General features: G+C 42.7%; 1 protein-coding gene across 1 annotated transcript; it reads left to right on the forward strand.

The window, feature by feature from the left end:
• The first annotated feature begins 10,996 nt into the window (after positions 1–10,996).
• On the forward strand, positions 10,997–118,347 carry adgrb1a (adhesion G protein-coupled receptor B1a). The gene is made up of 31 exons (XM_060922358.1): positions 10,997–11,714; positions 38,684–38,842; positions 43,403–43,477; positions 44,072–44,176; positions 45,669–45,833; positions 46,442–46,621; positions 46,858–47,187; positions 47,290–47,391; positions 49,206–49,312; positions 49,404–49,598; positions 49,711–49,779; positions 53,533–53,641; positions 54,347–54,490; positions 57,254–57,329; positions 57,973–58,075; positions 59,851–59,894; positions 70,949–71,075; positions 85,302–85,411; positions 87,020–87,122; positions 87,220–87,370; positions 88,496–88,565; positions 88,831–88,897; positions 89,291–89,376; positions 96,496–96,594; positions 106,961–107,132; positions 107,265–107,360; positions 107,460–107,499; positions 110,388–111,013; positions 113,604–113,639; positions 113,758–113,916; positions 116,518–118,347. The coding sequence occupies exons 1-31, from the start codon at positions 10,997–10,999 to the stop codon at positions 116,710–116,712; spliced, it is 4,818 nt and encodes a 1,605-aa protein (XP_060778341.1). The 3' UTR covers positions 116,713–118,347.
• The last annotated feature ends 170,011 nt before the right edge of the window (positions 118,348–288,358 follow it).

Here is a 288,358-nt window from a genome sequence, read left to right on the forward strand (position 1 = left end):
GTTAGTAAAGCTTTCCTCCCCCTTGAGCGCCTCTACAATTTTCTCTTTGGGCATTCCTGTCACCTCCACAAGGGAGAATTTAACTTACTTCAGCATTAATATTAGGTGAGGGAGGCCGTTTGTAATTTAACAGGGTAGATGAAAAAGCTTTGCTAAGCAGAGCATGATTTTTTTTTTGTTTGCTTAATTTTTTTTAATCTCTTAATTACTAGTCTCGTAAGTCTTCTGTGATTTCTGTTGCACCTCTTGGCAGTGTGCTTTTATCCATCTCCACATAACACACAAGCCTAAGAAATATTACTGAGTTTCTTAGATGCGAGGGACACAAATCCAGATAAATGGTGACTCTCTGACCCTTGGAGAAACATAGCATTAGTTGAACCACAGTGAATTCAGGATATCCTCTTTCTGATCCATAAATCTACTACCTTCTATTAAATTCAGCATCACTGGCAATCACAGTACACCAGAATCCTTAAAAAATATACAGCTTGTCAAAAGGTTTTTTTTTAATTATTATTATTTATACACCTTGTCCTTTTTATGAAATTCTCCAAGTAATGTTTCATTTGTAAACCATAACACACCTCAGAGCTATATAAGAGGTATATGGAGAGAAAGCAGACAGTGCTGCATGTAATAGACAGCCTGACCCCATCACAGTCGTAGGAGTTGAACTGAAAAAAATGTATCCAACCACAAACCTGTAGAAAATTCTGCAAGTGGCATATCAGAGCATTACTGAGGGACACCTATCCTTCCAATGAACATGTTAGTCCAATGTACATTCAGTTTTGTTGTGATTTTCTTTTTTTCTTTTTTTTTAAGAAATGGGTTTGAAAATACCTAAATTCAGTGTGTGTGTGGGGGGGGATTAGAGCTAACTAACTCAAACCTCATGCTGAGGTAATTCTGGATTGTGCACGTTCAAAATGTGTTTTACAAGTACACTCATCAGTCAAGTCATGAAATTCTGATCGACTATAGCTCACAGCAAAGAAAAATTGTGTGTAATTTTTTCAGCAGCAGAACAAGATGGAGTGTTTTCATATAAAGACAATTGTCAGATACTGTATGTACCTCACTCAATCTCACTTTTATGAACCACTTATCCTGGTCAGGGTTGTGGTCTAACAAAGACTTTTTAATTACATTGATGAATAAATTAATGAATTGAATAAAATAATTTAAAAAAGAATTTGGCAATACCAGCAAAAAAGGAGATTTCAACAAGATTTAATGCTTACAATTTTAATGTTCTGTATAGAGGCTTTGCACCATCACGTGACCCCACAGCAATGGTAACTACGCCGCCATGACAGGGGGCATGCTTTTAGTGCTTCATTCAGATGTTAGTTGTTATTGATCAGTATGGGAAGGTTTTGCTGTGTTTTTGGATGTGCAAATCATTTTGAATGAAACAAAGACATCAGATTTTTTTAATTTACCAAAAGTAATTCATCATCAGAGGGAAAAAACTAGAGTGATTTCTCAATGTGGAAGGGAAAAATGGGGGGGGGGGGGGGAATCATTCAGTGGGACTCTGTGTCAAACAGAGAGGTCAAAAACCCTACGATATGCTCACTTCATTCCCACGAAGGTAAGAATTCCAAAAAATAATAATTTCACAACTGCAGCGCAGTGCTCATTCTTATACAGTGAAATGGACATGAGCAACACAGCTGCTTGGCAGAGCCTAACCTTCACCAAAACTTAAAGTGCATATACATTCAGGGATCCTTTGGAGTGCGTTGTGGACGCACTTGGGACCCAGTCATTATGGGAAACACCTGATGCTAATTTGAGCGCAATCAGCACACACATAAGGACACAGAGGCTTTGTGAAGTATTATCAACATCACAGTCACGTTTGTTTGTAACCATGTTTATGCCTCTGCTTTTGGTTTTGTTTTTGTAAATATCACACCTGCTAATACACTCTTCCTGCACTTAGATCCATCTACTGCCGCATACCTGACAGATTACTTCACAAAGTCTCTGTGAAAACGGTATCCTTATTTGCGTGTGCTGATTGTGCTTAAATCAGCATCAGGTGTTTCCCATAATGACTGGATCCTAAGCATGAGCACAACGCGCTCCAAAGGATCCCCGAATGTAAATGCAATTTTTATGTCTCGGTGAAGGTTAAGCTCTGCCGAGCCGCAGTATTATTCATGTTCACTTCAGTGTATAGGAATAAGCACCTTGCTGTAGTTGTGATTTTTTTTTTTTAATTCTTACATTTGTGGAAATTAAGTAAGCTTACCATTGGGTTATTGACCTCTCTGTTTGATATGGAGTCCCACTGAATGTTTTTTTTTTTCATTTTCCCCTTGTACATTTAGAAATCTCTCTAGTTTTTTTTCCCTCTGATGATGAATTACTTTTGGTAAATTAAAAAAATCTGATGTCTTTGTTTCATTAAAAATGATTTGCACATCCAAAAACACAGCAAAACCTTCCCATACCGATCAATAACAACTAACTTGGCTGAATGAAGCACTCAAAGTGTGCCTCCTGTCATGGTGGCAGAGTTACCATTGCTATGGGGTTACGTGATGGTGCAAAGCCTCTATACAACATTTAGTTCTGGTCCACTAATTTGATTGGTTGAGCGGTGTTCTAAGAGTGCTTAGATTTTGCAGAATGGCACTGGGATGTTTCATTGTGTGTATCACACCACTTGTTTGTGTCCTGCAAATAAAATTCCACTTCCTAGTTCAAAACAATTACTACAGTAGTATTAGCAACATAATGAGCGGACATGTCAAATGGTAATTTTTAGGAATATAACTTTTGACTAAAAATATGACAGCTCATCAGATAAGGTTGAAAAGGAAGAAGGGACACCAATTTTACTGGAAGCACCTTTAATGAGAATGTACAAATCAGTGTAAGCTCACTAGTGAGCTACATGTTGTGCTATAAAGTGAGTGTGGCTTCTTCGGGGTCTATTTCCCTTAACGGAGCAAAAATATACACATTAACCACATTGTGTCCAAAATGTAAATTACTTAGTATTAATTTCTTGTTGGTAGAACTGGTGTATAAAAGCAGTAACACACTCGAGGTTGTGCTGTTTTACTGAATATCAGCATGGCTGTGATGAGCTATGGCACTCAGCTGTGGCTACTATGTCCGAATCACAGCTGTGCTGATATTCAGTACAACAGCACTCCCTGTTATGTGATATTGCTGAAGTAACTGTTTATCTTGCATTTCATATATAGATTTGATAAATCTAAGAAGTTTTTAATTTGCCCTGCGGTTCTTCATTTCCTTTTGTTAATACAGGTGTAACTCCACAGGTATGAAATGCACTTGCTAATGAATTAAAGAGGAATGCATTAATTCAGACAGGTAGGCTTTGCTTAATAGCTTGTTTTCTGATCAATAATCAAAGCAAGGACCATGTGTAATGAGATAAAATGGTAAATAATGGCTAATTATGACTGAATAAAAGTTGGGAAAACAACTAAAATGTGCAAAACCATGTGAATGCACTTATGCATATCTTAGATATACACTCTAGGGCCCCAGCATAGACTGTAAAACAATCTGTGAAAATATGGTAGAAAACAGTCAAGTATCCAGTACAGAGCACATATTACTTTTTAGCATTCTAGACATGAAATAATTATTTTTAAAATAACTATTTTTCACCACATATGAGTTATGTTGATAAGACATTGAATAAAAGTGTACAAAGTTTTTGATACTGATTAACCTATTCTTACAGTCTCCACCCTAATTATCTAATTACTGCAGGTGAAGAGGTCAGATTAAACTCTTCTTAACCTGTCATTTTACAAGTTAGTTTCAGAGCACAATTTGCTTGGGTAACTGCTTTTGAGCTCATCTAATCCTTATGGGATGGAAAAGTCAAATTTTCACACATCTCGCCATGCGTTATCAGGCTAACTCACAAACTCTGCTTTCTGAAATGGACCCCTGATTAATGTTTACAATGTTAATGAAAACTGAGGTGAGAGTTATCAAATCAAGTACAATCTGTTGAACCTAGCCTAATGGGAACGGGGGGAGTACAAACACAAGTAGAAGAACATTTTGTTCTATTTTATGGCAAGGAATTCAAGAAACTGTACAAATACTAATACACCTTCCCTAGGCTTAAACTTTATAACCTTTCATGTGTATTAAGTCTTGCAAATCATTCTGAATTTGTTAGTGTGAGACGATGGTAATGTGTCATGGGGATACATTCGATATACTGGGTGACTATTATAATTAAATTGATAATGAAACTTTTCCAAGTGCTTATGCAGTTTTGTTTATTCGTTTAATTATATTTCATAGTCAGCACACCTCCTCATCTTTTGCTTCTTAGCTGAGACAATGCTTGTTGAAATGGTTTCAAGTTAAATTATATGCAGAATCCTTTCTGGCACATGTTACTGGTACATGTTAGTCTGGTGCACATGTAACACTTTATTTATATAGTGCATATATAACTATTTATAGCTCTGCAACTCTCAGTCTCAACAGTGGCACACTTAATTGCCTTTTGACCCATAGATAGATTTTAAATTCAATAAATATTACTGCTCAATATATCATTTGCTATGCTATAATCAGCAGATCAGAGATCATACATTAGTATGATCTCTGACATCAGCCAATATTGGCTGTATGTACTTTGTTCTATGAGATGGAAAGAAAAAGATATATAAAATAAATGAATGTTGAATTTTTATCTAATCGTTTTTATTCTCCACAACAGCCATTAAAGTATTGAACTCTGTGATGTTAAATTATGAATCATGTCTTGAAAGGTGAAAGTAGCCGCTCAGAGTTCATGACCCTTAAAAATTGAGGATCACGTATATGAAGTGCTGTGTATGGCAGCATATCATAATGTATCTTGCAGTCGTTTGCCTCAGAGCGAGAGGAGTTTCTGAGTTGATGAAAAAGCCCGGCATTTAGCACAGTAAACACATTCATCATCATAGACAGATAATTATCTCTTTAATTCCAGAGCCGTGTGAGGCCTCCCGTGCTGGTTTTCATAGACATTAGAGTGTAGACAGAGGAGAATGTGAATAGGTTTGAATGAGGATGCGCTGCTTGTTGCTTTCTGTTTACTCAAATAACCTTGTTCACTGGAGTCGTCATTGGTGCTTTTTATTTGGTGAGGCAAAAAAAGAAGAGCATCAACTACAGTAACAACTATAATAAATGAGGGGGTGTACACCCAAGACAAGCAGCAGTAACATGTGCTATGTAGTTTCTCTCTCCCTCTTACCTATGATCTTGATAGTGCTCCTTCTGTCTCTCTCTGACTCTCTGGGTTAGGGCTCTGATTGCTGTTCTTTCTGACATAAAAGCTAAAAGCAACCACCATTAGGGAAGCAGCAAGCTGAAGAAACTAAGCACTGAAAATCTAGATAAAATAACAACTGAATCCTGTCTCTCAGATCTGCAGATTCCATAAGCATGGCTTCCACCATATCACACTTGCTTATTGAAGAAAAACAGGCCCAACATTAACTCCTGTAATTATGATATTCATAAAGTGTTTGTAAAATCCCCTGTATTTTCACCCTCACCTCACATTTGGTAATAATTGTGAGCACAGAGACAGGTTAGGAGCATCATCCCATTACAGTGACTGTGCTATTGGTAAGGCATCCACAGAACACTGTGTTGACTAACATTCTGGGAATGCGTGTGACTCAACATGCCACCTGCCTCCTGATCCCACCATGTTACAGCTTAAATTATTCACAGCCTTTGTATATGTAACTGCAGAGTCATTGAGAGGCATACTCACCAAACAAAATATGACTCCATGGAAATGGACAGTTTTAAATATGAAGGTATTAACTTATATATGTCATGTAACTTCTATCTATTAGTTTTATTGTAATTTTTGAATATTTCATAGTATTTACAGAATAATATGATACCCTGTTGAAAGATAAGTGTACTTCTTCAGCTTATTTAAGTTTCTTCCGTATCTGTACTATAGTCATACTGAAACAAAAGTTTTGGGTGATAAGTTTGTTTGTTTGTTTGTTTGTTTGTTTTTAAATGCAATACCAAATAAGGGTAAAATAAAGTACACTAAATAGATACAATTAATCATTTAATCATATCATCTCTGTAAAGTCCACAGGAAGGGTTTTTTTTTGTTTGTTTGTTTTTTTAACACATAGAGGAGATTGGAAACTCATGTCAATGATTATTGTTTTATAAATATAAAAATAATAGGATGTGCTGGATCAAATGTAATTTTATTAACTGCCAAATAATAAGGGTGGAAGCCATATTGTTAAACTTGGACACATGAATTGCATATTGGTGATTTGAAGTATTGAACCTAAGACCCTGACTCTGAATATGTCACTCTGTTAGTTAAGAAATATGCTTTTAGAAATGCAAGTAGCATTGGATGTGCTTGCTTAGAATCAGAACACATTTTTTCACCAGTACATTATGTGATCAGTGATGCGTAGACATGTATCAGAATTTCTGTAGGTGTGATGGTGCCATGGATATCTAACATACATCATAAGTGGCATAAACTGACATACACACATTTAACAGTGCCACAGATGAACATCATAGGCAATAGCACATATACATATCATGTGCATAGAATGAACTGTAATCATACGAGGTACATATTTTGAGGTAGTGTGCAAATAGCATGTAATGTGCATTTGGTTCAAGCATGAGTTATTGTATTCCAGATAGATTGTTATATCTGGTAATATGTAAAATGTTGTATCTAATAAATATAGAATCATTAACATTATTAACATCAAGTGTGTCTCACTGGAAAAGCTCTTCCTTTAAATAGTGTACTTATCAGTCAGCATAACATGGACGCTGAGTTTTGTTGAATTATAGGAGTTCAGCACCATGGAGAGCAACTGGCTATCCTGACTGACGTTAAGACTTGCATTTCATGATCACACATTTCCATATAAATACCTATAGTCAGTTAATAAAAGTTTCATTTTTTATTCATTCTTGACCTAATTGGCACACCATTGGCCCTTTTCCACTACCCTTTTTCAGCTCACTTCAGCTCACTTCAGCCCGACACGGCTCGCGTTTCGACTACCTCAGAACAGCACGACTCAGCTCGCTTCAGCCCTACTCAGCTCCCAAAACTCGCACGGTTTTGGAGTGGGGCTGAAGCGAGCCAAACCGAGCCGAGTGGGGCTAGGGGCGTGAGGAGACACTCCCCTGTGCACTGATTGGTGAGGAGGAGTGTCCTCACACGCCCACACATGCCCCGCGAGCACGCTGGGATCTGTAAACACTGTAAACCCGGAAGAAGAAGAATTACGAATTACGAGAATTTCTGAAGCCTTATGCGCCTCGCCTCATCTATACACTCTTGCCAGTATCTGTTGGCGTTGTCGGTGACAACAAGCCACAGCACCAAGACCAGCAACACTAACGACTCCATGTCCTCCATGTTTATTGTTTACGATCCGGGTCGTGAGACTACCGCTTAAAAGGTCACTGATGTCACTGTTTGCGCCGCCTAACGACATCACGTGACGTCCACCCACTTTCGCTAACTCCACCCAATGTGTCCACCCACTTCCAGCCAGCACAGTTCAGTGCAGTTGTAGTCGAAATGCAACTCCAACAGCCCCACTCAGCTCGACTCAGCCCAACTCAGCACGGCACGGCTCAGCCCAACTCAGCCGCGTTGGTAGTGGAAAAGCGGCACATATTATTATAATCATTATTCTCAAAGGCTTTTAAGGTTTTAATATTTCATCCATCCATCCATTATCTGTAGCCGCTTATCCTGTCCTACAGGGTCACAGGCAAGCTGGAGCCTGTCCCAGCTGACTATGGGAGAGAGGCGAGATACACCCTGGACAAGTCGCCAGGTCATCGCAGGGCTAACACATAGACACAGACAACCATTCACGCTCACATTCATACCTACAGTCAATTCAGAGCCATCAGTTAGCCTAACCTGCATGTCTTTGGACTGTGGGGGAAACCGGAGCACCCGGAGGAAACCCACGTGGACATGGGGAGAGCATGCAAACTCCACACAGAAAGGCCCTCGCCAGCCGCTGGGTTCAAACCCAGGACCTTCTTGCTGTGAGGCAACAGTGCTAACCACTACACCACCATGCCACCCGGTTTTAATATTTTAACTTTATAATTTGGTCTTGTCATGAAACAGTGTGATATTTAGTGATACTATAAGCCACTTTCATTAAAATGTGCTGTAGAGAATATTACTTAGAACTGAGTTTTTTTTACAGTTTAAAGGGCAAACAGAAATCAAATTATTTTATACTGTGTTAATAAATTATTAAATAAATGTTGGATGATAGTAGGGCGGCACGGTGGTGTAGTGGTTAGCACTGTCGCCTCACAGCAAGAAGGTCCTGGGTTCGAGCCCAGCGGCCGGCGAGGGCCTTTCTGTGTGGAGTTTGCATGTTCTCCCCGTGTCCGCGTGGGTTTCCTCCCGGTGCTCCGGTTTCCCCCACAGTCCAAAGACATGCAGGTTAGGTTAACTGGTGACTCTAAATTGACCGTAGGTGTGAATGTGAGCGTGAATGGTTGTCTGTGTCTATGTGTTAGGCCTGCGATGACCTGGCGACTTGTCCAGGGTGTACCCAGCCTCTCGCTCATAGTCAGCTGGGATAGGCTCCAGCTTGCCTGCGACCCTGTAGGACAGGATAAGCGGCTACAGATAATGGATGGATGATAGCTTAATCACATCCAAAATATCAGAATCATGACAGGCCAAATCCATTGAATTGAAATTTTCCATTCAACAGCCATGCAATTATTTTTCTTTTGCATGTCCCATGGCTGTACCTTTAGTATTTAATTAGAAAATTGTTTTTAAAAATGTGGGCTCGCTGGGTTTTCTCAAGGACTGCCCTCAAGAACCTTGGAATGGAAATCTAATAAGGCTCTTAACACATAAAGTGGCATTCTCTGTCCACATTACTGCCAGGCATAATATTTTGCATCCCAAACAGGCATAATACTTTGCATCCCATAATTTCCCCAACCTGATGTCGCCCATTAATCAAGCAGTAACCAAGCTTTGAGATCATCTACCCACTTCCACGGTTTGATGCAAAGCATGGAGAAGTGGCCTAATTGAGTAGATGTACTCTGTCTGCTGTTAGCAAGCCACTCCTGATTGATAAATATCCTGATGTCATGAGATTCAAGCATCATACAATAGCAAGAGCCTACGTAGTGCATTATATGATAGCAGCATCCACAGGGCTGGAGAGGCTAAATAAGTAGATTCAACCATAAGCCAAGTATCACATTAATTGCAGTTAGTTGTTTTGACAGAGTTAAGTGATGCCAAGGGGTTGGGTCTACTCCTGTGGATTCTTGGTGCTGGAGTTAATGCTATGTTATACCCAAGATTCAAAAGAGTAGTTACAGCTATACTGTTGAGATGTCATTGTTTCTTATATTGTGTTGTACATGAAAAGCACAAGGTAGTGTTCTTTCACCCACTCATTTACCATGAAGCCTCCACAGTGCATTCACAGAACACAGAGAAGTGCAGAGCAGTGTGGGAGCATTCATGTGACACTGAGTGCTGGAAGTCATGCTTTCATGCCAGATCTTTGCCTCCTGGGAAACATGGCTTCTCAGGAAATGAGACAAGCCAAACAGCTATGTTGATGCTCAGCCCAACACCCCCTTTCCTAATGCTGGGTGCATGCCACTGGACATTTGCCTCTGTTTCCAGGGGAATCATGGCCTGGTATCAGCAGTAAAACAGTGTCCATGAATGAGTGGATTCGGTACTGCTTAGCTTACTCAGTGCTTGTTTGGTTCATCTTTATACTCAAATAACGCAAAGAAAACCATGCCTTTGTGCATATTCCATCAGGTATGTTCTAAAGCTCACCTTCTTAATGACCACCAGCTAATTTTACTCATTACTGAGTCATTTTACTTCTGAGACAATCATGTTGAAAAACAGTGAGAACTCTTTCTTATTCTCATAATACATTGTTCCTTTCTCCTTAACTAAATACACAGCTAGATAATGCAGATGTGTTCTACTCATTTCAACACATACTGGGGGAAAAAGAGGAGGAAAATAGAGCTTTTAGCAAACACTGGTTAATCCAGAATAGAATCCCACATGGTGTGTGATTGCAGTGGCTCCTCGGTCCTTACAGTTGTTTTGGCAGCATGCTTCTGTGTGCTCAAATGCCTTCTGTTTGGCCATTCTTTATACACACTGCTAGAATAACCTTCATTATTTGTACCATAATTTAACAATTGTTCCCAGTATATGATGCTGAAATTATTGAATTGTCAGTGGGACTGGTGACACACAGGCATTAAGAGCCAGTACATTTGCCTTTTGTTTAATGATTCACTAAGATTAAGGCTATTGATCATTTTGCCAAGCGGCAAATGCAGTGCACTCATGATTGACTGCAGGTATTCAAATTTCTTTTAATTAATTGCTCTATAATTGGATAAAATATCAGACTTATGGATGAAAAATGGGAACGTGACATTTTGTGAAAATTAGCTCCCTCAGTTGAAGAAGAATTGAAATGGGTTTTTTTTGTCATAAGCAACAAAGATGTTGTAAAATTCTATTGATAATCCATGCCATAGTGTCTGTCAAATTTATACCTTATTACAACACAGAGTATTTATTTATGTCTATGCCCATATTTATTTGAAGCTACTACATTTCAGGTTTTGTCTTTTTTCTGAATGAAATTTTTATGACTTGCATTTCATATTATTTCATATGGCTTTTCTTGTGTGCTCTGATACTACAGATCTGTCAAGGCCTGAGGCATCATCAACATCAATCTGGATCAGCGAGTCAAAGCTGATTCTCATCCTGAGCAAGAAGCACAGCAGGCTTTGGCCCATATCAGAAGATCTTTATCATCCAGAAGAGGCAGTTGACTTCAAGACAGGGGCACAAGAGAAACTGAGCTTGCTCTTTAGCCCTTAATTCAATTGGACAGTGTTTATGACCATGATATCCAAAGTCTTGAGGACCTGTCCATTTTCACTCCCGCTCCTCCCTCTCCTAATGCTGTTGTGGCTGGGTGGTCTCAGCGCTGCACCCTCTGGCCCAGAATCAGACACCTGCTCCACACTAGTCCAGAACCGGTTCTTTGGCTTCTTCTTTTCCTCGTTTGCCTTTCCCAATGCTCCTTGCTCCTGGACACTGCAGAATCCAGACCCAAGGCGCTACACCATTTTCATCAAAGTCACCAAGCCTACAGAAGACTGTGTGCCCCAGCAGCACCGCACCTTCCAATATGACTCCTTCCTGGAGACCACACGTACCTACCTGGGCATGGAAAGCTTTGATGAAGTAATGAAACTGTGTGATGCCTCCACCCAAATGGCCTTTTTGGAAGCAGGGAAACAATTCTTGCAGATTCGGAAAGCACCAGCAAGAGGAGGTTCAGGTCAAGAAGAGGGGAATGGGGAGTTTAAGGTGGAGTACTTGGTTGTAGGCAAGCGGAACCCCACCATGGCAGCCTGCCAGATGCTGTGCCAGTGGTTGGAGGACTGCTTGACTTACAGCACTTCCAAACGGCCTTGTGGCATCATGCAGATTCCTTGCCAGTGTGGGAATGCTCGACTGCATGATAAAGAGGGTAATGGATGCTACAGAGATGGAGTCTACCTAGAGAACTGTTTTCCCACTGCAAAAGGAACACCATCTGACACAGATACCACTGGTGAGTTGGTAACTAATAGCTGCAGTTCATTTTCATTAACATGACATTGTTGTCATTAAAATATAGCTGCACATTAATTTCACTTATTCTATGCCTCATTTTTCCTCTTGGAAGATGTTCACAAATGAAGAGTGTGTGAGTTTGCTTAATAAACTCTCAGAACTTTTAAGCAATTCAAATTGTATGTCTCATGCAACTGTCTACCTATTAGTTGTATTGTAAATTTTGAACATTTCATAGTATTTACTGAATAGTACGCTTTATGACAAAAATCTGAACACTGTAATAACCTAGTACTTTAAAGCCTGAAGTTGGTTTAGATATTCCAGTGCTGAATGTGGCCTGACATTACAAAGCTGTCTTTTTTTCTGAGCATAAATGGTGAATATATTATACACATTATCAGTTATTACTCTCTTCCTTTCCAGTACAATGAACAAAAGTGCCAATGTTGAATACTAATGACGCATCTTGTGAATATTCCATTGATGCATGACCATGTTCTCCTACACCAAATCTATTCTTAACCAGAAGTATAAAACTACTCAATGATGAGTGTAAAATGAAGGTTCACAGAATAGCTACTCCCAGTAGAATGGTTTTGATGATGCCATATACCAAATACAAGAAAGTTATTTGGCCAAAAATAGAATATTGCTATAAAGTGTATCCTTCTCATTTTAAAACCTTCCAAAGATGTTATGTGTCATGGTTTAATACTATCCTGCAATAACATGGTCAAAGTTAATTAATTAGTGCTTTTGGTTCATGACAAATTGACAATTTATCCAAACACCCACAGAAATCCCAGCTTATTTGGAACCTCAGAAATCTGTCAAGATGCTCACAGAAAACATTAAAAACAGGATTTCTCTTCATGCTCATTTTCAAATTACAGGCTTCCATGATATTTTTTCTGCAAAAGGTTATTAGTGGCATAATTAGCAAACTGTATTTTCTAGCTCGATCACCTAAGCAAAGCAAGATTTGGTACAGTCACTCACTAAATAGTCACTTTGCCAGTTAATTTAATGCATCTAGGTCCATTGCAAAAGCCGACATTTTGCTACAATTTTTTGGTCAATACAGAGTGGAGTCTATCGAAAATCTTGGAATTTTATAATTTCTGTTTAAAATGGATATAAACTGAATGTTTTAGAATTAAAAAAAGAAAAGAAAGGTTCAGTATCTTGAATATTCACAACTTTAATTAGTTATGATATTAATCATGTTAACATTAAAATAAGTCCTTGAGTATAGAGTGTCAAATGAAACACACTCTGTGGATAAAATGTACTGTATAGTATTGTCTTCTGCTCTTTGCTAAAAGTGTCTACACTGAGTGATGTACTGTAAGTTAGAGAAGGAGAGCTAAGGAGAGAGAAAGAGAGGGGGCAGAAATAGTGGTTTTACATTTCGGCTGATGTGTCATGGCTGGATGACCTTGGCTACTTGGCGCCACATGCTGCCTGTGGAGGGCTCAGCTGGGGATATCAGGTGGACTTGTGGGAGCATCTTTTTGGCAGCCAGCCTCCCAGACTGATATAGGATAGGGATGGTGTTGCACGAAGAGATTTGAGGATGGAAGGGAAGGCTGGTTACTGAATCTTTTGTATGCTCTGATTTCTCCTAAGGGAGTGGATGCAGGTTGGAAACTCAATCCTTTATTGATACTGCTGCCAGAATCAAAGAGTATTGCTGCCCTCTGTGACCTCATGAAATGGCCTGTCATCTAATCCCACTCCTCTTTTTCTTACTTCTTTGTCTGTGTAGCTTATTTAAAAAGATTATTTTCATAGGTAAAACTTCTGAGGTAAAATTTCTCTCCTCTGTTGTGTGTAAGGAAGATAAATTGTATGTATTTGACAAGTAGAAGGTCACTTAGATGGTTAGATAGATGGATGGATGGATGGATGTCATCTGAGATAGATAGACAGATACAGAGAGAGAGAAAGAGAGAATAAATAATTGATTAATGCGGCATGAAGGTCCATTTTTTTGGAAACGAGAGCCGAGAGAGAACGAAGCAAGAGAGGAAATAACAAATGACTTATGGCAGACAGGTGGTTTATCAGTACAGTGCAACCCCCTCAGCTCTGTCTCTCTGTGCTCGCCCACAAGAGAATTAATGGAAAGCTGTCTGTCTCACGCTGGCCCAATCAACCGAGCCTGGACTAAACCCTGAAGGAAAAATGCTTGGCTCAAGAAAGAGGGAAGAAAAAAGATTCGACTAGGGTGTGAGCAAGCACTTTCCTCGTTAAAATGCTAAAGGCGTGTCTGTTGTTTGAGTGTGACCCATTGCTCAGAGGCGTCATAGAGGACGAGGAGAGTCATTACACACTCAATAGCTCAGAGCAGAAACAGATTATTGCCTGTGCTGGAAAGACTGATTGCAGAAAAAGTGAGTTTGCAGAGTTGAGGGTGGTTACGGAGGAATAAAGTGCATTTCAAGGAGGCAGTGATGATAGACCTTCTTCTGTATACTGGTCAAATGTTTTGCGGAGGTTTTAGTAAAGTAAGATAAATGTGCATTGTGTTAATGTCTTTGCCAGGCAGTGAACCTGGCTCAACTTGAGACTGCTGAGCTCTGCAAGAGGATTTTTAAAAGAACTGTCCCTAAAGAACTAAGCGTCTGGAATGCTAAGCTACGAATCCTCAAGCTATTGTACACTTTGCCATCTCTCTCTCTCTCTCTCTCTCTCTCTCTCTCTCTCTCTCTCTCACACACACACGTGTGCGCGCGCGCACACACACACGAATCTGGACAGATATAGTGTAGTAGTCTGAAAATGGTTGTGAGGGCACCACTCAGTGTGGAGGTGTGTTGTGGGACCACTTCACCACCTGGGGCATTCTTCTTTAGTGTAGACAGCGCAACTGCCCATCCTCAACAAGTGATGAACACAGTGCTTATCTCAGCTAGATTAACAGCCTCTCTCTCTCTCTCTCTCTCTCTCTCTCTCTCTCTCTTCATCTCATTTGGTCCTTCCCTCTGTGGGATGATGCCTTAATGCTTACTTTCTGTTTCCCTAGCCTTCCTCACAACCCCAAGGGCTCATTAAAAATTCATGTTTTAATTAAGCAATTTTACTCTTGCTTCTTTACATCTGATAATAAAGGACTGCCCCAGTCGTGTGTCAGAACATGTGCATGAGTAACTGAGCATGTCTTGGTTTTGTGTGTATTATTAAGGAAGCTATTGATTTTCAGCTATAAATAGTCATCAGATGAGCAAATGGAAACTTTTTGTGTTGTCTCTCTTGCTTTTGAAGCACATTGCTCATCAGTGAATCGAGGATAATATGCTTGAAAAGCACGCTGAGCTCAGCTCAGGAATGCGGCAAGAATTTCAGCAGTTTCTTGATGGGGGGTCATCTCTTTTCCTGGTTTACCCTCTATCTCTCTGGCTCTGTTTCATGCTTTCATCCTCAGTCTCATATTTTTCCAATCTATCAGTTAATGTTTTTCATAAAGCCATAAGTCTGCCATGCTCTTCCATATTTTTTTTCCAGAGCATCCAGTTGTGTTTTTTCAATGCACTTGTCCTCTTCAGACTCTGCATTATCAACAGAAAGACATTTGGAGTGCAGATTTATCTAAATAAGCATAGCATTTGAAGAGGTCACCTTGTACTTCCAACAGCATCTTCTAGTGCCAGCTTAAAGCCAATTTCACTACTAAGCTCAACCAGTTTTGGTCAGCAGTCCCATGAAAAAGCACAGGTAATAAATATGGCCCTTCCAAGATTATTTATTTATTTATTTATTTATTTATTTATTTAACAGGCTGAATAGGCACAACACTACAAGACTCTCTTAGTAAATGCAATGTAAATGCATAATTCGGGTCACTAGTATTCCGTCATTTCACTGCTCCCTAAATCCTATCCAGTTATCCAAGTTATTTTGTCTGTGGCGCATACATGTCAACCTTTAGTTACCCATGCCCTTACAAAATCTGTACTTTTCCCTTACATATACCCATGAGCCCTTATACACGAGAAAACATTCCAATATATAATCCAAAACACCGATTGTTTTATTCCACATTATACACCCCTATTGTAATAGGCATATTTATCACACTGCATCAAGTTAAAGGGATCAAATAAGCATGTACTGAATAAAAAGAAATTTTAGATCTCAGAGAAAACAACTGAATTAAAAAGGACTATATGTACAGTCAAGTAAACAATTATCTACTAAAGAGAATGACTGAACGATAAACTTAATTATTGAATATACATTGTATCAGTAATACCAGAATTATTGATGTAAATTTTGCAAATAAAATGTATTAATATTAAACAGTTCATAAAAATTACACAAAGTTCTATTTGAAAAGTGTTGACATCACCTACAATATTAGATTCCACCAAAGAAAATTACTTGAAATATAACAGCAGTACTAAGTAGGTATGTTAATTAAAATAGTATTACATGTAATAAATTATATATAATCATGTCAAACAGTAAATGAAGGTTAGTAAAAGTTCCATTTGAGAAAAAAGTGTTGACACCGCAAGCAGTGTTAGATCCAACTAAAGATGACTGAACCACATCAAGTATATTATGTAAACAAGGATAATTGAAAATATTAATAAATTATGAAGTTAAACTGAAAATCTTCCCAGTAATTTATAACAATAATTCAAATCTTATTCCTTTTTGGAGTGTTCTTTGTTGTACAAAGATGTTGCAGATTTCGCACTAACTATAATATCACTGCTTGGGTAGCAGTTGTAGCTCTCCTCATCACAGTTTATTTTAATTTGCAGATATGCAGTTAATGTGTCTGCAGCCATATTTTTTCTGTACTCAGTATGAATTTTCCTAACCAATGAAAAAGCCCTCTCACCACGGGCGCAGATAGAGGGGGGGACGGGTGGGATTCGTCCCACCCAGATTTAAATTCACCTCGTTCGGTCCCCCCCACTTATAGGGAGGAAAAAATGTCTGTGCTGTCTTTCTTTGCATAAGGCAAACCTCACGGAAAAATCAAAAGACTAATTACCATTTGGTTTATTGAGGTGCACAGCAGTACATACATAGTTGCAACTGCGCAGACTGCACGGGTTGCGAGCTCGAGCTTGGTTGCTATGGTTACCCACAAGTTTGACAGGCATATCGGGGACAGCGCCTCCTAGTTCAGGACCCCAACACGGCATGATGAAGGGTGCCAAAAGGCAGAAAACGATTGCATCGTTTTTTTTCAAAAAAAAAAAAAAAGACTGTAAGTAAACTGTGCCTTACTTTATCATATCACCTTGCAATTTTTTGATAGTCTGTTCAAAGTAATGTCGTAGTGAAAGTAAAATCGTACGGAGTGATGCCTTTCTGGTAGCCTCCTTCTTTCGGTGGTAGCCTGTAGATACAGTGCTCAGAAGGCAGTTTTAATGTTTAATCTGGCGTTCCCTGCCATAATTTCAGCGAGCATATTGTTTCATAAGGAAACTTTGCGAAGAGTTGTTGACTGACTGCCGCTCACGCAACACAGGCATAGTTAGAAAGTCAGGATGCACTGGTTTACACTTTACACACACACACGTAGCCCAGCCTCTCGCTATGTTGAACAGTTGGAACTTAGCGGTTTTAAAACTAGTTTTGCAGTTTTGCAATTTCTGTGCGTGATGATAATGTGCAAACTTTGGATTTCCATAGGCTATGTTAAAATGTTATGTCACACTTTTATTTACCACCATAAGTTGTAAAATGAATAGAAAATATAGTCAAGACATTTTTCTGGCCATTTTGAGCATTTAATCGACCCCACAAATGTGATGCTCCAGAAACTCAATCTGCTCAAAGGAAGGTCAGTTTTATAGCTTCTCTAAAGAGCTAAACTGTTTTCAGCTGTGCTAACATGATTGTACAAGGGTTTTCTAATCATCCATTAGCCTTCTGAGGCAATGAGCAAACACATTGTACCATTAGAACACTGGAGTGATAGTTGCTGGAAATGGGCCTCTATACACCTATGCAGATATTGCACCAAAAACCAGACATTTGCAGCTAGAATAGTCATTTACCACATTAGCAATGTATAGAGTGTATTTCTGATTAGTTTAAAGTGATCTTCATTGAAAAGAACAGTGCTTTTCTTTCAAAAATAAGGACATTTCAAAGTGACCCCAAACTTTTGAACGGTAGTGTGTGTGTGTGTGTGTGTGTGTATGTGTGTGTATATATATATATATATATATATATATATATATATATATATATATATATATATATATATACACACACACAAAATGGAATCATTTGCTGACAGCTCAGTCCCCCCCAGTTCAAAATTCCTATCTGCACCCCTGCCTCTCACTATCTGCATTGCTATGTGGGAGGCACAGCAAAGCAGTAAAAAGTTGTTTCAGCATTGGAAACCTGGCAACACCCAGAGCAGTTTTTACATCGAAGACCTTTCCCCAATATACATCTATTATTTTCCTGGTCAATAAAAGAAAATCAGAGCACGGCAAATATGTAGATGGTGTTAAATTGCTTCCATCACCTAATACACATTTTAGAGACAGGTTACCAACGGTCGTTACCACCATTACTCTTCATTCAATACTTTTCCAGTTTACTGATGACTGATGGTAGTAATGGGTGTTGGTCATCTGTGTCTACATATAATGTCTATCAGCAATTAAAATGTTTAGGGAAGCGAAACCAGAAATTGCTGGGTAACTATAGTTGCCGTTGTATAAACGGCGACTCCCAGTATCGCCTCCCTAAATTATCATGATAATAGAGGAAGCTTTCGTACATGCAAACAGTAAAAACTTTTTAAAAAAGCCCACAAATGCTTACCTGTGCAGTGTTTGAATCGGGAAACATTTTTTTCGCTAGCTGCAAAAAATGGTCTGCCACAGTCGGGGGGATGTTGTGTTCCACGAGAAATTGGCAGAACATAACTTCTGCAGCCGTCACAGAAGTCTGGGCAGTCCGAGCCGATGTACGTAAATGACCAAGAAAATCACATGCAACTATAAAACCACATAAATCGAAAATAGTTCCGTTTCATTGGGCAGGCGTGTTTGAAAAAATAAATGGTGGATGCTAAGAAAATTCTCAGAGTAACGGAAAAAATCTCTGATACAAAACATAATTTTCCCATATGAAAATCAGTGTGCACCGTATTAGCCAATAAATTGCATTTTCCTGTACAAAATATGGGGAAACCGTATAACTTGACATGTATGGTGGAACCTGATTTCATGAGAAATATATATGAATTGAAACAGGTACACCCATCCATCATCTATACCAGGGGTTCTCAACCTTTTCTACTTTAAAGGAGATAGGCAGAACCTTTATTTTTAAATACATTTCTGAGTGGATAGTATCTCCATCCTTGACTCTTGAATCCTGCATAATTGGAAATAAAAAACATATTTTTGAGAGTTAAAATCGACCGCAAAGTTGGCATTCGAGCTGCTCCGCTGAGCCAGCCAGCCCTGAGTGAGTGACATCACTGTGGTAACCAGTTTTAAGGCCGAGGCCTTTGACAGCTATAGACCAAAGCCAGACTCGGCAGATGAGAGTGGTTGCAACGGCCTCTTCGTTCGAATTTATTGGAGATTCTTCGGATTCCTCAGATAGTAATACATCTGACTGTGATAGTCCTGAAATTGGAGTGTGTGTACATGCTACTGCTATACGTGTAGAACCATATCAGTTCAAACCATCGGAAAGTGAATCCAGTAGTAACACATCAGCCACGGAGGCCCCCACCTTACGAAATAAAACCAGAGAACAAAGCTGTCTCGAGAATTGGATGGAATTGATCTGACAGTCTCATGTGACTCATATTAAAACAGGATTAGCATTATAACTTATGCAACATACATGTACATGCATGCATTTTCACTGATAAAACATAAAAGGCTAATTAAATAATCAGATGAACTGAGACAATCACATTCTGAAGCAAATTAAATAATCTTATACCGGTAACTTAAATACACAATACAAGTTACATGTATTAATCTAAATGCAGGTAAACAACGAGTGTTGTTGTTGTTGTTGTTGTTGTGATGTAACCAAATGAGAGTCGTATCGTACCCGTCTGTGTTCTTGCTTCTTGAAGGCTGATCTTGTGGCCAATTGTTTTGAAACAATCTGACTTTCAGTTCTTCGTTCAGTTCTTCGTTCATTCGCTTCTTCCACGTAAGGGCGAGATACTGCTGCTGATGCGAGCATATCCATCAGAGAAATCTGATGACTGGTCCACTCATTCTCCATTTTCTCCATACTGAGTACTCTGCCATTACTGCTCAGCTCACACTCCAGGAGAACTGGTGCAACTGAACTTACTTTCCTTTTCTTGTAGTTTTCTTTTCCTTTAATTGTTGGTACTGCACCCTCTTTCAATACGGGCTTATAGCCAATGCTCCTCAACAGATGAGAGGTTTCATACGAGTCATCAGTAAAATGTGCAGAGCAGAGGACAGATGCATCCAAATCTTTGCAGTTTGAACATTCTTGGGCCATGAATGCAACATAAATCCACCTTCTGTTGTGTTGCTGCACCCACCAGCAGCACATCTACGTGGCATGGCGATAAATTAGCTCAAAATGGAAGATCAAAGTTCCAGTTAGCTCTGTGTTTTAGTATAGCAAAAATGGCAATGAGACCGATAGCCTTACCGCGGTGACGTCACAGATGTCAAGGTCATTCACTCAGACCGCTACCTATATGAATCATTTTAATCGTAAAAATTACTATATTAGATTTATTGTTAATGCTTAAAACCATTCCTATGCCATTCTTGAGGTCTCAAGGCATTTATAAACAGAAAGTGAGGCCATGGTTCTGCGTATCTCCTTTGAAGCCCACCTATTTATACTTGTAACAAGTATTAAAAAAGATCACCAATTATTTTGGCTCATCTATTCTATTAGAATCTAATAATCTATTGTAAAGTGTATTAATGGAATGCAGCATCACTCCCTGTTACAAATGGAAGCCCAGGAATTAAATAAAAGCAATAAAATAAACTGCTTTTAATTGTATTTAAAACTATATGGATGTGCCAGAAGCCAACATAAAACATACAGGGGATTCTCAGTCAAAAGAAGAAGAAACTTTTATTTGTCACAAGCACACTTCAGGCACAGTGAAATTCATCTGAAGCAGTGAACACACGCACACGCACCCAGAGCAGTGGGCAGCCACACCAGAATGCCCGGGGAGCAGTCAGGAGTAGGTACCTTGCTCAAGGGCACCTCAGCCCAAGGCCACCCCACGTCAACCTAACTGCTTGTCTTTGGATTGTGGGGGAAACCAGAGCACCCAGAGGAAACCCACGCAGACATGGGGAGAACATGCAAACTCCACACAGAAAGGCCCTCGCCGGCCGCTGGGTTCAAACCCGGAACCTTCTTGCTGTGAGGTGACCGTGCTAACCACTACACCACCGTGCTGCCCACAAAAGGGGTTAATAATCCAAAAGTGAAGTCTGGCCGATTAACACAAGAACTTATTGCCATGTTTGTGTACAGCAAACAAGCAAGTTATTAAAACCAAGCAGTACACTCAAAAGAAGTGGAAATAGAAACCACTCAATGGGATAGATCCTTATACGATAATAAAGAAAGATTTTTCCTATGAGTTGAAAAATTATCCCTCCGTTGAGTTCCCCGACATCTCAAACTACCTGGTGCTGCAGACATCGTTCTACATGGACACACAGATGAAAACCTGGAAGAGCATAGAGGCGTACAACTTTTTATATGCGGCTGGGTTAAAGATCTGGGGATCAGGACACTACAAGATAGACAGCAGTAGACGGATCGAAGTGCAGGAAGAGTGTTTATTAGCAGGCATGATATTTACAAAAACAAAACACAAACAAAAGTAGAATCATGGAGCAGAGTATTTAAACAGTGTTATAAACATGGCTAGAAACAAACGTGACAGTGATAAATGATAATACTTCACAAAGCCTCTGTTAAAACAGTGTCTGTATCTGCTTGTACTGATCGTGCTCAAATCAGCAGCAGGTGCTCCGTGAGCTCATGCGGTCACTCAAGCTGTGCCAGGCTCAAGTGTGTAAAGGTGTAACAGTCAGGTTTTCACCTGCTGTGTGACCACAACTTTTAGGTCACGTGTACATTACTATGCATCGCCATCTAAATGCCTCATTTTCATCAATAACCTATCGCAAAACATCGCGAGCTGTAGTGTGACTGTAGCTTAATGAGGTGGATGTGACATTGGATGCAACCCATTTGTACCCCACGATGAGTAAAAATTAGCTTCAACTTGAAAAAAAAAATTGCGGCCCACTAGATGGTGCTTCACGGCTCACTAATGGGCTGTGGCTCAGTAGTTGAGAAACACTGATCTATATTTCTTAAGCTGCTTTTACACTGGCATTTGCACTGGAATAAGTTGTTCCTGGAGCAAGTTACCTTGGTGCAACTGCCCATTTGAACATGATTTGCTCTGGAACAATTTGACACCGGTGGGCGCAACTTGCAACTTGTTCCAGAACATCTGGTTGTAGGCGCAACTTGTTCCCGCTTACCATCTAAACACAATCATTGGCAACTAGGAAGGCTTAGGTGGTGTTTACATTAGACTAGGGTTGGGCGGTATTACGGTAAGAAGGTATCCCGAGGTATCCAAAAGTACCAACGGTATCGGTCTCATTACCGTCATTTAAAAAAAAATATATAATATCTAAATAAATATGGAGTACATGAGGTCATAATATAAAATAATAAATTGAAGATCATCCCGAATAACTGTGTGATCGTATTTTCACTAATTCTATCAATTTCCTAAAGAAGTTTTCATCGCGTGCAGGGTTGTTTATGTCGTTACCATGGCAACCCTGCGTGACATTTTGGAGTCTGACAGAAAGCTTCGCAAGAGACTGAGAGCGGGGGTGTCATGGCTCAGATGGCTAAGGCACCGTACCATAAATCCGGGGACCCGGGTTCGATTCCGACCCGAGGTTATTTCCCGATCCCGTCTCTCTCTCCCCTGCTCATTTCCTGTCTCTCTATACTGTCCTATCTAAAAAAAAAAAAAAGAGACTGAGACCACGGTTGAAAGATGGCAAGTCAAGATAACGAGTTAGTGGCAAAAAAAAAAAACAACAGTGGCAGTATTTTGGTTTCAAACCAAACGAAAAATCTAATATGTCCCCTAAGGCACACCATAGCCTGGGGTACTCCACTTCCACGAGATCTCTCCAATGAGTTGTGTTTTGAGTAGGTTACATGAGTAACAACAAGGTAAAATAATATAACGTATGACATTTGGGATGTGGGTAATAAACGTTTGAAATGTCATCTACTGAAGAAACGGAAGAAAACATCGTAGCGTAAACTGTTAGGTTTCTGGTGGGAATTAGCAATGCGCTTGCTATCTTTGTTGGGTGTGTTAAACCGTATGGATTTAAGTGGAATAATTGTAAGGAGTTATGTGATCAAGACAACGTTTTAAGCAAGGTAAGGCCATTTGATTATTAATTTCCCCGCCATGGCATGACGTGGGCCCATATGATTTTGCCTTGTGCAGCTACCGCGCATTTGAATTAGGTTCGCCTCATTTGCGCTGAAGAATATGGTTTATCGCGCAGTCTAAACGGACTTGGGTGTTGGTTGATTCTTTTTCTTTTTTTTATTTCCCATGCTTGAAAGGGTATGATCCTGCTCATCATGTACTTTTTTTTGATGGAGTAGGTGAAATAGTGCTGCAAATGGCGTTTCAACGCAGACGTGTAAACGACAGTTGAATGCTATTTTCAAGATGAAGGAAGAGTTGCGTGATGCTTTGAAATATCTCTTAATCCATTCATCAATGCACAAAATTCGCTTTGCTGCTTAATCCATACCACAATGCACACAATTCGCTATGCTGCTTTTAAATAGTACATTTGAGGCATAGGCGCACGTTACACAGTAGGCCGAAACAAAATATTATTTTTTTCTCGGTAATACCGTATACCCCGGGAAAACACAGAGACGGTTTAAAGGTATCAAAATTTGGATACCGCCCAACCCTACATTAGACCGTATCAGCGGATCATCAGATTAACGTTTTTAAAACGATTCGCATGCACACAGCAATGCCAATACACTATTCGCATGCACACAGCAACGCCAATACACGGATACGCTAATCACATGACTAATTAGACGGCACGTCACATGATCCCAGTGCATATTGGGCATGCGCAAGTCACTCACCACTTGCAAGTGGAAGGATGGCAAGTGAACACCTTCTCCAGCAGATAAACACACCTGGATGTGATGTTCATGTTCTCACTGAGTTTAAGCGCCTGAAGGAGGTAAATAAGTTGAAATGTGTAAATAAACCTCAGTGCGGCTCAGCGCTTCCTCCTGCGCTCCAAATCACTCCGCCCTGAACAGCGAGTGCCCTCTGGAGGGTGCGCACTCCGGCCCTGCGCAGCTCACAGAGCGCGCGAGTGAAGCGCACGAGCAGTGATTCGGGACTGAGCCGCTGTGTGTTGTTTCCTGTAGTCCGCGCCGTTTTTCAGCAGTCGCGTCACATGACCAACGTGGCATGACCAACGCCAGCGAATCAGGAAGGTGGATGTCACAGTGACGTTGTCCAATGACGACGTCAGCTAGAGCTCAGCACTGCGTTTCCTCGTTCCTCAATGTTTACACAACACCGGATCAGATACGAACTGGGTTGAATACGTGGGCCCTGGCGGATTCAAGTTGTTCCGCCTGTGGAGTCATTTCCCAGCGTTTTAATGTGCACGGACAGTGCATCCGCGATGAAAACGAGACGGATACGGTCTAATGTAAATACCACCTTACTCATACACGGTAGCATTTATCCGGGTCATTTAGTATCCGGACAAGACCACTTCACGGCAAATTCAGTGGTCAGTTCTTCTCAAGCACTTTTCCTTGCCAAACATTTCCGCCTTTAAACGATGGAGTCAAGCGATTCCCAAGTCAATCGCAGTGATAACTTGACTAAAGAAGTTCTTACCCTCATCCAGTTGTGGGGAGATGCAGATCATTGTTTGCTTTATCAATTTAAAATTCATCTACAAGAGCCGACTCAAAGAGTCAGTTCGTTCCCTGAACGACACATCACTCAGGGTGAATACGTTTTCCAAAAGTGAAAGTTGGATTTACTGCCAAATCACAGAACGTTTAAACAGAAACGAGCAGCGAGAGGATAATAAATCAAGTTAAAAACAAGCTTCTCATCATTGATTTGTACATGCACACTTTTGTGTTTACCTGTCTAACCTCCGGTTTGCCATCGATAGAGAGTGAGCATGTAAACATGAAGGAAAGTGGGCACAACTTGTTCCAGGCTCAACTTGTTCCCACTGCCCGTGTAAAAAGCACGTTATACATCAGGGTCACAGCGGAAGCTGGAGCCAATTCCAGATGATTTGGGATGAGAGGTGAGATGCATTCTGGGCAGGTCATCAGTCTGTTGCAGGGCTAACACAGAGACAAACAACCATTCACTTTCACACCTATGGGCAATGTAGAGTAGCCCATTGACCTAATCTGCATGTCTTTGGACTGTGAGAGGAAACCTGGGACCTGGAGGAAACACACAAACAGGAATAAAGAGCACCCAGAACCTTCTAGCTGTGAGGCGACAGTGCTAACCACTGCACAAATGTGCTGCCCATCCAAACCAGGACAATGTGATTGAATTTCATTCAATGTCCTTTGAAATGAAGTCACAAGTACAAAAATTATCATTGATATTTTGTGACTCAATTTGTATTATGCAAATTGTTACACATTTGCACATGTGAGATAATATTGGCTTTGTGAGTATTTCCCCCCGTTGTTGTTTTGACTAGTTAACATACAACCCCAATTCTAAAAAAAAGTTGGGATGCTGTGTAAAACATAAATAAAAACAGAATACAGTAATTTTCAAATCCTTTTCAACCTATAGAGGGCTCCGAGATGATGCTAAAAATAGTAACACTGCGCGTGCGCGGCCATCTTGGAAGTCACTCGCGCCAGAGCGCTCATAGAGTACACATCATAGAGTACACATTCACCGATTCGTTTCCACGTCAGAGGGCTTAAAAGCTTGGATTTTTTAAAAGAATTTAGACATCTGAAGTGATGGAGCACTACTGTGATAGTTTGGATAAGCAGGCACGGGAGCGTTATGCTGAGAAGGTACGTTTCATTGGGAATGTAGATCCATACACTGTTAGTGAGAAGGAATGGAAAGCTGACCCCAGCTTGTTGCTGCATTTAACATACATAGATCTTGTGAACTATCTAGTGGTTCACCCAAGTCCATTTTCTGAACTAAAGGATTTCCAGAACTACAAGAGTATGGAAGCATACGATAGATTTGTGTCCGGTTGGGTCCACGATGTGTCGGTGTTTACTGCTGAAGACGGAGAGACAAAAGTGATCAGAGGGAAAGTGTTACACTCGCAGAGACTATCCCAGCCTAGTCTACACCCCTGGATAATAGTTGACAAGAGACATGCTATTTTGTGTGCACATTGCAACTGCATTGCTGGACTTGGGGAATGTTGCTCCCATGTTGCTTCCCTGTTGTTTTATGTTGAAGCGGCCACGAGACTGAGGGAAAGAACGACGGTCACACAACAGCCGGCATATTGGATGCTACCGGTAACTATGAAATTAAAATAACTATTTTAGTAACTATGAAATTCAAGACAATATTAACCTACCTGTCACAAAGTGATCAGAACAAATCCGGATACAGTCAAGTTGTCCTAAATTTGATCGGTTAATGGCAGCCAGCCACTGTCGTCTCCTCCGCTCGCTTTTCTCCTCTGCTGCAATTCCCTGGTTAGTCACGACTTTAGGGAGTCTGTGGAAGCTTTTGCCACCCTTTTCCCCTCGGTTACTACAGCCAACAATGACGCACGTATTCGGCATTGTCACCCCTTTTTGCTTCGCTGAACAACAACAATGCACTGACACAGCGCGCTTTGACTTCCAATATGGCCGCCGCTGGGTTCGCGCTGACCTCGAAGCACTCTATATTCAATTGAATACAAAGACAAGATATGTAATCTTCAAACTGATAAACTTTATTGTTGTTTGTTTGTTTGTTTGTTTGTTTGTTTGTTTGTTTGTTTTTTTAATATACACTTATTCTGAATTTGATGCCTGTAATATGTTCCAAAAAAAGTGCGGAGATAGATATGTTTACATTTGTGATACATCATCTTTTCTTTTAACAACGTTCAGTCAATGTTTGGGAACTGAGGACACTAGTTAATGTTTTGCAAGTGAAATTATTTCCCATTTTTGCTTGATATACAGCTTCATTTGCTCAACAGTCCAGGGTCTCCATTGACATATTTTGTGCTTCATAATGAACCACATGGGGTTGTGTGTGCACTCAAAATCAGGGTTGACATTGTGTACTCAGGTGGCATGGACTCCACAATTTTATGCAAAACCCTAAGATCCATTTTAGATCAAATCCTAAAGATCATTGTCTGAATACATGCTCAAATAGAAGACATTCGGCATGAGGAAAATCTGCCCTTTTGTACAAAGCAGTTAATGTGTTCAATATCACAAATTTGTTAAGTTGAATAGGGACTGAGAAATAGTGCAGAATCTTGAATATTAAACATTTAAGATATTGAAGATTCACTTTTTTGTTTTAAATATTTCAAAATTCTAAATAAAAAAAATCTAGATTTTCGATCTCACTGTCTAGAATGATAAATTTGCCAAAATTTTTGTGAGATAAGTGACTGAAAATGTGTTTGATGTAGTCTAGTGTCTGAAAGAATATATGTGTACTGTTTATAAACCACATTTTGTTTTGTACAACAAAGTGAGACAAGTGACAAAGAATGACACACAAACTTTATAAATACAATATTGTTTTTACAATGAACTTATTTTATTTTTAAGGACAGTAAAAGGTAGATCATAGTGTATATGCAAGCAACCTGTGTATGTACAATTGGTTTGGACAATACATTTAAATATTAAACCAGCACGGCCATGTAGTCACTGTCGCCTCACAGCAAGAAGGTTCTGGGTTCGAGCCCAGTGGTTGATGGGGCCTTTCTGTGTGGAGTTTGCATGTTCTCCCCATGTCTGTGTGGGTTTCCTCCAGGTGTGCCAGTTTTCCCCACAGTCCAAACTCATGTGGTTAGGTTAACATGGGGCAGCCATGACCTGAGGTTAGGCTGAAGTGCCCTTGAGGAAGGCACCTAACTCCGAACTGCTCCCCAGAAGCTGCCCACTGCTCTGGGTATGTGTGTGTGCTCATTACTCACTTGTGTGTGCATGTGTGTGTTCACTGCTTCAGATGGGTTAAATGTCTGTGCTTGAGTGTACATGTGATAAATAAAGGCTTCTTGTCCTATCCAGAATTAATTTCTCATGCACCATTACATCCTCAGTTCCAGAGAAAGAATAACTGAATGAAGACAAATTGTCTTTGTATTTATCAGGGTGTACATTACAGCCACAGTAAACATGCTTTCCCCTTCTGAGGACTGACAATGAGGTTTGAATCCAGTCAGAGGGGCCACCTGATCCCCTCCACACACACACAGACACACATTTTAGCCTGGCTGAGCTCCACCAAAGAGGTCCTGGAGAACATTCCTTAATGAACAGGTCCCCTCCCTTTTTCTTGACAGACCTGCAGCAGAGCCCTGTGGTGTTTCTGTTTCCCTTTTGTGTGTGTGTGTGCGCGCGCGCGTGCGTGCATGCATGTGTGTGTGGAGGTGGGCTCTCAGCCTGCCTCTCTGTGTGAGTCATAGCTCTGGAGGTGGAGACATGTTCCACACACACATGAACCCACACAGACACACTTGCACAAACATCCTGATACCACTGAAGAGCTTTGAGATAGAGGCAGGCAGAGAAAATTTAATAAAAAGTGAGTGAGATAAAAATAAAGAACATGATAAGGGGAGTGAGAAATGCAAACTGTTCGGGGGCGGGTACAGGGTGATTTGTGTGTTTAAATTTTCCATTTAAACAAAGAGGTCATACAGATGACCATGTAGGATGTCATATACTCCAACTCACAAACATATGAACAGAGCCTGAGTGGTTTCCATAGGAACTCTTCCTTTACTGTTAACACAGAAAATACGCACTAGTTTATAATTTGGACTCCAGGGCAACAGATCATGTGATTCTTCTATTTTTTATCCAGAACCTTTATTTTTAAATACATTTCTGAGTGGATAGTATCTCCATCCTTGACTCTTGTATGCTGCATAATTGGGAATATAAAATATATATTTTAACTCTCATATATATATATGTATATATATTTGAGAGTTAAAATTAACCGTTAAGTTGGCATTCGAGCTGCCCCGCTGAGCCAGCCAGCCCTGGGTGGGTGACATCACAGTGGTAACCGGTGCTATAGACCAAAGCCAGACTTGGCAGGTGAGAGTGGTTGCAACAGCCTCTTCGTTCGGATTTATTGGAGATTCTTCGGATTCCTCAGACAGTAATACATTTGACTGTGATAGTCCTGAACTTGGAGTGTGTGTACATTAGGGTGGTCCCCAAAAACAAACTTCAACTTTTTAAAGGTGCTACTTCATTTTCTTGTTCCACTTGGGGAAAAATAAATTGGGTAAAATTTCAAGTGATTTGAATAATATTAACCACTGCCACATGAGCCCTGTTTTTTGCATGCCAGGTGGATGGCACATGTCATCTATGCAATCAAGATGTTTTTGTTTAGAAACCAGTTTCAGTTATCTACTGAGGAACTCTCTGGCCTGAAACGCTTCACAGCTTTCACTGGAGCACTGTATGTCAAGGCCTGGTTCAGTGCTCCATCTGCAATCGCTGCTCCAGCTGGTGATTTGTCATTCCTGAAGGGACTGGTCTCCTATCCTGATTCTGATATTGCGAAAGCCACCAGCAAGAAGTTTGCCAGACACCTCTGGTATCTGAGTGAGGACCTAGCCGGACTTGCCCTATTTGGCAGCAGCATCACAGATAATGAAAAGCGTGGGATCGTGGCTGCTCCGAAAGACGAAGCGGATGATGATCATCAGCCACGTGCAACAGTCGACACAGAGGCAAAGGAAGCCATTGCAAACAAAACTGTGGCAGATTTTGTTACATCTGCCTCGGGTCACATTTTTGAGGCATTCAACATTGACACCGACTTCCTCGTCAAGGACCCTTCAGAGTGGGAGGAGGACCCATCATTCCAGTCATCAAAGAAGGCCCTGAATGGTATTGCTGTGGTCAGTGACTTTGCTGAGAGAGGAGTGGCACTAATCCAGGACTATAATCAAATCCTGACAAAAGATGAGCAGCAGCGGCAATACCTGTTGCAAGTAGTAGAATGGCATCGGCATCAGTTCCCAGAAGCCAAGAAATCGTAACAAAACACCACCCGTTATGACTGTTTGATCTGAACAAATATGTGAACAGTGGTACATAATATTGTTTTTATTTGTCTTGGACTCCTGTTTGTCATTTTTCAATATGTATTGCTTAGGTGAACATGCAGATTGCTTTTTGTTGGTTTTCGCAAATATGCTCAAATAGTACAAATTTCAACCCGTGCATGGCAGTGGTTAGAATGGTCGTATCAAAATAAAATTTTGCACAAAATATTTTCTCAGCAAGCCGAACAACTTAGTAAGGAAGCACCTTAAGAAAGTCTCATCTCATCTCATCTCATTATCTCTAGCCGCTTTATCCTTCTACAGGGTCGCAGGCAAGCTGGAGCCTATCCCAGCTGACTATGGGCGAAAGGCAGGGTACACCCTGGACAAGTCGCCAGGTCATCACAGGGCTGACACATAGACACAGACAACCATTCACACTCACATTCACACCTACGGTCAATTTAGAGTCACCAGTTAACCTAACCTGCATGTCTTTGGACTGTGGGGGAAACCAGAGCACCCGGAGGAAACCCACGCGGACACGGGGAGAACATGCAAACTCCACACAGAAAGGCCCTCGCCGGCCCCGGGGCTCGAACCCAGGACCTTCTTGCTGTGAGGCGACAGCGCTAACCACTACACCACCGTGCCGCCCCCCTTAAGAAAGTCAATTTTTTATTTTTGGCATATATTTGAGGATCACCCTAGTGTACATGTAGAACTGTATCATTTCAAACCATCGGAAAGTGAATCCGATAGTAACGCGTCAGCCACAGAGGCCCCCACCTTATGGAATAAAGCCAGAGAACAAAGCAATCTAGAGAATTGGATGGAATTGAACTGACAGTCTCATGTGACTGTCATTAAAACAGGATAGGTGTTATAACTTGTGCAACATACATGTACATGCATGCATTTTCACTGATAAAACATAAAAGGCTGATTAAATAATCAGATGAAATGAGAAAATCACATTCTGAAGCAAATTAAATAATCTTATACCGGTAACTTAAATACACAATACAAGTTACATATATTAATCTATATGCAGGTAAACAACGAGTGTTGTGGTTTTTGTTGTTATGTAACCAAATGAGAGTCGCATCTTACCCGTCTGTGTTCTCGCTTCCTGAAGGCTGAGCTTGTGGCCGATTGTTTTGAAACAATATGACTTTCAGTTCTTCGTTCATTTGCTTCTTCCACATAAGGGCGAGATATTGCTGTTGAGGCAAGCATATCCAGCAAGGGGGGGGAGCATATCCATCAGAGAAATCTGACTACTGGTTCGCTCATTCTACATTTTCTTCATACTGAGTACTCCGGCATTACTGCTCAGCTCACACTCCAGGAGAATTGGTGCAACTGAACTTACTTTCCTTTTCTTGTCGTTTTCTTTTCCTTTAATTGTTGGTACTGCACCCTCTTTCAGTACGGACTTGTAGCCAATGCTCCTCAGCAGATCAGAGGTTTCATATGAGTCCTCAGTAAAATGTACAGAGCAGAGGAAAGACCACTTCGTAGGCACCCAATCCGTAAATTTCTCGCAAAATGCGTCCAAATCTTTGCAGTTTGAACATTCTTGGGCCATGAATGCAACATAAATCTACCTTCTGTCATGTTGCTGCACCCGCCAGCAACACATCTATGTGGCACAGCAATAAATTAGCTCAAAATGGAGGATCGAAGTTGCAGTTAGCTCTGTGTTTTAGTATAGCAGAAATGGCGATGAGACCAGTAGTCTTCCTGCTGTGACGTCACAGATGTCAAGGTCATTTACTCAGACCACTACCTATATAAATCACTTTAATTGTAAAAATCACTATTTTAGATTCATTGGTAACACTTAAAACTATTCCTATGCCATTCTTTAGGTCTCAAGGCATTTATAAACAAAAAGTGAGGCCATGGTTCTGCGTATCTCCTTTAATGTCCAGATATATGGCTGTTATTTTGCACACACACACCGTACAAACAAAAACATGTGCACACACACATTAACATTGTCCAAACAATTTTTTCTTCCACAAATTCTACGAGAATTTTTTAGAATGGGACACTGAATAAATTAATCATATATTGCTTTTCTTTTAAAATATAACAAAATACCTGTGAATGATGTGTCCTAAAACTAAGATTATGCCTAAATCTTTCTCAGAAGCAATTCTTATGGTCATTATTTTCTGTGGGTGATTCTCAAATAACATGTAGTGCTATATAGTGCACTAAAAATATTTTACAGTGCCATGATATTATATAATATTTAGTGATCATTCTGTTTATATGGGAAGTCTTGTGGCTTCACTGGGTGTTGGACAGATACCAAACAGAGAAGCATGGAACTTCAATAATAATCAATTACAATGATCCATTACCAAGACTTTTTGATGATACATTGACACAACAGGGAATACATCTCATCTCATCTCATTATCTCTAGCCGCTTTATCCTTCTACAGGGTCGCAGGCAAGCTGGAGCCTATCCCAGCTGACTACGGGCGAGAGGCGGGGTACACCCTGGACAAGTCGCCAGGTCATCACAGGGCTGACACATAGACACAGACAACCATTCACACTCACATTCACACCTACGGTCAATTTAGAGTCACCAGTTAACCTAACCTGCATGTCTTTGGACTGTGGGGGAAACCGGAGCACCCGGAGGAAACCCACGCGGACACGGGGAGAACATGCAAACTCCACACAGAAAGGCCCTCGCCGGCCCCGGGGCTCGAACCCAGGACCTTCTTGCTGTGAGGCGACAGTGCTAACCACTACACCACCGTGCCGCCCAACAGGGAATACATATACAAACTAATCAAGGACTAACATGGAACAGGTGAACACAAATGATTAACAAACCTATGAGGGGACAGAGACAGAGACTTGAACAAAGCCTGTGACAAATGTTGAATTTTTATAAATATTATGATATTGCTGGGTTGGGAATGTTCTTCTTTTTGTGACAACCTTTCCCATCTGTGGTTTATGTAATTTGAATGCATAATGTAGCACTATTAATAATGTCCATGCTGTCTGTGACAGTATAAAATTATAGTGCATTTGAATTTTTAAAAGGAATGACAGACTGACAGATTGTAGATGTTCAGTGATCAAACTCTTTAGTCCCTGTGTAGTAATTTAGATTCCAGCTGTCCTGACTGCCATGTCGATGCCTGAATTAGAAACAGTTTCAGTATGAAATTAAATGGAGCAAGTCTGATTGTCTGTGCACACTGCGTGGAACAAATCAGAAACATAAAAAGATTCAGTGTAGTGAATTTCACCTCATTGCATGCTGCTGTTTGTCCAGTTGATATTGTCACCAGAAAATTGAGATGACTTCACTGATAAATGATTCTGCTTTTATTATGTGGACAGGTCGCGTGTGAATGTGTATATTTGTCCCTCATTGCACATACTGTATATACTGTATGTAGTAACAAAAATAACTAATGATGACCAAGTAGTTCCCTGATGAAGATCGAGCCATGTGATGAAAATAAGAAAGCCCTGTTATTTTGTTGCTCATCTCTGCCCTGTCTCATCTGATCCCTTTAGTGAAGGTGCATTTGATTTTTAGCTGATTTTTTCCTTTTCATTTCTGCTGAGGAGAGGCATCCATCTTCGAAATTGAAACGTCGACTTGCCTGACCCACAGCTGCAACCAAAGAACGCTCTACCAAATACATGTTTTTATTGCCATCACATTCTTTATCCGTTTGACTTCATTCTTATTTTTATTCATCATCACTGCTCTCGTTAATGTGTTTCTTGATATGCATCATAATCTATTCTCTCTCTCTCTCTCTCTCTCTCTCTCTCTCAGGATGTGAACGAAATACATTTTTCATTTGTGAAGAAAAAGCAAATTAACTTATTTCTTTTAAGTTTACCCATGAGAGTAATGTGGAAAATCAAGAAAATAAGCAATTAAGGCAATCATGTGCATCATAAATGATCTAAAATATATCTGATCTTGTTGACTTGTTTAGCAAGCCAAGTATTTCGGTAACAGATCGGCAAGTGTGGCATTATGGTGGATCCACAATGGCACAACTATATAAGCTACACAATGACACTATCTATTTAGTGCTCCAAATATCTATATAATAAATAATCTATATGATTTCTTGTTTATTTCTTTGTCGTTTCATTAAATATGAATCATAGTTACCCTGGAAACACTGGAGTTCATTTGAGTTCATAATTCTGCTCATGTTATTTTTGTTTGTACCTGTTTGCGATATTTTGTAATCAATTTACTTGGTTCTATTTCTAAAAATATAAACAACTCATAGCTTATTATAAACCACTGCAACCTTGATTGGGGTGACCAGTAGTACTAAGGACCGATGCACATTCCTGTTTATATTTTTCCCTTGAGTTTCATATCTGACTGCTTGCTCGCTTATGACTGAAAGTAAAAACCTTTCACTCATGTACAGTTTTTGTTACATCCTACAGGATCTGAGTCCTGATAGAGACCTTTAAGATCTTTATACATACAGTGTGATGCGGATAAACAATGTGAAAGCATGAAAAAAAATCATTGAAGAATTTAATGCAACATTAATATTCCCAGGTGGCACGGTGGTGTAGTGGTTAGCGCTGTCGCCTCACAGCAAGAAGGTCCTGGGTTCGAGCCCCGGGGCCGGCGAGGGCCTTTCTGTGTGGAGTTTGCATGTTCTCCCCGTGTCCGCGTGGGTTTCCTCCGGGTGCTCCGGTTTCCCCCACAGTCCAAAGACATGCAGGTTAGGTTAACTGGTGACTCTAAATTGACCGTAGGTGTGAATGTGAGTGTGAATGGTTGTCTGTGTCTATGTGTCAGCCCTGTGATGACCTGGCGACTTGTCCAGGGTGTACCCCGCCTTTCGCCCGTAGTCAGCTGGGATAGGCTCCAGCTTGCCTGCGACCCTGTAGAAGGATAAAGCGGCTAGAGATAATGAGATGAGATGAGATTAATATTCCCATTAAACCCAACACGGTTATGTGAGCATTCCAGAAAAACAATGGCATGACGATGGAGTTGGCAAGTGATGATGAGCAGGTGTTTATTCTTTTATTTAAAAAAAAGGGGGTTGGGCACATCCTAACCTGGGAAGAAGGCAAGAACACAAGGAGTTTCACTTGGTTCATGAGTTGCTGAGACTGATAGCAAGCTTCACCACATCACAAAGGAGGTTATGGACCATGGACTGTCCACCCACCATTTTCATTACTGAGCTTCTCTACTATTTTTTTTCCAGACATTGGCCTTAAATGTCTTTATGTTTATAATTTTTATTGCCCTTGTCAAACAGTGCTGTGTTTTGAGCCACAAACTGAATGAGAGACTCCGCCAAGCCTGCAGCAGTCTGATGATGTTTCCACAACCTGTGCACTGATTGTTTGAATACGTTCCTTTCACAGACGAAATAATTGAAAAGTTAAACCTGCTGTAAAAAAAAAAATTGCTTTTTTTTTGTTTGTTTGTTTTGCATACAAACATTCACCCTTGGTGTGAAAGTGTTCATTGACAGGATTGTCATTCAAAAATGTATATTTTTGGATGAAAAAAATCATAACAAATCGTGCTGTATGTGTAAAGACCTTTAGTCTTGACCAGATAAACCATTCTTGCAAACTTAACAACAAAAACAATGGTGTGCCTCCTATTCATGTCTATATTTGTATTTGTTTAGGACACATTATCTGTTCATTCCAAATAATATATTCATATTCAGTTATATCCCGAATGTAAGCATTTGTTCTGTCATCTGGAGATTCATCTGTAACTTCTAATCCTGACAATTTCACAGCCATCCATGTCCAAGACGTGAAGCCTCGAAGTACTGTCTCCATTGTCAAACAGAATGACATTCATATGGAAGAAGTCAGTTTGTGTTTTCTCCAACTGCTTTCAAATGCATATGATGATCTGTGAGCAGAATGAAAAAAAAAAAAATCATGTGTTTCAGAGGGAGCACATGTTCATCTTCGCCTTCCTGGGTTCTGCAATATAGTATGATAGGAAAGAACTTGCTGTTTGCTAGAAAATGGCAATTATGTGCACATGGAGTTTACAAGATTTGCAGTGGAAGGCAGAGGGCAAGAAATAGACTTGTAGACATGGGAGCAGCACTGAGATTTGCTTCCTCCCCCTGGAGTGAGATTAATCGACAACATACGATTGTGTGGGTACAAGTGTTCAAATATTTATACTGAGCAGGATAGAGACATACAGGAAAAAAAAACAGTGGATTAAACCTGTGAGATTTTTCCAGTAAAGGAGAGAGATCTTCTCACCACTTGAAGGAATCTACTTGTGGTTTATTTATCTACTTCTGCAGAGAGAGGAAAAAACAAAACAACATGATATTTCCTTATCTATTTTTATAGCAAAGGATAAAATCACTCATATAACAATGTAATGCAAAGGATGATGTGTTTTCCATTTACTTTGTGTTTCATCTAGCGTAGGCATCTGTGATTCACTCTGTTCTCTTCTTTTTCCATCATAGCACTTCTTGCTCCCACTTCTCCGCCTTCTCCTTTCTCTCCTTCAGCCACTTGTGTGCTGTCTCTTTCAAAGTTGATGGTGTGGTTCGTGTGTGCGTGTGTGTGCAGTAGACTGTGACTGTCCTCTGGGTGTCAGCAGTAGCCGTGTGTTGGAAAATCTGCTACTGTTCCCTGTGCTTTTCACTCCTCAACTCACAAATATTTTGTGAATGTATAAATGTTACATCTTATTATGTAGCACATCTAAGGCAGAATCATTCAGTAATTTCAGAGTGATATGGGAATGAGGATGGAAGATACTAGAACAATACGTAACCAGATCCTCTGCTTAGTTTCTGCCAGACGCCATACGGGAAGCAAAGGTGACTTTGAGGCTCATTTGAGCAGGACGGACACACACACGCGCACACACACACACACGCACAAAAGGACACAAGTGCCAAAATGATGAGCAGCATGACCCACATGGTCCCTGCAACATGGTGTGGATAAACAAGGAGAAGGATGGACAATGGACAAATGCACAAAGAGAGAGAAACACAGGAGAAAGCGAGTTTAAAGATGATAAAAAACAACTACCTGAATTTACGGGAGGTACCATTGGGCAAGAGAAGCACAGTGAATCATTGAAGACGTAATAAAATGTCCTTGGGGTGAGAAAAAGAAAACATTACATTATTCTTCCTCCCTTTTCATGCCGGGCCTGTGATTACTGAGCCGAAAAAGTTCATATTCGCAGAGCATTTTTCACCGGAGGAGAGAATCTTATCTCTAAATGGAGTTTGTTTTTTTTCCCTTCTCATTTCTCCTGAGAGCTTTCATTTGACAGAAAGCCTTCCCCTCCTCATCCCTGCTGTATTAGGCAAGTCTCTCTTGCTATTCATAAGACCCATTTGTTTTAAATAAGCCTGAAATCATTTTGAAGGGTGGCTGAAGGTTATTTCACTCAGGTTTTACTTCATTTGTATCCCCCGTGAAGAAGTGACAGGCCTCAAAGTGATTCCCATAATCCACAAGTGATTGGCCAAGCTTGCTGTTTATTCTGTTTACTTTTGACATTGTTCCCTCAACTGATAATCTCATTGTCGGTGCAGCTCGTGGATGAGGTTAAGCAGTCTGCAGCTGGAAGTCTTCAGGGTTCACTTTTGGCTCATAATTGTCACTGGCTGTATGGATTAGATGTTTTGTTTTGTGCATTCGAAGCTGGTCATTTATGGATATGGGATCAATTATGTTGTTTGGCAGGTGAATTTGCCTGCAGCAAAACCAATTCCAGCATCATGGGTAAACAGTGTGCTTTAATCGCTCAATTCTGCACAAACAAATAGATATTGATGCTGCTTGTCAGTGCATGTTTAACAGTAATAGGCCAGATTTCCTAAAGCATCAGAGCACGAGGATCATTTATGTAATGTGACAGAATATTCTCTCCAATTGTAAAACTGTTCATATTACCATATTTTGCTGTTTTTTGCCCCACATTTATGTCCAGGAGCCAGTAACAACAGCTCAGTATGTAAAATCACACTTGTACACCTCCTGTGGTTTATACTAAAATATTTAAATTTGCCCCTTATATTACAAAAACGTTCATTTCAACCCCCCCCCGTCTCTCTCTCTCTCTCTCTCTCTCTCTATCTCTCTCTCTCTTTCTCATCATTGAGGGTGCATGATATCAGCTCCTGTCCTCCCACATAGTTGATTTGTGAGTAATTAAAATGGTCTGTGCCAGAACATGGGCCGGCTTCATGTTCTATTCATACAGATTAATACATATTTGTTGGAGCCTGTGGGAGCAGACAGGCGGCACTGTCTGCTATTAAACATTCATGAGAGCACAGGACACAGAGAGACATATTCTACTGGTATTTATGGGCTCATTCTCATGTACTTATACTATCATAATGGGATTGCAGAATGGGAGACATCATTGCTGGACAGGGACTTTTAAATGACACTGCAATTTAATTCATATAAATTAGGAGGGAAAAAATTGCATTTGCTCCAGGAAGACAGTCAGTAGCCAGCTAATTGTGTGTGTGTGTGTGTGTGTGTGTGTGTGTGTGTGTGTGTGTGTGTGTGTGTGTGTGTGTGTGTGTGATCTCAGGAGGCTGGAGTAGCTGGGGGAACTGGAGAGAATGTAGCAGTGAGTGTGGGGGTGGTGTTCAGACACGCACACGTGTGTGTCAGTCACCTCCGGAGGTGGCGTACCTGTGTGCTGGAGTGCTGGAAGAGGGCCGTCCTTGTAACCCTCAACCCTGCATTGGTGAGTTCTGCTCTCTCTGTGTGTGTGTGTGTGTGTGTGTGTGTGTGTGTGTGTGTGTGTGTGTGTGTGTGTGTGTGTGTGTGTGTAGAAATGCTACTTCACAGTTCTTTTCCATGTCCTATCTCTCTCTCTGTCTCTCTCTCAACCTGGCATACACTGTTGTTTTATATACATTGCTTTAAATTAAAAAATATATATATGTATACAAACAAACAAAAAAAACTATTTGGTCATGAGCTGAGAATGGTCATCTTACAAAAAAAAAGTTGGGACGCTGCGTAAACTGTAAATAAAAGCAGTATGTAATAATTTGCAAATCATGGAAACCCTATATTTCATTAAAAAATTTACAAAAAGACAACATATCAAATGTCAGATGTTGAAACTGAGAAATTTTATTTAATTTAATTTTTTTTTTAAATATATATGCTCATTTTGAATTTGAGCTCATTTTGAACCTCTACTTTTAACAACACTGTAAACGTTTGGGAACTGAGAAGACCAATTGCTGTAGTTTTGAAAGCGAACTGTTGTCCCATTCTTGCCTGATATACAATTTCAGTTGCTCAACAGTTCGGGGTCTCCTTTATCATATTTTGCACTTCATAATGCACCAAATGTTTTAATGGGAGACAGGTTTGGAATGCAGGCAGGCCACTTTAGCACCCGGACTCTTTTACTATGGAGCCATGCAGTTTTAGTATGTGCAGAAAGTGGTTTGGCATTGTCTTGCTGAAATAAGGAAGGCCATCCCTGAAAAAGATTTTGTCTGGATGGCAGCATATTGCTCTGAAACATGTATATATTACAACCCCAATTCCAAGAAAGTCGGATGCTGTGTAAAACATAAATAAAAAAATAATATGAAGATTTGCAAATCATGGAAACCCTATATTTCATTGAAAATAGTACAAAGACAACATACCAAATGTTGAAACTGAGAAATGTTATTGTTTTTTTTTAATTATATGCTGATTTTGAATTTGATGTCAGGAACACATTTTAAAAAAGTTGGGACAGGGCAACAAAAGACTGAAAAAGTTGTGTAATGCTAAAAAATAATAATTTGGTTCATTGTCAACAGATCAGTAACATGATTGGGTATAAAAAGAGCATCCCAGAGAGGCGGAGTCTCTCAGAAGTAAAGATGGGGAGGGGTTCACTGCTCTGTGAAAGACTGCATGGGCAAACAGTGCAGCAATTTAAGAATAACATTCCTCAATGTAAAACGGCAAAGAATTTGGGGATCTCATCATCTATGGTACATAATATTATTAAAACGGTTCAGAGAATCTGGAGAAATCTCTGTATGCAAGAGACAAGGCTGAAAACTGACATTAGAGGCCTGTGATCTTCAGGCCCTCAGGCAACACTGCATTAAAAGCAGACACGTGTCTGTAGTGGAAATCACTGTATGGGCTCAGGAACACTTCAGAAAACCATCATGTATGAAAACAGTTCATTACTGCATCCACAAATGCAAGTTAAAACCAGATATAAACAATATCCAGAAACACCGCCACCTTCTCTGGGCCTGAGCTCTTTTACGATGGACTGAAGTGAAGTGGAAAATTGTCCTGAGGTCTGACGAATCAAAATTAAAAATTCTTTTTAGAAGTCATGGACACCACGTCCTCCAGGCTAAAGAGGAGAGGGACCATCCGGTTTGTTATCAGTGCACAGTTCAAAAGCCAGCATCTGTGATGGTATGAGGGTGCATTAGTGCACATGACATGGGTAGCTTGTAAATCTGGGAAGGCATCATTAGTGCTGAATGATATATACATGTTTTAGATCAATATGCTGCCATCCAGACAAAATCTTTTTCAGGGAAGGCCTTCCTTCTTTCAGCAAGACAATGACAAACTGCTTTCTGCACATATTAAAACTGCATGGCTCTGTAGTAAAAGAGTCCATGTGCTAAACTGGCCTGCCTGCAGTCCAGACCTGCCTCCCATTTAAAACATTTGGTGCATTATGAAGCAGAAAATACGACAAAGGAGACCCTGAACTGTTGAGCAACTGAAATTGTACAGTATATCAGGCAAGAATGGGACAACATTTCTCTTTCAAAGCTATAGCAATTGGTCTCATCAGTTCTCAAACATTTACAGAATGTTGTTAAAAGTAGAGGTGATGCAACACAGTGGTAAACCTGCCCCTGTCCCAACTTTTTTGAAATGTGTTGCTGACATCAAATTCATAATGAGCATATATTTTTCAACAAACAATACAATTTCTCAGTTTCTACATTTGATATGTTGTCTTTGTACTATTTTCAATGAAATATGGGGTTTCCATGATTTGCAAATTATCGCATTCTGTTTTTTATTTACAGTTTCCACAGCGTCCCAACCTTTTAGGAATTGGGGTTGTATTCAGCATTAATGATGTCATGTGCACTAATGCACTCTCATACCATCACAGATGCTGGCTTTTGAACTGTGCACTGATATCAAGCCAGATTTTCCCTTGCCTCTTTGACCTGGAGGACATGGTGTCCATGATTTCTAAAAAGAATTTTTAATTTAGATTCATCAGTCCTCGCGACAATTTTCCACTTCGCCTCAGTCCATTGTAAAAGAGTTGGGGCCCAGAGAAGGTGTCAGTGTTTCTGGATATTGTTTATATATGGTTTTAACTTGCAATTGTGGATGCGGTAATGAACTGTTTTCACAGACGACGGTTTTCTGAAGTGTTCCTGAGCTTATACAGTGATTTCCACTGCAGACACGTGTCTGTTTTTAATGCCATGTTGCCTGAGGGCCTGAAGATCACAGGCATCCAATGTCAGTTTTCAGCCTTGTTTCTTGCATACAGAGATTTCTCCAGATTCTCTGAATCCTTTAATGGTATTATGTACCATAGATGATGTGATCTGCAAATTCATTGCAATTTTACATTGAGGAATGTTATTCTTAAATTGTTGCATTGTTTGCCCACACAGTTTTTCACAGAGCAGTGAACCCCTCCCCATCTTTACTTCTGAGAGACTCTGCCTTTCTGGAATGCTCTTTTTATACCCAATCATGTTACTAACCTGTTGCCAATTAACCAAATTAGTTTTTTTTTTTTTAGCATTACACAACTTTTTCAGTCTTTTGTTGCCCCGTCCCAACTTTTCTGAAATGTGTTGCTGACATTAAATTCAAAATCAGCATATATTTTTCTAAACCAATAAAATTTCTCAGTTTCAACATTTGATATGTTGCCTTTGTATTATTTCCAATGAGATATCGGGTTTCCATGATTTGAAAATCTTCACATTGTTTTTTTTATTTATGCTTTACACAATGTCCCAACTTTTTTGGAATTGGGGTTGTCAAAGGTATAATGTGACACATTTACTGGCACCCACTTTAGTGCAACTATGACCAAAGACAGCTGATGTCAAATTTTGATAACACTTTCAGACAATACCACTGCTGCAGCAACACTCATCTAAAAGCCACCAGTTGGAGGATGGCATAGGATGATACAGAACTCAATATGCAAAATGAAGCATTTACATTTCAGCAAGTGATCACTGAAAATACTGACTTGCTCACAATAAGTATGATAATGTTACTTGCCGGGGTGGCATGGTGGTGTACTGGTTAGCACTGTCACCTCACAGCAAGAAGGCCCTGGGTTTGAGCCCAGCGGCCGGCGAGGGCCTTTCTATGTGGAGTTTGCATGTTCTCCCCGTGTCTGCGTGGGTTTCCTCCGGGTGCTCCTGTTTCCCCCACAGTCCAAAGACATGCAGGTTCGGTTAATTGGTGGCTCTAAATTGACCGTATGTGTGAATATGAGTGTGAATGGTTGTTTGTCTCTGTGTCAGCCCTGCGATAACTTGGCGATTTGTCCAGGGTGTACCCAGCCTCTCGCCCATAGTCAGCTGGGATAGGCTCCAGCTTGCCTGCGACCCTGTAGAACAGGATAAGCAGCTACAGATAATGGATGGATGGATGTTACTTGCCAATATATCATGACTTTATTAGTGCAGTGAGTTGCAAAGTTACCACATGTGCCAATTGATGTGCATGTATAAATAAATATACATACATACATATAGACATATTACCTCAATCTCACTTTCAAGAATGGACATTCCACACTGTGCTCTTCTACTCATCCTCGAATGGCTCCAAACTACCCTTCTCTGATCATAGAACAAACACTTGTTTCTGGTTCTGGAGACCCCCATTTTGTACACAAACCCAGATCAGACTGATGGATGACATAAGCCTAACAAATTTTCTTTAACCGCATATTTATCGTTAGAGGATCTTCATTGTATAATCTGACCTAGAGATCACATCACACAGTCTGTTATCAACTTTGGCCAAGACTTTATTGGGATCAGCTCCTACAGTGTGACAAGTGAAAATCTTAAAAGACCGCCATAACTGCACAGTCTATAACTGGCTACACATCCTCTCTTTTTGATACATATCTTCTTCTTCTTCTTAAGTTCTTCACACTTTAAAGCAAATGAGGTATTTGAGTTTTCCTGCTGTGAGCTTTGATAGAATGATAAACTGATTTTTTTTCTCTCTCTGTGCCTGTTGTTTAACTTAGGCTACAGCCAGTACTCATCTAAAGCAAAGGTTTTAAGCACACTGAAATATACTGGGCTGGAGGATGCAAAACTGGGTAAGGAGAGTTCTGACTGTGGCAGTGTGAATGGGGCTCACACAATTCACTGTGAAGAAAAACTCATGAGTTATTTGACAGATCCATGTTCAGGGTCATCAGCTGTAAATGTCTTCATTTATATATGTGTTCCATTCATGCCTAATCCACATTGCGTTCATCCTACATCCACTGCTCACTCCATCTCACCCTTTCAGCCTTCCAACACACCAGCATGCTAAAACTACCCAATGCAATTCCCTCTGTCATTCTCAAACAATTATACTAAGATTCTTTATCATTTAGACTCTACTGATCTCTCTCTCTCTCACACACACACACACACACACACACACACACACACACACACACACACACACACACACACACAGAGAATATCTGCTCAATACCTCTGTGCCATTTTAAACCAACAGGGGAAAAAATCCCACAGGCACACATCAAATGCACACTTCTTTTTGGAGTGAACATAGCCCTAGTAATCAGCATTGCTATTTTGCCGTATCTCCCAAGCATGGCAGATGCTGTTGAACAGTCAGTCACAGCTCTGTCCAATAGGAAATCCAGTCTAGTCGCTAACCCCACCCCATCCTGCAGGCAAAGGCCGATACAGCTCTCGTAGCCAATCTCTGCGATCGGCAGACAGCCGCAAACGAGACGATGTGGACAAGGGCCGTGCTGGACAGCAGTCTCCTCAGACAGGTAAGAATACAGGCATCAGGCTCCTTTACAGCTTGAGCACACACACAAACACACAAATTTAATTCTCTTAGACTGTAGTAGTGTAGTGTTATTAAGACTGATGCTGAAGAAACAGTTCACCAACTTTCATGTAAGAAAAGTTATCAAAAGATTAAATTGATCAAATGGAAACTTTAAAATCAAATCAAAAACTCAAATCTAAGTCAAGTACCAAGTCAAATCCAAGTCAACTGAGTCCTAGTCATGGCAATCATTAAGTCACACTGAACATGTCTAACATGAAACATGTACACACAACCAGATTAACACACTTATTTGTGGCCACTAATCACACACAGGGGTGTAGATTGGATGTGCATGTGGCTATGGCCTCATCTCTTCTGAATATGAGTGGGATGTGTGTGTCCCGTGATGTGTCTTGGCATGGTTCACAGTGAAACAGCAGTTTGTTTATGAATCATGGATTCAATATGTAAAAAATATTTTTTGAATATCTGAGAGCCTGTTGAGCCAACAACTCCACTTCATAACCATTACAGGCAATACATGACTTGGGTTTAGTCACGCTGTCTTTTGCCTTTGCATGACTGTTTATTTTGTACCGAGTTTAGGCTTGACACATCATGTTTGAGATTGAGTCACAGTGAAAAATAAGTGGCTGCATGGGGTTATGGTAAATCTTGCATGTACTACTCATGTTCTTAATTATGTCCAGGACAGCCAGGGTAGGTGTATTGCATCAACTATGTTTTAGGTTACATCATAATAAAAATGCTCTCTCAGTGTCTTTCAGTACTTTTATTTTATTTCATTTTTAAACTTCCCTGACTCTTTTATAATTTAAGACAGATATTTTCATATTTTCCCCCTTGCTTCTTCTGCTGAATACCTTTCACTAGATTTGATATAGAAATTAGATTTGCCTTTATATTAAGTGAGGCTTTCTAGCTAGTACGTTCTGATTCCTTGCTCTGACAGCTCATATCATCTTACTGGATAGTCATGACAGCTCAACACATCCTCCTGAACTCTCATGAAAGCTAATAATTCTGCTCTTCATGCACATCATCTACATCTGCTTATTGGACAATGATGAAAGTCTTCTACTATTTTATTGAAGAATTAAGACAGGCTTCTCCTTTGCATGACTACCGTGTTTTCCCTGCTCCATCAGCTGTGCTTTGTCAGACCTCTGTCACTTGCTCTGCTTCCCTATTGGCTGCAAATCACAGGTGTCTAAATCATTTGCTGAATAGCCATTTCAAAATATCACTTGACATATCCTGAAAAGAAGCATTCACTTTGGACAAAGACGGATGCTCTGGATATGTCAAGAGGCCTGAGGGTGTTGATGCCTCTCGCTGTTAGCATAGGAAGCCACTCCTGCATGTTGAATTCCTGAATTCTTTTCAGCCCTTTCTTCCTGCCCCTTATGAACCTGCCTCTTCCTGCCTCCTACTCCCCTTCCTCTACCCCCACCCTGCCCCGGTAGACTCTCCTGTGGGTGAGGAGTGGTCCCCGTGGAGTGTATGCTCAGCTACGTGTGGTGAAGGCTGGCAGAGTCGCACACGCTTCTGTGTTTCAGCCTCGTACAGCACACAGTGCAGTGGGCCGCTGCGTGAGCAGAGACCCTGCAACAACACCGCCGTGTGCCCAGGTAAGAGAAGCCCGCCTCGCCCACTCCAATACCATCAGCCTCTCTCTTCCTGAAGCTCCAATGCCAAGTATCCACACACCAACTATCCAGCTGAGGCCCCCTCTCCCTGAGCTCCAGTGCTCAGCAAGATAGTAATGAGTTTAAATAAAGCATAGCATGATATGTACCGCTATGGCATGATGGGCGATGTCTCCCTCTCCATCCCTTCCTCTTTCTCCCTCTGCCCCTTAATACTCCCTCTCTCTCACTCGCTATGTCTCAGCTTTTTAAAAGAAGTGCACATCAGAGCATACCCACATCTTAACACCTCTGGGATATACATAAATATGCAAAGCGATCCTCGAACAGCCACCCCCATATGAAAACCACAGAATAGCTCCCAACACACACACACGCACAGTCATGCCTCATATTACTAAAACATTCAAGACCTCAGATTGCATCATATGTGGTGGTTTGCATGCCTCAGAGTTTTAACAAATAGACCTGCAGTGACGTTAATTTTTTTATTTATATGCACTTTTTTGTCCTAGTAGGTAGTTTGCTGGTGTGTGCCGGTGTGTTTTGTGTGTGGACTGGTGTTTTTCTCTCTATAAATCATCCCCTAGCCGCTCTGATTGCAGTGCACGGTGCGTGGGATGAGTGGTCTCCATGGAGCCTGTGTTCTTCTACCTGTGGCCGTGGATATAGGGAACGCACACGTACTTGCAAGCCACCACAGTTTGGAGGTGATGAGTGCGTGGGCCCAGAGAAACAGACCAAATTCTGCAACATCGCTGTCTGCCCAGGTGAAGATTTTTAAATAAAGAGCAGCTCATTTAGCTTTAATGACTTCCATCAAGTGTCACAATTAAAAGCAGATGAGAGGCTGTGTAGGAGGGGAGATATTGAAAGGTGGCTTTGTCAGCCTCATTCACAGAAATGGTGACTAAGGGAGCTTTTAAACCACTCTAGAATGGACCAAAGTCTGGGAAACAAAAAGCTCTCTCTCTCTCTCTCTCCAATTCTTTCTTTCTCCTCCCAGTGGACGGCGTGTGGAATGAGTGGTCCAGTTGGAGCTCTTGCTCAGTTTCATGCTCGAATGGGACCATGCAACGCACTCGTGAGTGTAATGGCCCATCATACGGTGGCTCAGAATGCCAGGGTGAGTGGTTGCAGATGCGTGACTGCTTCCTGAGGGAGTGCCCTGTGGATGGACAGTGGCAACCTTGGAGTTCCTGGTCGAGTTGTACCAAGACTTGTGGTGGGGGGAGTCAGCAGAGGCAGAGAGTGTGCTATGGGCCCTTCTTTGCTGGAGAGCCGTGCCCAGGAGAGCGTGTGGAAATACAACATTGCAGTGAGAAGCGATGCCCAGGTGCAATGCTAGTAATGCAGCAGTGCTTTACTTGTATAACATTATCAATGTTTTAATTGCATAATATTTTTCATAAAATTAAACTTTTTTTATTTAACACAGAACCTCATGAGATTTGTGATGAGGAGAACTTCTCAAATGTAGTGTGGAAGAGAACTCCTGCTGGAGATACAGCAGCTGTACGTTGCCCACCAAATGCTGCTGGTAAGAGACCAAGCTTAAGCCACTCAAATATGAGCACACACCTGTGTGGCTCATCACTATTCTCAGCATCATTCAGATTCAGATTCAGTTCTATCAACTTCAGTAAACTTAATTGTAACACAAACATTAACCAACACGATTTACTTCAATAGATAACATTAACAAACTACAAGCTTCAGCATTAAAACCATACATAATTTTAACAATAATTCACAACAAAACACATGAATGTACAGTTTAATCATTAACTAAAAATAAATGCACATAAAATTACAAGAAGTTACAAAATGTTTGTAGCCAAATAATTAATTGCAAATTACCTGCTGAAAGTATAGTAATTAAGGCTTTGTTTCATATTGGTTTTTGTGGATTTATTTTTACTCATGAATACAATAAGAAAGGAATAAAACATGAAAGAGTGGTGTGATGCAACCTGATGCAAAAGGAAGCTATTACTACCATCCAAAAATTCAATATGTTCCTATGACTGCATATCCTAAAGTATTTTGTTCCTATTATACCACAGTAACCTTTATGATTTTTAATTAATTAATTGTTTATTCTTTACCATTTATCTTACATTTAATGTTGTGGAACATCCATGAAACAAGGTACTTACTGTTATCACTTGGGTTACAGCAAGCATAAACAGTCATTTTCACACCAGTCTCTCTTTCATCTTTCTCTTGAAGTTAATTTTTTTTTTTAAAGGCAGTTATCATGTTACCAAGATATCAGAAAGTACTCTCTCCTGAAAACTTGGCAATCCTTAGAAAGTGCTGAACCTGGCAACTTCTTTCATAATGTTAAAAAAAAAATGTATCCTTACAGATCTTATATACAGTACCAGCCAAAAGTGTGGAGACACTTAATTCAATTGTGTGTTTTTGTTGTTGTTGTTGTTGTTGTTGTTGTTGTTGTTGTTGTTGTTTGGGTTTTTTTCATTAAAAGACTTCATGTCTTAAAGTATTGGACTGTCATTTCTCTTCACTTAGTTGAGAGGTTCTTGATATAATATGGATTACTATAGTTGTGGAATAGGGCCATTTACTGTATTTTTATTATATGCTATTTACTGCTTGATCTCAAACGCATTAAGAAGGCAAGAAATTGCACTATTTAACTTTGTTAATTGAAAAGCATTCCAGGTGACTACCTCATGAAGCTGGTTAAGATAATGCCAATAGTGTGCAAAGCGACATCAAGGTAAACGGTAGCTACTTTGAAGAATCTAAAATATGAAACATTGTTGTTGTTTTTTTTAACACTTGTTTACCACATAATTCCATACATGTTCCATATGTTATTTCATAGTTTTGATGTCTTCAGTATTGTTCAATGTAAAAAATAGTCAAAATACAGACTTTTGACTGGTACTGTTTCTCTTCACCATCTTATATTTTTCTTTGTTACATAACACTTTTTTTTGTTTGTTTATTGTTAGGCTTAGATTAAGTGATATCTGCCATACAAGTCTCTGTGAATGAGTTGTTACTACATAAATAATAGAGTATTAGTCCCTCAAGCAAGAAGCGAGAAATATTAAAGGAGTTCCAAAGAACCAACATTTGCCTCACACTTGGAAATTCACAAGTATTCACATGACTCAAGTTATATAAAAATATATATCAAAGTCAGGGTAAGGTGTGGGGGTCAGTCTCATGTTTGTACCTTTTTATACGCAGTTATTTCAGATTAAATTAAATTAAATCCAAGGATTTTTGTTGTTGTTGTTGTTGTTCATGCTATTTCACACATGAGCATATGGTATTAACAGGCTGCATTTATAACCACTTTGTGTGTTACTGCTTCAGGCACCATATTCCGGCGTTGTTCTCTGGATGAAGAGGGACTTGCCTACTGGGAAAGCCCCTCTTATATGAAGTGCATCTCAAATGACTACCGCAGCATCCAAACACTGGTGAGCATTCCAATGATGGCACACTGGCCAAAACCTAGTGCACATTATTGTGGAAAATGGAGAACATTTTAAATAATAATCATTTCTTTAGACCCGTGACCACCTGTCAAAGGCACAGAGAGGGCTTGTGGGAGATGGAGTTTCAGAGGTTATGAACAAACTGAGAGTGACTTCCAGTGAGGGAACCAGTTACAGTGGAGACTTGCTGGCTATAATCGATATTCTGAAGAACATGACAGAGATATTTAGGAGGTCCTACTACAGCCCCAGCAGTGCTGACATGAGGGTTAGTGCAGCACAGTATTTCACTCAGAGAAAGACAGTGAGAAACATAATGGAGACCTGTTCTATACTGTTCCACTACATGAAACCTTATTGTGCACTTGTTTGGTCTGCAGAACTTTGTTCAGTCAGTTAGTAATCTGCTGATGGAAGAAAACAGAGAGAGATGGGAAGAAGCACAACTGGTGAGTTCTGCTGCCTACATTTTAGTACATACCTATCTGTCAGATAGATAGATAGATAGATAGATAGATAGATAGATAGATAGATAGATAGATAGATAGATAGATAGATAGATAGATAGATAGATAATTCATGATTAATTTGCCATATTTTCCAAGCATTTAATTTACAACCCCAATTCCAAAAAAGTTGTAATGCTGTATAAACTGTAAATAAAAACAGAATGCAATAATTTGCAAATCATGGAAACCCGATATTTCATTGCAAATAGTACAAAGACAACATATCAAATGTCGAAACTGAGATTTTATTGTTTTTTTGAAAAATATGGTCATTTTGAATTTGAAGTCAGCAACACATTTAGAAAAAGTTGGGACAGGGGCATGTTTACCACTGTGTTGCATCACCTCTACTTTTAACAACACTCTGTAAACGTTTGGGAACTAAGGAGACCAATTGCTGTAGTTTTGAAAGAAAAATGTTGTCCCATTCTTGCCTGATATACCATTTCAGTTGTTCAACAGTTCGGGGTCTCCTTTCTCGTATTTTGTGCTTTATAATGCACCAAATGTTTTAAAGGAGACAGGTTTGGCCTGCAGGCAGGCCAGTTTAGCACCCGGACTCTTTTACTACAGAGCCATGTAGTTTTAATATGTGCAGAAAGTGTTTTGGCATTGTCTTGCTGAAATAAGGAAGGCCTTCCCTGAAAAAGATTTTGTCTGGATGGCAACATATTGCTCTGAAATGTGTATATACATCATTCAGCATTAATAATGTCTTCCCAGATGTACAAGCTACCCATGTCATGTGCACTAATGCACTCTCATACCATCACAGATGCTGGCTTTTGAACTGTGTGCTGATAACAAGCCGGATGGTTCCTCTCCTCTTTAGCCTGAAGGATGTGGTGTCCATGATTTTGAAAAAGAATTTCTACTTTTGATTCATCAGACCTCGGGACAATTTTCCACTTTGCCTCCGTCCATCATAAAAGAGCTCGGGCCCAGAGAAGGTGGCAGTGTTTCTGGATATTTTTTATATAAGGTTTCAGCTTGCATTTGTGGATGCAGTAATTAACTGTTTTCTCAGACAATGGTTTTCTGAAATGTTCCTGAGCCCATACAGTGATTTCCACTACAGACACATGTCTGCTTTCAATGCAGTGTCACCTGAGGGCCTGAAGATCACAGGCAACTAATGTCAGTTTTCAGCCTTGTCTCTTGCATACAAAGATTTCTACAGATTCTCTGAAACTTTTAATGATATTATGTACCACTGATGATGTGATCCCCAAATTCATTGCAATTTTACATTGAGGAATGTTATTCTTAAATTGTTGCACTGTTTGCCAATGCAGTCTTTCACAGAGCAGTGAATCTTTACTTCTGAGAGACTCCGCCTCTCTGAGATGCTCTTTTTATACCCAATCATTTTACTGACCTGGTGCCAATTAACCAAATTGGTTTCTTTAACATTACACAACTTTTTCAGTATTTTGTTGTCCCTGTTCCAACTTTTCTGAAACGTGTTGCTGACATCAAATTCAAAATGAGCATATATTTTTCAGAAAACAATAACATTTCTCAGTTTCAACATTATATGTTGTCTTTGTATTATTTTCAATGAAATATAGGGTTTCCATGATTTGAAAATCTTCATATTCTGTTTTTGTTTGTTTTACAGTGTCCCAACTTTTTTGGAATTGGGGTTATAAAAGGAATACCCACAGATAAATAAGGAAATAATGACAAAAGTGAAAAGGAGCTGGACAAAAAGCAGAGGAGTCTTTGCTCTTCCAGATTTGTTAGCTTCTTATCAGGACACTTTGATATTAACTTGCTTAGACTATGGTCATACTTTGCAAATTTACAAATGAATAAGACTGATTCACATCATAACTTTATAGGGCTACTGCACACAAATGTACTCTTTGTGCTGTAAACCAAATATGACTGTACTGTGATGAAACACATCAGTGTTGGTGTTAATATTGACAATACCATTTGTATAAAAATCTATATTTTATGGGTTGAATATGACATTTACTGGTTAAAATCATACTGAAGCTTGCAAGGCCAGTGTTGACATAGAGGCAGCCATTTGGTATTTATGTAGATCATGAAATTTACATTTAAAAAATAATGTTAACACCCTCTAACCAGAGGTAGGTGCGCCGCGCCCCCCCCCCCCCCCCACACACACACACACACTTCTCCATGCCCCCTCTTAGCCTCTTGCCCACTTTTTAGTATTTTTCAAACTTATATAGTGAGTGGAGTTAGGCTTAGGCTGGAGGGGCGATATTACACTTTAATAAATGTATTAGGCTACCATTTTAATCCTCCACACCCACAGGCTAAAAGTTTGAAAGTTGTATTGGCCTTTTCATGTTCTCTAGCTGTTTCTCATGCCTCCAAAGTTTGATGCTCATCTCATCTCATCTCATCTCATCTCATCTCATCTCATCTCAACTCATCTCATCTCATCTCATCTCATTATCTCTAGCCGCTTTATCCTTCTACAGGGTCGCAGGCAAGCTGGAGCCTATCCCAGCTGACTACGGGCGAAAGGCGGGGTACACCCTGGACAAGTCGCCAGGTCATCGCAGGCCTAACACATAGACACAGACAACCATTCACGCTCACATTCACACCTACGGTCAATTTAGAGTCACCAGTTAACCTAACCTGCATGTCTTTGGACTGTGGGGGAAACCGGAGCACCCGGAGGAAACCCACGCGGACACGGGGAGAACATGCAAACTCCACACAGAAAGGCCCTCGCCGGCCCTGGGGCTCGAACCCAGGACCTTCTTGCTGTGAGGCGACAGCGCTAACCACTACACCACCGTGCCGCCCAAGTTTGATGCTCTTGAAACAAATTAAAACTAATGTTAAATTCAATGTCATGTTAGTTTAGCAATAAAAAAGCAAAGGTGACATTTATGCTACACTGTAACCCATTATACATGATTGTTAGTTTCCAAAATACTTACACAGTTGAAATCAGGAGCTTTTTTTTTTAATTAATTTATTTATTTATTTTTAAAACCATATCCACTTTAGAAATATCCCATTCACACCCGCTAGTCAATAGAAGTGTGTATTTAATGTAACCATCATTGAGTTTCCTAGTTTTAATATAAAGTTTTCTCTGACTTGGATTTTAACCATGAAAGATTGGCCTTTACGGAACCCATTATTTAGCTTGGACTATATGACTAATGCATTATTACATTTGGTTTCTGAAGGTGTTCTTATCACTTATTAAACTTTTGTTCTGGTACACATTTGTAAATGTCAGAGAGAGAGAGAGAGAGAGAGAGAGAGAGAAATATGGGAGTGCAGCAGATATGACTCAGTGAGATGTGAGTCTGAAGTAGGATTGCATACTGTAGGAGCATTACAGAGAAATGAATTTCCTCTCTCTTCTTTTAGTCCTTAAGCATTCAGTGTGCATCACCATCATTAATCAGCTGTAGATTAGGACCACATCCATATGCTTAGAACACTAGGTAACAAACACACTGATGCATACTTTTGTTCTCTGTTAACATTTATGATTATTAAGGGTAGGCATTTGAAGGATCACATATTTATTGTGCATCTTTAAACTAATTCTCTGCAATTATATTAACAATCCTGCCATCACTAGCCCATAAACATTCCTCCAAAGTTGTCATCTTCCATTGACAACACATGCCATTTTAAATTCTTGGATTATTTCAACCTTTTCTTGGCATCTTTATCTTTCAGCTAGGTCCTAACATTAAGGAGCTCTTTCGTCTGGTGGAGGATTTTGTTGACGTCATCAGCCTCCGAATGAAAGACTTTCAAGATAACTATGAAGTCACAGACAACATTGGTTAGTCATATTATGCTCTACTGTTTCTAAGATATGTTGTATCACTGTGACATTCAAAAAATGTTTATATACCTATATAGATAATTCATTTAGAATGCTTCCTGTACCGAGTTGATATTTTTGGCACATTAGTTTCTGTAGATGGAAATGTTGTGAACAATGTTTCAGAAATTCCTCACTGTGAAGGAATTATTCCCCTGAGATGTTTATGCTTCTTCTGGGAAAAGCAGGTGTATGTACATTTACCCAGATCCTGTAGCTCTGGGCATTCGCAGGGCATTCATAACCCACTGTGATCCACCCACAATTCCACAGCACAGGGCTCACATGGGAGATGTGCTTTACTCACACACAGAAACTGGCAGAGACAGGCAAGAAATGAGCTGTTTCTCACTAAGACATTCAGGGGGACCAAAAATGGCAGATTGGAGAGAAGCAGGTGGGAGCTTGTGGGCTGAGAGCCATCACCTGTCAGAAATGCATGTCCAGCTATAGAACTGTCATCTGTCCCTGAGCAAATGGTTTCTTACTCCCACACCTAATTATATGCATGCAAACATGGACAGTAAATAAGCATTTTTAAATGTATTCTGTCAAGCTAATAAACTTTCAGAATTATCTCTATAGACTGCACAAGGACAGGTTTGTTGAAGCACTGTGCCTGTTTATTTTAGTTCTAATGGTGGTCTCTGTGTTTTCACACAGTGTTGAGCCTTCACAAGCGACCTGTTGCAGGCAACGCTGATATCAGCTTTCCAAAAAAAGGCTGGATGGGCATGGAAGATTGGGCTCGCAATTCTGAGGACAAGGTCACCATCTCCAAAAGCATTGTCTCCTCTGGTAACCCAGGTGACTAATCCTATTTAGGCATTTTATACAATACACACAAGACACACTTATGTTTACATGGCTACTACTTTGAGATCTTTAAGGGTGTTTTCACACTTGGTCTGCATCCTTCAGTCAACACCCAGGACCAATTCTTGGCTTATTTTAGTGAGGATCTACAAATCAGAGGTTTTTTTCATATTAAAGAATTCCTTCTGAACTGGGGATTGATGCACTGTTCCATACCTCACTTTTGAGTGTACAGGTTTGCACAATTGGAGACACTAGGTTTGTCCATTTAGTGTTTTGTATTATTTTCCTTTGGTACAAACACTTAGAGAAGAAAAGCACTTTTCTTGGATGCATGGAATATGCATTCATGGTGCAGGAATATTTAGACGTGCAGAGCCGTTTTTAGCCATGGTTTGTTTGCAGTGTTCTCAGTAGAAGGATTGCACCACAAAGATGAACTAATTACAGTGCTCCATTCCTATTAAAGTCTGGTTTTATACATCAGTAAGGCATTCTGTCTCCTATTGTGCCCTTTCCCTGCTATCATGAAACTTGAAACAGGAAGTAACCCAATCAATCAGAGGGTTAGAGATAGAGGTAGCTTCTACATCTGACGTGGACTGTACCACTTTTTGTTAGAAGTGAGCCCCAGACAATCATTATCATGGGAACCAAAGATTGGTCCTTTGGTCTGCTCCCAGACTTGAAAACAGAGCTCATGTGGAAAGTGGCTCCAGAAAGAGTCCAGAATACAGCGCAAGTGTACAAATGACCTCAGACTTTGCAAAGAAAAACATCAAACAAACATACTCACCAAACACAGTACTTACCAGTGTCCACAAGTAGTATTCATAGTCTTATGGCCAATTTATACTGACAACCCAGTCCTCGCAGATGGCCTCGCAGATAGTGTCTGCGAAGCCTTCCCCCCTTCGCAGACGCTCTGCGCGCACCCTACGCGTACCTCCCAAAAATTGTGACCACCGCAGACAGTGTCGCAGACAAGAGGGCTCTGATTGGTCCACTCTACATCCGCTGTACACGCACTTCCGCTTCCTTACTTTCCCGGTTTGGTTTGTTTTCACGACCGCCATTTTTAAAAACACGAGCGAAGACGGAGCAGCACGAAGAGCGGTTGATCAAGGAAGTGAGGAAGTATGTACATCTATACGACTCCAGTTCTAGTCATTATAAGCATAAGTAACCGGAGGATAAACACTCCACTAACCACACCCACCAACTACGCCTAGCGATTTCGCGACTTCGCGTCCCCTTGCGTTGTTGTGGTGAATAACATTGCGCACGCCTATTACTCCCCACTCAACGATAAATTACAACTGTCTGCGAAAAGCTATCTGCGAAAGCCTTGTCGCAGAAGCATGCAGAGGCCTTTATACAGAGTGAGGTCCGTTGAAAAGAAAAAACTTTGTTTTACTTTTGTTTTAGAGGAGCAGTGGGCTGACATTTGTTTGTCCTGATGTGTTTGAAACAAACACATCATTAGAGAAGTTCCCTCCCCTGTGACTATGCTAATAGGGCAGTTGCTGCTTAATCAGGAGTCAACAGGAGCCAATCAAGAGCAATTAGGCCTAATTTCCACTCCCATTGGGGGCTCTATTTGCATGACACTTGGAGCAGATTGATAACGAGTCAAGTTTGAGGCTTGCTGAGAGTGGTGCTTATATGAAATAAACTTTGAGATCTTTGGGAGCTCAAAGAAAAACACCAGAGGGTATTTTCTCCATCGCTCTATATTTTGCTCCCATAGCGTCTGTAGCTGTTTTGTACTGACAGCTAGAGTGAGTGGAGGCAGACAGGAATAAAACTATCCCCAAGGATCGGAAGAAAGTAGCTCAGCCTCTTTCTGCTCCCCACCCCTCCTTACCCATGTAGGCTCAGCTGCAACCCCAGAGGTGTAGTCTGTGCACACACTGACTGGCTGCCAGTCTTTCTCTCCCTCTCCCCTAACTTAGCCCTAACTCACTTTCTCTGTGTCTGCCAGCCACACACTGTGTGTGTGTGTTTGAATGTATTCAAACCCTGGCCTCTGTCCAGTTCTACTTCTTCCTTTCCAGCTGTGAAGTGTGTCTCCACCATGGCACGTGTTTTCCCACGCTTCATCTGTCTGCTTTTTCATCAGAGGTTTGATATAGCCTTAACATTTCAAGATTCAAGACAGCATTATTGTCAATACGTCCATATACAAGTATACGGTACTTTGAAATACCATTTCCCTCAAGCTCCCCATGGTGCATTTTCAGACCTAATATGCTAATATGTGCCATCACTATGGAAGTGTTCTTGTGTGAATTACGAGTCACTGTGTATGACAAGCATTATGTGAGTGTGTGTGCATATGTTTTGTTTGCATGCTAATTGCATGTATAGGCTGCATGACATGAATGCTCCCTCTGACAGAAAAATACAATAAGTTTGAATGGAGCAATTAGAGCAATATTTTTCAGCTTGCTTTTATTTAATATCATGTGTTACATTCTTTTAGTTTGAGTAATGATTTATTCTGGTCTGGGTCACGGTGGATCTGGAGCCCATCCTGAGAACACTGAGTGCAGGGTGGGAATACACCTTGCCAGCATGTCGCAGGGCACCATGCACACACTTTGAATACAGCCAGTCCCATCGATTAGCATGTCTTTGGGAGGTGGGAGGAAACTGGAAAACCTGGAGGAAAACCACATAGACAAAATATGAAACTCCACACAGACAGTAACCTGTGTGTGTGTGTGTGTGTGTGTGTGTGTGTGTGTGCAGCAGAAGATGATGCTTCAGCATTTGTAACTGGCATTGTCCTCTACCGAAACCTTGGCAGTATCCTGTCTCTTCAGAGGTAAAGAGTTATGTCACTCTATCTTCTCCTCTCAATTTACACAACTTTACTTGGTCTTTTCATGCTTATCCTAATCCAGGTTGAAATGCAATGAGGAGGAACTGATTGTAGTCTGTGGGTTATTAATTCATCCATTCATTATGCTTCTTATAATAAAAAGTAATTCACTACTACAAGAAACATACTTCAATGTTAATAGCTGGGGAAGTAGAAATATGTCTGATATTTTCTCATTTTGTTAATCGGTAGTAGTAATTTTTTTATATTAATTTCATTTTCATACTGTCTTCTTCGTGCCCTTGAGCATTGGTTTTTTTTCTTACTTGTTATCCCTTTTTTTTATCATCCTGAATGTGATCATGTGGGTTTCTGGGAAAGACACCAGCTGACAGGAACACTCATCCTGACTGATTATGTACTTGTACAGGTGTGTGTGTGTGTGTGTGGCTGGATGTGTGTAGGCATATTAATGTGGTATGAGTTTGGATATTTTGCATAGTCGTGTTGCACATTTTTATATATGAAGTTGCAGTACTAATCTGATTGAAATCTGGATAGCGTTGCTCAGGCTGAAGCTCAAGGTCAGCTTCTCCTTTCTCTCCTTCCCCCTTTCTCTCACTTTCTTTTTTCTTTGTCCTCACAGAAACAGCACTGTGTTGAACTCCAAGGTGATATCTGTGACGATCAAACCCACTCCCATTTCTCTCTCAGCCCCAGTGGAGATTGAGTTCTCACACCTTTACAACGTAAGCCACTCTGACCTCCGAACTCAATCAGATGAAATGCACACAGAATCAAAGAAAGTGAATAATGTTTCAACAAGTTGTCTTTTAAAAGCCTTATTGGTAAAATACTACTACTACTACTACTACTAATAATAATAATAATAATAATAATAATAGATAAGTTTTATCTAATCTAATCTAATAATATAATACATGTTATTTGTGTAGAAACTATACAGCGAAAAAAAGGAAACCAAATTAAAAAGGTTGGTCAATAATTTCATGCACAAGTACAAGGAAAGGAAAGAAGCATTTTGTAGTTTAGTTTTAATAGCTTTCTCTGCCTGGCCGGTTTCCGGGAGCGTACATGCAAAATGTGTTATATCATTAATTTCTTTTAAAACAAGTAAAGTGTAGCCTAAAAGGACAGAGAAACAAAGAAGCAATATATTTTTGCTTCTGAATTTGTGTAAGTCTGAGAAACAAGCCTTCCTACTGTTCTTAGTAATTTTCTCTTTCTTTGTTTGAACTAATGAAAATATCTTTTTTTTTGTATTCAATATGCTTGAATGATACTAAATAATACATATTTTTACTTAAATTGAACTCCTCAGACTTTTATTACCTTTTGAATGCTAAAGTGTGTTCCTGAGTCAAGTTTCCACTTTATTTTGTCATATATCATATTTATACTGATTTATGCAGCAATTAGTTGATTGATTGAGTGGCATTCCAAGAGTGCCTATATTTCCTATTAAACACAGTGGGATGTTTTACTGTTTATATCACTCCGCTCATTTGTGTTCACCATGTAAAATTCCACTTCCTATTTCAAAACAGTTAGTACTACAGTAGTGTTAGTGACATCATCAGTGAGCATGGCAAATGATACTTCATCTCATCATCTCTAGCCGCTTTATCCTTCTACAGGGTCGCAGGCAAGCTGGAGCCTATCCCAGCTGACTACGGGCGAAAGGCGGGGTACACCCTGGACAAGTCGCCAGGTCATCACAGGGCTGACACATAGACACAGACAACCATTCACACTCACATTCACACCTACAGTCAATTTAGAGTCACCAGTTAACCTAACCTGCATGTCTTTGGACTGTGGGGGAAACCGGAGCACCCAGAGGAAACCCACGCAGACACAGGGAGAACATGCAAACTCCACACAGAAAGGCCCTCGCCAGCCCCGGGGCTCGAACCCAGGACCTTCTTGCTGTGAGGCGACAGCGCTAACCACTACACCACCGTGCCGCCCGCAAATGATACTTTTCAGTAATATAACATTTGGCTGAAAATATAAAGGCTTGTCAGTTGAAGACTGAAAGGAAGAAGGCACACCAATGTAACTGGAAGCACCTTTAAGGGGAATGGTGAAATCAGTGTGAGCTAGCTAGCCTGCTATTTGATGTGCTATAAAATGAGTGTGATTTATTGTGTCCAAAATGTCACTCAATATTAATTTCTTGTGAATAAAACTGTTGTATAAAAGCAATATTTCAGTGTCCCTGCAGGCTCATGCCTCGTGCTGATATTCAGTAGAACCACACTCTTCCATGTGGGATATTGCTTATAATAGCCACTACTATTGCATTGACAGTTTAGCTGAAACAGGTTTATTTATTTGCAGCTAATATTTATGATGTAGTGTCATGTATAAGATGGTTGATTTCTTGTGCTGATATTACACAAGAATAAGAGACATACAGAACTAGAAATAATATCTAAGCTGCTTCATGTGGTTCAGTGACACAAAGTAAAAGCTGTCTCTCTCTCTTTTGTTCATGCAGGGCACAACCAACCAAACATGCATTTCCTGGGATGAGAGTGACAGGTAAGAGGCTTGCTCTCATTGATCCGCTCTCACAAACCTTTATTTTCTCTCTTGCCCTGTCTGCTCACTCAAATGGGAGACAAGAGCGAGTGATTTTAAGAGGCTTGTTTCTGAGGACACTGAAGTGTCACAGTGGAAAAGTTCACTCGGCATTGCCTCTCTCCTGCTAGTGATCAGACAAAGAGAACACGATCTATTACTCTTACTGTCGTCCTTCTGGCATACTTACACATCCAATCAGAATTAGGAGAGCATGTCTATCACATAGAGAAAAAAGAGCCAGATAGAAAGAGTAGGACAAAAGAAAAAAAAAAGAGAAAAAAATGACAGAGTGAAACTAAATGAGAAGGACAACGGAAATTAAGCTGAGAAATGGTAGCATCATTTGGTGTCATCCTGTGGCCCGTGTAGCCCTTTCTCAGTCCCGTTTTCACTTCATGCCCTGCACTTTCATCCCAGTGCTTTCTGTTTTATCTTTTGATTGAAACAGAAAGAGTGCATATTTTGCATTGGCTGGAACATTTGCATTTAAATTAATAAAGTGCACAAAACATACAAGTAAAATGCTTTCTACATTGTTCCTAAATGAGTGAAGTAAGAGACAGTGCAGGGTGACAAGACAGTGAAAGACAAGAGAAAGAGTGAGGGGGGACGAGAAAAGTCACAGTGTGATGAAAATACTAAAATGCAATCAAGGTGTGTCATGAAGAGAAGGGCAGTGGGATAGGGAGTGGGTTTGGTGCAAAATTAAAATCTAACTTGGACAGCTGCTGTGATTAATGAGTTAATATTTGGGAAAGAAATTGGAATGTGAAGAGGCGCACTTGTCACTGCGTGTTTTCTTGATAACAGCTTGAAGGCGTGTGGTCCTTGTGGTGCCTCACACTCTTCAATCTGACGTTCACTGGCACATACATTATACAACACACATTTATACATGCTAAATGTCTAGTCTGTTGATTCAAATATAAGCTAACAATCAGGTATTTGTAGGGTGTATTATATTATTTTTGCATGCAAATGAACTTTTCACTGTAAATGTGCTCTCTCTGTATTAACCGGACTTGTGATATAAGGTCACCTGGGTGGCAAAGCATATTTCTCTTTGTGTGTGTCTCTCTTACCCTCTGGTCAGACTAGCAAGTCACTTGTGTCACTTGTCATTTTTCTCTTATAGGTATGTCGCAATCACTACTGTTGTTTCTGGCATACAGTACATTTAACAGTTATTCCATGAAATTGAGTCGTATATGAGCTGATAGCTGATGTGGCATAGTGCCGAGTTGGCTATAAGCCATGTACGATGAGATTGAGTGGAATAACTATTTTATTCTATTCACATTCACCAGATTTTCAGAAACAGAACATTTTTATTTTTATTTAAAGAACTAGAGACCAGATGTTTAAGTTGTGATACGTGGAAAGTGGGGTGAACACGTCGCATGGTGAGTGGTAATGCCAGTCTGATGGAACATGGATTGATTACCTTGCTGATGAGGAAGGGTCCTAGGTATCTGGGGGCCAGCTTGCGGGAGACGGTTCTGAGTGGCAGATGGTGCGTGGAGAGCATGGCTCGCTGCCCCACCCGATAGGTGGGTGCCTTAGAGCGGCGTTTGTCGGCCTGCCTCTTGGATGCTAGGGCGGAGCAAATGAGTCTTCTCCAGACCAATGCCCACATCCTCCTGCAGCGGCGTATGAAGGTCTGGGCTGAGGGTACGGCGACCTTTTCCTTTTGGTTGGGGAAGAGTGGTGGTTGGTAACCTAGGGAGCACTGGAAGGGCAAGAGACTTGTGGCAGATGAAGGGAGAGTGTTGTGAGCATACTCGACCCAAGGTAAGTACTTACTCCAAGAACCAGCATCCCTGGACGCCATGCACCTGAGTGCCACCTCCAAATCTTGATTCGCCCATTCCACCTGGCCGTTGGTTTGAAGATGGAACCCTAAGGAGAGACTACAGGAGGCCCCAATGAGTTTGCAGAAGGCCCTCCAGAACTGTGCAGTGAACTGAGGACCCCAGTTGGAGACGATATCAGTGGGGAGTCTATGTAGGTGGAAAATGTGAAGGATGAGTAATTCAGCGGTTTCTTTAGCTGTGGGAAGCTTGGGCAGAGGGATGAAATGGACTGTCTTGGAGAAACGGTCAATAACTGTGAGGATGCATGTGTTGCCACCTGAGTTGGGAAGTCCTGTGACGAAGTCCAGGGTGATGTGAGACCAGGGTCAATGAGGAATCTGGAGGGGTCTTAGCAGGCCGGCAGGGGGTCGATTGGCTGTCTTGTTCTGGGCACATGTGTCGCAGGCTGCCATGAACTCCTGGATGTCTTCCTTGATGGATGGCCACCAGAAGCGCTGTTGGATGAGTGCCAGGGTTCGAGCAGCTCCTGGGTGACAAGCCAACTTGGAGCCATGACCCCACTGCAGCACCTGGGTTCACACAGAACAGGGAACAAACAGATGGTTAGGTGGTATGTTGCTTGTATTACCTTCTCCAGGGTCCTGCTTCAGGGCCTTCTGCACCAATGCTTCTACCTCAAGTAGGACGGCCCCCACCAGACAGCATGGAGGGAGGATGTTTTCGGGCATACTAGACTCCTCCTGGCGGGCAGAGAATATCCTGGACAGGGTGTCGGATTTACCGTTCTTGGAGCCTGGGCAGTAGGAGAGCATGAATCAGAAATGGGAGAAGAAGAGAGACCATCGGGCTTGTCGTGAGTTAAGGCGTTTGGCGGATTTGAGGTATTCTAGGTTTTTGTGGTTGGTCCAGACAAGGAAGGGGAGATCTGACCCCTCAGGCCAGTGCCTCCACTCCTCCAGGGCTAGCTTGACGGCCAATAGCTCTCTGTCGCCGATGTCGTAATTTCATTCAGCAGGGGACAGCCGGTGAGAGAAGAAGGAGCAGGGGTGGACCTTGTTATCATTGGCCCTCTGGGAGAGAATGGCTCCAACCCCTGACTCGGAAGTGTCGACCTCCACAATGAACTGTTTGGTCAGATCGGGTATGGTGAGAATGGGTGCTGTGGTGAACTTGCACTTGAGCATGGAGAAGGCTTTCTCTGCTTCCTCCCCCCACTTGAACGAGGTCTTAATCGAGGTCAAGGCAGTGAGAGGTCCGGCCACCATGCTGAAGTCACAGATGAAGCGTCTGTAGAAAATGGCGAATCCCAGGAAACACTGGAGCTCTCGTCGCGAGGATGGGGTGGGCCAGTCAGCAACTGCCTCAAGTTTGAGGGGGTCCATCTGGATCCTAGCCAGGGAGATGGTGAACCCCAGAAACGAGACAGAGCTCTGGTGGAATTTGCTCTTTTCCACCTTGACAAGCAGCTTATTTTCTAGCAGGCGCTGGAGGACCTGCCAGACATGGCCCCAATGTTCCTCCAGGGAGTGAGAGATCAGGATGTCATCCAGGTACATGAAAATGAATATGTCAAAAAAGTCCTTAGGATGGGGTGGCACGGTGGTGTAGTGGTTAGCGCTGTCGCCTCACAGCAAGAAGGTCTGGGTTCGAGCCCCGTGGCCGGCGAGGGCCTTTCTGTGCGGAGTTTGCATGTTCTCCCCGTGTCCACTTGGGTTTCCTCCGGGTGCTCTGGTTTCCCCCACAGTCCAAAGACATGCAGGTTAGGTTAACTGGTGACTCTAAATTGACCGTAGGTGTGAGTGTGAATGGTTGTCTGTGTCTATGTGTCAGCCCTGTGATGACCTGGCAACTTGTCCAGGGTGTACCCCGCCTTTCGCCCGTAGTCAGCTGGGATAGGCTCCAGCTTGCCTGCAACCCTGTAGAAGGATAAAGCGGCTAGAGATAATGAGATGAGATGAAGTCCCTTAGGACGTCTTTGACGAGTGCCTGGAAGACTGCAGGCGCTTTGGTCAGGCCGAAAGGGACCACAAAGTACTCGTAGTGGCCAGTGGTAGTGTTAAAGGCCTTCTTCCACTCGTCCCCCTCCCTGATCCTGATGAGATGGTAGGCATTGCGTAAGTCCAACTTGGTAAATATCTTGGCTCCCTGGAGTAGTTCAAAGGCCGTGGTCATAAGCGGTAGTGGGTAGCGGTTCTTGACCGTGATGGCATTGAGACCTCGATAGTCAATGCAGGGGTGGAATGACTTATCCTTCTTCTCCACGAAGAAGAATCCCGCCCCTGCTGGGAAGGAGGAAGGGGAGATGATCCCAGCTGCCAGAGACTCGGAGATGTACTTCTCCATAGCTTGCCTTTCGACGGGAGAGAGAGAGTAGAGTCGCACTTTGGGTGGCGCTGTCCTGGGCAGGAGGTAGATTCCACAGTCATAGGGTCTGTGAGGAGGGAGGGACACTGCTTGGGTCTTGCTGAAGACGAGTCTTACGTCCAAGTATTCCGGAGGCACGTGAGAGAGGTTGGGAAACTCACTGCCTGAAGGCTGTGGTGGTTCAGTGGGAGGCAGAGCGGAGTTCAGGCAGGAAGCTAGGCAGGAATGGCTCCAGCCTAGGATGGTGTTATTGGCCCAGTTTAGGTGGGGGTTGTGCTGCATTAACCAGGGTAATCCTAGGATGATGGGTACGTGGGGGTTGTTCATGACGTGGAGTTGGATGATTTCAGAGTGGTTGCCGGAAATCCTCAGGGTGAGCGGAGTGGTAAGGTGGTGGTCAAGCCGGTGCCATTGAGTGTCAGGACTGTGAGAGGGACATCGAGGGCGAGTAGCGGGATTCCCAGACGCTTGGCGGTGGCGGGGGGCTGGTTCTGAGCTTGCCCACCAGGGCCCCTCGATTCGCTGGTGGTCTTGTTCCCTTTAGTGGGCAGGCTTGGCAGATGTGTCTTCGCTGACTGCAGTAGAAACAGGCCCCTGTGCTCCGCTGGTGCTGTCGTTCCTCCGCTGACACCCGTACCCGGTCTACCTGCATGGGTTCGATGGACAAGGCGGGAAGTGGAGAGCAGGTGAAGCTGGGGCGGGTCTTCTCTCTCCTCCGTTGCTGGAACCGGGTGTCAATATGGTTGGCGAGGTCCATGAGACTGGAAAGGTCCGACGGCAGTTCCCGCGATACCAGTTCATCCTTAATGGTGTCGGACAAGCCATGCATGAACACGTCGACCTGGGCGCTCTCGTTCCAACCGCACGCCACCGCCAATGTCCAGAAATCGATGGTGTAGTCCGAGGTAGACCGGGACCCCTGCCGCAGCCCCATGAGTTCCCTAGCCGCCTCCCGGCCGGACAGAGAGTAGTCGAAAGTTCGCCCCATCTCCTCGGAAGAATCTTTGAAACTGGAGCAACAGGGAGCATCGGCGTCCCAGACCGCTGTTCCCCACTCCCTGGCCTTGCCGGTGAGGAGTGTGATGATATATGCCACCCGGGTGCATTCTGTGGGGAAGGTCAGAGGTTGCAGCTCCATGATCAATGAGCATTGAGATAGGAACGATCTGCAAGTACCTGGCTCTCCATCATAGGGCTGAGGCACTGGGAGTCTTGGTTCGCGGAGAAAGGCAGTGGCAGGAGCTGAAGTTGGAGATGGCTGGGCAGGGGTAGGCACGGCTTGATACCGCTGCACCTATGTGGTGAGGAGGTTGAGTGAGTTGGACAGGGTGGCGAGGTTCTGGGTGATCTGCTGGAGGTCTTGTTGATGGGTCCCGAGGAGAGTCCCTTGCTGCTGGATGGCCGTTTTCAGACAGGTGAGTTCCGCTGGATCCATTTTTGGCCAGAACGTACTGTTAGGGGTGGTGGAGGTGTGGTGAGATAGGATTCAAAGGCAGAACACAGTTATCCAATAAATAAGGTGATTTAATCCAGGGGGAAAGGGCGTGGCAAAATGGTAAACAAACAGGACAAAAAAACAAATGGCAAAAATAGTCCGGGGAAAAAAGAGACAAAAAAATTGACAAAGACACGAGACAGGTAAGGGCAAAAACGCTAGTACAAAAAACCATGAACAAGAAAAAAACCTTCGTGCAAAAAAACATGAACCAGAAAAACAGCTAGAGCAAAGTCCATGAGACGCAAAAAGGCACAGAAATGGCTAGAGTAGCAAACGAGACGATCTGGCGAAGTCAGAGTCTGAGAACGGCGTATTTATAGGCAGCAGTGAAAACCAGGAGGTGAATACAGGTGAGGTGGAATTCCCATCCCAGATCGGCACTGGCGTGAGAGATCCATAATCTCCGGAGTGGATGTCCGGGGTGGAGCATGACAGGTTGTATGTGACAGAATAATATGCAACCATGGTTATATGGCTTTCTTCCATTTTTGAAAGTAAATATGTAAATGGAATTAATTGCAGGTAGGAAATAATTTTTTTTTTTTTTTTGCTCGAAAAAATATGGTAACGCTTCACGATTTTGCGTGTCATCCTTGCGCAGGGGAAATAAATTTGTGAATAGGGAAAATGTTGGACTACACAAGCCATAGGAGTGGTTTGATGAATCAGTGGCTCAAACCAATCTTTGTGATTTGCCACTTCATAGCATCATTATCTAATTTGCATAGAAAAGAGAAAATCTCAGTTAAAATGATGAAATCAGAGTCATGCACATACACAGAAAATAAATGGTTGCCTGTCTCATTGTTGCTTGCTAGTCTGAATGTACACACATTTATACACTATGTACACAATAGCACTGTTAGCCCAGTGATCCAAATATCCAGTGGTGTTGGACTGAGTGTAAATATCTGTGTGATCGACAGAGTTAATCGCATCATCCACATAGACTCAGCTGGGGGTAATAATATATTGGATTTCAGAGAAAATGCTGTTAACATTAAGCCTTCCCCTGGAGCTACAGGCATGACCCTTATTGCCATTCCATTTGCCCCTGGCTGTTCTCTAAACCTCACTGCACCATGGGTAATGTGGGCTCATGTTATTTGAAGTTACTATTTGTAACCCTGTTTGGAGCTGTGTGGTATCCCAGGCTCTTTGCTGCCCATACATGATGTCAGATTTATATTATTGAGTTGTTACACTGTTGTAACACATGATTTCCTCTTATGATTTCAGGACTCGATATTCTCCTTTTTTTTTTAATCAGAGCCAATTCACATCTGTTAGATAAGTTTTTTGTGTTACACATTTACCATCAACTTGAAAAGGTAAGCGGTAAGATGTACTTCACTGTAGACAGGTAATCAAAACATTGCTTCTTTTAAACATCATAAGGCAGATGGACATGTTGGAGAAAATCCCTAACTTTTGAATGTATTTTCAATTGGCTAGTATGGCTCTGACACTAGGGACAAGTGTGTGTCCCTCCCACCCATAAAGCAGCCCCAATAATTCCCAAGGTACATCAAGGTCAAGTCAAAGTCCCTCCCGCACCAGGAACTGGTCTTCCCAGGCAGTCTCCTATCCCAATACTAACCAACTCTTGAGGCGTGGCACCGATCTCCATTTCTATAGCCCTCGGCCTCTCATACAGCTTGAGTTACAGTGGGGGGTTAGTTCACTAGTAGCCATGAGAGTTTGACTCCTGTTACGACCCCATATTTTTCTTGTTTGATTTGTTTTGTGTTTTACTCTTGCAGATCCCGTGGGTGGCTGATGGGCCCAAATTACCACCACCTGGAGTCTGGTGAGAGCAGCACAGGATTGGCTGGTATTTGGTGCTCAGCCTTTAAAAGCCACCGGCGGTGATGTCACCCGTGGGGGGGAGAGCTTTAGCTTGTTTGTTTGTGTTTCGGGGTTTTTTTTGTATTCATTTCTTTATTTTCTTTTATGTAAATAAACCTCCCCTTAAACATTCTGTGGGAAGTCTGTCGCTTATTTTTACCACTTTTGTCTATGTCCTCATTTTTTTTCCCCTAGACAATTTGGGGACATAACAATCCCTACTCGTATCTTTCTTGCAGTGTGCCTTGCCAAATGGCAGGAGGTACCATTTTTATGAGGGTCTTTGGTATGACCTGACAAGAGTAGATCTCGTGATCTCCTAGTCGAGAGTCAGACAGACTAACCACTAGGTCAGCTCGTGGTTTCCCAAAGTGCATGCAAAAAAAAAGTTTTCTTGATCAGGTTATTTTCATAATTAGGTTCTTAATTCAGCTTCTTATCAAGATGATCATGTTCAAGAGTAAGCAAAATGCAATTGATGTGTTCATGAATTTATATCTGGACTAAGTGGATGTGAAACCACTGCCGTAAGAAACATTACGCTGGATTATGATTCAGGAAATAACCTGTGAAGCTGTTACTTTCAATCTGTTACAAATGCCTAAGGCCAAATGAGAAAACCTGGCACATTAAGTTGGCGCTAATTTTGCTTGGCAAAAACACCAACCAGGCCAAGCAGACTAAAGTGAGCCACTGGTATTAGTTGTTATCCAAATCATAATCTAGATAACTAGATCTCAATTTCTGAGGCAAAAATAAGTGTAACAGTATCACTAATGAACGTTAAGGAATACTTTAACTCCCAACTCTGACCTCAAATCACGTTTGTAAATACTTCTACACAATTCATGAGGATTTAATAAAGTGCATGTACCTCAAATTGATTTTAATCATCAGTGTAGGGATTTTGAGTAAATCACCCTGAATATGTTGAAGTACTGAGCAACTTTCATGTGGAAATACAACTTTGTTCTATACATGAGTCACTCCATGTCAAAAAACCTTGACATGCCACTGAGTTGTAGAGTTCTGAGATTTTTTTTAACCTAAAATTGATTAAACACTAATACGCATTTGTACATAATGCATTCATTCATTCATTTTCTATACTGCTTATCCATTGAGAGTTGTCAATGGGAGAAAGGCAGGGTACACCCTGGACAGGCCACCAATCTATCGCAGGGCTAACACAGAGAGACGGACACCCATTCACTCTCACATTCATGGGCAATGGGCAATTTATAGTCCTTTTCCAATGCATGGCACCTGCACAACTCAACTCATTTTTTTTTGGTTTTCCATCGAGCAAAGGTTGTGAATAGTACCTGGTATCTGGTACTTTTTTTAGTATCGCCTCCGCTGAGGTTCCAAGTGAGCTGAGGTGATACCAAAAGGTGACGTGAAAATACTGCAGACTACTGATCAGTCCGAGAGAATCACCATCACTGCATCATCATTGTGGGAGATGAGAGATTCTGAACAAGCTAATGGTTGTATTCTGATAGCAAGGGTCCCTCAGCTGTATCTCCTGCTCCCTATGCACTGCACAGAGGATAGAATCTAAGGAATCTTCACAGGGAACTTAATCACTAAAATGGTTTCATTTGGACCATAATGCAAGACTGCATCAGGGTCGCGCCTTCATTACATTTGTTGTGTTCTACAAAAAGCAGTTGGATGTAATTAGCATGGAAATGCCAACAACATTGTTCAAAGTAATTCTGCATTCTGTCGACACTTTTGAAATAAATGTATTGAAACTTGTGTGGACTGTGGGCAATGCATTGTAACTTTTTTATGCATTTGTTGGTTGTTGTTAAGCTCCTTGTGAACTTCAGTGCTTTGATCTCTTGTGCTGAATAGTCTCCCTATAGTTAGCATCTCCTAGCTCATTAGCTAACATAAACAATACTAAACATTACTAAAGATTTCAAGGAACAATGGAAAACAAATTTAGCTTTGTTTAGATTGTTTTTTTTACACCAACTGAATGGGCAGCAGAGACGACAAAGGTGATGGATCAAAGGTGAAATTTGTCTCCTTGCTGTGACAAAATGGCCACATACTGAGAATCAGCATCCCTTCGATATCCTCCATTGTTCATGTTTGTGTCATGTCCAAATGATGTCATGACATTTTTGTGTGGCGTCACCATGCAGTGGAAAAAGGCCATTATAGTCGCCAGTTGAACTAATCCACATGTCTTTAGGCTGTGGAAAGAAACTGGAGTACTCAGTGAAAACACACAGGCACGAAGAGAACATGCAAACTCAATACAGAAAGGGTCCAATTGACTGGCAGGTTCTAACCTAGAACCTTCTTGCTTTGAGGTGACAGTGGTAACTACTGCACCACTCTGCCACCCATAGCATGTATTATTATTATTATTATTATTATTATTATTATTATCTCATCTCATTATCTCTAGCTGCTTTATCCTGTTCTACAGGGTCACAGGCAAGCTGGAGCCTATCCCAGCTGACTACGGGCGAGAGGCGGGGTACACCCTGGACAAGTCGCCAGGTCATCACAGGGCTGACACATAGACACAGACAACCATTCACACTCACATTCACGGTCAATTTAGAGTCACCAGTTAACCTAGCCTGCATGTCTTTGGACTGTGGGGGAAACCGGAGCACCCGGAGGAAACCCACGCGGACACGGGGAGAACATGCAAATTCCGCACAGAAAGGCCCTCGTCGGCCACGGAGCTCGAACCCGGACCTTCTTGCTGTGAGGCGACAGCGCTAACCACTACACCACCATGCCGCCCTATTATTATTATTAATTAATTAATTCATCCATCCATCCATTATCCATAACCGCTTATCCTGTACAGGGTCGAAGGCAAGCTGGAGCCTATCCCAGCTGACTATGGGCGAGAGGTGGGGTACACCATGGACAGGTCTCCAGATCATCACAGGGCTGACACATAGAGACAAAACCATTCACACCTACAGTCAGTTTAGAGCCACCAATTAGCCTAAGCTGCATGTCTTTGGACTGTGGGGGAAACCGGAGCACCCGGAGGAAACCCACGCAGACACGGGGAGAACATGCAAACTCCGCACAGAAAGGCCCTCGCCGGCCACGGGGCTCGAACCCAAGAACCTTCTTGCTGTGAACCACTACACCACCATGCCGCCCCTATTATTATTATTATTATTATTATTGTAAGATAAATTATATCCAGTTTACCCATTAAACAAATGCATTTCCCTCATGTTTATCATCCCCATATCTAACCTATCCATGCAGAAGTACAGAAGAGCATCACAATGTTCGTTCATTTTCTGCTTTCGTTCTCTCTCTCTCTCTCTCTCTCTCTCTGATTCTCTTTTGTTCTCTGCTCGGCAGCGTTGAAGAGAGCGGATGGAATTGGAGTAGCTGAGGGTTTTTCAGATTTAGTCCTTTTTGTGTGATTGTGTTGATTGTCGTCTCTCCCCCCTCCTCTCCCCCTCCCTCTCTCTCTCTCTCTGGCTCAGCTCGTCGCCGCTGGGCTCGTGGTCGGCGCGCGCCTGCAGAGCTGTGCCCGTGCACGCCTTCAGGACCAAGTGCGTGTGCGAGCGCCTCTCCGCCTTCGCCATTTTGGCCCGCCTGAGTCCCGACGCGGTAAGTGCATCTCATCTTCTTGTCTCTTCGACGACACAGGACGTGTTTGTGTGAATGTTGTCGGTGGTTGTTTTGGCTGTTTTAGGCGCCCTCGTTACGTATCCACACGTTCCTGTGACAGTTCTCCCACCCCTTCCCTTCCACCTCCTCCCCTTCTGTATTAAGCGCACTCTCCAGTGCCTGAGAATTCTTGGCGTCTTTCTGTAACATGTAGCCGTATATATATAAAACTCTTAAGTGCCATAAAATGCAGATTTGAATGTAGCCATAGTCTGTGGTTAAAGGAAATGACTAGTTTCCATGTATGAAGAGGACATATTTTGTTCTGAAGGGTTTGATGAACATACTGTACAGTAGGTGCTAGACAGAAAGAAAATGTGGATGTTTCAATGAAGTATGCATTAAATATGGCTGCTGCAACATTCTACCTGCATTATGTAGCCTGATGTGAAAATACTCACAGCTGGACACTGACTATAAGGCTATAGACAGCTACATTTATTTTTACAGCATGCTTGTATTTGTTATTTTCATAAGCGATATGATCGAAGAACACATCACTTCTGATTACCCCCTTTATGTAAAATGAAAGATTCACAGTAAATATCCATCCAGATGTGGCCTTTGATAGGCAGTCTTACATAAACATACAGTACCTGAACCCTAAAATCATTGATTATTTGATTTAAACACATCAGATGTACATTTAGTTTGATGAACAGTATCTTTTGGGTGAAATTTTCATTCATTGCGATTAGTTATTATTAGACTGGAAACTGCCTCTAAAGCAGTTTGTTCACCAGTTGCCCTGGTAACAGCATGGCCCGCCAAGGCTCTTAAAGCTATAGAAGGCACAGTAATGTTCCCTTTATAATGCTTGGCCCACATAGCCGGTAGGCCACACAGCCCCGATGGGAAAAGAAAACCTACACATCAATCCCCAAAACACTTCCCCTGTATTTCATTAAGCAAAGGGGTGGGGTTTTTTTTGTTTGTTTTTTTTTCTTAATTGTCAGCATGAAAAGGTTTCTGCATCAATAACAACACATCTGTTGACACACCAGTGTGGAAGCACTAGTCATTTCATTCTGCGCATTGAAAATGAAGCCTCAACTAGGTTTTACTGCAGCAGTTAGGGGTTTGGACTGAATTCATTCTGCAGTGCTTCAGTATATGGTACAGTATATCTAGACATGTGCTGGTATTAAATTTTTAGCTCATGATAGACATGGAACCTTTTACGGTTTACCATATTCTACACACCGTTATGTTACATACAGTGTCCTCAACTATTATTGGCCCCTTTTGTAAAGATTACTAAAAATGGATCGAAAAAATCCACCTTTTGGTGAAGTAGCTTCATTTCACACTGAAAAAGTTAGAAAAATCCAACCTTTAATTGAAATAAATTTATTCAGAGAAAAACAAATCCCTCATCAAGAAATTATTATAAAAAAAAAAACACATGTGCCACAATTATTGGCACCCCTGCATTTAATACTTTGTACAACCTCCCTTTGCCAGTAAAACAGCACTGAGTCGTCTGCTATAACATTTTATAAGGTTGGAGATACAGAGCAGGACATCTGTGACCATTCCTTTTTACACAATCTCTCCACATCATCCAGGGTCCGAGGCCCTCTCTTGTCCACTCTTCTCTTCAGCTCACCCCACAGGTTTTCATTGGGGTTCAGGTCAGGGGACAGAGATGGCCATGGCAGAAGGCTGATTCTGTAGTCAGCTAATCATGTTAGCATTGATTTTGACATATGCTTCAGATCATTGTCCTGCTGGAAGATCCAGTGATGACTCAGTTTTAGTTTCCTGGCAGAGGCAGCCAGATTTTGATTTAAAATGTCCTGGTATTTCATGGAATCCATGATGCCATGTATCCTAACAAGGTTTCCAGGGCCTTTGGAGGAAAAACAGTTCCACAGTATTACAGAACTTCCACCATATTTTACAGTTGGGATCAGGTTCTTTTTCTTATAGCTGTCCTTCTTTTTACGCCAACCCACCTTGATTGTTTATTGCCAAAAAGCTCAATTTTTATGACATCAGACCATAGAACATGGTTCCAGTCAAAGTTGTAGTACTGTTTTGCAAAATTCAGGCACTTACATTTGTGAATTGTAATCTGTAATTGACCAACAGTGATCCTTGTGGGTCCCCCCCATTACCAGCCTCCTCATTGTATGAGGGACAAAATAAGCTTGGGTCCTCTTCCAGGAAAGTTTGTAACAGTTCCAGTTGGTGTTCCATTTTTTTTTTTTTTTTAATTATAGCCCTAATAGTAGAAATGAACATTTTCAGGCAAGTAGCTGTTTTCTTATAACCATTCCCTGACTTATGAAGATCAATACACTTCTTGTTCATTTGATTTGTGTGTTCTCTTATCTTTCCCATGTTGATGGATGAGTAAGGGAATTTGGCTTCTGTGTCACCTTATATTTGTACCCCAGTTAAACAGGAAGTCATGGATTACAGCTTGAAAGTTCCTACACACTCCAATCAACTCAAAACTGTACAATGGGAAACATGCTTCACTTACATTTGGTTCACTATTAATTTCCAGGGGTTCCAATAATAGTGGCACATCTTTTTGTTGAAAATAATTATTTCTTGATGAGAGATTTGTTTTTCTCTGAATAAATTTATTTTAATTAAAGGTTGGATTTTTCTCATTTTCTCAGTGTGAGATGAGGCTACTTCACCAAAACGTGGATTTTTTTCTTACCCTTTTTATTAATCTTTACAAGGGGTGCCAATAATTGTGGAGGGCACTGTATTACTGAACAGCTAGAAATAAACAAATAGTATTGTTCTGAATGTTTAAATCTTTATACACTGCCTGACCAAAAAAAAAAAGCCACCGTTTGGATTTAAATAAGCAAATATTTTAGAGCCTTTGATTGGCAACAATTCTTTTAACCCTAACTGATGCAGTGAGTAGCTTCTCATTTCTTAAACAGCCATGTTGGAATACGTATCCCGTGGTTGTGGAAAAGATTTTACTGTGTTTCAGACGGGTCAAATTATTGGCCTACATCAAGCAAACAAAACACCTAAGGAGATTGCTTGAAATTACTGGAATTGGGTTAAGAACTGTCCGACACATTACCACATTACTAAAACCTGGAAGGATAGTGGTGAACTGTCAACTTCACGGAAGAAATATTGTTGGGGGAAAAAAAAACTTGACTGACTGGAGTTCACTTAAATGTTTGGTGAAGCTGAATTGTAAAAAAAAATAGATAATAGAACTCATAGCTGTGTTTGATAATGAAAATGAGAGCATTTTCTTATAGACAATGCGACAAGAACACCAAGGATTGGGACTAAATGGCTGTGTGGCCAGAAGAAAAGCACTTCTTAGTGAGGCTAATCAGAAGAAATGGCTTCAGTGTGCGAGGGAGCATAAAGATTAGACTCTGGAGCAATGGAAAAAGGTCATATGGTCTGATGAGTCCAGATTTACCCTAATCCTGAGTGATGGGTGTGTCAGGGTAAGAAGGGAAGCATATCAAGCAGTGCACCCATCAGGCATAGTGGCCACTGTACAAGCCTCTGGAGGCATTGTTATGATCTGTGGTTGCTTCAGTTCGTCAGGCCGAGGCTCAGCAATGTTATGTGGCAATAAAATGAAGTCAGCTGACAACCTGAATATATTGAATGACCAGGTAATCACATCAATGGATTGTTTTTTTTTTTTTTTTTTCCTGCCCCAGTGGCACAGGTATATTCCAAGATGACAATGTCAGGAATGGTCGGGCTCAAACTGTCAAAGAGTGGTTCAGGGAGCATGAGGAATCATTTTCACATATGAATTGGCCACCACAGAGTCCTGACCTTAACCCAACTAAAAGTTTTTGGGATGTGCTGGAGAAGACTTTACAGAGTGTTTTGAGTTCCCTGTCATCAAGACATGATCTCAGTGAAAAATTAATGCAAATCTGGATGGAAACAAATGTTGTGACATTGCATAAGATTGTCAGAACAATGCCACAGTGAATGCATGCTGCAATCAAATCGATATTTAACCAAATCAATTGTCAAAAAAGTCATATGTCTTTTTGAGATATTAAAATGCAAAGTTTCCAATGAAAATGCTAACTATGATGTATCACAGTTGAGCAAATTACAACTCATCTCATTATCTCTAGCCGCTTTATCCTTCTACAGGGTCGCAGGCAAGCTGGAGCCTATCCCAGCTGACTACGGGCAAAAGGCGGGGTACACCCTGGACAAGTCGCCAGATCATCACAGGGCTGACACATAGACACAGACAACCATTCACACTCACATTCACACCTACGGTCAATTTAGAGTCACCAGTTAACCTAACCTGCATGTCTTTGGATTGTGGGGGAAACCGGAGCACCCGGAGGAAACCCACACGGACACGGGGAGAACATGCAAACTCCGCACAGAAAGGCCCTCGCCGGCCACGGGGCTCGAACCTGGACCTTCTTGCTGTGAGGCGACAGCGCTAACCACTACACCACCGTGCCGCCCCAAATTACAACTATAAAAGCAAAAAAATTGAATACAATAAAATATTGTGAGTGTTAAATATTATAGTGTGTTGTATAATTTGTTGTTTCCCAGCAATCACCTTATCTACATACATCATGTGTTTCAGAATTAGATGTGTATGATGTCCCTAGCCTCACCCCAAGCACAGATTTACAGTATGTAAAAACAAGCAGAACTTGTGCTGTGTATTAAAGTCAGACTCTTAATGCATTGCTAAAGCAGGATGGCTTTTTAAGTCTGTGTTAATTGATTTGTAACTTCCAGTGGGCTGTTGAAGTTTTAGTTTTGCATCCCAGATTTGAGTTTATATTCTTTTCTCTTTCACCATGTCCTGTATGTGTGCATTAAGCTTGATCCAAATGTAAAGCCTGTTCAGTGCTGGAACGTTTTCATTGCCCTCTGTAGGCATCTTGGCCTACCTGGGCAGATGGCAGCAGACTCAGGGAGGGTGGCACTTAGCTTGTTACATTCCTCACGGTGAAGCATATTGGGCCGTTTTGATCGGTCATGCCACGTGCCAGCAAAGGAGCTTGTCCTCATTCCCTGCCCTCTCTCCTTTCTGGCTCGCTGTCCTGCCCCCCACCACTGCACTGCTAATTATTCCTGCCACTACACTAACCACGTCCTGAAAGCTCCAAATGATGTTCCCTCTGTCTGCAACTAACCTCCTACAGCTTCAGAATGAAAATGAGCCAGAGGAAATGGCCCATAGACCTTTTTAATTCATGTCTTTCTTATGTCTATCTCTTATTACTCCCATCATGTATGTGTGATGTGAAAATTACACAGCAAAATCAGATTTTGGTGCAGTTGGTTATATACTGTGTAACCACTGGCTGTCTTGTGTGTGTTTGCTTTTTTGCAAGATCTAATTGAGTTTAATAAGTTATTTTGCCCTGTAGCCTCGCCTTCATAATTGCAGCTGCAGGGGTGGACAAATGATAAATCCATTAACAAACCTACCGGGTAAGTGTGAGCTCCAATGTACTTGATCATTCCTGTGTTTTGGGAGGCCCTGTGTAGCCCTAGTCCTTAGGCTATCCTGATGAAGTTTTTATTGTAGCGCATCATATTTGTGCCTTCAACAAAAAGCACCACAGTGCTTTCTTCTGTCCTTGTTTATCAAGGAAAAGATATTATGCAAACATGGTTAGTGTCTTTGTTTTTCTTGATATGTATGAACGCAAGGTACAATGTAGTAAATAGGATGTGCTGCTCTTTATTTTGCTCAGTTTCATTATACCTGCATGTTCTGGATTGTGAAATAACCTCCCGTCATTTGTATATTTGAAGTAATCTGCCTAATAAAAAAACATTTTCACCCATCAGCCAGATTACTTTTCAGCTGTTGTCTAGTGCAGCACTGAGGTACACCGCACCACTGTGAAAGTTAAATATACACACCAAATGAATTTTTTTTTGCAAACTCTTTTTGTCAATTGTCAGTAGGAAGTAGGGTTGCTTTTCTTTCCCTGACTGCTGAACCTACTTGTCCTCTAGACAACTACGAGTAAAAAACTAATCGCCCAGACACCAAATCTACTTGTCCAAGGTGCCCAGGCTAGTGATTTTCCCGCCACTGAACTGTGTCACATGAGGCAGGGCTCCAGAATGTGACTATTTAGTCACATTTTGCAACCATTTTTGGAGACAGTGTGACTGTTTTATAAATAGGCACGTCAGTGCAACATGTAAATACGCCCCATTTTTAATTTTTTTTTTAATCATCATTGTTTATCACGTGAATTACCAAGAGGGAACAATAATTTGTGTGTGTGTGTGTGTGTGTGTGTGTGTGTGTGTGTGTGTGTGTGTGTGTGAGAGTGAGATAGTGATTAGAGTGGATAGCTAACAGTACGTTTCCATTGCAGTGAATTTTGCTTTGCTCTCATTCAGGTTGTATGGGGTGAAATTCATCTGGTTGATGAATATCCAGAAGTGGCGTTGCATGATAGCATTTCAAGGCAACTCAGTGAAAACAAACCGCTGTCAAAAGCAGAGCCCAAAAAAGTACCATGTTTTCTGCTACATTTACATGGGAATGACACGAGAGAGACAAGCAGGTTGCTAGAGCCTGGATGCTGTTCATTCTCCATGATTATGGCAACAAAAGTCAAGTGACTGAGCAGGATTGCTATAGCGAAAAAAGCCAAATATTGAATGATGTTGGACGGTGATTACAAGCGGGAGTGAAGACAATGTGACCATAACAAGACTTTGAGCTCATTACCACTAACACGCTAGTCATCTAACATGAAGCTAGTTAACTAGTGAGCTACTTAACTAATTACCTAATGTGAACAAACTCTCTAAATAACACAAAAAATGACAAATGTGCTGCATTACAGGGTGGTGTCAGTTTGAGGATTGTCTTTGATATGTTTAACCAGATTAATATTTATAATTTGATTTGGTTAATTTAAATTTACTGGACTTATTTTCACCCAGGAAATTAGTGTGAATATAGTGTGGTTTAAGAGTAATGAATGGTTGAATCAGATGAAAATATAGCTTAACATGTATTAAGTTTGCCAAGCATTCATTCCACACTCTTGTTTTACTTATACTTTCACTGTATTACATGCTCATTCAAGGAATTATCAAATCAGCAAGTCATGTGGCAGCAGCACAATGCATAACATCATACATGAAGCAGGTCAAAAGCTTCAGGTAATGTTTACATCAACCTGGAGAAAGTGTGATCTTAGTGACTTTGACTGTAGCATGTAGACAGGCTGCTTTGAGTATTTCAAGTGCTAGTCTAACGAAAATTACATCATAAAATCCTGGGTTTTCTGTGTGTGATATGCTCAAATAGGTTGTAAAGTTCACCGATAAATAAAAAATTGGTTCGAAAAATAATTATTTTGCATCTGAATTCTGTTCCAAAAATCACTAAAAGCTTGTCCGCCATTATTAGATCGCAGTGATTTACAGATCAGCGGTGCTGCATGTGTGACGTCATATGCGCCACTGCCTTCTTTTGTGTCCACTCTGACTCTATACTATTCTCTGCAATGGCGTGTGTTCTTGATGCAGATTGTTTTGAAAAAGACGAGGAAAGCTCTTTAAATTTGTCCTCAATCTTTGGTTGGTTGTCTGAGGACGATTTAGAACCTATTGAGGTATTTCACTCACGTGACCAAGTCATGTGATGCTGCCATTTTGGACGGCACGGCTCGAATCAGTTTGAATGCGAGGAAGGCGACAAACGAAAAACATAAAAGAAAAAGGAGCGAGATGCAGAAAACACCTTCACTATCCAGCGACGTAGGGCATTTACAGGGCGAGCAGAGGGAGAGGTATTTGCAAAAATTGAGGTTAGCAGGCTTAGAGAATGACGTTTACCTGCTTCCACCAGGATTGTTCACTGACGTACGGAAGTACACGAAGCCCTCATCTTTACCTGACTTCGGCCCACATGATCTGTATACCTATGTTGTTAAGAACCCATCGCCATACACAGGTATTGATCTGAAAGCGTATAAGAGTTTGGATGCCTACAAATATTTTGTGTCAGGCTGGGTAACATGCCTACATCAGCGGGTCGTCCCTGGAGCCGGTGGTCGCCATCTGATTACAGCTAAGGTTTGTTCACATTTTCATTTACTTTCGGTCCTCAGGATAAACAAAATGTTATTAAATGTCATTGAAATAACTTCTTAGTCTGTTGAGACATGGCCCGTTATAAATTTGCTGTTACCAGGCAATGACTACGAACTGTATTATTAGGGTCGGTGTAGTTGTAGCAGTGTATTAGCAACTAGCTGTTAGCACTAGCTAATGTCAACAACATCATAGCTGGTATGTTACTGTAGCAATGTTTACGTTCAGTCATTTGGATGACTGTTAAAACCTTCCAGCCTCAAGTTTTTCCTTTACTGGATTTACTAGTTTACTGAGCCAGCGCGCGCTAGCCGGCAAGCCGGGAGCCAGCGCGCGCTAGCCGGCCGGCCGGCCGGCGCGCACTAGCTCAGTAAACTAGTAAATCCAGTAAAGGAAAAACTTGAGACTGAAAGGTTTTAACAGTCATCCAAATGACTGAACGTAAACATTGCTACAGTAACATACCAGCTACTGTTGTTGACATTAGCTAGCTTGCCGTCCAAAATGGCGGACACCGGGGCGTCACGTGACCCTGTGACGTCAGGTGAAATACCTCAATAGCCACGGAGAAAGAGGTGGACAAATATGCAAGCCAAGTCACTCATGAAGAAGAAGAGCAACAACTACACAAGTGGTTTTCTGGAACCCAGGAAGTTAATACATGGTACAAATCATAATTTGCTTATTCTTTTTTTTTCTGATTTGGTGTTCAACTTTCACAGTTATGATAAAGCAGTGTCTGTTTGTAATTGTCATCTTTGTAACCTCACTTGGTAGGCACAAGGCTAAATAATGTCAGTAATTAGGTACTTTCACTTTCACTGGAGTTGGCAAGAGCGGGTGCCATGTGCATTGTGCACAGCGAGCATGCAGCAGCCAGGAAATTGTTAGGGTTCACCTCCAAAACTAAGTTGCTCATAAAACTACCAACCTTTTCTGGTTCTAACAGTACCAATTAGGACCATGTAGACCCTTTCTATTTTGTGCTACAATGTTAAGTAGAGGTGGGTGTGTGTGTGGGTGTGTGTGGGGGTAATCCAGTGCGCAGTTAAATTTATTTATTCCTAAAATTACCGTATCTCTGCAACCTTAATATCTCATCTCATTATCTCTAGCCGCTTTATCCTGTTCTACAGGGTCGCAGGCAAGCTGGAGCCTATCCCAGCTGACTACAGGCGAGAGGCAGGGTACACCCTGGACAAGTCGCCAGGTCATCACAGGGCTGACACATATGCCGCTTTTCCACTACCAACGCGGCTGAGTTGGGCTGAGCCGTGCCGTGCTGAGTTGGGCTGAGTCGAGCTGAGTGGGGCTGTTGGAGTTGCATTTCGACTACAACTGCGCTGAACCGTGCTGGCTGGAAGTGGGTGGACACATTGGGTGGAGTTAGCAAAAGTGGGTGGACGTCACGTGATGTCGTTAGGCGGCGCAAACAGTGACATCAGTGACCTTTTAAGCGGTAGTCTCACGACCCGGATAGTAAACAATAAACATGGAGGACATGGAGTCGTTAGTGTTGCTGGTCTTGGTGCTGTGGCTTGTTGTCACCGACAACGCCAACAGATACTGGCAAGAGTGTATAGATGAGGCGAGGCGCATAAGGCTTCAGAAATTCTCGTAATTCGTAATTCTTCTTCTTCCGGGTTTACGGTGTTTACAGATCCCAGCGTGCTCGCAGGGCGTGTGTGGGCATGTGAGGACACTCCTCCTCACCAATCAGTGCACAGGGGAGTGTCTCCTCACGCCCCTAGCCCCACTCGGCTCGATTTGGCTCACTTCAGCCCTACTCCAAAACCGTGCGAGTTTTGGGTGCTGAGTAGGGCTGAAGCGAGCTGAGTCATGCTGTTCTGAGGTAGTCGAAACGCGAGCCGTGTCAGGCTGAAGTGAGCTGAAAAAGGGTAGTGGAAAAGGGCCAATAGACACAGACAACCATTCACACTCACATTCACACCTACGGTCAATTTAGAGTGACCAGTTAACCTAACCTGCATGTCTTTGGACTGTGGGGGAAACTGGAGCACTCAGAGGAAACCCACGCGGACACGGGGAGAACATGCAAACTCCACACAGAAAGGCCCTCGCCGGCCATGGGGCTCGAACCCGGACCTTCTTGCTGTGAGGCGACAGCGCTAACCACTACACCACCATGCCGCCCGCAACCATAATATATTTTTCCAAAATTCCAAAACTTATGATCTTACGGTGTCCCCCCGGATTTTGCCCCCCCCCCCATCAAAAAAAAAAAGTTTTAGTACATGGCCACTTGGAATTGTGACTTCATTGTATTGCAGATACCGAGATACCCACCATTTTCAATTAATAAGGTTGACAAAATAAACAAAATAAATAATTATGAGGGCTTCTTGTGACACAAATTCAGTGAAAAGCAAGCTGGGCAAGTCCTGTTGGATTTGAACAGGGCGCTGGGACTTTGTGCATCTACATAATAACATTGTATTCCCGAACTGCACTGTAGACTACATGTAAATTGTGTGCGCCATCCTTTTATGTTACTGTTTGAACCAGAAAATGGTATAGTTTTATGAGCAACTTAGTTTTGGAGTTGAACCCTAACAAATTCCTGGCTGTTGCGCGCTCGCTGTGCACAATGCATATGCCACAAAGCGCCAGCCTCCTGCCGGCTGCAGTGAAAGTACCTAATTACTGCCATTATTTAGCCTCGTATAAAACTTCAGAACTGCTATCAGTGAAAAGGATAAAAGACTGAGGACAACTCATAAATTCAAGCAACAGGCTAAACACTTGAAGTTACCTCTCTTTGTCCATACAAATCGAACCCATTAATTCCATAAGTGTCCTGCCGATTTTGGCCTACAATGGATCAAAATTCCGCTTTTTTATCAGCTACACTTGAACAGCCTTGAATGACACACCTCTTAGGAGGCATGCTTTGGTTTTAGTTTTGTTTAGTTTTATTAATTGAATTTAAATTGACACTTGCGTTTCTGACTTCCGTTTTTTTAAATATCATTCCGACCACTAAGATGTCAATATTTTTTTAACAAAACAACTACAGTTACATTCTAAAATAGTTATTTATTTACATGAATCAGTTTGATTTGAAAAAAAAGTCAGTAAAGCTATGAAAACTCACTTCAAAGTCTCCTATGAAGCATAACATCAAAACTACCTGAATACTTCATCAGAAACAGTGAGGGTGAGAGAACATCCATATAAAAGTTATCTGATTGATATTCATGAGTAAGCCAGTCGGAAACTGATCAGAAGAGAGCCTGACCGCTTTCCCGTTACTCAAAAAGCACCGGCAGTTTCCTGACGTCACGCGAGCCGAAAGTGTACTCTGTTGTACCAACTTCAACCTGCTGTTACTCCCAAAGTACTGAACAGATCTTAACGAGATTAATTTCTTTGGAAAGCAGAAATTATAAGCTTTTTAATGATAGTATGCACAATAGAAAATATTCAAGAGTTAAGCAATGACAGATTTGGAAACGTAGATGAGCATCTGCATGCACAATTTTCACAGGAAGGCCAGTAAACGTCTGATATGCCTATTATAAGGGTGAATTTCAGAGAAATTATGGATGGGCTTTACTTTGAGTTAGCATATTTTAAGACTATGTAACATTTTCTCACTCATCATTTTTAAAATGTCTCTGAAATATCTCATTTTATTAATATGAATGCCAGTTGGGCTCACCTTAGCACAAATATTGAAACTGTAAATGATTATGAAAGTTTCTCTGATTGTACTAAAACACACTCAGCAGGTTTTGGAAATAAGTCCTTCAGTTATAGTGCCTGGAATTTTATGTAGAAATGCATCGAAATTGGCCAAGACTTATCCTTTAGGTGAGTACTTTAAAATTCCTATATGTATACGCTAGTAATAATAAGAGAGAGGAATTATGAAGTCCCTTATCACCACTGAGAAGTAACTGAGCCATGAAGTTACTTCTGTGATACATGATAACACACAAGTTTCTGGTGTGTGTGTGTGTGTCTCTCTCTCTCTGTCTCTCTCTTTATATATATATATAAAATTTATTTTTTGTACATTATGTGTAAATGTATTTTTCAGTGCAAAGAGAAAAACCCACTGCAATGTTGATTAATCTGTAGGATTTAATTAACTTTGTTCTGCTTGGCCATCAGACCTGGAGACAAGACAGGCTATAAACGTAGCTAATTATGTGTGTGTGTGTGTGTGTGTGTGTGTGTAGGCGATTTGCAGAGGCCTGAAGTGTCCTGTCCTTCATGCGACATGTCTGAGTGCACACAGCATGACCATGTCCACAGTCCTCCTTGAAAGCGCACATAGGACACAGAGTAGCAGCTTTTCCTAAAGTCCACGTCCTTAGGACATCTGCCATGACTTAATTTGTTGAGTTTTTATCAACATCTGTTCAGTTTTAGGACATCTGTTCATTTTCCGTTATATTTTTAGACATTTTTTTTTCTTTTACATTTTAGCAAACTATTTGATTTTGCCTGTATTACAGTAGTTCTTTTAAAAGCTGTTTTCTATCAGTTTAGTCATTTGTCAATTTCCTCCCACTGGCTCGCTCTCCCCATCACAAGACAGATACCAACCATAAATGGTGAATGTTAGCACCTGCTTTCTCCTTTAAACTGCTGCTCATGCTATGTCACAGTGATGCTGAACAAACTCTGAGAAAAGCACAAACTGTTCTCTTCAGCATGCATGACCTCACAGAAGCCCATGATTGGCTAAGGTCTCTCTGATTGGCAGGAGAGTGAGAGTAATGCCATCCCTCCCACCCAGACAGCATGGCCAATTTTGCTGCCTTAGGCTCCCAGCCATGGAGTGCTGTGACATGTATTTCTGTATTTCTAAATATTTAGATGAAAGACACTCACTGGCCACTTTAATAGGAACTTGTTCTTGATTCTGAGATTCCTGTTTCCATTGAGTGAAACTCAATGTGGTCTTCTGCTGTTGCATGCTGAGATGCTTTTCTGTTCACCATGTTTGTAAAGAGTTCCTATAAGTTGCTATATTCTTCCTAGCAGCTCAAATCTATCCGGCCATTTTCCTCTGACCTCTCTTATCAACAAGGCGTTTCCACCCACAGAACTGTCGCTCACTCAGTGTTTTTTTGTTTTGTTATGTTTTGGTTTTTTGCACCATTCTGTGTAAACTCTAGAGACTGTTGTGTGTGAAAACCCCAGGAGATCAGCAGTTTCTGAAATATTCAAACCAGTCCATCTGGCACCAACACCCATGCCACAGTGAAAGTCACAGAGATCACAATTTTTCCCATTCTGATGTTTGAAGTGAACATTAATTTAAGCTTTTGATTTGTATCTGCATGATTTGATGCATTGTGCTGCTGTCAAGGGATTGGCTGATTAGATGACTGCATAAAACAACAGGTATATGGGTGTACCTAATAAAGTGGCCAGTGAGTGTATATTGAGGAATTAAAATCACAGTGTTGTGACTCATCTGTTTTCATTGTCATAGCTGAAGAAAAACATGCTCTTGTTCTAAATAAACATATGGTCTCACCAGTGTTCATCTCATCTCACATCACTTTCTCTTTGTATCACAGTTTTCAACAAAGAGTAGAAACACACAGATGGATATGTATGGACACTGACAAACAGATAAACACAGACACTCAGCACATGCTGTAGCTCATGCTGAACGCACAAACAGCCACCTTTATTCGGGTTAATGCTGCATCCACTGCTGCAGTGGCCGCTGTTTCTCAACTCCATCACCATGGAAACTGGAGCATCAGCTGCACCAGCATGGAAATGGCGAGATTCGTTTCACAAGGGTGACGGTGGCCGTCTGTTTGCTAAATTTTACTTGCATAGCAGTGTTATGGACATTTACAGCAGGATTGTATGCGAGTACTGCCGTAACAGTTTTGCATTTTGGCTCTGTTGTGTGTGGCCCTTCAGCCAGCAGCAACTTACTGAGTCACCTTGAGTTGACCTTGCTCCTCAGCCAGTGCTTCGTGGACAACACTAATCTCACTGCAGCTGTCTGAAGAGGAGAAGAAGACCGACTCGGTGCTATTCAAGCACTCCATTAGCTCTAACCCAACCATCTTTTTTTCTCACTGACAGAGCATGGATCCATCCAAGAGCCAGCTTCCATCCGTGACGCTGATTGTGGGCTGTGGGGTCTCCTCGCTCACACTCCTGCTCCTTATCATCATTTACGTCTCTGTGTGGAGGTACGCAACAGCTTGCAAAAAAAAAAGGAGGAAAGAGGTTATTTAAAGCAGAAAGCAAATGAGAATGAAGTATGTATATGCGTATATCCATAGAAGATATGCATGCTTATGTGTTCCCTGTTCTCCCACAATGGACTTGACAAAAAGATGGAGAAAGCAGACAGATTACACATATTTAGAATCATCATTATGCTTTGCTAACCTTTCCAAACAATAGATTTTTGTCACTTTAAAAATAATCAAAATGTTTGAAATTTTAAGAAGATGTAAATTGCAGTATTCAAAGTATATTATATGATGATTGTTATAGCACTGCTCTTCAGTACACTATTATAATCACAAAAAAGTGTGACTTTTTTTGCATAGAGAATTTTTAGTGCAGACTTTCAACAGGCAACCTGTAGGCCAGACACGATACAATTTCCGATGAATATAATCAGTAGAGAAAAAGATAATGATATCAAACACTGAACTGATTAAGAACGTTTCTCCAAAATGTTCCATTTGTCTAGAAACTATACTATGCTACATTTACTACATCTATAAATGTATGCAAAGTTCACTGCATTTACACCTTGCGTTCTTCTTCAGATTTATATATAATGGGTAGCCCACCTGCTAATGAAGTTAAAGAGCTTTGACTTATTCATCAAAGTCAATTCCTAATTAACAACTCCAGTCAACCAAAGAACAATCAAACAACTCATACAAAACATGCCGTGAGCACACGGACCAATTTCAGATTTCTGCTGAGTGCAGTGTGAGTGCACTGGTGAATCATAGGCATTCATCCAGTTTGACAAATGCACAATTGTTGTGCAGCCATATTTTTAACCATGCTGTAAAAAATTCTTCACCCATATATTTTAAAGCATTATCTTTAATCACAATATGCTACGTTGTGCATGATAGCCTAATTTTAGGGTTCGATGGCATGCATCTTAAATAATTATATCTGAGCACTTTAATGTGCACTTTGGGCAGTGTTTGTACATACAAACAAATGATAATTCATCCATCCATCCGTTATCTGTAACCGCTTATCCTGTGCAGGGTTGTGGGCAAGCTGGAGCCTATCCCAGCTGACTATGGGGGAGAGGCAGGGTACACCCTGGACAAGTCGCCAGATTATCACAGGGCTGACACAAATTATAATATTTATGTAATAATATTTAGGCAGGAAAAGTTGTCTGCATTCAGTTTTGGCTTACACAAAGTGCTTAAGGAGATTTTTTGCATGGTTCATATCAAGAATATTAGAATTAGGTGGTTTTAATAGCATCTACACCACTACCTTTATATGCAAGCGCTTGCCTTTAAAGCTGCAAAAGCAAGGGATAGAAATGCAGACTGACGAACAAAGATCAACTTGAGTTCAATCTTGCATTAATGAGACACACCTGTTTTTGAAAGACTTTGCCATGCACACAAAGTGTCAAGCAGAGCATAAATGTATTATATCTGAAGACACAATGTCTGTATTAATTCCTCAATATGCAACTCTGAACATGGCTGTTTGTGAATATCATCATGACATCTGCTGCTTGGATGAGTCATTGTGTGGAGGCTGGAGATTTTCCTAAGTAGAGTTTCTCTCTTCTCCTGAAGGTACATCCGCTCCGAACGCTCCGTCATTCTCATCAACTTCTGCCTGTCCATCATCTCCTCTAATGCACTAATCCTCATTGGTCAGACTCAGACACGAAACCAGGTAACTTTTATAGGAAGCAAGTACACACACACATACCATACAACTCTCTCTACATGCCTTAAAACATGTTATCTCTTTCTGTTCCTCTCCATGTCAGGTTGTTTGTACTCTTGTGGCTGCTTTTCTACACTTCTTCTTTCTATCCTCCTTTTGTTGGGTTCTGACGGAGGCCTGGCAGTCTTACATGGCTGTGACTGGCCGTTTGAGAAACCGCATCATCCGCAAGCGCTTCCTCTGCCTGGGATGGGGTGAGCTCTGTCTGTCTGCTCTATATTTAGCTGTCTTTAATCACTGTTTGCTACTCTCTTCAATCCATTTTCTCTGACACAAACTAGGCACTCCATGAGTAGTCTGGATTACCAAGCAGGCCAGGCTAAGAGACCTTTTTTATTTATTCTGCTGGGATTTTTCTCTCACCCCCAGCCAACTCTCCCATATCACACAAGAGCTACCAGCCATGGGCAGTGAAGCGTAACGCATACTTTTGCTTGGAGGAAAGTAGTGCACATGTGAAGGAAATCACTTTTACCTTTCTCTGCAAACATGAGGTCACAGATGTCCATGATTGGCCACTATTGCTGTGATTGACATCGGAGAGAGAATATCACCCCTCCCACCCAACAAGCATGGCTAATTTTGCTGTCTTGGCTCCAGCTGGCTATGGCATTGTTGGGAGTCAAACTTTTGATTTCCCAAGAGTAGTGGATTATTTTAACAAATTCTGCCTGGACAAATTGCCTGTTCTAGTCTTGGCTAACAAATGCCACTTCTAAACAGTCCAAATAGGATAATAAAGAGGACAGTAGATTAAAATATTTAGGGAAAGAGATCTGTTGGAATGAGAGTGGAAAAGCAAGGAATGTGAATGATGCTTCTGAAGGTTCAGTGCTTTGCCATGCTTGCTATGTGATTGACAGCACTGTGGTGCAGTGTTTAGCACTCTCACCCCACAGCAAGAGGATTCTTGGGTTCAAACATTCTGGCCAACTGGGGTCTTTCTGGGTGGAGTTTGCATGTTCTCCCCCTACCTGTGTGGGTTTCCTCCAAGTGCTCCTGTTTCTTCCCAGAGTCTGTAAACATGCAGATTAGGTCAAGTAGCAAAGCAACATTACCCATAGGTGTGAATGTGAGTGCGAATGATTGTTCATCTTAGTGTTAGCCCTTTGATGGACTGGCAACCCTCCCAGGGTGTAAAAAAAAATGTCAGTTGGGATTGGCTACAGCTTCCTCCGTGACCCTGACAGATAAGCGGTGTAGATAATGGAACAATTATGTCTTAAAATTTAGGCATAGGTATTATTATCCAGTACATCGTGTTTAATTATTATTCTCCCTTTCTTTTCTTTTCTTTTCTTTTCTTTTCTTTTCTAAAGGCTTACCTGCTCTTGTTGTGGCTATCTCTGTTGGTTTTACCAAGGCTAAAGGATATGGTACAGTTAACTAGTAAGTCTACTTTTACCATAGCCTTTGCAGTCTGTTGCATCCTTTTAAACTTACTCAATAACATGGAATGGATTACTGGATTTAGTGTTTCACAAATATGCAAATTCCTTCTTTCATGGATCATACATCCTCTGTCTGAAATGACCTTTCTCAGTCTTACCAGTTCTTTTTCCCTTATGTGTCACCTTTTCTTAACCTCTCTCTCTCTCTCTCTCTCTCTCTCTCTCTCCTCTGTGTTACTCTTTGTTTCTTTCTACCCTGCTAGCTGCTGGTTGTCTCTGGAAGGAGGGCTCTTGTACGCATTTGTGGGACCAGCTGCAGCTGTAGTCTTGGTACTTTCTTGGTCCTTGCTTTCCTGTTTGAGAGAGAGATTTCTTCCCAGCTCTTCATCTCTCCAGCTGCTACAAAATTACAGTCCTTTAGGGCAGGCAATGAGACTTTTGTAAGGGATAGCTAAATAGACACTCCTTGTTTGCTTATCAATAGCTGACCCTTGAATTAACTAAAACACTATTCCCAGAAAGCCTGCAGCACAATATCTGGTGGAAAACATTTATGGATTTAGGTGTCTGTTTAAACAGAAGAGCATAGACTAATCTCTATAATTGGATCTAGGGAGTTAATCTCCGCTTTGTGTAATCATGTTTGGTGCCAGTTATTTTTTTATCAGTGAGAATGTTTTGTCTTGTGCATGTCCGTTCACCTCTGTGTTTTCTCTTCTCCAGGTTAACATGGTTATCGGGATTCTGGTTTTTAACAAACTGGTGTCCAAAGACGGCATTACTGATATGAAACTGAAGGAGAGGGCAGGGTATGCCTCATCATACATCCATCAAAGCAGCAAAGCATATAGGCTCAGTAGCCAGGCCTCTGTCTCTCTCCCTACAAAGACTGCACACAGGAAAAATGGATTAGTTACTGATCAAGTCAAAGGGTAGACGAGGAGAGGGAAGGATGAAGAGTGACGGACAGAGTGAAAGAGAGAGCGGGATTATAACAATAAAAAGGTCAAGAGAAAAATATGCATCATTTGTTCTAGCAAAGCAATAAGAATAATTTAATGGTCTTTAAAGGATGGAAGTAGACAAAAGACATCAGGAAGGAAGTGAAGGGGTAGATACACGGGCGAGATCAGAGAGGACTGGCTGTTGATCCTTCAAAAGCAGCATAGCTCACGTAAACAGCCTTGCATTCCTTTGATTTTTTTTTTCAATTTGTATCCTCAGCTTCTCTTAATTTTTGAGTGGTGCTATTTGCTGTAGATGTTCTAAACTTGTACATGTCCAGGCCTGCTTTTATTTTCTTAATGGGAATGGTTGTTTAAAGGAAAGCAGTCAAGCCCAGCAAAGGCAAACACAAAACAATAATTCTCTAACATTTCATATATCTAATCAATATAGTTCAGCTTGAGCAGTTTTCCCATTACCTTTCATTGATTAAAACAAGTTTTAAATCATCTAACTTAAAGGGGCTACTGATTATAATATAAACTGAGAATTGTTATTGTAGCCTTAAATATTGTGCTGTATGGATTAGTGATATTATTTCACCTTTTGCTTGTACAATCACAGTTATGACAATTATTCCATTGTGGTCATGGATCATTAATACCACAGACGAATAATCAGGTATTCCCATAGTCGTTTATGTTACAGCATTTATTTTTGTCACTGGACCTCTCTTTCTGATATTTGTTTCCTTTCCTGGGCACCTGCTTTGGTTTGCCTGCAGGCTGCTGTGTGGCCATCACCACCATTGTTTATGCATCTAGCAGCTTCATTTTTCTCCTTTCATTTGTTTCAAATTATTTTTCAGAACACAAGTGTGTCTGTCTTTGCAATGATATTTATGACATTGATTGTTTGTTTTGTTTGTTTACTTTTTTGTGCCAGGGTTACCACAGTATCCCCCTTTGCTCCCACTCAGGGCTGATCTTTCTGCCCACCTGGGCACTGATTGGCACAGACAAAGACCCCCAGATCACCTTGATACTTTGGCTAATATCAATATTGCTAGATCTTGGTAGGGTACTTAGATTAATTCTTAGACTTTTTCCACAGTCCATTTGACAGATTAAGTGGCTCTCGATGCTTTGATTCAATTACTCAAAATTTAGCTCTGTCAAATTAAAGAATGCAAATGAATCCAGAACTGAGACCAGGAGGTACATTTAAATTAATATCTCTCTCTCTCGCTCTCTCTCTCTCTCCTGCTTTGTGTATGTGTGTGTGTTGTTGAGTTTCAGAAAGACATCTATTCCTTTAAAGGCTCCCTTTCCCCTTCTGTCTGTCCCTTGGCCTCATCGAGGTTCAAATCCATAGCATGCTTAATTACAATATTGAATGTGTGCTGTGCCTAACTAAGCACAATGCAGAACCTGCACATGGCTCATGTGCTAACACCTCAGAGATCTGGCAATGCAGGTTGGGATTTTTATTTTATTTTTATTTATTTATTTATTTATTTATTTATTATGAAAAGGACAGTTACAAAAGAGAAATATGGAATAGGCCAGACTAATGATATGCATACTTACAGAAATTCATGAATGTGAATATTATTAGTTTCAATTGCAACTCCAGCATGTGGTACAGAAAGGATTTCTCAAAGACACACTTCATTTTTAAAGAATGTATTTTGGTGTTTAAAACCACTAAATCAACAAAGAAGAAAGACAGAATAAAAAAAAGAAACAGAACATTTAACATATAGTAAGCACATGCATTTGTGTAAATTATTTAGCATATCAGGCAGCTCATCAGACCATCAACTAGTTACAGGGCTAGAGACACTAGATGAGAAATGGGAGAGTTTAACAGATTTTTTTTAAAACCAATTCTGGTCTGATTAGTGAATGGACGACATAGCTTGTGTTAAGAAAAGCTGACAGTGAAAACCTTTATATACACTACATGACCAAAAGTTTGTGGACACCTGGGCAATCACAACCATATGTACTTTTTGAACATCCCATTCCAGATTTAATCTCTCTTTGCCATTATAGGAATGCCCACCCTTCTGGAAAGACTTTGCACTAGATTTTGCAACATGGCTGTGAGGGTTTGCTCATTCACCCACAAGAGCATTAGTGAGGTCAGGCACTGATGACAGGCGAGGAGGCCTGGGGTGTACTCAGCATTCCAGTTTATCCCAAAAGTGTTCAGTGGGGTTAAACTCTATGCTTTGTGCAGGCCACTTTTACACTAAAACTTGGTAAACCATGTCTCCATGGACCTCACATTGTGCCCAGGGGCATTGTCATGCTGGAACATTTTTGGGCCCCTTATTTCCAGTAATTTCTGGTAAAATGTAAACCTACAGCATAAAAAGATATCTTATACAATTGTGTGCTTCCAACTTTGTGGCAACAATTTAGAGAAGGCCCACATATGGATATGGTGGTTGGGTGTCCAAATAATTTTGATCATACTGTGTATGTTGAAAGATGAATGGATAGGGAAGTATGCCTTCACATTCATCCCACATCAAATGCAAAGTAAATATTTTTCCTCTGTTCAGAGTCTGTGTTTCTGAAACATGAAATGCCAGTGCGAAACAAAACATAACCATGTCAAATTGTCTTATGTATAGCCACAAACTAGTCACAACTGTTTAAACATGAAAAGGTTTTGTATCTTGTAAAGGAATTGTAACCATTCAGTCATGTTAATTGCTTATCTTATATTTTCTAAGCAAATAATTTAATGGAAATTAATCTTTACCAATTTTATTTGAGTACCCTGGACTCAAATATTGAAAACAATGACAAAGTCATGCAGAGTTAAGGTCTTTAGACAAAAAGCATGACGCAAAAAAAGATGCAAATGTGTCAAAAATTGTTGACGAATTTAACACAACATTGATATTTACATTAAACATGACACGATTTTGTGAACAGTCCTGTGGCAATGTAATAAGTGATGATAAGCTGGCACTTATTCTTTTGCAAAAAAAGTGAGGGGGAGAGAAACTTTTGGGTACATTCTATCTTAAGAAGGAGATGAGAGCATGGGCAGTTTCACTGCTTGATTCAGGAGTTGCTGAGACTGATAGCAAGTTTCACTACAACGCAAAGTAGGCTACAGACCATGGACTGTACACCCATCATTTTCATAGCCGAGCTCTTCTCCTGTTTTTTTTTTCCCAGGCATTGTCTTTGAAGTCATTATTTTTATAATTTTTGTTTTGCTTGTCAAATAGTTCTTGATTTTGAGACACAAAGGTACCATTCGACTACTATTAAATGCCTTCTTGGTATTGGGACACCCTACATACTGCTTTTTGTGCCCTGATAGTATGGAAGTATGCATTTTCAGATGCAGCCAGACTCAGTGGGAGACTCAGCCAAACCTGCAGTGTTGTGATATTTCCACAACCTGCACCCTGATTGGTTGAATGCATACCTTTCATGGATGAAATATTAGAAAAATTTAATCTGCTTTAAAAAAAAAAAAAAAATGTTTTTTCACACATGAACATTTGTCTTTGATGTGAAAGTGTTCATTTACAGGATAGTCATCCAAAAATATATATTTCCGAATGAAAAAAGTAAAGAACTTTAGTCCGCATTTAGTAATCACCTTCCATCTATTGAAAAAAAAGGTATTTTACAACCCCAATTCCAAAAAAGTTGGGACAAAGAACAAATTGTAAATAAAAATGGAATGCAATGATGTGGAAGTTTCAAAATTCCATATTTTATTCAGAATAGAACATAGATGACATATCAAATGTTTAAACTGAGGAAATGTATCATTTAAAGAGAAAAATTAGGTGATTTTAAATTTCATGACAATAACACATCTCAAAAAAGTTGGGACAAGGCCATGTTTACCACTGTGAGACATCCCCTTTTCTCTTTACAACAGTCTGTAAACGTCTGGGGACTGAGGAGACAAGTTGCTCAAGTTTAGGGATAGGAATGTTAACCCATTCTTGTCTATTGTAGGATTCTAGTTGCTCAACTGTCTTAGGTCTTTTTTGTCATATCTTCCGTTTAATGATGCGCCAAATGTTTTCCATGGGTGAAAGATCTGGACTGCAGGCTGGCCAGTTCAGTACCCGGACCTTTCTTCTACGCAGCCATGATGCTGTAATTGATGCAGTGTGTGGTTTGGCATTGTCATGTTGGAAAATGCAAGGTCTTCCCTGAAAGAGATGTCATCTGGATGGGAGCATATGTTGCGTCTAGAACCTGGATATACCTTTCAGCATTGATGGTGTCTTTCCAGATGTGTAAGCTGCCCATGCCACACGCACTAATGCAACCCCATACCATCAGGGATGCAGGCTTCTGAACTGAGCGCTAACAACTTGGGTCGTCCTTCTCCTCTTTAATCCGAATGACACGGCGTCCCTGATTTCCATAAAGAACTTCAAATTTTGATTTGTCTGACCACAGAACAGTTTTCTACTTTGCCACAGTCCATTTTAAATGAGCTTTGGCCCAGAGAAGGCGCCTGCACTTCTGGATCAAGTTTAGATATGGCTTCTTCTTTGAACTATAGAGTTTTAGCTGGCAACGGCGGATGGCATGGTGAATTGTGTTCACAGATAATGTTCTCTGGAAATATTCCTGAGCCCATTTTGTGATTTCCAATACAGAAGCATGCCTGTATGTGATGCAGTGCCGTCTAAGGGCCCGAAGATCACGGGCACCCAGTATGGTTTTCTGGCCATGACCCTTACGCACAGAGATTCTTCCAGATTCTCTGAATCTTTTGATGATATTATGCACTGTAGATGATGATATGTTCAAACTCTTTGCAATTTTACACTGTCGAACTCCTTTCTGATATTGCTCCACTATTTGTCGGCGCAGAATTAGGGGGATTGGTGATCCTCTTCCCATCTTTACTTCTGAGAGCCGCTGCCACTCCAAGATGCTCTTTTTACAGTATACTCAGTCATGTTAATGACCTATTGCCAATTGACCTAATGAGTTGCAATTTGGTCCTCCAGCTGTTCCTTTTTTGTACCTTTAACTTTTCCAGCCTCTTATTGCCCCGTCCCAACTTTTTTGAGATGTGTTGCTGTCATGAAATTTCAAATGAGCCAATATTTGGCATGAAATTTCAAAATGTCTCACTTTCGACATTTGATATGTTGTCTATGTTCTATTGTGAATACAATATCAGTTTTTGAGAGTTGTAAATTATTGCATTCCGTTTTTATTTACAATTTGTACTTTGTCCCAACTTTTTTGGAATCAGGGTTGTACATGCTTAGCAATATTTCAAATGCTTTTTGTTAATAGAAAGCTTGATATAGTTAGAATTTCTTGAGTCAACCTCTCTTTCACTATCTGGATTGATAAAGATCCTAAGAATGATCAAGAACCAGAAGTCTTAGTACCATGAAAATCAGGCCTATACAACCTGCTGGAGGCTAGAAGTAGTGACGTAAAAGCAGTTACCTCCATCCCAGACTGGTTCACATGCCTTCAGGTAGATGTTGGCTTCTTTAAAATCAAGCTTTAAGAGATGGAGGGTGGATGTGTACACTGTCTAACTGAAAAACAGGATGATGGGAGATGAAGCCAGGGGGAGTGCTGTGTATTAGTGTTGATCAGCAATGTGCTCCTGCAGTAAAACTGTGCTCCCGAAGTGCCTCTAGCCTTCACCATAAAAACTAGCAAAATGACCTTGTAATTCACAAAAACACTGATTGCTTTTTAATATCACTGCCTGCAGCCACCTTTTATTGGTTGGATTGGCCTTTAGCATGGAATTGGATTTTTTATATTATGTGGGGTTCAATCTACATGTCTGCCAGCTGCAGGATCGATTCACTGGCCATGATGCCAGTTATATCTTGCTGATGACTTTAATTGCTATTTTGCAAGTAGCCATTTTGTGTCCATGGACAATAGTATGAATCACAACTGAGCAGCATTTTTCAGATAAGCGATGAGTACATAATGTTCTTGTGTAGTCCCATTTGCGAACATGCCAGTCTCTGGAGATGTTTGGAGTGACCTGATTGTGTTATATACACATGGTAACTATATTTGTGCAAAGCATTCTGGGGTATTCCTGAAGAATACTTATGAAGAGATGGTGGCTCTATTAAATTAAGAGACACATTTTTAATGCTCTTTTGTTAATACTTTATGAGAAGTTGATGCAGTGTGTGCGTGCATGTGTGTGTGTGTGGGGGGGGGGGGGATTAAGGTGCAGACATAGTTTTAATTAGCTGCATTAATAATTATATCAGTGGAAGGTCCCCATACAGAAGGCAAACCTATTTGTGTGTATCTATAATTGTATACCCTGGTAAAAACCAAATGTCCCCACAAAGATAGGAAAATCTGACAATTTTGATTTTGACTGGACATTCAGCTGCTCCCCAAGAGGAAAAAATTATGGAGGGGGGGCACTAAGAAAGGCATTTGGTTACTAAGATTAAGGTTAGGGTTAGATTTAGTTGTTAGAATAACTTTAATTAGCTGCATTAATAATGATGTAAATGGGAGGTCCTTAAAAGGACAGGAAGACAAGTGTGTGTGTGTGTGTGTGTGTGTGTGTGTGTGTGTGTGTGTGCGCACGCTTGCACCTAATATGTATAATATTAACATGGCTTGGGGCATGTATGTGTGTGAGATATTGTTATCAGCTTGTGAATTCTAAGTGTTTCAAAATGACAAACAAATAAAACAATTAAAATCTAATAATAGCTATGCAACCATCAAGAATGGCAGTTGCAGTTATGAACAATTCTCCAATGTCGTTCACCACCTCTCCCATGTACTGCATCTGGATTCAGGCCAATTAATAAACATAAAATTTGAGTGTCATTTCCCCCGTCCCTAAAACATACCCCATAGCCCTGACAGAGAGCTGGAAAGGGGATTCTGTGGCAAAAGGTTTAGTGTGTGTGTATGTATGTTAGTGAATGTGTGTATTTTCAGTGTGTTGATTTGACTTTGCAGTCAGATGACAGTGCCAGTGTACAATATGACGCTCAAATGTGCCAAGTGCGGAGTTATCTCGTCGGCCGACCTTTCCACCACAGCTACCAGTAACGCCATGTTAGTCCTGATAATTATTCTCTACCGCTTGACCTTCAGTTCTCTTTTCCTTTCCTGCTTATTTCTTACCTCACTCTTCTTTGGTTCCGGTTTTCTCCTGATACATTCTCCACTCCCCTTTGGTTCGTTTCCTGAAGGGAGCTAGTGAGAAACACCCCCATGTTTCATGTTAGGGAATATTTTAAAAATAGGATAAAGGTTATGAAAATGTTAAGAACTTAACATACAGCTCTGGAAAAAAAAATAAGGGACCACTACAAAATTATCAGTTTCACTGCTTTTACTATTTACTGTATATGTACGTGTTTGAGGAACATGAACATTTTTGTTTTATTCCAGAAACTACTGACATTTCCCCTAAATTCCACAGAAAAAAATATTGTCACTTAGAGCATTTAATTGCAGAAAATGACAGTTGATCAAAATAACAAAAAAGATGAATGGTTTCAGACCTTGAATAATGCATAGAAATCAAGAGCATATTCAATTTACAACAACACAATATGAATGTTTGAACTTAGGATGACTGCAAAAATCAATATTTGGTGGAATAACCCTGACATTTAATCACAGCTTTCATGCATCTTGGCATGCTCTCCACCAGTTTTTCACATTGCTCTTGTGTGACTTTATGCCTTCTTCTTCTTCTCCTTCTTCTTTCAGCTGCTCCAGTTAGGGGTCGCCACAGCGGATCTGTTCCGCATATTAGATTTGGTATAGGTTTTACACCGGATGCCTTTCCTGACTTAACCCTCCCCAGTCGATCTGGGCTTAGGACCAGTACTAAATATGCAGTGGCTTGTACAATACCAGTGGCTGGGTATTTTAGCTAATCTGCATGTCTTTGAACTGTGGGAGAAACTGGAGTACCCAGAGGAAACCCACACAGACATGGGGAGAATATGCAAACTCAACACAGAAATGCCCCCATCAGCCGTGAGGTGTAAACCCGGAACCTTCTTGCTGTGAGGAGACAGTGCTAACCACTGCACCACCACGCCGCCCGACTTTATGCCACTCTTGGTGAAAAAATTCAATTAGCTCAGCTTTGTTTGATGGCTTGTGACCATCCATTTTCCTCTTGATCATATTCCAGAAGATTTCAGTGGGGTTCAGGTCTGGAGATTGGCATGGCCATGACAGGGTCTTGATTTTGTGGTCCTCTATCCACACCTTGATTGACCTGGCTGTATGCCATGGAGCATTGTACTGCTGGAAAACCCAACCCTCAGAGTTAGGGAACATTGTCAGAGCAGAAGGAAACAAGTTTTCTTCCAGGATAACCTTGTACATGGCTCGATTTATGTGTCCTTCACAAACAAAAATCTGCCCCATTGTAGCCTTGCTGAAGCACCCCCAGATCATCACTGATCCTCTACCAAATTTCACAATGGGTGTGAGACACTGTGGCTTGTAGGCCTATCTAGGTCTCCATCTAACCAGTAGATGACCAGATGATGGGAAAAGCTGAAAATTGGACTCCTCAGAGAAGATGACCTTACTCCAGTCCTCTACAGTCCAATCCTTATGGTCTTTAACAAACCTCAGCCTGGTTCTTCTTTGCTTCTCGCTGATGAATGGCTTTTTTCTAACTTTGCATGACTTCAACCCCACCCGGAGGAGCCTGTTTCGAACCGTCCCTGCCATGCACTTAACCCCAGCTGCCATTTGTCATTCTTTTTGGAGGTCACTTGAAGTCATCCTATGGTTGTTGAGTTGATTAAAGGAATTGACGATCATCCTGGTCAGTGGAGAGTCATTTTCACCCTCTGCCAGTCTGTAACTTTGTTGTCCTCAAAGTGTGCTGCTTGACTTTGTTCTTATGAACTGCCGTCTTTGAAATTTTGAGGATCGAAGCAACCCGATGCTTACTGTATCCCTCTGCCAGAAAAGCCAGAATTGAACCCTTCTTTTTCTCACTCAAAACTTTTCTTTTTAACTCTTTTGGCATGATGAATAGATATTTTTGTATTCCAATTAAATTTAAGTTACTACTAGCACTATTTTTCCATCCAAACTAGTCCTATTGCAAGAGGATAGTGATGACCACAGCAGTGTTTTTTTTAAATACTTTTACTCGTTAAATAAGATTTGGTTCAGGTGATCACTTAATCAGTATCTCATTAAATAAAATGAGGTGTGCTTGTGTTGGAATTCCAGCAAAGACACTGGTATGAAATGGCTGCCATACATAGAGATGCTGATTTAAGAAAAAAATTGAAGTGGTCTCTTAATCTTTTCTAGAGCTGCATATGTGTTTGTGTGCATGAGTATGTGTGTAGTTCTGAGTTAAAATAATAGATAAAAGTGTAAGAAAGGTCATTACTTATGAATTAGGTGGGGTTTACATTAGACCGTATCAGCGGATCATCAAATTAACGTTTTTAAAACGATTAGCGTGCACACAGCAACGCCAATACACGATTCGCGTGCACAGAGCAATGCCAATACACGGATACGCTCGGCTCCACAGGCATCCTGCGCTCCAAATCACTCCACCCTGAACAGCGAGTGCCCTCTGGAGGGTGCGCACTCCGGCCCTGCACAGCTCACAGAGCGCGCGAGTGAAGTGCACGAGCAGTGATTCGGGACTGAGCCGCTGTGTGTGTGATCCTAGTGCATATCGGGCATGCGCGTCACTTACCACTTGCAAGTGGAAGGATGGCAAGCCTAAAGACGATCATAACTACACAATGGGCAGTATTTGCATCAGTATTTGCAGTATTTTCATACTTTTATACTCTTTAATGAAAGGTGATACAAGGCGGAAGTCCGCGCAGTTTTTCAGCAGTCGCGTCACATGACCAACGCCAGCGAATCAGGAAGGTGGATGTCACAGTGACGTTGTCCAATGACGACGCCAGCTAGAGCTCAGCACAGCGTATCCGCGTATTCTCAATGTTTACACACCACCGTACCAGACACGATCTGGATTGAATACGTGGATCCTGGCGGATTCCCGTTTCCCGGTGTTTCCAGGCGTTTTAATGTAAACGGACAGTGCATCCGCGAAGAAAACGAGACAGATACGGTCTAATGTAAACTTGGCCTTAGAGTTTACGCACATTGTATAGCCAAAATTGCAGTGTCGATCACAAAGTTTATGGTGAAACAGGAAGGTTTGGACAAAAGTGTCCTTTTTTGGACACATCATTGAGGTTGATGGAGGCATGTCTTTCCTGTTTCTCTGGAAAGTTTATGTGCAACGCTGCTGTTGTGCGTGTGCATATATATATAAGTTATGACAGAAAAATTTTTGTATGAAAATTGTGTTGTACGTAGCTTAGATATTGTCTAGTAGTCTGTTATTTGCTCTGTGTGTGCGTGTACATACAGACAGAATGGAGGCAGATGAAGTGTCCACATATGTAGGAGATATTCGGGGTTATTACACACACACATTTTATATATATATATTGTGTGTGTGTGTAAAATTCTGTGACCTCATGTGACCTGAAATACTTTTATATTAATGATATATTCATCGATACACAGGCCCACATTGAGGTCAAAGAATAAATATTAAATAAATTACAAGAATCTCTGCATTTTTGTGTACATGGGTCAGTTCAGTTTTCCTGTGACTGAAAAGTAAGGAAATGATTAGTTGGGGTAATCAAAATAATAATAATAATAATAATAATAAGACAAAATTCATGAAAACGTTCAAGACAGTTTGATTATCATGCTATGGATGAGGACAATGAACTTTTCATGTCCATTGCTGTGTTGTATGTCCATCATGTTCTCATTCACCTTTTCATTTATCACTCTCTTGGGTTCTTCATAGTCCTTTATTCAGATTTGTTATTTTACCTGCTGTTCCTCCTCCCATATTTTCATTCATATTCAAACTTACATGCATATTATATATGTGAATTACACGCATAAAAAAATATAATTACATGACGTATGTCCTTGTATGTCTTAATAATAATAATAAATGTTATATATACAGTGGTGCTTGAAAGTCTGTGAACCCTTTAGAATTTTCTATATTTCTGCATAAATATGACCTAAAACATCATCAGATTATCACACAAGTCCTAAAAGTAGATAAAGAGAACCCAGTTAAACAAATGAGACAAAATATTATACTTTGTCATTTATTTATTGAGGAAAATGATCCAATATTACACCTGTGAGTGGCAAAAGTATGTGAATCTTTGCTTTCAGTATCTGGTGTGACCCCCTTGTGCAGCAACAACTGCAACTAAATGTTTCCGGTAACTGTTGATCAGTCCTGCATACCAGCTGGAAAATGTCCTGACATTTTCCTTTAAAATTCGCTGGTATAATTCAGAATTCATTGTTCCGTCAATGATGGCAAGCCATCCTTGGCCCAGATGCAGCAAAACAGGCCCAAACCATGAAACTACCACCACCATGTTTCACAAATGGGATAAGGTTCTTATGCTGGAATGCAGTGTTTTCCTTTCTCCAAACATAGCGCTTCTCATTTAAACCAAAAAGTTCTATTTTGGTCTCATCCGTCCACAAAACATTTTTCTAATAGCCTTCTGGCTTGTCCACATGATCTTTAGCAAACTGCAGATGAGCAGCAATGTTCTTTTTGGAGAGCAGTATCTTTCTCCTTGCAACCCTGCCATGCACACCATTGTTGTTCAATGTTCTCCTGATGGTGGACTCATGAACATTAACATTAGCCAATGTGAGAGAGGCCTTCAGTTGCTTAGAAGTTACCCTGGGGTCCTTTGTGACCTCGCCGACTATTACACACCTTGCTCTTGGAGTGATCTTTGTTGGTTGACCACTCCTGGGGAGGGTAACAATGGTCTTGAATTTCCTCCATTTGTACACAATCTGTCTGACTGTGGATTGGTGGAGTCCAAACTCTTTAGAGATGGTTTTGTAACCTTTTCCAGCCTGATGAGCATCAACAGTGCTTTTTCTGAGGTCCTCAGAAATCTCCTTTGTTTGTGCCATGATACACTTCCACAAACGTGTTCTGAAGATCAGACTTTGATATATCCCTGTTCTTTAAATAAAACAGGGTGCCTACTCACACCTGATTGTTATCCCATTGATTAAAAACACCTGACTCTAATTTCACCTTCAAATTAACTGCTAACCCTAGACGTTCACATACTTTTGCCACTCATAGATATGCAATATTGGATCATTTTCCTCAATAAATAAATGACCAAGTATAATATTTTTGTCTCATTTGTTTAACTGGGTTCTATTTATCTACTTTTAGGACTTGTGTGAAAATCTGATGATGTTTTAGGTCATATTTATGCAGAAATATAGAAAATTTTAAAGGGTTCACAATATTTCAAGCACCACTGTACAGTGCTCAGCATAAATGAGTACACCCCCTTTGAAAAGTAACATTTTAAACAATATCTCAATGAACACAAACAATTTCCAAAATGTTGACAAGACAGTTTAATACAACATCTGTTTAACTGATTATGTGAAAGTAAAGTTAATAATATAACTTAGATTACACATCTTTTCAGTTTTACTCAAATTAGGGTGGTGCAAAAATGAGTACACCCCACAACAAAACTACTACATCTAGTACTTTGTATGGCCTCCATGATTTTTAATGACAGCACCAAGTCTTCTAGGCATGAAATGAACAAGTTGGCGACATTTTGCAACATCAGTCTTTTTCCATTCTTCAACAATGACCTCTTTTAGTGACTGGATGCTGGATGAAGAGTGATGCTCAACTTGTCTCTTCAGAATTCCCCAAAGAAAATAATTTCTTTACACCACAAAGGTGAAGGCTACAAGAAGATCAGCAAAGCTTTACTTATCAGTCAGAATACTGTAGCAAAAGTGGTACAAAAATTTAAGAAAGCTGGAACTGCAACCATCTCACAGAGACATCCAGGTCATCCACGGAAGTTAACACCTCAACAGGAGCATCTTCTAATGAGAAGGGTTGAAGAAAATCGGCATGCAAGTTCACTGCAGTTATCTAAAGAGGTAGAAAGCCAAACTGGGGTGACTATTTCCCGTGACACAATACGGCGTACACTGCTGAGGAATGGCATGCATGGATGCCGTCCACGAAAGAAGTCTCTCCTAAAGCCCAGGCACAAAAAAGCCCACCTAGAGTTTGCCAGGGCCCATGCTGACAAAGATGAAGACTACTGGGACTCTATACTCTGGAATGATGAAACCAAGATAAATGTTTTTGGAACTGATGGCTTCAAAACTGTATGGCGTCGCAAAGGTGAGGAATACAAAAAAAAATGCATGGTGCCTACAGTGAAACATGGTGGTGGCAGTGTCCTTATGTAGGGCCGCATGAGTGCTGCTGGTGTCGGGGAGCTGCATTTCATTGATGACATCATAAATTCACAGATGTATTGCTCTATACTGAAAGAGAAGATGCTACCATCACTCTGTGCCCTTGGTCGTTGTGCACTTTTCCAACATGACTAAACACACATCTAAGGCCACTGTTGGATTCCTGAAGAAGAACAGGGTGAAAGTGATTCAGTGGCCAAGTATGTCTCCTGATCTGAACCCAATCGAACACCTATTGGGAATTCTGAAGAGACAAGTTGAGCATCATTCTCCATCCAGCATCCAGTCACTAAAAGAGGTTGTTGTTGTTGTTGTTGTTGAAGAATGGAAAAAGATTGATGTTGCAAAATGTCGCCAACTTGTTCATTCCATGCCTAGAAGACTTGGTGCTGTCATTAAAAATCATGGAGGCCATACACAATACTAGATGTAGTAGTTTTTGTTGTGGGGTGTACTCATTTTTGCACCACCCTAATTTGAGTAAAACTGAAAAAAATGTGTAATCTAAGTTATATTATTAACTTTACTCTCACATTATAAGTTAAAAAGATATTATATTAAACTTTTTCTTGTCAACATTTTGGAAATTGTTTGTGTTCATTGAGATATTGTTTAAAATGTTACTTTTCAAAGGGGGTGTACTCATTTACGCTGAGCACTGTATGTATTATATATATATATATATATATATATATATATATATATATATATATATACACACACACACACACACACACACGAAAGCACGAAGCAGTGCCTAAAAGTGGGGCTCCTGATGAGTGTATGAGCAAAATATGAGCATATGAACCATCACATTGTGTAGTGTAGTGTATTTCACGTCAGTAAATTACTGCATTGTCTTGTGACCATGATAGCAATAATGAGAGACGCATCACAGTTACAAATACATATTTAGTCCTTTCTTTGACACTGCATGCCATATGCCAGAAACAACACCACAATATTTATTATGGTGTGACTCTGCTGGGTGCCTGGCAGACAGCATTGAACCAGCGCTTTCACTTTACATCATTACTGTATAGTTACAATCAAATATTATCACACATAAGAACTAATTGATATCAATCTGCAGTAGTTTTAGATTATCTAAAATTAAGGAAAGATGCTCATAATTACTATTGAACTATACAATTATTATGTTTACACGAGTATGCAGAGTAAGAAATCACTTAGGTAAAAAAGCAGATAATGCAAAGACACATTGGTCATAATGAAAAAAAACAGTAGGATAAAATCCTTCTTGGGGGGGGGGCCCTACTGGAAAACATACACCTCAACCGAATGCAACATATGAGCTCCAAGGGTTCAAGATGCAGTTTTGATATTTCAGATTTTATATATCAAACAGTTGTCTAGTTACAGCTGTCAATTGTCAAACAAGCTAGTGGACTAATAAAACTGTTTTCACTCATTTTATCTGAAACTGTCATGAATATTTTCCACAAAATGTGTTTCTAAATAATCTGTTATTTTTAAAAAGCAAATTAAAAATAAGCACTGGATAAAAACCCATCTATCGTAAGTAAATAAAGATACAAATTTTGTTGTCTGGTGGTCAAGTGTTTATGAGATATGTTGCCTTGCACTTACAATCAGGTACCCTGTGGTGGTACACATACATCATTCGACCATACGGACGTCATATGGTCACAAAAGCCATCAAAAATCAAGTTGATGCATTACCATATTCTCTTAAGTATGGAGCTCCGCTATTATTAATTACATGGATTTGGTGAAATTTACATTGATTATGTTGTTACAGTGGAACTTCTAAAGGGGTGGGATATATTAGGCAGCAAGTGAACAGTCAGTTCACAGTTGGAAGCAGGAAAAATGGGCAAGCTTAAGGATCTGAGCGACTTTGACAAGGGTCAAATTGTGACAGCTAGATGACTGGGTCTTAGACTGGGTCTAAGCATCTCCACAATGGCACATCTTGTGGGGTGTTCCTGGTATGCAGTGGTTAGTACATGCCAAAAGTGGTCCAAGGAAGGACAACCAGTGAACCATCTTTCTGTTTTAGCAAGCATTAACTTTTTCAGCAGTTTGTGCTACAGTAGCTCTTCTGTGGGATTAGACCATATAGGCTAGCCTTCGTGCCCTATGCAAATAGTGAGCCTTGGCCGCCCATGACCCTATCATCAGTTTACTGGTTGTCCCCCCTTGGAATACTTTTGGTAGGTACTAACCACTGCATACTGGGAACACCTCACAAGATGTGCTATTTTGGAGATGCTCAGATCCAGTCATCTAGCCATCACAATTTGACCCTTGTCGAAGTCACTCAGATCCTTACACTTGCCCATTTTTCCTGCTTCCAACACATCAACTTCAAGAACTGACTGTTCTCTTGATGCCTAATATACCCACCCCTTGACAGGTGCCACTGTAATGACATAATTAATGCAGTTGATTTGCCTGTTATTGTTTTTAATTTTATAGCTCATTGATGTGTACACACACACACACACACACACACACACACACACACACACACACACACACAGATCATGGGCATGAATGTCATGGCAATATTGAACTGTTCTTTTTCTGGGGAAGAATGTTAAAACAGCAACAAGAATTTGGTGCACAAGTTAAAGATATTTTCTAGGATATTTGTTAGAGTCAGAATTATACATACAGGGTCAGAAATATGCATCCACCCACTTTTATTATTAATTCAGTGGTGCTGGAAGTTCCAAAATGTCTTTTAACTTACTAAGGCCAGGCCTCTTCACTTCCTTTTAGTGATCATGATTGAGTACAGTTGGTAGCTTCTGTCTGCCAAAATAAAAAAGGGTTTGTTGACAAGTACAAGTTATTGGGAGTTGTAGCCACTTTGCCAAGGTCTGGAAGAAGACCCAAACTGTCACCCTCAGCTGAGAGGAAACTGGTTCAGATGATCAGATGGGTTAGGTGACTGAATGTGCAGAGTTTTGCACACAGGTTGAGGATGTATTGAATTTCATTTTTACTATTAGATAAAGATCGCGGATACAAGCGGCTGAAATGAGTTTCCTTCGCAGGGTGGCTGGGCGCTCCCTTAGAGATAGGGTGAGAAGCACAGTCACTCGGGAGGAGCTCAGAATAGAGCTGCTGCTTCTCCACATCGAGAGGAACCAGCTGAGGTGGCTCGGGCATCTTTTTCGGATGCCTCCTGGACGCCTCCCTGGGGAGGTGTTCCAGGCATGTCCCCCCGGGAGGAGGCCCCGGGGAAGACCCAGGACACGCTGGAGGGACTATGTCTCTCGGCTGGCCTGGGAATGCCTCTGTGTTCTTCCCGAGGAGCTGGCCGAGGTGTCTGGGGAAAGGGAAGTTTGGGCTTCCATGCTTAGACTGCTGCCTCCGCGACCCGGTCCCGGATAAGCGGAAGAAGATGAGACGAGACTATTAGATAGTCCCTCCTTCCAATTTTTGTGTCCGACATCTAGGACACCATGTGGCTTACGCCCGTACAATAATTCAAACAGGGAAAACCCCATGGGAAGCTCTCCTCAAACAGGGAAGCTCTCCTTTCTGTTTCCTCCCACCATATAAACCCTCAGCTGTCACTGCAAGACACACATCATTAATAAAACACAGGTGTGATCACTTTGTCACTCACCTTCCCCTGCCTCGCCCTCCATTCACAAACTGGTGCTTAACCACACCCCTGCTGCCACAACCCCAAAATAAATTAAAACTTGTGCACCAAATTCTTTTTTTTTCTATTAAAGATCCATGTTGCACCATCATTCTCCCACAGAAAAGTAAGAGTTCAAAGAAATAAATGAAATGAAAGCCCAGTATTGCCATGACATTCATGTCCATGATGAGTGTATGTAGACTTCTGACCACAATTATACACATGGGTATGGGCAATCCTATTGAGTATTTCATGCTGATTAAACTGAAATGCTGAATGCTCAATAGGTCTAAAACTGAAAGAGGAAAATAAATGATGTATTTCATCTGTCACATTTTTAAGTTGTCCAAAACTAAAAGCAGGTATGCTTATCTGTAAACTTTACCCTTTTTGTGGTTTTGAATGATGTATATTTCCCCTCCTTTCCTGCAGGGCATCTCTCTGGAGCTCATGCGTGGTTCTGCCACTGTTAGCACTCACCTGGATGTCTGCAGTGTTGGCCATTACTGACCGCCGCTCAGCTCTCTTCCAGATCCTCTTCGCCATCTTCGACTCCCTTGAGGGCTTTGTCATTGTGATGGTGCATTGTATCCTGCGCAGAGAGGTGTGCAAATATGGGCAAAACTGTACCAATGACTAACTGTATCTTTGGGCTAATAGGAGAAATAAAATTGTATGAAAAATTACAATGCGTGATTTCTGTCAGGGTTTGACCTCTGTTTATGTGGTACTTTAGGTTCAAGAAGCAGTGAAGTGTCGAGTTGTTGACCGCCAAGAAGATGGAAATGGCGACTCGGGTGGATCTTTTCAGAATGGTCATGCGCAGCTCATGGTAATTAAATCAGTAATACTCCACAGTAAGGATGTCTGTATACTCACTATATCCCTTCTGTCACCTTCCACTAAAACTGCCTTCTTGCATTTTCCTCAGACTGACTTTGAGAAGGACGTTGACATTGCTTGCAGATCAGGTACGGCATCATTCTAGATATTTCAGTGCCTCAGAGTGAGAATTGCTTTCTTTTTTCATACTGTTTCACATACCAAGAGCCATTGCAATTGTGTCAGCCTCTTGAGGGTCCGGCTGGCTGTTTTGACAAGAAGCACACCACATTACATACCCATCATGCAATTTCTGCCTTGAGAGCCACAGTGTGCTTGCCGCTGAGCTGTATTGTTCAGGTAAATAGGGCTGTCTGTCTCTTGTTGTGTCTCAGATCCACCGCTTCTAATTAAGTCCCTCCCGACATCTCGCCATCAAATAGCACTCTCTTCTCTGATATCCATCAGAGCTGTGAATCTGATTATCTCTGTAGATGCCATATCACACCGGCATCTAGCCACATAACATGGCTGAGATGCACAGTAAGGCTGACAGAGTGTTTAAGGAGTGATTTGTGTGTGTGTGTGTGTGTGTGTGTGTGTGTGTGTGTGTGTGTGTGTGTGTGTGAGACAGTTATAATGCATTGAATGGACATAATCCTTTATCGTGGAGATCTGGCCAGTTACATCAAAGATGGCTGTATCAGGAATGTTTTATATGACAGCACTAGCATCTGCTTGTATTATCATTGTTGTCATTGGCAGTGTTGCTTTCAATCATGAGCTTCTAACACATAATGGTTATTTTCCAAAAGACCTATCATTTGCCTAAATCGAGTAGACACAGCAAGCTAAGTGCAGTAACTACTGTGTGTTAATTCATAGTTTTGATGTCTTCGGTATTGTTCTACAATGCAGAAAACAGTCAAAATACAGGAAAACCTCTGAAGGAGTAGATGTGTCCAAACTTTTGGCTGGTACTGTATATTAAATAGCAAGCTACTTTGGTTTCAAAACATACCTGGCCATAAACAGAGGTATTCTAGTAGCTTGTTTATGTCTTCCAAATAAACAAATATGAATGAAAATGTACTGATTCCAGGAGTCATGATTGAGATTAGGGGTGACCATAATGAACTGTTATAGTCCAGGCAAAGTGTAATGCACAAACAAACAAACAAACAAATAAATAAATAAACATGCAAGTAAGTAAGTAATTAAGTAAGTTTATCTCGGGGGGGGGGACTTCACTGGTGCCTTGCAAAAATAATATATCCATGGGTGCCCTTTGGCAAAAGAGGTCACATGCTGTCAAAATAGAAAAGAAGAGCCAAGACATTCACATAGTTAATTTTAAGAAGCCTTTATTTTAGTGCCATTAAAACATATTAAAACTGCACCTATGTGTTTTGGCTTCTCTGAGCCTTCATCAGAGTGTTCTCTCTTTCACGCACACCACACTGTGGCTACAACCAAGAAAATGATTAGGTAATGGCTGTGGATACAATCAGTGAATCAGCTGTCATACTAATCAGCAGCTATGCGGCTCTAAAACTGGTCAATATTACTGGTTTGGGTTTAGAAGGCAGAAAAATCCAAAGAACAAAAATAAACCAATGACACCAATAAATATGTTAAATTAGGAATGTAAACTTGATTCATCTCATCTCATCTCATCTCATTATCTCTAGCCACTTTATCCTTCTACAGGGTCGCAGGCAAGCTGGAGCCTATCCCAGCTGACTACGGGCGAAAGGCGGGGTACACCCTGGACAAGTCGCCAGGTCATCACAGGGCTGACACATAGACACAGACAACCATTCACACTCACATTCACACCTACGGTCAATTTAGAGTCACCAGTTAACCTAACCTGCATGTCTTTGGACTGTGGGGGAAACCGGAGCACCCGGAGGAAACCCACACAGACACGGGGAGAACATGCAAACTCCACACAGAAAGGCCCTCGCCGGCCACGGGGCTCGAACCCAGACCTTCTTGCTGTGAGGCGACAGCGCTAACCACTACACCACCATGCCGCCAACTTGATTCATGGTTAATAAATTTAAAATAGTTTTATCACTAATGTTAATCTATACTTGTATTTGTAATTACATCACAATAAATGTATGATACATCCCTTGAAATATGCTATTAGATATATAAAAAAAGCTTTGAAAGTATAAACATCATTTCCACAAGTTAATTAATGTTTTACACTGCTGTTGCAGAGTAATATGTCATTTAATGTCACCATCTTATAGTAGGGGAGGCACAGCAGATAGAGTTGCCATCTCACAGCTCCAGGGTGTAGACTATGTATTTATCTGTCTGAAAGATTAGCAGTAAAGAAGTGGTTTCTGTGGTTACACATAATTAAACTGCTGATGCTTGTGCCACTTGTAGCTAGCAAATGATATGTAAGTTTGTAACTTAATCTAATTAATCTACAGATAACTATGTAATGTTTATTTAAAACATTGTAAATGTTTTTGGTTGTGACAGCAAAGACATTGATATTTATGGGAATATGTTAAATCTTAAAAAAATATCTGTTACTGTCATCTTTTATAAATAGAAAATCCTATAATGTCCCTGTCAGATAAGCTTTCTAGCTACATTTCTACAATATAATGGATGCACCCAAATGTTACAGTATTTGTGTGGTGATTGCACCCCCTGGTGAAATAGATTTTTTTTTTTTTTTTGTTATTCTGCTAAGCATTCTTTTGCTTAGGATTGTGGTGTTAATTGTGGTGCTAAATGATCTTGACAAGTACCTCTCGCTGCAGAACCAAAAGTCCAGTGGGTGGAGTCAGACTTGATCCAGCCCCTCCTACCTGGGTAGAGTCAAAGGAAAATCCAAGGGTGGCAACTGGTTTTTTAGGCTGAAGTTTGTTGTTAAGTGTGTTGTAGATCATCTTGTGGGTTAGCGTTAGGGGTTAGGGTTATCTAGGGTTATCTAGGGTTATAGATAGGATTATCCACCCCTATCTATCTCAAGGTTGATTTTGATGCCTGTCTTTTTCTCTCTCAGGTCCTGGTAAGCGGTCTTCCCTGCAGAGTGAGGAGAAGTTATCCTCTCAGCAGCTCACAGTGCAGAAAGGCTCCAATTTTAATACGATGCCTGCCAGCATGGCCAAAGTACACCTGCAGAATGTGGCAGAATATGGCAGCCACACGCTCACACTGCGCCGTGACAAAGGAGCTACAGCAGGCATCAGCACTGAGCTGCCTGGTGCCAAGGCCATCTACGTATGTGATGGAGAGCTTTTCAAACAACTGGAGGGGGACAATGTGGGGTCTGAGGGAGGTGGAGTGACACAAGGCTACAATAACAATACCATCACTGCCACCACCCTCAGGCCAACCAAGCCAACCAAAGAGGACTCCAAGTACAACATCAGCATCGAGCATGTGCCACAGACCAGACTCATCCATTTGAGCAACACAGCTAGCACAGAGGCTGTGCCAGGGTATGGGATAAAGAGTTTTCCTGCTGAAAGGGTGAATGTGCCATGCTCAGAGAAGGACTCCCCCTTACAGAACATATCCAGTGAGTCACACAGGACTAACAGCGCATTAGAGCCAACGGACTCAGGGAATTCAGGTGTGATGTCAAAGAGTGAGACCATCTCCACACTGTCCATGAGCTCCTTAGAGGTAAGCCAGTAAAGATGTAGTTTATAAGGTTATATATGTTTCCAAATTTGAATTCATAGATGATAGAGTTAATCTGTTTTTGTGCCACAACCATAGCTTGTGCTGTATAACAATTTACTCATGATGATGTCCACTTACTGATGTTTATGTTACTATGGCTAGATACAGTTCCAATTTACTGCATTTTTTTTTCAAAGTTGTTCAAATTAACTTTTTTTAACATGACTAATATCAGATGCTAGTCTGAATATTTCACATTCTTTAACTGACCCTAATGTGAGATCAATCATGTGAAACAAGAAGTGAGAAATGTCAGCTTGTTTACCTATGTTTGTAGTTCATGTAAATTGTTAACATTCCTGAGCCACAAAATAGAATTAGATAGTTTGATGAATGTTGGAACTCACTGCGAATCTTTCTAGTTACATGAAAGTTTTGTTGATTATTCATTTTTAAAGCAATCCACAGCCTGTAACTCACTGTGTGACATTTTCACACTTGTCCTGACTGCCTGCAAAATCCAGGCAGTATGCGGTTCTTTGTAGCACGCATAAATCTTATGAGATTTGAGACTCAAGAGTGTCAAGATTCAAGAGAGCTTTATTGTCAATACGTCCATATACAAGTGCATTGAAATTCCATTTACCTCAGGCTTCCCATAATGCATTTACAGAGAAAATAGATTACAAAATAAGGTATATCAATAACTATCTATATAAATCTAATTAGACATTTGCTATCTAAACTTCTAGCTATCTAAGTACAATAAACAACATGAATGGCAAAACAAAGACAGGTGCAAAGTGGTAATTTGCATTTGTGTGCAAATGTTCATTTTAGTGCAAAAATACAAGGGAATGGAATTTAGTCTGAAGAGTTCAAGTTTTCCAGGATATTAAAACAAGATAAGACAAGTGCGAAGTGAGCATTGTGCATGTGTGTGCAAATGGATCAGAAGTGAACATGAAACTGTAGTTTCCGTTCAAACCGTGTGGTTTCTGTCAGTTCTCCGAGGTAACAGTGAGTTGAGCACACTGACTGCCAATCACAAATCACAAATGTCAGCTCTGTACCAGATTTCAGTACATATGAAAGTGGCCTAGACTGAAATTGAAAGTGTCAGATCAAGTGTACCTTACTGTTCACACTGGCATCACACATGAGAAAAAATAATTTGGCCTCTTTGCCTGTAGTCTGCACATAGGAATAATATAAATACAAATACACTGCTACTTTTTCCAGCTATGATGTGTTAAAAGAACTGAAACTTCCTAAATAGTTATAAAATCCTTTTTTATTAATACTGAGTGCAGCATGTGGAGTGTTGGGCATATAAAGAAGAGACAACATAATCTTAATCCAAAAGGTAGCAGATTGGAATATACTTCATTTGCATCTATTGCATGAAACCCTATCAACAATCTTCTTCTTTTAAAAAAAATAAAAATATTTTAATATTGTATTTTTTTTATTACTGTGTAAATTAATCTGGAAGATCCCCTACAGGGAGGATTAGTAAAGATTTTGTATTTGTATTTGTACAGTCATGCCAAATAATTTCACTACTTGTAGCATTTCATCAGTTACTAGAAGGTTATCATGGCCTTTAGCTTAACCAGGCAGAAAAGTGGAAGAGCATTAATCAAATTCTGTATCATTGTGAGCCTACCTGCAGGCTGTATGAGGATGAAACTTAGCTACTGCGACACTGTTTGTGTGCAGCTTAATTAAGAGAGGATGTGCAGCCTGAATTATTCATGATGCGGTGACAGGGTTGTTTTCTAAATGGCTGTGTATTAACTATACATGCCAAAAGGCGCCATCATAAAACTCTCATGGTGTTCAACGTGAACATGAGATTTGTTTAATTGTTGTTATGTCCGTAATTCAGATCATGCCTGTTTTATTTTCTCATTCTTTCTTTTCCCTCCAGTATATTTAGTGTATAATAGTTGTCCCTTTCACATAATAGACACCTTTAGAGATTTTATGTGAATGTTTAATATATGTGTAGGATATGAAGGATAATGTTAAAAGAACACGTCTAAGCAGAGAGTCCAACACAGAGAAATCATTAGGCTTACAGAAAAATAAAATATGCCACATCAAGAGATTTCTGGAGGAATTCTGGAGAACAAGAATATAATTCAGGAACTATGTCATTCTGCAAGTATTGCTCACATATACAAGTCACAAAGACACCCAAAATTAGCCTCTTCAGCATTATGGGTGTTATCCAGAGGTCATTTCTTGTTCGCGTTTTTGAACATTAGCCAGTGACTAGTGTGGACAGCAAAGTAACCACAGAGGCCAGGGTGCTTTTCCTGACCTCAGGCCAAACATATTCCCAGCCAAGGTTGCAGCTTCAAGCAGAAGGTCAAGCTCTCTTCAGACACTTTGAGACAGGCTAACGAAAGGCCATGAGGTCACAAGCTGTTTATTGTATGCTCATGCCAAGTTTTCAGTGAAAGATACTGTACAGACTTTGCCCTTACATTACTGCTTCTGTGGTCTTTTCTTCTAATACAAAAATCCTCAAAACGATAACACTGAAGATCTTAACATTGTTTTTCATATTTACTCATTACAGAGACGAAAATCACGCTACGCAGAGTTGGATTTTGAGGTACTTGCAGCGTCCTTTTATATCAGCATTCATCTGTAGTCTTACGGAAAGGAGTACATTTTCATGTGAGATCTGCATACATGGTGACATTAGTATTATCCTATTTACTCTTGCACAGAAGATCATGCACACGAGAAAACGCCACCAGGACATGTTCCAGGACCTGAACAGAAAATTGCAGCATGCTGAGAAAGACAGAGAATCTCCACCGGTGGACAGCAAGCCTGGGAAGAGATGGAGCGTGTCATCTGGAGGCAGTGATAAGACCAACCTTAGTGTAAGCTTCCTGGCCAATCTCTTTTTTAAATTCCCTTTTCCTCTCAGTCACACTCTTCTTGCTAATTTCTCTGCCATGATGGACAAATATCAGGCGATTATCAGCATTCCTGGTCTGATGTGTTTCTGGAGGGAAGTACTGGTTCAGTGAGTAGCTAGCGTTAGCCAGATACCGAGTTTGTTGTTTGGGAGTGATAAGACACATTGTGATTGAGAAGCAGAAAAAGCTTCTTGATGAGGAAAAACGGTTAAAAAACAAACAAACAAAAACCAGTTCCTCCATGTTGAGACTTCCAGAAAGAAGTCACCCCAGCTCTGCACTTGTTTTCAGTTGGGCTATGCATCCAAGATTAATAGATTCACTGGGGTTAAACTCAGCATGTAATCAGAGGATGTGGATGTGAAAGTACCTGCTACTGGACGTGAATGCGTTTTTTTTTCTTGTACTACATTCTCTTCCGGCGGCACGGTGGTCTAGTGGTTAGCGCTGTCACCTCACAGAAAGAAGGTTCTGGGTTCGAGCCCCGTGGCCGGTGAGAGCCTTTCTGTGTGGAGTTTGCATGTTCTCCCCATGTCCGCGTGGGTTTCCTCTGGGTGCTCCGGTTTCCCTCACAGTCCAAAGACATGCAGGTTAGGTTAACTGGTGACTCTAAATTGACCGTAGGTGTGAATGTGAGTGTGAATGGTTGTCTGTGTCTATGTGTCAGCCCTGTGATGACCTGGCGACTTGTCCAGGGTGTACCCCACCTTTCGCCCGTAGTCAGCTGGGATAGGCTCCAGCTTGCCTGCGACCCTGTAGAACAGGATAAAGTGGCTAGAGATAATGAGATGAGATGAGACATTCTATTCCATTCAAGTTAAGGGACAATATTGAGAGGTGGGTTTATTTGTTAATAAATTAATATATTCGGTGTTAAGGCTGCAGTACATTTTCTCTCTCTCTTTTTCCTTTTCTCTCTCGATTTGATTATACTTTAGGTTCCTTTTAAAATTTCTACTATAAATTGGAACACTTTTTAAATCCAAAGCACCTCATGGATCTGACTTTGTCAGTCACTCAATTACTCACTCAATCCCTCATTCCGTCACTCAGGCACTCATTCACCAACTCACTCAGTCCTTCACTTAGTCACTCACTGTTGCTCAGTCACTCACAGAAATACCACTTATCACTCACTCAGTCACGTGCTCTGTCACTCATTCAGTCACTCATTCACTCTCTCAGTCATTCATCACTCAGTCACTCATTACTCACTCACTCACTCACTCACTCACTCACTCACTCACTCACTCACTCACTCACTCACTCAGGCATTCACTCACTCATTCAGCCATTTAATCTGTCAGGTCACTCAGTTGCTCATTGTGTCACACAGTCAGCTAGTCACTCAGACACTTGGTCTGTCAGTCATTCAATCACTGTCACTCAGTCAGTCTGTCAGTAAGACACTCAGTCAGTCAGTCAGTCAGTCAGTCTCTCTCTCTCTCACACACACACACACACACACACACACACACAATTTGTTTGCGTGAGAATGAGACCAAAGTCAGTCAGTCTCTCTCTCTCTCTATCACACACACACACACACACACACACACACACACACACACACACACACACAAAATTTGTTTGCGTGAGAATGAGACCAAAGGCAGCAGGGCTGCTATTCAACAGTGTTGCTTCACATCAGTGACACCATGTGTTCTTGTTCCAGTATACATTTATGTGCTTGGTACAGTTTCATGCACCGTGAGTTGGTCTAGTGTCCACCTCTCAACCAGGAGCTCGCAAGTCAATCTATTCGCGGTTGGGTCATACCAAAGACCATCATAAAAATGGTACCTACTGCCATCTGCCGAGACATGCCGCAATATAGATGTGAGGAGGAAGTCAAACTCTCATGGTTACCAGAGGACTAGCACCCCCACTGTAACCCTAGCTATATAATAGGTTAGAGGCAGTGAAGCCTCCCAATGCGCTTTAAGGGCCTGGTTAGTACTAGGATGGGAGAATGGCTGGGAAGACCAGGTCCTGGCACAGGAGGGACTCTGACAGTTTCACATCTATCCATCTGTCCATCCATTATCTATACCGCTTATCTGTCAGGGTTGAGGGGGAAGCTGAAGCCAGTGCGCCTTCAGGTGAGAGGCAGGGTACACTTGCCAATCTGTCACAGCACTAACACAGAGACAAACAATCACTCACACTCACACTATGGGCACTATGAGAGTCTAATCCACATGTCTTTGGACTGTGGGAGGAAACTGGAGCACCCGGAGTAAACCCACACAGGTACGGGGAGAACATGCAAACTCCATATAGAAAGTCCTGCCCTAGTTTCAAGTCTAATAATCATAAACCATTTTTACTTGCAGCATATTATCCTTTATATTAAGTTCACATCAGTTAGAACTGAGAGTAGCATAGTAAAGTAATTTGAAATGACTGGTTTTGTAAATATAAAAACAAAAATGTGATTTTAGACTCTCTACCTCCCTCATTTAATTTTGGGAACATTTGTTATATATGTCATTTTTCATAATATTTCTTTATCCTCGTAATAATAGATATATGTTCTGCTTTTGTTTGTTTCTTGAACAGGATAAGCAGCAGACACCCAGCAAACGTGCATGGGAGGGCATCAGGAAGACTCACTCTCCCCCTTCATGGGTGCGGAAGGAGCTGGAGCCACTACAGGCTTCTCCTCTGGAGCTGCAGGCTGTGGAATGGGAGAAGACCAGTGCCACTATCCCACTGGTGGGCCAGGAGATCATGGACCTGCAGACAGAAGTCTGAACAGCCTACAGCTCCACACAGAGGGGTAGAAAAAAAAACTCCACTGTCAGGGAAAAAGAGAGAGAAACATACAGGGAGAGTGAAACGTGAAAGAGCGATGAAACAGGGCAATTTTGCTGGTGTATATTTTTCTTTCCTTTTTTTTGATGCTGGAATGGCAATCATAACACTTGTGAAAAAAAGTGTAAATGGCCTGGCATTACTCAGACTTTTGAGACTGGGTGAGTGTTGTGTTGGCATTTTGGGGTGTTTCAGTGGGAACAAAAAGGGGAGACTGAAAAAGAGAACCGAAATTTGGGTGGTTGGACAGAGGATCCTGAAAGTGTGGCCTTCAGTTTCTTACTTTTTTTTTGCACTCTCTCTCTCTCTCTCTCTCACACACACACACTCTCTCTCTCACACACACACACACACACACACGTATTTTAGACCATTATAGGTTGTTTGAATTATTAATAACAGGGAGCCTTTTAGCAAAGGTATCATGCAAAACAAAAGATATGAAAAGCCAGAAAACCTTATGAGCAGTCCATACCCTTCTACTGTCATCATGAATGTATTATTATTATTATTATTATTATTATTATTATTATTGCTGTTGTTGTGGTTGTTGTGGTTATCGTTGTTCATGTGCCACAAAAGATTCTATGCTGCTTTAGCTGTGATGGGTGGCATGATGGTAAGGTCTCCATTACCCAAATATAAAGCCCAAAGCCAATCAGAACATGACTGTTAATGAAAGGAACAGCTTGCCATATCCTCCTCGCTATCACAGAATGAGAGATTTGACAACACAACCCTCCTTAACCTAAAGCGCCCATGTCAGTGCCACTCCTATCTCCAAATGAACCAGCAAGCCATCCAACACATGCCAACCATCCATGGATGCTTTACAAACTTCTGTGCAAGTCTGCAAATTTACTTAGCAGCATCTCAACACGTGACTCTTATTCAATCCTGTTGGTGGATTCTTCAGTCCAGATGTGAAGAGAAAAGACATGTGGTGGATGAGAACATATTACCCATCTGTGCTGTGCCCATGGCATGTAAGCCTGATGCTCTTCACTTTATGGTGATGCCTTGACACACTTGTCAGAACTTTTAAAGGTGTCAATCACCATAAGCAAGAGAAAGTGAAAGTAGTCAGTAGGTTTTGAAGGTCAGGAAAATGAAAATACAGTATATGTTTAATGTATCTTATAATTAGATATGAAGAGTATATGAATTTGCAGAGAGTTTATGTGATGAGAGTTTGTGATGAAATGATGATGGTTGCACACAGAGAAAGCACAAGGCTCACTCTTCAGAGTCCTGTTGTACAGCATTGTAATTATTTCCAAAAAAGAGTTCTACACAATGAATTTTAGCCTATAAATATCTTTCTTACTGTGCTTGGGGAATATTGTTATTCTTATTATAAAAATCATTACAAAATCCCCAAATCTTGTCAGGTTACTGGACTATATGAGTGTTCTGTAACTTTATGTAACAGTGTGTGTTTTAATATAGCTGACTGTCACTCAAGAAGATCTGTACTTGTCTAAACTCCCTGTTCCCACCGTCTCCTCCCCACTCTCTCTTTTTTTAGTTCACTGGGTCTTTTTTGTTAATGTATAGTTTCCAGAGCACAAAATGAATGTGTCATATTTCTAATAAAATGTCTATATAATCGTTTGTAATGCTGTATACACTGCCTGTTTGTTTATTTGTTTTATTATTCTTGACGAGTGCATCTAAAGCATTTGTGCCCCCAAATACACTATGTAAGTAAGTAAATAAACTGAAAGAGGCAGACAATCATCCAGGAGAATATTGAGGTCTAGAGTTGCTGACTTGTATGATTAGAGGAGGCAGAAACGATGACTGGAGTGGCCTTGGAATTATTTACACTCTGTGAGCAGGAATCCAATCTGAACAGCACAGCAGTGTGCTGCTTTAACCAATCATAAATACAGGTTTTTAAAAATGGGTTATTATTAGATTTAACGAATAGTTTATGCACTCTTTCAGAAGCATTACATTATTTTTTTTTTTTTTTATTGCCAGACTGCCTAATGTCCTCACACTAATTTTTCTACCATTATTTGTTTAAAGTCAAATCAAGTTAGTTTATTTGTATAGCGCTTTTAACAACAGACATTGTCGTAAAGCAGCTTTACAGAAAAATAAAGACTTTAAGCATATTAATTTTATCCCTAATACTAATAAATCCCCAATAATTTTACCTGATTTCTCATCAGCAAATCAAAGAATGAATGAAGAAATGAAATATGCAATGGAATTTTCACATAGTACTCTACAAAGTTAAGGTGCAAGGTTTTAGCAGTCTACTTGAAATAATCTTTATGATTGCTATTGTTATACCAACTTGTTGAATGTCATAACAAAATCGGTTATGAACAATAATACTAATTTGTGTATTTTACTTGTATGATCCTGTGACAGCGAACTCAGCCTCTCTGAATGTGCAGTTCTAGCATAAAGTCCGAATGAAGGCCTGTTTAAAGTCTCTCTCTCTCTCTCTTTCTCTGTCTCACACACACACACACACACACACACACACACACACACACACACACACACCACAGCTGTTAGGGGTAGTCACTAAATGATATGAAAGTAATAATTAAATGAACATTTCCCCTGTAGCATATTTTATAAGGCAATTTTTCATACTTCACTTATTAATTCATGAGGACATCTGTTTTCACAGTTTCCTCTTCGCTTGGTTGGATGAGGTCTAGATGCTAAGTGTTTGTACAAATGACTGCTCTGCTTGCTGAGCCTCTGAACCCTTTGGTGTTTAGTTTTATGTGGTCTGGACTATTTTGTGGTATTCTGGTGAGCACAGTTATTTAAATACTGTCATTTAACTAGAATTAAATAATAATGAAAACAGTTTCATGTATTACGGTTTTTCTCAGTCATGTTGGTGCATTTCTCAGATCAGAATTGAAATTTTCAAAACTGCTTGTTCAAACTCCACATCATCTAGTCAATTGTGCACACCATAAAAGCAATTTCTCATTATCTTGAACAAACAGCAAATGCTTTAGTACATTCTTGCAACTGATTGTGTACAATTCTCTACTGTTTTTTTACATTATCAATTGCTCATGTCATGTTGGTCAAAATGCATTATGCTAGTTCTCTGTTGAATAGTCCTACCCCCAAAACAAAATAAAGGCATTATTTTATTGTTTGAGTCATTACATGCAAACGTGTTGAACTAGTGGTCATAATCTGTCAATCATATTTTATACATTTCTATTACATTTTTTGGTAAATGTGTCCTAAATTGATGAATTGGTCTCAGTTGCATATTAACTTTCACATTAAACTTTTCAGCTTTCTCAGTTGAATCTTAACTTTAATGAGGAGGAATGAAGCATCAGCTCAACGAATGATCAACCAGTACTCTACAATAGCTCAGAGGTGACTCCCATGACCCTTCAATTGGCAAGCATATACACTGATCAGCCATAACATTAAAACCACTGAGAGGTGAAATGAATAACATTGATTATCTCATTACAGTGGAATCTGTCAAGGGGTGGGATATATTAGGCAGCAAGAGAACAGTTCTTGAAGTTGGTGTGTTGGAAGCAGGAAAAACGGGCAAGCATAAGGATCTGAGTGACTTTGACAAGGACCAAAATGTGATGGCTACATGACTGGATCTGAGCATCTCCAAAATGGCACATCTTGTGAGGTGTTCCCAGTATGCAGTGGTTAGTACCTACCAAAAGTGGTCCAAGGAAGGACAACCGGTGAACTGGTGACAGGGTCATGGGCGTTGAAGGCTCATTGATTTGCATGGGGCAAGAATGCTAGCCCATATGGTCCAATCCCACAGACAAACTGTTGAAAAAGTTAATGTTGACACCTTTCTGTTTTAGCCAGCATTACTCTGTGCAGAGATCACATCCCTGATGATGAGATTTGTCTAATTCAAAATGATCTTCCAAAATATGTGGTAATTTTTGATAATGTGACTTTCCATTGCTCAAACACCATCAGGCAATGGTTTGCAATTCATGACAGAATGCTAATGGAATTCCTCCCACCCTCTTCCCCCTTTCTTAATCCAATTGAGGAATTCTTTTCAGCATGGAGGTGGAAGGTGTATGATCGCCAGCCGCTAGCTACCATGAATGCAGTGTATCCGACATTCAAGAAGATACGGTATTTTGCACACTGCATTGCTCGGGAGGATATCTGCTGTGACGTGGATGAAAATCTGTGGCCTGACAGGCAGGAATGTTAAGATGTGTAGGAAAAATTTAATTTAATAACTGTAATTTGCCATACGGTGGTGCATGTACAGCTCTGCCCAAGGGGTGTTGTTGTTGTTGTTGTTGTTGTTGTTGTTGTTGTTGTTGTTGTTTTAAATACTGTAAATTTGTAATTTTGAATTTTTTCTTTGTGCAATGCAGTGCTGTAAAAAGCCTTCCTTGTCTTTATAACTATGTCTGCCAACAAATTGCAGTTCAAACAGTACATACAGTAAAAACTTTGAATCATATACAGTCTCTTGCAATCAATCCCCCCACACAGTAATGTGTAACTTTGTAATATTGAAATTGGCAAAATTGTTTGCCTGTTTTAGTTTTTTAAATCATAAATTTAATAAGGAGATTTTGTGAAAACTTTTTTTGTCCAAACCCATTTCAACTTGTTTTACAATTCATTTAGTACAAACATGTATGTATAAACATACACATTAAAATATTTGTTTTTAAACTGCTTAATTAACTTGTTTCCTCATATTTGCTAATATATAGTATTAAAGAGTTGGAAGCAATATAAAATTATTAAGTGAGTTTTCTTTTCAAAGTGATGATCATGTGTTCTTAAAAAAATAATTTAAAAAACCCTAAAAATTTCAGTACAAGAGATAGATTTCAGTACAAATTTTGCTTTTTACATTAAGATATTTTATATTCATATTAGTGAAAGTACCAAGGTCAGTATTTTCTTTTTTCTTTTCTTTTTTCTTTCTTTTTTTTGTACATTTTAAGGATGTCATGTTTTTTGGCTCATCTCTGTGTTAGCCTTGCAACAGGTTGGTAACCTGCCCAGGGTGTACCTCATTTCTCACCTAAAGTCAACTAGGTCCAGCTTCCTCTGCGCCCCGATGAATAAACAGTAATGAATGGATTGGTGGATGTTTTTGGTTTTGCTAGAAACTACACATGGCATATTTTTATTTTTTAGGTTTGTAGTGCAGAGTTGTTTATAGTTTGTAGTTTTGTGTTTTCAGTGAAATGCTTGTGCTTGTGCCAGATAAGGTGACTAATTAAATGTAATCTGAATTCAATTATATGGAAATCACCCCTCTTAGTGCATCTGCTATGTAATTATGCCCTGCATGTGTTTGCTCATCAGGTGAAATCAACAAGATTACTTTGAAAATTCTCACCTCTGATGACTTGATTAGATCCCATATGCTGCAGCCCTAGAAACACACGAAACTAAAAGGATTGTAAGAAGTTACAGTCCAAAAATAAATTTGAGCCTATTTAATAAAATGTATCTAGGTTATTTGTGCAAGTGTCAGGATGTAACCTCAAAAAAGTGCTAAATGTGGAAATTCTATGTGATATAGAGTATATCATATGACTTTTGCACTTGTTGTACTTCGCTCTGGATAAGAGTGTCTGCTAAATGCCATGTAATGTAATGTAATGTATGGGTGCTCTTCCCTGTATGCACTGCCCATTTTCATCAGGCACGTTTTGATTTTAGCCTCATGTGACCACAGAATATGATTCTAACTACTGGGTAAATTTCAGGTGATATTTTTGTGTTGTTGTTGTTGTTATTGTTCTCCCTCACCATTCTCCTGACCATGCAGGGTAACAGTTTGCTCATGTAATCCCTGGTAAATTTATAACAGTTGCAGTGAATATTAGCTGTTATAATATGTGAAAATAACTGGGTTTTCCCCCTTAAAAAGTCTCTGTACAAACCCACTAAATATGCATACAAATACAGCTCGTTTCCTTCTTTTTAAAAAATTGATCCCAAATCTTTCAAGTGCTATACAACAGAAAAAAAATTAAATATAGCCATTTAAAAACAAAGTTTCACTCTAGGGATTTCTCTTTCTCTATGGGTTCTTTCTCTATGTGGTTCCTGACTTCCGTCATGCCTCCAGGTCTACTTTTATGGCAAATCCTGCTCAGATCTAACCACTGTGTCAGCCACGGACAGGTTCTGATTTACAACCTGTCAATCTCACTCTCTTGATTTGAATGCTTCCACAGAGACCTGGACTAACCCATCCACAGTAATCTGTGTCTGCTCTAGTCAGTGATTAATGTCCCCCCTATTTTTAACACCTACTTAGACACACCTACTACACACACACACACACACACACACACACACAAATAGACATGATCTCTCTCTCTCTCTCTCTCTCTCTCTCTCTCTGAGGTGTCACTACCACTGCTCTCTGCTAGATTAATTTTATTTTACTTCATTTACAGAACATTTCATCTGTATTCAGAAAGACTAATGTACTTCTGCTTAAGTTACTTGGCATATCCCCATGAATCCGTTTTTGGCCTGCATTCTTTTTATTATGTACATGCTTTGCCTTATTAAATTTCTCTGTTTTATTTCCTATGATTACATGCATATACTGTATATATTAATATTGATAAACCTAATGCTCCTGGTGGTTTTTAAAATAGAGGAAGCACAGGTGTGTGTCATTGAAGTATACACATATCTTCAAATCAAATCCATTCATCCCATCCATTCATTCATCCCATCCATTATCGATACCACTTACAGTATCCACCAGGGTTGTAGAGGAAGCTGGAGCCAACTCTGCACAGAAAGGCCCCACTTGGCTACAAGGTTTGAACCCAGAACTTTCTTGCTGTGACACAACAGTTTCACCTGTTTCATCTGTTGGCCTGCCATTTTGTTTAATTCTCAGTCTCTCCTCATAAAAGCAACAAAAGATTTTTCCAAAATTAAGGTAAACAAAATTAATATTTGCTACATTGCTAACTAACTCAGCTTCACTGATGAAGATAGTGACAGGTAGATATCTAGACCTAAAAATAAACAAAACTGACCAACTGTGCTCTGTCTGACTGGCACTAAAGTTTGAGATTGATTGACTATTTAATTGATTGGCAGATGGTAACAATGTTCAGCCCCTTTGAGAGGTCTTCCAATCATCATATGGAGAACCATGTGTCTGATCAGGAAAAGCAAAGCGTGCACTGTCCAATAAATGCTAGGATATTTTTAATGTACAGGGTGTTTCAAAAAATTTGATATAATTTCACAATCTAATAACTTTGCCAATTCTCATTCAATTGACCTCAAATTTTAACAGCATGTGTGGAAACAGGTCAAAAATTATATGTTTAATGTTTTTTGTTTTTATCTTTTTCAGTGGTCCTTGAAATTTTGTGAACCCTTTAGAATTTTCTATATTTCTGCATAAATATGACCTAAAACATCATCAGATTTTCACACAAGTCTTAAAAGTAGATAAAGAGAACCCAGGTAAACAAATGAGACAAAAATATTATACTTAGTCATTTATTTATTGAGGAAAATGATATAATATTACATATCTGTGAGTGGCAAAAGTATGTGAACCTTTGCTTTCAGTATCTGGTGTGACACCCCCCCCCGTGCAGCGATAACTGTGACTAAATGTTTCCAGTAACTGTTAATCAGTCCTGCACACCGGCTTGGAGGAGTTTTAGCCCATTCCTCCGTACAGAACAGCTTCAACTCTGGGATGTTGGTGGGTTTCCTCACATAAACTGCTCGCTTCAGGTCCTTCCACAACATTTTGATTGGATTAAGGTCAGGACTTTGACTTGGCCATTCCAAAACATTAACTTTATTCTTCTTTAACCATTCTTTGGTAGAATTACTTGTGTGCTTAGGGTCGTTGTCTTGCTGCATGACCCACCTTCTCTTGAGATTCAATTCATGGACAGATGTCCTGACATTTTCCTTTAGAATTCACTGGTATAATTCAGAATTCATTGTTCCATCAATGATGGCAAACCGTCCTAGCCCAGATGCAGCAAAACAGGCCCAAACCATGATACTACCACCACCATATTTCACAGATGGGATAAGGTTCTTATGCTGGAATGCAGTGTTTTCCTTTCTCCACACATACTGCTTCTCATTTAAACCAAAAAGTTCTATTTTGGTCTCATCCGTCCACAAAACATTTTTCCAACAGGCTTCTGGCTTGTCCACATGATCTTTAGCAAACTACAGACGAGCAGCAATGTTCTTTTTGGAGAGCAGTGGCTTTCTCCTTGCAACCCTGCCATACACACCATTGTTGTTCAGTGTTCTCCTGATGATGGACTCATGAGCATTAACATTAGCCAATGTGAGAGAGGCCTTCAGTTGCTTAGAAGTTATCCTGGGGTCCTTTGTGGCCTCACCGACTATTACATGCCTTGCTCTTGGAGTGATCTTTGTTGGTCAACCACTCCTGGGGAGGGTAACAACGGTCTTGAATTTCCTCCATTTGTACACAGTCTGTCTGACTGTGGACTGGTGGAGTCCAAACTCTTTAGAGATGATTTTGTAACCTTTTCCAGCCTGATGAGCATTAACAACACTTTTTCTGAGGTCCTCAGAAAACCCTTTGTTCGTGCCATGATACACTTCCACAAACGTGTTGTGAAGATCAAACTTTCTTTTACTTCTTTTTTATTGATTCAAAGTCGCAGTAAACAGTACATTCAGAGAAAGTTTCATTTTCATTTTGAACAACCCAATACCCATCTCTCCCATCCCAGAGACCCTTACTAAATTATATCAACAAATTAATATACCCAAATCAGTTTTAGATACAGTGCATACTTGTACTGACAAAAAAAATAGTAATGAAATAAAGAAAAGGATGTAACATTAGTTGTTTGCTGCCTGCGTCTCTGCATGTTCAACAGATCAGCCCACTGTTCCCGGGCCAGGCCGAGTGTAAAGCATCATATCTAAGGGGGTGGAGGTCAGTGGACTATACAGAATAGAATAGAATAGAATAGAATAGAATAGAAAGCCTTTATTGTCATTATACAAGTACAATGAGATTTAAAGCTTCACCATAAAGTGCACACATAAATACTAAAATAAACATAGGAAAATATGTACAATAAAACTAATATAAAACTACTACTAAAAAACTACTGACAACTATACATAAACTATACATAAACTTGTGCAAGTCCCTGAAGGAACACAGGTGCATAGCAGTAACAGGGTTGAGAATAAGGTGACTAGCTGCATCAAGTGATAGAGGTAGCATTGGCATGTACAGACGCCTATTTTCAGTATGTAGGCAACTAAAAAACAGATGATCTGACTTGGTACCGGTATGATAGTGCAATAAGACAGTTTACAGATAGCTGTGATATTAACAGTGCAAATATGACAGTTTACAGTACTTAAAATGACAAAGGAAGAGGATGTCTAAGAACAGATGAACTGACTTGATATGATAGTGCAATATGACAGTCTTGTGACATTTACAGTGCAAATATGACAGTTTACAGTCTGACAAGGAGAGACTAGGTTTAAGATCAAGTGGTTAGCAGCATTGTGGTGATGGTGACCTTGTCAGTGGTGTTCAAGCATGACAGTTCCTCAGTGCAAACTTGAGTTGAGTATTGTGACAGCTCTTGGAAAGAAACTGTCCCTGAGTCTGTTTGTTTTGGCTGGTATGGCCCTGTAGCGCCTGCCAGAGGGCAACAGGTTGAAGAGGTGGAAGCCAGGGTGTGTATAGTCTTTTATGATGCTCTTTGCCCTGCCTAGGCACCGGGAGTTGTAGATGGTGGACAAGGGAGGTAGAGAGGAGCCAAATCTTTTGTGCTGTGTTAGTCACCCTCTGCAGTCTTTTTCTGTCCGCGTCTGTGCAGCTTGAGTGCCACACTGATACAGCATAGGTCAGCAGGCTCTCAATGGCTGACTGGCAGAAGGTCACCAGCAGGTTTGTGTCAAGTTGCTCCTTCCTGAGCACTCTCAGGAAGTGTAGTCTCTGCTGCACCTTTTTAACCAGTGCGGTGGTGTTGGCTGCCCAGGAGAGGTCAGCAAAGATGTGGACCCCAAGGAATTTGAAGGACTCCACTCGCTCCACGCTTTCGCCGTTGATGTACAGGGGGGCAGGGGCGGCTTTGTTCCGTTGGAAGTCCAGGATGAGTTCCTTAGTTTTGGAGATGTTCAGCGCCAGGTTGTTGAAGGCACACCACTCGCTGAGTCTCAGGACCTCATCTCTGTAAGCCGCCTCGTTCCCCTCTGTGATCTTCCCCACCACCATTGTGTCATCTGCAAATTTCACAATGATGTTCTCAGGGTGGGTGGGTCTGCAGTCATGCGTGTAGAGTGAGTAGAGTAGTGGGCTCAGCACACAGCCTTGGGGCGAGCTGGTGCTGAGCATGCGGGTGGATGAGAGGTGGGGACCCAGCTTCACGTGCTGGGGTCGGTTGACCAGAAAGTCCTTAATCCAGGAGCAGGTGGAGGGTGGGAGCCCCAGGTTGGCCAACTTGGGGATAAGAATGTCCGGTATTATTGTGTTAAAGGCTGAGCTGTAGTCAATGAAGAGCATCCTGACATAGCTCCCCCTTTTCTCGAGATGGCTCAGTGCAGCATGGAGGGCGGTGGTTATTGCATCTTCAGTGGATCTGTTTGGCCGGTATGCAAACTGTTGTGGGTCGAGGGTGGGGGGGGAGACAGGCTTTGATGTGTCTCATCACCAGTTTTTCAAAGCACTTTGTGATGACTGGAGTGAGTACTACTGGGCGGAAGTCGTTGAGGTTGGTTGTGGGTGACTTTGTGGGGACTGGGATGATGGTGGCCGATTTTAGGCAGGCTGGGATGTTGGCTTGTTCCAGTGACAGATTGAAAATGTCAGTGAAGACTGGTGCTAGCTGGTCAGCCCATGCCTTGAGTACTTTCCCTGGTACTACATCCGGTCCTATGGCCTTTTTGGGGTTGACAGCATGGAGCACATGTCTCACATCCTCCACCTCCACGGTGAGTGGGGTGGTGTCAGAGGTTGGTGTGGGTTGTAGTGGGGGTTGGGGTGGTGTGACTGAGTTCTGAGCTTGGGACTCAAAGCGGGCAAAAAAGCTGTTTAGATCCTCTGCCAGTGCCACGTCTGAGTCCCCAGGTGTCACAGCACAGCCCTTGTAGTTGGTGAGGGACTGTATGCTCTGCCACACCTGTCGAGGGTTGTTGAGTTGCCCTTCTATCTTCCCCTTGTAGTCTGCTTTGGCGGCCTTGATGCCTCTCCTCAGGTTGGCGCGAGCTGTGCTCTAGAGTGCTCTGTCACCGGATCTGAAGGCTGCATCACGGGCCCGGAGAAGTGAGTGGACCTGGCTGGTCATCCACAGTTTCTGGTTTGGGTACACCTGGATGGTCTTTTCCACAGTGACCATACCCATGCAGTACTTGATGTAAGACAGTACTGTGTCTGTGAATGTGGCCAGGTCCTCATGGTGGAAAGTCTCCCATTGTGTTTGTTCAAAGCAGTCCTGGAGTTGGGAGAGGGCGTCGTCAGGCCAAGTGATAATGGTCTGTCTTTTGGGCTTTGTTTGTCGGCTGAGGGGGGTGTATGCTGGAGCCAGAAAGTCAGTGCGTTTACATGCACATAGAGAAAATCAGATTTCTGCCGTAGCTTGACTGAAATCGAAGTTCTAAATGCCATGGAAACACCTTAGCTCGGCTGAAATCGAACCGAACTGGATTTCTCATAATCGAGCTACGCGACCTAGATTATGCGATTGTAGCCAAGCTACTTAGTGCATGTAAACCCTATCGAGCTATGTAGTCGAGCTACTTACTTCAGCACTGCCCCTTCCGGAAGTGACGAGTGACGAGACCACAAGCGGGAAACACAACAGCCTCGGTTGGCATGACAACAGTAGTAGTAGCGAGCAGCAGAAGAGAACACGGAACACGGAACTGATAACTTTGTGAACATGGAACTGATAACCTTGTTTATACTCTTGAATAGCTCTTCATGACGACAACCGGAAGTGTACCAACGCGATGGGGCGTGTAGCGCCACCTGTGGCTCGGGTGCACAATGTACCTCATATAATAGCTCGATTTCCTTGTGTGCATGTAGGATTGGATTTCTCTGGCACCCCTGCTGGGACCCTTAGCTTGATTACCGACAGTAGCTCGATTTGGATGTGCATGTAAACGCACTGACTGAGAGGTGATCTGACTGTCCCAGGTGAGAGAGGGGTATGGCTCTGTATGCACTCTTGAGGTTAGAGTACACATGATCTAAAGTTTTATCCTCCCTTGTTGAACATTTCACGTGCTGGTGAAATTTCGGTAAAACAGTTTTGAGATTTGCCTGATTAAAATCTTCTGCGATGATGTGCGCGCCGTTTGGGTAGGCACGCTGGTGATTGTTTATGGCATCAAGCAGTAGAGAGAGAGCGGTTCTTACATTAGCATCCGGTGGTATGTAGACAGCAGTGATAACGGCGGCTAGCTCTCTGGGCAGAAAGAAGGGTCTGCATCTCACCGACATGAATTCTAAGTCCGGGGAACAATGTCTGTCCAGTACAGTGCTATTGTTACACCAACCTTCATTCACGTAGATGCAAAGCCCAGCACCTCTTTTTTTCCCAGAGTCGCTGGTCCTGTCCGATCTGTGTAGCATGCGGCCTGCTAGCTGCACAGAAGCGTCAGGTATTTGTGGATGTAGCCACGTCTCTGTGATGATTAATGTGCAGCATTCTCGAACATAATGATTTCCAGCCAGCTGTAATTCCAAATCGTCTGTCTTGTTTACCATGGATCTGGCGTTGGAGAGGTAGAGGCTTGGCAGTGAAGGTTTGAGTGGCTGTTTTCTGAGCTTAGTCAACAGGCCGGCTCTGCAGCCTCGCTTTTGCTTCCTCTCCCGACGCCGCCTCCTTCGCCTGCCAGACCCGATAACAATCCACGGAGACCCCGCTGGTCTCGCTATCTCGTCCGGAATGTTGTGCATGCGATGGAAGTCGCTACAAGCCGTCATTTTCTGCTGGAAACCGATGTCCAGTAAGTCCATATGGTTGTAGTGGATATTGAAGTCCGGTACAGACAAACAACATGCAAAAATACACACAAAAAACATAAAAAACGTGCACAGGTAGGGAGAGCTTGTAGCCGCAGCATCCTCATCATGCACCGCCATACAGCAGTTAGCAATTAGCTGTAGCAAGGTGTGGGCGTAGGCTCAGGGGGACATTTCAGTAGCAGGGAGTTTATCGACATAATCCAGAAGTGGTTTCCAGTGTGAATAAAACTTCTCAGGACGGCCTCTAAGGCTGAATTTGATTTTCTCCAGTTTCAGTAGAAATAATAAATAATGTAGCCAGGATTTAAAGGAAGGCAACTGAGAGGATTTCCATAAGAGAAGAATTTTCCTGCGTGCAATCAAGTACGTAAAAGCTATAACATTTTCCTGCAGGGATATGGTTACAAGTTCATCAGGAGGCACCCCAACAATAGCTATCTGTGGGGAAGGACTAACATGTATACTTAAGATGCCAGAAATGGATTTAAAAATTGATCGCCAATAGTTAGATAACTTAGAGCATGTCCAAAACATGTGTGTCAGATTGCATGGCTTCTGAGAGCATCTGTTACAAGTTTCAGTAGTCTTGTCTGGGTAAAGTTTGGAAAGTTTATCTTTGCTATAGTGCAGCTTAAAAAGTACTTTAAATTGGATAACAAAGTCTGGCACAGCTAGAAGAGGAGTTAACAGCTTTCAATGCTTTTTTCCATAGGGCATCAGAAATGCTTATCTGGAGTTCAGTTTCCCAGTCGGCCCTGCTCTTATCTACAGATGAATCATTTGTTGGTGATCAGAGATTATAAAGATATGAGACATGGCCCTTAGGCAAAGACTTAGCCTGGAGTACCAGGTCCATGTCGCTGAGGGGTGGGGCTTGTGGGAACTGAGGAGAGTAGGTTTGTGCAAAATTTAAAAGTTGGAAGAACCGAAAGAAGTCTGTATTACCTAGTCCAAAGGTTGAGCATAGTTGGTTGAAACTGGCAAACAGTCCATCCATGTACAAGTCTCCCAGGCATCTCAGACCTTTGTTTTCCAGAGCTGTAAAGCGTGAGTCAATCTTGGCAGGTACAAATAAGTGATTATTACAAAGAGGTGTAGCCTCTTTATTTACCAAACGATTTAAAAGGAGCCTACCATGACTATGAAGTTACACTTAAAATTGCACTAGTCATGGTAGGCTCCTTTTAAATCGTTTGGTAAATAATTTATTAAAACCTCAGCAGGCAATGTAAATGAACAACTGAATCTTTTCATATCAAGTCAATAGAATTTTTATTCAAAGCTGAACATTGGGAACATTGAATTAAATACAGAGGTAGGTAGGTAACCAATAAGCTAAAACAAGCAACAGTAAATTGTAAATCTTCAGCTTTTCAGCTGTTGGTTCTCCTGCTTGCTCCTGTATGGTCTCACACTCCGGGTCCTCCAGCTCCTGTCGCACTGTGTTGCAGTTGCTGCTGACTGTCATCTGGAATAAAGAGCAGTGGATAAGATAATTTAATTAAATATAATTATAATGTTATTTCTGATTTATTTATTATCTGAACGAGGATTTGAGCTTTGAAAAATGACCAGATTCTTTCTGTAACGTTGATTCCCGCTGTTATCTAGGTCACGTGACACCTTAACGTTGACGGTTACCAAGGAGCTGCCTTGGATACTTTGATACTTTGCTTCGATACATACCAGCACTTTGATACATACTGGATACAAGCTAGCAAAATGAGTTAAAAGCAGGCATCTTTGGAAAGTTTCTTTGGAAAGGGGAAAAGGCCCATTGAGGAGACAGAAGAAGAGCCTATGACGAAGAAAAAGAAAGCTGCATTTTAGCAGACAGTTTGTCGAGTCCTACACCAATCCTGCTCTGCCTTACATGTTGTGACCGGCTCTCTAATGAGGCAATGAAGCCTTCAAAACTGCTAGTGTCGTTAATTTTAGCCTTCCTGTCTTGAATAACACTTTTTGTTGCCTGAAGAATAACAAACGAACGTCCAGGCTGATTAAATTAATGGCCTTATACAAGAAATCAAAGCTAACATGAACCTGAGTAAGCTATCGATAGCTGGATAGACTCCAAACTAACATTCATTATGATAGCTGTGTTGTTATCCTCCGCCCACAAATTAGGCTCCATATCGGTAACTATACAGCATGATAGTGGGCTCACAGAAAGTGTGACTGATATTCGTAACTCTTGACTTACCTCCTGAAATGTTTTTTTCTTGCGATCTTAAATCCGAACTTGCTTAGGTCTTGCTGTCCACTCCGCTTGGCCATGATGCTGCAATCCGCTGCTGTCACTGACGCCGAATGAAATCAAAAATAACGGAACCCCAACTGAATGTCACCTCCTCAAACGCTTCGCTTGCGCATGTCCTCTCTCGCGGTAGCTGACTGTATGCTCAGTTTCAGCAAAGCTACATGGAATGGCATTTCTAATTCCAATGTTAAATAGAAGTAATGTCCACATTTATTGATAAAATTGCTCAAGGGAAGGGAGGGGGGATGCCCGTTTTAGAGGGGGGATGCCCGTTTTAGAGGGGGGATGATTTTGACCATTTTTTATTCCGGGGGGATGGCATCCCCCCCATCCCCCCTCAACTCGAGTACAGATTACTATTATATTGAGATAATAATAATTAAGAGATCATCAGCTTAATATATTAAATGAATAGGATGTATGAATAAATTACTTGATATATACATGCACATGCAATTTTTCTGTTTCATAGACGCAGAGATGATGATGGATTGTCGCTGAGGATCATGGGAAGGCTAATGTAGCGTGGGGAATAGAGAAAATCAATAATCGTAAATTAGAGTTATTATTTCGTTTTGGTTTCCCTGTTTATTATTTGTTCTGTTTTGAGTTGGAAAAAGGAAAACAAACACCAATCCCTCATTTTTTGGTCATACAGAAAAACAGGAAAACGAAATATTGAGTGTTTTTTTTGTTTTTCGTTTTCCAGATTGAATGGAATACTTGAATGATCGGATGATACACGGACCCTTTTCCAACAAAACAATCTATTATCTGAAATACTGATTGCATTCTTCAAGATCTCAACTTGCACATGATGGAAAAAAACAAAAATCACAAATTTCGAAAAAAATGCTTCTTTTGCGATTATCTCGGATTCATTTCGGCCGACATGTGTCCCTGGATTCGGTGAGGGGTCACATATGCTAAAAGAGTCCAGAATTGAGAGAATAGGTGGGAGGCTTGACAGGGGATCGCTTACATACAGGAGTAGGTCATCAGCATACAATGAGACCCGATGTTCCTCTCCTTATCTCCTTATTCCTTTGAATCCTCCCTCCGATTTCAATGCTTTGGACAACGGCTCAATGGCAAGCGCGAACAGCAGTGGAGAGAGGGGGCACGTGCGCCACGGAAGAGGGGGAAAGGATTGGAACGCTGTGTGTTTGTGCTGAGTGCATACTGATGCCTGAGGAGAGGAGTACAGTAATTTGATCCAGGACATAAAGCAGGTGCTAAACCCAAATTGCTGTACAGAAAAAAAAGAGGTAGGGCCATTCCACTCTATCGAAGGCCTTCTCGGCATCAAGTGACACAACCACCTCCGGATCTGTAGGGGAGGATGGAGTTTGAATGACGCCTCCTGACATTAGAAGAAGAGTGCCTCCCGCCGATGAACCCTGCCTGGTCCTCTGAGATGATTAAAGGCATGATGGGCCCCAAACGACATGCTAAAATTTTCACAAGTATTTTCACATCTACAGGTAGAAGGGAGATAGGCCTATATGAAGCACAGTTTAGAGGGTCCTTGTCTTTTTTTTAATAAATGAGCGAAATGGAGGCCCGCGTTAAGGTGGCTGGTAGAGAGCCCTGGCTGTATGAATAGTTCAACATCTCCAGAAGTAGAGGGGCCAGCTGGTTAGAAAACCATTGATAAAACTCAATGGGGTACCCATCAGGGCCCGGTGATTTGCCACTATTCATTGAGCTTATTGCTTCTTTTATCCCAGAGAGTGTTAAAGGGGCGTCTAGCGTCTGATTGTCATTGGGCGAAACTCTTGGTAAGTCTAGATTTTGAAAGAAGGCGTCCATATGGGCTTCATCATCGGGGGATTCAGATTTATACAGTTGACGGTAAAATAAACTGAATGAGGTATTAATTTTAATAGGGTCGGTCACCACCATGCCTGATTCATCTCTAATCTGAATGATTTGGTTGGATGCTTAACTCTAAAAAATGACACATTGTCTGAACTTAAACAATTGAGGTAACAATTTGCATCGGTCATTTTAAGTATTCCCACAAAGCAATTATTCAGTTCCGCTGACTCTTTTTTTAAAGTATGCTAAACTTAATTTCAGTTGACTTCTAAAAGCTTAGGTAGGTTGCACAAACTTAATTTTCCAAGTGCCAACTCAATTTGTTAGGTACACTAAACCTAATATCAGGTGGGTTCTGAAAGCTTAAGCATATTGAACAAACTTAATTTCCCGAACAATGTTTTTGTATATTCTTTAGTTAAATTATTGTTTCGAGTAATTCTAACAAACTCGATTTAATATCATTTAATCCAATTTAAAATGTTATCATATATGGTACATTTTACATTTTCAGTATACTTCTGCACACTTAGTTGTCTCATACAACTGGGCAATTCCTGTGAAAAATGTAACCCACAAAATGAAATGAGAATAAGTAAATAAATAAATTGAGTGCGAAATTAACTCAGTTTGCTGCAGGAGAGTGTCTTTGGATAAGACAGCCTGGTCCTTTGGTGCCCAAGGCAGAGGCACAGCCGGCGCGATAGCTGCTGGCTAACGCAATTAATGGTTATCATTAGTCCAGAGCAAATAGTTTTCAGTCACATGTTGTTATTACACAACAGTTAGTATTTAATAACAGTCATATACCTCTGGCCTGTTATTATGTGGTCAAAAATTAAACTTAACAGTGACCTTACGCCTTACCAGAGCTGCCATGGTGCTGTATATGCTTAGCCTAGCTGGCTAAGCTAATTAGGCCCCGGGCTCTGTTTGTAGCTTGAGGCGAATGCCGTGGCTTCTTCTGGGGAGGAGAACCTCTTCTTTGTCCCGTCGCTGAGTGATATATGAAGGCGAGCCGGAAAAAGTAGTGCAGGCCTGAGAGAAAGGTTGTACAGTTCTGCCATCACCACCTGGTATTTTGCATGTTCTTCAACCACCTCTGGGGCATAGTCTTCGAAGATCTGGACAGGGACTCGTTTATATTGTAGTTTCCCTCTTCTTTTGCAGGTTTCTTGTATGATTAAATCCTTAATCCGATAGCGGTGTAGGCGGATAATCACTGGCCTCGGCCGCGATCCTGGTTGTGGCTTGGCAGTTAGCACCCTGTGCGCTTGGTCAAGCTCGGGAGGGGATTCTAAGATCTCCTCCCTGAGTAGTTCAGTTAACAGCTTCGAAAAAAACCCCATAGTGAGTGTCGGACCCTCAATTGATTCTGGAAGGCCGATGATTCGGATATTATTCCTGCAGCTCCGGCCTTCAAGGTCCCGCATCTTCACTAGTAGCTTATTGTAGCTATCGGCCAGAGCTACCAACCTCGCTTCCAGAGTGCGAATACGCTGGTCATCTGACTCAGCGCTGGTTTCCAGTGAGATGATACGTTGTCTGTCATCTAACATAGTGGTCTACATTTTTTCCAGTCTTGACTCCAGGACAGCGAAGGAGTTTTTAAGGTCCTTCACTATGCTAGCTCTGTGTTTTTCCAGCAGGCCTTCGATGCTAGTTAAGCATATGCTACCGCAGGCACTCGGAGCATCATTCTCGCTCTTCTTTAGCTGTTTTGCTGATTTTTACATTATTCCTGGCAACACGATGTTATACTGAGTTTATAAGGCATCAGTTCTTACTTGGGTCATTGAGGGTATAATAAAAATACGTTTTTTTGCAAAATTGAGTTACAAGAGACAGAGACTACGCCGCTCTCACATGCTTACCAAACCGGAAGCCCCAGATCAAACTTTGATAGATCCCTGCTCTTTAAATAAAACAGGGTGTCCACCCACACCTGATTGTCATCCCATTGATTGAAAACACCTGACTCTAATTTCACCTTCAAATTAACTGCTAATCCTAGTAGTTCACATGCTTTTTCCACTCACAGATATGTAATATTGGATCATTTTCCTCAATAAATAAATGACCAAGGATAATATTCTTTGTCTCATTTGTTTAACTGGGTTCTCTTTATCTACTTTTAGGACTTGTGTGAAAATCTGATGATGTTTTAGATCATATTTATGCAGAAATATAGAAAATTCTAAAGGGTTCACAAACTTTCAAGCACCACTGTAGGTATAGAAATGCCATTCACTGGAAAAGAAAAGGCATTTTGTGTGTTAGAGTACGCTTGAACACAGTCGAACAAGACTGTGCAGCATGCATTTATGAGAGAATTCTCTAAAAATGCACCAACTGCAATGCAGATTTGGACATGACAAAAAAAAAAACTTTGAAGAGGAAGGCTGCCTGTGCAGGGCAAAAGGATGTGGATGGCCACCAGCATCAGAAGAAACTGTCAAGTGGGTTCGCGAAAAACTCTTACGAAGCCCCAAGAGCAAGAATAAGAAGAGCAAGCCTGGAGACCCAAATTCCTCCAATAACAGTTTGGCGTGTCCTGAGGAAACATTTGCGAATGAAACCCTACAAGTTGCAGCTCATTCAGGCCTTAAAGGCAGATGACAAGCAAAAGTGCAAATAATTGTGTTTATATGCAAGAGAAACTTGAAAGAGATGAGTTCAATGAATGTTTTGTTTTCAGTGATGAGGCCACATTTCATACGAATGGCAAAGTCAACAAGCATAATGTTCACATTTGTGAAATCATTCACAAATGAATGAATTGAATCTTTGAATTTCTCATTCAAATTTTGAGGAATAAATCTTATATTGTTCAACATTAAGCCTGTTCAGTTTCATTTGTCTAGACTATGTAGTTTCTGGGATATTTACATCTCAAATAATATTAAATTTTTTTGAAACACCCTGTATATTCTTTCCATTTCCACATGGGTTTCTCCCAGGTTCTCTGACTTCCTAACACCTCCCAAAAGCATGCCTCACAAAATTTATGTGTGATGCCCTCTAATGCATTGGCATCCCATCCAGGGTGTATTCCTGTCTTGCACCTTGTGTTCACAGTATAGGTTCCTGACCAAGATAAAACAGTTACTGAAGAAGAATGAACTGACTGAATGAATGTGTGATTTTCCCCCTAATCACTCACTATCAATATTATCCTGACTCAAATGTTTTTAAACCATTTGTAATCTTAGACTAAATTGTTTTTTTTCCCCATCTTGATTAATGCCATAATACAACATACAGCAGTTAGAGCTCTCACATAAACCAAATGATCAGTTTACAGTATTTGAGCCATTCCACCAAATCGGTGCCATTTCCGTCCCTAGAAAATTATATGTATAAATGCACATAAAAATGTACTTTAAAATACATTTCCTTATTACACAGAATGTCCTGCACATTGATCTGATTTTAAATTTAAGATATATAACTGTAAGGATTAATAAAAACTACCTAAAACACTGAAAAATAGCATGTGTTACCTGTCCCTGCACTCTAACTTTATACTTAACTATGAAATATTATGATTAAAATCCTTCAGAAACAGTATTTCTTTTGCACTGTTGTGTGACTCCATATCCTATCCATGGTTTAAATATATATTTTTCATAAGAAATCCACAATATCTTAGTTAAAATACACATTTTAGTCATGTCCCTGGGTTTTCACTCAGTCCTGTTACCCAAACATACGGTATTACCCCATCTGACAAATTTGGAACATTCCATAAATCACATGCTCAACAGGAAGTTACATCAGTTGTGTCTTCTGAAGGCCATGGGAAGACCAAAAGTTAGTTCTCTCATTTACTTTTCTGTATATTTGATGATTTTTTTAACTTTGACTGATAAGGTCAATGTCAACATACTGTCCTGTTACTTAAATTATTTCTTAGATGATATTTGTTTATTTTAAAAATACAGATTTTTGGTAAATCACTAGAATGTGCTACAGTGGTGCTTGAAAGTTTGTGAACCCTTCAGAATTTTCTATATTTCGGCATAAATATGACCTAAAACATCATCAGATTTTCACACAAGTCCTAAAAGTCGATAAAGAGAACCCAGTTAAACAAATGAGACAAAAATATTATACTTGGTCATTTATTTATTAAGGAAAATGATCCAATATTACATTTCTGTGAGTGGCAAAAGTATGTGAACCTTTGCTTTCAGTATCTGGTGTGACTCCCTTGTGCAGCAATAACTGCAACTAAACATTTCCGGTAACTGCTGATCAGTCCTGCACACCAGCTTGGAGGAATTTTAGCCCATTCCTCTGTACAGAACAGCTTCAACTCTGGGATGTTGGTGGGCTTCCTCACATGAACTGCTCGCTTCAGGTCCTTCCACAACATTTCGATTGGATTAAGGTCAGGACTTCGACTTGGCCATTCCAAAACATTAACTTTATTCTTCTTTAACCATTCTTTGGCAGAACAACTTGTGTGCTTAGGGTCGTTGTCTTGCTGCATGACCCACCTTCTCTTGAGATTCAGTTCATGGACAGATGTTGTGACATTTTCCTTTAGAATTCGCTGGTATAATTCAGAATTCATTGTTCCATCAATGATGGCAAGCCGTCCTGGCCCAGATGCAGCAAAACAGGCCCAAACCATGATACTACCACCACCATGTTTCACAGATGGGATAGGGTTCTTATGCTGGAATGCAGTGTCTTCCTTTCTCCAAACATAACACTTCTCATTTATTAAACCAAAAAGTTCTATTTTGGTCTCATCCATCCACAAGACATTTTTCCAATAGCCTTCTGGCTTGTCCACATGATCTTTAGCAAACTGCAGATGAGCAGCAATGTTCTTTTGAGGAGCAGTGGCTTTCTCCTTGCAACCCTGCCATGCAAACCATTGTTGTTCAGTGTTCTCCTGATGGTGGACTCATGAACATTAACATTAGTCAATGTGAGAGAGGCCTTCAGTTGCTTAGAAGTTACCCTGGGGTCCTTTGTGACCTTGCCGACTATTACACGCCTTGCTCTTGGAGTGATCTTTGTTGGTCGACCACTCCTGGGGAGGATAACAATGGTCTTGAATTTCCTCCATTTGTACACAATCTGCCTGACTGTGGATTGGTGGAGTCCAAACTCTTTAGAGATGGTTTTGTAACCTTTTCCAGCCTGATGAGCATCAACAACGCTTTTTCTGAGGTCCTCAGAAATCTCCTTTGTTCGTGCCATGATACACTTCCACAAACATGTGTTGTGAAGATCAGACTTTGATAGATCCCTGTTCTTTAAATAAAACAGGGTGCCCACTCACACCTGATTGTCATCCCATTGATTGAAAACACCTGACTCGAATTTCACCTTCAAATGAACTGCTAATCCTAGAGGTTCACATACTTTTGCCGCTCACAGATATGTAATATTGGATCATTTTCCTCAATAAATAAATGACCAAGTATAATATTTTTTGTCTCATTTGTTTAACTGGGTTCTCTTTATCTACTTTTAGGACTTGTGTGAAAATCTGATGATGTTTTAGGTCATATTTATGCAGAAATATAGAAAATTCTAAAGGGTTCACAAACTTTCAAGCACCACTGTAAGTGTGGTCATGCTATTAGCAATGACACCATGTGGCTTAATTCCATGTATTAGCTAATCCTAGGCTAAAAACTCAGTCCTGTTACTTTCAGAGTTTTGGTAACAGGACTGAAAAAAATGCAGCCATCTTTGACTTCCAAACCTTGTAAAAAAATAAATAACATAGCCTGAGGTCGACCAATACACATTTTGAATAGTTAAATATGTGTGTTATTATAATCAGTGTTGAAAAGATATAACAAATTAAGTTTAATTTGGGAGTGGTACAACAAGCAAATGGCACCCATTCAGTGGAATGTCCCATTTATCAACTCTGCTGGTTGCCTGTTCCAATCATTCCAAATTGACTTCCAAACCTTGTAAAAAAATAAATAAGATAGCCTGTATTACCAAAGCAGAGAAAGAAATAAAATGAAATAATTCATGTCCATGATTGTTCAAGTGCTTTATTTTGGTTGTCTGAATTCATCTGAATATAGATCTAGATTTCCTGATTCATCGCAGCAGACTAGTCAGAGATAATCAAAGCGATGACAAAAGCTAACTACAGAATGGTGCTCCAATTGCACCAGCATACATAAACAATAACTTCTAATGGATACTGTTGCTTTCATAATTGGAAAACCCATTAAAAATAAATCAACAATAGTGCTTAGCTCCACAGCCATAATAGCCAACCCATCAGCCACTCATTCATTTGAGACACAATATTGGAGGAGTGTGCAGTCATTTCACAAGACAAACAATGGCTTGTTTAATCAAAGGCCATTCAGCAACAATGTCACACCATACCTTCTCGAAGTGGATACATAACAGCTATGCATTAATAAACTTACAGAAAATACTTTCACATTGTTGTGTTATACCCCTTGTTTTCTGACCACTATTGCTTGCTGCTGATGCTCATCTCTCTATTTGAATAAACAAAATATTTTTAATGCTGGTTTATTCAACTCAGTAGAACAGTGATGTCAGTCACCTTAGATAGAATGCCTTTATTGTCACTGCATAAATGTACAACGACATTTAGTTCTTTATAGGAGAGCAAAACTGCTGCATATGTGCACGCTGCCACTCGTGGGCACTTCAGCCCAAGGCCATCCCATGTTAACCTAATTGCATGTCTTTGAACCTTGACTGATGCAAACATTTATGCTGTTCATTTGCCACTGCTTCAGTTTGAAAATGAATTTGAACAGTGTATTCTTGGAAAAAAAAATCAGTGACAAATAATGGCATCTGTACCATGTTTAGATTAAAATAATAATAATAATAATAATAATAATAATAATAATAATAATAATAATGTGGCCACTGAAGCTACAAATGGATGCTTCTGTGATGCAGCTCTTTGGAGAGTGCAAGGTGCCAGAAACCCTTTCATGCTAATAAAGAAAAGTGGAGCTTGATTTGTCTCACAAGCACTGAGGCTTCACTAAAACAGTAAGATGTTGCAAGTAATAAGGAGAAGCAGAGCCCTTCTATTCATAATGCAGTCCCTCTCTGTAAGACTCCAATTTATACCTGGAAAATGGAGACAACTTAAAAGGAACTTCATAAAGACAGAGGGATATTTCATTACGTGCCACTCTCCAGTCAACAGAGTCGCAGAAATATGCTCATAATCATTCTCATCCGAATGAAAGACTGTTTACATGTCACTATAGTGTCCAACATCAACTTTATTGCCTTTTGACACATTTGTTTAATACATGCTGAAAATGTCAACAACATAATGTTTGTCTGTGCATTTTCATCATCCTTTTCATTTCCTTTAGAATACATTATCCAGTTCAAAGGTTATGTTACCCTGGACATTTCATCTAATTTAATTTGAAAAATCATAGTAAAATTATAATTAAATTGTTCACAAAGTCTCTAGTTACATTTATTTTTGAAACTTGGTGACTTTACAGTTGCATCAGTATTTACACAGGAAAAGTTCTCCATGTTCATGTGCAGTTTACCCTGTTTAGACTCCTGCCCCTAAAGACAGCGTCTCTGTTTATGGGAAACTCCATCCTGCACACAACTCCCACACACCTGTATTAGAAGTGTGCAAGTCAATAACTCAAATTAGTTTTTTCGTGGTCCGGTTTCCATCAAATCCTGCGCTCTGATTGGCTGGCGAGCGGGTCCGTATCCTATGATACGGACCCCAGTTATGGACCTCTGGCGACTCGTTCATTCACAACAACAACAAACATAGTAGCATTTTTTGTCAACATTTATCTTTTTTTTAAATAAGATTTATTTATAAGATTATCAAAAATCTTAGAAATTTTTGCCAGCATTTCTCAGGAAAATAGCATTAATTTTACAGCATGGATAGTGATAATGACAGTCTTCACAGCAAAAGCAAGTTTTACTACCCTGAGGAAGAAGAAATAAAAGAAAACATTGCAGGAGAAAGCTAAAAACCTGTAACTTGCTAACGCCGAGCAAAAACATGGCTGAATCCTGAATGACTCCTATTTGTATAAATAGGGGACTACATTAGGCAGCAAAATGTAGTTTTTTTCCTGCCATGGAAGTACACTTGTATACCGAGGCGGAAGCAATTTGCATTACATCCATGAATGAGGATTCAAAATAGCATTAATTTTACAGCATGGATAGTGATAACGACAGTGTTCACAGCGAAAGCGAGTTTTACTACCCTGAGGAAGACAAAATAAAAACATTTCAGGAGAAAGCTAAAAACCTTGAACTTGCTAACGCTGAGCAAAAACATGGCTGAATCCTGAATGACTCAATTTTATATAAATAGGGGACTACATAGGTGGCAAAATGTAGTTTCTTTTTCCCTGCCATGGAAGTGCACTTGTATACTGAGGAGGAAGCAATTTGCATTACAGCCGTGAATGAGGATTCAAAATGGCGGCTCGGCTCGGTTTTCCCTTTCGGGTGCTCTTGTTTTCTGTTAGAATTTGGTAAAGAAAAAAATAAATATATTATTTATCAGCTTAAGGTCGGTCCGTATGGTGAAATACCGTGACCTCGGCCTTGAATACTAACCTCAGCCCAGAGGGCCTCGGTCAGTACTTTCAAGACCTCAGTCATGGTATTTCACGATACAGACCTCCCAGCTGGTAAATAATATATATTTATTTTTTTTGCGGTCCGGTTTCCATCAAATCCTGCGCTCTGATTGGCTGGCAAGGATATGGATCGAGGATCGTAGGATACGGACCCCGGTTACGGACCCCGGTTATGGACCTCTGGCGACTCGCTTGTTCACAACAACCAACATAGTAGCATTTTTTGTCAACATTTATCTTTTTTTATAAGATTTATTTATAAAATTATCAAAAATCTTATAAATTTTTTCCAGCATTTCTCAGGAGAATAGCATTAATTTTACAGCATGGATAGTGATAACAACAGTCTTCACAGTGAAAGCGAGTTTTACTACCCTGAGGAAGAAGAAATGACTCCTGAATGACTCCTATTTGTATAAATAGGGGACTACATAGGCAGCAAAATGTAGTTTTTTTCCTGCCATGGAAGTGCACTTGTATACTGAGGTGGAAGAAATTTGCATTACATCCGTGAATGAGGATTCAAAATAGCATTAATTTTACAGCATGGATAGTGATAATGACAGTGTTCACAGCGAAAGCAAGCTTTACTACCCTGAGGAAGAGGAAATAAAAGAAAACATTTCAGGAGAAAGCTTAAAACCTCTAACTGTTGCTCATGCCGAGCAAAAACATGGCTGAATCCTGAATGACTCAGTTTTCTATAAATAGAGGACTACATAGGTGGCAAAATGTAGTTTCTTTTTCCCTGTCATACTCATGTCCCCTGTATACCGAGGAGGAAGCAATTTGCATTACAGCCGTGAATGAGGATTCAAAATGGCGGCTCACCTCAACTCGGTTTTCCCTTTCAGGTGCTCTCGTTTTCTATTAGAATTTGGTAAAGAAAAAAATAAATATATTATTTAAAAAACCTGTAACTGTTGCTAACGCTAAGCAAAAACATGTCTGAATCCTGAATGACTCAATTTTATATAAATAGGGGACTATATAGGCAGCAAAATGTAGTTTTTTTCCTGCCATGGAAGTGCACTTGTATACTGAGGAGGAAGCAATTTGCATTACAGCCGTGAATAAGGATTCAAAATGGTGGCTTGCCTCGGCTTGGTTTTCCCTTTCGGGCGCTCTTGTTTTCTGTTAGAATTTGGTAAAGAAAAAAATAAATATATTATTTACCAGCTTAAGGTCAGTCCGTATGGTGAAATACCGTGACCTCGGCCTTGAATACTGACCTCGGCCCAGAGGGCCTCGGTCAGTACTTTCAAGACCTCGGTCACGGTATTTCACGATACAGACCTCCCAGCTGGTAAATAACATATATGCATTAGCTAAATTCTTTGAAAGCATCTGCTATAGCAGAGAATGCATCAAAATGCAGTGCAGTTCAGTGGGTGGATAAACCAAAAGACCTTTTGAATATAGAGCTGCATTACATATTTCTGTGTCAAACTTTACTGTAATTCAGAATACCACATTTTAGATTTCAGATCTAACAAACTATAAGCAAAATAAGTATTCATTCTCTTGGTGAGTAAACAAGTGTGGCAGCGTGGGCGTGGTCAAGTGTCGGTCTGTGACCGGAGGGCGGAGTCAGGGAAGGTAAGTGGCAGAATCACTGCACCCGATGTCTGTTAATCTGTGTTTGTGTGTCTTACCCAGTGACCGCGCCCTATATAAGGAGAGAGAGAGCAGAGGAAGGGAGCTCTCTCCCCAACCAGGCGACTTGTGTGTGTGCGTGGGGAGAATAAGTTTACACTGAAAAGTGGAAAATAAAGAGTTTTTGGAACTCAGTTCTGGCCTGCTGTACTTCTGTGCTCCACCCACCCGCTCTCATACTACAACAAGTATAGGAGCTGGAAGCATTTCAGTGCTTATATGTTTTACACTTTAATAGTAATACCTGCACATTCATGCAGTTATTTAATCAGCCAGTCATGAGGCAATAGTGCAATGCACAAACCAAGTTTCAATACAGCCCATGTTTAATTAATTTCAGTCAAGAGCTTCTGTTAATGTTCACATCAAACATTAGAATGAAGAAATAATGTGATCACTGTGACTTTGATCATGGCATGGATATTGGTACCAGAAAGGCTGGTTAGAATATTTCAGAAACTGCTGATCATGGGGAATTTTTACACAGAATAGTCTCTGGAGTTTACATCGTTTTTTTTTTTTTTACAGAGTTTACCTATTGTTGATCTTACGTATTGCAATAATAATTAAAAAATAACTGTAATGTTGACTGCTACCATATAAACAACAAAAGTGATACATGGTATGTGTGGCAGCAGGGGCGTGGTCAAGCGCCAGCTGTGAACGGCGAGGAGGCAGGTTGAACCAGCAGGTAACATGTGATGAGGTGCACCTGTGTCAGATTACTGGCTGTCTATAACCTGTGTCTCTGGGTGTCTTGCAAAAACAGTCAGGAACAAGATAGATAGATAGATGGCTGGCTGTAACACCCCATCATGTGTGTATTTGTTTAGTGTATGTTCACTGAAAAGTGTGCAAAAATAAAAGAGCTCACATGTTCTGAAGCCTGCTTCCTGTTTCCCCAAAGTCTGAGAATCGTTATAGTATGTAACATTTATGTTGATTTAAATGGTTTACATTTATTTTGAATAACACATGCTGTAAAATCATGAAAAGAAAACTGTTAATTCACCTGCAGTGGAAATGAAAAATTTGAAAAATACCCTACTTGTGGGTGTGGCAGAGGGGGCTTGGTCAAGTGCCAGTTTGCGAATGGAGGGCAGGGCCAGGGAAGGTGAATGGCAAAGTGATCACACCTGTTGTTGATTGATGGTGTGTGTGTGTAAGTAAATAAGTAAGTAAAAGTTAGAAAAGTAACTTAAGCTGAGAAGCTAGCATGAAAATAAAAGAGACCATGTTCAGCATCATTACCTGCTTGTCTGTGCTTCAGTGTTCCGCCCATCCTCAGGGACATACCAGGGCTTTACATTAACTTTTTTTCTCACCGGCCACTGTGGCTAGTGGTTTTCCCGAGTCACTAGCCATTCAGCCTTTTCACTAGCCACAATTTTGTTGCCAGGAAATCGCAGTTTTTTCTTCACCATGATATGTTAAAGTTCGGAAGATCTAGATTCAACTGTGAATAGTAGCGTATAAGGTATCTCTACAGTAGTACTCAAGTATTCAGTGCTGTTAAGGTAGCTCCCTATATGAAAACATGCAACCAATTCAGACAAAAATATAAACAGAGTATTCTGTTTATTGAACTCAAATTCAAGCCCCTTACAGTATGAAATATCGTACAATATGAAAAATAATATTCAGTACAACTGAACTGATTCTAATATTAAAAGTCCAATTCAAAACATTTATCTTGAAAAATATTTGATGTTTTGATATGCAAGTATTATGTGTATTATCAAGTATCATTATGCATATTATGTATTATATATTAATAGTGTGTGTGTGTGAACATGTGTAGAGAGAGACATTAAATATCCTCATTACATTCAGGGGAATTAGCTCAAGTGGTAGAGTGCTTGCTTAGCATGTAAGAGGTAGTGGGATTGATGCCCACATTCTCCAAAACAGCAACTGCCCCCTTGCTTGCATTTTCTTAATTTCCTGAGGGAACCCGCCCAAAGGGATCAATAAAGTTTTATCTAATCTAATCTAATCATCAGATGAGTCTGAATGGTGCATGAAAAATGGTTTTCGTGACCTGAGGCTTCCAGCATGCCATAAATTGATAGCTGGGGTGGGATCAACTTCTTTCCAATTGCGTGAACATTTCTAAACAGCAGCTCCATCCTCTCCAGCTCAGCCGACTTCATGACAGCCAGGGACTTGAAAGCAATGTTGTCCTGTAGTGAACCAGCCGTCTTTGCCGGTTTTGATGTTATAGTACCGATGTGTGCATTTGACTTTTTGTGGTCCTTTTATAGTTTTGAGTTTAAAATTACTGGTGCCTGTCTTTGTCAGACTTTCTACAGTCTTCACAGTACATGGTATTTTCGGTTTTGCTATGAACTAGCCAATCTCGCCCGAACTTCCATTTGTCATTCAACTGTCTTATCTTCCTATTAACGTCTTGTTCATCTCCATGGCCACAGCCAGCTCTGAGGCCCCCACGGTCCAGACCTCGGTCATTTTTAAGAGCTGAAAATACATTTGTATGCTAAATATTCAACTGGATAAAAAAATAAAGAACATTAAAACATCTCCATAAAAAGTGCATTGTTAATTATGTTAAACGTTGATTCTGTCTTCTGTGTCTGTTTCGTGCGCACGGCTCTGAGACCAAGAACACAAGAATGAATGAGCGCGCGACTCGGGGGAGGAACGCAGTGCAGGAGACACGGGGTTTCCATGGTAACCATCAGTGCACTTTCATGAAGCTGTTAAATTTACATTTTCGAAGCAGCGCAGTTGTAGCCTACCTTGTTTGAGATTTTAAAAATAAATAATTCGCTAAGCCAAAGCAATAGAGTGGAAAGTTTAAACTTGTGTTTGCCTTGGATAACTTTGCCTAAAACATGGTGGTGTAGACTGATTTTTTTCCCAGAATGTTTTTTTTTTTTTTGTGTAGATGTAACGGATGCCAGATTGTTAATGTATCTTAGTTACATAGGCTACATGGTTAGGGTATCTTTTGTCCTCATTGCTTGGGCCAGATCAAACCATTAAACAAGCTTAAATTATTCTTACTCTTGCCACATACATGATTTTTTTTTTTCAAAACTGATGATATTCAGTTCAAACACCATTAAAAGTAATTTCAGGAATAGATCTCTTGTGTGGCATGTAATTCACCCCTCTCATTTAAATATGTCGAACATTTTTTAGTGTGCGCTTTGCGCATCACGGACCTCTGTGATTTTAAAATGCTGCTCCGGCCCTGATCATCTCTGCCCCTTTTTTTCCTGAGCAGCAGGGTTTGAAACTCCAGCTATATGCTGCCACATAGTGTGCTTGTCAGTCGTCAGCAACTTTGTTGCTTCGTTCATTAACCGCAGGTTACCGTATCAGTGATTTTATCTGAGACGTTAACGAACATTCTAAACAATTTTAACATGTGTCAGAATGTTTATGCTTGTTTAGATTTAGATGTTTAGATCCTTGAAAAAGCTGTGGCACAGCAATTATGCTCATATTTACATAGGAATAACATCCATGAAATGTATCAGTCAGGATTTAGACCTCATCATAGCACAGAGACAGCACTGGTTAAAGTAGTAAACGACCTACTGTTGGCATCTGATCAGGGCTGTGTCTCGCTACTTGTGTTGCTTGACCTTAGTGCAGCATTTGATACCATTGATCATTCCATTCTTCTGGATAGACTAGAAAATGTTGTGGGAGTTAAGGGAATGGCCCTCTCCTGGCTCAGGTCTTATCTAACTGATCGTTATCAGTATGTTGATATAAATGGTGATATTTCTAGATGTACCGAGGTAAAGTATGGTGTTCCACAAGGTTCTGTCTTGGGTCCACTGCTTTTTTCTCTATATATGTTACCTCTGGGCGATATTATTCGTAAACATTGTATTAGTTTCCACTGTTATGCTGATGACACACAGTTGTATGTCTCTGCAAAACCTGATGAGAGACACCAGCTTAATAGAATTGAGGAATGTGTTAAGGACATTAGACACTGGATGCTTATTAATTTCCTTCTGCTTAACTCTGACAAGACTGAAGTACTTGTACTAGGACCACATACAGCTAGAAGTAAGTTTTCTGATTACACAGTAACTCTGGATGGCCTTTCTGTTTCTTCACGTGCAGCAGTAAAAGACCTCGGAGTGATTATTGACCCCAGTCTTTCATTCGAAACTCACATTGATAACATCGCCCAGATAGCTTTCTTTCATCTCAGAAATATTGCAAAGATAAGAAATTTAATGTCATTGCATGATGCAGAAAAACTAGTCCATGCTTTCGTTACCTCCAGGTTGGATTATTGTAATGCCTTACTGTCTGGATGTTCCAATAAGTGCATAAACAAGCTCCAGTTAGTTTAAAATGCAGCAGCAAGAGTCCTTACTAGAACTAGAAAATATGACCACATCACGCCTGTCTTATCCACACTGCATTGGCTCCCAATCAAATTTCGTATTGATTATAAAATACTACTATTGACCTTTAAAGCACTAAATGGTCTCGCACCACAGTACCTGAGTGAACTTCTGCTCCTCTATGACCCGCCATGCCTACTTAGATCAAAAGGTGCAGGCTATCTGCTGGTACCTCGTATAGTGAAGGCTACATCAGGGGGCAGAGCCTTTTCTTACAAAGCCCCACTGTTATGGAACAGCCTTCCAAGTAATGTTCGGGAATCAGACACAGTCTCAGCATTTAAGTCTAGGCTGAAAACATATCTGTTTAGTCAAGCCTTTTGTTAATGGTGTTTATGAGGTAAAGGAGTAGATCTGGAGGGTCCTCAGACATAGAGTGTTTTGGTAAACTGGGATGTATGGATGCTGTCAGCAGGGCCGTTGACAGCTTTGGCTGGGCCCGGGACAAAATAATCTGAGTGGGCCCCCCCCCCCCCCCCCAAATAATCTGAGTGCCCCCCCCACACACACACACACATACGCGCGCACGCACATCACCACACAGCAACCACCCACACCCAACCCCTCTTTTCACAGTCTTCATTCACTCCAACCCTTAAATAACAGGTATTCCAAGCCCATTATAACAGTCAACCATTTTATTTCAACATTTCAACATATTTACAGTTTGAACATTTCCTTAGTCTGCAACTATTCAGGTGCGAAATGCAATGCGCCGGACTTTTGCTGTGGCAAAGTCGTCAATAAGGTCATTGAAGTCCAGCTTCTTTGCAAGTTCACGCTCTATAGAGAGCATAGCCAGCCCATTGAGCCTCTCCTGTGACATGTTTGAGCGCAGGTAGTTCATCTCATCTCATTATCTCTAGCCGCTTTATCCTTCTACAGGGTCGCAGGCAAGCTGGAGCCTATCCCAGCTGACTACGGGCGAAAGGCGGGGTACACCCTGGACAAGTCGCCAGGTCATCACAGGGCTGACACATAGACACAGACAACCATTCACACTCACATTCACACCTACGGTCAATTTAGAGTCACCAGTTAACCTAACCTGCATGTCTTTGGACTGTGGGGGAAACCGGAGCATCCGGAGGAAACCCACGCGGACACGGGGAGAACATGCAAACTCCACACAGAAAGGCCCTCGCCGGCCCCGGGGCTCGAACCCAGGACCTTCTTGCTGTGAGGCGACAGCGCTAACCACTACACCACCGTGCCGCCAGCGCAGGTAGTTGATAAACCAAAATGATTGTTTACGGGATGGAACTGGGCCTCAATGAGAACGGAGTTATGGCTTTCCCAAAATCTGAACATAGAAGCATCACCACTAGTGATGTGTACAGTGAGTTTTTCAGTGTATTTTTTTGTCTTGTTTTTCATAAACGTCCTTTCCGTACTCGATTTAGAATGTTACAAAAAAAATTTACACCCTCCCAACCACATAACATTAGCCTATCTGACCTGGGGGCTGACACGTTTATTACGGATAAACCAAAAGGATTACAACGTTCCCTGGATATAGAACTGGACCGAGAAGATTTCAAAATCTTAACATGTAAGCAACAACAATAAAACAGAGGTTGTTTTATTCATTTAGGGCTTATTAGGCTACTTTCATTAATTGCGCTTTTCATACAGGCCTATCATTTTTCACTTCAGCAAGGGAATTGTTTGAAGAGTATCCAGTCTAAGCGAAAGTTTAATGTTTTGCAACAGACTAACCTCAAAACACCCCATTTATAGCCCATTCATTACATTAAACTCTATCTAGCTGGCAATTTCACATGCCGTCGTATCTACACGGGATGATTTCCAACAAAATAAGGTTTAATTAACAAGAGGCAGTGTTCCACGGGCTTTCAGCTAACCGGAGTCCAGCTCAGCGCAGCTCAGCAAGCGTGCCTAAAACATTTGGATATGATTGCGGGCCAATGTGCTATTCTTTGCTTCATTGAGATATATGCAACACAGTGTTATTAAACCGATATGTTTATGAAATAATTCAATGCCCTGTGCATTTCAGTGTTCACTCAGTGTACCCTGCTATCCCCTACTTTATAATTATGAATGGCACGTCGCGCGTGCTGGGGTTACATTATGGGGCTGGAAAAAAGTTATCTGTGTCTTACCTGGCTCAGCTGCCCCACTGTCTTCACCACCTGCTGCATCATCTGAATCTTTTCTAAAATATCTATGCAGTGAGCCCCTGAGGCTCTTGGCTTCTTCATCTCTTTTTCTCTTTTCTTTTCTTTGCTCCTGACTTGTGCATGTTGGCAAACGGGCTCGCACGCTTATTGTCGAAGCGTTATGATGGAATAGTGCCGTGTTATTTGGCGCCTTAATCAAAGACCAAACCATTTCTGCATTAGGGGTGGTAGGTGGGTTCTTGAATCTATTTTCGAAGACAATAAAGGCAAAAGAACCAGAAATCATTCATTGAATGCAAATATAGCGCATTTTTCTCCCCCAAATCAACACATTTTGAAATGAAACAGAATGATTAATGGCATCTTCATGAGGGACCAGTTCTGGGCCCCCCCTCATGCCTGGGCCCGGGACAAAATACCCGGTTGTCCCCCCCTGTCGACGGCCCTGGCTGTCAGTCCCCACTCACTTGCTCACTCGAGTTTGTTGACGGTGAAGTGGCTGGCTGCTTTATGTCCCGGGGCTCCCTCATGCCTGTGTTACCTTCTGGCTCTCTCCTTTTAGTTATGCTGTCATAGTTAGTTGCCGGAGTCCCTGCTTGTACTCGGTGCAATATGTATACTGTTTCTACTTATTCAGGTGACATTGGGCATACCTAACCACCTGTGTTTTCTTTCCCGCCCCCCCACCCCAAATCTGTCCCTCTGAGTTACATGGAGTCAACAGGAAATCTTTTGGTGGAGAGGGTGGAGACCTCGACTGGCTAACGTAGCCTGCAGGGAATCGGCCGTCAGACATTCTGTCGCATGTCCCAGACCCGGTGAAATGTAACTGAATTGTCTTGGCCAGCCCTAAGCGTCCCATCTGCATCTCATCATTGCTGAGGAGTGTGCTCCCATCACCCAATCAAGCATCCAGCCAGAGCAGGTCATGATATATTTTACCATATTAACATGCCATTGTTGTGTGTTATGCCTGATGTAAAGACTCTCGTCTCTGTGAGCCTACCACACAGATTTAATACTTGTCATTTTTAGGGCATACCTAACAACGTGTTTTCTTTCTCTCTCCCCCCCCCCCCCCCCCAATCTGTCCCTCTGAGTTACATGTTGATCCTGGGATTGAGATGCTGGCCTCTTCTGCCCCTCGGACCTGCTTGATCCATCCTGGTGCCCTGTGTCTGGTCGGAGTTTTATCGCACCGCTCCTGTGAAGGACGGCCCCATGAGGACAGTTGAGGGTTATACCTGTTAAAACTGTTAATATTATAGTCAGGCTGTCTGTTGTTGCCCAAATGAGGATGGGTTCCCTTTTGAGTCTGGTTCCTCTTGAGGTTTCTTCCTCATGTCGTCTGAGGGAGTTTTTCCTTGCCACCGTCGCCACAGGCTTGCTCATTGGGGATAGATTAGGGATAAAATTAGCTCATGTTTTAAGTCATTCAAATTCTGTAAAGCTGCTTTGCGACAATGTTTATTGTTAAAAGCGCTATACAAATAAACTTGATTTGATTATGCAGGTGCTCATGGGAGTTGTTGGCGCGTAATATTATATTGCAATGCGTTTATTATATCAGATGCCTTCAGAGAAAACTACAATTAAAATATATTGTCATACCACAGAATAAACCACCCGCCAAAGTGGCTAGTGAGACTAAAGTCACTACCTGCCAAAGCCGAATTTTACCTGCATTTGGCGGGTGGGCGGGTGCTAATGTAAAGCCCTGGGACATACTACAGTGGGTTTCAATCAACCACATACTGTATAACTATTGTGCAAATGGAGCATTTGGTAGATTCTGGTTAAAGAAGGTACAGCTCCTTTATAAGGACTACCATAAGGACTAAATCCACTGGCTTTTGAAAACTAAGTAAATTAATTATCTTAGTTTATTTCTGTTTTTAAATGAGCAAATAATTTTCATAATTCACTAAATTAAAGTAGATATTTGGATCTCTCTCTGTCGGGAATAAGGGCTCAGCATATTAAACCCTTTATACTGTTATAATGTCTAATGTCTGAAGATAGCATGTTACTCTTAATTGACAACAAGGTCCTTCAGTGTGTCTTGAAGTGCAGACTTGTGCTTTTGGTTCCTGAGAGGTTCATTAGTGTTCATTAGCCCCTCTGGCTGCTGTCAGTGTGCTGATGTTGCCACTGACCAACAGATAACATTCCTTTATTCCCCTGATAATTATCCTGGCTCTGTCAAAGGCTGATAAGTTCAGCAAGGCATTTCTGGACAGTCTCTGAGCTCCACTTAGACTAGTTTCACTGATATACGGGCCACATTCACAAATTATCAGACAACACTATAAAGAATTTATGGACTCTCATAGCTGCAAAGCTCAAAAATGTTGAGTAGGATTGTTTGGGTTTTGATTGACCGCAAGACATCATATGTGCAATATGGCAAAAAGCTTGCAGACACCTGACCATCAGACTATCGTGCTTTTTGAGCATCCCATTCCAGATTTAGTTCCCCTTTGCTGCTATAATAATAAGCTTCATTTTTCTGCCAAGACTTTCCACTAGATTTTGGAGTGTGGCTGTGGGGATTTATCCATTCAGCCACAAGAGCATGAGTGAAGTCAGGCACAGATTTTCGGCAAAAAAAAAAAAGCCTGGAGTGCATTTGGAATTCCAGTTCATCCCAAAGGTGTCCAGTGGGGTTCAGGTCAGAGCTCTGTGGAGGCCACTGAAGTTCTTCTACTGAACCCTTAGTAAGTCATGTCATTATGGACCTCATTTTGTGCACAAGGGCATTGTCATGCTGGAACAGGTTTGGGACTCTTTGTTCCAGGGCAGAGAAATTGTAATGCTACAGCATATAAAGACATAATATACAGTTGTGTGCTTTCAATTTAGTGCATTGTTTAAAAAAATAAATAAGATTTGTTGTTTTAACTTATAATGGTTAGTGACTGGGCTGCTTTAAAAAATTGAGTTCATTGAAATTCATATAATAAGTTAAATTGATTATCTCATTGAGTTAACTTACTATATGAGTTTCAATGAACATAAACTTTTAAGGCTGTCTTAATGATTTTTTAATTTAAAACAAATCATTTTGACAGAGTCAAAATGTTGGGGAAAGACCCACATATAGCTGTGGTTAGGTGTCCACAAACTTCTGGCCATATAGTGCATGCTATCATACAAAAAAATGACTAATTCTGGTTAAGTGGGATCAAGGACGTAGGTTTGGTCTAAGCTTTGGTAGGGACATTACAACTTACTCCCCCCATCCATCCATAACTTGATCATACATCATGTGTACACAACCACACTCATACTCAGTGGAACAGTTCAAGAACACTTTACTTATTCCTTTTCCAAATTCAGCATACATTTTGCATTTTGTCCTCTTATGCAGTTAAGAGAAAAACATTCCAGGTAAGATCAAAATAAATAACTATTATTGGGATCTTCTGTATTATACAGCAAACACAAATCCAGATAAGAACAAAGAAATAACTTCTTGCACTTCAGGTAAATGATGCAATCTCTACATTATTGGGATATTGTGCATTTAAGAGAAAAATATCCAGAAAAGAACAAATAAATAATATCTTGCACTATATAAAAATAAATAAATAAAAATTTCTGTATTATTGCAGTGTTTGTTGCATGCTTATGTGCATCTGTGTTTATCAACTGGCAAAACTAAATATGTGAGCTGTGTCTCAGAGCTCTATTTATTTCAGACCAATGTGAATTAACTTTTGGCTACCCTATTCAACATATATCACATTCAGTGTTACTGCTGACCTACTTATGCCTGTTCTTAACTTTACACCTCACCTGACCACCTGTAGGTTCTGCTTCCTCTGTCGAAACCTCCTCCTGGTTGGCACTACACTTCTTTGTGTCCTATGTAATCAAACAAAATGTTCATGAAAAAGATTCATGAACCCATTTTTAACAAACATGAGGACTAGAATATAGCCTACATGTTGCCATGATGTATTTAGCTCAGGTGAAAATAAATTATGCTATGACTGAGTTCAAACTGGACAAAAAGAAAATTATAGTGACAAAAGCACAGATTCTTAACCTGCACAAGGCTTGCATCTGTCTTCTGTTGTCTAATTTCATGCACAGAGTTTTCATTAATTAGCGACAACAACTGGCAAGCTTTATAGCCACCAGGCTACACTAGCACTAACTAACTAATTAAAACGGGAGTTATCAGATCTTCCCATGACTTTCCATGACTTTCCATGACTTCCCGTGTTTATTGCATGTATCTGCCAGGGCTTTATTCTTTTGGCTACTACAGACAGTTAAAACTAGCACTCCAAAAAGACACGGGAGGGGAGGAGGAAATATAACACTTAGCTAAGCAATGGCGTAGATTTATATAGGGATGGTAGGGACATATCACAATCAATATTTGGGGAATACAAAATAGTCCCTACCAATATTTACCATTTTATTTTAATATAGCGAAAATCTACATTTATTAATGTAATATTTCAATATACTACGCAGTGGTAGCATTAATTTAAATGTTTTGTTTATGAGAGGTTCCGAGATGTATTCGGAGCTATGACGACCCATGCCGCTATTTCATTGGCTGCAACAGAGCGATGGTCATCAGTGGTGCCAGTCAGGTAGCCTCACGCGAAAGCAGAGGTCCATGTGCTGTGGTGCTGAAAGCGGCAACGGATCTGGCTCGTAATGGCCCGAAACTGTATAAATTTGTCATTCTGAATTTGATCACTGTTCTACTTTATAAGCTTAAGAGACAACAATGCCATTGCCACTAAAAAAGAAACGGGACATTAGAAGTTATTTCACCACCGCGACAGTAAGTATAGTGCGCCCAGAAGTTTGATATTTAGCTGTGTCACGCAACACAATTATTGCAGCGTTCAGTGAAGGCTTAGCTAAGTGTTATATTTCCTCCTCCCCTCCCGTGTCTTTTTGGAGTGCTAGTTTTAACTGTCTGTAGTAGCCAACAGAATAAAGCCCTGGCAGATACATGCAATAAACACGGGAAGTCATGGAAAGTCATGGAAAGATGCTGATAGCTCCCGTTTTAATTAGTTAGTTAGTGCTAGTGTAGCCTGGTGGCTATAAAGCTTGCCAGTTGTTGTCGCTAATTAATGAAAACTCTGTGCATGAAATTAGACAACAGAAGACAGATGCAAGCCTTGTGCAGGTTAAGAATCTGTGCTTTTGTCACTATAGTTTTCTTTTTGTCCAGTTTGAACTCAGTCATAGCATAATTTATTTTCACCTGAGCTAAATACATCATGGCAACATGTAGGCTATATTCTAGTCCTCATGTTTGTTAAAAATGGGTTCATGAATCTTTTTCATGAACATTTTGTTTGATTACATAGGACACAAAGAAGTGTAGTGCCAACCAGGAGGAGGTTTCGACAGAGGAAGCAGAACCTACAGGTGGTCAGGTGAGGTGTAAAGTTAAGAACAGGCATAAGTAGGTCAGCAATGACACTGAATGTGATATATGTTGAATAGGGTAGCCAAAAGTTAATTCACATTGGTCTGAAATAAATAGAGCTCTGAGACACAGCTCACATATTTAGTTTTGCCAGTTGATAAACACTGATAAACAGGAGTGACAGCGCGTCTGACTGCATCTGACTGACTGGGAGGTCGCGCAAAGCTCGGATAGGTACGGAGCAGCTCGTCTCAATTCAGATAAGAGCATATTTCATTATGGAAATACGGTGGACTGTTCCTTTAAGCATGGACAAAGAGTAATGGATCGGAGTAGTGCCTTGAAAGCGTTAATTATTGTGCAGGTGCTATTCTGATGTGATTAGGGGGTAGGATTTGGGGAAATAATGCCATCTACAGGTTTGGAATGCTTATGAATGTGATTGAAAACGCAGATGTTCGGTTATGTGTGGAAGGGATTTTTTTCGAAGATGAGGTGGTGTGGATAAAACATTTTTATAAACGGGGGGGGGGGGAGGGGAATGTTCGGTTTTAAAAATACCTGGCTACGTGTGTACATGGCCTAAGACTAAAGAACCAGGCAGACATACAAAACAATAATTATACTGGGTAGGGGCCACTCCATTTCCCTCTATGTGGGCTAGCCATTGGCTGGTCTAGGAGCTGTGCCAGTAATTGGGGGAGCACAAGGTTCTTAACACACCCTCTGAGACCTCAGCACAATGGCTGATGGAGCAGGTCAATCACACACTCACTACACAGTCATTCTTAATCATGGATCAGTAGCAGCAAGACTGGGTTGAACAAGTGCCCATGCTACTTTTCACTTGACAGATTGCTGTACAGGAGCCCACAGGCTGCACCTCAGCCACTCTCAAATTGTGGTGTCAGAGCCCCCTCAACCTCTTGTACATGACCCAGGTGGGGTTGTTGTAAAGAATAAAGGTCTGGGTCTTTAATCTCCACCACTGGAATAATCACTCCTTTAAGATTGTCAATAAATGGGACAGGTCCCTGCCTGGTTGTGGGAAAACTGTCCAATGTGGTGTATCAGGTGCATACTCAGGCCCTCACCACATGGTGTTGTATGATGTTCCATAAACCAGTTTGGGTGACCTGACCTCAATCACACTGAACACCTTTGGGATGAATTGGAACATTGACTGGGTACCAGGCTTTCTTGCCCCACATCAGTACCTGACCTCACTAATGTTCTTTTGGCATGATGGGAAATTTCCATAGCCACAGCCATGCTCTCAAATTTAGTGGAATTCCTTCCAAAAAGAGTGGAGGCTGTTATAGCAGCAAAGGGGGCCCCAGGTTGGAATGGAATGTTCAACAAGCACATATGGGTAGTATGATCAAGTGTCCACATGACTTTTGGCCAAAGAGTGTACTTTGATGAATGCTTTTGAATTCTTATTCATGCTGGTGTTCCAAACATTATAAAATGGGGGAAAAAATCTGCATGTAAATGTAGTGAATGTTTTTATACTTTCAGGAGATACATACAACCCTACAAAAATGTGCACTTGCATTTTTTTCTGACTGTTGTAAGCTTATTGGCTAACAATTAGCATATTATAGGATGTTCAAATGCAAGAAGCATTATTTTCTCATATATGTTTCAGGCATTCCATACTAACCAGTTTTATCAGTTATGGGATCTCATCAGAGGTGGAAAGAGTACTAAAATATTATACTCAAGTACAAGTACTGTTACTCTGATGAAATTTTACTTAAGTACAAGTAAAATTACCAGACAAAAAATCTACTCAAGTAAAAGTAAAAAGTAGATCATTTAAAATGTACTTTGAGTAAAAGTAAAACGTTACTTTTAACAATGGGTGTTTTCTGCCTCCATTGTGTTGTGCAAAAATGAAAAAGAAGAGGAAACAAGGATATATGTACATCTCAACCCAGATGTTTTATTTAAAGGAAGTGTATCAAATTGAATGCTTAAGATAATGCTGCATTAAAACTGAGACAAACAAAAAAGGTCAATACACACAGTCATGTCGTTTACATCGCCCTGACCACACACAAAGCATTGTACACAAAATATGAAAGTGAAATGTTGCACCAAAATCTCATAGCTTGCCTGTGTGCACTGTGTGTTATTGAACAATTAAATTCAAACATTATTTGTTTTGCTTAGTATTCCTTTCTGGCCTGTTGGATGTAGAATGGTAGGAGGACTGATCACGTCAGGTTGGCGAGCTAACTTGCTTGCATGATTAGCCAACTGAATAACAGACTAGTTACCGTTATGTTACAGTACCAACAGGTTGCTACTTCAACATTAGCAATGCCATCCACTATTTTTGGAATATAACCAGCCTATTGTCGGTTTTACTATGGAAAGGAAACATTATGATCAGGGGCGCAGATATGTTTTTTGAACTGGGGGGGACAAAAAACTGGGGGGGACAAAGCTGCCAGCAAACCAACCCCAACCCCGATATGCCTGTCAAACTTGGTGTGGGTAACCATAGCAACCAAGCTCGAGCTCGAAACCTGTGCAGTCTGCGCAGCTCAACCAACCGAATATCAGTCTTTGTTTTGTTTTATGTGAGTTGTTGCAACTATGTATACACTGCTGTGCACCTCAATAAACCGAATGGTAATTAGTCTTTTGATTTTTCCGTGAGGTTTGCCTTATGCAAAGAAAGACAGCATAGATGTTTTTTCCTCCCTATTAGTGGGGGGGACCGAACGAGGTGAATTTAAATCTGGGTGGGACGAATCCCACCCGTCCCACCCTCTATCTGCGCCCGTGATTATGATGCCAATGACAATACTTACCTCAACATGCTTGCGCAGATTAGACGTCGAATTTTTGTATGCCGCAATGGTTGTCTTCTTGGGCACACAATCTGCATTGCATAATGAAACTGTCACCCCTTTTCTCTATGAAGCTGAAGTGATCACGTATGTAGGGCCAGGGGTGCACTTCATTACTGGAAGAAATTGCGTTTTCTGCAGGGTCGTCCACCACAGGTTCCTCGGTCTCCTCCATGTCTGCAGGGGTGCTTTATCAACACCCATGTCCCAGGGGCTAGGCCCCTCATAGGCTACCTGTCAACCCTACCCTTACCGTTGGCCAGGAAAACACTCTTATTTCATTTGCAATACATGTCAAGCATTTACAGTGTAAGTGCGTAATTAGCCTAGAAGCCTACGATAGGTTACGTTTGGCTCAGTGTAGCTGCGCAAGGCCCACGCTCACATCGCTCAACACATCCGACCACAGAGGGAGAGAAGAACGCGCGCATTATCATTACAGAGCCAGTTCTGATTATTACCATGGACAGGACAGTGATACTGCGTAACTTTCACGCAGGGGCATGGCCAGAGATAACCACACAAGCGTGCGTGCGCTAATGTAGACCTATGTGTTGTAAACATAAAACACACACACCTACAGACAAGTCCTTTTAAAAAATAAAATACATAAAAATAGCTCGGCGGCATGAAAACAAACATTCACTGCAAGACAAGGTGCCCTAGAATCGCCATCAGTTTTTAAATATCTATATGGACTTTGTTGTCAGGATGGCACAGCATGAGATATCAAAACTGTACCCAGATACAGGCTTCAAGTTCAGATATTGCATTCCAAATGAGGTATCCACAAGAGAAATGCGTACGAAAGCACGAGCATCAGGAGAGGGTTGCATAACAGAGATTCTATACGCAGATGATCAGGCCATACTCGCTGGATCCATCGAGGAGCTTCAGAATATTCTTCAGTTGTATGATAAGACCTACACCCGCTTTGGTTTACAAATATCATATGTCAAAACAGAAACAATGGCTTTTAACGTCAATGAGGATATCAAATGTAAACCAAGTATCATTTCCCTTGGCGGCACTAATATTAAAAACGTCCGCACCTTTAAATATCTTGGTTATAATGTCAGAACTGTGATGAATCCTCACACTTCCTGCATGCTAGGATAAGTGCTGCATTCATGAAATGGAATGAACTGAAACACGTTCTAACCGACCACCGAATACTACTAAAAACCCGTATAAAGTTCCTAGTGGCATGCGTTCGATCTCGTCTCCTGTACAGCACACAGGCATGGCAACTATCATCCAGTGAAATTCACAAAATTGAGGTAGTGTGGCACGGCTTCCTAAGGAAAATGATTAAAGGTGGATATAAACGAAAGAATGCCCCTGACCAAAAGAACACTACAAATGAAGATATAGACTGGAGCTACAAGATGTCCAATGCTGACCTCCGGAAACTGACAGGAACCCAGGATATAAAACTATACTGCTACGTACAACAACTAAAATATATTGCTCACGTTTGCCGGATGGGCAATAACCAAGTGCAAAAGCAGCTCCTGTTTGACAAAAATGGTTACAAATGGACGAAATGGGAAAATCTGCTGGGCATAGACACCCAACAGATAAGACGTATGATGATGGACAAATCAAACTTTGAGCAACTGCTGCAACTGCTACAGCAGAAGCACCCCTAGAGAGTTTAACTTTTGACAGGGGAACATGATGATGATGATGAAGGTACTTGGCTCGGCGGCCACATGAAACGTAAACACCATGGACAGCGGCCAAACTCATAACTCTACAGACCGAAATACACGAAACCAAGTCCTACTAGGGTCTATTTTACCGATCTATGTTCAAGCATCATGCAAGTCTTCCTTCTCCTTGAATAAGACCGTGCATTCAACTGCCTTTTTGACATGACTGCATCGAAATACCACTTGCAACAATATTTCACGCACTCCATCAAGAAAAAAGTTAAACATGATGAACACGGGCATACTGTTTTGAGCATACGATTTTTTAAAAAGAAACTAGCTACATCAAAGTCCTTCAATAAACCCATCCTTTAGCGCAAATGAGCTTAACCTAGTTCAAAGCATGATGCTAGCAGTAGCTGCATAAGGCAAAATCATGTGGGCCTTTCGTCAACAACAAGCCACGGTGGGCAAACATTAATAATCAAGCATCCTTACCTTAAAACGTTGTCTTGACCACAGAACTTCTCAAGTATTTCACTTAAATCCACACGGGTTAACAACACACCCAACACAGCTAGCGAGAAATGTGGATCTGCGCTAGCTTTGTATTGCTATTCCCCTCAGTATGCTTACTCTGTCTGCTGCCCAAACTGTGAAAATTATAGGCTACAATCTTTTCATCAATTTCTTCAGTAGATGCCATTTTAGACATTTTATTATCCCCATCGAAATATGCTATTATACTAACAGGATTATAACTCAAATCACACGACACATATTCAAATCACAACTGATTTATTTTACTGTTGGACAGATCATAGCATACTGTATCTAGCCTAGCTGCACATAGCCTAGCTGCTGGTAGGCTGATAACTGATAAGTAGCTGATATTCTGAACAGATTGGTGATCCTTACCTTAAAAAAGTCTGTGACTTTAGGCAACGATTCTATCATTACCTGCATCTCTCTCTTTTTTTCCTTTTATGTGCCCCACTAACATGTGAACGCTTCATCTTTCAAAGTCTCTAAATTTGTGTCTCAGTAGTCTGCAGTCTTTGGTGCGCTTTCGTGCGTGACGTTACATTTTGTTACATTTTATTCTGGTACAGTTGTGGGTGTTCGTTTTGCGAACCACATCCACCATGTCTCTTACAGCAGGCTACTGTGCGCTCATTTATTTCTAACCTTATTTCTATCCGTACATTAATGTAGGCCCACGATTCCGACAGTTTATTATTTTATTAATATTACAAGGCCCCTGATTGGCTGTGGCCCAGGGGTTTGAGCCCCCCGAAGCCCCCCCCTTAAAGCGCCGGTGCATGTCCGCCATCGTCTGTGTGAGACTCGCGCGCGCGACAACTGTCCTTCCCGTGATTCATTTCCCGAACGCATTTCCCCAGGGGCGTCAGAAGCATTTTTAATGTGGGGGAGGGGGGGGGGGGACACACTGGCGGGGGGTCCTCCGCCAGAAAAATTTTAATTAATTTTCAACAATAAGTCCTCATTCAACTAGTCCATATATTCATCAGCCTGTTTTTAAACCCACCGCTACGCCTAAGATAATGAGATGAATGTGACACAATTTATCACCAACAATGACTTTATGGGTGCATTTTACTTTTTATTTTGTGTTTTCTATTTAGTTTTAGATGTAACACAACATGCCACTGGGCCAAGCAATAGTGACACTCAACTGTATGTTTAAAAATAAGAATATTCATAATCTCACACAATGAACAGGCATGACATGCATCATGCAAACTTCATAACACAAAATCACACTGTGTCAAGCAACGGTGACACATAAAAAATAACTTCACACAATGAACAGGTGCAATTTTGTTCACCACCAACAGTGACTTTAGTGGGTGCATTTTACTTTTTTCCAATTTAGCGATACTCATAACAAAAATGGCATGGCATCATGCAGTCTTCATAACACAAAATTACACTGTGTCAAGCAATGACACATAAAAGAGAACTTCACACAATGAACAAGTTCAGTTTTGTCAACCTACATGCAATGGTGGTACTACAGTAACATTTACAGATTAGTATAACAAATAGATTTATAGATATAACTCCTTCTTATATTGGTGCCACCACAATTTCTACCACTTCATAACTTTTATCCCCCTTTCCTTCACAATCCACCTGGAATAACATCCATCTCTCTCCATCGCTTTCCTTTCTGCTATTCCTTCCCCATACACTGATTTCCCATCTTACTTTCCAGAAAACTGCCAAAGACCAGACAAAACAAGGAATCAATAAATATCATCAGAGCAGACTTGACCTCATTCTTGGCATTACAGTAAGGCAGGCCTACTGGGTTTGAATGAAATGATAGCTAACGTTAAGCTAGCTGATACATCTCCTAACATTGACTAGCCAGCTAATTGCACTAACATTTCCATTGGGACAAAAAAACCCTGTCCTGTGGGGAAATTTTGACTGAATTTCCGCTTCTTTGTAAAGAATGTCCTTATGTCCATTGTGTCTGGGAGCAAATACTGCAAACAATTCATCATCAATCAAGAATACCCCATTAGGCTAAACTTATTTCACTGTTTAGTTGAATATTAATTTAAGTGTCCTAGGGTTAATTTTGAGGGCAGATATCAAAAGAATAAGGTTTTAGCAAAAGCTAGACATTGTGAGGTGGCAATGGGGATGACGTCACCTCCTCCACTTTTCAGCAGCTGCACCAACATTTCTCTGCGCGGTGAGCTGTTGTAGGGAACGCCCGGAAAACCCGGAGTGGATTTTCAGTGGGATGTGTATTCTCTTATCGATCAAGTGGAATGGATTCTTTCACGAAGCAATAGAAACGGTGCTGGGTGAACTAATATTTTATGTTAAATGTGTGTGGGGGGGTCCAAACGAAGAATTATGAAATGTGAGGGGGACATGTCCCCTTCACATTCAATGGTGGCGATGCCCATGCATTTCCCCTTCTCCGTTTTAGCCTTTTTTATTTTTTATTTATTTATTTTTTACTCAGTAACGGTTGTGATGTAAAATGTACTGAAGTACACTACTTAAAAGAAAATATACTTAAGTAAAAGTAAAAGTACACTCTTTAAAAATTACTTGAAAAAGTATAAGTACACAAAAAAGCTACTCAAGTACAGTAACGCGAGTAATGTAATTCGTTACTTTCCACCTCTGACATTAACTTCCCACAACAACCTCGACCACCTGAAACACCTCAGATCCAACATTGAGCAGATCCTTCAAGCAGGAGGGTTCTCCATGAAGCCCTGGATCTACTCGGATCAAAGTGGGAGGAGTGAGTCGAGAGGTGAGAAGATTGAGTCAAACACCATGATCCTTCCAAACCAACTCACTGAAGAGGATAACAAAGCCCTGGGCCTCAGCTACACCATCGATGATGACAAGTTACATGTCATGGTTGCGGTGAACTTCTCCAAGAAGAAGAAGAAGAAAATGCGCCTCGGCCAGGAGTTGCTGAAAGAACAAGTGAGAGAACAAATCCCCAACCCACTCACCAGAAGAGAGCTGTTAAGCCAAGTCTCTGGTCTCTATGACCCTCTCGGCCTTGTGGCCCCAGCAAAACAGAAGGGAGCCATCCTGATCCGCAGGGCCTTCCAAGAGGCAAAAGTCATGTACTGCGTAGAAGACACCTGGGATGCCGCCTTGTCCAGAGAGCTCAGAGACAATGCCATAAAGCTCCTCGAAGAGTACGCTGAGCTGAGCCAAGTTAGATTCCCCAGAGCTCTCACACCACCAGATCCAGCTGAAAGACCACGTGCAATCACCTTCTCTGATGGCAGTGAGCGTGCATATGGTGCCGTGCTATACCTGCATTGGAGCTGCAGCCATGGTGTCGTCGTAAAGCTGGTCAAGGCCAAGGCTAAGCTGACCCCCCTTGACCACAAAGGTGACCCTGTGAAAGCAGAAATGTGAGGAGCAGTCTTTGCAGCACGGCTGAAGACTTACTACCAAAAGCACTGCTGAATCAAGGTCAAGAGGTGGTATCATCTAATCAACAGCCAGACCATCTTGGGTGCCATACAGCGTGAAAGTTATGGATACCAAACCTTCTACGCAAACAGAATTGGTGAGATCCAGAGCAGCACTGACATCCAAGATTGGTGGTGGATTCCAGGTGCTGAGAACATTGCAGACATCATCACCTGAGGGGCCAGTCCTGATGACCTAATCGAGAAATCCGAGTGGCAGTCAGGTCCACAGTTCCTTCAGCTTCCTGAGGGTGAGTGGCCAAAAAAGTCAGCGAAAGATGTTGCTGCACAGGCAAGAGACAACGTCACAAAAATGCAGAAGAAAACATTCACTGCTGTACTCACCCGAAGTCAGCTGAAGGCACAAAGCCCAATTGCAGTCCAGGATGAAACACAATCCAAGTCCAGAAACCCACCACCGACAGTAGCAGCAGTCCAAAATCTATTGGACGAAAGGCTCTTCAGCAGTCTAAGACTGCTGGTCGGGACGGTTGCATGGACTTGGAGGGCGGCTAAGAAGTTCTTGCATGCCAAGAGGGGAAATGAAGCAAAGTGGGAGGCAATACTTTCATCTGGCGTCATCACTGTCAGCGAGAGGAAAAACGTGTTCCTGAAACTATGCCTGGCAGCGCAAGAAGGTGTGAACTTCCCAAACACAACTACTGACAGGCTTGTTGTATACAAAGATCAAGTAACTGGGATCCTGATGTGTGGAGGGCAGATACAGGCCTTCAAAGACGACCGTAAAGCTGTTCCCCTGCTACCATACCAAGCCTGGGTCTCCACTCTCCTGGCCCGTGAAGCACACAGTGAGGGACATGACGGAGTGGCAGGAACTCTGCTGCAGATGCGAAAGAGAGCCTGGGTGATCAGAGGAAGAATTCTGGCCCAAAAAGTTGCCGACAACTGCATCATTTGCAAGAAGGAAAGAGCAAAAACCTGTCAGCAAATCATGGGTGACTTACCTGAAGAGCGTGTCAATCCAGCTGCGCCATTCCAGTTCACATCCGTCGACCTGTTCGGACCATGTCAAGTGAAGGATGACGTTAAAAAGAAAGCAAGCATGAAAGTATGGGGCATACTATTCTGCTGTATGTCAAGTCGAGCCATCCATGTCGAACTGGCAAACACTCTAACAACAGAGAGCTTCCTCCTTGCTTACCAGAGGTTCACTTCTGTCCGTGGTCATCCGCAGAAGATCTGGTCCGATCCTGGAACAAATTTCATTGGAGCGAAACCTGTCCTGGAAGAAATGTATACTTACCTGAGACAACTGAACAAAGAATCACTTGAAGAGTATGCTGCCAAAAATGGTACTTGCTGGACGTGGAAAATCCTTCCAGCCGACTCACCCCACCGGAATGGTGCTGCCGAAGCTGCTGTCAAAGTCACCAAAAGAGCTTTGCAGCGCCTTGGTGGCAGAGGAGGCCTTGCCTTCAGTGAGTTCCTGACAGTGCTGAAGCTAGCCGCTAACCTTGCCAACGAAAGGCCAATCGATGCCAGAGTTCAGAGCCGTGAGGACCGCATCAACTACATAACCCCAAACACACTGTTGCTTGGCTGAGCCACACAAACTGGAGACTTCAAAACAGTAGACTACACCACCTACCCCTTCAAGAGACTGCAAGAAATGCAAACACAAGTTAGCCACTTCTGGAGGTCCTGGAGCCAACTTGCAGGTCTGAACCTGTTCATCCGCAGCAAGTGGCACACTGCAAAAAGAAATGTTGCCGTCGGAGACATAGTGTGGCTCTGCGACCAAAACGCACTGAGGGGGCAATTCAAGCTTGCAAGAGTGGTCAGCGTGAATGTAGACTCCAAAGGCATTGTCCGGGATGTCCATGTGAAAGACCCCCCAGGTGGACGTGCTCAGGTGAAGACTCCAAAACCAACCAAAAAGTCCTGGGACCCGCAGGGTACCACACTGCATCGGGATGTGCGATGCCTCATCATCCTCCTCCCAGTGGAGGAACAAATCAGCAGAGACCAGTTCGCCTGATGGGTGCGATCTTCCTGTGTCGCGCCACACCAAGATCGAGTGGGAGGTGTCGCGGCGACTTGCCATGAGGAGTGTCTGAACACAGGCTCACATGATTGACAGCTGCCTCCGCTACTCCCTGCAACGCTGAATCGCAGTGCTACGCTGCCGACACATGGCTTGGCAGCACGCTGTGCTGAACAGGTGAAGCCAATCACAATGCTAATTAGGAGGGCAGCAGTCTTTCTAGAACAATAGGCAGAGTTGGCGTTCAGTCGTTCAGTTTGTAACGAAGCAGCAGCACAGCAGTTGCAAAGAGAATTTGCTACAAACACAAACTTTACAGCACATCGGGGGAAAAAAAGGACAAAAAAGGCTACCGGTAAGCCCACTGAAGTTTTTTTTTTTTTTTATCTGCAAATGCAAATGCTGCGCTCGCAGTAATCCGTGGGCATGAGAAATGTTTGTTTCTTACCTGTGTTTGGTTTAATGGTTTAAACTTCTCAATCGCCAATGCAGTCAGGCAGAATCTCTGGCGTTTGCATGTTTCCATGTTTAGTAAACTTATAGCTTGCTGGTAGTTGCTAACGTGTGTCCTTCGTTTCATTACATTAGTTTAATTTCATTAGTTTCCTTTCTCAGTGGCGTGCAGTAAAATATCTTCAGTTAAAGTGCACAAACTGCCTGTTAAAGGGCTAATGGTTAAAATGGTTAGAAGTAAATGGTTCTTAGTGTAGAACTGGTTTTCTGTTCATTTATGTTTGTTCAGTAACATATTGACCAGAGTGATTTAAAAAAGGTTAAAACTGCCTGGTTTATAAATAATGTAAATGGTTAAAATATACTTAACTTACCTTTTGTTGCCTAATTAACTTGGGCTTTGTTGTGGAAAAACAGGCATTTATTCATACATGCTGAGTGTAAATAATGAATCCTTGAACAATGGACTTTTGTTAATCATTTTATTTTTGTGTTTGTATGGTTAAAGGTTTTTCACCTTCTACTTTTTTTTCTGAAAAAACTCTACCACAATTCTGCTACATGCCAACTTTCTATTACAACATCAACTCCACTGAAAATCAATAAAAACACACAAGACGAGTGGAATCCTGTGTCCGAGTCCTTCCCTTTCAAGTGTGGGAAACCCATGATGCTCACATACACTTGACATGTGACACTCACACCTGATTGTCATCATGTTGATTGAAAACACCCGACTCTAATTTCACCTTCAAATTAACTGTTAATCCTAGAGGTTCACATACTTTTGCCACTCACAGATATGTAATATTGGGTCATTTTCCTCAATAAATAAATGACCAAGTATAATATTTTTGTCACATTTGTTTAACTGGCTTCTCTTTATTGACTTTTAGGACTTGTGTGAAAATCTGATGATTTAGGTCATATTAATGCAGAAATATAGAAAATTCTAAAGGGTTCACAAACTTTCAAGCACCACTGTACATGTATTAATCTAAATGCAGGTGAACAATGAGTGTTGTTATTGTTGTTGTGATGTAACCAAATGAGAGTCACATCTTACCCGTCTGTGTTCTCGCTTCTTGAAGGTCGATCTTGTGGCTGATTGTTTTGAAACAATCTGACTTTAAGATCTTCATTCATTTGCTTCTTCCACATAAGGGCAAGATATTGCTGCTGAGGCAAGCATATCCAGTAGAGAAATCTGATGACTGGTCCACTCATTCTCCATTTTTTCCATACTGAGTACTCCGCCATTACTGCTCGGCTCACACTCCAGGAGAACTGGCGCAACTGAATTTACGTTCCTTTTTTTGTAGTTTTCCTTTAATTGTTGGTACTGCACCCTCTTTCAATACAGGCTTATAGCCAACACTCCTCAACAGATCAGAGGTTTCATACGAGTCATCAGTAAAATGTACAGAGCAGAGGAGAGACGCCTCCAAATCCTTGCAGTTTGAACATTCTTGGGCCATGAATGGAACATAAATCCACCTTCTTTTGTGTTGCTGCACCCACCAGCAACACATCTACATGGCATGGCGATAAATTAGCTCAAAATGGAAGATCGAAATTGCAGTCAGCTCTGTGTTTTAGTATAGCAAAAATGGCAATGAGACCGATTAGCCTTAGTGCGGTGATATCACAGATGTCAAGGTCATTCACTCAGACTGCTACCTATATGAATCATTTTAATCATAAAAATTACTATATTAGAGTTATTGTTAATGCTTAAAACTATTCCTGTGCCATTCTTGAGGTCTCAAGGCATTTATAAACAAAAAGTGAGGCCATGGTTCTACCTATCTCCTTTAAGGGGAATTTGTCAATAGCTAGCCATAATGTCAAAAATGCTCAAAACCTGGTCTCCTGAAAGTCTATCACAGGTATCGTATCATTAATTTGAAGAAGAGAGTGCAAGCCTTTCATATTGAATGCACTGAAGCAGCAGTTGTTGACACTAAACCTATGTAAACCACAGTAGCTGACCATGGGCTGTGGGACCCCAGTTATATTGTGTTACTAGAGCTTCAACGCCTCTTGATTCTATTGTGCCAGAGTCACAAGTGATGTTTCACAAAGGCATAATGTAATGGATGGTGCCTTTCCTGTGTCACTACTATATGTCAGCGATGTAGTCTGCCCATAATCATAGGGTTCTGAATTTATAAATGGAAGAAAATTAATTCAGTGACTTTTTGTAGCTGAGGGACTGCATCTATGGTCGTGCAAGAATCATCCATGTTCATTTGTGGTACTGAGTTTGTGTTAACAGATTATTTTTCTTATTTCTATAGCTTCAAATATGTTCATCATGTGAATAGCTTGCAACTGAAAAATAAAACCTGGCCTTAAAAGCTTTCACCACTGAGGGAATCTGATTAGTTGAATTAATGATTCGAGGAGTGGCTCTGATATGATGAACTGAAGTCAGTGTTCCAGCAACAGTGAGTGTCATGACTGGTGATACAGTAGATACACTACCGTTCAAAAGTTTGGGGTCACCCAGACAATTTTGTGTTTTCCATGAAAAGTCACACTTTTATTTACCATCATAAGTTGTAAAATGAATAGAAAATATAGTCAAGACATTTTTCTGGCCATTTTGAGCATTTAATCAACCCCACAAATGTGATGCTCCAGAAACTCAATCTGCTTAAAGGAAGGTCAGTTTTATAGCTTCTCTAAAGAGCTAAACTATTTTCAGCTGTGCTAACATGATTGTACAAGGGTTTTCTAATCATCCATTAGCCTTCTGAGGCAATGAGCAAACACATTGTACCATTAGAACACTGGAGTGATAGTTGCTGGAAATGGGCCTCTATACACCTATGTCCGCTCCGATGGGATCACCACCTTATTCGTGGTGGGGCGGTTTGCGTGTCCCAATGACCTCTAGAGCTATGTCGGCAGGAGCCACGTGGCTCCCGGTAGGGTCACCCATGCCGAACAGGTCGAAAGGTAGGGGCCAGACAAAGAGTGATCCCGCACTTTCCTCCCTTGGGAGGTTGGTTTAGGGCTAACAACCCTCTACTGTAAAAAAGGAATGTTACAGAATCATCGAGAAGTAACCTACAACAACAATCGGTCCTGGGGGAAGTAGAGCTTTCTAGTAGAAGGTTTATGACGTGGCACAGTGAAAGCCAACTGGAAGCTGTGAGGCTGAATGTTTTACTGACACCCAGGAAGACTATCAGAATAGGGAATTGGAATGTAAGAACGATGTTCGAATCAGGAAAAGCAGCCCAGATAGTAAGGGAGATGAGAAACTACCATTTATCAGTCCTGGGGCTGAGTGAAGTGCGATGGAACCAGGCTGGTCGACTAACTTTATCAACTGGGGAAGTAGTTTTGTTCTCAGGTCATGAAGAAGTGAATGCCCCCCATATAGAAGGCGTTGCATTAATGTTATCTAAAGATGCAGCAAAAACTCTTATAAGTTGGGAGCCAGTCAGTCCAAGAATTGTGACAGCTAAATTCTTAACCAAGCAGAAGAACATCAAGGTTAGTATTATACAGTGTTATGCCCCTACAAATGATGCAGAACAGACCAAGAAGGAAGAGTTCTATTCCACACTACAAGATCTACTTAACAAAGAGAGACCCAAAGATATCACCATTCTCATGGGAGACTTGAATGCCAAAATAGGATCTGACAACACCGGATATGAGGAAGTAATGGGTAAGCATGGAATGGGAGGAATGAATGAAAATGGAGAATTATTTGCCGACTTATGCGCACTACACCAACTTGTAATCGGAGGGAGTGTTTTCCCACATAAGTCGATACACAAAGCTACGTGGGTGTCACCCGATGGAATGACAGAGAATCAAATCGATCACTTCTGCATCAGCAAGAAATTTAGAAAAACCTTACAAGATGTCCGAGTTAAAAGAGGCGCAGACGTGGCATCAGATCACCACCTTGTTATTGCCACCCTAAAGTTGCGCCTTAAACGTCATGGACAACCAACAAGTGGCAGGACAAGATACAATGTTGACCTTCTCAGGGAATCAACTATGAGAGACCAGTTTTGTTTAAGTATGTCAAATAGATTTCAAGTGTTACAAGATCTATATGAAGTGGAGGGAGTGGCAGACATTGAGACGGAATGGAGACAAGTGAAGAACGTTTGGATCAAAGCATGTGAAGAGACAATAGGTAAGAAGAAATCGACAGACAAGGATTGGATGTCTCTAGGAACAATGGAGAAGATCAAGGCTAGGAAAAGGTGCAAAGAGGTATTGAACAACTCGCGAACAAGAGCAGCGAAGGCAAAGGCCAGTGAACAGTATGGAAGTGCCCACAGAGCAGTGAAGAGAAGTGTTCGACAGGATAAAAGAAGTTATATTGATGATCTGGCAAAGGCAGCAGAAGAAGCAGCAGAGAAGAGAAATATGAAAGACCTGTATAGTTACACCAGAAGAATGGCGGGGAAGCATCAGAGGATACTGAAACCAGTGCGGAGCAAAAATGGAAAGCCATTGACTACAGCTGAGGAACAACTTAAGCAATGGGCCGAACACTTTGGGGAGCTTCTAAACCGTCCTGCACCAGAACATCAACCGGACATCCCCCTGCCAGATGCAACTCTTCCCCTGAATTGCGAAAACCCTAGCAAATTGGAAATAAAGGCTGCCATTCAGGCTCTAAAGAATGGTAAAGCATCAGGACCTGACGGGGTTCCTGCTGAAGCTATGAAGGTGGATTTAACAACATCAGTGGAAATCCTCCATAGGCTATTTGCTAGGATATGGGAAGAGGAGAGTATCCCAGAAGAGTGGAGAGAAGGGATCATTGTGAAAGTTCCTAAGAAGGGTGATCTTGGAAATTGTAACAACCATAGAGGCATTATGCTGCTTTCTGTTCCGGGCAAGGTGTTTAACAGAATACTACTGGTAAGAATGAAGGATGCCGTGGATAAGTTGTTGAGAGACCAGCAAGCGGGATTTAGGAGAGATCGCTCTTGTATAGACCAAATATGCACCTTACGAGTCATCATAGAACAATCCTTGGAATGGAATTCATCCCTGTACGTAAACTTTGTGGACTATGAAAAAGCCTTTGATAGTGTAGATCGAGAGTCACTCTAGAAGCTATTATACTTCTATGGGATTCCAGAGAAGCTTATCACCTTGATTAAGTCCAGCTATACAGGTATGAAGTGCAGAGTGGCCCACGAAGGACAATTTTCAGAACCTTTTGAAGTAAGAACTGGTGTACGGCAGGGATGTCTGCTATCTCCTTTCCTCTTTCTACTGGCTATCGACTGGATAATGAGAACGATAACAAGCGGGAGCAAGAATGGGATACAGTGGACTCCCTGGGAGCAGTTAGATGACCTGGATTATGCTGACGATCTTGCACTGTTTTCACATAACCAGCTGCAAATGCAAGAAAAAACATCAAGACTAGCAGAGGAGTCAGCCAAGCTTGGCTTGAAAGTTAATATAGGGAAGACTAAGGTAATGCGGATGAATACCACAAGTGAGGTACCAGTAGTAGTAAATGGACATCAACTAGAGGACATCGAGGAGTTCACGTATTTGGGAAGTGTGGTAAATAGAGTAGGAGGAACAGATAAGGATGTGCAAGTAAGGATTGGAAAGGCAAGGGGAGTGTTCCTCATGTTAAAGAACGTGTGGTCATCCAAAGAGCTAACTACTAGAACCAAGTTACGGATTTTTAGATCAAACGTGAAGTCTGTCCTGTTATATGGTGCAGAGACTTGGAGAATGATAAAGAAAACACTGAGCAAGATCCAGACCTTTGTTAACACCTGTTTAAGGCGTATCCTAAAGATAAGCTGGAAGGACAAAGTCACAAATGAAGAGCTATGGGAGAGGGCAAATGAGGAACCAGTGGAATTGCAGATCAGAAGGAGGAAGTGGGGCTGGATAGGCCATACCCTGCGTAAGCCGGCAAGTAACATCACACGCCAGGCCCTCAAGTGGAACCCTCAGGGTAAACGAAGAAGAGGCAGACCAAGGAATAGCTGGAGGAGAGATCTAGAAAAGGAGATGAGGGAGGCAGGATTGGATTGGACCAAGATAGGGAGGAGGGCCCAGAACCGGATACGCTGGAGGAAACTGATCGATGGCCTATGCTCCGCAGGGGGCGAAGGGCCTAAGTAAGTAAGTAAGTAAGTAAGTACACCTATGTAGATATTGCACCAAAAACCAGACATTTGCAGCTAGAATAGTCATTTACCACATTAGCAATGTATAGAGTGTATTTCTGATTAGTTTAAAGTGATCTTCATTGAAAAGAACAGTGCTTTTCTTTCAAAAATAAGGAAATTTCAAAGTGACCCCAAACTTTTGAACGGTAGTGTATGGTGCTTGTATTCCCACTTAAGTGCCAATATAGAATGATATAATAGCACATCCCTTAAAAGTGATCTGTATAGATAGTTTTCACATGACATCACAGAGTCGGGGATTCCCTAGTGGCGGCCATCTTGTGGGTCAAGCTTACCATACGGGTCACTGAGCACACATTGTAACGCGCGAGTACAAAGTCTTCAAAAGAACCCAAGCAGGCTATTTAAAGCTAGCAATGGTGCAATGGTGCACACCTGTTGTATTCACGGCTGTCGTAATAGGTCAAATGATGACGTCAAGTGGAGCTTTTATGGAATTCCCACTGTACGGGAGCACGAAGGCGAGCAAACAAAGGAACTCAGCATACAAAGGAGAAATCTATGGCTTGCGAGAATCAACCGCAAGGATTATCAGCCTTCCAAACACAGCAAAGTCTGCTCTGATCATTTTATAAGTGGTAAGTTGTTTAAATAAACAATCAATTGTGTTTAAGTTTGTTTTTGGAAACCAAAACATCATGTAAACAATCTCTGGAGAATGCCTAACTGGAACTGCTGAGTGTACGTTTACATTGTAATGTACACTTAATATCGCTCGTTTCTCATGTTTCTATTTGACACTTGTCACTTCACTCACGCAAGGGTCTCATCTCATTATCTCTAGCCGCTTTATCCTTCTACAGGGTCGCAGGTGAGCTGGAGCCTATCCCAGCTGACTACGGGCGAAAGGCGGGGTACACCCTGGACAAGTCGCCAGGTCATCACAGGGCTGACACATAGACACAGACAACCATTCACACTCACATTCACACCTACGGTCAATTTAGAGTCACCAGTTAACCTAACCTGCATGTCTTTGGACTGTGGGGGAAACCGGAGCACCCGGAGGAAACCCACGCGGACACGGGGAGAACATGCAAACTCCACACAGAAAGGCCCTCGCCGGCCCCGGGGCTCGAACCCAGGACCTTCTTGCTGTGAGGCGACAGCGCTAACCACTACACCACCGTGCCGCCCACGCAAGGGTCATTTTTGAAAATTTTTTTAGGTCTATTCTGTATGATTTGATTTGTGTTTGGGATGCAAACAGCGCGCCTTTTGGCGGATGCCACCTTTTTCACGGCTGAATCGCGCAGATCCGATTTTTTTTTTTTAGGGGGGCGTTGGAGTGTCTGATTATAATTTCAAAGTAAATTCTGTATTAAAATTACTAAATAAGCAAATCCGTTACAGTTCATGAAACAGGAAGTATAAGGATGAGAAAAAAACAGTTTAAATCGGAAAGCTGCGCACATTTGCGCAAATGTGTGCAGCTTTCCGATTTAAACTGTTTTTTTCTCATCCTTATACTTCCTGTTTCATGGACTGTAATGGATTTGCTTATTTAGTAATTTTAATACAGAATTTACTTTGAAATTATAATCAGACACTCCAATGCCCCCCCTAAAAAAAAAAATCGGATCTGCGCGATTCAGCCGTGAAAAAGGCGGCATCTGCCAAAAGGCGCGCTGTTTGCATAACATTCAACAGTCTATTTAATGCTAGAATATATAAAGTTGTATATATCAGACAGCCTTTAAAGTTTGATGAAGTCAGTTTCAGGCTTTGGAGCAGGCTTTGGCAGTTTCAGGCTTTGGCAGCCCTGCATAGTCACTTGAAAATGCATCTTTGTCCACTTCGTAGGGTTCAATTCCCCCAATCAAGGCCAGTTTGGCTGCATACCATTGTCGTGAGATGTCGTCTAATGTATCTATATACTTCTGTTTGATTGATTTTGCCGATATTGATCTTTATTTTAGAAAACTGACTATATAACTTCATAAATTCGTGCGAGATAACATAGCCCATAATGGCGATGGTCCGTTTTGTTTGCCCCACAAGATGGCGGCTGGATGGCGTTCCCTGGAATGCCGTGACGTCAGTGAAAACTATGTATAGTCATATCTGACTGGGATTGTGAAGTGGAGAGACAACAATTGGACACTGGGTAAAAAGAGGAGCACTGGTATATAATTACATGGTGTTTGGTGAGGAAGTCCTATGCCAAGATGATGGGATGACTGGGTCTGGGTACTACATAGAAAATGTGGGCTACGTTAATGACCCCAGTGTATGAAGAGCTATAGATGAGTATATCATTTGCCTCAATAAATAAATGACCAAGTATAATATTTTTGTCTCATTTGTTTAACTGGGTTCTCTTTATCTACTTTTAGGACTTGTGTGAAAATCTGATGATGTTTTAGGTCATATTTATGCAGAAATATAGAAAATTCTAAAGGGTTCACAAACTTTCAAGCACCACTGTCGAGCTTCTAAGTTTGTCTTATGGTTCAGCCATATTTCTGTCATCTCTTATTTGTGTCTACAAACTGAATATGTCCATTTCATCCACAGAAAAAGAAGGAAGGAAGTATTTCAATTCTAAAAAAGAATGATAAAGTCATTAGTTCAGAAGTATTACCTCCTTGTTAAAGCATAGTGGCCACTGAATTCTCCTCATCCAACATTTTGTGAACAGCCATATAAATCAATGGGGAAAAAAAACCTGAATGACTGTCTGAATTACCCACAAAAGGGGAAAAGAGAAAAAAAATGCAAGTGAAGCTCCATTTTGGGCGGCACGGTGGTGTAGTGGTTAGCGCTGTCGCCTCACAGCAAGAAGGTCCTGGGTTCGAGCCCCGGGGCCGGCGAGGGCCTTTCTGTGCGGAGTTTGCATGTTGTCCGCGTGGGTTTCCTCCGGGTGCTCCGGTTTCCCCCACAGTCCAAAGACATGCAGGTTAGGTTAACTGGTGACTCTAAATTGACCGTAGGTGTGAATGTGAATGGTTGTCTGTGTCTATGTGTCAGCCCTGTGATGACCTGGCGACTTGTCCAGGGTGTACCCCGCCTTTCGCCCATAGTCAGCTGGGATAGGCTCCAGCTTGCCTGCGACCCTGTAGAAGGATAAAGCGGCTAGAGATAATGAGATGAGAAGCTCCATTTTGTTGTTCAAGTCAGGGTTTATTTATTTATTAATTAAGTTGGCTCTTTTAGGTGACTGTAGAATGCCTTGGATATATGAGCTTCTTTGTAAGCAATAACATTATTCTTGCAGTGTAATTTAATCAACAAGGTTCCATGCAAACCTGTTTTAAAATCTGAAGTGTTTGTTAGTGTGAATGGTGAGATGTGTTTGACTCTCAGCTTTGTCAATTGCAGTATGAATGAGGCAGTGTGACAGGGAGGGTCCACCTGCAATGCTGATTCTTGAAGATTTATTGCAGGTAGCTGAGCCAATTTATGATCAGTTATCAGGGTAAATGTGCCTTCTTAATGAAGCACAATGACATTTCTGCAGGCTTATTGTCCAACCCCAAAAAAGTTGAGAAGCTGTGTAAAATGTATATAAAACAGAATGTGATGATTTGCAATTCATGGAAACCCTATATTTCATTGAAAATAGTACACAGACATCAAATGTTGAAACTGGGAAATTGTTTTTATTTATTTATTTATTTATTTATTTATTTGAAAAACATATGCTTATTTTGAATTTAATGCCATTAACGTGTTTCAAAAAAATTGGGGAAGGGCAACTAGAGACTGGAAAAGTCAGGTAGTGTTAAAAAAACACTACTTAGGCTAATTGGCAACAGGTCAGTAACATGATTGGCTATAAAAAGAGCATTCTAGAGAGGCTGAGTCTCAGAAGTAAAGCTGGGGAGGGTTCATCACTCTGTGAAAGACTGCTAAACAAATAGTACAACAATTTAAGAATAATGTTATTCAATGTAAAATTGCAAAGAATTTGGGGATCACATCATCTACAGTACACAATATCATTAAAAACTTCAGCAAATCTGAAGAAACCTATGTATGCAAGAGACAAGACCAAAAACCAACATTGGATGCCCATGATCTCCGGCTCCTCAGGCAACACTGCATTAAAAACAGTGTTGTGCATGATTCTGTTGTGGAAATCACTGCATGGGCTCAGGAACACTTCCAAAAACCATCTTTGTGAACACAGTTTGTAACTGCATGCAAAAATGCAAGTGAAAACCATATATAAACAATATCCAGAACCACTACTGCCTTCTCTGGGCCTGAGCTCATTTATGATGGACTGAGGCGAAGTGGAAAACTGTCCTGTGGTCTGACAAATCACATTTTGAAATTCTTTTTGGAAATCATGGACACTGCATCCTCTAGGCTAAAGAGGAGAGGAACCATCCAGCTTGTTATTAGTGCACAGTTCAAAAGCCAGCATCTGTGATGGTATGGATAGCTTGCACAGCTGGGAAGGCACTATTATTTTGAATGATATATACAGGTTTTGGAGCAACATGCTACCATCTAAAAGACATCTTTTCAGGGAAGGCCTTGCTTATTTCAGCAAGACAATGTCAAACCACATTCTGGACATATTACAACTGCATGGCTCTGTAGTAAAAGAGTCTGGGTGCTAAACTGGTCTGCCTGTACTCCAGACCTGTCTCCCATTGAACCCATTTGATGCATTATTCAAAAAAAAATCCAACACTTTGAGATTATTCTTAATTTGCTGGGTTTATTTTACTGAATGAATTTCAGTAAACCACATTATATTAAGTCACTACATGGAACAACTTGTCTCCTACTCTCTCTTGACGTTTACATCCCCCATTTACTGTTTGTGCATTGCACTGATCTAGTTATATCTAGTTTCAACATAATCTCTCTCTTAGAATATTCTTTCTCACTATCACATTAAGTTGATGTAACCGGTATCTTTCGGTAGGTTGTCCTCCTGCAGCCACCGTAGGTCTGCACCTAGCTGATACACCCCCAGGTAGCAGGTCAGTGGCTATTTATTCATGATTAGCATTACATCTATAAAACTGCACTCACCGGCAGATCACACACAAGCCTTGGTTTTTCGCATTTCTGCTTCGGTCCTCGCTGCTTTTATTGGAGGTGATCCGCAGTACACCATCTAACGCTTCCGGGTAGTGTTGAACTACCGAAGGTTTGGTCCAGAGGATGCTGGGAGCACTCTGCCGCTTGTGGTCTTGACAAAAGTTCCGGTAGCACACTGCGAACATTGTGACTGCTTGGGATGCTTGATGCCATTGTTTGTGCCTGAGTCTGATGCATGGAGGTAAATCAGAATGTTTTTACGTCCAGTTCATATGTGCTAGGTGTGTGAACATTCTTATTGTTGTGTGATTACTTTTAATTGCATGATTTTTTTTAAATAATATTGTGTGAGCACTCCTAGTAATGTGAACCTTTTTAACTTGTAAGCACACTTGTGACCATGCATCTAACTGTTGCTTGTTCCATCAGAGTGATGCCACTGCTGCTTTGCCTAGTCTAACTTTGTGTGTGTGAGTCCAGTTATTGCCCTTTTTGTTGGATTTTATTTATTTTGTGTTTTTCTGACTCCACTCCAGCCTATGCTTAGGCGTGCTTTTTGTGTGTGTGTGTTTGCTGCTGCTGTAGATGTGTTGGTAACGCTGTTGGCCTTGGGGGGAAAATACTGGCTGCCACCACTAGTAACTGATTTGGCTATTTTCAGCTGCTGTTTGATTCGAACTGTTGGTTTTACCTTACCCTTCTTGATCTTTCTATAGCCTGGGCGGTTCCACGGGGCAGGTCGCCGGATCTGAGTCTTCCTTTTCGTGCACCTCACCTATTTGTAGTGGTAACGGGCACCTCACTGTTTGCTGTGATCACCTTTTTGCAGTATCTGTGCTGTGTGTGCGGTTGAGTATCTTCCCGTGTGTAGGTAGGCACAGGAAACCCAGAGCACGTTGGTGTGTTAGCCTCACCTTTCCAGGACAGGTAACCAACCTTTGAAGCTGCTTTAGTCTATATTGCTAATACATAGTATTGTTGATCCAGGTGGCAGCCCTTACTTTCCCCCTTGTGGTGTGTGTGTGTGTGTGTGTGTGTTTTTTTTTTTTTTTTTTTTTTTTTAACCGTTGTTATAACTTGCCTTGTTTGTTTTTTATTCAATAAATCAAAGTGCATTTTAATATTGTTTTATTGTTTATTTTTCAATAAATATTGACATTTAGACTGAAATCTCATGTCTCTGTATTCACTTACTTACCGGTGTGGGAGAGCCCTCTTGTCTAAAACCTGGTCTGGGGAAATACTGTGGTACAATTATCTCTTGTGGTGCAAGGCCACAGGTGGTGTAGTTAAACACTTTAGCCAAGACCCTTCAATTCACCCTCCAGGGTCACATTGAGTTTCACTGAACTGTGATACTGCACCACAGGCCAGAAGAACTTTGGCAGAAGTCTGAACTACAGGAGAAGAACAGTTATCTGGATTTTTACAAGTAAACTTGACAGAAAACAGTCTTCTCTGAGGTTAAAATGTTGTCTTTTCTTATACTACAACATTGCTGCAGGTTAGATCGTCCACACCAAAAAAAGACATTCAACCCAACATACAACTTATAGTAACTAACAGGATCATTGCGTCAAGTAGCTGTTCAGCTTGCTAAAGCTTTATTGTTTTGATCAAGTAAGCAAATGCAGTCTACTAACTAATGCTTTCAGCAATTTTTGAAACACATAACTGTGCAGGGTGTGTTTGTATGCTGTAGAATTACAATTTGTCTTCAACGGAACTAAGGGGCCCAAACAAGCACCAGCATGACAATGCCCCTGTGCATGTTTTGCCAAGGTGAAAAGTGGCTTGCCAAAATGAAAGAACTTGAGTGGCCTGCACAAAGCCCTGACCTTAACCCCACTGAACACCTTTGGGATGAACTTATCTCCACATATCACCACAGCAATGCTACAAATCTAGTGGAAAGTCTTTCCAGAAGAGTGAAGGTTACAATAACAGCAAAGGGGGACTACATCTGGATTAAAACAATAAATTAATTTAAAAAATAATTTGTTCAAAAAGCATGTATGAGTGTTATGGTCAGGTATATACAAACTTTTGGCCATATAGTATATTTGTCTACTTGTTTAAATGGAGGCAATACACTAACATTCCCCTGCTAACTAGAGGTTTCAATAGATTATTTTCATCAGGTTAATTTTTAGCGTTGCATTATACTAAGTAAGGAGCTCTGATGCAGACAGTTCTTATGTAATCAAACATTGATCTTGTATGGAAATGTATTTAGGAGGCAGAAGATGGGAGAAATAAAGGTAGCAGTGATTCACAACACCAATGCAAATCAGGTCATATTGGTTATGCAAGAAGGAAAGTGCAGAGTTCTTGGTGACCACAGCAGTGAGAATGTTTATCTCCATGGCTCAACCTATCAGTATGCTCCTACCATCCTCATTATTGCCATGGCAAAGTGACATTTTAACTCCCCTCAGCTGACTGACAAAGTCTCTCCTTTCAAAATGAATGAATACGGAATAATTTCCTCAGCTAAAATGACTGGACAGCAGGCCTGATCAATGAATGGTCTGATCTGATGATTGCTGCTATACTGGACCCTGCTTACAACATTATCACAAAGTTCTAAAGAACTTTTTCTGTTTTTTTGGATTTATTTCCCATCATCTAAAAAGCTCAATGGAACTCACAACTGAGAATTATAATAGCACTCAAACTTGCATTACATAATAGCACTCAAACTCAGGAATGCATCAGACTTCAGCACACTTCAGAGTTCAATATATTATAATTATGTCCATATTCATGATGTCATGTTGCTTCTATTAGAGGCACTACGCCAAGTCAAGTTTATTTGTATAGCGCTTTTAACAATAAACATTGTCACAAAGCAGCTTTACAGAATTTGAACGACTTAAAACATGAGCTAATTTTATCCCTAATCTGTCTCCAATGAGCAAGCCTGTGGCGACAGTGGCAAGAAAAACTCCCTCAGATGACACAAGGAAGAAACCTCGAGAAGAACCAGACTCAAAAGGGAACCCATCCTCATTTGGGCAACAACAGACAACATGACTATAACAGTTTTAACATGAACTCAGTTTCATTGATGTTATAAACTATTCATTGATGGAAACTTGAGTGCAAAACTGTTCATGACAACTGCAGTCCTAAAGTTAGCAAGTCAACTGTAGTCCTCAGCCATAAAAGCATTACTGTAAGTGTCCAGAGCGTCCTCCAGGTGTGACTTTCAACTGTCCGCATGGGGCCATCCTCCACAGGAACAATGCGATGAGACTCCAATGAGACACAGGGCACCAGGATGGATCAGGCAGGTCTGAGGAGCAGAAGAGGTCAGCATCTCGATCCCAGGACCGACATGTAACTCAGAGGGACAGATTTTTTTTTTTGGGGGGGGGGAGAAAACACAGGTTGTTAGGTATGCCCAATGTCACCTGAATAAGTAGGAACAGTATACATATTGCACTGAGTACAAGCAGGGACTCGGGCAACTAACTATGACAGCATAACTAAAAGGGGAGATCCAGAAGGTAACACAGGCATGAGGGAGCCCCGGGACATAAAGCAGCCAGCCACTACACTGTCAACAAACTTGAGTGAGCAAGCGAGTGGGGACTGACAGCATCCATACATCCCAGTTGACCAAAACACTCTATGTCTGAGGACCCTCCAGATCTACTCCTTTACCTCATAAACACCATTAACAAAAGGCTTGACTAAACAGATATGTTTTCAGCCTAGACTTAAATGCTGAGACTGTGTCTGATTCCCGAAATACCACCAGCAGACTTTATCTATTTACTATTTAGTAAGATGCAACTAGCAAGAATGTCATGAATTAGACTGTAGTTAGGATTTATATAACACTAGAATGAGGATTAATGTAATGTTCCTTGAGTTCACAGACTTGGTGAAATTCATCATTTGTTGATTTACCAAATTTAGATTGCCTGTCATAACATTCCACTTAGATAACATTACAGTGTATCTTGAATGAGTTCCTGTACATTCAGATAGGACTGCCAAGTTACCTAAAGCCTCACTCGCAACCCACCGTACATGCTGCTATGGGCGGTCTATGGTAAAAAATTTGGCAAAACCATGCTTGAGACTTGCGCGACACTTGTGTGTGTTCAGTGCCATAGAAGGTCTCAGACTGCCCGTGGAGACTTTTGGTCCTGCACATGCAAATTCTACGGGTCTTCCAACAAATCAAGAATGCATATGTAACCGGTATCTTTCGGTAGGTTGTCCTTCTGCAGCCACCGTAGGTCTGCACCTAGCTGATACACCCCCAGGTAGCAGGTCAGTGGCTATTTATTCATGATTAGCATTACATCTATAAAACTGCACTCACTGGCAGGTCACACACAAGCTTTGGTTTTTCGCATTTCTGCTTCGGTCCTCGCTGCTTTTATTGGAGGTGATCCGCAGTACACCATCTAACGCTTCCGGGTAGTGTTGAACTACCGAAGGTTTGGTCCAGAGGACGCTGGGAGCACTCTGCCGCTTGTGGTCTTGACAAAAGTTCCGGTAGCACACTACGAACATTGTGACTGCTTGGGATGCTTGATGCCATTGTTTGTGCCTAAGTCTGATGCATGGAGGTAAATCAGAATGTGTTTACGTCCAGTTCATATGTGCTAGGTGTGTGAACATTCTTATTGTTGTGTGACTACTTTTTATTGCATGATTTTTTTAAAATAACATTGTGTGAGCAGTCCTAGTAATGTGAACCTTTTTAACTTGTAAGCACACTTGTGACCATGCATCTAACTGTTGCTTGTTCCATCAGTGATGCCACTGCTGCTTTGCCTAGCCTAACTTTGTGCGTGTGTGAGTCCAGTTATTGCCCTTAGTATTTGACTTTTTTTTGTATTACTTTGGATTTTATTTATTTTGTGTCTTTCTGACTCCACTCCAGTCTATGCTTAGGCGTGCCTTTTTTTGTGTTTGCTGCTGCTGTAGACGTGTTGGTCTAACGCTGTTGGCCTTGGGGGGAAATACTGGCTGCCACCACTAGTAACTGATTTGGCTATTTTCAGCTGCTGTTTGATTCGAACTGTTGGTTTTACCTTACCCTTCTTGATCTTTCTATAGCCTGGGTGGTTCTACGGGGCAGGTCGCCGGATCTGAGTCCTCCTCTTCGTGCACCTCACCTATTTGTAGTGGTAACGAGCACCTCACTGTTTGCTGTGATCACCTTTTTGCAGTATCTGTGCTGTGTGTGCGGTTGAGTATCTTCCCATGTGTGTGTAGGTAGGCACAGGAAACCCAGAGCACGTTGGTGTGTTAGCCTCACCTTTCCAGGACAGGTAACCAACCTTTGAAGCTGCTCTAGTCTATATTGCTAATACATAGTATTGTTAATCCAGGTGGCAGCCCTTACTTTCCCCTCGTGTGCTATATTTCTTTTTTTTTTCTTTTTTTTTACCGTCGTCATAACTTGCCTTGTCTGTTTTATCCAATAAATCAAAGTGCATTTTAATATTGTTTTACTATTTATTTTTTAATAAATAGACATTATTTAGACTGAAATCTCACGTCGGGCGGCATGGTGGTGTAGTGGTTAGCGCTGTCGCCTCACAGCAAGAAGGTCCTGGGTTCGAGCCCCGGGGCCGGCGAGGGCCTTTCTGTGTGGAGTTTGCATGTTCTCCCCGTGTCCGTGTGGGTTTCCTCCGGGTGCTCCGGTTTCCCCCACAGTCCAAAGACATGCAGGTTAGGTTAACTGGTGACTCTAAATTGACCGTAGGTGTGAGTGTGAATGGTTGTCTGTGTCTATGTGTCAGCCCTGTGATGACCTGGCGACTTGTCCAGGGTGTACCCCGCCTTTCGCCCGTAGTCAGCTGGGATAGGCTCCAGCTTGCCTTGTCTGTTTTATCCAATAAATCAAAGTGCATTTTAATATTGTTTTACTATTTATTTTTTAATAAATAGACATTATTTAGACTGAAATCTCATGTCGGGCGGCACGGTGGTGTAGTGGTTAGCGCTGTCGCCTCACAGCAAGAAGGTCCTGGGTTCGAGCCCTGGGGCCGGCGAGGGCCTTTCTGTGTGGAGTTTGCATGTTCTCCCCGTGTCCGCGTGGGTTTCCTCCGGGTGCTCCGGTTTCCCCCACAGTCCAAAGACATGCAGGTTAGGTTAACTGGTGACTCTAAATTGACCGTAGGTGTGAGTGTGAATGGTTGTCTGTGTCTATGTGTCAGCCCTGTGATGACCTGGCGACTTGTCCAGGGTGTACCCCGCCTTTCGCCCGTAGTCAGCTGGGATAGGCTCCAGCTTGCCTGCGACCCTGTAGAAGGATAAAGCAGCTAGAGATAATGAGATGAGATGAGATGAAATCTCACGTCTCTGTATTCACTTACTTACCGGTGTGGGAGAGCCCTCTTGTCTAAAATCTGGTCTGGGGAAATATTGTGGTACAATTATCTCTTGTGGTGCAAGGCCACAGGTGGCGTAGTCAAACACTTTTAGCCAAGACCCTTCAATTCACCCTCCGGGGTCACACATACACTACATACGGGACCTGTACTCCTTTTGTACACCTGAACCAAGTCAGCAGTGCGGCTAGTAGGGGCTTTTTGTGATGACAGTAAGACGCATGAGTAACGCACGGTCATTGCATGAGTGACGTGCCTCAGAAGTACTAGACAAGTATTCCACACTTGCTATTTGTGTGGCCCACAAGACAGAAGTACATCTCACTTTCTACCCCTATGCGTGGCGTGTGTGCAGCGCACGCGACCTGCACGCAGCGCACGTAACCTGCACGCAACATGAGGGGCAAGACTCTGGGCATATATACTGGGGGAAGGAACCAATCATGTAGCATGTAGCATTGTAGAAAGGAAGAAGACTACCTCATTTGCTGTTTTTATTTGAGTATATATTAATTTACCATGCAAACATCAAATAATAAAACATGAGTATAAGGGAATAATGCATTTTATTACATTGTAAAAAAATCCCAACTAAATAGTCCAACAGTTTGAGCACTGAAACACACTTTGACTCTGAGCTACTGTCCTGCTCCTACTCCTGCTGAGTGGTGGGACGGGGTGTCTGGATGTCCTTGTCCTCATCACTGAGCATGGCACAATGGCCTGACAGCGATGATGGGATTGCAATGTCCTCACTTCTGGGCATCGTTAGCTGAAACATACATGAAAATCAGCATATATAATATTAATTACATAAGCATATAGACACTGAAATTAATGTTTAAAATGTGTATTTACCTGTGAAAATACCTCTGGCGGAGTGCTGTGCCTTCTGCCGGCTTGAAGGCATACTTCTCCTTGTCCGTACAGGGCTCACCGGTGCTGCTACCATCATCATCAAATTCTTCCTCCTCCTCCCCCCTGCTGTTTCAGGCTGGGTTACTTCACTTTTGCTCGCTTCTTCTTGGGTCCCATTTTCTAAATTTAAACTGAAAATTTTTAAATTTTTCCCACAAAATATCCAATGTTCTTCAGTCGAAAGACAGATGCAGAATGCTGCAGACATGCTGGTTTTATACCCACTCCTGGCTTGCATCACACACAAGTTATGAGTGATTGTAACATGCTAATCACATGCGTCACACACGCTTCACAAGTGAGGCTTGTACTTGTAGTGCAGGAAACTGGTAAAATGCAAGTCTCACACACTCCATACTCACTGAACACACACTGATAACTTGCGTCAGATATACGCTTTCCACGGGCTAACGGCTTAATTTTTCCCATGCTTTGAGGAAGTCAGGTGTGCAACCTGTACTTGATAAGTGCTTTGCCTGTACACCTCCCCCAAACTTTCCCCCAGGTTCACTGCGACCCTGCGGCACGTCTGCGACCTACCAAACCATGCGACCCGTGCGTGTCTAAAACACTTCCGGCAGGTTTTGAGTGAGGCTTAAGCAATGCCTCAGGGCTATACTGGTCAGAAATCACAAAACTACACAAAAAAAATAGGCAAGCAGGAAAACAACAAACTGTCATTTCTATTGGTTTTCTTTATTTGATCAAAGAAGGCCAAAAAAAAGTGATAAAGCAAGCCTCATTTAAAAATCTATAGATTGCCTTGGATATTTATGAGATTTTTCCCTAAGTTGAGGGATTTTGGAGATTTGGAGCTTTGTATCTGATAAGCAGAAATTAGCTGGCTGTAATGTGTCTGTTCTCTTTTTTGTGAAAAAGCCTGTGGTATTGACCAGGGGGAAAAAAAACACTACTTTTGCTGATTTTTCCACTGCATGGTTTCCTCCTCATTCTGTCAATCTAATTACTCAAGCCATTTACTCCTGAGCATTACTACACAATGGAAAAGAGAGGAGGAGTTATGTATGAACTTATACAACAACACTTTTTGCTGAATCTTCCCCATATATTCACACTGGTCTGTCAGATAGGGAAGCATCGCATCGCTTCAAAAAAGAGGTTAGTTCAATTCACATGGCCTCAAATACAGCATGTTTTTCATTTACACTACTGTTGTGTGAATCAGTGCTCTCAATCACAATTATATAAAATATATTTTTGTTTATAATAATAATAATAATAATAATACAACCCCGATTCCAAAAAAGTTGGGACAAAGTACAAATTGTAAATAAAAACGGAATGCAATAATTTACAAATCTCAAAAACTGATATTGTATTCACAATAGAACATAGACAACATATCAAATGTCGAAAGTGAGACATTTTGAAATTTCATGCCAAATATTGGCTCATTTGAAATTTCATGACAGCAACACATCTCAAAAAAGTTGGGACGGGGCAATAAGAGGCTGGAAAAGTTAAAGGTACAAAAAAGGAACAGCTGGAGGACCAAATTGCAACTCATTAGGTCAATTGGCAATAGGTCATTAACATGACTGGGTATAAAAAAGCATCTTGGAGTGGCAGTGGCTCTCAGAAGTAAAGATGGGAAGAGGATCACCAATCCCCCTAATTCTGCGCCGACAAATAGTGGAGCAATATCAGAAAGGAGTTCGACAGTGTAAAATTGCAAAGAGTTTGAACATATCATCATCTACAATGCATAATATCATCAAAAGATTCAGAGAATCTGGAAGAATCTCTGTGCGTAAGGGTCAAGGCCAGAAAACCATACTGGGTGCCCGTGATCTTCGGGCCCTTAGATGGCACTGCATCACATACAGGCATGCTTCTGTATTGGAAATCACAAAATGGGCTCAGGAATATTTCCAGAGAACATTATCTGTGAACACAATTCACCGTGCCATCCGCCGTTGCCAGCTAAAACTCTGTAGTTCAAAGAAGAAGCCGTATCTAAACATGATCCAGAAGCGCAGACGTCTTCTCTGGGCCAAGGCTCATTTAAAATGGACTGTGGCAAAGTGGAAAACTGTTCTGTAGTCAGACGAATCAAAATTTGAAGTTCTTTATGGAAATCAGGGACGCCGTGTCATTTGGAATAAAGAGGAGAAGGACGACCCAAGTTGTCATCAGCGCTCAGTTCAGAAGCCTGCATCTCTGATGGTATGGGGCTGCATTAGTGCATGTGGCATGGGCAGCTTACACATCTGGAAAGACACCATCAATGCTGAAAGGTATATCCAGGTTCTAGAGCAACATATGCTCCCATCCAGATGACGTCTCTTTCAGGGAAGACCTTGCATTTTCCAACACGACAATGCCAAACCACATACTGCATCAATTACAGCATCATGGCTGCGTAGAAGAAGGGTCCGGGTACTGAACTGGCCAGCCTGCAGTCCAGATCTTTCACCCATGGAAAACATTTGGCGCATTGTAAAACGGAAGATACGACAAAAAAAAAACCTAAGACAGTTGAGCAACTAGAATCCTACATTAGACAAGAATGGGTTAACATTCCTATCCTTAAACTTGAGCAACTTGTCTCCTCAGTCCCCAGACGTTTACAGACTGTTGTAAAGAGAAAAGGGGATGTCTCACAGTGGTAAACATGGCCTTGTCCCAACTTTTTTGAGATGTGTTGTTGTCATGAAATTTAAAATCACCTAATTTTTCTTTTTAAATGATACATTTTCTCAGTTTAAACATTTGATGTATCATCTATGTTCTATTCTGAATAAAATATGGAATTTTGAAACTTCCACATCATTGCATTCCATTTTTATTTACAATTTGTACTTTGTCCCAACTTTTTTGGAATCGGGGTTGTAATCATCATCATCATCATCACCATCATCATATTGTATGAGATCCAGAGGTGGAAAGTAACGAATTACATTACTCACGTTACTGTACTTGAGTAGCTTTTTTGTGTACTTATACTTTTTGAAGTAATTTTTAAAGAGTGTACTTTTACTTTTACTTAAGTATGTTTTCTTTTAAGTAGTGTACTTCTGAGGTGCATTTTCTTCTTCTTCTTGGAGAAGTTCACCGCAACCATGACATGTAACTTGTCATCATCGATGGTGTAGCCGAGGCCCAGGGCTTTGTTATCCTCTTCAGTGAGTTGGTTTGGAAGGATCATGGTGTTTGACTCAATCTTCTCACCTCTCGACTCACTCCTCCCACTTTGATCCGAGTAGATCCAGGGCTTCATGGAGAACCCTCCTGCTTGAAGGATCTGCTCAATGTTGGATCTGAGGTGTTTCAGGTGGTCGAGGTTGTTGTGGGAAGTTAATGTCAGAGGTGGAAAGTAACGAATTACATTACTTGCGTTACTGTACTTGAGTAGCTTTTTTGTGTACTTATACTTTTTCAAGTAATTTTTAAAGAGTGTACTTTTACTTTTACTTAAGTATGTTTTCTTTTAAGTAGTGTACTTCAGTACATTTTACATCACAACCGTTACTGAGTAAAAAAAAATAAATAAAAAATTAAAAAAGGCTAAAACGGAGAAGGGGAAATGCATGGGCGTCGCCACCATTGAATGTGAAGGGGACATGTCCCCCTCACATTTCATAATTCTTCGTTTGGACCCCCCCACATTTAACATAAAATATTAGTTCACCCAGCGCCATTTCTATTGCTTCGTGAAAGAATCCATTCCACTTGATCGATAAGAGAATACACAGACCACTGAAAATCCACTCCGGGTTTTCCGGGCGTTCCCTACAACAACTCACCGCGCGCGAGTGAAGGGAATCTCAGCGCGAGCAGAGAAATGTTGGTGCAGCTGCTGAAAAGTGGAGGAGGTGACGTCATCCCCATTGCCACCTCACAATGTCTAGCTTTTGCTAAAACCTTATTCTTTTGATATCTGCCCTCAAAATTAACCCTAGGACACGTTAAATTAATATTCAACTAAACAGTGAAATAAGCTTAGCCTAATGGGGTATTCTTGATTGATGATGAATTGTTTGCAGTATTTGCTCCCAGACACAATGGACATAAGGACATTCTTTACAAAGAAGCGGAAATTCAGTCAAAATTTCCCCACAGGACAGGGTTTTTTTTGTCCCAATGGAAATGTTAGTGCAATTAGCTGGCTAGTCAATGTTAGGAGATGTATCAGCTAGCTTAACGTTAGCTATCATTTCATTCAAACCCAGTAGGCCTGCCTTACTGTAATGCCAAGAATGAGGTCAAGTCTGCTCTGATGATATTTATTGATTCCTTGTTTTGTCTGGTCTTTGGCAGTTTTCTGGAAAGTAAGATGGGAAATCAGTGTATGGGGAAGGAATAGCAGAAAGGAAAGCGATGGAGAGAGATGGATGTTATTCCAGGTGGATTGTGAAGGAAAGGGGGATAAAAGTTATGAAGTGGTAGAAATTGTGGTGGCACCAATATAAGAAGGAGTTATATCTATAAATCTATTTGTTATACTAATCTGTAAATGTTACTGTAGTACCACCATTGCATGTAGGTTGACAAAACTGAACTTGTTCATTGTGTGAAGTTCTCTTTTATGTGTCATTGCTTGACACAGTGTAATTTTGTGTTATGAAGACTGCATGATGCCATGCCATTTTTGTTATGAGTATCGCTAAATCGGAAAAAAGTAAAATGCACCCACTAAAGTCACTGTTGGTGGTGAACAAAATTGCACCTGTTCATTGTGTGAAGTTATTTTTTATGTGTCACCGTTGCTTGACACAGTGTGATTTTGTGTTATGAAGTTTGCATGATGCATGTCATGCCTGTTCATTGTGTGAGATTATGAATATTCTTATTTTTAAACATACAGTTGAGTGTCACTATTGCTTGGCCCAGTGGCATGTTGTGTTACATCTAAAACTAAATAGAAAACACAAAATAAAAAGTAAAATGCACCCATAAAGTCATTGTTGGTGATAAATTGTGTCACATTCATCTCATTATCTTAGGCGTAGCGGTGGGTTTAAAAACAGGCTGATGAATATATGGACTAGTTGAATGAGGACTTATTGTTGAAAATTAATTAAAATTTTTCTGGCGGAGGACCCCCCGCCAGTGTGTCCCCCCCCCCCCCCCCCCCCACATTAAAAATGCTTCTGACGCCCCTGGGGAAACGCGTTCGGGAAATGAATCACGGGAAGGACAGTTGTCGCGCGCGCGAGTCTCACACAGACGATGGCGGACATGCACCGGCGCTTTAAGGGGGGGGCTTCGGGGGGCTCAAACCCCTGGGCCACAGCCAATCAGGGGCCTTGTAATATTAATAAAATAATAAACTGTCGGAATCGTGGGCCTACATTAATGTACGGATAGAAATAAGGTTAGAAATAAATGAGCGCACAGTAGCCTGCTGTAAGAGACATGGTGGATGTGGTTCGCGAAACGAACACCCACAACTGTACCAGAATAAAATGTAACAAAATGTAACATCACGCACAAAAGCGCGCCAAAGACTGCAGACTACTGAGACACAAATTTAGAGACTTTGAAAGATGAAGCGTTCACATGTTAGCGGGGCACATAAAAGGAAAAAAAGAGAGAGATGCAGGTAATGATAGAATCGTTGCCTAAAGTCACAGACTTTTTTAAGGTAAGGATCACCAATCTGTTCAGAATATCAGCTACTTATCAGTTATCAGCCTACCAGCAGCTAGGCTATGTGCAGCTAGGCTAGATACGGTATGCTATGATCTGTCCAACAGTAAAATAAATCAGTTGTGATTTGAATACGTGTCATGTGATTTGAGTTATAATCCTGTTAGTATAATAGCATATTTCAATGGGGATAATAAAATGTCTAAAACGGCATCTACTGAAGAAATTGATGAAAAGATTGTAGCCTATAATTTTCACAGTTTGGGCAGCAGACAGTGTAAGCATACTTAGGGGAATACCAATACAAAGCTAGATCCACATTTCTCGCTAGCTGTGTTGGGTGTGTTGTTAACCCGTGTGGATTTAAGTGAAATACTTGAGAAGTTCTGCAGTTGCTCAAAGTTTGATTTGTCCATCATCATACGTCTTATCTGTTGGGTGTCTATGCCCAGCAGATTTTCCCATTTCATCCATTTGTAACCATTTTTGTCAAACAGGAGCTGCTTTTGCACTTGGTTATTGCCCATCCGGCAAACATGAGCAATATATTTTAGTTGTTGTACGTAGCAGGATAGTTTTATATCCTGGGTTCCTGTCAGTTTCCGGAGGTCAGCATTGGACATCTTGTAGCTCCAGTCTATATCTTCATTTGTAGTGTTCTTTTGGTCAGGGGCATTCTTTCGTTTATATCCACCTTTAATCATTTTCCTTAGGAAGCCGTGCCACACTACCTCAATTTTGTGAATTTCACTGGATGATAGTTGCCATGCCTGTGTGCTGTACAGGAGACGAGATCGAACACATGCCACTAGGAACTTTATACGGGTTTTTAGTAGTATTCGGTGGTCGGTTAGAACGTGTTTCAGTTCATTCCATTTCATGAATGCAGCACTTATCCTAGCATGCAGGAAGTGTGAGGATTCATCACAGTTCTGACATTATAACCAAGATATTTAAAGGTGCGGACGTTTTTAATATTAGTGCCGCCAAGGGAAATGATACTTGGTTTACATTTGATATCCTCATTGACGTTAAAAGCCATTGTTTCTGTTTTGACATATGATATTTGTAAACCAAAGCGGGTGTAGGTCTTATCATACAACTGAAGAATATTCTGAAGCTCCTCGATGGATCCAGCGAGTATGGCCTGATCATCTGCGTATAGAATCTCTGTTATGCAACCCTCTCCTGATGCTCGTGCTTTCGTACGCATTTCTCTTGTGTATACCTCATTTGGAATGCAATATCTGAACTTGAAGCCTGTATCTGGGTACAGTTTTGATATCTCATACTGTGCCATCCTGACAACAAAGTCCATATAGATATTTAAAAACTAATGGCGATTCTAGGGCACCTTGTCTTGCAGTGAATGTTTGTTTTCATGCCGCCGAGCTAGTTTTATGTATTTTATTTTTTAAAAGGACTTGTCTGTAGGTGTGTTTTATGTTTACAACACATAGGTCTACATTAGCGCACGCACGCTTGTGTGGTTATCTCTGGCCATGCCCCTGCGTGAAAGTTACGCAGTATCACTGTCCTGTCCGTGGTAATAATCAGAACTGGCTCTGTAATGATAATGCGCGCGTTCTTCTCTCCCTCTGTGGTCGGATGTGTTGAGCGATGTGAGCGTGGGCCTTGCGCAGCTACACTGAGCCAAACATAACCTATCGTAGGCTTCTAGGCTAATTACGCGCTTACACTGTAAATGCTTGACATGTATTGCAAATAAAATAAGAGTGTTTTCCTGGCCAACGGTAAGGGTAGGGTTGACAGGTAGCCTATGAGGGGCCTAGCCCCTGGGCCATGGGTGTTGATAAAGCACCCCTGCAGACATGGAGGAGACCGAGGAACCTGTGGTGGACGACCCGGCAGAAAACGCAATTTCTTCCAGTAATGAAGTGCACCCCTGGCCCTACATACGTGATCACTTCAGCTTCGTAGAGAAAAGGGGTGACAGTTTCATTATGCAATGCAGATTGTGTGCCCAAGAAGACAACCATTGCGGCATACAAAAATTCGACGTCTAATCTGCGCAAGCATGTTGAGGTAAGTATTGTCATTGGCATCATAATCACGGGCGTAGATAGAGGGTGGGACGGGTGGGATTCGTCCCACCCAGATTTAAATTCACCTCGTTCGGTCCCCCCCACTAATAGGGAGGAAAAAACATCTATGCTGTCTTTCTTTGCATAAGGCAAACCTCACGGAAAAATCAAAAGACTAATTACCATTCGGTTTATTGAGGTGCACAGCAGTGTATACATAGTTGCAACAACTCACATAAAACAAAACAAAGACTGATATTCGGTTGGTTGAGCTGCGCAGACTGCACAGGTTTCGAGCTCGAGCTTGGTTGCTATGGTTACCCACAACAAGTTTGACAGGCATATCGGGGTTGGGGTTGGTTTGCTGGCAGCTTTGTCCCCCCCCAGTTTTTTGTCCCCCCCAGTTCAAAAAACGTATCTGCGCCCCTGATCATAATGTTTCCTTTCCATAGTAAAACCGACAATAGGCTGGTTATATTCCAAAAATAGTGGATGGCATTGCTAATGTTGAAATAGCAACCTGTTGGTACTGTAACATAATGGTAACTAGTCTGTTATTCGGTTGGCTAATCATGCAAGCAAGTTAGCTCGCCAACCTGACGTGATCAGTCCTCCTACCATTCTACATCCAACAGGCCAGAAAGGAATACTAAGCAAAACAAATAATGTTTGAATTGAATTGTTCAATAACACACAGTGCACACAGGCAAGCTACGAGATTTCGGTGCAACATTTCACTTTCATATTTCGTGTACAATGCTTTGTGTGTGGTCAGGGCGATGTAAACGACATGACTGTGTGCATTGACCTTTTTTGTTTGTCTCAGTTTTAATGCAGCATTATCTTAAGCATTCAATTTGATACACTTCCTTTAAATAAAACATCTAGGTTGAGATGTACATATCCTTGTTTCCTCTTCTTTTTCATTTTTGCACAACACAATGGAGGCAGAAAACACCCATTGTTAAAAGTAACGTTTTACTTTTACTCAAAGTACATTTTAAATGATCTACTTTTTACTTTTACTTGAGTAGATTTTTTGTCTGGTAATTTTACTTGTACTTAAGTAAAATTTCATCAGAGTAACAGTACTTGTACTTGAGTATAATATTTTAGTACTCTTTCCACCTCTGTCCGCTTGCGCACTCTGATGTTGTTTTGAAACAGGAAGGAGACTAGACTGGTTTACCCCCTGGGTTAAATATGCTCTATGTTTTCTATTTCTTATCAACACAGGAATTGAGAATGGCATAGGCATACTGGGTCCCAGCTTGTTTTCAAAACTACACCCAATGCAGGGACCCCCAGCACATCATACTAGACTTTCTTTATGTTCCATTTTGTTTGAGATTGAGAGGATTGGAGATGTCATGTATCTTTTAGATGGTGAAAAAGATTGGTAGCCAGCTGAAAGTCCTGGGTGAACACAGTTCAGTCTGTTGGTTGATTTTTGATGAACTGGGTACACAGCTTGTCGCGACAGATTTGGGCTGGAAAAAGAGAGTGTAGCCATTGGCAGCAGTCTTTGCATACTATTTGGGAAATCCATGCAAGGGGGAGACGGAGATGGTACGATAAAATCAGAAGAGCGAGACTTTGGTGAGGCCTTTGTAAGTGTCTCCATGACTGTCTCTGTGGTGACTGTCTCACTGATTGTCTCTGTGATAGTTGCATGGGGTCAAGAAGTGGACGAAGCAACCTTGACATGGTTATCTTTAGTCAGGTCCTTAATCTGGATGGAATCGCATGATAAAATCGCATGCTCACATTCTCCATGTGATTGTTGTTGTCCTTGGCAGTCTGCCTCAGATGGTTCTTGGCAGTCTGCTCCAGATGGCTGTGTGTCCTTGGTGAAGACTTGCATAGATGATTGTTTTGGCATTGCAGAGGAATTGTTTATATTTGTAACTAGGTCAGTCTGTGACATCTTATCAACTGTTCTCTTGCAGCTTTGTGCGTTATGTAGTTTGTGTCTGATGCCAGGTCGATGAGGGTCCCGACACTCTGTCCGTCATTGGCAGTGACATTGAGGAGCATTAGGATGACTGGGTACTCAGTGAGGCAGTGTTCATCTAGAAGACCTCTCTCAGCAGCACGGGAGTTGAATGCCCTGGACGCTATGTTGCAGAATGCATCTCAACACTGCTGTGCCAGCTCTGGTGTGAGTTTGGAGAGGAACTGCTCCTGGGTGTCAGTGAGTCTTCTGCCCTCAGCCCTCACTGGACTGGCCTTGGGTGTTCTTTGGGACTGGGGTCTGGTAACTGGACAGAGGAGGTAGTGGTGTTGGTCTTTGCATTCTGGATTCCCACACAGGTAAGTGGTTTTCTTGCAGCTTTCACCAGTGTGGACTTCGAGGCATCTTTTGCAGGCACCGAGTTGTTGTGCTGCATCCCTCTTCTCCGATGGCTTTAGGTTGGTTCTAAACTTTCTGCAGAAGTACAGTTTTCTTCTGTGCTTTGGGTCACCACAGACGATGCAGCCTGCTGTGTCACTGTTGGATGACACTGCTGGACTGTTGGTTGCTTTTGTTCTGGCTTGCTTCAAGAACTTGGTCTTGTCCTTGACAGGTTCAACGCCATCTTTCAGCTGGTCAAGTTGCTCATATATGGCTTCCTGTGACTTTAGGTAAGCCAGCAGCTTGTCAAAGTGGTTGTGACAGTCCACAGCATTACTCACGTCAGCAGCATAGGTGAGCCAGTCTTTCTTTAAAGTTTCTGGAAGCTTGCCCTCAATGGATCTGGTCACAATGGGGTTCTTTATGGCCTTGGTATTGTCCAATTCACTTAAGTCATAGAGAGCTTTTTCCACTGTTTGGATAAGCTCGATTACTTTTCTTGGCTGGCCGGCTTTGACTGGAGGAGTTGCTTGCAGATCTTCAATGATCTCGAGCACGATGTTGGCTTGGTTCCCAAACCGGTTATCCAGAACTCTGAAGATTTCGTTTGAGGAGCTGTAGGTCGACAGGTGTAGGTTTCCGGCCACCTTTTCATCGATGCTATTGAGCAGCTGGAATTTCTTGACCTCTCTAGACCCTGTCGGTTCACCCTGCTTCTGTAGAGCTTCCCACTCCTTCTTCCACCTGTAGTAACTTCGCTGGTTGCCAGCAAACTTTGGAAGGGCTGCGGCTTTCAGCTTTATTGCTGGCACTGGAGCTGTATGGTGGACAGTGGGCTCTTCAGAGTCTGTCTTGATTTTTTCAGCTTTGATGAAGGCGGCCTTGCGCGACACCAGCTGGGGAAGTTGCACTTCGAGCTCTGTCATGCGGTGATCAAAGTCTCTTTGCTCTGCAGCGGGAGCCCAGCGGTTCCGGTCACAGTGCGCTTCTTTTGCCTTCAGCACCAACGTCTCGAAGTGCTTCAGCATGAACTCATATGCCTCCAGAGTCACGTCGAGCTGGGCAGAGGAGACGTTCTTGCAGTCAGTTTCAGCGATGTGTAGGGCAAGGGGCAGCTCTTTCTCCCCATACGAGTCCCAGAGTGTTTGTTGAATTAGGATCTTTGCTTCTTTAGTCCTCTGCTTACAGTATGCCTCGGTCTTCTCCAGGTCGGCTTTCTTCTCGGTGTCCAGGTCCTCTACAGTGGCTGTGTCTGCTTCTGCCATGTAGGCGGCCTCAATCTCTTTGTTTGCCTCCATGACTCTCGAGCTCTCTGCTGTAAGCTTGTTGAAGTTTTGCTTTATCTCCTCCAAAGTCATCTCGGAGTATGTTCTTGTAATGCAGTTAGCAAGATGGGAGAAAAGTCTTTTGGCTGTGGTTCACTCTGTTTTCAGTTCTTCTAATTACTTTGCCATTTTATTTCTTTTTCCAGGTGACTTCAGACTTTATCCTCCAGGCCCCCAGGTGAAGTGTCTTCCTTCTCTGTTGGGTTGTGGCATGAGTGGAGTCTTGCTTCTTGATCACTGGTACATCGGTTTTTCACTGTCAAGTGTATGTGAGCATCATGGGTTTCCCACACTTGAAAGGGAAGGACTTGGACACAGGATTCCACTCGTCTTGTGTGTTTTTATTGATTTTCAGTGGAGTTGATATTGTAATAGAAAGTTGGCATGTAGCAGAATTGTGGTAGTAGTAGAGTTTTTTCAGAAGAAAAAGTAGAAGGTGAAAAACCTTTAACCATACAAACACAAAAATAAAATGATTAACAAAAGTCCATTGTTCAATGATTCATTATTTACACTCAGCATGTATGAATAAATGCCTGTTTTTCCACAACAAAGCCCAAGTTAATTAGGCAACAAAAGGTAAGTTAAGTATATTTTAACCATTTACATTATTTATAAACCAGGCAGTTTTAACCTTTTTTAATTACTCTGGTCAATATGTTACTGAACAAACATAAATGAACAGAAAACCAGTTCTAAATTAAGAACCATTTACTTCTAACCATTTTAACCATTAGCCCTTTTTAACAGACAGTTTGTGCACTTTAACTGAAGATATTTTACTGCACGCCACTGAGAAAGGAAACTAATGAAATTAAACTAATGTAACGAAACGAAGGACACACGTTAGCAACTACCAGCAAGCTATAAGTTTATTAAACATGGAAACATGCAAACGCCAGAGATTCTGCCTGACTCCATTGGCGATTGAGAAGTTTAAACCACTAAACCAAACACAGGTAAGAAACAAACATTTCTCATGCTCACGGATTACTGCGAGTGCAGCGTTTGCATTTGCAGATAAAAAAAAGTTCAGTGGGCTTACCGGTAGCCTTTTTTGTCCTTTTTTCCCTCGATGTGCTGTAAAGTTTGTGTTAGTAGCAAATTCTCTTTGCAACTGCTGTGCTGCTGCTTCGTTACAAACTGAACGACTGAACACCAACTCTGCCTATTGTTCTAGAAAGACCGCTGCCCTGCTAATTAGCGTTGTGATTGGCTTCACCTGTTCAGCACAGCGTGCTGCCAAGCCATGCGCCAGCAGCGTAGCACTGCGATTCAGCGTTGCAGGGAGTAGCGGAGGCAGCTGTCAATCATGTGAGCCTGCGTTCAGACACTCAGGGGCGCCGCCAGAAATTTTGGGCCCCATGAAAGATTAGAATTTTGGGCCCCCCAACTTTGCCCACCCTCGTCACAATTGCACTATTGTCATTATTTGACTTTTGATAGCCCATGGACCTTGAGTTTGTGACTTTATTACATTTTATGTATTAACCAATGGTTGAAACCAATGGTTTAGAACGTGTGAACATTCCACACACGTAACCATGTCAAACACTTGACTGGTGTCCGTTATTAGTGTAACGGGTTTATTTTTTTCCACTTGCCATTGTGTGTAGTGGTGGGGAAATTCTGCGCTGGCCCTTTAAGAGCGCAGGTAGTTATGGGAACGAGGCGCTGGCCTCTTTCAGTTCATTTTGGAAATGTAAGTGCCAATGCCACTGGACGTTTGCAGCCCGTCCTCAGCAGTGTATTTGTGTCTCATTTCTTCAGAATAAAAAGACTGGTGAACAACACAACGCAACGCCTGTTACATTAGTAACACTTTAATCTAGCAAACTGTATATGGCGCTCGCTCATTAAAAACTTCAATCCTAAAGCATTTATGGGTTGTATTGCTGCTTACCTCCTCCTCCAAAGGGGGGGTTCAGTGGTTTGGTAGGGCTTTGGTAGGGCAGAGGTCCCCCTGAGGCTGAATCTGTGCATATTTAGGGCACCCCATTAGTTATGAAACTGGTTATTAGCACTAGTTATTAGCACCAGCATAACGTAATATTTCATCTTGTTTATCACACAAGTCAGTTCAGTTATTAAAATGAAAAAATGTCACTGTACAAACTGTAAAAGTGTTCTCTTGATAGGCTAATCCAACCACGTTCATACTGTTCATTTACCATTCGCTAATATTTTGAACACACATGTGAGTGATAGCTACCTTTCTTTGGGAAAAACTGAGTGACCAGTTGCCTGCCTCTCCGGTCCCTCTCAGCTTTCAGCTGCCTTTCTTTACGTTTTTGACAGCCACTCTTCATATTTAGCGATCATAGACTGTACGCACTCCATTGCTGGCTGGCTGCTGCACCGCGACACAGCAGCAAGTAGCGTTACACTGATCAGCACACAGATTTAACGCATCGCACTTCTACCAGAACTGGACCGTACCATTTCGCAAAAGGGGGAGGGTTAAATGACAATATGTTGAAGAACTCAAGAAAGAGACAACCTTGTTCAATTAGCTCATTTTACCAGATGGAATATTGCATTGTTGTTATTTCAAAAGTCTTATTAAAATCATCAAAAGCATATTATCAGCCCCTTAAAGGGCCTTATGGCAGTGCTGGGCCCCTAGAATTGTTCTAACCTTTCCCCCCCTGGCGGCGCCTATGCAGACACTCCTCGCGGCAAGTTGCCGCGACAGTGGGCACCTGGATTATACCTGGATCATTTCCCTCAATAAATAAATGACCAAGTATAATATTTTTGTCTCATTTGTTTAACTGGGTTCTCTTTCTTTACTTTTAGGACTTGTGTGAGAATCTGATGTTGTTTTAGGTCATATTTATGCAGAAATATAGAAAATTCTAAAGGGTTCACAAACTTTCAAGCACCACTGTAACTTGTATTGTGTATTTAAGTCACCAGTATAAGATTATTTAATTTGCTTCAGAATGTGATTGTCTCAGTTCATCTGATTATTTAATTAGCCTTTTACGTTTTATCAGTGAAAATGCATGCATGTACATGTATATTGCATAAATTATAACACCTATCCTTTTTTAATGAGAATCACATGAAACTGTCAGTTCAATTCCATCCAATTCTCTAGACAGCTTTGTTCTTTGGCTTTATTTCATAAGGTGGGGGCCTCCATGGCCGACGTGTTACTATCGGACTCACTTTCCAATGGTTCGAACTGATACAATTCTACGTGTATAGCAGTAGCATGTACACACACTCCAATTTCAGGACTATCACAGTCAGATGTACTACTATCTGAGGAATCCAAAGAATCTCCAATAAATCCGAAATAAGAGGCCATTGCAACCACTCTCGCCTGCTGAGTCTGGCTTTGGTTTATAGCTGTCAAAGGCCACGGCCTTCAAACCAGTTACTGCAGTGATGTCACTCACTCAGGGCTGGCTGGCTCAGTGGGGCAGCTCGAATGCCAACTTTGCGATTGATTTTAACTATCAAAAATATATTTTTTAATTCCAAATTATACAAGAGTCATAAAAGAGTCAAGGATGGAAATACTATCCACTCAGAAATGCATTTAAAAATAAAGGTTCTGTGTATCTCCTTTAATGTCTATGAAAAACAAAAACGTGTCCTTGTTGTGCTCTCTGGTGCTGGGGACCACAATCCTATACTGGAGCATGATTTTATCGACTTGACATGTTGCTGCTGGGAATCTTTAACACCCCACTTAGTTCCCAAAGCTTAATGGAGCTGGTACTCTAAAGGGTACACTGGATAATTTGTCTGATAGATTTGTCTTTCAACAGTTTTGCTCTACAGGACTGAAGCTTAAGCCATAGAAATGCCTGTTCCTATGTTTCTTTGCTGGGGCACATTGTATCTAGTGCAGGTGCTGAAGCTGACCCTTGTGTTGTTGGGAAGGTTGCAAATTTGCACATTGCCTCACATATAAAGGAACTACTTTCCTTTGGCCAGCAGTGGCAGATGAGGCACACTGAATTGCTAACATCTCCACCACATCGTGTTTCCAAGCTCAATTTTTTCTTTAACCTGTATGCAGATGCTTCCATGTACACAATTAGTTCTGTTCTCATAAAGAGAAGGGAGAAACAACAACAAAAAAAATGTACTCTGTCAGGGTCCAGGCACTTATGGATGTATGTGCGGGGGAGAACAGGGAATGCAGACTGGCAAACAAATCCAAAATGCTAGACGAAATCAAAGTCAAGGGACAGGCAGTGGTCGATTGATTGGCTGACAGAGTAATACTTACTAAAGATTAATGAGAATGAGACAACAAGCATCAAGAACACAATAAGGCAGGCAGAATAACAAGGTAAGACACTGAACAATACTTCGCATTGAGTGAGTGTGGGAGAGGTGTTTATATAGCATGGGCTGATTAACCAGGAATTGAGTGACAGTTGTAATTAAAAGACAGATGATAGAGGGCGCTGTGGTTCTTGGATGTTGTAGTTCAGATCGGCTATGTTTTTAATCTGACTGGACGTAGCACTCTATCACATTACTGACAGAATCCCCCCTGGAGCTCCCTCCAGGAACTACATTCTTCCTAGGACGCCCCCTCCTTCTGGGTGCGGGCTTGCTGGGGTGTTGGCTGTGAAATTCTTGAGTAAAGAGAGGGTCTAGGATGTCCTTAGCTCCCACCAAGCTTCATTCGTCTGGTCCATAGCCCTCCCAATCTACCAGGTACTCTTGCTGACCTCTTCTACTTCTAGAGTCTAGGATCTGATTTACCTGGTAGATGGGCTCTCCTTCTGGGCCACGAGACAGGTGGTTGGGGTGGGCATGTTTTCAGACAGGGGACCCTGGATGGAGGGTTTGAGGCAGGGGACGTGAAAGGGGGGTGACAGACGACTGTGAGGTGGGAGCTCAAGTCTATAGGAAACCTTGTTGATGCACTGGAGCACCTTGTACGGTCCGATGTAGCATACCTGTAATATTCGGCATGTGTTGGGTTCCCTAAGGTCCCTGTTGGACACCCATACCCAATTGCCAGGAGAGTACTCGGCTTTGTTACTCTGGCGCTTATCAGCATATTCCTTGTTCTTGGCATTAACTGATGTGATGCGTTGGTGAACTTCCTCCCAAATTGACTGGCTACGGGTGAGCCACTCCTCCACGGCCTGTACCTGTGCTGGAGAGTTGTCCCAAGGAAATAGGGATGGTTGGTAGCCAAGCATACACTGGAAGGGTGTAAGTTGTGTGGCTGAGTGGTTGAGAGAGTTTTGCACATAGTCAGCCCATGGGATGAATCAGGCCTAGTCTCCTTGGTTTCACATGCAGAAGATTCTGAGGAAACATCTTATTTCTTGGTTGGCTTTCTCTACCTGGCCATTTGACTGGGGATGATATCCTGAAGTGAGGCTCACCGAGACCCCTAGCTGCTCCATGAAGCTGGCCCAAAGACAAGAGATGAATTGAGGGCCATGGTCACTGACCATGTCTTCTGGGATGCTGAAGTATCAGAACATGTGCTGAAACTATAATTCAGCAGTCTGAAATGCTGTGGGTAGGCCAGATAACAGGATGAGTTTCAGCGCCTTGGAGAAGCAGTCAATGATGACCAAAACTGGAGTTGCCTTGGGATGGAATCAATTGCCAGGTGGGACCATGGTCTCTCAGGCACAGGAAGAGGGCATAGTTTGCCCACCAGAGGAGTTCGAGGGACCTTGGCTTGAGCACACTCAGTGCATGAAGAGATGAAACAAATTATCTCAGTCAGCATGTTCTCCCACCAGTACTTGTTTTGCAGCAGTTGGTGGGTGTGATAACTGCTGGGATGACCAGTGGCAGGAGAAGTGTGTGTCCATGTGATGGGTCTGCTCCTGAGATGTTTAAGGACATCCAGGCGGCCTGGTGGGCAGTTGATTGGAGGATTGTGTGGTTGTGAGTCCCTTATCTCCTTGTCGAGGTCCCAAGTGATCACCTGGATGCAACATTCAGGTGTCAGGATGGGGTGAGGTTCCTGGTCATGAAGAGATGGGCAGAAGATGCATGACAGTGCATCAGCCTTGGTGTTTTTGTTACCAGGACAATAGGATATCATAAAGTTGAAATGAGTGAAGAACAGTGCCCATCAGGCTTGGCATGGGTTCAGTCTCTTTGCCTTCTTGAGATACTTGAGGTTTTTATTATCAGAAAAAAAAATGACAAAGGGGTGTGTGGCCCCCTCCAACCAGTGCCTCCATTCCTCTAAGGCCAGCTTGATGGCCAGTAGCTCTCGGTTCCTGACATCATAGCTTCTCTCTGCTGGAATGAGCTTTTTGGAGAAGAATGCTACCAGGTGGAGCTTGGGCCTTTCACCGAAGTGCTGGGAGAGAACCCCTCCTACACTAATCTCAAAGGCATCCACTTTGACTGTGAAAGTTTGGGTCAGGTCTGGATGCTGAAGGATAGGGGCTGTGGTGAAAACCGTTTTGAGCCTGTCAAAGGCCTGTGGGGTTCCAGGGGGAGGCGTTTGGGTCCCTTCTTCAGGAGGGAGTTCAGGGCACTGCGAGGGTGCTGAACCCTCTAATGAAATGATAAATGTTTGTGAAGCCTAGGAAATGGAGTTCCTTCACCCAGGTGGGTGCAGGCCAGGATGTGACTGCAGTTACCTTGGAAGGGTCTGTGCTGACCCCCTCAGCACTGATGATGTACCCCAGGAAGGAGATCTTATACATGTGAAATTCACACTTCTCAGCCTTGACAGAGATGGTTCTTAGACAGGTGCTTGAGTGCTGATCCAACATGGTTATGATGACTGTTTGTCAGGGGAGTAGATCAGGATGTCATCGATGTAAGCTATGACATACCTCCCCAACATGTCTCGCAGCAAGTCATTAATGAGGCACTGGAACATGCTTGGCACCAAAGAGAGGCCAAAAGGCATGACCCGGTACTCAAAATGGCCAGCACCGGTACTGAAGGCGGTCTTCCACTCGTCGCCCTCGCGGATGTGGACCATGTTGTAGGCACTACATAAGTCAAGCTTGGAGAAGATCTTAGCGCTGCAGAGCTGTTCCAATGCAGAGGGCATAAGTGGAAGTGGATACAGGTATTTCACTGTTATCTGATTGAGTCCTTGAAAATCTATACACAGACAAAGTCTACCCCCTCCTCCACAAAAAAGAATCCCACTGATGCTGGTGAAGTGGACGGGTGTATGTACCCCTACTTAAAGGCCTCCTGTATACTCTTCCATAACAGCTTGTTCATTCTGGGACAGAGGGTAAATGCGGCTGCATGGGGGAGAAGTACCAGGCAGGAGGTCAATGGCACAATCGTATGGACAATGTGGGGGTAGGCCACCTGCTTTGCCCTTGCTGAAGACCTCCCCTAGGTCCAGGTAGCATGTGGGGATCCCTTCCAGGGAGTCAGTTTGAGGACTCTCTTCGGAGGTGAAGGAAAGATTTAACTAAGAACATCGGCGGCAGCTCTGGAAACATGTCGGGGGCCACTGGAGAATCTCCTTGTTCTACCAGGAGATGAGTGGGTCATGAAGCTGTAGCCACAGATAGCCCAGGATGATGATGTGATGCTTGGTAGCTACAATGAGGCGTGAGATTTGTTCAGAGTGAAAAGCTCCCACCTGAATATGCATAGGAGCAGTCCGGGAGGTGATGAGGCCATCCCCTATGAGGCCTCCATTGATGGACAGGATGCCAAGTGGGCTCTGCAGTGAGTTTGTGGGCAAATTGAACCTCTGGACAACTGAGCTGGTGATGACATTTCCCTCTGCCTGAGTCGATAAACACAGACAGCACGTGGGTAGAGAAAGACAGTTTCAGGACTACTGGAAGCTTGAAAGATCAAGTTCTTAGTGATCTCATGGGACTTACCAAATAAACCTTGGGCTCCTCAAAGCTAGTGCATGGCGGGTGGACTGGACACTGGATGAAAGGGTGATTGGAGCTCCCGCAATAGAAGCACAAGCCCTCCTTCTTTTTCCAATCTCACTCAGAGCGTTTCAGGTGAGCATGAGAAACTTCCATGGAAGAGAGAGAATCAGAGGTCATGGCAAGCTTGGCTTCCTCCCAGAGGGATGGGCAGCTGGATAGCAGATGGTCTAGCCAAATGGTGAGATCAATGAGAGCATCCAGAGTGAGATGTTCATTGCAGCATGCTAGTTCACTCAATACTGAGGGATGAAGTCCTTGGTGAAACATTGCCTTTAATGCTAGCTCATTCCATCTGCTGGCGACTGCAAGAGTCTGGAAATCTAGGGCATAATCGGTGACTCTCCATTGGGTGATGGTGAGTAGGCTCTTGCCGGCTTCACTTCCCTCCAGTTCATGATCGAACACACACTTGAATAACTCCAGAAAGGTGTCATAGGAGGTGGAGTGTTCACCTCCACTCCTCCACACTGTGCTGGCCCATTGTAGCACTTTGCCGGTTAAAAGCAAAAGAAATCTGGCGATTTTGTGTTCATCCAAGATGTGTGGGAGCAAGGAGAAGTACATGGAGCACTGAAGCAGAAACTCATTGCAGCTGAGCACATCCCTGCTGTATTTCTCGGGGTGTGGAAGTGGGAGTGCAGGACTCGGAGAAGCTTCAGGGTGCGTTACAAGGGCCTGTGGCATCATGGCAGCGAGCTGAGCCATCTTGGTGTTGAGATCAGTGAGCATCTGCTGATGTTCTCCTAAGAGGCACCCTCGAGCAATCAAAGCAGCCTACCATGCCTCCTCTGCTGCATCTATATGCGGCGAAGTATCCTGTCAGGGTGCAGGCACTTACAGATGTATGTGCAGAGGAGAGTGGGGAATGCAGACTGGCAAACAAATCCAAAATGTTAGATGAAATCAAAGTCGAGGGACAGGCAGGGGTCGATCGATCGGCAGACAGAGTAATAAGGGCTAGACTAAAGAGTAATGAGAACGAGACAATAATGAGGGTCAAGAACATAAGGCAGGCAGAATAACAAGGCTTGGTATGACAGGTAAGACACTGAATGATACTTCACATTGAGTGAGTGTGGGAGAGGTGTTTATATGGTGTGGGCTGATTAACAAGGAAATGAGTGACAGATGTAATTAATAGCCAGGCGATAGAGGGCGCTGCGGTTCTTGGATGTTGTAGTTCAGATCAGCCATGTTTGTAGTCTGACTGGAAGTGGCGCTCTCTATCACATTACTGACATACTCACATACTGTGTTCTTGTCATGTGCTGTCAGCTTCCAAATGGAAGGGGTGAATATTCAGTTTTGTGGTTGGTGTTGTCCATTTTTTTGTCATGATTTAGCTTTTCACTATAATTATTACCCATCATAAGCCCTTGGTAGGGTTGAATGAACTTCCTTTGCACCATAAACCCATTGGCAGAGTATGGTGTAGGAGTGTTAGCAGTTGAGTTGGACCTGTTATTTTTGATAGAGAAAGATGGCAGCATGTAGCAAAGATACTAAAATGCTTTTCTCTATATTTTTTGGTTCAAGTCAAATTATCCATCCATCCATTATTTGTAACCACTTATCCTGTGCAGGGTCATGGGCAAGCTGGAGCCTATCCCAGCTGACTATGGGTGAGAGGCAGGGTACACCCTGCACAAGTTGCCAGATCATTGCAAGATTGACACTTAGAGACAAACAACCATCCACAACTACAGTTAATTTAGAGCCACCATTGAACCTAACCTGCATGTCTTTGGACTGTGGGGGAAACCGGAGCACCCAGAGGAAACCCATGCAGATACAGGGAGAACATGCAAACTCCACCCAGAAAGGCCCCCATTGGCCACTGGGCTCAAACCCAGAACCTTCTTATTGTGAGGCGACAGTGCATACCACTACACCGTCTCAATTCAAATTAATTAATCACAAAACTAAGGAAAGGAATTTAGGATTGTTGAGATCATTTACCTATGAGCAACTGCTTTTGTTAGCTTTCATACACAGAAAAAGACATTATAAAATCGAGGGAATTTAATCCAGTTACAGAAATATTGAATAAATATTTTACAGGAGAGGCTGCATCACAATTCATGAGAATTAGGAGGGGATTTTACCTGTCTTAAATGTCACTGGTTGGCAAACTTCTGATTGTTCTGATTGAGTCCCTGGCTCAATGATGAGGTCAGGTGTGTCTGTATGGAGTTTGATCTGAATGTATGATTATGAGGAACAATGTCTATTGAAAACACTTTTTTGCAGGGTTTTTGAGAATAAATTAGTATCCACCACAGTAGAAGTCAATGGTCTCATAAGGTATTTAACTTTTATAAAAGCAAGTTGTCATCACTACTACTAAAGCACTTGAAACCAACAACGCTCTTGAAAAGAGCTAAATAAAAGATTTATGAATGCTGTCACAGCATCTAATGGTGCAAGCTGACTTGTAAACGTCTGCTTTCTCTTATCTAAGCTGAGTATTGGTACAGTTTCCAGGGACAGGCTGACTGAAATGGTCTGCTGCAGCAAAAAAAAAGGGCAACATCATCAGAACACAGCTGAATCAGACTGCAGCCTCAATCAAAAGGGTCAGATCAAACCTACTCAGATCCACAAAAGGTTATACCCTTTTATTGACCTTTTCCTGTCTTTCATCCCACTTTCTTATTTCAAGTTTAAAAGCTTCAAAGAGCTTTGTAAGAATATGGAAACTAGTGCACAAGTGTTTAATTATTTCATTTAAAAGGACTGATATTATGCAGTGCTTTATTGTCTTAATTTTATGCTAAACAGTGGTATTGCCAATAGGCAATTATTCAATCTTATACTTTCACCTACTGTGAGGGTGCTATTTCTGGGGGTAGGAGTTAAAGGGCAAACATCTGGTTTTATTATGAATTATGAAAGTTGACATGAAAGTTGACATACATATTTAATTTCAGATTAGCCCTAAGACTTGGTTGATCAGTGAGCATTCATTCTCTGCAATGCTGTTTTTACAGTTTGATTATCCATTTTATCACACAAGCAATTCCTGCTGAAATAAAAGAATGACTCTAATATTTTCTGTCAAGCATGGTTAAACGCAGAGTGCATTTACAGTACATTAAGTTCAGAACTGAGCCCTAAGGCAGAATGTCACAGTTGGTGATAACTGCAATGGAGCCATTGGCTTGGACAGTAGAAATCAAACAGGTGCAACTATGCTACTGTCAAAGGATGTGTTAATACTTGGCAGTGTTAAATGAATTTTGGGTGTGATCACAATATACTGTATCTGTAATGCTATGTTACACCAAGCAAGTGTTGAAATTTAATGTAATGTAAAGTAAAGAAGACTATTAGGGCTGAAATGTGAACTCAATTGTAATACCTCAGAGACAGCCTTTAGCATACATGATCCAGGCATCTCCACACCAGGTACACAGAGTATGAGATGTCACATTGTAAACACACGGATCTTAAAAGTAGAAACAGTCTTGTCCCCCATTACCCCACCACACCCCCAAAAACTAGACCAATAACAGACCAAGTTAGATTGCCTCCTTGATTCTAGGAGTGTGGCTTTACAGCCCATTACCGGTATGAGGACTTTGGGCAAACATATGTTGTCAAATCTCTATAGGTGAGGCGCTCCACAGTCATGAGAGGTATGGGCCAATCTCTCCATGTTTTTGCTGGAGTTTAAGATTCTATTATGGAGTCTATCTGGACTAAACAGTGGGGTAATTAGAGAAAACTCTAGTCCATGGGCTGCTCCTGTAGTCCTTCTGAAGAAAAAAGACAGAACTTGGAAGTTTCATAAGGGTTATTGGAAGCTTAATGATCTGACCCATAAGGACACTTTCCACAACCAAGAACTGAGGAATCACTGGTCTGTCTAAGGCAATCATGTTGATATTCCATCCTAGATCTTGCCCAAAAATACTGGCAAGTGAATGTAGAAACTAGGGATAGAGAAAATACTGCTTTTACTACTTCACTGGGTTTATATAAATTTGATGGATATCTTTTGTACTCTATAATGCTACAGCGACTTTGTTAGTTGATGCAGAAACACTTTGGCATTATAATCTGGCTAACGCGACTTCAAAGCTCTGCGAGCATTTGGTCTGGCAAAGATATTAAGCCCAACCATTTCCCAAAGTGCGTGGTTGACCTGCCTCCCTGAAATGCCTCAGTTTGCTACTGGTCGAAGCCAGAAAAGGCTGTGACGAAGCTTAAACCAATCACATCACTCTTTCCTCTGACGTATGTGATGCGACGGAAACTGCTACCAGCGGGGCTAACTGGTAGATTAAACTCTTACCGAAGCCGGTCGGGAGCAAGGTGAAAATGTCCTTCCTTTCAATAAATACCTCCAGGGCTGCTCTTTGCTCCGTTTTCAATGAGAACTTCCCGTTGAATGTTTTCAATACATCATCTACCGCTGTGTCAAAGGCTTGCCGCTGCTCCATGTTTGTGATGTGAATGAAGTGCTTCTGGCATAGATTCTGTAAACAATCTATGGCTTCCGGTCGCAGTTCTACTACGTCACTGCCTTGAACACGCCTCTACCCAGGGCCGTTGGAGATGCTCAAAGTTGATTGGCTCCCGATTTTTCGGGAGCTTGGAAGAGCTGTAGATAGCTTACCTGGCCAGACTAAGCTCGCAACAGGCCCTCGTGTTGCATCACGCTTAGGATGGGCGGTCCCAGGCTATTGGCATTATGCTAAATTATTATTTTCTGTAGCCCACTTAGGAGGCCCCTGCCTTTTGTTTATTCCTATAAAACCTGCATTTGTGTCCAAACCCAGTCTGATCTTATGATACCTACAAGAGGCCATAAGTTTGTGTACTGTAGTTGTTTTCAGGTTTCTGCGTTTTCCACTCTCAATAGGGTGAACACTTTCCTGTTGCACCACTCAGAAGCCCCACCCCATAAATCCTGGTTATGTGTCCAAAACCAGTGTGATATTGTGATACCTAAAGAGATCCTGAGTTTTTGTACTGTAGGTGTTTTCAGCTCTTCATGGAGTTTTGTGAGTGACATTAAATGTAAAATCACCTGTGCTGTGAATGCACTTGGTACTTTTCTCGTGATTGGCATTTACCAACTTGTGCATATAACGTGAGTGGAAAAAAAAATAGCATGACTGAAATTTTTGTAAATCGTACAGTAATTTTAGTTCAGCTTGGCCTATGTAAATTTTTTTTTTTTTTACACACAACTTTCCTAAAAAATTAGTAGACAAGGTGTCAGTCCTGGGCACTGTGGCGCGTGCACCTGAAGGCGCGCCCTGGCCTGCGGACACATCGAGCAGGCTCCAGCACGCACGCCGTTAACGGCGCACACCTGAACTCAATTAAAGCCTCACTCACAACCCACCGCATGTGCTGCTACGGGCAGTCTACGGTAAAAAATTTGGCAAAACCGCACTTGAGACTTGTGCGACACTTGCGTGTGTTCAGCGCCATAGAAGGTCGCAGACTGCCCGTGGATACTTTTGGTCCTGCACATGCAAATTCTACGGGTCTTGTGACAAATCAAGAATGCATACACTACGTAAAGGACCTGTACACCTTTTGTATGCCTGAACCAAGTCAGCAGCATGGCTAGACTGCAAAAAATTGAAAACTGAATTTGAGGAGAAAATTACTTAGTCTACTAGTGAAATTATCTTTCTGCATGGACATATTTTTGCTTGATAAGACATCTTAGAATAAGTTGGTTGCAGCCTAGAACTAGGTTTAATAATCTCAGAATTGGTGTCTTGTATTCTTCTAGCAGTGTTGGGCAAGTTACTCAAGAACTGTAATGCATTACTTATTGCTGTAATTTTTAAGTAATGCGTTACATTACAATATTACTGCATTTAAAAAGTAAGGCATTACACTACTTTTACATTACTTTATTTATTCTCGCCAAAATGACTGGAATGGATTTGGTAATCTACAGAGCAAATCTAGCTCATGAGTCATGACTTTCACCTCCCATCCAGGAAGCCTACAGACTAAAAACCAGCATGTTCAGGAATAGCTTCTTACCCGCCCACAATACCAAGGATAAATCATCCTTTCCCTTCTTGCCATACCTTACCATGCACACCAGCACCAGTTCAGTGCCATCCTCTTCAATTCTGTAGCAATCTGCATTTTCACAACTGCACATCTGGTGTTATATACACGTCTGTGAATGTAGCCCTTCTCTATAGGACATCTATTAAGATAGTTCCAGCTGTATTACCCTCCGTTAATCATAATTTATACCCGTTTTTTCATTGTCCTACCTGTACATTCTGCACCCATAACTTACTTGTAAATAATCTGCACATAACTATTGCCCATATAATTTATCTGCGCATATTTGCATTAAAGGACCCATGGCATGGTGGTTTGTTGATGCTTTAAACGGGATCGTGGAGGCTTCTGGATGTTATATCCGCAGCCTTTCTCGAAATGAACCCTCGGAACGTAGATATAGCCTCCTGGAAGAAAGCCCCATTTCAGCCCTTTTCCCAGTGCGTCATTTTGCTAATGAGAAGCATGGAGGCGGGGAAGGGTAGAGGGTGGGGGCGTGCCATGGGGGGGGAGGGGCTGCCGTCTGCCTCCCAAGCCGGCCGAGAGCGCTCCTCGTCGGGCACGGCCAGGCGGGCGAATGCCCTGGTCCGTCCGCCCTGTCTTTTTAAAAAAAAAAAAAAAAAAAAAAAAAAAAAAGGTACAGTACAACTCGAGCCCATGGTAAAACTGGGACTTTGTCGGGTTTTTTTTCAGCCTGAGGCCCATGGTAAAACTGAGCAGTTTTACCATGGAGGAGTAGGGACTTTGCCGTTTCCTCCCCCCAACTCGCCCCTGGGAGAACCGCTGCCTCCACGGGCAGCCGGTGCCACTGGAGGGCCGCCCGCGTGACCTCGGCTCCCGACAAAAGATTGGATCTAGGGCTGACTTTCAATGGATCACAGCGATGGAGCTGCTCTGCCACTCACGACACCCTGGCCCAGAATCAGGGAAAAATACCGCGCGCTGATGTCATTAAGGTGCGACACGAGGAAATAAAATAAATTCAACAAATGTTTGGGTTTTTACTGAACAAACGAACAAATAAAATGAATGAGTGGCTTAAAAAAAAAAAGAATGTGGGTGTCTTTGTAAAAACTGTTGATTGGCTATTATAACAGGTAGTGCAGAGTACCTGGCTAACTGCAGGAAGCGGTTAGCTGCACAGCTAATGTAGCCATTGCAAATGCACCGATTTTAAAACACGGCAAAACGACTTAACAGTTATACACTTACTTGTTCGGTGTTTGTTGCTGATGCGGCAGGGATGCTTAGTACAGACCCAGGCTTCAGTGACAGTTGATGTGCAAAACCTGCCCTGTACTGTCCCAAGTTGTGGAAACATTCCTCAGGAAAATGCTTCTGACAAACATACACCGTCTTAGGTAGACTTGACGGCGTATTATTGAAGTAAATAAAATTAAGCCACTGCGTCTTCAGGGGCTCTCCCGTCGGCAGTAAAAACAGACTCCTTTCTGTGTTGTCACATCCATGTACAGCGCAATTTCCATGTTTTGCTCGCTTAGGTGATGCCATGTTGTTGTGTCCTCCCTCTATGGTCTCCTCACTACAACTGAGCGGGCAATCCATACGGTGGGTGGGAATCCGGGGGGCGTGGGGATCATCTCCCTTGCTGACGTAGTAAAGGGAAGAGTTTATCAACGCGCCGTTTTGACACGCCATTCTCAAGTGTTGGGCATAGTTTGGTTTACACATTATGAAATTTCTAGCCACTGGGGTGACTTGCGAAGGTCAGAGGAACTCATTTTAATGTTAAAAAACCTCAGAAAGTGAAAATTTCATGCCATGGTTCCTTTAATTGAACTAAATAACAGGATACAAAATGAACATTTCTATGCCTTTAAATGTTTTCTTTGGAAAATATATGACTCCACTCAATCCTCTCAGAAATAACAAAAATGAAAATATTATTGCAAATGGCAGACTTCAGTAACAGGGGCCTGCTTTGACCTATTGGCCCTCAAAGGTAACAACTCAATCGCTTTTGTCCAACTTCTGACTAGACTTAAAAAGAACAGTTATACAGGACATGTAAAGACTGTCACAACCAAATAAAACCGTCCTGAGGGTTCAAAAACAAAACAAAGCAAAATCAAAGTGCTTTGGCCTATTGGCCCTTCAAGGTAATACACTCAATCACTTTTTTTCTGACAGGACATGTAAAGACTGTCACTACCAAATAAAACTGTCCTGAGGGTTAGAAAACAAAAGAAAATAAAACAAAGTTCTTTGGCCTATTGGCCCTCAAAGGTAATACAACTCGATCACTTTTGTCAGACTTATGATCAGTTATACAGGGCATGTAAAGACTGGCACTACCAAATAAAACTGTCCCGAGGGTTAAAAAAGGAAACAAAAACAAGTGCTTTGGCCTATGGCCCTCAAAAGGTAATACAACCCGATCTGACCAGACAAAAAACTCAATATAGAACGTGTGTGTTTGTCTGTTTAAGGATATGGGTTAAATGCCCACTTTCACCATCTGCTTCTTCTTGACTGAAACCTATTGAAGCGCATCAGAAGGCGGGGCTGAAAACGCCCATCATTAAGACGGTTGCGTTTTGGGGTGAGCACAAGACTGCCAAGACTGAAAAGTCTTTCTACTGGTGCGCTTGATGGTGTAGGTGCATTGTAACGGAGTGCGATTTTTTTAATTCTTGGAAACAGATGGAGACTTTCCATCACAGGGGCAGAATTCAAGTAGGATGTTCTCTGTTTCCACTGACAGGAGAGCATCAGCTGAGACTTTCACCTGTTCATCAAAGGAGAAAAAGTCCTCCTCACTTGGGGTGACGGCAGCAGGTTCAGAGGGATCGGGCATCAGGGCTGCAGGTTCCTCTGTTATGCTGCGGCACTCTGTGGTAAGGAGAGTGATGTGGTCTCTTCTGGTTTCCTCTTTCACCCAGCGCAACTTAAACTTGGGCAATGAGACAGAAGCCAGGAGTGCAGCTTTTGAATCGAGTAGTGCAGCAAATCAAGTTTTGATTGCCCCCACAATAATCTCAGGCAGCCCGGTGGTCATTGGTGAAAGACCATTTTTCGTCGCTAAAGTTTTGGCCATGAGCACCTCTAGTGTAGGTTGAAGCATTCCATAAAAACGTGTCCTCACCCTGTAAGATGTCGAGTGCGACTGAAAGGCTTCATAATGGCACAGTATTCCTTAAGAAACTGGTATTCCCTGTCATTCATACATTTCATCTGAAACTGTGTGCACAGTTCATTAATGCCAGTGAGAGGCATTTTGGTGACTCTTGCATATGCATCATAAAATGAGTTCCACCATGTCACTGTGGGGACAATCAACTTCTTATCACTAACTTCTTTGACACACTCGGCTGCAACTGTGGAGCGGCTGGCCTTTGTCCACAGCGAAGAACACTTGGCCGTAGCACTGCGATAGATTGCTCTGGATTGGTTGCAAGCCATTTGTCTACCTCATTGTTTGCAATTAGGTTCAGTGTATGGGCCGCACACCTATGGTGGGGAGGCAGTATACATAGCCCAACCTGAGCATCTTCATCAGCAGCACTAAACACTTTGGAGGTCTGTAAAGTGCACTTCCCCTCCACTACTGCCCTTCTCCACCTCGTCCTCTTCCTCCTCTTCAGACTCATGCTGATACTCCAGAAACGCTTACAAAGTTGCTTCCATTATCGGTCACACATGCTACAATTTTGTCATGAGTAAGGCCGTATTCTGAGAAAATGTCCTCAAGCTCTGTAGCAATTTTATCGTGGGTGTGGCGACCCCGGAACCTTCTACAAGCTATTGCCACCTTCCTCCGTTTCAAGGTTTCATTGTCAATCCAATGCACTGTAACCCCAAGGTAGCTTCTGTTATTTGCACTCCAAAGATCAGCAGTGGTGGATACGTAGTTCTGTACTTCAATGGTCTTTTTAAGTTCCCTTGTCATGACTGCATATGCGTTATCCAGGTCCTTTGAAGGTTCTTCTGCTTTGAAGTACATGCTGGAAAATATGAAAACATAAGAAAATAGCCAGATATCAAATTCAAGGGCCAAATATATAAACACTACACATTCACTAAAGGACCTTACAATGTACACTCAATTATGTGGGCTTGCTCTGCAACGCCCACATACTGTAATCCGTCCGTTTATTATTATTATTACGATTTTTCAACACCGTGATTTTGCCTCCCCTACTGCTCCTAGGGATTTCGAGATAGAGACACCGTTCAAACACTAAAATGTGCGGCCCGGTTTGGAGATGGTACCTCACATAGGTATAGTCTGTACCCCTTTTTTTTGCCCCATTGAAAATGAATGGCAGAATGTTCAGGTGATGTCACCCACTCTAGCTGTTAGAGTGAGCACTAACCTCCCCTTGGTTTTTAATTAAAATAAAATCAATAACTTCATGTATGACCAAAGTAAAGACATTGACAGAGGTCTTGGCTCTGACTACAAACTGTGCAAGTTTCATTGGCCAACTATTTAATATTTTTGAAAGACAACAGTTTAAAAATGGTGCCACATACTCTATGGGATTTTCCCATTCATTTAAAATTCTGAGTGTAAACAGGTCTGCGCGTAGGTCTGAACTTTTACATTTTTTGGCTGAACCGCTTACCCTAGAGAAGTGATTTAAACTTTGTCATGGAGGTAAGGGTTGTGGCTCTGATCTGTGTGAATTTCATCACACAGGGTTCAAAACCTTGAGATTTGGCAGTTTAGAAATGAGGCAGCAAATATTTTGCCAGTTATACCAGGACCAACTGTCACTTTTAGAACCTTACAACTATAGAACTCTCGTAACATTCCATGCACATGCATGTGCAGCCTACATATCAATGGCCATACTACATGTGCATGAGCACACACACGACAGAAATATATAATTTCTTTTCACTCTCACTTTCACACGTGCGTGCGCGCGCACACACTCTTTTGCTATGTGGCTGGTTTTTTTTGTCAATGTACGTGTGTGTGAGTCTGCTATGTGGCTGTTTTTGTGTATGAACTCTCACTTTTTCTCTGTCACACACAAACAGACCCCTCCCTCCCGCCATCTCTCCCTCCAACTCCACCTCTTCCTCCACCCCTCTCTCCATCTCCATCCCTCCCTCCACCTGCACCTCCAACCTTGCCTCCGCCCCCACCTCTCCCTCCTCCTCCACTCATCCCTCCGTCTAAATATGCAGCACGTGCAAGCCCACATTTTGCATTTTCTGCGGGAATGCAGTCTAGTTAAGCCAACTATTTTGTAAGGTATGGCCATGCTGAACATTGCAAATGTGTCAAAAACCTTCACATGTAATGTACGTAATGACTTTGGTCTTTGATAATATTTTTGCCATTTTGAAGTGTCCTTGCCTTAAAATGTGGGAGCAGCATGTAGTAAAAGGATGATTTTGTGAGGAAATGTACACGTTGCCCACCAGAACATGTTTGAAACCATAGACAGAACTATGGTTGTATGACTGTATGTTACTCTATCACCACAATTCTATCACCATATTTCAGTCAATTCTGAAGTAAAACTCTGAAATACTTTGCATATAATTTGGTTAGGACTTGTCAGTTGGACTATGTCTTCACACTTCTTTGATACATACAGTTGATTTTTGCATGCATTTCACTTCAACATGACATAAATGTGACATAAGAGAAGAGGGAAAGCTGAACCATAGGCTACATTCTAGATGTAATTAAACATGCAGACATGTCCTCGTAGTAATGGATAGTTGGCATGTAGAAAGTAGCTTATATTGTATGTATGAATACTACAGGTATAGGCCCTATATAAAAATTGACACATTTCCATGTAAATGTTCTCATGTGATGGCTAGGCCTGTGCAATATCAAATTTCCATGTTCAGCATGACCAGCCCTTACAAAAATGCCCCACGTTGTACTTCAACTGTATGAAACAAGGTTAAAAAAAAAAAAAAGCAAACAAACAAAAGAAAACACGATAATTAAATTTGGGACAGAATCAGGCAATGAGTCCCACATTTTCGATATTAATATCACATTCAAATCAGCATTCAGGTTAAAAAAAAAAAAAAAGCGTGTTGAGGCAATGTAGCCTTGCTTACCTTGTCGTTGCTAGCAGTGACAGGGATCTTGGAGAGAATTTTTCTGAAGGCAGGCAATTCCACCGTGGCAAGTGGCAGCATATCTTCCACAACATACTCCGCCACGAGCCTTCTCACCTCTCGTGGCTGGAGATTCTTTTGTTGGGTGAAAATCAGTTTCGGCTGCTTTGCTGGGGTTTTATCATCACTCCCAGTCCTATCCTCTCCTTTCCTGGCTAATTTCATGGTGCTATGGCACCTCTCCAAGTGCTTCGTCAAATTGCTTGTACTGTTTTTAGACGTTGAAAGAGGTTTGGGATTTGCACACAGTGTGCATTTAACTAAAATGTTCTTTGAGTCCTTATTTTTAAGGAACTGAAAATAGTGGGCGTATGCCCATCTTGAAAACGAGCTATCTGACAAAGGAGATTCTGGTTCTGTCATCCCTGTCGGTTTGCGTGACATGCATCTGTGTTGGTCTCCATGACTAGTTAGTAAAAGGAAGTGAAAAGTTCTACGCGGACTTTTATCAGTAGCTGATCTCGCAGTGATCCGCAAACTTTGTATGAAGAAAACCCACAAAACCCACAAAACTATCCAGGTTAAAAATGCATTGTAACATGCGTTACTGGCACTGTAACGAGTAAATATTACCGGTTTTCTCTCCTGTAATGCCTTACATTACTGCGTTACGCCAAAAAGTAATGCATTACAGTAATTACTTTTGTAACACATTACTCCCAACACTGTCTTCTAGTAGGAAATTTTAGATCGTTTCAACTATTTAAGATATTTTCACTTGCTAAGATATCATTTTTTGCAGTGTAGTAGGGGCTTTTTGCGATGACAGTAAGACTCATGAGTGATGCATGGTCATTGTATAAATGACGTGCCTCAGAAGTATTACACAAGTACTCCACACTTGCTATTTGTGTGGCCCGCAAGACAGAAGTGCATCTCACTTTCTACCCCTTTTCTACCACTGTAAGAAAATGTACATGTTACCATCTGACCCAAGACCCATAATCTTGAAACATTTAAAAAGGAAAGATTCTTTCTTCATTAAACAACAAGGTTCAGGAACTTGCACATACAGTATAAGCACATGTAATCACGGCAAGTCTTCAAAGATACAGGGAAACAAGGCACAAATATTTTTATTTTTTTTTTAAAGGGTATCAATAACAGTGAGGTCAGAGACAGGACCAAAGCCAGTCCTAAAGCTAGCAAACAAGCAAATAAATAAAAAGTGCATAGCATTGTTGCCATAAAAGTTGATATGCGAATGAGGTAGAACAAGACAATGGTATGCTATTAGATTGATCAGATTGTTTTACATCATTAAAACAATTTAAATTTTATTTTTACTGCTTGATATTCACATTCCTGTGGGTAAGTGAGAATTTTCAACAGAGACAAAAAACCATGGTGTCAGAACAGCTAAAGGCAGGACGGCAACAGACTCCGTTGTCCGTTTTGCACGACAAGACCCAAACTGTTTATCCATCTTCTATAAGATACTTTCACCATATTTCTGTAATATTTGAAATATTCCAAAGATGTTATATTAAATGCTACATTCAAGTGATAAAGTATAAATTAAATGCTTCTATGCTCACATTTTTCAAACTACCATGACAGTCATATGATTAGCTGTCATACTACCATCTCCGACATGGAAAACATTAGTTATTTAATGTTGTACATCACTCTAGATATTCAGCATTGCTGCATATTCATAAGCGTATTCTTTTATAATACAATAAATTTGTTATAAATTTAAATTCTGTTAAACTAAGAGCAATACCATGAATTCAAACACTGCATTTTCTAGAAAGGGAATATATACAAGGTAACCTTTAAAAATAAATCATTTCAGCTTGCATACAAATGTTACTTCTATACACTTCAAATGACCTTTAAAATAAATAGCATTTCAGATAATGGCATGAATAAAGTCATATCTTCCAAGGCCAAGACTTGTATTCAATGTTCTGGAATTTGCCATTTTTGAAGAAACTATTCCAATATCACGATAGTTCATATTTCCCCATAGTTTGAAGTGGTCCAGATCAGGACATTTCACAGATGAAAACAATTTAAATTTGTTATTGTTACATTATGTTAGGGCTGGTGGAGGTATGGTGAAGTTAGGATCCAAAACACAGACAGTAATTTAATAAATAAGATTAATACGGGGGGGGGAAGACCCTTAGTGTATGTCTGAAGATTCTCAGTCATCCAGGTCATAGTAAACTGTGGGTGGTAGAAGAGAGCAACAAGTCCAGTTGCTCTCTTCTACCACCCACAATTTACTATGACCTGGATGACCGAGAATCTTCACAGACATGTTTCTATGCACTTTGGGATGAGATCCCTTCGACTGATGTGGGAGTATGAGAGGACTTCCAGAAAACTGGCAGACATTTAGCCAGAGAGGATCGTTCTCGTCAACCTGGAACAGCCATCACTGAACAGAGGTGGGGGTCTAAGACATCATTTATTATTAGCCACCTACTATGCAGCCATCAGAATTCTGATTCTATTATGATCCATGAGAGGATAAATACCTGATACTCCCCATTAGTCAGACAGAACTGAGGAAGCCTTTCAGATGAGAGGTGAAATGTTTTCAAGAGTCTTCAAACAAGTCCAGTTGCTCTCTTCTACCACCCACAGTTTACACTTTGTGTAAGACAATGAACCAGAAAATAACCTTTAGTGCAAACACCATGAACCAGAAATACCCCTTAGTGCAAAGACCCAAGAACCAGAAAAATGCTAGTGCAAAAACCATGGCCAAGAGGTTAAAAAAAAAAAAAAACACACACACCACTAGAGAGAAAAACCATGAGGAGCAAGAGAGGCACAGAAACGGCTAGAGAAGCAAACGAGACGTTCTGGCAAAAACAGTCTGAGAATGGCCTTTAAATAAGCAGCAGTGAAAGCCAGGAAGTGAGTTCAGGGGAGAAGGAATTCCTTTCCTGGATCCAGATCGGCGCTGGCGTGAGAGAGCCGTAGTCAAGTTTATTTGTATAGCACTTTTAACAATAAACATTGTCACAAAGCAGCCTTACAGAATTTGAACGACTTAAAATATGAGCCAATTTTATCCCTAACGAGCATGCCTGTGGCGACAGTGGCAAGGAAAACTCCCTCAGACGACACGAGGAAGAAACCTTGAGAGGAACCATACTCAAAAGGGAACCCATCCCATCAACAACATAACATTAACAGTCCTAACAAAAAGTCAGCTTCATTGATGCTAGAACCCCACCACCACCAATGGAAACCCGAGTGCAAAACCGTTCGACAACCGCAGTCCCAAAGTCAGCAAGTCAACTGCAGTCCCCAGCCACAAAAACACCACTACAAGAGTCCAGAGCATCCTCCAGGCATGACCCCCAACTGTCCACATGGGGCTGCCCTCCACAGGAGCGATGCAATGAGACTCCAACCAGACACATGGCACCAAGATGGACCAGGCAGGTCCAAGGAGCAGAAGAGGCCAGCATCTCGATCCCAGGACCGACATGTAACTCAGAGGGACAGATTTGGGGGAGGGAGAGGAGAAAACAGGTTGTTAGGTATGCCCAATGTCACCTGAACAAGTAGGAACAGTATACATATTGCACGGAGTACAAGCAGGGACTCCGGCAAAACTATGACAGCATAACTAAAAGGGCAGAGCCAGAAGGTAACACAGGCATGAGGGAGCCCCTGGACATAAAGCAGCCAGCTACTACACAGTCAACAGACTCGAGTAAGCAAGCAAGTGGGGACTGACAGCATCCATACATCCCAGTTTACCAAAACACCATGTCTGAGGACCCTCCAGATCTACACCTTTACCTCAAACACCATTAACAAAAGGCTTGACTAAACAGATGTGTCATGTTTTCAGCCTAGACTTGAACACAGACTGTGTCTGATTCCCAAACACTACTTAGAAGGCTGTTCCATAACTGTGGGGCTTTGTAAGAAAAGGCTCTGCCCCCTGATGTAGCCTTCACTATACAAGGTACCAGCAGATAACCTGCACCTTTTGATCCAAGCAGACGTGGCAGGTCATAGAGGACCAGAAGTTCACTCAGGTACTGTGGCACAAGACCATTCAGTGCTTTAAAAGGTCAATGGTAGTATTTTATAATCAATACGGAATTTGGGAGCCAATGCAGTGTGGATAAGACAAGGGTGATGTGGTCATATTTTCTAGTTCTAGCAAGGACTCTTGCTGCTGCATTTTGAACTAACTGGAGCTTATTTATGCACTTATTGGAACATCCAGACAGTAAGGCATTCATTACCTCCAGGTTGGATTATTGTAAAGCATGAACTAGTTTTTTCTGCATCATGTAGTGACATTAAATTTCTTATCTTAGCAATATTTCTGAGATGAAAGAAAGCCATCCAGGTAACGTCAATGTGAGTTTTGAATGAAAGACTGGGGTCAATAAATCACTCCGAGGTCTTTTACTGCTGCACGCAAAGAAACAGAATGGCCATCCAAAGTTACTTTGTAATCAGAAAACTTACTTCTAGCTGCATGTGGTCCTTCAGTCTTGTCAGAGTTAAGCAGAAGGAAGTTAATAAGCATCCAGTGTCTAATGTCCTTTACACATTCCGTAATCTCTGGAGTGGATGCCCAGGGCGGAGCATGACCGTAACACCCCCCCCCCCCCCCCCAACGAGCGCCTCCAGGCGCTTTAGGAATAGCGTTGGGGTGTTGCTGGTGAAAGTCAGAGATGAGGGTTGGGTCCAAGATGAACCTGGCGGGGACCCAACTTCTCTCCTTGGGACCATAACCTTCCCAGTCCACCAGGTACTGGAGTCCTCTGCCTTGGTGCCGCACCTTCAGCAGTTTCTTGACCATGTAGGCCTCGCCACCATCAATGAGCCTGGGAGGAGGAAGGGGTTTGGAGGGTGGGAGCAAAGAACTAGGAGACCAGAGGTTTGAGCTGTGACACGTGGAACATGGGGTGGATGCATCGCATGGTGAGTGGTAATGCCAGTCTGATGGAACATGGGTTGATTACCTTTGTGATGAAGGGTCCTAGGTACCTGGGAGCCAGCTTGTAGGAGATGGTTCTGAGTGGCAGATGTTGTGTGGAGAGCATGACTCGCCCCACCCGGTAAGTGGGCACCTTAGATCAGTGTTTGTTGGCCTGCCTCTTTGATGCTAGGGTGGAGAGAATGAGTTTTCTCCAGGCCAATGCCCACATCCTCCTGCAGCAGCGTATGAAGGTCTGGGCTGAGGGTACAGCGACCTCCTCCTCTTGGTTGGGAAAGAGTGGTGGTTGGTAACCTAGGGAGCACTGGAAGGGTGAGAGACCTGTGGCAGATGAAGGAAGAGTGTTATGAGCATACTCGATCCAGGGTAGGTACTTACTCCAAGAACTGGCATCCCTGGACACCATGCACCCGAGTGCAACCTCCAAAGCCTGGTTTGCCCATTCTGCCTGGCCATTGGTCTGTGGATGGAAGCCTAAGGTGAGACTTCAGGGCCACCTGTAGAGTTTGCAGAAGGCCCTCCAGAATTGTGCAGTGAACTGAGGGCCCCAGTCAGAAACGATGTCGGTGGGTAGTCCATGTAGGTGGAAGATATGCTGGATGAGTAATTCTGCAGTTTCTTTGGCTGAGGGGAGCTTGGGCAGAGGAATGAAATGGACAGTCTTGGAGAGATGGTCAATGACAGTGAGGATGCACATGTTGCCACCCGAGTTGGGGAGTCCAGTGATGAAGTCCAGGGCGATGTGAGACCAAGGTTGATGTGGAGTTGGGAGGGGTCTTAGCAAGCCAGCGGGGGGGGGTTGATTGGTTGTTTTGTTCTGGGAGCATGTGTCGCAGGCTGCCAAAAACTCCTGAACATCCTCCTTGATGGATGGCCACCAAAAGCGCTGCTGGATGAGTGCCAGGGTTTGGGCAGATCCTGGATGACAGGCCAGCTTGGAGCCATGACCCCACTGCAGCACCTGGGTTTGCACAGGACAGGGAACAAACAAATGGTTAGGAGGAATGTTGTTGGGGTTACCTTCACCAGGGTCCTGCTCCAGGGCCTTCTGCATGAGTGTCTCAACCTCTAGAATGACAGCTCCCACCAGGCAACGTGGAGGAAGGATGGTCTCAGGTGGCTTAGACTCCTCTTGGTGGGAAGAAAACATCCTGGATAGGGCATCAGGTTTGCTGTTCTTGGAGCCTGGGTGGTAGGAGAGCATGAAGTTGAACCAGGAGAAGAAGAGAGACCAATGGGCTTGACGAGAGAGTTAAGGAGTTTGGTGGATTTGAGATATTCCAGATTCTTATGGTCGGTCCAGACTAGGAAAGGAAGCTCTGACCCCTCGAGCCAGTGCCTCCACTCCTCCAAGGCTAGTTTAACAGCCAGTAGTTCTCGGTCGCCGATGTTGTAATTCCGTTCAGCTGGGGATCGCCGGCAGGAGAAGGAGCATGGGTGGACCTTGTCATCACTGGCCCTCTGGGATAGTATAGCTCCAACCCCTGACTCAGAAGTGTCGACCTCAACAATAAACTGCTTGGTAGGATCAGGTATGGTGAGAATGGGTGCTGTGGTAAACCTGTGCTTGAGCATGGAAAAGGCTTTCTCTGCTTCCTCCCCCCCACTTGAATTGGGTCTTGGTTGAGGTCAGGGCTGAGAGAGGTCCGGCCACCGTGCTGAAGTTGCGGATGAAGTGCCTGTAGAAGTTGGTGAATCCTAGGAAATGCTGGAGCTCTCATCTCGCCGATTGGCTCACCCCATCTTTAACTGCCTTGAGCTTGAGGGGGTCCATCTTGATCCTTGCTGGGGAGATGATGAATCCCAGAAACAAGACAGAGCTCTGGTGAAATTTGCCCTTTCCTGCCTTAATGAACAACTTGTTCTCTAGCAGGCGCTGGAGGACCTGCTGGACGTGACCCTGATGTTCCTCCAGGGAGTGGGAGAAGATCAGGATGTCATCCAGGTACACAAAAACAGATGTTTAGGAAGTCCCTTAAAACGTTGTTAACGAGTGCCTGGAAGACTGCAGGCGCGTTGGTCAGGCTGAAAGGGACCACGAGGTACTTGTAGTGACCGGTGGTGGTGTTAAAGGCCGTCTTCCACTCGTCCCCCTCCCTGATCCTGATGAGATGGTATGCATTGTGTAGATCTAGCTTGGTGAATACCTTGGCTCCCTGGAGTAGCTCAAAGGCCATGGTCATGAGCGGTAGTGGGTAGCAGTTCTTGACCGTGATGGCATTGAGACCCCGATAGTCAATGCAGGGGCAGAGCGACTTGTCCTTTTCCATGAAGAACCCTGCCCCTGCTGGGGAAGGACAGATGATCCCAGCTGCCAAAGATTCAGAGATGTACTTCTCCATGGCTTGCCTTTTGATGAGTGAGTCAGTCAGTCAGTGAGTCGTCCTTTGGGTGGTGCTGTCCCGGGTAGGAGGTTGATTCCACGGTCATAGGGTCTGTGAGGAGGGAGGGACACTGCTCTGGTCTTGCTGAAAACAAGTTTGAGATCCAGATACTCCAAAGGCACATGAGAGGTCGGGGAACTCACTGGCTGAAGGCTGCAGTGGTTTGGCGGGAGGCAGAGTGGAGTTCAGACAGGAAGCTAGGCAGGACTGGCTCCAGCCTGGGATGGTGTTGTTAGCCCAGTTAAGGTGGGGGCTTGTGCTGCATTATCCATGGTAATCCTAGGATGATTGGTACTTGGGGGTTGTTCATGACATGAAGCTGGATGGTTTCTGAGTGGTTACTGGAAATCCTTAGGGTGAGCAGGGCAGTAAGGTGGGTAGTGGTGGTCAAGCCAGTGCCATTGAGTGTCAGGACAGTGAGAGGGACATCAAGAGCAAGTAGCGGGATTCCCAGACGCTTGGCAGTGGCGGAGCAGATCAGGTTCCTGTCCGCCTCCGAGTTGACGAGGGCCTGGAGTTGACGTCCGGAACTCGATGGCGTAACCCGAGGTAGACCAGAACCCCTGCCACAGCTCATTGAGCTCTCTGGCCACCTCCCAGCCAAACAGAGAGCAGTCAAAAGTTCACATCTCCTCAGATAAATCCTTGAAACTGGAATAACTGTACATTGGCATCCCAGACTGCAGTTCCCCACTCTCTGGCCTTGGCGGTGAGGAGCATTATTGCATATGCTACCCAGGAGCATTCTGTGGGGAAGGCCAGAGGTTGCAGTTCTAGGATCAACGAACATTGAGACAAAAACGACCTGCAAGTACCTGGTTCTCCATTGTAGGGCTGAGGTGCTGGAAGTCTTGGTTCATGGAGAAAGGTGGTGGCAGGAGCTGAAGTAGGAAGTGGCTGAGCAGGGGTAGGCACAGCTTGACAGCACTGCATCTGCGTGGTGAGAAGGTTGAGTGCATTGGACAGGGTGGCGAGGTTCTGGGTAATTTGTTCTAGGTCTTGTTGGTGGGTCCTGAGGAGAGTCCCTTGCTGCTGGATGGCCGTTCTCAGATAGGCGAGTTCCGCTGGATCCATGTTGGCCAGAACATACTGTTAGGGCTGGTGGAGGTATGGTGAAGTTAAGATCCAAAAACAGAACACAGACAGTAATCTAATAAATAAGATGATTTAATACAGGGGGGAAAAAGGGTGTGGCAGAAGATAAACAAAACAGGACAAAAAAAACCCCAGCAAAAATAGTCCAGGCAAAATGAGGACAAGCAACTTGACAAAAACATGAGACAGGCAAAGACAAAAACGCTAGCACAAAAAACCATAAACAAGAAAAGACCCTTAGTGTAAGAAACCATGAACCAGAAATAACCTTTAGTGCAAAACCCAAGAACCAGAAAAACACTAGTGCAAAAACCTTGGACAAGGGAAAAAAAAATCACTAGAGTGAAAACCCATGAGGAGCAAGAGAGGCACAGAAACAGCTAGAGAAGCAAACGAGATGTTCTGGCAAAAACAGAGTCTGAGAATGGCCTTTAAATAAGCAGCAGTGAAAGCCAGGAAGTGAGTTCAAGGGAGAAGGAATTCCTGTCCCGGATCGGCACTGGCGTGAGAGATCCGTAATCTCCGGAGTGGATGTCCGGGGTGGAGCATGACACTTTAGGTGTTTATAGTATCACGCATTATCCTTAATGTTCTTCTGATAATAATTCTGGAATTGTTGGTATTATTTTGGAATGATTCCCAATTTGATAAAAGGTCACATGTTCCTAGTTGGATGTGGTCTTCTTTTTTTTCATATTACCATTACCATTAGTATCAGTAACTGTGTTATTACAATAATTTGCTCCTGAAACAATTTGCTGACAACTTGGGGCACAGTTGCCTAGAACCAGACTAGGCTGACTGCCAAACACATTTCCAAAATGTTACCTATGTATTATTAGGTTTGATTACTTCCAGTAGTGTATCTTTAAGAAAATGTGCATATATCATATTTAGTACACAAACCTGAGGGAATGCATGGGGGGGAGTTACAGCCCGGTTTACCAAAACACTCTATGCCCGAGGAACCTTCAGATATGCTCCTTTAACTAATAAAAAGCTATTAACAAAAGGCTTGAGTAAACATATGTTTTCAGCCGAGACTTAAACACTGAGACTGTGTCCAAATCCCAGACACTACTTGGAAGGCTGTTCCATAACTGTGGGACATTGTAAGAAAAGGTTCTGCCCCCTGATGTAGCCTTCACTATTTGAGGTACCAACAGATAACCTGGAACTTTTAATCTAAGTAAGCATGGCCAGTCATAAAAGACCAGAAGTCTGCTCAGGTACTGTGGTGGGAGACCATCCAGTGCTTTATAGGTAAATAGATAAGACAGTGGTGATATGGTCATATCTTCTAGTTCTAGTAAGGACTCTTGGTGCTCCATCCATCCATCTCAGATCACCACGCTGGGTATATTACTCTGGCCCGTGTTGTGCACAGGCTCCTGCCAGAGGGGCGAACTTCTCAAGGTCCTCCTGTGTGCATCACTCTGGTAGTTGTGGAGCAGACAAGTAGGTGTTTCATTGTCTGCTCTGCTCCACAGTCACATGTTGTTTGTTCATCTCTGTTATATCCCCATTTCTTCATCAGGACTCCACATCGTCCAGTTTCAGTTCTAAAACAGTTTAGGCATGACCATATTGGCTGTGCCTCGTTGGATCCTGGGGGCAGGCATTCGCTGGGGCTCAGGTTCAGTTTGTGAGGAGCTGTCTGGAGGTGGTCTGTCCACATAGTTAACCTTTGATTGTGAGCGCTGCCATTAAGTGCTGTAGTGAAATGTAGAAAACTGTCTTGATTTGAGTCTCTTATGTGCTGATTCATGCTGAAAGAGTGGGTGGAGAGGATCATTCTCTTGTTTGAGTTTCTCCATCTGGGCTGAGACTGCTCTTCTAATGTGTGGGGATGCAATACCGCACAACAGGTAGAGGTCGTGGCGGCACGGTGGTGTAGTGGTTAGCGCTGTCGCCTCACAGCAAGAAGGTCCTGGGTTCGAGCCCCGTGGCCGGCGAGGGCCTTTCTGTGTGGAGTTTGCATGTTCTCCCCGTGTCCGCGTGGGTTTCCTCCGGGTGCTCCGGTTTCCCCCACAGTCCAAAGACATGCAGGTTAGGTTAACTGGTGACTCTAAATTGACCGTAGGTGTGAATGTGAGTGTGAATGGTTGTCTGTGTCTATATGTCAGCCCTGTGATGACCTGGCGACTTGGCGGGGTACACCCTGGACTTTCGCCCGTAGTCAGCTGGGATAGGCTCCAGCTTGCCTGCGACCCTGTAGAACAGGATAAAGCGGCTAGAGATAATGAGATGAGGTAGAGGTCGTCAACTCTTGTTGGTCTTAGGCATCCAGATATGGTGCTGCATTTTGGACTAACTGGAGCTTGTTTATGCACCTACTGGTACATCTAGACAGTAGGGCATTATAATAATCCAACCTAGAGGAAACAAAGGCATGAACTATTTTTTCTGCATCATGTACTGACATTATATTTCTTATCTTGGCAATATTTCTGAGATGAAAGAAGGCTATCCTTGTAATATTATCAACTTGAGTTTCAAATGAAAGACTGGTACAATGATCATCTCAATTTCTTTGACTGCTTTACATGAAGAGACACAATGGCCACCCAGAGTTACAACCCCAGTGTGGGAAATAAGGAATTTTAAGCAGACTGTCACAGGACAGACAAGTCTGAAATGTTGTCTGTCTGTCCAAATTTCAGCCTGTCTAAATGACGGGCCAAAGGACTGGAACAATGTGGCCAGGGGTCCGGGGCCAACCTTAGGACCCTGGAAGCTGAAGGGCTTTAGCTGTCTGGAGATGGCTTCTCAGCTATTTCCAGGCACATTTTTGTGATTTTCAAAGGCCAAATTACACTAGACATTAGTTGCTAATTACAATACAAATTGACTATAATTTACAAGAAAGTGTCAAAAGATTCAAGAAAAGCATGCCTAAAGTTATACCCAAGAAAACAGTAGTACACACAGAGGTCAGTTCCATGTCTAGAAAAAAGCATGGGGGCAAAGATGTTCCAGTTGGTTATAACTTACTGGTACTCATATATACAGTGGTGCTTGAAAGTTTGTGAACCCTTTAGAATTTTCTAAATTTCTGCATAAATATGACCTAAAACATCATCAGATTTTCACAGAAGTCCTACAAGTAGATAAAGAAAACCCAGTTAAACAAATGAGACAAAAATATTATACTTGGTCATTTATTTATTGAGGAAAATGATCCAATATTACATATCTGTGAGTGGCAAAAGTATGTGAACCTTTGCTTTCAGTATCTGGTGTGACCCCCTTGTGCAGCAATAACTGCAGTTAAACGTTTCCGGTAACTGTTGATCAGTCCTGCACACTGGCTTGGAGGAATTTTAGCCCATTCCTCTGTACAGAACAGCTTCAACTCTGGGATGTTGGTGGGTTTCCTCACATGAACTGCTCACTTCAGGTCCTTCCACAGCATTTCAATTGGATTAAGGTCAGGACTTTGACTTGGCCATTCCAAAATATTAACTTTATTCTTCTTTAACCATTCTTTGGTAGAACGACTTGTGTGCTTAGGGTTGTTGTCTTGCTGCATGACCCACCTTTTCTTGAGATTCAGTTCATGGACAGATGTCCTGATATTTTCCTTTCAAATTTGCTGGTATATTTCAGAATTCATTGTTCCATCAATGATGGCAAGCCATCCTGGCCCACATGCAACAAAACAGGCCCAAACCATGATACTACCACCACCTTGTTTTACAGATGGGATAAGGTTCTTATGCTGGAATGCAGTGTTTTACTTTCTGCAAACATAACGCCTCTCATTTAAACCAAAAAGTTCTATTTTGGTCTCATCTGTCCACAAAACATTTTTCCAGTAGCCTTCTGGTTTGTCCACGTGATCTTTAGCAAACTGCAGACAAGCAGCAATGTTCTTTTTGGAGAGCAGTGGCTTTCTCCTTGAAACCCTGCCATGCACACCATTGTTGTTCAGTATTCTCCTGATGGTGGACTCATGAACATTAACATTAGCCAATGTGAGAGAGGCCTTCAGTTGCTTGGAAGTCGACCTGGGGTCCTTTATGACCTCGCCGACTATTACACACCTTGCTCTCGGAGTGATCTTTGTTTGTCGACCACTCCTGGGGAGGGTAACAATGGTCTTGAATTTCCTCCATTTGTACACAATCTGTCTGACTGTGGATTGGTGGAGTCCAAACTCTTTAGAGATGGTTTTGTAACCTTTTCCAGCCTGATGAGCATCAACAACGCTTTTTCTGAGGTCCTCAGAAATCTCCTTTGTTTGTCCCATGATAAATTTCCACAAACATGTGTTGTGAAGATCAGACTTTGATAGATCCCTGTTCTTGAAATAAAACAGGGTGCCCACTCACACCTGATTGTCATCCCATTGATTGAAAACACCTGACTCTATTTTCACCTTGAAATCACTGGTTCATCCTAGAGGTTCACATACTTTCGCCACTCACAGATATGTAATATTGGATCATTTTCCTCAATGAATAAATGACCAAGCATAATATTTTTGTCTCATTTGTTTAACTGGGTTCTCTTTCTCTACTTTTAGGATTTGTCTGAAAATCTGATGATGTTTTAGGTCATATTTATGCAGAAATAGAGAAAATTATAAAGGGTTCACAAACTTTCAAGCACCACTGTAGGTACTATAATAACACTCATGAAACATTATGTCAACAATGACTATTTTTACACTATGTTTATAAGTCTATGAGAAATTTAGTAATTAACAATAAAACTATTCTTACAGGCGGCACGGTGGTGTAGTGGTTAGTACTGTCGCCTCACAGCAAGACGGTCCGGGTTCAAGCCCCGTGGCCGGCGAGGGCCTTTCTGTGCGGAGTTTGCATGTTCTCCCCGTGTCCGTGTGGGTTTTCTCTGGGTGCTCTGGTTTCCCCCACAGTCCAAAGACATGCAGGTTAGGTTAACTGGTGACTCTAAATTGACCGTAGGTGTGAATGTGAGTGTGAATGGTTGTCTGTGTCTATGTGTCAGCCCTGTGATGACCTGGCGACTTGTCCAGGGTGTACCCCGCCTTTCACCCGTAGTCAGCTGGGATAGGCTCCAGCTTGCCTGTGACCCTGTAGAACAGGATAAAGTGGCTAGAGATAATGAGATGAGATGAGATGAGATGAGATGAGATGAGATGAGATGAACTATTCTTACATATCCAGCCATTATCTGTAGCCACTTATCCTGTTCTACAGGGTCACAGGCAAGCTGGAGCCTATCCCAGCTGACTATGGGCGAGAGGCGGGGTACACCCTGGAAAAGTCGCCAGGTTATCGCAGGGCTGACACAGAGACAAACAACCATTCACACTCACACCTACGGTCAATTTAGAGCCACCAGTTAACCTAACCTGCATGTCTTTGAACTGTGGGAGAAACCAGAGCACCCGGAGGAAACTTATGCAGACTCGGGGAGAACATGCAAACTCCACACAAAAAGGCTCTCGCCGGCTGCAAACCCAGAACCTTCTTGCTGTGAGGCGACAGTGCTAACCACTACACCACTGTGCTGCCCCTAGTCTTACATAATAGAGTTAACTATTTTGAATATGAGAGTTCAAGTAACTTCATAAGAAATACCTTTTAAAATGATTCAAAACCAGACATGGTAATATTATTTGGCATTCAGAATAAAATCTGCTGAACTAGAACTTAGAAAATAGAAAAAAAATTACTCTATTAAAATATAAATCTACATCCTCCAAAACATATGACTATGACTGTCATTCTTATTATGAATAAAAAATGCACATTATAATAACAACCATTGACTGGAAGTTTGGCACTTAACATAATATTGTACTGCAAAGTGTCATGTAAACTGAACTCTTAATCAACCGACTGGATCAATCATATACTGTCAACCCTAATACACTATTTCAACTGCATCGTGCAATAAAAACAACAGTGAATACTGAGTGTATTATTATTGTCTTATTTAGTGTGCCACTCAGGGAATGGGAGGTGTCTGTAAATTTTGACAGGGCTAGGACCTTCGGTGGCTGAGTTATGAATTTTTAAATCCTGGGGTGCACAAGCGACTGGAGCTAGGGCTCATGCTAAAGCTTTCTGCAACCTGCACTTGCTCCTGATATCAGATCAGGCAGAGCCTGGGCTGGTTCAAAAGGTCTTAGGGAGAGGGATGCGCCTGTAACTTTTGGCAGGGCTAGGACCATTGGTGGCCGAGTTATGAATTTTTGAAGGCTGGCTCGAACCATGGTTCATATTAAAGATTTCAGCAAGCAGCGCCCGTGCGGGGGTTTCAGTGGCGAATAACGAGCTGAGGCAGAGTTGTAGCAGGCTGTGCCTGTGCTGGTTCAAAAGGGCTCAGGGAGAGTGAAATGCCTGTAAATTTTGGTGGGGCTAGGACCATCGGTGGCTGAGTTATGAATTTTTAAATTTGCACCTGCAGGGGCCACCATTTCACAGATCATGTTACAAAATAATGTATTCACTCAGTGTAATATATGGAAGAAAAATGGACATAGATTAGACCCATATCTTTACAGTTTTTTCATGTGCCATCCAGTTTGATGCTTTTGAAATACAGACAGGCACATTCAAATTATTTTTTATCAGCCATCCGGTCCAGTGCTTTTGAAACACAGATGGACAAATGCAAAAATGACAGGTAACTGTCCATCGGTCCGGCCTTATTTCCCACACTGCAACCCCAGTTCCAAAAAAAGGTTGGGACATTGTAAGACATGAATAAAAACAGAATCTGAAAATTTGCAAATCATGAAAAGCCTATATTTAATTGAAAATGGTACAAAGACAACATATCAAATGTTGAAACTGAGAAATTTTTGTTTTCTGAAAAAAATATATGCTCATTTTGCATTTCATGTCAGCAACACATTTCAGAAAATCTGGAAAAGGATCAACAAAAGATGGAAAAAGATGTAATGTAAAAAAAAACTAATTTGGTTAATTGGCAACAGGTCGGTAACGATTGGGTATAAAATGAGCATCCTAGAGAGGCTAAGTCTCTCAGAAGTAAAGATGGGGAGGGGTTCACCACTCTGTGAAAGACTGCAACAGTGCAACAATTTAAGAATAATGTTCCTCAATGTAAAATTGCAAAGAATTTGGGGATCACATAATCTATGGTACATAATATCATTAAAAGATTCATAGAATCTGGAGAACTCTCTGTATGCAAGAGACAAGGCTGAAAACTAACATTGGATGCCTGTGATCTTCAGGCTCTCAGGTGACACTGCATTAAAAGCAGACACGTGTCCGTAGTGGAAATCACTGTATGGGCTCAGGAACACTTCAGAAAGCCATCATCTGTGAAAACAGTTCATTACTACATCCACAAATGCAAGTTAAAATCATACATAAACAATATCCAGAAACACCACCACCTTCTCTTTTACAATGGACTGAGGTGAAGTGGAAAATTGTCCCAAGGTCTGATGAATCAAAAGTAGAAATTAATTTTAGAAATCATGGACACCATGTCCTCCAGGCTAAAGATGAGAGGGATCATCTAGCTTGTTATCAGTGCACAGTTCAAAAGCCAGCATCTGTGATAGTATAAGGGTGCATTAGTGCACATGACATGGGTAGCTTTTACATCTGGGAAGGAATCATTAATGCTGAATGATATATACACATTTCAGAGCAATATGCTGCCATCCAGACAAAATCTTTTTTTTTTAGGGAAGGCCTTCCTTTTTTCAGAAAGACAATGCCAAACTACTTTCTGCACATATTAAAACTCCATGGCTCCATAGTAAAAGAGTCCAGGTGCTAAACTGGCCTGCCTGCAGTCCAGACTTGTCTCCCATTTAAAACATTTGATGCATTATGAAGCGCAAAATACAACAAAGGAGACCCGAACTGTTGAGGAACTGCAATTGTATATCAGGCAAAAATGGGACAACATTTTCAAAACTACAGCAATTGGTCTCCTCAGTTTCCAAATGTTTACAGAATGTTGTTAAAAGTAGAGGTGATGCAAAGTCTCTCGTTGCCACGTCCACATACTTTCATCAGTATATGGACTTTGCAACGAGAGGGACGAATACACTGGATCTTGTTTACATAAACATTCATGGTGCATACCGGGTGGAGCCCCACTCCCACCTCGGCTATCCAGACAACATCTCTGTTATGCTAATTCGAGTATACAGACCACTTATCAGATCCTTCAAACCAGTCCTAAGGCAGGTGAAAACCTGGCCAGAAGGAGCCATCTCTGCTCTCCAGGACTGTTTTGAGAGAACTCACTGAGACATATTTTGGGAGACTCAACCAATGGCAACTGCACCAACTCACCAACTTAGAGGATTACACGGCATCAGTGACCAGCTACATCAACAAGTGCATTGATGGTGTTACTGTCTCTAAGATCTTCACCACTCGCCCCAATCAGAAGCCATGGATTCCTGTAGAGGTGTGTGCGCTACTGAGGACCCAAGATGCTGCCTTCAGAGCAGGTGACAGGGTGGCCCTCAGAGTCGCAAGGGTCAAACTGTCTTGGCCCATCAGCTCAGCAAAGCACGCACACACCCAGAGAATCCACAGCTACTTTCAGGACAACAGTGACACAGTGCGTGTGGCAGGGCAGCCAGGCCATCATGAACTACAGGACAACACCACCTGCCTGTGACAATGATGTCTCCCTTCCAGATGCACTGAACAGCTTCTATGCATGGTTTGAGGAATAGAATGGTGTGGCAATGAGGAAGACCATCCCTCCTCCCAACAACTAGGTGCTGTTTCTGACCACAGCAGATGTGAGGAAAACTGTATGCAGAGTCAACCCATAGAAGGCTGCTGGACCAGACATCCCCAGTAAAGTGCTCAGAGGATGTGCAGACTGGCTGGCAGATGTTCTCACTGACCTCTTCAACATCTCCCTGAGCAATGCTATCATTCCAAAGTGCTTCAAGACCATTATCATCATCCTCGTGCCGAAGAAATCTTCAGTGTCCTGCCTCAATGACTGCTGTCCCGTTGCAATCACACCCATCATTATGAAGTCCTTTGAGGGGCTCATCATGAGACACATAAAGACCCTGCTGCCTCCCTCCCTGGATCCCCTGCAGTTTGCATATCACCGTAACTGGTCAACAGATTACGCCATAGCCACCACCCTTCATGTGGCCCTTAGCCACCTGGACAAAAAGGACACATATGTGACGCCTCACCGAATCCAGGGACACATGTCGGCTGAAACAAATCCGAGATAATCGCAAAAGAAGCATTTTTTTGGGAAATTTGTGATTTTTGTTTTTTTTCCATCATGTGCAAGTTGAGATCTTGAAGAATGCAATCAGTATTTCAGATAATAGATTGTTTTGTTGGAAAAGCATACATTTTTTGTTGCAAATTATCTCGTTTTTGTCAGGACTGTAGCCTGCTGGGGGGTGTGGGTAAATTACCATATGGGCCATTCACATGATGATTTAAGTCTTTTTTTTTTCGCGAATCAGCTGTATGATACGAGCTGAGCTCGTGGCTACTTAAGCTGCATACAGGCATGTAATTTCACTATGGAATGAGCAAGCTGCATACAGGCATGTAATTTCACTATGGAATGAGCAAGCTAAACAGAGCTCAGAGGAGCTGAAACTGTTAGGACTGGGACTGTTTTGGCCTCTAGAGGCCACTGTTATTTCCATCTTGTCATGTTTGTTTTGGCCTCTAGAGGCCGCCACTGTGTTTTTGTGTTTGTCTTCATTGCCTGTTTCCTGCACCGCCCTGTTCCTTATTAGTGTGTGTATAAATACCCCTCTGTTTGTCCCCTTGTCACAGAGTCTTTTTCCTATGCTATGCCTGTTAGTGCTAGTTCCCTCTGTTCCATGGTCCTTGCCTGTGTCTTTGTGGTTTTTGTACTTTGCTTTCTTTTTGGACCTTTTTGAATTTTGTTTGTACCATGTTTGAGATCTTCTGAGCATTTGCATTTTTGCCTTTTCTTTTCTTATTTTTGGACTTTGAACTTTTGGATATTTTTTATTTTCCCTTTATCTTCTGAGCTTTTGGATTACTTTTGTTTTTTGCCGTGGATTGTACATTTTGTAAATAAACTTTTTGATACTTTTCTACTTCTGCCTCACGCCTCTGCACTTGAGTCATCCCCCTGGTGGCCTAGTGGGGGTTTGCTGGATTATCACACCAGCGAACCAGGGTCGAATCCCAGCAAAACCCTAACAGAAAGACTCTGTCATGACCGACTCAGCAGAGGCTTCTTCATCTGTCTACCCGCCCAACCTTCAGGGAATGATGGCTGTGTTAACATGCCTCGGATCCACCATGGACACTCATGGACAGACTCTCGCAAGCCAACGTGAGACCCTTGCTTGCCACGAGGTACTGCTTCAGCAGATTGGGAAAACCCTGGCACAGCTGACTTCTCTGCCCCCATCTCCTCTGCCTGATTCTGCTCCTGCTCCACCATCCGCTCCTGCTCCAGTGCCTCCTGCCATGCTGCCTTCTTCACCTCGCGAACCCAGCCTTCCTGCACCACAGAGGTATGACGGCAAGCACAGTGAGTGTCGAGAGTTCCTTACCCAGTGCCAACTCACCTTTGAGCTTCAGCCTACCACCTACACTACGGATCACCGCAAGATTGCCTTTGTGATAACCTTGTTAGCTGGTAAGGCGCGGGCCTGGGCCACTGCTATCTGGCAGAGACAGGGACCCGAGTGCTCTGATTTCCAGCTGTTTACTGAGGAGATGTTTCATGTCTTCGATCAAGCAGACATCAGTAAAGACGCAGCCAGAAAGCTCATGTCCATCCGGCAAGGGGGAAGCGTCGCAGACAACGCCATCTCGTTCTGGATGCTCGCAGCAGTAAGTGGATGGAACGAGACTGCCCTGGTGTCAGCCTTCCACCATGGTCTGTCTGACCCCATCAAAGACGGTCTGGCTTCTATCAGATGCCCTAGTGACCTCGAAACACTGATCTCACATTCTACTCATCTGGACAACAGGATGAGAGAATGCTGCCAAGTCCTGAGCTTCCCCGGGCTCCCTGCCTCTACCTGGAGCCCGTCTACCTCCTCCAGTGACTGTCCAGAACCCATGCAAGTGGGTCGTACTCACCTGTCCGCATCTGAGAGGGAGCGCAGAAGGAGGGACAAGTGCTGCATCTACTGTGGCAAGCCTGGTCACTTCCGAGCATCATGTCCCGAACTCTCAGGAAAAGGACCACCCTGTCCAGCCGAGGGAGGGTTGTGACGGGGCCTACCCTCTCTCCTGAACTTCCTGGCCAAGGAGTTTACATCCCGGTCTCCATCTCCTGGGGTGAGTCCGTCCACTCTTGTCAACCTTGTTAGACTCAGGGGCGGCTGGAAACTTTATGGATGTTCACTTCGCCCAAAGTATCAATGTCCCGACTGCACCTCTTGAAGTCCCACTGTCTGTGTCTGCCCTGGATGGCCAAGCCTTAGGTGACGGAAGAGTCACCCAAGTAACTTCTCCAGTCTTCCTCCAGTCTCAAGGTCACAAGGAAGAAATATCCCTGCACCTGATTCCTTCACCAGAGTTCCCAGTGATTCTAGGCCTTCCTTGGCTTACCCACCACAACCCTCGCATAGATTGGGTAACAAGCCAGGTTGTGGAATGGGGCCCTGCGTGCCATGCCTCTTGTCTGCTCTCTAGCTCTCCTGTGTCTACTGCCAAGCCCCCTGATCTCACCGAGCTATCTCAAGTTCCCACAGAGTACTGGGATTTGAAGGAGGTATTCAGCAAAAGCAGGGTCGCCATTCTTCCTCCGCACTGGGCCTATGACTGTGCCATCGACTTGCTCCCTGGGACTACCCCTCCTCATGGCAGACTGTTCTCCCTCTCTCAGCCAGAATGCAAGGCCATGGAGGAATACCTCAAAGACGCCCTGATCTCTGGGTTCATTCGACCCTCCACCTCACCTGCTGGTGCCGGCTTCTTCTTTGTCAGCAAGAAAGATGGGGGGCTCCGACCATGTATTGACTACAGGGGCCTGAACAAGATCACTGTGCGCAACCGATATCCCCTTCCGCTGATGTCCACAGCATACGACCTGCTCCAAGGCGCCACCGTCTTCACCAAGTTGGACCTATGGAACGCATACCACCTCATCCGTATCCGACAGGGAGACGAGTGGAAGACTGCCTTTAACACCCCGTCTGGGCACTATGAATACCAGGTTATGCCCTTCGGACTCACCAACGCACCAGCTGTTTTTCAGGCCCTAATCAACGACGTCTTGAGGGACATGATTAACCTGTATGTTTTTGTCTACCTCGACGACATCCTTATCTTTTCCAAGACCGTGGAGGAGCACCGCCACCATGTCTGCCAGGTTCTCCAGAGGCTGCTACAGAACAATCTGTTTGCCAAGGCCCAGAAATGCGAATTTCATGTTCTCGAGGTTTCCTTTCTGGGTTTTATTGTACGGACAGGCCAACTCCAAATGGACTTGGAGCACCCATGTCAGACCTCACCAAAGGGACAGGTGGATCTTATGTCTGGTCTCCTCAGGCGGAAAAGGTGTTCAAAGACCTCAAGCACCGCTTCTGCACGGCACCCATTCTGGTCCTCCCGGACACCTCCCAACCATTCATCGTGGAGGTGGATGCCTCGGACAGTGGTGTCGGCGCAGTGCTCTCTCAACGTTCGGAAGGAAAGCTGCACCCCTGCGCATACTTCTCCCACCGCCTGAGTCCTGCGGAGTCCTGGTACGATGTGGGGGATTGAGAACTGCTAACAGTCAAACTGGCCCTTGAGGAGTGGAGGCACTGGCTGGAGGGAGCACAACATCCATTCCTGGTTTGGATGGACCACAAGAACCTGGAGTACCTCCAGCAAGCCAAGAGACTGAACCCACGACAGGCTAGGTGGGCCCTGTTTTTCAGTCGGTTTGACTTCACCCTATCGTACCGCCCCGGCTCCAAGAACACCAAACCTGATGCACTGTCCAGACTGTTCTCTGCCACTAACAGGGAGATTGAAGTTGGGCCTATTATCCCTGTGTCCCGGATTGTGGCCCCTGTCCGGTGGGGTATTGAGGAGGCCGTCCGATGAGCCCAACGCCAGGACCCCGGTCCTGGGATGGGGCCACCGGGCCTCTTGTACGTCCCACATCAAGCCCGGGCCAAGGTTCTCCAGTGGGGTCACTCGTCCCCTCTCACCGCCCACCCGGGAGCTCGAAGGACCCTGGAGTTTTTGAGAAGGCGCTTCTGGTGGCCTAGCATGGAGAAGGAAGTGAGGTCATTCGTCCTTTCCTGCGAAGTGTGCACCAGAAGCAAGAACCCACAACAGCACCCCCAGGGTCTCCTGCATCCTCTGACCATTCCCTGGCGTCCCTGGTCCCACGTGGCAGTCGACTTCATCACGGGTCTCCCCGAGTCACAAGGTAACACTGTCATATTGGTCATAGTTGACAGATTCTCCAAGGCTTATCGCTTTTTCCACTGTGCAAGCTCCCTTCTGCTCTTGAAACTGCTAAGCTATTATTCACTCATGTCTTCCGAGTCTTTGGTCTCCCGCAGGACATCGTCTCAGACTGAGGGCCCCAGTTCTCCTCCCGAGTGTGGCATGGGTTCTGCAAGGTCATCAGAGCCACTGCCAGCCTCTCCTCTGGGTTTCACCCACAGTCCAATGGCCAGACAGAGAGGCTCAACCAGGACCTGGAAACCACCCTGTGAGGCCTGGCTATGGATAACCCGACATCGTGGAGCACCTGGCTGCCATGGGCAGAGTATGCCCACAACACCCTGCAGTCATCGGCCACCAGGCTGTCGCCATTCCAGTGCCAATTCAGGTTCCAGCCACCTCTGTTCCCGGACCAGGAGGAGGACGCGGGGGTGCCCTCGGTCAACCAATATGTGAGACAGTGTCGCAAGACCTGGAGCAAGGTCAGGAAGACCCTCATCCAGACCTCCAGAACCAACCAGACTCAGGCCAACCGCCATAGAAGACCTGCCCACGCTTTCCGCCCTGGGCAGCGGGTTTGGCTGTCCACTAAGGACCTTCCGCTGCGGGTGGAGAACCGCAAGCTTGCTCCTCGCTACATTGGCCCCTTCAAGGTGGTGCACAGGGTGAACCCTGTCGCCTACCGGCTCCAGTTGCCCCAGACTCTGAGGATCAACCCTGTTGCGGCCCGTACTGACGTCCACATATGCCCCTGCCCCTAGGAACCCCCCACCCCCCCGCATCTTCCAGGGTCAGACTGTGTTCACCGTGCATCGCCTGCTTGACTCCCGCCGGGTCCGTGGCGGGCTTCAATATCTAGTAGATTGGGAGGGCTATGGCCCTGAGGAACGTTGTTGGGTCCCCGCCCGGGACATTCTAGATAAAGGACTATGCCGGGACTTCCATTCGGCCCATCCGGATCGCCCTGAGAACGTCAGGAGACGCTCCTGGGGGGGGGGGGTCCTGTTAGGACTGGGACTGTTTTGGCCTCTAGAGACCGCTGTTATTTCCATCTTGTCATGTTTGTTTTGGCCTCTAGAGGCCGCCACTGTGTTTTTGTGTTTGTCTTCATTGCCTGTTTCCTGCCCCGCTCTGTTCCTTATTAGTGTGTGTATAAATACCCCTCTGTTTGTTCCCTTGTCACGGAGTCTTTTTCCTGTGCTATGCCTGTTAATGCTAGTTCCCTCTGTTCCATGTTCCTTGCCTGTGTCTTTGTAGTTTTTGTACTTTGCTTTCTTTTTGGACCTTTTTGAATTTTGTTTGTACCATTTTTGAGATCTTCTGAGCGTTTGCATTTTTGCCTTTTCTTTTCTTATTTTTGGACTTTGAACTTTTGGATATTTTTTATTTTCCCTTTTATCTTCTGAGCTTTTGGATTACTTTTGTTTTTTGCCATGGATTGTACATTTTGTAAATAAACTTTTTGATACTTTTCTACTTCCGCCTCACGCCTCTGCACTTGAGTCATCCCCCTGGTGGCCTAGTGGGGGTTTGCTGGATTATCACACCAGCGAACCAGGGTCGAATCCCAGCAAAACCCTAACAAACACTGCGAAGCAAACAGACGCATGGTAGTTACATCGGCGATAACCATTTCTAGCAAAAAAAAACCAACCAAAAGGAAGCTAGGATTACATTCCATTGGAGGCATTGGTGTGTGCAAGGTGCCATTTCTCTTTCTGATGGGGTAAGTTTATTAATCTAAGGCTGTGTAGTTATTTTTGCATGTAACGGAGAGTGTTGTGGTTTGATTAAGCCTAGGTCACAACCGGATGTACAATTTTTTGGCCATATGGTTTTTGGCATTTCCCAAATCGCTGCTTTTTTTTTTTTTGTTCATGGAGAAAGACGAATGTTGGCCATAAGTTTGTCTTGCAACCTGAAAAAACCGTAAGCGCCCGTTGAGTTTGTTTGACATGACAAAGAACCTCTGCGGCCGATCTGCATCTCGAAAATCAGCACATCACATGCGTGCTCTCGTGCGTTTCACACGCGCCCTCTGTGCGTTTCTTGCGTTTTTGCATGTAGACCGGCCATAGGAGCACGTACGGCCGGTTGTGACTGAGGCTTTACATGAAACTAGAGGTGTGTTAGTTGTGTCATCATCGTGCTATCTTTCTTACAGTGTGAGTAATTTTTCAGTTCAGTTACACAAATTGAAACGTGGCAATTTTCTATGCTATGGAAAGTCTGCACTATAATGAGAGGCGTACTAACACCTTCTGTGCGCTTCGGCAGCGCATTGATATCTGAGCTCCGTATCAATGCGCTGCCGAAGCGTGCAGAAGGTGTTAGTACGCCTGTCATTATAGTGCGGACTTTCCATAGCATAGAAAATCGCTACGTTTCAATTTGTGTAACTGAACTTGTTTCATATCACTGGTCATATAAACCTATGTAAACAGGAAAAACGTGGAAGAGTTTGGTCGCATCTAACTACAGCCCCAAAAAATACCATTGGCCATACTGAGCCTAGCTACATTGCTAAGTAATAAAAATTTCAATGCAAAAAAAAAAAAATTCAATGAAGTCTTTCATCTTCCAATGGTGGAAGTGGCTGGAGCTGACAGCGTGCTTCTAGTCCACAGATCCTGGATGACAGCTGATATCAAGGAAAGCATGGCTTCTCTTCCCAACATGAGAGAGGCAGGAGGAAAGAGATTTGGTAACGAACTGTTGATGTTTTGCAGAGAATTCCGACTGTCCACCCATGAACTTCGCCGCCTAATCATGACCAAGATGGGTATAGATTGGAACAAGGTTTCCAGAGAGTGGCCAGAAGCTGACCTGCAGATGGCAATAGTGAGTACAGAAATACCCTCACTGCTCTCTGTGCTCGTCTGATCGAAGCTTTCCCTTGAACATAGACATGACTAAGATCAGTATGTGTAAGCAAGAAGATGGTGAAGTGGTGTCAGCATTTCTCGCTCATCTCACTGCCACGCATGAGAAACACAGTGGCCTGACCAGGCCCATGACCCTGGCTGCAATGGAGGGCACTCCTGAGCCTCACCAAGATCGAGCAGTACACTGTGCATGCAGAAAGGCGATTAAAGAGAAGAACACAAAGTCAACAAAAAGAGACCAAGACCTACATGCCGCCACTCTCACTCTTCTCCAGACTGCTCAGCCTGGACAAAGAGGAAGAGGTTGAGGTAGGGGCTGAGGCAGGATGACCTGGGGTGACCCATCCTGGATAAAAGGCGCAACCTGCTACAACTGCAATCAGAAGGGATTGTCTCCACAGTAGCAGGCAGAAGCCCCATGATGAGTACAGCAAAGCAGACTGATGGGCGGACTCCGGGAACAGGCCCCACACAGAGAACAGGAGAGGTAACACACACACACACACTTGATGATACACATACACATAGACAGGAGCATTCCCATAACATTAAACACATTAGTAGCAGCACCTGCATGCAACGGCAAGACTACACAGAAACGCCCGATACACCAGTCCAGATAGATACACCTGAAGTTGCATTATGTTTGTTAAAATACATAACTACTCCCTTCTCTAAACTCCCTTGCATGCCCCTCACTGTATGTGGGCATGTGTTAACCTTTTTAGTAGATTCTGGAGCAGGACACTCAGTCATACAACATGGGGTACTTCCAGTAGACCCACTGCTCAGCTCAAATTAAATTCAGACGATGGGCATCTCAGGACGACCTGTAATCAAAACTTTCTTAGTCAACCTCCTGTGTAAAAGCGAGGGAGGAATAGTTATGCCCCATTCATTCCTCATCTCACATACATGGCCAGTAAATTTGTTAGCACGCAATTTAATGTGCAAATTAGGAGTAAATCTCACGTCCACTCCAGATGGACTAACTATTGAAGTAACTGAAATGTGCAGTGTGCAGTATGGGTTTGGAAGCCCCCTGTATGTGTATGTCTGGTGGGTCTGCTCAGATCAACTCACACAAACTCCAAAACACCTTGTACAGCTCGCACACTTGAACACCTCATCAGTTGACACAGATTATATGAAAGAGGAAGATTTACATTGCACAGCACATGTTCACCAAGGGCAAGATGTAGAGTTTGAAAAGACTTGGTTTGCAGACCCAATGTACGTGAAAGATTGACCCTCAAAACTATGTATTGGTCTAAACATTATTGTGCCATGCAGGTCCATTTTACTTGTTGTCCGAACAACTGCATCACTGTTCATCACAGTGTTCTCAAACATTATAGTATGCGGCCTTGTGTCAGAGGACTCTGAGGTCGGCTGTTGCCAGCATGATTTTTTTGACATCGTTAATTCTATACCCCATGTCTCATTAGCAAAGCCACGAGCCGCCCATTGGAAAGACGTGGGGAAGTGGGTCAAGAAGTGCACAGTCAATGGCAATGAATGGTCCCAAACAGAGGACCTTAGTGTGTGTTTTGCCAAAAGCTTGGGGTCTACAAACAAAGTCATGCTATGTGTGTGCATGTTAAGCACAGCGTAATATTAGCCACTAATGACCAGGGTCCTGGGGACCCCGGCCATGGTGGCCTGTTTGTCTGTTTCCACAGGCATAACTCCGGCAGAGGTGCACCCCAAATTGGCGGCGGTTCCAAATTCCGTTTGGGCAAAGGGTAAACATGATGTAAGCCTAATAAAGAATGCTGAACCAGTGGTGATCACACCCAAATCAGATTTCAGGCCTAAACAGACCCAGTACCCACTCAAACCAGAAGCAATCGCAGGTATAAGACCGGTCTTTGATTCGTTGTTGAAGGCAGGTGTAATTGTCCCTTGCCAGAACTCTCCAGTGCACACTCCTATTTTCCCAGTTAAGAAGGCAAGAAAACCATCCCAGCCCGATAAGTGGAGGTTTATCCAAGATCTGCAAGCAGTCAATGCTGCGGTTGTTCCGTGCGCGCCTGACGTCCCTAAAGAGCGCTCTGCAGACCACACCCACTCTGGGATTGCCTGACCCCAATAAACCATTTGTTCAAACTGTAGATAAAAAGAAGGGTTTCATGACCTCTGTTTTTTTTGCAGAAGCACAGGGATAGATTAAGACCTGTAGCCTACTTCTCCGGCAAATTGGCTGCTGGACTTCCTGTTTGCCTGTGTGCAGTTGCTGCAGCTGAAAAGGCGATAACTGCTTTCAGAAATATTGTGGGGTACTCTAACCTCACCCCTTTGGTCCCACATGCTGTCTCCCTGCTTCTGTTGGAGAAAAAGACGTCACATTTGTCAGCACAGAGATGGTTGAAGTATAACACTGTCATACTTGATATGCCTAACATCATTGTGAAACATTGTTCTGATCTGAATTCTGCTTCTCTTCTCCCTACAGAGGACGATGGAGAACCACATGACTATGTTGCTCTCACTAACGATTTTTGTTCCCCCAGGGCAGACTTAAAGAGCGACCCTTTGGAAAATCCAGACATGGTCCTCTGTGTGGATGGTTCAGCCTCCAGAGACTCAGAGATGGGAAAGAACAAAGTAGGTTTTGTCATAGTCTCAGATCACAAGGTCCTCAAGGTGTTGTCTGCCCTCAAACCTGTCGGCGCAGGCTGCAGAGCTCTGTGCCCTTATCGAGGCATGCAAATTGGCTGCAGGGCAATCTGTCAATATTTTTACGGACAGCAGGTACACATTTGGCATTGTGCACGATTTTGGCACCATTTGGAAACACAATTTTCTCACTAGCAATAGGATCTCCCATTGCACATCATAAACTGGTCTCTGAGTTGTTGGATGCTATTCTACTCCCTAGAGCCATTGCTGTGTGCAAGTGTGCTGCCCATACTAACAATACTGATCTTGTGTCTCAAGGAAATGACGGGGCAGACACGGCAGCTAAGTGTGCAGCCTCAACTTACAGTTCACCCTCTAACCTTGCTTTTCCTCAGGTTTCTACTCCCTGTTTACAGCTAGTGGACCTTCAGAGCACTGCCACCCAGGACGAGAGGTAAGAGAAGCACTTCCCAAGCCTGCTGAGGGACCTCTGCATGATCTACATCCAGGGAATTGGATAGTGGTGAAAGACTTCCGACGAACCAAGTGGAACAAGCCATGGTGGAATAGCCCATTCCAGGTCCTGCTCACGACCCCAACGGCAGTGAAGGTCACAGGCAGAGTGACGTGGATCCATGCTAGCCACTGCAGGAGGGTTCCTGAACCGGCTGAGCAGGAGGAAGAGGAAGGCCTAAGTGGCCCAGATGCTGACTAAAGCTCATGAGGAAGAAAGGCATCACTGCATGGAACAGTGCGAGTATCACATCAATCGCGCACGCACCCTCAATAGGGAAGAGTATTTCAGTGTCTAGCCGATAGATAAGTCTTAGGGTTTCAAGTTTCCTCCAAGTCCTGGTGAGGTGGGACGAGGGCTGATAGGGCGTGCCCGCCCTCTGAGCACCAACAAATGTCAAGAAGGACAAGGGTTAACTCAGTAACATCACTGAGGCACTGAACAAGATGTGCAAGGTTGCTGAACAATTACGAGCAGATGAACATGGAGGAGTTGAAGACAGCTGATGGTGTTGGTTCAGTGGATGGAAGACTCTGATTCCATCCACCATACCGGTCCTGGGCTTAGTGATTGTGATTTGCTCCCTGTTTTCTGCCAATGTTGTATGTCTGTGTTTCAGAGGCAGCTGACAAATATTGGTTACCAGATGGTGAAAATAGACCCAGACAACTTGCCTGACTGGCCTCCAAACCCACACGAAGACCATAACCCACCATTTGATGACATCAGCACAGCTGATATGAAATTAGCCCTAACTTAAAACACTTTCATTTGTGGTTGTTTCCTGTTCTATTGTTTCCTGATCTATGTATATAGCTTGCAAGCATTAACTTAAGACGTCTATGTCTTACAAAAACAGCCTTAGCATTATCCCTGTACACTCAATGACGTGTTAAGTCAAATCTCTCTGGGAACTCTTACCACTGAAATTGTGTACATTTCTTTCTTTAGCAATTATCCTGTAGGATAAAAAGGGGGGAAATGTGAGGGAAATTTAGTGGACGAACATTCCTATTCTCTGTGTTTCTGTGTGTTGAGCTCAAGTGGCCTAGTGTACTGAGAAAGTTGTTTTTCCCCATGTTGTAATCGCCTTTCTGTGGCCTTGGTGGTGATAAGCAGGGTGTCTGAGTTCTCCGTAACTACGCATCCGCCTGCACATACCAGAGCATGCCAGGTGCACGCTTTAACAAAGCTTCATAGAAAATCTTGAGCCAATCATGTGAAGATGCAAGCAGTCAGCGAATGCCTTTAGAGTATAATAGATAACAGCCACTAAAACACAACTCATAGTGCGCGTACTCTAGGCATCATCAGAAGTGGTGTCTTCTCTTCTTTTCTTCTTCTTCTTCTTCTTTTTCCTTTCCTATTTTATATGTCTGTTTTATATGATCTACTATAATAAATAACTGAAAAGACAACTGCTAAGTGTTCTGAAGTGTTTATTAGAAGTTTCCATGACATGATACATTTCATGGATGTTATTCCGATGTAGATGTGAGCATAACTGCTATGCCACAGCTTTTTTTTAGGATCTTGGAGATAAAGGGGAGGTTTGATATTGGCCTGTAGTTGGACAGCTGACAGTGATCCAGGTCATTTTTTTTTATTAGAGTTTGATAACTGCTAGTTTAAAGGATTTAGGTACATAGTGAGTGCTAAGGGAAGAAGTTATTATTTTTAAAAATGATTCAGTTGTGGAGTTTGCATGTTCTCCCCGTGTCCGCGTGGGTTTCCTCCGGGTGCTCCGGTTTCCCCCACAGTCCAAAGACATGCAGGTTAGGTTAACTGGTAACTCTAAATTGACCGTAGGTGTGAATGTGAGTGTGAATGGTTGTCTGTGTCTATGTGTCAGCCCTGTGATGACCTGGCGACTTGTCCAGGGTGTACCCCGCCTTTCGCCCGTAGTCAGCTGGGATAGGCTCCAGCTTGCCTGCGACCCTGTAGAAGGATAAACCGGCTAGAGATAATGAGATGAGATGAGATTCAGTTGCTTCTGGTATTATCTCTTTGAATAGTCATGTAGGTAAGGGATCTAACACCCCAGATTTTGATGATGTCAGGCCAGAGTTTGAACCCAGACCACTGGACTACAAACCCAGGGAGTTAACCACTGAACTATGAAAGTGGACCCAAATGCAGAGGTAAAGTTCCAAAGTTAGGTTTACTAACACATCAAAAAGCTCAGAAAATCCCAACACAAAAACAAAACCCCAAAAATCCACTAACACAAAAATAATTGAACAGGGTAGGGGAAAATCTAAAACAACAGTCAAAAACAGTCAAGTCAGTAACAAAGTTCAGGCAATGAGACTATGGCAGCAGGGGCATGGCCAAGCATCAGTTTGTGAATGGAGGGCAGGGTTGGGGAAGGTGAGTGGCCAAGTCATTACACCTGTTGTCAATTAACGTGTGTGTGTGTGTTTGTTGCAGGGATGGTGGAGCATAAAAGGAGGGGGAGAGCAAAGAAGGCGGGTCTCCCGACAAGAACACGTGTGTGTTCCGTGTGTGACTGCGTGTGAGTAAAGCTGAAAAGCAAAGAAAATAAGAAAAATAGTGTGTGTGAACATCAACTCCCGCCTGCCATGCTTCTGTGCTTTACTCACAACAGGGACTGTTACAGTGATGCTGAAACCTAGGAGTACAGAAGGGACCCACCACATGGAGTCCTCCCCATTCAAGGACCTCATCCATGCCCTCGCTACCGCCCAGCAGAACCAGCATCAAGAGCTGACCACCCTCCAGAAGGAGCAAGAGCAATGCTTTGAAGCCTTAATGCTGGCCCAGCAGAAAGATTGCCAGGCATTCCAGCATCTGCTCATGTCGGCAGGGGCTTCGACCGTCACCACAGCAGACCCTCCTCACATCACCCTCACGAAGATGGGGCTGCATGACAATTGGAAGCTTTCCTTGCTCTTTTTGAGCAAGTGGCCGAAATGTGGGGGTGGCTGCTCGAACAGTGCATGGTGCACTTCCTTCCACTTCTGACTGGTGAGGCGCAGCTCGCAGCACAGCAGCTCCCTGCTGACAACCGGCTCATGTACGCCAACCTGAAGAAAGCCATCCTGCAGCACGTCGGCCACTCCCCGGAACAACATCACCAGTGCTTCTGGATGCTGATGTTGGAGGAGGTTGGCCAGCCATTCGCATTCAGCTAGCAACTCTGGGATGCCTGCCGGCAGTGGCTGAGAGTGGAAGACCATGACGCTGATGGGGTCATCGACCTGGTGGCACTGGAACAATTTATCTCTTGACTTCCAGAAGGAGCAGCGGAATGGGCCCAGTGTCATTGCCCGGCATTGCTAGAACAAGCCATCGAGTTGGCGGAGGACCATCTGGAGGTGGTTCTGAGGGCAGGCGGACGAGGCACCTCTTTGTTTCCTTTCTCTCTCTCTCTCCCCTTTTCCCCCTCTCTCTCTCTTTCCCTTCCCCACCCTGTTTCCCCACCACAGAGGTGGCGGCTGGCTCCTCCCCAGCTGGCCCATTGCACCCATGGTGTCCTCCCATCTCCCTCTTCTGTGTCTGTCATCTTCCCCTCAGGTGAGTGACACCCATAATGCTAGTGCAGAGGGAAAGCCTGGGCTGGTGTGCTGGCATAGTGGGGAGCCAGAGCATCTCCAGAGTCAAGTCAAGTCTATATGTATAGCGCTTTTAACAATAAACATTGTTGCAAAGCAGCTTTACAGAATTTGAATGACATGAGCTAATTTTATCCCTAATCTATCCCCAATGAGCAAGCCTGTGGTGACAGTGGCAAGGAAAAACTCCCTCAGATGACATGAGGAAGAAACCTCGAGAGGAACCAGACTCAAAAGGGAACCCATACTCATTTGGGCAACAACAGACAACATGACTATAACATTAACAGTTTTAACATGAAGTCAGTTTTGTTGATGTTATGCACTCTTCACTGATGGAAACTTGAGTGCAAAACTGTTCATGACAACTGCAGTCCTAAAGTTTGCAAGTCAACTGTAGTCCTCAGCCATAAAAGCATTACTGTAAGAGTCCAAAGTGTCTTCCAAGTGTGACTTTCAACTGTCCACATGGGGCCGTCCTCCACAGGAGCGATGCGATGAGACTCCAATGAGACACAGGGCACCAGGATGGATCAGGCAGGTCCGAGGAGCAGAAGAGGTCAGCATCTCGATCCCAGGACCGACATGTAACTCAGAGGGACAGATGGGAGGGAGGGGGAAGAGAGAGAAAACACAGGTTGTTAGGTATGCCCAATGTCACCTGATTAAGTAGGAACAGTATACATATTGCACTGAGTACAAGCAGGGACTCCGGCAAAACTAACTATGACAGTATAACTAAAAGGGGAGAGCCAGAAGGTAACACAGGCATGAAGGAGCCCCGGGACATAAAACAGCCAGCCACTACACTGTCAACAAACTTGAGTGAGCAAGCAAGTGGGGGACTGACAGCATCCATACATTCCAGTTGACCAAAACACTCTGTCTGAGAACCCTCCAGATCTACTCCTTTACCTCATAAACACCATTAACAAAAGGCTTGACTAAACAGATATGTTTTCAGCCTAGACTTAAATGCTGAGACTGTCTGATTCCCGAACATTACTTTGAAGGCTGTTCCATAATTGTGGGGCTTTGTACGTAAGAAAAGGCTCTGCCCCCTGATGTAGCCTTCATAATATGAGGTACCAGTAGATAGCCTGCACGTTCTGATCCAAGTAGGCATGGCATGGTGGTGTAGTGGTTAGCACTGTCACCTCACAGCAAGAAGGTCCTGGGTTCGAGCCCAGTGGCCAACGAGGGCCTTTCTGTGTGGAGTTTGCATGCTGTCCCAGTGTCTGCGTGGGTTTCCTCCGCGTGCTCGGGTTTCCCCCCCACAGTCCAAAGGCATGCAGGTTAGGCTAATTGGTGGCTCTAAATTGGCCATAGGTGTGAATATGCTTTGAGAAGAGATGGGCATTACCAAGCAATCCAAGCCCAGAGAAAAGACGAGAGATGAGTGACTATGTCAGCATGTCAGTTACGGGAAAGAACAGTAAGGACTCTTGCTGCTGCATTTTGAACTAACTGGAGCTTGTTTATGCACTTATTGGAACATCCAGACAGTAAGGCAAAACAATAATCCAACCTGGAGGTAACAAAAGCATGAACTACAATCCCGATTACAAAAAAGTTGGGACAAAGTACAAATTGTAAATAAAAACAGAATGCAGTGATGTGGAAGTTTCAAAATTCCATATTTTATTCAGAATAGAACATAGATGACATATCAAATGATTAAACTGAGAAAAGATATAATTTAAAGAGAAAAATTAGGTGATTTTACATTTCATGACAACACATCTCAAAAAATTTGGGACAAGGTCATGTTTACCACTGTGAGACATCCCCTTTTCTCTTTACAGCAGTCAGTAAACATCTGGGGACTGAGGAGACAAGTTGCTCAAGTTTAGGGATAGGAATGTTAACCCATTCTTGTCTAATGTAGGATTCTAGTTGCTCAACTGTCTTAGGTCTTTTTTGTCGTATCTTCCGTTTTATGATGCGCCAAACGTTTTCCATGGGTGAAAGATCTGGACTGCAGGCTGGCCAGTTCAGTACCCGGACCCTTCTTCTATGCAGCCATGATGCTGTAATTGATGCAGTATGTGGTTTGGTATTGTCATGCTGGAAAATGAAAGGTCTTCCCTGAAAGAGACATCATCTGGATAGGAGCATATGTTGCTCTAGAACCTGGATATACCTTTCAGCATTGATGGTGTCTTTCCAGACGTGTAAGCTGCCCATGCCACATGCAGTAATCCAACCCCATACCATCAGAGATGCAGGCTTCTGAACTGAGCGCTGATAACAACTTGGGTCATCCTTCTCCTCTTTAGTCCCTGATTTCCATAAAGAACTTCAAATTTTGATTCGTCTGAGCACAGAAGAGTTTTCCACTTTGCCACAGTCCATTTTAAATGAGCCTTGGCCCAGAGAAGACGTCTGCATTTCTGGGTCATGTTTAGATACGGCTTCTTCTTTGAACTATAGAGTTTTAGCTGGCAACGGCGGATGGCACGGTGAATTGTGTTCACAGATAATGTTCTCTGGAAATATTCCTGATCCCATTTTGTGATTTCCAATAAAGAAGCATGCCTGTATGTGATGCAGTGCTGTCTAAGGGCCAGAAGATCACGGGCACCCAGTATGTTTTCCGGCCTTGACCTTTATGCACAGAGATTCTTCCAGATTCTCTGAATCTTTTGATGATATTATGCACTGTAGATGATGATATGTTCAAACTCTTTGCAATTTTACACTGTCAAACTCCTTTCTGTTATTACTCCACTATTTGTTGGCGCAGAATTAGGGGGATTGGTGATCCTCTTCCCATCTTTACTTCTGAGAGCTGCTGCCACTCCAAGATGCTCTTCTTACAGTATACTCAGTCATGTTAATGACCTATTGCCCATTGACCTAGTGAGTTGCAATTTGGTCCTCCAGCTGTTCCTTTTTTGTACCTTTAACTTTTCCAGCCTCTTATAGATAGTTTTCACATGACGTCACAGAGTCGGGGATTCCCTGGTGGCGGCCATCTTGGTGGGCCAGCTTACCATACGGGTCACTGAGCACACATTGTAGCGCGCGAGTTACATTCATTTATATATTATTTACATTTATAGTTACATTACTACTATTTAAAGCTAGCAATGGTGCAGACTTCTTGTATTCACGGCTGTCTTAATAGGTCAAATGATGAAGTCAAGCGGAGCTGTTTTGTAATTCCCACTGTACGGGAGCACAAAGACGAGCAAACAAACAAACTCAGCATACGAAGGAGAAATCTATGGCTTGCGAGAATCAATCGCAAGGATTTTCAGCCTTCCAAACACAGCAGAGTCTGCTCCGATCATTTTATAAGTGGTAAGTTGTTTAAATAAACAATCAATTGTGTATAAGTTTGTTTTTGGAAACCAAAACATCGTGTAAACAATCTCTAGAGAATGCCTAACTGGAACCGCTGAGTGTACGTTTACATTGTAATGTACACTAATATCGCTCACGCAATGGTCATTTTTGAAAAACATTTGTCTTAAATCAACTTGATATTATACACACACATACATGCAGTGTTGAGAGCTCTAAAATTCCAATGTTTACGTACCTTGACTGTAATTAGGACACGGCTCTCACTGGTTTTTATATGGCGGACTTCATGGACCCAGCCACAGACAAAATAATTGTATGACTCCAGCGACTTGTATGCTTTGAGGTCGTCAAGTGTGTAGGCGCTTTTAGTATTTACAAAATAGTTCACAATATCAGGGTACGATATGGATGGCAGCCCTGCATAGTCACTGGAAAATGTTTCTTTGTCCACTTCGTAGGGGTCAATTCCCCCAATCAAGGCCAGTTTAGCTGCATACCATTGTCGTGAGATGTCGTCCAATGTATCCATATACTTCCGTTTGCTTGATTTTGCCAACATTGTTCTTTATTTTAGAAAACTGACTATATAACTTAATAAATTCGTCCGAGACAACGTGGCCGGTAGTGGCGATGGTCCATTTTGTTTGCCCACCAAGATGGCGGCTGGGGGGCGTTCCCTGGGATGCCATGACATCAGTGAAAACTATCTATTGCCCCTGTCCCAACTTTTTTGAGATGTGTTGCTGTCATGAAATTTCAAATGAGCCAATATTTGGCATGAAATTTCAAAATGTCTCACTTTGGACATTTGATATGTTGTCTATGTTCTATTGTGAATACAATATCAGTTTTTGAGATTTGTAAATTATTGCCTTCCATTTTTATTTACAATTTGTAGTTTGTCCCAACTTTTTTGGAATCGGGGTTGTAGTTTTTCCACATCATGTAGTGACATTAAATTTCTTATCTTAGCAATATTTCTGAGATGAAAGAAAGCTATCTGGGTAATGTTATCAATATGAGTTTTGAATGAAAGACTGGGGTCAATAATCACTCTGAGGTATTTTACTGCTGCATGTGAAGAAACAGAAAGGCCATCCAGAGTTACTGTGTAATCAGAAAACTTACTTCTACAGTAGCTGCATGTGGTCCTAGTACAAGTACTTCAGTCTTGTCAGAGAAGCTGAAGGAAGTTAATAAGCATCCAGTGTCTAATGTCCTTCACACATTCCTCAATTCTATTAAGCTGGTGTCTCTCATCAGGTTTTGCAGAAACATACAACTGTGCGTCATCAGCATAACAGTGGAAACTAATACAATATTTACGAATATCACCCAGAGGTAACATCTCATCTCATTGTCTCTAGCCGCTTTATCCTGTTCTACAGGGTCGCAGGCAAGCTGCAGCCCATCCCAGCTGACTATGGGCAAAAGGCGGGGTACACCCTGGACAAGTCACCAGGTCATCACAGGGCTGACACATAGACACAGACAACCATTCACACTCACACCTACGGTCAATTTAGAGTCACCAGTTAACCTAACCTGCATGTCTTTGGACTGTGGGAGAAACCAGAGCACCCGGAGGAAACCCACGCGGACACGGTGAGAACATGCAAACTCCACACAGAAAGGCCCTTGCCAGCCATGGGGCTCGAACCCAGACCTTCTTGCTGTGAGGCGACAGCGCTAACCACTACACCACCGTGCCACCTGAGGTAACATATATAAAGAAAAAAGCAGTGGACCCAAGACAGAACCTTGTGGAACACCAAACTTTACCTCAGTATGTCTCGAAAAATCACCATTTACATCAACATACTGATAGTGATCAGTTAAATAAGACCTGAGCCAGGAGAGGGACATTCCTTTAACTCCCACAACATTTTCTAGTCTATCCAGAAGAATGGAATGATCAATGGTCTCAAATGCTGCACTAAGGTCAAGCAACACAAGCAGTGAGACACAGCCCTGATCAGACGCCAACAGTAGGTTGTTTACTACTTTAACCAGAGCTGTCTTTGTGCTATGATGAGGTCTAAATCCTGACTGATACATTTCAAGGACATTACTCCTATGTAAATATGAGCATAACTGCTGTGCCACAGCTTTTTCAAGGATCTTGGAGATAAAGGGGAGGTTTGATATTGGCCGATAATTGGACCGCTGACAGGAATCAAGGTCGGGTTTTTTTAATCAGGGATTTGATAACTGATAGTTTAAAGGATTTGGGTACATAGCTAATCGTAAGAGAAGAATTTATTATTTTTTAGAAGCAGTTCAATTACTTCAGATATTACTGTATCTGTTTGAATAGACGTGTAGGTAAGGGACCTCGTACACAAGTTGAGGCTTTTGATGCAGAGATTAATGAAAGTTACTCAATTTCTCTAAGGGGAGTAAAACATTCTAATTGCTGATCTGACACAGTTATATTCTTAATTTCCCTGAGGGAACCCTCCCAAAGGGATCAATAAAGTTTTATCTAATCTATTGTTAACTACGGGGTCACTTACATTGTCTGACCTTAAATTAGTAGTTTAAATTTTTTGTCAGATATTCTCAATTTTGTCATTAAAAAAATTCATGAAATTGTTGCTACTACATACTGCAGGTGTGCATGTGTCTATAGTGGACTTATTCCTGGTTAATTTTCTAGGATTAAATAATCTAGGATTATTTTTGTTATCTTCTATTCGACAGGAAAGATATGTTGATCTAGCAGCACGAAGAGCTTTTCTATACTTTAGGAAGCTCTCCTTCCACGCTAATTTGAATGCTACCAATTTTGTTTGACACCATTTACGTTCCAATTTTTGAGTGGTCTGTTTTAAAGTGCAAGTATCATCATTATACCAAGGTGCTAATTTTTTGTCTCTGACCATTTTCCTTTTAAGAGGAGCTACTTTATCTAAAGTATAGCAGAACGTTGACTCGAAGCATTCAGTTGCCTGATCAAGTTCTGCAGGGGCTGACAGTGACCCAATCAAAGTTAATAACTCTGAGAGATCATTTATAAAGCTCTGTGCAGTAGTTGACGTGAATGTACATTTAATACAGTAGCATGGTGAGGTGCATATATTATTACTCAGACATATTTTGAATGAGATGAGATAATGATCTGAGAAAACTTCAGACTGTGGAAGTGTGACTATATTTTCTATGTTTAACTCGAATGTTAGTATTAGATCGAGGGTGTGACCACCATTATGGGTTGGTCCTATGACATTCTGATTAATCCCTACTGAATCTAAAATGGACACAAACGCTGTTTTCAAAGGGTCTTTTGGGTTATCGAAGTGAATATTAAAATCTCCAACAACTAAAGCTTTGTCTAATGAAATAACCAGATCTGAGATAAAATCTGCAAATTCAGAAAAAAACTCAGAATATGGCCCCGGGGGCCTGTAAGTAACATAATTAACTAGGTAAACCTATTTTTCAAGGCTACATACATTATATGAGTATGAAGAACTTCAAATGTATTAAATTTATAACCAGGTTTTTGTGTTCCACCAAGATAGTCATTATAAATAACCGCGCCGCCGCCTCCTCTGCCAGTTAGATGAGGCTGGTGTATATAACTGTATCCAGGAGGACTAGCTTCATTTAATGCTATATATTCATTTGGCTTAATCCATGTTTCAGTTAAACAAAGTACATTAAACTCCTGATCAGTAATAAGTTCATTAACCATTAGTGCTTTAGATGTAAGAGATCTAATATTTAATAGCCCCACCTATAGATCAAAGGTGCTGGCAGCAGCTGTACAGTCAGTATGAACTAATTTTATATTGATTAGGTTACTGGAACAAACTCTCTGAGTATTTCTACTTTTTTGTTGAGCTCGGGGAACAGACACAGTCTCGATGTAGTGGACCCTGAGTGACGACTCTGTCCAGCTAGCAGACAGTCAGTTTAGCCTGTTCGTCTGCTCCCTGGCCTTGGCTCTGGATTGTCAGAAATTAACTAGGCCTGTTCTGAGACTATGACCTACAGTATGCTGCAGGAAATGAGAACAGCACCTTCCAGAGTGGGATGGATACTGTCCCGCCCTAACAGGCCAGCAGTGCCCTCAAAATTAGCCCAATTATCTATAAAGCCCACATTGTTTTCAGAGCACCACCTGGACAACCAGCAGTTCAGCGACCATAACCTGCTGTAAGCTACATTGCCACGCCACATTGGGATGGGGCCAGAGCATACTACACCATCGGACATCGCCTTCACTAATTTAAACACCTCTACAAAGTTACTCTTAGTAACCTCAGACTGATGAAGGTGTATATCATTAGCTCCTGCATGGATAACTATCTTTGAGAACCTGTGGTTGCCTAGGACCCTAAGATTACCTGCTATGTCCAGCACCCTGGCTCCCAGTATACACCTGACTAAAGCTGCTGGTGCCCCTAAAGGCTGAGCTAATTTCATGTGCCATATGATAGATTCTCCTATAACCAGAGCTCGCTCAGGTTTCTCAGTGGGTGCATCACTAAGGAGAGCAAACCTGTTCGACACGTGAAGCGGAGAGGAGTGGTGCTCCTGTGGGCGAGCCTCAGCAGTAGCTTTGTCTCTACGCTTATGCCGCCATGTCATCACCCATTTGCCCCACTGTAAGGGCTCTAATGCCAGAGTTGGGGTATTACTAACTCACCTAGGGCATCCAGACTTTCCTCTACAGAAACTACACTGTTCTCGTTCTCATTGGCCTTCTCTAAAGCCTGGATATGCACTTCTAACACTGTAATCTTCTCTGTCAGAGAACTAATTAATCTGCACTTATCACAAATAAAGCTATCACTAGCAATGGAGGAAGAATGACAACATCCTGCACTCAGCACACTGAACAGGCTGAAGGTGTGCCATGATGAAAGGATTCATGTACCTTAATCGAAGATCTCTTGATATTAAAGCAGATCCGATGTGCATGGCCTCCACTTGTAGTCTTTATGCAGGAGGAGAAAAAAGAAATCTTCCGGTCTTGGCGTTCTTCCGAAAAAAGAGTGAGAAAAAAATGGAAAAAGGAAAGCGAAAGTGGAAAGTACAAAAAGGAAAGTGAAAGTACAATAAAAAATGAAGAGGATACTGGAAAATTGTTTGTAGAAAAAATAAAAAAGATAAAAAAGATTAGTGATTAACGCCAACACTCGGGGAAAAAAGACTCTTCGCAAACAACTCGGGAACCAGGAAGTGCGTAGCACAGAATGTGCATTGGAGTCAGGGCTCCACAATGGAGGTGGGAGCTGTGATCCGGATCCCCGCGGCACCAGAGACTGCCCCCGATCAGGCTGGAACGTATCGCATACCAGTAAGTGTTCAAGAGGATACATATCACGCATTGGTGGATTCCGGTTGTAATCAGACCTCAATTCAAAGCCTGTTGCAAGGTGAGGCATTGGAAGAGCACAGGTGGTGAAGGTGTTGTGTGTGTGCATGGGGATGTTCACAATTATCCTCTAGTGTCTGTCCATATTCTATTCCGGGGCGAAAAGTGTAGAATCGAAGCAGCAGTTAATCCTTGTCTCACCCACTCGCTGATTTTGGGAACTGATTGGCAAGGGTTTCAAACCTTAATAGAATATGTAGGAGGGAGTGGGTCCTGTAGTAAAACCTCACTGGCGGATCCCAGTGTGGCATTGACTGGAGAAACTGTCATAGAGCCGTCCACGTCATCACTGCATCAGGGTGATACAAGGAGTGAGGAGCAGTCCACCCCTCCTCCCTCTCTCAGGGATTCCCTTGAGGATTTCCCTTTAGAGCAGTCACTAGACAAGACTCTGTGGCATGCGTTTGACCAAGTGAGAGTAATCGATGGCCAAACTCTCCATCCAAATGCGGCACTCGTCTTCCCATACTTCGCAATTATTAAAGATAGACTGTATCGAGTGACGCAGGACACTCAAACAGGTGAACAAATAACCCAGTTGTTAATCCCTAAGAGCTGTAGGGAACTCGTGTTCCATGTGGCTCACTTTAACCCCATGGCCGGACACTTAGGGTAGGATAAAACACTAGCCCAAATAATGGCCCAGTTCTATTGGGCAGGGATTTGCGGGGACGTTTGTCAGTGGTGTGCGGTGTGCCGCGAATGCCAACTAGTAAATCCCATGGCCACTCCAAAAGCGCCTTTGCCAAGTCAAGTCAAATTTATTTTTATAGTGTTTTTAACAATAGACATTGTCGCAAAGCAGCTTTACAAAATTTAAATGACTTTAAACATGAGAATTTTATTTCTAACCTATCCCCTATGAGCAAGCCTGTGGCAACAGTGGCAAGGAAAAACTCCCTCAGACAACATGAGGAAGAAACCTCGAGAGGAACCAGACTCAAAAGGTAACCCATCCTCATTTGGGTGTGTGGCAGCAGGGGCGTGGTCAAGCGTCGGTCTGTGACCAGAGGGCAGAGTCAGGGAAGGTAAGTGGCAGAATCACTGCACCTGATGTTGATTAATGTGTGTTTGTGTGTCTTCCCCAGTGACCGTGCCCTATTTAAGGAGAGAGTGAGAGCAGAGGAGGAGCTCTCTCTCCAACCAGACACCTGATGTGTGTGCGCATGTCTGTACGAGAGTGTGCAAGAGACAACTGAAAAGTGTCAAAATAAAATAGAGTTACAAAACTCAGTTCTGGCCTGCTGTCTTCTGTGTTCCTCCCACTCCTACAAACTGCCACAGTGGTGCTGAAACCCGGGACTGGAGTGCAGAAGAAGAACAGCCCCATGGAGTCCTCCTCTTTCGCCGACCTGGTTCACGCCCTCGCCACGGCCCAGCAGAGCCAGCACCAGGCGCTAGTCGCCCTCCGGAAGGAGCAAGAGCAATGGTTCGAGGCCCTGGTGTTGGCACAGCAGGAAGATCGACAGGCGTTCCGGCACCTCCTTGCGTCGGCAGGGTCCACCACCTCCACCGCCATAGGTCCTTCCCCCCTCACCCTAACGAAGATGGGCCCACATGATGACCCTGAGGCCTTCCTCATGCTCTTCGAGCAGGTAGCAGAGGCCTCAGGCTGGCCAGTGGAGCGGCGCGCCTCCTCCCCCTGCTAATGGGCGAGGCGCAGCTGGCCATGCTACAGCTCCCCACCGACCACCGGCTGGTCTACGTGGACCTCTGCCGGGCCGTCCTCCAGCGTGTGAGGTGCACTCCTGAACAGCAGCAACAGCGCTTCCGTGCTCTGTGCTTGGAGGAAGTCGGCTGGCTGTTCGCGTTTGGCCAGCAACTCCGGGATGCCTGCTGGCGGTGGTTGAGGGCCAACAACTGCAACGCTGAGGGAATCATCGATCAGGTGGTACTGGAGCAGTTCATTGCTCGCCTACCAGCAGGAACCACAGAGTGGGTCCAGTGCCACCGCCCGGCATCGCTGGATCAGGCCATCGAGCTGGCAGAGGACCATTTGGTGGCTGTCCCGACGGCAGGACAGCAGATAACATCTTCCCTCTCCTCTCTCTCTCTCTCTCTCTCTCTCTCTCTCTCCCACCTCCTGTGTCTCGTTCTCGCCCCGTTCCCCCACCGCGGAGGCGGGGGCCGGCGCCACTCCAGCCGGCCCGCCACACCTGCGGTGCCCTCCCATTTCTCCCTTCTGTGTCTGTCTCTCACCCCCCTCAGGTGAGTGAGCCTCAGAGCACCAGTGCAGAGAGGAAGCCCGGGCCGGTTTGCTGGCACTGCGGGGTGCTGGGCCACCTCCAACAGCAGTGCTCGTCAATGGAGGTGGGCGCAGTGGTTCGGATCCCTGATGTGCCAGGAGCTGCCCTCAATCGGGCCTTTGCATATTGCATACTGGTGAGTGTCCAAGGGGATACATATCAGGCATTGGTGGACTCCGGCTGTAATCAGACCTCAATCCACCAAAGCCTGGTGCAAAACAAGGCATTGGGGGGAGCACAATTGGTGAAGGTGTTGTGTGTGCACGGGGATGTTCACAACTACACTTTAGTATCGGTCCACATTCTTTTTCGAGGGGAAAAATTTAGAGTAAAGGTGGCGGTTAATCCTCGCCTTACCCACTCGATAATTTTGGGGACTGATTGGCCGGGATTTGGGGAATTAATGAGTCATTTAGTGAAGAGTGGGGCCTGCTGTAGTTCTGCAGGGGGAGGTCCCGGTGTAGCATTGGCGGGAGCAGCTGTCACAGAGCCGTCTACATCATCTCTGCGTCAGAGTGAGGAGCCACAGGCTCCTCCTCCTTCTATTGGGGAATCCATTGTGGATTTCCCATTAGAGCAGTCGCGAGATGAGACTCTGCGGCATGCATTTGACCAAGTGAGAGTAATCGATGGTCAAACGCTCCAGCCAAATGCCACCCCATCCTTCCCCTACTTCTCAATTATGAAGGATAGATTATACTGAGTGACGCAGGACACTCAGACTAAAGAACAAATCACGCAGCTTTTGATTAAAAGCTGCTGAGAATTGGTATTCCAGGCGGCTCACTTTAATCCCATGACTGGACACTTAGGGCAGGATAAAACACTAGCCCACATAATGGCCCAGTTCTATTGGCCAGGAATTTGCAGCGATGTCCGCAAGTGGTGTACGGCATGCCGCGAATGCCAGTTAGTAAATCCAGCGGCCATTGCAAAAGCGCCTTTGCGCCCTCTCCCATTAATCGAGACCCCGTTCAAAAGGATTGGGATGGATCTCATCAGGCCATTAGATCAGTCAACACGAGGGTATCACTTTATATTAGTTCTAGTGGACTATGCAACGCAATACCCGGAAGCAGTGCCTCTTCACAATATCTCAGCACGCAGTATTGTGGAAGCGCTCTTCTGCATCATCTCCCGAGTTGGAATCCCCAAAGAGATTCTGACTGATCAAGGCACCTCGTTTATGTCACGAACACTGAACGAACTGAATGGGTTATTAGGAATTAAGCCGATCCGCACCAGCATTTATTACCCACAAACGGACAGTTTAGTCGAACGATTCAATCGCACCCTCAAAAATATAATTAAGAAATTCGTAAGCGAGGACACATGTAATTGGGATAAATGGCTCGGACGCCCCTAACATTGGGTGTGTAAAGAACTTTGTGCATAAAGTTAAGCTTGACCCCACCATCACACCAGTGCGTCAGAAGCTGCGGCGTTTGCCTTTTGCAGTCAGAGACTCTGTTTCTGATGAGCTAGATCGCTTGCTAAAGGCTGGCATCATAGAGAAGATCGATGCTTCTGCCTGGGTTTCCCCCATCGTGGTCACCACTAAGAAAAGTGGTGGAATCCGGATGTGTGCCGACCTACGGGAACCAAACAAGGCAGTGGTCATCGACAGCTATCCGCTGCCTCACATCGAGGAACTACTGGCCAACCTGCGAGGAGCTAAGGTATTCTCTACGATTGACCTTGCAAATGCTTACTATCAGTTGCCTCTCTACAAGGACAGTAGAGACATTACTGCCTTCATTACACACAAGGGACTCTTCAGGTTTTGCAGGGTGCCCTATGGTTTGGCGTCGGCACCTTCTGCTTTTCAAAAAAATGATGGTGACAATCCTACAAGGCATACCTGGTGTACAAAACTACCTAGATGATCTGATCATTTATGGGGCCACTCCTGCTGATCATGACCGGAGCCTCAGAACTGTCCTGCTGAAACTAAAAGAGGCCGGTCTAGTCCTGAATGACAACAAGTGCCATTTCAAGCAGACTACATTGCACTTCCTCGGTCATGTCATCACAGCTGAGGGGATCCTGCCTGACCATGAACACATTGATGCAATTCTGCATGCCCCACCCCCTTCCAACACAGCCACCCTGAGGTCCTTCTTAGGCCTTGTGTCCTGGTACTCTAAATTTTTACCAGGCTTTGCTACAGTTGTTGCCCCGATGCATGAGTGTGCCAAAAACCCTGACTCATTCATGTGGACTGACGCTGCTCAAAGCAGTTTTGAGGAGGTTAAAAAGCTCCTGGTAGCTAGTCTGGCCCTTGCCCTCTACGACCCCACACTCCGCTCAGTTGTCTCCACAGATGCAAGTGACTATGGACTGGGTGCAGTGTTTGCTCAAATACAGCCTGACTGGACTGAGAAACCTGTGGCTTTCGCGTCCCGTGCACTTACTACAACGGAACGCAAGTACTCAATAGTTGAAAAAGAGGCATTGGCATGTGTGTGGGCTGCAGAAAAATGGCGCACATATTTATGGGACCATTGTTTTACCTTGCGTACAGATCACCAGGCACTTACTACTTTACTGACCACCAAGGGGATAGGCAGAGCTGGGATGCATGTGGCACGCTGGTTTGCACGCCTACTCTGCTTTGATTATAACGTGGTGTACCGCCCTGGGTCTCAAAACTACACCACTGACTGCCTTTCTCATCTTCCCTTGCCGCTGCCTGCTGAGCCATCTGCTGATGTGGAGCCTGAAATGGTGGCTCTGATCTCCTCCACACTGCACGCACTTCCAGTGGCTGATTTTGAAGCTGTTTGCTCTTCATACCCTGAAAGGACAGCTCTGCATGAACAGATTCACCGTGGCTGGCCTCTTTCCATCAGAACAGTGAACCAGGACATGAACCCTTACTACAAGGTGAGAGAAGCGCTCTCAGTGAAAGACAATTTTGTTTTTAGAGGCTCGAGACTCCTGGTGCCGCCCACTGTGTGCCAGACCTTGATAGCTTTGGCTCATGAGTCTCACCAGGGAGTTGTACGTACAAAACAGCACCTGCGAGATCTATACTGGTGGCCAAAAATGGACACAGAGGTTCAGACCTGCATAGCCTCCTGTGTTGCCTGCCAGTCAAATGATAAAACAGCCTCCACTCACCCTGCTCCCCTGCAACCTGTTCGGCTCCCTGAGGGCCCGTGGCAGAAACTGGGCCTTGATATAGTTGGGCCGTTTGAAACAGCTCCCCCTGCCTGTCGTTATGCCATAACGCTAACAGACTACTACACTAAGTGGCCTGAGCTGGCCTTCTCCTACAGTGCCACGACAACAGACATTGTAAAGCTCCTGACGTCCACTTTCAGCCGCCATGGCAACCCAGAGTGCATTGCCACTGACAATGGACCTCAGTTTACCTCTGCTGAGTTTGCTGAGTTCATGGATTCACACAGCATCCGCCATATTCGAACATCTGTATACTATCCTGCAGCTAACGGTGCTGTTGAAAGGTTCCATCGCTCCCTGAGAGGCTGCCTGCAGACAGCCATCCTGCAGTCACAGCCATGGGAAAAGGTTCTGCTATCCTGGCTTCAGGTGTACCAAACAACACCTCATGCTACCACCTCTGCTTCACCCCATGAACTGCTCTATGGCCGTAAGATGCGCACTAAACTGGACATTCTACCTCTGACTCCCACTGTGACACCTTCACCTGCAAAAGTACGCAACACAGTAGAGAGGAACCAGGACAAGATGAAGTGCTACACTGATTCAAAGCGTGGCGCACGTGAGCCTCCATTTCAAGAGGGAGAGAGGGTTAGGATAAGGATTCCTTGCCCAACACCTAAAGGTCACCTGAGATTCTCCCCACCAGTACAAGTGGAAAAGCAAGTTGGTCCAAACACCTTTCAACTCAGTGATGGAAAAAAGTGGAATGCAACTCATCTGGCCCGCATTTCACTTGGAACTGATGATGGACACACAGACTCCCTACCATGCCCACAGACCTCCACACACAGTTCCCCAACCCCTACACACTCCAGAGTCAAGCCTAAGTGGCAGCAGGATTATGTTGTTTATTGATATGTTTTCACGAGAGTCCTCACTATGGCTCTGTCTGGTTAATGTGGGTGTATGTTTTGTTAAGTGATAATGCCACCTACCTATTCATGCAATTGCTCTTTGTTTATCCTATTCAGGGTGTTACAGGTTCATACATTTACACTGGGTGTCACTGTAATTACAGTAGACTAGGCTTTATGCCATTGATTTCTAGCATTAATGAGTCACCTCTGTTAGAATTGTCTCCCTAGTAGGGATCAGATGTACTTCCTTTATTCTAATGCTGAACCCAGAGTAGTGTTTTACAGAGAGAGGAGATGTTGTGTTCTGTAATGCTGTTATATTGGAGTGTCACTAGGAGGCACCACTGATAATACAGGACCACGTATGTATGCACAGGTAGAGACAGAAGGAGTGTTGTGATGCTTGTACTTCCTGCTGAGCACGTTGAGTAAAATTACTGCAAGTTACAAAAGTTTGTTTTTTTTTTATTTCCGACTACACCACATCATGGTAAAGAAAACTAAAAGCTTAAAGAGTCTTGGCATACTCTAGAGGCCAAAGAAAATGTTCCAATTCATAACAGATGAGGAAATTAGTGAAGTTAGTTCAATTTCTCTATGGAGAGTAATACATTCAAATTGATGATCTGATATAGTTATTGAAAGGGTTACTTAAAGGTGCTGACTGCAAAGTCATCTGAAATTTTCTATTTTATTATTATTTTTTACTGTGCATGGCATTTTCCTATGTCTCACAAGAACACTATCATGCAGATGAGATGATAATTTTGATATGCTGGGGGTTGCTTTTCTCCCTTTTGGGACTGAATATCCTACCTCTTGAGGTAAAGAGTATAGTCCTACGGAAATAGCCGAATGCAAGGAGCTTTAACTAATTAGCATAACTATGGAACTGTCTTACACCAAGATGGTGATGCATGGAAAACACTCAGTGCGTTTACATGCACATAGAGAGAATCGAATTTCTGCCGTTGCTCGACTGAAATCGAAGTTCAAAATGCCATGTATACACCTTAATTCGGCTGAAATTGAACCGAACTTGATTTCTCGGAATCGAGCTACACGACCTAGATTATGCGATTTCTGCCGAGCTACTTAGTGCATGTATACCCTATCGAGCTAGTAGTCGAGCTACTTACTGCCCCTTCCGGAAGTGACGAGTGACGAGACCACAAGCGGGAAACACAACAGCCTCGGTCGGCATGACAACAGTAGTAGCGAGCAGCAGAAGAGGTCAGGAGGAACAAACAAAGAAGAGAAAATGGCGATGTAGAGCTCTCTGAAGTGTGGGTGGAGCACAGAGGACGGCAGGACAAAGCTTCTGGTACTAATAGGCTTTTTATTGTCAGACTTTTCAGTTTAACAGCCTACTTTTATTCTTGAGAGAAACACACACGCGCGCGCGCTGTGTTCTAGTCCTGGGATGAGCTGTCCCCTCTGCTCTCCCTCTGCCTCCTTAAATAGGGCGCGGTTACTGGGAAGACACACAAACACAGGTTAATTACCGGCAGGTGTAGTGATTCTGCCACTCACCTTCCTTGGCTCCGCCCTCCTGTCACAGACCGGCGCTTGACCACGCCCCCACTGCCACAGGCAAGCAGAAATGTGCACTTCTGGAGCAATGAGGAGACAGAGTTCATGCTCATTCAGCTTAAGGAGTTGAATATATTAAAATTCATGGACGGGAGAAAAACGTGCAATGGAGAACACGGAACTGATAACTTTGTTTACACTCTTGAATAGCTCTTCATGACGACAACCGGAAGTGTACCAACACGATGGGGCGTGCAGCGCCACCTGTGGCTCGGGTGCACAATGCACCTCACACAATAGCCCGATTTCATTGTGTGCATGTACAATTGGATTTCTCTGGCACCCTGCTGGGACCTTCAGCTCGATTACCGACAGCAGCTCGATTTGGATGTGCATGTAAACATAGTCACTGTGACTCTGCATCGACCTCAGAGTTTTGAGTTGTAGATAAAGAATGTGTGGTTGACATTCGTGAATAGATCAGTGAAACAAAAGACAAATATATATTTTCTCAGTTACTGCTTTTGTGTTATAGTTTCTTTCTCTGAAAGATCAAAACATTAGGTGTATAACTCCATACTCGCTACCGTGGCGTCAAGCCCATGCATTCTTATGCTAAGATAGCTAAGTGCTAGCTAGAATGATTTAGTTATCTGTCCAGAAAAATTATGTGTCATCTAACCTTGCTCTGCCTTTCAGTTGCACTCACTAGGCAGGCTTTTCTTTTCTGCTGGCTTTTAGCTGGCGGGAGAGCGGAGTCCACCATGTTTGCCCATGCCAACTTGTTTTGGTTAAAAGTAGGTCAAACCTCCCCCATGGTGGTCATGTGATATTGTTGCTGACTTGCTTTGGCAAGCTCTGGAATCCTATGTGTAAATGTTTTGCTGAGATAAAATGCGTCCCACATTTTCTGGTTCCAGAGATTGCTGAAGCAATATAGGATACACTGTGTGAGTAGCAGCAAAACATCTCAAAACTCCAACAGCAATAGAAATAGAACATTTTACCCAGAATTCAACTTTGCAGTCAGCCCTTTTACATTTTCTGGCTTTAAAGCATGTGTTTCAAAGCATTCTAGCTTGAATTTTTTTGTCTGATATTTTCAATTTTGTCACTGAAAAATTCATGAAGTTGTTGCGACTATATATTGAAGGTGTGCATGTTTCTGTGGCGGTCTTATTCCTAGTTAATTTTGCTACAGTTAGGATTATTTTTATTATTTTCTATTATGGTGGAGAGATAATGTGGATCTAGCAGCCCTAAGAGCTTTGCCACACTTCAAAAGACTCTCATTCAATGCTAAGTGGAATACGACCACTTTGTTTGATGCCATTTATGTTCTAATTTTGAGTGGTCTGTTTTAAGGTGTGCATGTAATTGTTACACCAGGGTGTTAATTTTTCTCTCCAATTATTTTTCTTTTAAGTGGAGCTACATTATCTAAAGTATAGTGGACCGTTGGCTCTAAATTTTCAGTTGCCTGATCAAGGTTTGTGGGGTCTGACAGTCATCTAATCAAAGTTGATAACTCTGGGAGACTACTGATAAATATATGGACTGCAGTCTGATATGAGAGAAGCTTAAACCTCTGTGAAGTCTATAAGTGGCCACAAAGCCTGGTCATATGAAGCTGACCTGAAGTGAAGTCAACGGGTGGATATCTGTATGGTTCTGACTCCTTCTTGACTAGTTATGAAATCCATAGCTCCAATCTAGGAAAATTTGCAAGCTACAATGTGAGCATGGGAGTTACTCTCAACCCTCTACTCATGGCAGCTTCCCTTTCTCTAGGCATATGCTTCAGCCCGATGTAAGAGCCCTAACACTGTTTCACTGAGAGCAGTGTCCCAGTCCATTAAATATCTAGAGCATTTGTCTTGTCCCAATGTGGATCCCTGTGATGTTGATAAAATGGCCTACACCCTGTTTGGAAAGCAGCAGACAGTTTAAAAAAATCTATCATCTGTCAGCTAGCTGAAGACAACCTATTGACATTTTAGATGTGCTACAATGAACAAAGTCCTCTCTGGGGAAACTCTAGTCACCCACTGATCAGAATTCACATATCTGGGGAGTGCTTTAAAAGAAAAACACCAAAAGGCTAGACAGAGACCAATACATTGAGCAGGGACTCAGTGGCTGGGTCTGGAATAGAAACAAACAAAAAATCTATGAGTATTATGTTATATTTTAACTCATATTGTTAAAGTGAAATAGTTCCTGTGGAAAAGGGGAAAAAAGTCATAACAAAAATGGTGATATTTATGTTTATGTTTGAGTCTAGATGTTTGCACAGTTTAACTTTTACCCTTTTAGTGATATTGCATTCTGATCCCTTGTTAGAAACTAAGAAATATTATGTCCTGTTTGACATTAATTTAGCAACTCAGTCCAAATATATATATATATATATATATATATATATATATATATATATATATATATATATATATATATATATAAGCTAAATATTGTACTGCCCTTTTCTTAGAAATGGACCGTACAATGCAAGGAAGGTTGGTGGGCAATTAAAAGAACACTATGGGTTGTTAGATTGCTTTAGGCATATTTGATTATGACCCTGCATAGTAAAGAGGCTTCTAAATAATGGGCAGATGAGGGGTGGGGGGAGTTGGTGCACTCTGATGTTGACCTCATCTGAGCGAATGCACAACTAACTAAAGGTCAGACTCACCAAATGCTTACAGATTTGACAGTTATTTTTTGACTCCTGGAACAAGTCCCAAAAGCACAGCATTACACATGAAATCTTAAAGGTTATTCTATGAGATGTGGGTCAAGTGATGGAAGTTCAAAAAGTTAAATGTCAATTCTCTTTTTTCCTTGGTTCGTTGCTAATTGTACATTAAACAAAGGTCATGGTTTTATTCTCATCACTCTTTATTCTTTGTCCTAGGTTTACTATACAAAGCTATTATGCAGTAAGCAAGATTTGATTCAGTTCCATTTTACTGGTAGGGGAGAGCGGGGTAAGATGAGCCAGGGGGTAAGATGAGCCACCCCCTGTTTCTAAGAAACAGTAAACAAATGTGACCATGTGACCACATTCAAAGGGGGGCGGGACCATTTACTTACACTTGTGGAGAGGAGCACCACATGTCAAACTAGGTGAGGGAGATATTTATAAAAATGTGTTTTTGTGCTTTCTAAGTCAATTCCATGTTTGTCCACAGTGAAGATGATTTAGAGAAGACAAAAGTAGAATAATATTTAGACACATTAGGGTTAAGTTAGTGGCTTTCTAAGCTATGATATGAATGCTAATAAAAATAATTTTGATTAGCCTAATCCCCTTTATTAGCATTTTTCTACAAAATGGTGGCCACGGGATAAGATGAGCCATTAGATATGGGGCAAGTTGAGCCACTGGCTCAACTTACCCCATTGGTGGCTGAGCTTACCCAATATGGATGACACTTAAGTTTTCACATTTACTGGTCATATATGACAACAACAACAACAACAAATAAACAAATAAATAATATGTTAATATAAATAATGTGTTTAAAAGGTTTTTAATAAATAAAATAATGCCCTCTGTTATTACAGGTGTGCATGATGCCACACTCATACAAAAGAAAAACAGACAGGGCCGCACAATCCCGTGCAGTCTTGGAGAGAGCCGCAGAGGAAGTCAGGAAAGGCAGGCCTATTCGGGCTGTGGCAAGGGATATGCATTTGGACAGGATGACTCTGACTAGGTTCATTGAAAAGATAAAGAATGGAGAGGTAGAGACCAAGTTGGTGAAAGTGCATTACTTCATTGGCCAGATAATCAAATTGGATGTCTTCGAAATAGAGGCAAGATTTCTCAAAAGAAGCCGGTCATGCCATGGCTCTGCAAGAAAGCCAACCTTTGTCTTCAAAGAGAAAGATGAGGCTGTCCTGTCAAGACAGGATATTGTGAAAAAATTGCCCCGCCCCTTTACTGTTGGTGGGACAGCACGGAGGGAGAGGCAAATGGTGTTCCCTTGCAATTTGAATGCTTGGAACATTGAATAATGATGAAATGATTGAATGATTGATGGAATGATTGCTGCATGTTTTAGCAATGTTTTAACCTACTGAAAGAAATAAGATTTTTTGGCACTGCTCTACTGTTTTAGTAATTTCTATAATATAGTATATCTCTCATTCCCTCTCTAACCATCCCTCTTTCTATCTATCTATGCATATCTCTCTCTCTGTCCATCTATCTATCCCTCCCTATCCCATCTCGTTCTATCACCTCTCTCTTCATCTCCCCTTCTCTATGCAACGGCCCTATCCCCCACTTGATTGACTTGACTTGATTCATTGATTGCACTTCAAATAATAAAAGTTGTTTACTTTGTTAACCTAACATGTTTTGTGCTGGCTCAATTTACCCCACACAGTGGTTCATCTTACCCCGTGCATGGGGTAAGTTGAGCCACTTGACATTTTTTTTTCAAGAGGTAATATCACTCTAACCATAAGAGCTTATCAATTATTTTTTGCTCAGATAGTAACAGTACACTTTGAAATTTGGTATGGTGTGTAGACTGGAAGCAAAAATGGCTTTAAAATGTAGTTATGATGAAAAATGTAAAAAGTGGCTCATCTTACCCCGCTCTCCCCTATAGAACACTCGATATTTTCATAAACTGTTTTTTACAAAAATCTAGATTTAGGTTCCTAATGAATAAACCAGAAGCAACAGTGGCAAGGAAACATTTCCTCTCTTTTTTTTTCTTTTTGAAGTTGATAAGAGAAAAAATCAGATTACCAAATTACAGAGAAATCAGAAAGCATCCTGAAGACTTTTCTATCTTTCCAATATATTTTTCCTTGTTAGATAAAAACATATTTTTAAAAATCTGTTTATTATTACCTGTGATGTCCCTGTGAATGGGTTACTGTCCATATAAATCTGTGATACACTGCTGTCAGAGCTGAAAATTAAATTATTAGATATAATAATAAAATGATTAAATCAGATTTAAACACTACTATTCCCACAGACCAAACAAAATGATATGGAATTATACTTAAATGAGGAAATCTAAATCTATGGGGAACCTATCAAAGCAGGTGCAGATACATAAAAGATTAATGAGATTGATAAAGACTTTGGCTTTTCTGATTAGATTAGATCTCCTGAGTAGATTGCTCTACAACCCTGATTCCAAAAAAGTTGGGATGCTTTGTAAAATGTAAGTTAAAACAGAATGCAGTGATTTGCAAATCCTTTTCAACCAATATTCAATTGAATACAATACAAAGACAAGATATTTAATATTCAAACTGGTAAACTTCTCATCTCATCTCATCTCATCTCATTATCTCTAGCCGCTTTATCCTTCTACAGGGTCGCAGGCAAGCTGGAGCCTATCCCAGCTGACTACAGGCGAAAGGCGGGGTACACCCTGGACAAGTCGCCAGGTCATCACAGGGCTCTGGTAAACTTTATTTAATTTTTTTAAAAAATATACATTCATTCTGAATTTGATGCCTGCAACCAAAAAAAAAAAAAATTGGGACAGGGGCATATTTACCACTCAGTTACATCACTGTTTCTGTTAACAACACAAAGTAAGTGTTTAGGAACTGAGGACACTAATTGCTTAAGTTTTGATGTGAACTTCTTTCCAATTATTATTTGATATGTGACTTTAGTTGCTCAACAGTCCATGTCTCCGTTGTCATATTTTGTGCTTCATAATGTGGCACACGTTTTCATTGGGAGGCAGGCATGCCAGTTTAGCACTCACACTCTTTTGCCAGAAAGTTACTCTGTTGTAACACATGCAGAATGTGGCTTGGCAATGTCTTGCTGGAATAAGCAGGGACATCCCTGAAAAGGACATAATCTTGATGGCAGCATATGTTGCATGAAAACCTGTATGCACCTTTCAACATTAATGGTGCTGTAACAGCTTTTTATGCTGTGGCAGTGAGGAATTAGGAAACAGGCACGACAGTTCAAGGTGCGTTTTATTATTTTTTTAACTTTCACTTTTCTGTGACTTCTAACATATGCATACCACACATTTTGGGGAATGCAGCTTTCTGTCTTGTTACTGGCTGTCTGAAAGACACACAGAGATGCACATTAATTGACAGCCAGTAATTAGACATGAGTGTAACTGATCACATTACCTGTTGGTTCAACCTGACTCCTCACTGTTCACAGCCAACACTCAACCACACTCTTGCTGCCACATACCCCCACCACCTGACTCAGGTCGGGGACCGTCCGGCCTGCAGCTGACTCCCTAGGCAGGAGAGGTAATCTGCCACCACCATCTGTGCCCACTGCCTGTGGACCACCTCAAACTTGATGGGCTGAAGGGCAAGATATCAGTGAATGATCCGCATGTTGTCATCCTTATGTGGTGGAGCCACTGGAGCAGGGGCATGGTCAGAACAGAAAGTGAAAGGGCGTCCTTGCAGGTCGTACTGGAAAGTGAGGACTGCCCACTTGATGGACAGACACTTCTTTTCTTTGGTGCTGTACTTTGACTCTTGCATTGAGAACTTGCAGCTGATGTGCAGCACCAGACACTCCTCCACCACCTGGAACAAAACTGCCCCCAGCCCTCTACCAGACATGTCAGTCTGTAAAACAAAAGGGAGAGAAAAGTCAGGTGACTGCAACAGTGGGCCCCCAAACAAAAGCACTTTAATTTGTAGGTACCGCCTGTCTCGTCTTTTAGGACTACAACTCCCATCAACTAACTTCCGCAGTGACCTACATCACGGCTGGGCGGGATCACCTACGTCACTTCCTCCATGATCCTATAAGTGACCCGGAAATCTGCCATTCTTCCTCTTTTGGTGCCGCGTGAACTCAGCACACGGACACAAGGAGATCCGCTCCTCCGAGCACCCAAAATAAAGACGTCTTTCTCGTGAGAAAAAGAATTCAGCGCGTTTTTTGTTTACCAATGGCCACGGTAAAAGTACTTAAATCGTGCTATCTCTCTCTTTTGGTTGAGCTACAGCCGGTTTGTTTGTCTATTATAAGTAACGTTACGACTGCTGCCCAAAGCAGTTTAATTAAAAGTTAGAAGCAACCAGATTCCTTCTAACTAAATCACTACACACATTGTTTGATCAGAAACTTTTCTTCATGAATGACAAAGCGTCGGACCAAGAATTCTCTGCGCTTCCACGGAATCGACTCACATGCTACTGTGGACTCCAAAAGTCTCGGAACTGTTAGGACTGGGACTGTTTTGGCCTCTAGAGGCCGCTGTTATGTTTATCTTGTAATGGTTGTTTTGGCCTCTAGAGGCCGCCACTGTGTTTTGTGTTTGTCTTGATTGCCTGTTTCCTGCTCCGCCCTGTTCCTTAATTAGTTTGTGCATAAATACCCCCTGTTTGTTCCCCTAGTCACGGAGTCTTTATGCTATGTTGTCTAGTACTAGTTTCCTCTGTCCCACATATCTTGCCTGTGCCCTTGTGTTTTTGATGTTTTTGCTTTCTTTGGACTTTGTATTTTTTGATCTTCTGAGCATTCAGCATTTTTGCCTTTCCTTTTGTTTTTTGGACTTTGAACCTTTGGATATTTTTATTTATGGTCATCTTCTGAGTTTTTGGATTTTCTTTTTGTTTTTTCCATCGGATTGTAAATATTGTAAATAAACTGTTTTTTGATACTCTACCTACACCTCACGCCTCTGCACTTGAGTCATCCCCCTGGTGGCCTAGTGGGGGTTTGCTGGATTATCACACCAGTGACCCGGGTTCGAATCCCAGCAAAACCCTAACAGAAAGACTCCGTCATGATCGACTCAGCAGAGGCTGCTTCAACTGTCTACCCGGCCAACCTTCAGGGAATTATGGCGGCTTTGACACGCTTCGGAGTGTCCATGGACGAACACTTGTGAGCCAACATGAGGCCCTTGCTCACCACGAGGAACTGCTTCAGCAAATTGGGAGAACCTTGGCATAGCTGACGCCTCTGCCCGCATCTCCTGATCCGGCTCCTGCTCCACCATTTGCTCCCGCTCCAGTGCCTCCTGCCATGGTGTCCCCTTCAGCTTGTGAACCCAGCCTTCCTGCACCATAGAGGTATGATGGCAAGCACGGTGAGTGCCGGGAGTTCCTTACCCAGTGCCAACTCACCTTTAAGCTTCAGCCTACCACCTACACTACGGAGAGGCAAGATTGCCTTTGTGATGACCTTGTTAGCTGGTAAGGCATGAGCTTGGGCAATGGCCATTTGGCAGAGACAGGGACCCGAGTGCTCTGATTTCAAGCTGTTTATGGAGGCGATGCTTCGTGTCTTCGATCAGGCAGACACCAGTAAAGACGCAGCTAGGAAGCTCATGTCCATCCGGCAAGAAGGAAGCATTGCGGACTATGCCATCACGTTCCGGACGCTCGCAGCAGTCAGTGGATGGAACGAAGCAGCCCTGGTTTCAGCCTTTTACCATGGTTTGTCTGACCCCATCAAAGACGGCCTGGCCTCTTTCGGATGCCCAAGTGACCTCGAAACTCTGATCTCACATTCTACTCGTCTTGACAACAGGATTAGAGAACACCGCCAAGTCCTGAGTCTCCCCGGCCTCACTGCATCAACATGGAGCCCATCTACCTCCTCCAGTGACTGTCCAGAACCCATGCAAGTGGGCCGTACTCGCCTCTCCGCATCTGAGAGGGAGCGCAGAAGGAGAGACAAGTGCTGCATCTACTGTGGCAAGCCTGGCCACTTCCGAGCATCATGTCCCAAGCTCTCGGGAAAAGGACCGCCCCGTCCAGCCGAGGGAGGGTTGTGACGGGGCCTACCCTCTCTCCCGAACTCCCTGGCCACGGTGTCTACATTCCGGTCTCCATCTCCTGGGGTGAGTCCGTCCACTCTTGTCAGGCCTTGTTAGACTCTGGGGCGGCTGGAAACTTTATGGATGTTCACTTCGCCCAAAGTATCAATGTCCCGACTGCACCTCTTGAAGTCCCACTGTCTGTGTCTGCCCTGGATGGCCAAGCCTTAGGTGACGGAAGAGTCACCCAAGTAACTTCTCCAGTCTTCCTCCAGTCTCAAGGTCACAAGGAAGAAATATCCCTGCACCTGATTCCTTCACCAGAGTTCCCAGTTATTCAAGGTCTTCCTTGGCTTACCCGCCACAACCCTCGTATAGACTGGGTCACTAGCCAGGTTGTGGAGTGGGGTCCTGCTTGCTATGCCTCTTGTCTGCTCTCTAGCTCTCCTGTATCTCCTGCCGAGCCTCCTGATCTCACCAAGTTATCTCAAATTCCCACAGAGTACTGGGATCTTAAAGAAGTATTTAGCAAGAACAGGGCCGCCGTTCTTCCTCCACACCATGCCTACGACTGTGCCATTGACTTGCTTCCTGGGGCTACCCCTCCTCGTGGCAGACTGTTTTCCCTATCTCAGCCAGAACGCAAGGCCATGGAGGAGTACATCAAGGAAGCCTTGGCCTCTGGGTTCATTCGACCCTCCACCTCACCCGCTGGTGCCGGCTTCTTCTTTGTCGGCAAGAAGGATGGGGGGCTCCGGCCATGTATTGATTACAGGGGTCTGAACAAGATCACTGTATGCAACCGCTATCCCCTTCCACTGATGTCTACAGCGTTTGATCTGCTCCAAGGCACCACTGTCTTCACCAAATTGGACTTACGGAACGCATACCACCTCATCTGTATCCGACAGGGAGACAAGTGGAAGACGGCCTTTAACACCCTGTCTGGGCACTACGAGTACCAGGTGATGCCCTTCGGACTCACCAATGCACCAGCTGTTTTTCAGGCCCTAATCAACAACGTCTTGAGGGACATGATTAACCTGTATGTTTTTGTGTACCTCGACAACATCCTAATCTTTCCAAGACCGTGCTGGAGCACCACCACCATGTCCGCCAGGTTCTCCAGAGGCTGCTACAGAACAATCTGTTCGCTAAGGCCCAGAAATGCGAATTTCATGTTCCCGAGGTCTCCTTTCTGGGTTTTATTGTACGGACAGGCCAACTCCAGATGGATCCAGCCAAGACCCTGGCCATCCGGGACTGGCCCACCCCCAAGTCCGTCAAAGAGGTTCAGCGGTTCTTAGGATTTGCTAACTTCTACCGCAAGTTTATCAGGAACTTTAATTCTGTAGCAGCATCCACATCTGACCTCACCAAAGGGACAGGTGGATCATATGTCTGGTCTCCTCAGGCGGAAAAGGCGTTCAAAGACCTCAAGCACCGCTTCTGCACGGCACCCATTCTGGTCCTCCTGGACTGTTCGCAACCCTTCATCGTCGAGGTGGATGCCTCGGACAGCGGCATCGGCGCGGTCCTCTCTCAATGCTTGGAAGGAAGGTTGCACCCCTGCGCATACTTCTCCCACTGCCTGAGTTCTGCGGAGTCCCGGTATGACGTGGGGGATCGAGAACTGCTAGCAGTTAAACTGGCCCTTGAGGAGTGGAGGGACTGGCTGGAGGGAACGCAACATCCATTTTTGGTCTGGACGGACCACAAGAACCTGGAGTACCTCCAGCAAGCAAAGAGACTCAATCCACGACAGGCTAGGTGGGCCTTATTTTTCAGTCGGTTCGACTTTACCCTATCATACCGCCCCGGCTCCAAAAATACCAAACCTGACGTGCTTTCCAGGCTGTTCGCTCCCACCAACAGGGAGAGCGAAGTTGGGCCTATTCTCCCTGTGTCCCGGATTGTGGCCCCGTCCACTGGGGTATTGAGGAGGCCGTCTGACGAGCCCAACGCCAGGACCCCAGTCCTGGGACAGGGCCACCGGGCCTCTTGTACGTCCCACATCAAGCCCGGGCCAAGGTTCTCCAGTGGGGTCACTCGTCCCCTCTCACCACCCACCCGGGAGCTCAAAGGACCCTGGACTTTTTGAGAAGATGCTTCTGGTGGCCTAGCGTGGAGAAGGAAGTGAGGTCATTCATCCTTTTCTGCGAAGTGTGCACCAGAAGCAAGAACCCACAACAGCATCCCCAGGGTCTCCTGCATCCTCTGACCATTCCCCGGTGTCCCTGGTCCCACGTGGCAGTCGACTTCATCACGGGTCTCCCTGAGTCACAAGGTAACACTGTCATTTTGTTCATAGTTGACAGATTCTCCAAGGCCTGCCGCTTTTTACCACTGTGCAAGCTCCCTTCTGCTCTTGAAACAGCTAAACTATTGTTTAATCACGTCTTCCGAGTCTTTGGTCTCTCACAGGATATCGTCTCTGACCGGGGGCCCCAGTTCTCCTCCCGAGTGTGGCACGGGTTTTGCAAGGTCATCAGAGCCACTGCCAGCCTCTCCTCTGGGTTTCACCCACAGTCCAATGGCCAGACGGAGAGGCTCAACCAGGACCTGGAAACCACCCTGTGAGGCCTGGCTATGGATAACCCGACATCGTGGAGCACCTGGCTGCCATGGGCAGAGTATGCCCACAACACCCTGCAGTCATCAGCCACCAAGCTGTCGCCATTCCAGTGCCAATTCGGGTTCCAGCCACCTCTGTTCCCGGACCAGGAGGAGGATGTGGGGGTGTCCTCGGTCAACCAATATGTGAGACGGTGTTGCAAGACCTGGAGCAAGGTCAGGAAGACTCTCATCCAGACCTCCAGAACCAACCAAACTCAGGCCAACCGCCATAGAAGACCTGCCCACACTTTCCGCCCTGGGCAGCGGGTTTGGCTGTCCACCAAGGACCTTCCGCTGTGGGTGGAGAACCACAAGCTTGCTCCTCACTACATTGGCCCCTTCAAGGTGGTGCGCAGGGTGAACCCTGTCGCCTACCGGCTCCAGTTGCCCCGGACTCTGAGGATCAACCCCACATTCCATGTTTCCCTATTGCAGCCCGTACTTACGTCCACGTATGCCCCTGCCCCTAGGAATCCACCCCCCCGCATCTTCCAGGGTTAGACTGTGTTCACCATGCATCGCCTGCTTGACTCCTGCCGGGTCCGCAGCAGGCTTCAATATCTGGTAGTTTGGGAGGGTTATGGCCCTGAGGAACGCTGTTGGGTCCCCGCACGGGACATTTTAGATAAAGGACTGTGCTGGGACTTCCATTCAGCCCATCCGGATCGCCCTGGGAACGTCAGGAGACGCTCCTGGGGGGGGGTCCTGTTAGGACTGGGACTGTTTTGGCCTCTAGAGGCCGCTGTTATGTTTATCTCGTCATGGTTGTTTTGGCCTCTAGAGGCCGCCACTGTGTTTTGTGTTTGTCTTGATTGCCTGTTTCCTGCCCCGCCCTGTTCCTTAATTAGTTTGTGTATAAATACCCCTCTGTTTGTTCCCCTAGTCACGGAGTCTTTATGCTATGTTGTCTAGTGCTAGTTTCCTCTGTCCCACGTATCTTGCCTGTGCCCTTGTGTTTTTGATGTTTTTGCTTTCTTTGGACTTTGTATTTTTTGATCTTCTGAGTGTTCAGCATTTTTGCCTTTCCTTTTGTTTTTTGGACTTTGAACCTTTTGGATATTTTTATTTTTGGTCATCATCTGAGCTTTTGGATTTTCTTTTTGTTTTTTCCATCGGATTGTAAATATTGTAAATAAACTGTTTTTTGATACTCTACCTACGCCTCTGCACTTGAGTCATCCCCCTGGTGGCCTAGTGGAGGTTTGCTGGATTATCACACCAGTGATCTGGGTTCAAAACCCTAACAGGAACATCTCTATAATCTTGCACTGGAAGCAAGATACTGAAGTAAGACTGGCATTTTTGGGCAGAAACTAGACTTAGGAATTAGCTTTATGAAGTAGTGTGAATTTAAACTCAGGAACTGTTTAATTGTGCATACTGATTTTGTGTTCTACATTGTTCTATGTTCTCTCAGTTGTTTAAAAGATAAGCATTGCATGCTCGTTTTCTCTATTCCTTCCTAACACCTTTAATTTCATTATTACACATATTTTGACCTCATCAAGATTTCAGAGGATTTAGTAATTTTATAAGCTAGTGGAGTTAGCTACCACAGCTAATTTGTTTTGTCTCATTAGCAACAGAGCTAATCCTTTTGTCTCCACCACGTGGTCTCTCACACACACACACACACCTTAGCTAGCAACCCAGGCTAACCCTTTTGTTTTAGGCCACAGGCCTCACACACACACATGCTCTCTCTCTCTCTCACACACACACACACACACACACACACACACACACACACACTCCCATGTACACACATACCTCACTGTTTGCTGAAGATTTCAACTGCTATTATTCATTTTTATCTTTATAATAAATTCAATTAATTGTTAAACTGTGTCTGTGTTGCTTCCATATTTTCGAAGTCATCCAAATCTCAAAGAATTCCAAAGTGTATATGAACGCCATTGGTTGTAGTATTTAGGTAATATGGTAAGTGATCCATTATTGTTGCATTGGTAGTGGTCGTAACAATTTGGAATATACCATAATTTAGCTGTTTGGTAATTTATTATTAAGCACCAAAATTAATGGTATTATTAATGAGACTGATTTAATGAGATTGATCTAATGATTTAATGAGACTGATTTAATGAGATTGATCACTTAAGACCAATTGCACATACCTACATTTATTGGTGCTCCATGTGAGGAGATTGGTTTGTTGACTTCTTGAATATTGTTGCAACAACAGATAAATTATCAGTTTGATTAAGCAACTGCTAAGGTATATCCCCAGGTGTGTTAAACGGTTAACAGTAGCGTGATAACCATATCACAAAATACTAATAACCTATTCTTAATTTAGGATAAAAGAGAGCATTTCCAAACAGAAACAAACTTTATTGATTGATTCATTAATTACGTAGTTAATATTAATTAATAATAATTAATTAATAAATTAACTCATTGATTGATTAATTATCCAATATCCAACCTAAGCAAAATGGCATCCCCTCGTGCCTCAGAAGTTGAAGACAATGCTCAAGACGTGTCTCTCTTTGATGTCATCGCAGACCTCATTCACTGCTCTGCCTCCGAAAGGGCAAACATTAGGGACATGAGTAAGCGTGAATGCCAAATTAACATAGATAACTCAATAAAACGTATGAGAGATCCAAAGAGAACAACTATTAGTGTCCAAGAGGCACTAGGTAATTTCTTCCGAGAAACTGATTTAGAAATCGGACACCTCCGCGGAGAGGTTGACAGGCTGCCCACCAGCAACGCCGAGCTGGCAGCCGATGTCAGTGATTTATATAGGGAGCATGAGCTTTTGAAGAACTCCCTTGATGATTGTGCCGAAAGGCTAGATAAAGCCGAAAAGGCTGCTAAAAGGGCTGCCAAGGAGCAGACCCCCCAAGAAGGGCGCGAGGGGCGTGAAAGGCCCACAACAATGCGCTGAAGCTCAGAGCGGGAAGAGGCGTCCGAGTCGGATACCGTGAATTACCTGGTCGAGAACCAGACATCCCGCCAAACTCCATCAACTCGCTACACGACTCCTTCATCGTTTAGCCAAGGTGGAGCCATCCTGTGCTCATCCGGAACCCAGAACCATAGCACACCCAGGTCGGTGCGCTACAGTATCCCTGATCCATCTTCGGATGAATCAGACTACGACTCTCGTGCAAAACAGGAGCAACTCCAGAGTAGCTCAGATAGTGAGTACTCAGGTGAGCCAAGGAGGCCACACAAGGATGTGCCCCAAGCCCTCCGCATACTGCAAATTGACCTACTTGCCAAAGATATTGAGCGATTTGACTCTGACAATAAAAGAACAAATGTAAATGATTATTTACGAGAAATTGACCGATGCCTGATGGACCTGCTGAAAGCCACAATGCAAGAGAAACTTAAACTGATCTGGAAGACCTCCAGTAGCAGTGTTTGTGCCTTTTTAGAGACTCTACCCCCAGACATTTGCGATAGCTATTTGAAACTTCACAACTACATGAGGGAAGAATATGCGCCATACACAGACGAAACCTCCGTGACATTGTGTGCAATATAAATTAGGCAGAAATGGTCTGAGGTGCCTCGTGAGTATTATAGATGGCTATGTACTGCCTATTTCCAGGGTAGTAGCGCACCAGGCTTGGAAGAAGATAGAGGCTTCAAATCCCTCTTCTTACATAACCTCCACCCAAGCGTACGGACTCAAGTCACACTGATGTGTCAACAAGGTTTCTACTCAATGAGGGAAATTAGGCAACTAGCCCAAATGACCAGGGAGACCATTGTCAAAACCACAGACAGAAACAATGATGAACCCAGAGTCCTTAGTCTCCAGGGTGCAGACGGGCCCCCGCTAGCCTTAGAAGGAGGCCAAGCTCCAAAAGGGGGACCCACCTGGAGAAATTACGGTCCAAACCGCCCCTTGCTGAGCCATCACCAGGGTGAGTGGGAGAATCGGCAAGGTAAGGCCAGGAGAGACCGATGGCTAGGCCACAGTGACCATGGCAACCACTCATCACATGAAAAGGGTCGTAAGGAACAAGGCGGTTGGCAGCAAGACCGTCATCCCCGCTCTGGCCAGAGATGGCAGGAGCGTTCCGACCGTAGCTCTAAACGTAGGGGTAGAGGTGACCGACACAGTGACTCAGACCAACCTGGTGAGTTCCGCTCAGAGTTGGACTCTTTGAAAGCCCAGTTGGCTGAGATTAAAGGGCTGTTACAGGAGAGGTCAGACCCCTCAACAGATGAATCGAAGCAAGCGTAAAAGGACAAAAGGCCTACTACGACCGAAAAACCTCCCATTATGAATATCAAATAGGCAACAAAGTCCTACATTTTAACTTTACCAAGCCGGTAGGAGTTTAAAAAAAAAAAAGAAAAGTTCCTACCACACTGGTTGGGACCTTTCGATCGTAGGAAAACTGTCCCCCGTCACGTATCGCATTAGGACATCCAGGCCTAATCAAACGCCCTCATATCGATGGATCCATAGCCATCAAATCAAGCCCTTTGAACAGTTTTCACTCCAAAAAGGGGGGGACGATAGTTAGGCCCATCCTGTCCACCTAGCTTGTATGCCTCACTCACCCATAAGCGTACACTGACATTCCCAGTCACATTCACCAACCCAATACCTTTCCAGAAGATTAGGCTTACTAACCCAAGCACTAATACTTCTTTTCTTCCTTCATTTGTTTTATGCATAGGAAATTAAACACTACATGTTTCATGTTAATGTTTAATTTTTTTTTATCGATGTGATTTTGACCTAGTTAGATAGTGTGATTATATGCCCAAATGCCTATAGCCTGATTATATGCCCAAATGCCACTGCCTCCAACTGTCTTACTGGAACTCATGAATTTACACAGTTTTCACAGGACACCATGGACTGTACAGAGCAAGGCTACCTCAAGGACTATGGACACATGGGCTGTACGGTACTGTGCTCTCAGTACTACGACTCCATCATACCCCTGAGACCAAAAGGGGGAATGTAGGTACCGCCTGTCTCGTCTTTTAGGACTACAACTCCCATCAACTAACTTCCATGGTGACCTACGTGAACTCAGCACACGGACACAAGGAGATCCGCTCCTCCGAGCACCCAAGATAAAGACGTCTTTCTCACGAGAAAAATAATTCAGCGTGTTTTTTGTTTACCATTGGCCACAGTAACACTACTTAAATCGTGCTACCTCTCTCTCGGTTGAGCTATAGCCGGTTTGTTTGTCTATCATAAGTAACGTTATGACTGCCGCCCAAAGCAGTTTAATTAAAAGTTAGAAGTGACCAGATTCCTTCTAACTAAATCGCTGTGCACATTGTTTGTTTGATCAGAGACTTTTCTTCACAAATGACAAAGCGTCGGACCAAGAATTCTCTGCGCTTCCTCGGAATCGACTCACGTGCTCCTGTGGACTCCAAAAGTCTCAGAACATCTCTATAATCTTGCACTGGAAGCAAGATACTGAAGTAAGACTGGCATTTTTGGGCAGAAACTAGTCTTAGGAATTAGCTTTATGAAGTAGTGTGAATTTAAATTCAGGAGCTGTTTAATTGTGCACACTGATTTTGTGTTCTACATTGTTCTATGTTCTCTCAGTTGTTTAAAAGATAAGTGTTGCATGCTCTTTTTCTCTAGTCCTTCCTAACACCTTTAATTTCATTATTACACATATTTTGACCTCATCAAAATTTCAGTGGATTTAGTAATGTTATAAGCTAGTGGAGTTAGCTACCACGGCTAATTTGTTTTGTCTCATTAGCAACAGAGCTAATCCTTTTGTCTCCACCACATGGTCTCACACACACACACACCTTAGCTAGCAACCCAGAACTAATCCTTTTGTCTCCACCATGTGGTCAAACACACACGCACACACACACACACACACACACACACACACACACACACACACCCCTTAGCTAGCAACCCAGAGCTAATCCCTTTTGTCTCCACCATGTGGTCTCACACACACACACACACACACACACACACACACACACACACACACACACACACTTTAGCTAGCAACCCAGGCTAACCCTTTTGTTTTAGGCCACAGGCCTCACACACACGCACGCACGCTCTCACACACACACACTCCCATGTACACACATACCTCACTGTTTGCCGAAGATTTCAACTGCTATTATTCATTTTTATCTTTGTTATAATAAATTCAATTAATTGTTAACTGTGTCTGTGTTGCTTCCATATTTTCGAAGTCATCCAAATCTCAAAGAATTCCAAAGTGTATATGAATGCCATTGGTTGTAGTATTTAGGTAATACGGTAAGTGATCCATTATTGTTGCATTGGTAGTGGTCGTAACAATTTGGAATATACCATAATTTAGCTGTTTGGTAATTTATTATTAAGCACCAAAATTAATGGTATTATTAATGAGGCTGATTTAATGAGATTGATCTAATGATTTAATGAGACTGATTTAATGAGATTGATCACTTAAGACCAATTGCACATACATATACCTACAAATTTAACCAAAAGGCCGTTCGCATGGCTTCGTCCATGGGACCAGATCTGGTGTCTCTTTTTAGTGAGGTCAGTCAGCAGGCTGGTGACATCCAAAAAATTAGGCACAAACCATCTATAATAGCCAGCCAGCCCCAGGAACTGCCTCACCCCCTTTTTGGTCTTGTGTCTCAGGCAGGATACAATTACTGCAGTCTTATTAATTTGGGGACACACCTGCCCACAACCCAAATGGAAGCCCAGTTACAGTACTTCCACCCACCCTATTGCACACTTCTTTGGGTTTGCCATGAGTCCCGTTTGCCTCTGTGACCTCAGGACAGCTCTTGGATGTTGTAAATGCCGCTGCCAATCATTATTATAAACAATAATGTTGTCTAAATAGGCAGTGGCATATGCACTGTGGGGATGGATAACTCTGTCCATGAGATGCTGGAATGTCACTGGGGCCCCAAACAACCCAAATGGAAGAACAACAAATTGGTGTAAACAAAACAGAGTGGAAAATGTTGTTTTTTTTCATGGGATAATGGAGTCAAGGGGATTTGCCAATATCCCATTGTTAGATCCAGTGTTGAATAAAAGTGAGCCATGCCTAACCAATTGAGCAGTTCATCAATGCAAGGCACTGGATATGCATCAAATTTAGACACAGCGTTGACTTTTCTATAGTTTACACAGAACTGGACCGTCCTGTCGGTCTTGGAAACCAAGACCACCAGGCTGCTTTGGTCACTATATGACTTCTCAATTACCCCCATTTTGAGTATTGCCTTGAGTTCATCCTGAACTATGTTTTTCTTGTGTTCAGGGAGCCAATATGGGCGGCTGTGCACCACCACTCCAGGGGAGTCTCTATGTGGTGGTCTATGAGGTTAGTGCAATCAGGAAGGAGCAAAAATGGGCAAAAAAAGTCCTGGGCTAACCGCCACCTCCAAACTATACTTCTCTCCCCAGAAATGAATAGATGGGCATTAGCAGATATTTATGAACATCCCTGTGTACACATCTCACCTTCACCAATTGTGCATATCCTAATGCCCCGCATTGAATCAGGCGTTGATGCAAGGAGGTCTGATTACAACCAGAATCCACCAAAGCTTGATGTGTACCCCCTTGCATACTCACAGAGACATGGTGCATTCCTGTTCAAATGAGGGAAGCCCGTGGCGCATCAGGAATGCAAATCAGGATCCCTGCTGCTTTGCAAAAATGCTGATCCAGGGAAATCCCAGGCTTCCTGCTGTGCTGACAGACCTGCCCCCAATTTTGGTGGGCATGGATGGTTCCACCTGTGGAGAGAGAGAGGGGATTAGCGGCAGCACAGACACAGAAGGAGGGGTGAGGAGACACAAGGAAAGACGCAAGTGCAGGGAGCAGGATTTGGGGGAATTGGCCCCTGTCCCCATGGGAATGGGGTAGAGGAGAGGTGAGGGGGAGAGAGCGAGAGAGTGAAAGAGAAGCTGCAGGAGCACCTGCTCCCAGAAATACCTTCAGGTGATCCTCTGCCAGATGCACCACCTCCTCCTCCAGTGATGCTGCCTGGTGATGCTGGATCCACATCGATGTCTCGTTCGGCAGTTGTGTGACAAACTGCTCCAGTGTCATGTGATTGAGGACATCCTCAACATCGTACTTGCCTGCCAGTAGCCACTGTTGGCAGGTGTCCCAGAGCTGTTGCATGAAAGCAAACAAGTGGCCAACTCTGCCATTTGCCAGTGCACAGTAATGCTGGTGATGCTCTTCTGGGCCATGGCCACCCCCTGCAGTATAGCCTGCTTCAGGTCTGGGTACTCCTATACATTGGTTGCTGAGACCTTTCGAGCCACAAGCTCAGCTTCCCCCAACAGGAGTGGCAATAGGTGGGCCCCCCACTGCGAGTTTGGCCATGAGCTTGCCTCCAGAACATGCTCAAACAGCTTGAGGAAGGCTTCTGGGTCATCCTGCGGCCCCATCTTGACTAGCTGAACGAGAACGCTGGCCACAGGAGTGACCGCTGAAGTACCTGCTGACTGGACCAAGCTCCAGATCACCTTCCAGTCCTTTGTCTGGGCTTTGAGTAGGGCATGGAAGTGCTGCCCCGTTTGACGGTCTTGGTGCTGAAACTGGAAGTTGTTGGTGAGTGTCTGGAGGAGCTCCCTGACTGGTTTGGACTCCATGGCAGTGTTTGTTCATCAATCCTGGGTTTTGGCACCAGTGTAACAGTTTTTTTATGCTGGGACAGTGGGGAACTGGGAAACAGGCGCAACAGTTCAAGGTCCATTTTATTATTTTTTCAACTTTCACTTTTCAGTGACTTCTAACTTATATTTACTGTAATTGCAATAGCATATGAAGGCACCATTTATCCAACTTCTTTTTAATCGTATCGTTTTCTACTTCAGTCTTTCTTTTGTTGCTTTGCTTAGCATTTCAATCTGCTGTAGGTATAATGTTAGGTGTAACTTCCCATCAAGGTCAGAACTGAGGACTCCCTGACCACCATTAAGTGCAGACTGAAGACTGTAGACTGATTTCCTCAGGCTACAGCTCTCCCCTGCTTTCCTGCCCACTGTGTAATCATGTAACTGTCTTAGCTGTCTTGACCAACCCAGGCTGTGTACCATCTAGCCTGGTCATGATAACTAGTGTTAGCCATTGGGGTTTTTATTTTTTCTCTATTTAGTTGTACTTTGCCAGCTCATTTGTATGGTTGGCTAGTTTTCCTTGGTTGTTTGCTGATTGGTGCTACTTCAACAGAATATTACACTAGATGTTATTCTGTCACTTGTTCATTTGGCATTAGAACTTTCTTGTCTAGAATTTCACCACTTTTTGTACCTGACTTTTGCACTTGTTGTACATTCCTCTGGATAAGAGCATCTGCTAAATGCCTGTAATGTAATATAACTGGAAATTTTGACTGCCTTTTCTCTGCCATTCTTGTATTACTAGCTCAGTAGATTTAGCAATATGTCTGCCTGATCTTGTGGAAGACTCCAGTCTCATGCAATAAGTACATGGGCAGAGCGCATGCAGGTAGGTAGATAAGGCAGATAGGGCATCCAATCAAAAACCTGTCATTATGTTACATTGTAAACAATTTCACCATGTAATGGATTTTCCTAAGCCACCAACCAAATTCAGTATATGTATGTGGCAGCGGGGGCGTGGTCAAGCGCCGGTCTGTGACAGGAGGGCGGAGTCAGGGAAGGTGAGTGGCAGAATTGCTACACCTGAGAGCAATTAACCTGTGTTTGTGTGTCTTCCCAGTGACCGCGCCCGATTTAAAGAGGGAGAGCTGAGAGCAGAGGAGAGCTGATCGCTGAACGAGATGTGAGTGCGTGTGTGTCTCTGTGTGTATTAAATATACCGATTGTTAGACTGAAAAGTTTGGCAATAAAGCCGTTATTTCCCTCCGATCTCTGTCCTGCCGTCCTCTGTGCTCCACCCACACATAGCGAATGTTACAGTGGTGCCGAAACCCGGGATCCAGAGTGGAGCACCAACCAAGCAGCCCCATGGAATCCTTCCCATTCACCGACCTGGTCCACGCCCTCGCCACAGCCCAGCAAAGCCAGCACCAGGCGCTCATCACACTCCGGAAGGAACAAGAGCGGCGCTTCGAAGCCCTGGTGCTTGCCCAGCAGGAAGACCGTGAGGCGTTCTGGCACCTCCTCGCGTCGGCGGGGTCCACCAGCGCTCTGGCCGCGGGCCTGTCTCCCCTCACCGTCACCAAGATGGGCCCGCAGGACGACCCCGAGGCATTCATCATGCTATTTGAACAGGTCGCGGAAGCTTCGGGGTGGCCGATGGAGCAGCACGCGGCACGCCGCCTCCCCCTGCTAACGGGAGAGGCACAGCTGGCCGCGCTACAGCTCCCTGCCGACCGCCGGCTGGCCTACGCGGACCTCCGCCGGGCCGTCCTCCAGTGCGTGGGGCGCACGCCGGAGCAACAGCGCCAGCGCTTCCGCGCTCTGTGATTGGAGGAAGTCGGCCAGCCGTTCGCATTTGGCCAGCAGCTCCGGGACGCCTGCTGGCGGTGGTTGAGGGCCAACGATCGCAACGCCGAGGGGATCATCGACCAGGTGGTGCTGGAACAATTCATCGCCCGCTTACCAGCAGGAACCGCGGAGTGGGTCCAGTGCCACCGCCCGGCGTTGCTGGATCAGGCAATCGAGCTGGCGGAGGATCATTTGGTGGCTGTTCCGGCGGCAGGACAGCAGACGACGTCGACCCTTCTCTCCTCTTCTCTCCCCCTCTCTCCCCCTCCTTCTGTGTCCCGTCCTCGCCCCATTCCCCCACCGAGGAGACGGGGGCCGGCTCCACCCCAGCCGGCCCGCCGCATCCGCGATGCCCTCCCATTTCTCCCTTCTGTGTCTGTCTCTCCCCCACCTCAGGTGAGTGAGCCCCAGAACACCGGTGCAGAGGGAAAGCCTGGGCCGGTTTGCTGGCATTGCAGGGAGCCGGGCCACCTTTAACAACAGTGCACGGCAATGGAAGTGGGCACGGTGGTTCGGATCCCCGATGCACCAGAGGCCGCCCTCGATCGGGCCAGAGAGTATCGTATACCGGTGAGTATCCAAGGGGCTACATATCAGGTGTTGGTGGATTCGGGTTGTAATCAGACCTCAATTCGCCAAAGCCTGGTGCAAAATGAGGCATTGGGGGAAGCACAGGGGGTGAAGGTGTTGTGTGTGCACGGGGATGTTCACAGCTACCCCTTGGTGTCGGTCCACATTTTCTTCAGAGGGGAAAAATTTATAGTGAAGGCGGCGGTTAATCCTTGCCTTACCCACTCTTTGATTTTGGGGACTGATTGGCCGGGATTTCGGGGGTTAATGACACACTTAGTAAAGAGTGGGTCCTGCCATTTGACAGGGGGAGGTCCCAGTGTCGCTTTGGTGGGAGCAGCTGTCACAGAGCCGTCTACGTCATCTCCGCGTCAGAGTGAGGAGCCGTCGGCTCCTCCTCTCTCTATTGGGGAATCCCTCGCGGATTTCCCATTAGAACAATCGCGAGACGAGACTCTGCGACATGCGTTTGACCAAGTGAGAGTAATCGATGGTCAAACGCTCCCGCTGAACACCACCCCGTCCTTCCCCTATTTCTCTATTATGAAGGATAGATTATACCGAGTGATGCAGGACACTCAGACGAAAGAGCGAGTCACGCAGCTTTTAATTCCAAAGAGACGCCGGGAATTGGTATTCCAGGCGGCTCACTTTAATCCCATGGCTGGACACTTAGGGCAGGATAAAACACTAGCCCGAATAATGGCCCGATTCTATTGGCCGGGGATTCGCGGCGATGTTCGTAGGTGGTGTACAGCATGCCGCAAATGCCAGTTAGTAAATCCAGCAGCCATTCCAAATTGATCGCCAAGTGGCAAGGACCCTTTGAGGTCACACGGTGAGTCGGGGACGTCGACAATGAGGTGAGGCGAATGGACAGGGGTGGGGCGCTACAGATTTACCACCTCAATCTGCTTAAACTCTGGAATGAGGAGGTCCCCATGGCATTGGTGTCGGTGGTTCCGGAGAAGGCAGAGCTGGGGCCGGAGGTTCAAAAAGGGACATTGGCATCACGTACCTCTCCGGTCCCCTGTGGAGACCACCTCTCCCCGACCCAACTCACGGAGGTCGCCCAGTTGCAGACCGAGTTTTTGGATGTGTTCTCGCCCCTGCCCGGTCGCACTAACCTCATAGAGCACCACATAGAGATGCCCCTGGGGGTGGTAGTGCAT

The sequence above is a fragment of the Neoarius graeffei genome, chromosome 5 (assembly GCF_027579695.1).
Source record: "Neoarius graeffei isolate fNeoGra1 chromosome 5, fNeoGra1.pri, whole genome shotgun sequence".
NCBI lineage: Eukaryota > Metazoa > Chordata > Actinopteri > Siluriformes > Ariidae > Neoarius > Neoarius graeffei.

Coding starts and splice junctions, on each gene's coding strand:
- adgrb1a (XM_060922358.1), top strand. CDS start 10,997: ATGATATCCAAAGTCTTGAGGACCTGTCCATTTTCACTCCCGCTCCTC. Junction 47,392..49,205: donor TTGCCCACCAAATGCTGCTG/GTAAGAGACCAA, acceptor TTACTGCTTCAG/GCACCATATTCCGGCGTTGT. Junction 49,599..49,710: donor CCAGCAGTGCTGACATGAGG/GTTAGTGCAGCA, acceptor TTTGGTCTGCAG/AACTTTGTTCAGTCAGTTAG.